The 238,575-nt window shown below is 45.0% G+C and overlaps 2 protein-coding genes across 3 annotated transcripts; both read left to right on the top strand.

Annotated features, from left to right (window-relative positions):
• Window positions 1-3,457: 3,457 nt before the first annotated feature.
• Window positions 3,458-62,176, top strand: eif2b5 (eukaryotic translation initiation factor 2B, subunit 5 epsilon). 2 transcript variants are annotated; one of them, XM_041215435.1, is made up of 16 exons: window positions 3,458-3,637; window positions 15,619-15,743; window positions 17,945-18,130; window positions 25,506-25,683; window positions 28,986-29,066; window positions 29,909-29,986; window positions 30,853-31,165; window positions 35,895-36,040; window positions 38,314-38,449; window positions 39,629-39,730; window positions 40,641-40,748; window positions 45,748-45,838; window positions 46,781-46,904; window positions 53,010-53,135; window positions 56,176-56,286; window positions 58,346-62,176. In XM_041215435.1, the coding sequence occupies exons 1-16, from the start codon at window positions 3,485-3,487 to the stop codon at window positions 58,406-58,408; spliced, it is 2,121 nt and encodes a 706-aa protein (XP_041071369.1). In that variant the 5' UTR covers window positions 3,458-3,484; the 3' UTR covers window positions 58,409-62,176. The 2 variants fall into 2 exon arrangements, with proteins under 2 accessions (XP_041071369.1, XP_041071377.1); XM_041215443.1 differs by lacking the exon at window positions 3,458-3,637 and adding an exon at window positions 12,787-12,921.
• A 38,897-nt stretch (window positions 62,177-101,073) lies between these two features.
• On the top strand, window positions 101,074-232,065 carry LOC121272569 (segment polarity protein dishevelled homolog DVL-3). Its single transcript, XM_041179221.1, has 16 exons — window positions 101,074-101,851; window positions 124,231-124,300; window positions 145,700-145,821; window positions 157,874-157,980; window positions 200,403-200,538; window positions 205,760-205,853; window positions 207,068-207,137; window positions 211,414-211,553; window positions 216,600-216,676; window positions 217,600-217,667; window positions 222,128-222,277; window positions 224,658-224,789; window positions 225,561-225,728; window positions 227,406-227,624; window positions 230,348-230,770; window positions 231,262-232,065. Exons 1-16 carry the CDS (start codon window positions 101,691-101,693, stop codon window positions 231,291-231,293), a joined length of 2,169 nt encoding a protein of 722 aa, XP_041035155.1. The 5' UTR covers window positions 101,074-101,690; the 3' UTR covers window positions 231,294-232,065.
• The last annotated feature ends 6,510 nt before the right edge of the window (window positions 232,066-238,575 follow it).

Consider the following 238,575-nt stretch of genomic DNA (forward strand, 5'->3'; position numbering starts at 1 on the left):
CCCTAAAGGACCCCACACAACAGAATTATTAATTAAACCCTTCTCATTGCACAATACCAAATCTAGGTTAGCCTGTTCACTACTCGGTTCCTCAACATACTGGTCTAAAAACCTATCTTTACACACTCCAGGAATTCATCTGCCACAGTATTATTGCTAATTTGGTTTGCCCGGTCTATATGTAGATTAAAGTCACCCATGATTACTGTAGCACCCTTGTTACATGCATCTCTAATTTCCTGTTTAATGCCGTCCTCTACCTTATCACTACTGTTTGGAGGCCTATAGACAAATACCACAAATGTTTTCCACCCTTTGTTGCTCCTTAGCTTCACCCAGACTGATTCTACTTCTGGACTTTCTGAGCAAATATCCTCAGACTGTCGCACTGATTTCACTGATTTAACTAATAACGCCACACCAACTCCTTTTCCCTTTTGCCAGTCTGTCCTAAATATCAAGTATCCTTGGATATTCAGTTTCCAGCCTTGATCACCCTGCAGCCCTGTCTCCATAATCGCAATCATATCGTACCCTTTTACATCTATTTGCGCTGTTAATTTGTCCACCTTATTGCGAATGCTCTGTGCCTTTAGGGTTGTCTTTTTAACATTTTTACACAATTTTTTTGTACTATGGCCCTATTTGCTGCTAGCTTTTGTTTCTTCTCACTTCCACTTTTGCTTTCTACTTTTCTTTCATTCCTATCTTTGTTTCCACACTTGTGTTTCTCCGCTCAGGCTCCCATCCCCCTGCCAATCTAGTTTAAACCCTCCCCCACAATACTAGCTACTGGCCCTAGTTCTGCTGGGGTGCAACCCATCCAGCTTGTACAGGTTCCATCTTCCCCAGAATTGGTCCCAGTGCCTCAGGAATCTAATTCCCTCCCTCCTACACAATCTCTCCTGCCAATGCATTCATCTGGTCTATTCTCCTATTACTGATCTCGCTAGCACATGGCACTGGGAGTAATCCTGAGATTACTACCTTTGAGGTCCTGCTTTTTAATTTATTTCCTAACTCCCTATATTCTGTTTTCAGAACTCATCCCTGTTGATGATATGGACCCCAACCTCTGGGCTGTTCACCCACCCCCTTCAGAATGTCCTGCAGCCACTCAGTGACATCCTTGACCCTGGCACCAGGGAGGCAGAATTGCAAACTGTGTGTCAAACACTGATACCCCAATCCAACAAATGTATTCCCCATTCCAGTTTTATTTCCTTTATTTGTTGGCACAGGGAATTAAAAAGGTTGGCTTGAAAATTCATTATTTTTTTATTCATTCATGAGATGTGAGCATTTATTGCCCATCCCTGATTGCCTCAGAGAGGTGGTGGTGAGCCTCCTTCTTGAACCACTGCAGTCCATGTGATGCAGGTACACCCACAGTGGTACATCCTCCTCACTGTTCAATACTTTTCAGAGTTTTGTGTCATCGGTAACCTTTGAAAATAAGGCCTGTATACCCAATGTCATTAATATACATCAAGCTGTTTACCACTACTCTTTGGATTTCTATCTTTTACTTAACGTAGTGTCAATGTAACCTTCATAATTGTTTGCTTGTTGTTAACTTTTGGTGCTTTGTATGCAAGGATACCAAAGTCCCTCTGATTACCAACATTTAGAATTCTTGCTGAAAAGAGAGATATGACGATGAAGATTTGCATCTTGCACGCATCAGGACAGATGCAAGAAAGCCAAATTTCAAAGGGAGCAACAATTTATACTGAATGAGAAGAGGGGTGCTGATTGGCTGGCAAGTCGGCTCTGATTGGTCAAGATGTTGCCATGGCGAATTTCCCAGTGAGCTATTGTCCTCCATGATTTTGTTTATCCAAAAACGGTGCAATGTCCGGATATGTTCCTTTTGCCTGCAGTGGACAGGTCCCTGCATATGAATATATATAGCTTCCAGCAAGCATTAGTGAGCTACATTTTGAGCCCAACTGATTGGTTGTTAATGTAATTCTTAGCACACTCGGGACTGTTCAGCAAGTGCTGTCCAATCACAGAATCACATCTAATGTTAGACATTATGTTCAGAGCTTTGCAAACACAAGGTTGGTTGAGTACAGTCAATACTCTGCTTAATGCGAACAGCTGAAGGGACGTGCTGTTTGATATGATCCGCCAGTCATTGGGACTTGTGGCTTACGTACCTGGCAATGTACTGTCAGGGGTCAGTGGGATAAATTATGTGAGGATGCAGAGGGGCCTCAAATTTTCTCTGTGCCTTTTTGTAAAAATTAAGCTGTACTGTGCATTAAGCTTGTTTGCAAATTCTTCCATGCTTGCCCCACCCTATCTCTGCAATCACCTCCCGCCACAGAACCGTCCGAGATCTCTGTGCTCCTCCAGTTCCGACCACTTGCTCATCCCCCATTCCCATTGCTCCACTGTGGGGACAGCGGTGTCTTCCGCAGCCTAAAAACTCTGGAATTCCCTCACAAAACTTCTCCAATTTCAATCTCACCCCCCTTAAGATGCTCTTTAAAACCTATCTTTTTGACCAAGCCGTTAGCCACCTGTCTCAATATTGCTTGCTGTCAAATTTTGCGAATTGGTGTAGTGGCAATGTGACCAGACTTATAATCCAGAGGCACAGGCTAATGCTGTGGGGACAAGGGTTCAGATCCCACCACAACGGATGGGATTTATGTTCAATTAATAGATCTGGAATATAAAGCTAGCCATCAGTAAACTATCATCAATTGTCCTTAAGGAAATTTACCATCCTTACCTGGTCTGGCCTGCAGGTGACTCTTACCTGCCCTTGGAAATGGCTGAGCAAGCCACGAAATTCAGGGGCAATTAGGGATGGACAACAAATGCTGGCCTTTCCAGCTCCACCCACATCCTCTGAAAGATAACAGTGCACCTGTGAAGTGCCTTGGGATCTTTGACTATGTTAAAAGGTACTATATAAATGCAAGCTGTTTCTTGTAGATTGAAGATGATCCTGAAGTGTAAGAGAAAAGACAGAGGGTGCTGATAAAGGATACAAAATCAAAATGTTAATCTGTCTTTTCAATTTCCAGATGATGACCGACCTGCTGTGTATTTCCAGCATTTTATCTTTCCTTGACAGGTGGTTGGAAGTCACAAATCCGACCCCCTGTCCTTGGGGCTCGGCGATGGGCCGGCACATATTGAAATAGTGGGGCGGTTGCGCTTTGGTCCACCCAGCCTTCCGTCCGTTCTCCTTTACAAAGGTGGCGGCGGCGGCGGCGTGCGGGCCAATGACGGCGGGTGCGAAGTTGGAGGCTCGCCTTTACCTCGATGACGGCAGAGCGCCGGGCCAACGGCCGAGAGGGGGCGGGGTTAGAGACACGCCCTCGGGCAAGATGGCGGCGGCACGCTGGGCCTCTGGAGAGAAAGGGAGAGAGGGCGGGGCCCCGAGTTGCCCTCACCAAGATGGCGGCAGCACGCTGATCCATTGGAGAGAGAGAGGGCGGGGCCCCGAGTTGCCCTCAGCAAGATGGCGGCGAAGCAGAAAGTGGGCCGGCGAGTGGCTCCCGGAGCGGGCCGCGGCAATGAAGGGGAGGCTGAGCAGGTGGTGCCGCTCCAGGCCGTGCTGGTGGCGGACAGCTTCAATAGGAGGTTCTTCCCCATCACTAAGGACCAGCCGCGGGTGAGAGAAGAGCTCAGGGTTTAGGCTGGGAGCTGGAGGAGACTCGGCCCAGGGCTGGGAGCGGGAACTGAGGGCCGGGAGGTCAGTGGCCGGGGGTCAGGGGCTTGAGGATCTGGATCTGGATCCGTTCCCCCTCCCGCACCCGGCACCCATTAACATGTGACAGCAGGTCTGAGAGACTCTTCCCTGATTGCCGCCTCTTGATAATCTCCCCCCACCCCCCCCCGATTTCCCCCTTTTCCCCCTTCCCGGATTTCCCCCCGCCGATTTCCCCCTCCCCCCCCCGATTTCCCCCTTCCCCCCCCCGATTTCCCCCTCCCCCCCCCGATTTCCCCCTTCCCCCCGCCGATTTCCCCCTCCCCCCCCCGATTTCCCCCTTTCCCCCACCCGATTTCCCCCTTCCCCCCTCCGCCGATTACCCCCTACCCGATTACCCCCATCCCCTGATTTCCCCCCTCCCCTGATTTCCCCCTCCCCTCCCCCGATTTCTCTCCTCCCCCCGATTCCTCACCTCCCTCCCCCCGATTCCTCTCCTCCCTCCCCCCCGATTCCTCACCTCCCTCCCCCCGATTCCTCTCCTCCCTCCCCCCCGATTCCTCTCCTCCCTCCCCCCCGAATTCTCCCTTCCCTCCCCCCCGAATTCTCCCCTCCCCCCCGATTTCTCCCCTCCCCCCGATTTCTCCCCTTCCCCCCGATTTCCCCCTTCCCCCCCGATTTCTTCCCCTCCCCCCCAATTTCCCCCCTCCCCCCAATTTCCCCCCTCCCCCCCCAATTTCCCCCCTCCCCCCCAATTTCCCCCCTCCCCCCCGATTTCCCCCTCCCCCCCCGATTTCCCCCCTCCCCCCGATTTCCCCCTCCCCCCGATTTACCCCTCCCCCCGATTTACCCCTCCCCCCGATTTACCCCTCCCCCCGATTTACCCCTCACCCCGATTTACCCCTCCCCCCAATTTTCTCCCTCCCCGATTCCCCCTCCCCCCAATTTCCCCCTCCCCTCACGCCAAATTCCCCCTCCCCTCACCCCGATTTTCCCCTTCCCCTCCCCGCCCCCGATTTCTCCCCTCCCCCACGCCCCTGATTTCTCCCCTCCCCCACGCCCCCCGATTTCCCCCCTCCTACGCACCCTCGATTTCCCCCCTCCCCTGCCCCCCCCAATTTCCCCCGCCCCCGAACTCCCCCCTCCCCCAGCCCGCCGATTTTCTCCCTGCCCCCTGCTCCCCCGATTTTCCCCCGCCCCCGATTTTCCCCCTCCAGCCCCCGATTTTCCGCCGCCCCCCCCCACCCGATTTCCCCCGCCCCTCCCCACCCTCCCCGATTTCCCCCCCCCCCCACCCGCAATCCCCGATTCCCCCCCCCCCCGGCTTCCCCACTCCACCCGATTTCCCGTCTCCCCAAATTCCTCCCTCCCCCAATTTCCCCCGCCCCCTCCCCCCCGATTTCCCCCTCCCCCGCCCCCCCCGATTTCCCCCTCCCCCGCCCCCCCCCCGATTTCCCCCTCCCCCCCCCCGATTTCCCCCTCCCCCGCCCCCCCCCCCCGATTTCCCCCTCCCCCCGCCCCCCCGATTTCCCCCTCCCCCGCACCCCCGATTTCCCCCTCCCCCGCCCCCCGATTTCCCCCTCCCCCGCCCCCCACCCCGATTTCCGCCTCCCCCGCGCCCCCCCCCGATTTCCCCCTCCCTCCCCCGCTCCCCCCCCCGATTTCCCCCCCCCGCCCCCCCCCCCCCGATTTCCCCCTCCCCCGCACCCCCCCGATTTCCCCCCCCCCCGATTTCCCCCCTCCCCTGCCCTCGATTTCACCCCTCCCACGCACCCCCGAATTCCCCCCGCCCCCGATTTTCCCCCTGCCCCGCCCCCGATTTTCCCCCTCCCCCGCCCCCGATTTTCCCCCTGCCCCACCCCCGATTTTCCCCCTCCCCGCCCTCGATTTTCCCCCTCCCCGCCCTCGATTTTCCCCCTCCCCGCCCTCGATTTTCCCCCTCCACCGCCCCCGATTTTCCCCCACCCCGCCCCGATTTCCCCCTCCCCCGCCCTCGATTTTCCCCCTCCCCGCCCTCGATTTTCCCCCTCCCCGCCCTCGATTTTCCCCCTCCCCCGCCCTCGATTTTCCCCCTCCCCCGCCCTCGATTTCCCCCTCCCCCGCCCTCGATTTCCCCCTCCCCCGCCCTCGATTTCCCCCTCCCCCGCCCTCGATTTCCCCCTCCCCCGCCCTCGATTTCCCCCTCCCCCGCCCTCGATTTCCCCCTCCCCCGCCCTCGATTTCCCCCTCCCCCGCCCTCGATTTCCCCCTCCCCCGCCCTCGATTTCCCCCTCCCCCGCCCTCGATTTCCCCCTCCCCCGCCCTCGATTTCCCCCTCCCCCGCCCTCGATTTCCCCCTCCCCCGCCCTCGATTTCCCCCTCCCCCGCCCTCGATTTCCCCCTCCCCCGCCCTCGATTTCCCCCTCCCCCGCCCTCGATTTCCCCCTCCCCCGCCCTCGATTTCCCCCTCCCCCGCCCTCGATTTCCCCCTCCCCCGCCCTCGATTTCCCCCTCCCCCGCCCTCGATTTCCCCCTCCCCCGCCCTCGATTTCCCCCTCCCCCGCCCTCGATTTCCCCCTCCCCCGCCCTCGATTTCCCCCTCCCCCGCCCTCGATTTCCCCTCCCCCGCCCTCGATTTCCCCCTCCCCCGCCCTCGATTTCCCCCTCCCCCGCCCTCGATTTCCCCCTCCCCCGCCCTCGATTTCCCCCTCCCCCGCCCTCGATTTCCCCCTCCCCGCCCTCGATTTCCCCCTCCCCGCCCTCGATTTCCCCCTCCCCCGCCCTCGATTTCCCCCTCCCCCGCCCTCGATTTCCCCCTCCCCCGCCCTCGATTTCCCCCCTCCCCCGCCCTCGATTTCCCCCTCCCCCGCCCTCGATTTCCCCCTCCCCCGCCCTCGATTTCCCCCTCCCCCGCCCTCGATTTCCCCCTCCCCCGCCCTCGATTTCCCCCCGCCCCCCCGATTTCCCCCGCCCCCCCGATTTCCCCCCGCCCCCCCCGATTTCCCCCGCCCCCCCCGATTTCCCCCCGCCCCCCCCGATTTCCCCCCGCCCCCCCGATTTCCCCCCGCCCCCCCGATTTCCCCCCCCCCCCCCGATTTCCCCCCGCCCCCCCGATTTCCCCCCGCCCCCCCGATTTCCCCCGCTCCCCCCGATTTCCTCCCTCCCCCCGATTTCCTCCCTCCCCAGCCCCCCTTGATTTCCCCCCTCCCCAGCCCCCCCCCCCGATTTCCGCCCCCCCCCCCGATTTCCTCCCCCCTCCCCCCCCCGATTTCTCTCCCCCCTCTCCCCCCCCCCCCGATTTCTCTCCCCCCCCCCCCCCCCCCCCCCCATTTTCCCGCCTCCCCCGCCCCCTTGATTTCCCGCCCCCTCAATTTCCCCCCCGCCCTCCTCCAATTTCCCCCGGCCTGCCCCCCCCCAATTTTCCCCCCACCCCACCCGATTTGTGATCATGGGGGGATTTCAATATGCAGTTAGAATGGGAAAATCAGGTTGGTAGTGGATCCCAAGAAAAAGAATTTGTGGAATGTCTACGAGATGGCTTTTTGGAGCAGCTTGTGGTGGAGCCCACTAGGGAACAGGCAATTCTAGATTTAGTGATGTATAATGAGGCAGATTTGATAAGGGAGCTTAAGGTGAAAGGAACCCTTAGGAGGAAGTGACCATAATATGATAGAATTTACCCTGCAATTTGAGAGGAAAAAGCTGGAATCAGATGTAACGGTATTACAGTTGAATAAAGGCAACTACAGAGGCATGAGGGAGGAGCTGGCCAGAATTGACTGGGAGATGAGCCTGAGCCTAGCAGTAATACAATGGAACAGCAATGGCAGGAGTTTCTGGGAGTAATTTGCGAGACACAGCAAAAATTCATCCCTAGGAAGAAGAAGCATACTAAAGGGAGGATGAGGCAACCATGATTGGCAGGGGAAGTCAGGGACAGCATAAAAGCTAATGAGAAAGCATACAATGCGGCAAAGAGCCAGGGGATTGGGAAGCTTACAAAGACCAACAGAGGACAACTAAAAAGAAATAAGGAGGGAGAAGATTAAATATGAGAGTAAACTAGCCAGTAATATAAAAGAAGATTGCAAGAGTTTTTTTAGATATATAAAGGGTAAGAGAGAGGCAAAAGTGGACATTGGGCCGCTGGAAAATGATGCTGGAGAAGTAATAATGCCTTTCCCCTCCCCAATTCCACGACTCCTTCCCCCTGATCGTCAGCCCCCTGATTTCGCAAATGGGACGCAATTTTGATCAACATAGAATCTCCAAGACCCGGTTTGAGAACCTCTGAGTCAAGCTGCAGTCACAGCGCTCTTGGGCTGGTGGTAAGGGAGTGTGGGTGAGTGGACGGAGGGGAAAACTCCAAAAGTTCCGCCTTTGGGTGAGGAAGAATTGGCCTGTGATGGCCGCTATGGTTCAATCGTCTATCAGCACTCATAATTTGATTGTATGTGAAAACCATTACCTTAAATGATTTAATGGAGGGTGATGCCAGAACCCAGCTCTGCGTTTTCAGAAAGGAGAGCATATTTGGCAAAGATGAAGAGGGAGAAAACAGCTGGCGGGGCCATGCAAACTGACATATATAAACTGTTACACAACAACATCTTGCATTTATGTAGCACCTTTATATGGTGAAATGCACTGGAGTGCTGCTTTGGGCTGCAGTAGAATGGTTAAGTTGGAGTTTGGTGACTGAGGGAATTTAAGTGTTAATTTCTATCTAAAGTCTAGTCTTTCTTTAATTTAGTAATTAACTATAAGTTGCTCTTTGGGTTGGAAGAAGGTGAGTTTTAGGCCAGCTTTAAAATAGGGCTTATGCAGGCTCTGCTTGCAGCTACAACTAGCTAATTAGATAACTGGCTTAAACAGGTTTTCAGACGCCAGCTTCAGAGAGTATAAAAACAGGCCATCTTACAGCGCTGACTTCGGGCTGTAGTAGAGTGCTTAAGTTGGAGTTTGGTGACTGAGGGAGTTGGTGAGGAGGGAACAAGGGGATCCTTTGAATACCATGAGTACGGTCGGTTAAGTATTTATAACTTTTATCACTTATAGTTTTTAAAGTCTTATTTTGTGGTTCTTCATTTGTAAGGGCTATTTTCTGTAACAGCGAGGAGTAGGGAAGAAGTGCCCTAGAGTAATTGACATTATTTGATATTAAGTATCTTCCAAAAGGTGTAATTTAATTTTAAAGGGGCAAGTTGTGGCAGGGGAGCTCAAAGCCGTGGTATGCTCCTCCTGCTCTATGTGGGGAGGCAGGAACATTTCCAGTGCCCGGGGCCAGCATGTGTGCGGGAAGTGTCTCCAGCTGCAGCTCGTGAAAGCCTGGGTTTCGGAGCTGGAGCAGCAGCTGGGGACACTGTGGAGCATCCGTGATGCAGAGAGTATTGTGGAGAGCAGGTATAGAGAGGTGGTCACACTGCAGACTAAGAGTTCACAGGCAGAAAGGGAATGGGTGACCAGGCAGAGCAAGAGGACTAGGCAGGCAGTGCAGGAATCACCGGTGGCAATTCCCCTGCATTTGGATACTGTTGAGGGGAATGTCCTCTCAGGGGAGAACAGCAACAGCCAAATTTGTTGCACCACGCTTGGCTCTGCTGCACAGGGGAGGGGTAAAAAGTGCGGGGATGCAATAGTTATAGGGGATTCAATTGTAAGGGGAATAGATATGTGTTTCTGTGGCTGCAGACGAGACTCCAGGATGGTATGTTGCCTCCCTGGTGCTAGGGTCAAGGATTTCTCAGAGCAGCGACAGGACATTCTGAAGGGGAGGGTGAACAGCCAGTGGTCATGGTATACATTGGTACAAATGACATAGATAAAAGAAAAGGAAGAGGTCCTAAAAGCAGAATGTAGGGAGTTAGGAAGTAAGGTGAAAAGTGGGACCTCAAAGGTAGTGATCTCAGGATTACTACCAGTGTCACTTGCTAGTCAGAGTAGAAATAGCAGGATATATTGGATGAATACCTGGCTGAAGAGATGGTGTGAGGGGGAGGGTTTCAGATTCCTGGGACATTGGGACCGGTTCTGGGGGAGGTGGGACCAGTACAAACTGGACGGGTTACACCTGGGCAGGACTGGGACTGACATCCTAGGGGGAATATTTGCTAGAGTGGTTGGGGAGGGTTTAAACTAAAATGTCAGGGGGATGGGAACCTATGCAACGAGTCCGAGGAGGGGGAATCAAGGACAAGAACAAAAGACAGAAAGGGGAATAAGAAAAGTGATAGACGGAGAAATCAAAGGCAAGAATCAAACAGGGTCTCAGTGAAAAATAGTGGGAATGGGACAAGTAATGTTAAAAAGACAAGCCTTAAGGTTTTGTGCCTTAATGTGAGGAGCATTTGCAATAAAGTGGATGAATTAACCGCGCAGTTAGATGTAAACAGGTGTGATATAGTCGGGATTGCAGGGTGACCAAGGATGGGAACTGAACATCCAGGGGTATTCAGTATTTAGGAAGGACAGACAAAAAGGAAAAGGTGGTGGAGTTGCATTGCTGGATAAGGAGGAAATTACCACAATAGTGAGGAAAGATATTAGCTCCAACGATGTGGAATCGGTATGGGTAGAGCTGAGAAACACTTAACGGACAAAAAACGTTAGCAGGAGTTGTATCTAGACCCCTAAACTGCAGTGGTGATGTTGCGAATGGCTTTAGACAGGAAATTAGAGAAGCGTGTAATAAAGGAACATCTGTAATTATGGGTCACTTTATTCTGCATAGAGATTGGGCAAATCAAATTAGTAACAACACCATAGAGGAGGAATTCCTGGAGTGCGTACAGGATGGTTTTTTGGACCAATACATTGAGGAACCAACTAGAGAACAGGCCATCCTAGACTGGGCATTGTGTAATGAGAAAGGCAATCTAGTTGTGCGAGGCCCCTTGAGGATGAGCGACCATAATATGATAGAATTTTGCATCAAGATGGAGAGTGGCGTAGTTAATTCTGAGACTAGGATCCTGAATCTTAATAAAGGAAACTACGATGGTATGAGGCGCGAGTTGGCTATGATGGATTGGGAAATGTTACTGAAAGGGATGATGGTGGATTGGCAATGGCAAACATTCAAAGAACGCAAGGGTGAACTGCCAGAATTGTTTATTCCTGTCTGACGCAAAAGTAAAACAGGAAAGGTGGCCAAACCATGGCTTACAAGGGGAATTAGAGATAGTATTAGATCCAAGGAAGAGGCATACAAATTGGCTAAAAAAAACAACAGACCTGAGGATTGGGAGCGGTTTAGAATTCAGCAAAGGAGGACCAAGGGATTGATTAAAAAGGGGAAAATAGAGTACGAGAGTAAGCTTGCAGGGAACATAAAACCTGATTATAAAAGTATGTGAAGAGAAAAAGATTGGTGAAGACAAATGTAGGTCCCTTACATTCAGAAACAGCGGAATTTATAATGGAGAACAAAGAAATGGCTGACCAACTAAATACATACTTTGGTTCTGTCTTCACAAAGGAGGACACAAATAACATAGCAGAAATGTTGGGGATCACAGGGTTTAGTGAGAGGGAGGAACTGAAAGAAATCAGTATTAGCAGGAAAATGGTGTTACGGAAATTGATGGGATTGAAGGCCAATAAATTCCCAGTGCCTGAGTACTTAAGGAAGTGGCCCTAGAAATAGTGGATGCATTGGTGATCATCTTCCAAGATTCTGTAGACTCTGGAACAGTTCCTACTGATTGGATGGAAGCTAATGTAAACCCACTATTTAAAAAAGGAGATAGAGAAAAAAACAGGGAATTATAGACCAGTCAGCCTGACATCGGTAGTGGGGAAAATTCTAGAGTCCATTATAAAAGATTTAATAGCTGAGCACTTGGAAAACAGTGGCAGAATTGGACAGAGTCAGCATGGATTTATGAAAGGGAAATCATGCTTGACAAATCTACTGGAATTGTTCGAGGATGTAACTAGTAAACTGAATGAAGTTGATGAGGGGGAGCCAGTGGATATGGTTTATTTGGACTTTCAGAAGGCTTTTGACAAAGTCCCAAATAAGAGATTAGCGTGTAAAATTAAAGCGCATGGGATTGGGGATAGTGTATTGAGATGGATAGAAAACTGGTTGGCAGACAGGAAACAAAGAGTAGGAATAGACGGGTCTTTTTCTGAATGGCAAGCAGTGACTAGTGGGGTACCGCAGGGATCGGTGCTGGGACCCCAGTTGTTCACAATGTATATTAATAATTTAGATGAGGGAACTAAAAGTAATATCACCAAATTTACAGATGACACACAGCTGGGTGAGAGGGTAAGTTGTGAGGGGGATGCAGAGATGCTTCAGTGTGATTTGGACAAGCTGAGTGAGTGGGCAAATGCATGCCAGATGCAGTATAATGTGGATAAATGTGAGGTTATCCCCTAGCAAAAACTGGAAGGCAGATTATTATCTGAATAGCTATAAATTGAGAGAGGGGAATGTGCAACGAGACCTGGGTGTCTTCATACGCCAGTCGCTGAAGATAAGCATGCAGGTGCAGCAGGCAATAAAGAAGGCAAATGGTATGTTGACCTTCATAGCGAGAGGATTCGAGTACAGGAGCAGGGATGCCTTGTTGCAATTATGCAGGGCCTTAGTGAGACCACACCTGGAATATTGTGTGCAGTTGTGGTCTCCTTATCTGAGGAAGGATGTTCTTTCTATAGAGGAAGTGCAGCGAAGGTTTACCCGACTGATTGCTGGGATGGCGGCACTGACATATGAGGAAAGATTGAGCCGGTTAGGATTATGTTTAGCTGGAGTTCAGAAGAATGAGGGGAGATCTCATAGAAACCTATCAAATTCTAACAGGACTAGACAGGGTAGATGCAGGAAGGATGTTCCCGATGGTGGGGGAATCCAGAACCAAGGGTCACAGTCTGAGGATACAGGGTAGACCATTTAGGACTGAGATGAGAAATTTCTTCATCCAGAGAGTGGTGAGCCTGTGGAATTCGCTACCACAGAAAGTAGTTGAAGCCAAAACATTGTATGTTTTCAAGAAGGAGTTAGATATAGCTCTTGGAGCAAAAGGAATGAAAGGATATGGGGAGAAAGTGGGAGCAGGCTATTGAGTTGGATGATCGGCCATGATCATAATGAATGGTAGAGCAGGTTCGAAGGGCCGAATGGCCTACTCCTGCTCCTATTTTCTATGTTTCTATGAAGTGCCATAAAGTGCTTCACAGGAGTAATTTGTCAGAGAAAATTTGACATCAAGACAAATGGAAAATTGGGACAGCTCATCAAATACTGAGTCAAAAAGGTAGGTTATAGTGAGTATCTTAAATGAAATGGAGAGGTTTAGGGAGTACAGGCCTCAGTTATGCTCAAACTGAGGCCTGTACTCCCTAAACCTCTCCAAATATGATGAAACGGGTAGGAGCCAGAGCTAATAGCCTGAAACAGTATGTGGAACAGAGTGAGGTGCCTTTATATCCTGGAGCTAGTTATGTTTAATGCTGAAATAAAAATAGAAAATGCTGGAAAAACTCAACAGATCTGGCAGCATCTGTGGAGAGAGAAACAGAGTTAATGTTTCAAGTCCGTATGACTTTTCTTCAGAGCTGAAGCGAAGTAGAAAAATGAATTTTATACTGTTTGAGGGGTTGGAGCTGGTGGAACAAAATAGGTCAGGAATGGTTGGGAGCTACGGAGAGATTGACAAAGATGTCATGGACACAAGACAAAGGGAGTGCTAATGGTCATGTTCAGGACTAAAGAAGGTGCTGATAGTGGCATAAAGGTGAGATAGCGGAATGTGTTACTAGCAGAACAAGTGTAAGTGTTCTGCAAAGGCAAACCAGAGAAACAAGTGACAATGGCCCTGTGGGGGTATTGGGAGGTAGTTGGAGAAAAGGGATAAAAAATGAATGAATAAAATTAATAAATAAGTAATTTAAAAAGGGAGTAAAGATGGAGGAGAGAGTTCGTGGTCTGAAATTGTTGAACTCAGTGTCAACTCTGGAAGGCTATAAAGTGCCTAATTGGAAGATGAAGTGCAGCTCCTCCAGTTTGTGTTGGGCTTCACTGGAACACTGCAGCAGGCCAAGGATGGACATGTGGGCATGAGAGCAGGATGGCGTGTTGAAATGACAAGCGACAGGAAGGTCTGGGTCATGCGTGCGGACGGACTGAAGGTGTTCCACAAAGCAGTCACCCAGTTTGCATTTAGCCTCCCCAGTGTAGAGGAGGCCACATTGGGAGCAATGAATACAGTAGACCAAATTGGAGGAGGTGCAAGTGAAGTACTTCACCTGAAAGGAGTGTTTGGGACCTTGTAGGAGGAGGAAGGAGGTAAAGGGGCAGGCGTTGCACCTTCTGCGATTGCATGGGAAGATGCTGTGGGAAGGGGATGAAGAGTGGACCAGGTTGTCACGGAGAGAATGGTCCCTATGGAATGCTGACAGGGGGCTGGTGAAGGGAAGATGTGTTTGGTGGTGGCATCATGCTGGAGTTGGCAGAAATGGCAGAGGATGATCCTTTGAATGTGGAGCTGGTGGGGTGTAAAGTGAGGACAAGGGGGGCCCTATCAGAGTTCTAGGAGAGAGGGGGAGGGGTGAGGGCAGAGGTGCAGGAGATGGGTCGGACACAATTGAGGGCCCTGTCAACCACTGTGGGGGTAAACCTCGGTTAAGGAAAAAGAAAGACATGTTAGAAGCGTCGTTTTGGAAGGTAACATCACCTGAACAGATGCGATGAAGGAACTGGGAGAATGGGATGGAGTTCTCAGAAGAAGCAGGTGTGAGGAGCTGCAGTCGAGGTAGCTATGGGAGTCGGTGATCTTGTAATGAATATTGGTAGACAGTCTATCACCAAAAATGGAGACAGAGATCAAGGAAGGGAGATGTCGGGGATGGACCATGTGAAGGTGAGGGAGGTGTGGAAATTGGATGCAAGATCAATAAATTTTTCCAGGTCTAGCTGAGAGCATGAAGTGGCACCAATACAGTCATCGATGTACCAGAAAAAGATATCTTTATTTATTTTAATTTTTTATCCCTTATCCCCAACGACCCAACCCCACTGACAAGGCCATCTGTCACTGGTTTCTATGTTGTGCTTTCACAGAGGGCTGACCCTTGTTCTGCTGTTAACGCATTCTGCCATCTTGCCTTTATGCCACTATCGGCACTTTCTTTTGTCTTTACCACGACCATTAACACTCCCTTTATCTTGTGTCCACAACATTTTTGTCAATCTCTCCTTTGATCCCACCTGTCCCTATTTTGTTCCACTTGCTCCACCCCCTCTTAAACAGTATAAAATCCATCACATTTCTACCTCTCTTTAGCTCTGAAGAAGAGTCATACGGACTTGAAGCGTTAACTCTCTTTCTCTCTCCACAGATGGTGCCAGACTTGCTAGGTTTTTCCAGCATTTTCTGTTTTTATTTCAGATTTCCAGTATCTGCAGTATTTTGCTTTCATGTATGTTTAATGCTGCCTTTCTTTGCCTTTTCTGAAGACACTGACTTCTTGCTGGGGTCTGGTTGCTGGTTCCCCTGCAGTACCTTCCCTGAGTCGACATTTGTGTGTGAACAGTGGCAGGGTATTGTGAGGAGAATCACAACAGAATGCAATCCTACTCCCCAAAATCCACGCGCTCCGACTTGCAACAAGTGTCACGGGAGCAGCCAAGGAGGAGGCCAGGCTGATTTCCTGCTCTAATGCGGGGCAGGTTTGCGTCTTAATTGTAGCCCCACCACTGCCACCCTGGTCAAACTTGGCCAAGTTTCGCGCAGACCGGGTTTGCACCTGGATCCTCTGTGCTCTATGAAGCCCAGTTGCTCACTGGGTGCTCTCACTGAACCCTCGGGAAGTGTGGGCCTGTTTATTGTGAACAGCTTACGTGGAGGTCAGATCTGGTGTTGAAGCTGATTGATTTGAAGTTTGCCTCTAGTTGGGGTCAGCTGCAGTGCTCATGCGTGCGCAGTGAAACTTGCTTTTTTGTTCTGCTGCAGGCCCTGCTCCCTCTCGCGAATGTGGCGATGATTGACTACAGCCTGGAGTTCCTTACTGAGACAGGTGTCCAAGAAACCTACATCTTCTGCTGTTGGATGGCCCAAAAAATCAAGGAACACATTCAGTAATGAGGAGTTATAAAAATTGTTTTTCTGGTGGATTACGCAATGAACTATGGAACCCAGGAAATTGAACATCTGTAATCATTAGATAACAGAATCTTGCAGCACAGGAGGCCCTTCTGCCTGTGTATCTCAAAGACCTATTTAAAATAGTTCTATTCCCCCAGTCTTTCCCCATTGCCCTGCAAAGTTTTCCTTTTCAAATATTTCTATGTGGTGAGAGGGTGGTGTAGTGGTAATATCACCGGACAAGTAATCCAGGGGCCTCGGGTGACATGGGTTCAGATGCCACCCTGGTAAAGTTTAAATTCAGTTAATGAAATCTGGAATTGAAAGCTAGTCGCAGTAATGGTAACTGTGAAGCTATTGTTGATTGTTGTAAAACACGTTGTTCACTAATGCCCTTAGGGATGGAAATCTGCTGTCCTTACTCCAGATCCACAGTAATGTGGTTAACTGCTCTCTGAAATGGCACTCTGTTCAAGGAAAATTAGGGATAGACAACAAATGCTGGCCAAAGAATTTTTTTTAAATCCCTTTTTGACATGATGAAGGTTTGATTGAATCTGCTTCCACCACCTTTCAGGCAGCACATTCCAGACCTTACCTTGCTGTGTGAAAACATTCTCCTCATTGCCCTCTTATTCAACACCCTGACCCTAGTACCACCAATGGTAACAAGTTGGTTCTAATTTTCAACAGGTTCATTTGGTGTATTCATGGCAAAAAAAAATCACCAGCTGTGCTTCAATAACGTGCAATGCCCTTGGGTGTTTGCATTAATTCATCACATTCATCCCACCCCCAGTGATGAACCTGCACCCAGCCTGTTGTTATACATGCTTCCGCCAGACACTTCCAGTGTGAAAATCCTCGATTGTCCTGCAAGTGTGCACAGCAAGATCCTACAAACTGCCATGGACTACATGACCAGAAAATGTACTTTCAGAGGTTGATTGAGGGATAAATATTGATTGAGAGTTCTCTATTCCTCTTTGAGTATTGTCATGGAAGCTTTTATGTCCACTTGAGAGGGCAGTCAGGTCTTTGGTTTAACATCTCACCCGTAAGACAGTGCAGCACTCCTCCTTACAGCACTGGGGGGTCTCAGCCTGGATAATGTACTCTGATCTCTGGATCGGGATTTGAAACCACAAACTTTAGCGGTGGCTATAATATCACAGAATCAAGGTTGACAATTAACTATTTGATACACCGTGTATACCTTCCTTTTCAACCTCAGTGCCCTACTTCAAGGTTTCTGAATAAAGTCATTTGTTGTGGTTTCTCAATAGTAATTCTTTGGCTGTGAATAGCTTTGGGTTCCCTGAGGACAACATATTCCCTCTTTAATGGTCTCCCTTTAAAAGACATTTCATGCGAGTATCAAAATGGAGATTTTTTTTTTTAAACATCAAGCTCTGCTCCTGTGCTGCATGGGGCATTCATATTGTCTGGGATGCTGAAGGGAATGGGGGAAGAGTAGAAGTACAAAATATAGAAGATGCTGATCAAAATTTTGGAGACAGCAACCCATTTATAAAACAATAATCATTCTGCTCTGGCAGCATGCATATGTAGTTGAAACCAATTATAGTGGTCAGTAACATTCCCTGTAATTTTTCTGTCAAGTCCATGGCCCTTTTCAATTTTTTTTGCGAGGCTGTGCATGTATGATAATTTAAAGGAGCCAACTTGTGCATGGCCTGCTCGTAGGTGTTTGTGTTGCAGCACTCTCGCACAGCTTACAGAGAACATTGGTCCACTGGTGACACAGAACGAGTTGGTGGGGGGTATTTGGATCAGGTCTTACAGAAGTAACTCAGTCGTCATTTTAAAGTTACATAATCCGTTTTTATTTGTATGTATTCCCGTTCTAAATTCCTATATTCCACATTTATAATGGAAAACTGCCCATATGGACTTGGCTTGCTGCAATTACACTCTCCTGCGAGGAGAGATGACACCCTTAGACAAGAGATGACTAAAGTGTGACACGTTTATATCAAAAGTCATAATTGTGGATATGGTCATTTATAATGGGGAGAAATGTTGATCACTAAGTGCTGGCAGATACAAGATTTTATGTAAACTGAATCACTGGAGATGTTCATAAAATGTTTGAATAAAAAAAATCACATTTTGACCTAACCCCAGTTTATAAATTCCATGTTTTCACTGTCTATTGTGCATCCTTCCTCAGGAAATCAAAGTGGAGTCGCCCCACGTCGCCAAACACCATCCACGTCATGAGCTCTGAGTCCTACCGATCATTAGGAGATGTCTTGAGGGATGTGGATGCAAAGTCACTTCTCCGCTCAGACTTCATATTAATGTATGGAGATATTGTGTCCAATATGAATGTGTCCAAGGCATTGGAGGAGCACAAGTGAGTGGTGCCCTTGGTATGGGTCTTGATTGTTGGTAGTATTGGGCTCTGGCCACCCAGTTTTATTAGTCATTGACTGTCATTTGATAAACCTGTTTGAGATGCATTATTTTTTAGATGACTTCTGCAACAGTGTCTCTGCATTGCACTTTGTACAGATTCCTCCTATCTGACGTACAATCCATCTTTATTATTGATGGATTTATTCTATCTTCCTTTCCAGAGGTCATTGAGTATTCCATGAGTATCAGGCATCCACAATGACTTGCATTTATATAGCACCATTAACGTGGTAAAAAGTCCCGAGCTGTGTTTCAGGACTGTAAGCAGATAAAATTTGACACTGAGCCACGGGGGAAGGAGGTACTTGGACAAGTGACCAAAAGCAGCTTTTGAGGAGCGTCTTACAGCGAGAGGTAAAGAGGATTAGGGAGGGAGTCCCAGAGCTTGGTGTCCAGCAGCTGAAGGCAGAGTCACCAATGGTGGGTGAAGAAAGCATGTGGATGCACATTGTTTTAAAATAATAACCTAGAAAGTGAACATTAGCAACATTTAGTCAAGCCTGTCTTTGCTTGACTTATCGAATGAACTTGCCCAGTACAGAAGGGAGGTTATTTGGCTCTTTGTGTCAGAGTCAGCTTTTTGAAAGAGCTATATTTGCACATGAACTTTATAGAAGCGTTCACAAGATTGCATGGGTGAGCAGAAACATAAGCTGACTTTCTGCTGCATCTGTGTCTGCCTCTTCCATGGGCGTTGACGTCAGTTGTTGTTCTCCTGTTGTCACTGGGCTGTGCTTGGTTGACTCAGTAAAGGCTTGGATTCAGGCTGTTGTTTTATGCTTTGCATGACCCTCATTGTCTTTATCAACTGAGACATTGAAGGAACCTGGAAGTATCAAAATGTCTTTCTGGGGTCTTAGCGGGTAGTACCCTCGCCTCAGGTCTGAAGGCTGTGAGCTCAGGTCCTATTCCAACACGTAGTCCAGACTGAGAGTCCATTGCAGTGCAATACAGAGGGAATGCTGCACTGTTGGAGGGCCATCTTTTAGATAAGATGTGAAACTAAGGCTCCATCTCCCCCCTCAGGTGGACGTTGAAGATCCCATGGCACTGTTTGAAGAAGAGCGGGGGAGTTCTCCTTGGCATCCTGGCCAATATATATCTTTTGACCAACATCACTTAGCACATTGTCTGGTCATTATCACATTGCTGCTAGTGGGACCTTGTAGGCAAATTGGCTGCTGCATTTCTAATACTTCAAAAGTACTTCATTGGCTGTAAAAGGCTGTGGGACATCCTGAGGATATGAATGACGCTATAGAAATGCAAGTTTTTTTTTCTATTCTTTGACTTCAGGTGTTGCTGATTTAATATGTTGTCATTTGCTTTCTACAAACTCATCAGGTACTGATCAGCATTGGAGTAACTTCTCCTGTGATTGTTTAGTAAATATGCCACTCTGTGCTGCCAAGTCTTTATGGAACAAATAATTAGAGTGAGTGGAAAGTTTTTGATACGGATTATAGTAGGTTGACCTTCATACCTACTACAGTGAAGGGCAGTCTGTGTGATAATTAGCTGATGCTGCATATTATGGCTGGGATCTGGGGCACCATTGAGCTGTTTATTTGCTCAGATAAGGCTATATTTAACTTGGCCTGCCCGTTTAAGACAACAGCTCAGGTATTCCCCACAAGGAACTGGTTAAGTAGATGAGGTCAATTTGAAGCTAATTGCTGAGGGAGTTTTCTGCAGATTGGCAGCTGCTGTTGAATTCAAAGCTTCCACTTTGAGGAGAGATCAGAAATTAGAAAGTTAGTACAGACGCAAAAGACATTTAATTCCTAGTGCCAACCTTTCTCAATTACAATGCCTTTTGCAAAGGACTTATCCTACGTTGGTTCAGTCTCTTGTGTGTCTGTAACACCAGCACTGGCAAAGTTCCTCATCTGTCTGATACTGTAACATTGTCACAGCCACTTTGTCTTAGTTCAGGATCTTTGCCCTTTTCCCCCCACAATAAGGAGTTCAAAATGAGTTGCATTTAAATGTTGGCGCTTTAAAACAAAGTATATTCATGCTATGTTTATTGTAGGATAATAAGTTTATTGCAGATATTGAAATTATCTCCCTAAGAAATTGCAAGCGGTATTTAATGGAGCATCTCAAATAATTCATTTACACCTCATGCCCATTGTGTTGGGAAGTTCCTGGTCCTAGGTTGAGTTGTCTGACATAGGCCTCTCTCCTAGGCTCCTCCTTGTTATAAGTGCAGGGAAACAGACAGAAACACACCCTAGTCAGGTTTTTAAACAGAAAGCTACTAGGGCAGGCTTTCAGTAGACTCTGAAGTTTAGAATGAAGGAGGGTAGTGAAATTACAAAAATAACAATGTATGATCTGTAGCGCCGCACATGTAGGATTGTCCGACTGTAGTTCAGAGGTTGCTAGGACAACCTATTGTTCCAGCCCTGAATTATGCTATTTTATTTGCCATAGGTTCTTACCACACAGAAGGAGACCATTTCTCTTGTTCTTTGAAAAAAGCTCTCCAATTTAGTCGCACACCTGGACAATATTCCCATAAGCCTGCAACTCATTTGTAAATGCCTTGTAGCCTTTTGAAATGTTCTACAGGATCTTGCTTCCACTACCCTTTCAGATAGTTCATTCCAGATATTAACACTCTCTGTGTGTGGTTGGGAGGGGTGGAGAAGAAATTCTCAATTCCCTCCAGTTTTTTGCCATTCACTTCAAACCTCTGATCCCTGGATTGGGACCCATTGCCATTGGAAACAGTTTCCCCCTTGTTGCTCCATTAAAAAACCATAAAATTTTGAATATCTGCAGCACATTCTTTTGGGGGAGGTTGAACAGCCAGAGGTAATGATCTACATTAGGACCAGTGACATGGTAGGAAAGGGGATGAGGTCCTGGAAGCAGATATTAGGGAGTTAGGAAGGGAATTAAAAAGCAGGACCTCAAGAGCAGTAATCCCAAGATTACTCCCAGTGCCATGTGCCAGTGAACAAAAGAATAGGAAGATTAAGCAGTTCAACATGTGGCTGGAGAAATGGAGTAGGAGGGAGGGCTTTTGTTTTCTGAGGCATTGGGACCAGTTCTGGGGCAGGTGGGACCTGTACAAAGAGGACGGGTGGCACCTTAACAGGACTGGAACTAATGACCTCGCGGTTTGCTAGTGCTTTTGGGGAGGGTTCACACTAGATTGGCAGGGGGATGGGAACCTGAGGGAAAATTCAGAGTGGAGAGGAGAAAAACTGGCTGTGGGAAGTAGAGAAGTATTAATTGATAAGGAGGATATATCAGAGAGTAGTATCAAGTAAACAGAATGCTTGGAGAGTTTGATTGAATTAGAGAAGGCAATGGTAAGGTCATTAGATGGAGTTAGAGTAAGGGGGAAAGTGAAAAAAGCCTAAATCAGGCTTAATGTGCATGTATGTGAATGCACGGAGCATGATTACTAAGATTGGTGAACTACAGGCACGGGTTGACAAATGGAATTATGATATTATTGCTATAACAAGAGACCTGGCTCAAAGAAATGTAGGGCTGGGTGTTAAATATTCGTGGGTACAAGGTGTTCAGGAGAGACAGTAAAGGAAGAAAAGGGGATGGAGGGGAGTGGCAATATTGAATAATGCTGGTTTTACAGTACTGGAGAGAGAGGATGTTCCATAGGGGTTAAGGACAGAATCTCTGGCTAGAGGTAAGGAATGAATAACCTTAATAACATTAATCGGTGCAGTCTATAGACCACCAACCAGTGGAAGGGATGTAGAGAAACCAATTTGCGAGGAAATTATAGAGAAGTGTAAGAATTATAGAGTAAATTTAATGGAGGACTTCAATTATCCAAATATAGACTGGGATAGGGACGAAAGGGGCGTGAGTTGTTGGAATGAGTTCAAGATAATTTTCTGTAGCAGTATGTTTCCAATCCAACAAGAGGGCAGGCACTGTTGCACCTGGTTCTGGGGAATTCTGGAAATCAAATATCAGTGAAGGAACATTTAGGGGTCAGTGACCATTGTATCATAACGTTTAGATTGGCCATGGAAAAGGACAAGGCTCAATCAAGAGCATGGATAATTAATTGGGAGAAAGCCAACTTCGATGAGATGAGAATTATCTGAGTTGAGTAAGTTGGAATCAAAGGTTGGCAGAAAAAACGGTGGCTGATCAATGGGCCACCTTCAAAGAAAAAGTATTGCAGGTAATGTCAAGGTATATTCCCTTGAATGGGAAAGGTAGGACAAATAAATCCAAAGCGCCCTGGATGACGAGAGAGATGGAGGTGAAGATGAAAAGGAAGAAGTGCGCATACGGCAGATGTCAGGTAGAAAATACAATGGAGAATCAGGCTGAATATAGAAGGACCAGTGGGAAGTGTTGAAAATAATAAAAGCAAGGAGAGAGCCTGAAATGATACTGTAGTTAACATAAAGGGAAATCCCAAGGTCTTCAATAAGCATGTAAATAAAAAAGGGCGGTATATACATCAACAGCATTGCCTTTACTCTCAAAGAATTTACAATTGAGAAGAAGGAGGCATTAGAAACGCTATGTATACTTAAAAAGATAAATTACCAGGACTGGATGAGATGTATCCAAGGGTACTGAGGGAAGTGAGTGTGGAAATTGCAGAGGCACTCGTGATAATCTTCCAATATTTTTTGACGTAGGGGTTTTGCCAGAGGACTGGAGAATTGTAAATGTTACACCCTTGTTCTAAAAGGGGTGCAAGGATTCAGCCAGCAACTACAGACCAGTCAGTTTGACTTCAGTGGTAGGGAAACTTCTGGAAACGATAGTTTGGGACAAAATCAATAATCACTTAGACAAGTGCAGGATAATTAAGGAAAGCCAATATGGATTCTTTAAGGGAAAATCATGTTTAACTAGCTGGAGTATTTTGAGGAGATAACAAAAGTCTGATAAAGGCAGTGCCGTTGATGTATATATGGACTTTCAAAAGGCACTTGATACGGTGCCACACAACAAACTTGTAAGCAAAATTCTAGCTCATGGAAGAAAAGGGAAGGTAGACACTTGGAGAAGAAATTGGCTGAGTGACAGGAAATAGAGACTAGTGATAAATGGTGTTTTTCAGATTGGAGGAAGGTCTGTAATGGGGTTCCCCAGGGGTCAGTGTTGGCACCCTTGCTCTTCTTGATATATATTAATGACTTAGATTGTGGCGTTCAGGACATGATTTCAAAATTTGCAGATGATACGAAGATTGGAGATGTCAGCTGTGATGAGGATGGTCTTGAACTTCAAAAGAACATAGACGTGATGGTGGATTGGGCAGACAAGTGGCAGATGAAGTTCAATGCAGACAAATGTGAGCTGATTCATTTAGGCAGAAAGAATATGGAGAGACAGGATAAAATAATGGTGGAAACTCTACAAGAGGTGCAGGAACAGAGGGTCCTCAGTGTATATGTATATAGGCCATTGAAGATGGTAGGGCATGTTGAGAGAGCAGTTAATAAAACATATGGTGCCTTAGGCTTTATTAATAGGGGCATTGAATACAAGAGTAAGGAGGTCATGTTGAACTTATATAAGACACTAGTTAGGCCTGACCTGGAGTTTTGCATATAGTTCTGGACGCTGTACTTGAGGAAGGATGTGAAGGCATTAGAGAGAGTACAGAGGAGATTCACGAGAATGATTCCAGGGATAAAGCGCTGTAGATATGAAGATAGATTGAAGAGGTTGGGACTGTTTTCCTTGGAGAAAAGAAGGCTGAGAGGAAACTTGATAGAGGTATTCAAGATCCTGAGGGGTATGGACAGGGTAAATAGTGAGAAACTGTTCCCACTTAAGAGAACATCAAGAGCTAAAGAGCACAGATTCAAAATAATTGGCAAAAGGAGTAAAAGTGATGTAAGCAAAGAATTTTTCACCCAGAGGGTGGTTGGAGTCTGGACTGAACTTCCTGAGAGGGTATTAAAGGCAGGTTAAATCGTGCTATTCAAAAGGGAATTGGATTGCTATCTGAAAAGAATGAATGTGCAGGGTTAAAGAGATAAGGCAGGGGAGTGGGACTGACTAGAATGCTCTTTCAGAGAGCCAGTGCAGACTTGATGGGCCAAATGGCCTCCTCCTGCACTGTAAAGATTCTGTGACCTCATTAGGCCCCCTTTCCCCACCCCCTTAACTTTCTCTGCTCTCGGAGAACAACCTCAGCTGCTCCAATGTTCCTACAGATAATTAACCCTCATGCTCTATGGCCTTGTAATTCAGCTAGTAAATGCAGTTGTGCTACAGATTGGCCATGATCTAATACAATTGTAGAACAGGTGAGAGGGACAAGTTCCTCATTCCTGGTGTCATCCCGGTGAATTTCCTCTGTATCATCTCCAAGGCCTGACATCTTTCCTAAAGCGTTGTGCTCAGAATTTGTACTCAGTACTCCAGTTGAGGCCTAACCACTGATTTGAAAATGTTTTGCATAACTTCCTTGTTTTTGTATTCGTTGCCCCTATTTACAAAGCCAAGCACCTGATACACTTTCTTAAAAGCTTTATCAACTTGCCGTCACCTTCAAAGATTTGTGGTTATGCATCCCCAGATCTCTTAGTTCTTGCACCCCTCAAAATAGTGCCATTTAGATTATGCTGTCTCTCCATGTTGTTTCTCTCAATGTATATCACTTAGCTCCATTAAATTGCATCTGCCACCTGTTTGTCCATCTCACCAGTCTGTCTGTGTCCTTCTGAAGTCTGCTATCATGCTTATTATTTACTACTTTGCCAAGTTTTGTAATAATTTCAAACTTCAAAACCGCACTTCCTATAGCTCAGTTCAGGTTATAAGCAAAACAAATGGTACTAATACTAACCCCTGAGGGATCCCACTGCATACTTCCCTCCAGTCAGAAAAATATCTGTTCAATGCTACCCTCTGTCTCCTATCCCTTAGCCATTTGAATGCTAAATTGCCATTACCCCAATAATCCCATGTGCTTCTATTTTCCAAATAAGCCTGATATGTGGTATTTTATCAATTGCTTTTTGAAAGTCCATATACATAACATCTACTGTATTGCCTTCCTCAACCTTCTGTTACTTCCACACTCAGGAATAACGTGGGCACACCTCTGAATGTAAGACATTCAGACCATTGATTAGCATCTTTACATAGAGTTATAGAGTTCTACAGCATGGAAAGAGGCCCTTCGGCCCATTGTGAATCATCTGTGAGAATAACTAAGGCAGACTCAGATTTGTAACATTCTTGTTAAGTCTGATATCCCCAGCTCATGGAAGTGGAATGCATGGGGATGTCAGATTGTTCTTGCAGCTCTTTATCACCTGTTGCTCCTTGCGTCTTGTGTTTTGTAGGGCACGGCGGAAGATGGAGAAGAATGTGTCTGTCATGACGATGATTTTCAAAGAGTCGTCGCCAGGTCACAGGACAAGGTGCCAAGACGACGACATCATCGCAGCCATGGACAGCAAAACTGGCCGAGTGCTGCACTATCAGAAAGCCCGTGGACTGAAGAAATTCCGATTTCCCATGGTGCGTTTCATTGTACTGGAATAACCCTGCAACTAATTCTTGCTTGCTGAAATACCTCCTCATGTACCTCACAGCCCCCACTGCCTGTCATGAACGTGATTTTCCCAAGGCACAGTGGATGATATAACCTCCGAAGCTGCCTAGAGTCTCCACTTTCCCACAGCATGGGAAACTGACAAAAGGGGGCATGAGCAACTTGCTGTATTTTCTTCCGTCTCATTGTGCATATTGTACGAGTAGCTGATGGAAGCTTCAGGCGGCTTCAGCCAGTTTCCTGCACTGTTAACAACTGGGGAGGAAAGTGCAGTCTTCAGGCAGCTTGAGGACCTCAGGGTGCCTGAAATCAATTTTTTAAATGGTTAAGTACTTAACTAAATGCATGAAATGGCCAGCATACTTAATGCGTTTTAAGCAAGACCTTTGTAAATTGATGCCTGTCGTAATGTCAAATGGTTAGCTCCATTTGCTAGATAGCTGTAAGCACTAGAAAAAGCAGGTCTGTCACTAAAATACTGGAAAGCAGGTCTGTCACTGTAAAACACTAGACAGCAGGTCTGTCACTATACAACACTGGACAGCAGATCTGTCATTGTAAAACACTGGAAAAAGCAGGTCTATCACTAAGACACTGGAGAGCAGGTCTGTCATTGTAAAATGCTGGAAAGCAGGTTTGTCACTATACAACATTGGAAAGCAGGTCTGTCACTGTAATACAATGGAAAGCAGGTCTGTCACTAAAACAATGGAAAGCAGGTCTGTCACTAAAACAATGGAAAGCAGGTCTGTCACTATACGATACTGGAAAGCAGGTCTGTCACTGTAAAACAGGTCTGTTACTGTAAAACACTGGAAAGCAGGTCTGTCACTAAAACAATTGAAAGGTCTATCACTACGACACTGGAAAGCAGGTCTGCCGCTGTAAAACACTGGAAAGCGGGCCTGTCACTAAAACACTGGAAAGCAGGTCTGTCACTAAAACAATGGAAAGGTCTGTCACTATGACACTGGAAAGCAGATCTGTCACCGTAAAACACAGGAAAGCAGGTCTGTCACTCTACAACATTGGAAATCAGGTCTGTCACTAAAACACTGGAAAGCGGGGTTCTCACTAAAACACTGGAAAGCAGGTCTGTCCCTATAAAACACTGGAAAGCAGGTCTGCCACTGTAAAACACTGGAAAGTGGGTCTGTCACTCTACAACACTGGAAATCAGGTCTGTCACTGTAAAACACTAGAAAGCGGGGTTCTCACTAAAACACTGGAAAACAGGTCTGTCACTAAAACACTGGAAAACAGGTCTGTCACTAAAACACTGAAAAGTAGGTCTGTCACTGTAAAACACTGGAAAGCAGGTCTGTCACTATACAACACTGGAAATCAGGTCTGTCTCTAAAACACTGGAAAGCGGGGTTCTCACTGTAAAACACTGGAAAGCAGGTCTGCCACTGTAAAACACTGGAAAGCAGGTCTGTAACTAAAACACTGGAAAACAGGTCTGTCATTCTACAACACTGGAAATCAGGTCTGTCACTGTAAAACACTGGAAAGCGGGGTTCTCACTGTAAAACACTGGAAAGCAGGTCTGTCACTAATACACGAAAGCAGTTCTGTCACTAAAACAATGGAAAGCAGGTCTGTCACTACAACACTGGAAAGCAGGTCTGTCACTGTAAAACACTGGAAAGTAGGTCTGACACTGGAAAGTAGGTCTGTCACTAAAACATTGGAAAGCAGGTCTGTCACTATACAACACTGGAAAGCAGGTCTGTCACTATACAACACTGGAAAGCAGGTCTGCCACTAAAACACTGGAAAGCACGTCTGCCACTGTAAAACACTGGAAAGCAGGTCTGCCACTGTAAAATACTGGAAAGCAGGTCTGTCACTGTACAACACTGGGATGCAGGCAAGTCCCAGTATAAATAACATGGTCAGTAAGTGGTGTTTAACATATTTCTTAGGCCTTCAAACCAGCTAATTGGACTGTAGTGGTCTTTCCATCTTTTCAAATTTTGACAGACCTATTCCCCTGTGTTATGCAGTGAAAGATCTGTCCCCACCAAGACTGTAGCCCAGCTGAGCTTTATCTAGAGGGGGTAGAAGCTATGCTGCAGCTATACAAAACTCTGGTTAGAACACACCAGGAGTACTGTGTTCAGTTCTGGGCACCACACTTTAGGAAGAATATATTGGCTTTGGAGGGAGTGCAGGGTGGATTTAGCAGAATGATACCTGGACACCAAGGGTTAAATTACAAGGAGAGTAGACACAAATCTCTAGAATTTAGAAGATTAGGTGTGATTTGGTCAACGCTTTGAAAATACTTAAGAACTGATAGGATAAATAGAAACTACTTTCGCTGGTTATGCAGTCCAGGGACCTAACCTAAAAATTAGAGCCAGGTCTTTCAGGAATGAATTTAGGAAACACTTCAACATGTAAAGGGTGCTAAGAGTTTGGAACGCTTCACATCAAATGCTAATTAGTGCTAGGCCAGTTGTTCATTTTAAATTTGAGATTGGTTAACGAAAATCAGAGGTATTAAGGGATATGGGACAAAGGCTGGTATGTGGAATTAGGTCCCACACTGGCCATGTTCTCATTGTATGGTCGAACAGGCTCGGGATTAAATGTCTCTGTTCATTTGTCCTTTTGTACAGTGGCAGACCTGTAACCCTCCCCAGTACTGCACCCCAGTGGTATTTGTTCTTTTCTTATGTGCTCATGTTTAGAGGGACGGAAGCTGTAGGTTGAATCTTGTGAAATTCATGCACTGGGATTTCAAATCCAGTAATTTGGGCATGGAGATCAATAATTCTGGCATGATTTTAAAAGCATCAACTTGTGATGGGAAGAAAATCCTGTAGGATGCATCATTAATCAACATCCCTGAAATCCAGGTATGTATCTTGGCGAGCAAAGTTCTTTACTGAGGGAGTAAATCCATAACATTTACTTTAATAATTGTCCTGCACACTCACCATCGCACTTTACTAAAATATTATTCACAAAATTGCTGTCCTTTACCTTCTGACTGTTGTGCGGTTTTTTGCCATATATTCAAGTTATTGTTTTTGTGGGTTACATGGGGCCATGGTGGAGTGGGGTGGGGATTATAGCACCAATAAAGCTTAAATCTGAGTCTCATCAATTTTCATTCACCTTTAATTGCTGATGCTAACTGTTCATGATGCTTATCCAGGAATGAGGCAACAGCTCTAAAAATGTCTACACTGGCCCCTTGGCTTGTAATGTAATAGGAAGTTTTACCTAAATGCTGTTCATGTTTTGCTTTCCCCAGCACATGTTCCATAGGAACAATGATGAGATTGAAATCCGCCATGATCTCCTCGACTGTCACATAAGCATCTGTTCACCACAGGTCAGTGAAGATAATGCATCCTAACTATTTCACGGGAGAAAAGATTTTGGGACAGTCAGTATTTCCACTTAGCAGTGACTATGAAACATGTATACTGAGCTGATCAAAGTAAAAAGAAAGATTTGCATTTATGTTACACAGTGTTTATAGCACAAAACAGGCCATTCGGCCCAACCGGGCAATATTGGTGTTTATGCTCCACACGAGCCTCCTCCAGCCTTAGTTCATCTCACCTTATCAGCACATCCTTCTATTCCTTTCTTCCTCGTGTATTTATCTGGCTCCTGCTTAAATATACCTGTACTATTCACCTCAACTACTCCTTGTGGTAACAAGTCCCACATTCTAACCACTCTCTGGATAAAGCACTTTCTCCTGAATTTCCTATTGGATTTAACAGTAACTATCTTGTGTTTATGGCTCCTAGTTTTGGATTTCTTCACAAGTAGACACATCATCTCTGCATCTACCCTATCAGCCTCTTCATAATTTTAAAGACTTCTATCAGGTCACCTCTCAGCCTTCTCTTTCCTAGAGACAAGTCTTTCCTGATAGTTAGAACCTCTCAGTTCTAGTAAATAGAGCCTTTCATGATCTTGTGATGTCTCAAAGAACTGTACAGTTAAGCACATGTGAAGTATTGTAACTTATTGTTGTAAAATCGTGAATAACTGAACCCTAGAGACCTGCAGAGCTCTGTACTCAGTAGGGTGGGGACTCCAAATTGTTTTCAATCTTCTATTTGTGTTGCCAGTCCACCAAAATTATTCTCTCTTGCTCTGATGTAGATTTTATTGACAGGAAATGCATCCGCCATCTCTAATGTTTAATTTACTTTCCAGGTTGCAGAACTGTTTACTGATAACTTTGACTACCAAACAAGGGATGACTTTGTACGTGGGATTCTTGTTAATGAAGAGGTGGGTTTTCAATTTGATGTTTGACTTTTATTTAAATTAAAAAGTAGCCAGCAGATTTACTATCCTTCCTTCATTATCGTGTGGATCCAACTCTAGTCTTCGTGTCCTTTCCTCCTACAATGGCAGGCCTTTGACATTGTAGCTCTGCATTCTGCTGTTGTCTCTCCAGTGCAGCATGTCTACCACTTTGCACTTCTCTGCATTAAATTTCATCTACCATGTGTCTGCCCATTTACCAATCTGTATCCTCCTGAAGTCTGTTACTATCCTGTTCTTTGTTTACTACATTTCTGAGTTTCATATCATCGGCAAACTTTGAAATTATGTCCTATAGTGACCCAAGTTTGGGTCATTTCTATATATCAGAAAAACATTGGTGCTGCTACTGACCCCTGGAGAACACCAGTCTGTGCTTGCCTCCAGTCCTACTTATGGCAGGAGTCATAGCAAGCTCAGCAAACAGTTTATTTAAAAAGAGTCTTTATGAAGTAGCAAAAGGAACTCGGGACCGAAATTCCCTTTCGAAAGTTCCTATTGTATTTGCTTTCAGCAACATTTCAGGCTGAGCATCCCGACTCTCAACAACACCCTGAGCTTTAAAAGGAGTCATCACCTTTCCCCCCTGCCCATCAATTCTTTTGCCATTTTTTCTAGTTTTATCTCACAAATAACCAGAGATATTGAACTCAATTTCATGCCTAGCTATGATGGGATTTAAACTCTCAACATCTGGTCTGCTGCTTCAAGGTCACTTGACCCACTGTCACTTACTAATTTGAAGTAACACTCTGAACCTACCTTTTCAATGGTGTTTGTAGCCTGATCTGACTTGTACATGGAGATATTTTGACGCCTTTATGTTTTAGATTTTAGGGAATCAGATTCACATGCACGTGACGTCTGATGAATATGGAGTGCGGGTCTCCAATCTGCTTATGTATGAGGCTGTGTGTTCGGATATTATCCATCGCTGGGTCTACCCCATGACACCGGAGATGAACTTCACAGACGATGAGAAAGGGTTCAGTGTCCACCTGCGGCACAACGTCTACCGAGCGTCAGACGTCAGCTTGGGCCAGGGAAGTGTGATGGAAGAAAATGTAGTGATTGGCCAAGGCACCATTATTGGGACTAACTGCTTCATAACGAACAGCATCATTGGCCACAACTGTGTTATAGGTGGGTTATTCTGCAATTGTGTATTCAATTGGATGTTCATTCACAATTGGTGCCAACCAACCAAAATATTTGGCCATCTGTCTTTACCTCGATCGACTTAGTTGCTGATTGGCCTTTTGTAGCAATTTTTCTGAGTAGTTTTATTAATTTGTAGCCAAAAAACCTAACGTAAGAAATAGGAGCTGGAGTAGGCCATTTGGGCCTTTGAGCCTGTTCCACCATTCAACAAGATCATGGCTGATCTTCCATCTCAACGCCACCTTACTGCACTATCACCATATCCCTTAATTTCCTTAATCCCCAAAAATCTATCGACCTCTGTCTCAACTAAACTCAATGACTGAGTGTTTATAGCTCCCTGTGTCACACTTCCAGCACTCCTGTCCTCATTCGCACTTAATCCCTCGGAGCTCTAATTCTATGAGTTGAGTTCAAAATTTTTGTCCTTATTTCCATGTTCCCCTTCCCCCCCTCACTATAGCTGAGTGATCCCATCCTGCCTTATATCTTTGTATGTGCTCTTGATTCCTCAAATACTGAGCCTCTTCTCCCTTGGTCTCTCCACTGCTCCAATGTTGTACTTCCTTGATCGCCTCTCATTTTCTGCTAATCTTGCACTGTGTTTCTCCTCATCTCTCTCTCTCTCTCCACCCCTCAGACACAAACATCTCCTCACTCGTTCTGCTCCTCAGACACACCTGACCCTTCACCTCATCCCTAACACCCTCTGCTCCACCTTTGATGGATCCTTGTTCAGCCAATTAACTCCTGCTCTCAGAAATTCGTGTCCAGTTTCCTCTAACTGGCCAGCTCTCCCTACTTTCAAACATCATTTCAAATCCCTCCTCCTTCACCTTGCCTAGCTGCACTATCCCACTCTTGGTGGCCACCAATCTGTCCTCCCTATTGTAAAACATTCTAACATATCTCCCTGCATGTGGCAAGAGCTCAAAGCACAGGCAGTTCCTGTTGGATAAATTGTTACAGATAATACATACAAATTATAAATGGTCATTCAGAGATTGGCCAATGTGGGCATTTGCCCTCCACAAGTTTTGCAGCAGAATTTTGCGTGGACCATAGTGAGGGCCTCCCATCAGTGATAATGGGCATCGAAAGTGAGCTTATCATTGGAGTTAACTGGCAGTAAAAGCAAGCAAACTCACCAGGTGCCGTAATAGTGTTAAAATTATCAAACCTCCAGCTGCTGTCTAGAAAATGTTGCTGTGGAATCTAATTGTAGGCATTGGCCAGTGTAGTAAATGCATAGGAACAGGAGGAGGCCATTCAGCCCCTCGAATCTATTCCACCATTCAATTAATTCATGGCACCTGAGCTCCATTTCTCCATATCCTGGATCCCTGTTTGAACATTTTAATCGATCTCCAACATCCAGCACCATTTGTGGGGGAGAGTTCCAGATTCCCCATATCCTTTATCTGAAAAGGTTTCCTTCCTGAATGGCTCAGCTTTAGTGGTAATATTTCAGTGTCACCGCCTAGGGAAATTGTAACACCTATAGAGCAAATACCTTTGTTCATTTCTGTCAGGATGAGACATTTCTTCTGTTGTGTTCAGGTTGTACCTCAACATGTCCACTTATGTGTGAGAACAGGGCAGATACAGCTCCAATCATCTGTTACTTCCCCTATTTCTTTTTTCTTAAATGAAATTCCCATTTGACACCGGTGTTTTTGAAAAGCAGAATTGGTTATGGTGTCTGGAGGGCTGATAGATGTGCAGATTCTACACTCAGTCAGAACCCATCTGCATCAATACATGCTGCAAGTACTTTACTCACTTTGATGTTTAAGGATTTGGAGAAGCGTGAAAATTATCTGAGACTTCAAGCTCTGAGGTGAACATTTATAGAAAACGCTCCAAGCCAGAGAGCTCCCAGGGGGTGTGAAATGAGCAGTTGATGGGAGGGAGTGAGTTGTGCGTCACAGGCAAAAGAGCCACTGCTGGAAATCAGAAATGAAAGTTGCTGTAAAGGCACTGTAAATGCAGAGTGCTGAGACAAGACCCCAAGTGAGTTAGACGGTCTCAGCTTTGGATAATGGAAGAAAGGAAGACTTGCATTTGTACAGCACCTTTCACAGCTTCAAGAGGTTCCAAAGCACTTTACAGCTGATAAACAACTTTTAAATTCTTCCTCGAACAGAGGCCCGAACAATCCCCATCCACCACTACTCTCCTCCGTCTCACACCAAACAATTTCTCCTTCAACTCCTCTCACTTCCTCCAAATAAAAGGTGTGGCTATGGGTACCCGCATGGGCCCCAGCTATGCCTGTCTCTTTATGGGGTATGTGGAACATTCCTTGTTCCAGTCCTACTCCGGCCCCCTTCCACAACTCTTTCTCCGGTACATCGATGATTACTTCGGTGCTGCTTCGTGCTCTCGTCAGGACTTGGAAAAATTTATTAATGTTGCTTCCAATCTCCGCCCCTCCATCATTTTCACGTGGTCCATCTCTGACACTTTCCTTCCCTTCCTTGACCACGCTGTCTCAATCTCTGGTGATAGACTGTCCACCAATATCCATTACAAGCCTACCGACTCCCACAGCTACCTTGACTACAGCTCCTCACACCCCGCTTCCTGTAAGGACTCCATCCCATTCTTTCAGTTCCTTCGCCTCCGTCGCATCTGTTCCAATGATGCTACCTTCAAAAACAGTTCCTCTGACATGTCCTCCTTCTTCCTTAACCGAGGTTTTCTACCCACGGTCGTTGACAGGGCCCTCAACCGTGTCCGGCCCATCTTCCGCGCATCCGCCCTCACGCCTTCTCCTCCCTCCCAGAAACATGATAGGGTCCCCCTTGTCCTCACTTATCACCCCACCAGCCTCCACATTCAAAGGATCATCCTCCGCCATTTCCGCCAACTCCAGCATGATGCCACTACCAAACACATCTTCCCTTCACCCCCACTGTCGGCATTCCGTAGGGATCGTTCCCTCAGGGACAGCCTGGTCCACTCCTCCATCACCCCCTACTCCCCCACCCCCACCTATGGCACCACCCCATGCCCACGCAAAAGATGCAACACCTGCCCCTTCACTTCCTCTCTCCTCACCATCCAAGGGCCCAAACACTCCTTTCAAGTGAAGCAACATTTCACTTGCATTTCCCCCAACTTAGTCTACTGCATTCGTTGCTCCCAATGCGGTCTCCTCTACATTGGAGAGACCAAACGTAAACTGGGCGACCGCTTTGCAGAACACCTGCGGTCTGTCCGCAAGAATGACCCAAACCTCCCTGTCGCTTGCCATTTCAACACTCCACCCTGCTCTCTTGCCCACATGTCTGTCCTTTGCTTGCTGCATTGTTCCAGCGAAGCCCAACGCAAACTGGAGGAACAACACCTCATCTTCCGACTAGGCATTTTACAGCCTTCCGGACTGAATATTGAATTCAACAACTTTAGGTCTTGACCTCCCTCCTCCATTCCCACCCCCCCCTTCTGTTTCTTCCCCTTTCCTTTTGTTTTTTTCCAATAAATTATATAGATTTTTCTTTTTCCCTGCTATTTCCATTATTTTAAAATATTTTTAAATCTTTTATGCTCCCCCCACCCCCACTAGAGCTATACTTTGAGTGCCCTACCATCCATTCTTAATTAGCACATTCGTTTAGATAATATCACCAACTACGACACCTATGTGTTCTTTTGTTCTGCCGTCTGTGACATCTTTTGATGATCTGCTTCTATCACTGCTTTTGCCTAAAACCACCCCCCCCCCCCCCAACCACCTTAAACCAGCTTATATTTCAACCCTTCCTGGGATTCACCTAGTTCTGTCGAAGGATCATGAGGACTCGAAACGTCAACTCTTTTCTTCTCCGCCGATGCTGCCAGACCTGCTGAGTTTTTCCAGGTAATTCTGTTTTTGTTTTGGATTTCCAGCATCCGCAGTTTTTGTTTTTTATTTAAATTATGGTAGCTGTTGTAACGTACAGGGGTTATAAAGGCCGTTGCTAAGGAACAGAGCATCAGGCATGGTTCTCCAGTGTCGAAAGTCGCTCAGCGAGTAACAATCTCCAAGGCTATGGATTCAAGTCTCACACCAGAGAATTTAATCCAGGATGACACTCCTGTGCTAAGGGAGGCCTGCGCTGTCAGAAGCACTATCTTTTGAATAAGACACTAAATTGCAATCCCGCCTGTCTTCTCATGTGGACATGCAAAAAAAATCCTCTGATACTACTTTGAAGAGCAGGGAAGTTCTCCCGAGTGCCCTTTCCAATATTTATCTCTCAACCAACAGCGCTTTTTAAAAAAAAAAAATCTGGCTATTATCACCTTGCTGTTTGTGGCACCTTGCTGTGCACAAATTGGCAGCTGCATGTCCTACATATAACAGGGGCTGTACTTCAGAAATACTTCATTGGTTATAAAGTGCTTTGAGATGTCCTGAGGACCCTGGCAGAGGAGCAGAGGCTCTGCTGTCACTCCCACTATGATATACAATTTCACTTTCTGGAAATTGATGGCTGAGCTCCAGCCATGATCTCCTCTCCTTCCTCTCCTCACTCTAACTATCCAAACCCTGGTGAGAAACAGCCTCTTGGGTGAGCTACTGATTGCCAGCCAAACCCCTTGGCTGTCATGCCTGATGAGAGTGCAGGGGAAAGGAAGCAAATCAGAAACTGGGAAAGACTTTAAGATATCACTTGAGCATGAATGAGTGTTTGTTTGTTTTCTTCCGCCATCCTCCCCACAGGAGACAATGTGAAACTCGACCAAGCCTACATCTGGAATAACGTCCGTATTGGAGATGGGGTGGACATTTACAGATCAATTGTATGCAGCGAAGTGGAGGTTAAACCTGGAGTCAGACTGAATGAACATTGTGTTTTAGCATTTAACGTAAGTCCGACTCAGTCTAATGCAGAGAGCTTGGTTGCTGTCCGAGGCATTCTCCATAAGCACCTTTTAAGTAGGCATCATTCAGCTGAAGTTCTTCTCCCTTCCATCAAACTTCCAGCTTCTCTGAGAATTGAAGAAGTTGATGAGTCTAAAGGACAGGTGCCCCTGACTCTTGCATTTGGGTCTGCTGATTGATGTGGCAATGGGTGACTCTCATATTTAACTTTAACTGCAGTTCCCGTCATACAGCAGGACTCTGACTATAACCCCTCACCCCTGAGTAAATTGACTGAGAATAGATGAAGGAAAGTTATGATGTTCACCCCTTGAAAGGGCAGGGGCAGCAGGTGCGTGGGAGCACCAGCACCTAAGTAGGGTTGCCAAATGCGACTAAATGTATTCCTGGAGGTTTCATCAAATGACTTGTCCCCGCATTCCAGCCATTAGTCGGCCAACGCATCCATCCTTGTGACACTGCCTTCCTATGCCAGTTGGAAAGCAAAAAGTCTATTACCCAATTGGGTCAGCCAAGCAGCCTTTTTCCAATTTTCAATATTTTTATATCTGGTAAAAAGAGGTGTTCAAAGAAAATGAGAAAAAAAACAATCTTTTTTAATGTCCCGATGATTTTTCTCCAGGGTTGCACACAGCCGTGTCCTAGGGATTGATCTGGAGACTCCAGAACAGTCCTACTGCTAAGTTCCCTTTCAGGTCATACACCGTTGTTTCATCACCATTGAGTCAAAATCCTGGAACTTCCTCCGTAACAGCTGCATGTGGACTACCTTTACCACACTCACTGCAGTGGTTCAAGAAGGCAGCACACCACCCCTTTCTTGAGTGGAAATTAGTGAAGGGCAATTTCTTTTTTACTCTTTCATGGGATGTGGGCCACCATTTGTTGCCCATCCCTAATTGCCTTTGAACTGAGTGGCATGCTAGGCTATTTCAGATGACAGATTATGGGTTTGGAGTCATATGTAGGCTAGATTGGGTAAGGATGGCAGCTTCCCTTCCCTAAAGGGCATTAGGGAACCACATGAGTTTTTATGACAATTGATAGTTTCATGGTCACCATCATTGAGACTAGCTTTCAGTCCCAGATTTTTATCAATTTAAATTCCACCAGCTGCTGTGGTGAGATTTGAACCTATGCCTCCAGAGAGCTCACCTGAACCTCTGGATCACTAGTCCAATGACATTACCCCAATGCCACTGTCTTACCAGCTATGCCCAAATCCTGAGAATTAATTGTTTTAAAAAAGAGATTGCCTGAAGAGATGCTTCCTTGTAGTGAGTAAGGAGAGCTTTGTTACAGATAGAATTGCTTTGCCAATTCAGGGACACTGTACTGTCCCAGTCAAATATTGAAATATTTGTTAGGTGTTGCCACTGTCAGGGCTTGTCCCCTCCCAACCCACCAGAAGCAATGTCAACATGGAGCTGGCCCACCCCACAGCCATGGTGCTGCAGTCAGTCTAAACGGGCAGAAGCGAGACTTCCGTCCATCACTGGAGAGGAAGTCCCACCCAATTGGCTGGCAGTGCATTAGTGGGCGCTGCCTAGTGACATGCCTTGCCATTATAGTCAACATCCCTTGAGCATATCCATAATACCTTGAGTTAGCCGCAGTACTTTGTTGTTGTGGACACTACTTAGCCAGTGGATCCCAAGGACCTTTCTCAAGTAGCGCATATGAAATGAAGTGGGCTGTCCATTCCTCCTGACATGTAATCCAAGTTTCTGCACTGTACAGCCGCCTACTTAAGACTCAAGCATCACAGATTCTTAGTCGTGTGGCAATTGTGAGTTTGGGGTATTTCCAGGCTCTTGCCTAAAGCTTTCCAAATACCACTGCAGCACTACCAATATGAGCAGGTATCTAGCTTCCTCTTTTAGGCACCTGTGCTAATCACCTGAACCACTCCATATGGTGGCAAGTTCCCCATGGAATGATAGAATACTACGGCACAGAAGGAGGCCATTCGGCCCACCAAGTCTGCTCCGGCTCTTTCAAAGAATAATCTATATAGTCCACAACCTTATTTCAAATTTCCTGTTATTTTAAGCCTCTGGGGATTGTTTAGACCCTAATGGGATGCATTAATTGCAAAATTCAGTATTAAGTTACCAAGTGAAATAATGACCAAGATGCAGATTCCCACGAATGTTCAGATACCTACAGTATCTGCCATAATGGCAGTATGTACAGTGTGTCCTTTGGGGGAAGTGCATTGGATGCATTGTAATTGATGCAGTCACACTTTTCCTAGGTGGTTGTGGGGCCTGATATATCCCTTCCGGAAGGTACTGTGGTGTCCTTGCACTTGCCAGATGAAGAAGAAGATGAAGATGAGTTCAGCGATGACGCAGCAGCAAACCACGCACCGTCGAAAGCAAAGGTGAAAGGTGAGTCAGTTCTACTTAAAGTATGACCTGGCTCATTCTCACCTCTAAATTAGAAAGTTGTGTGTTCAAGCACCATCCAGGTCCAAAGTCCCAGTGAAGCACTGAGCGAGTGCTGCGCTGTCGGAGGTGTTGTCTTTCAAGTGAAGTGTTAAATCAAACCCCCTGTATGCCTGTTCACATGGATATGAAAGATCCCACAACATCAGTTTGAAGAGTAGAAGGAGCATTCTTCTTGGTTTTCTGACCACGTTCAACCGGCACCGTTAAGAAGCAATTAACCGGCTTCTATCTCAAGGCTGTTGTAGCACCTAGCCTTATGCAAATTGACTGCTGTTTTTGAGTGACTAGCAAGTCTTTGACTGTGAAGCACTTTAAGCTGTCCAGAGAACATAAAATCAATGCAAGCAGTGAAGTGATTTTTGTTAAACATTCATATCTAGAAGGAGGGTTACTGAAATAAAAACAAAGTGCTGGAAAAGCCGCATCGGTGGAGAGAAAAACAGAGTTAACATCTTGAGTCCAATATGACTCCCCTGTGGAGCACAGGGCTGCATGAGTTGGTCGATCTCAGTCAGAGCAGCCTTTGGAACTCCAGATTTGTCCTCTGTGCTAGAGAGGAGAAATGCCAAACATGGTTCCCTCTCCAGCTCACTTTCAGATAGCCCTGGCCGATAGTGGTGTTGCGAAAGGACAGGGCCAGGTTTGACTTTAATAGACCCTACAGTGAAATGATCTGTTGCTGCTCACTAACTAGTCAGTGAAGAGCGGTCGCATCATCATAGTGAGAGGACTGTTGGAGTTCTCCTCCACTGCCAGTCCCCATGTTGCTGCTAAGCTGTGTGGCAGTGCAGTACCTGAACCACGCAGGCCTTTTCCTGTTAGATATAATGCGTGTGTGTGTAATCACGCAAAGAAATTTAAAGGGACCACTCACTGTTGTGCTTGGTCAACTTTTTTCAATGATATTTTAAAGGGAACATTTCCGACTCCTTCCCTAAGAGGCTGTTCTCTCTCTCTCTCTCTCTCTCTCTCTCTCTCTCTCTCTCTCTCTCTCTCTCTCTCCTCTCTCCCCCCCCCCCCCCCCCCCGGGATAAATACATGATTGTAAGTGTACAGTGTGTAATAAACCACACAATAAAATAGACGATCCTGACTTCATCTCATTCTGTTGTTACACAGGCTACAACCAGGATGAAGTGGGAACACAGGGCCTGGGATATATCTGGAAAGCCGCTATTGAGAGTGAGAATGAAGATGACGAGCTGGTGCAGAATATGTGGGGTAAGGATTTTCAGGAAATATGTAAGCATTTAATGATGGGGAAACTTCCAGCAAGCCTAACCCACTTTTACAGTGATCAACCCCAACTATTCACCTTTTCATCACGTGCTGCAGTCAGTACTCTCTCCAGAAAGACGCGCAATTGCACCTTGAGCCACTTGTTATCTAGTTCTGTGTCCATCCCTGATCAATTATTCCGCAATTGCAGTCCTCTTTTGAAGGCGCTGTCTTTCAGATGAGAAGTTAAACTGCCCCATCAGGTGGTTGCAGAAGAGTCCACTATGCTACTTTGAAGAAGAGCGTATGAGTTATCCCTGGATGTCCAAAACTTCAACCAACTTCACTAAAACAGATAATCCCATTGTCTCATTGCTGTTTATGAGATATTGCTGTGTGCAAATTGGATGCTGCATTTTCTACATTACAAAAGCGACTGCACTTCAAAAAGTACCTCATTGGCTGTAAAATGCTTTGGGACATCCTGAGGCCGTGACAGGTGCTTTAGAAATGCAAATTTGCTTTTTCTATCTATGGGTGGAAATATACAGGAATAAGATAGGAATCAGGTCATTTTGCCTAGCTAGTTCACGTCGATTCTTCTCCTTCATGTGAGTAAAGGGTTTAGCTAACTCTTGTTGCAGACGTTTAAGTGACAAGTAAAAATTCTAAGCTGTGCCAGACAGTAGAAAAACCCTGAGCAGGTGTGGCCAGAGTTACACTGCTGACCATTTCTTAAACAGTTTGACAAGAATATCCATTGTATCCTGTGATTGGGTCCAAGAAAGGTCTCCAGATTGCCTGGGACCTCTCTGTTCCACTTGTACTGCTCATGTGGCCGGTTCTACCTGCTGAGAGTTTTACATTCCAGTCTCCCGCCTTCTCATCACAGGTTTTTTTTCCCACTTTGCAGGCCTAACGTTAAAATCCGAATCTGGGAGTGAAAGTGAAAGTGAGATGAGTGTTGGCTCACAAGAGGCAGACAGCAGAAGTGTCTCACCACAGCTGGATGATGCGAAAGGTGAGGTCTCATTTGATGCTGGGCATCATGGTATCACAGATAACTCGGGTCAGGTCTGACCAACTGCTGCGTTGACTCCAGATGTGTGCAGATATTAACAAGGGCAATGTTAGGAAGTGTTGCAGTCTGCCTCGATATCCCTGGGCTGCAGGGAGGAAGTAATTACTGATCGCACTGGACTCGCTGCAGGAGTCCCTCCAAGACTCAACCATCTGCAGCTGCTTCATCAGTGACCTCCCATCATAAGGTCAGAAGTCGGGATGTTTGTTGATGATTGCACAATGTTCAGCACCATTTGCAGCTCCTCATATACTGAAGCAGTCTGTGTCCATATGCAGCAAGACATGGGCAATATTCAGGTTTGGGCTGATAAGTGGCAAATAGCATTCGCCACACAAGTGCCAGGCATTGGCCAACTCCAACAACAGAGAATCTAACCATTTCCCCTTGACATTCAATAGAAGTACTATCGCTGAATCCCCCACCATTAACATCATGGGGGTTACCATTGACCACAAACTGAACTGGACTAGCCGTACAAATACTGTGGTTACAAGAGCAGGACAGAGGCTGAGAATTCTATGGCAAATAACTCACCTCCTGACTCCCCAAAGCCTGTCTACCATCTACAAGGCACAAGTCAAGAATGTGATGGAATATTTTCAAGTTGCCTTGAGTGCGGCTCCAACAACACTCAAGCACTATCCAAGACAAAGCAGTCCACTTGATTGGCATCCCATCCACCATCTTAAACATTCATTCCCACTACCACACAGTAGCAGCAGTGTGTACCACCTACAAGATGCACTGCGGTAACTTGCCAAGACTCCTTCAACAGCAACTTCTAAACCCATGACTTCTACCACCTAGAAGGACAAAGGCAGCAGATGCATGAGAACACTACATCCTGCAAGCACCCCTCTGAGCCACACACCATCCTGACTTGGAACTATATCTCCATTCACTGTCGCGGGATTAAAATCCTGGAGCTCCCTAACAGCACTATGGATGTACCTACACCACATGGATTGCAGTGATTGAAGAAGGTGGCTCACCATCACTTCCACGTCACACACCATCCCGACAATGACAGATATTGGTCTTCCTTCAACGTTTCTGGCTCTGCATCCTGCAGTTTTCTGCCCTACTTCATTCTGGGAGCACCATCACCATGAGGACTGCACAGGGCAGGGAGGGGTGAAGGTGGGGTGTCAAAGAAGGCTCATCACCTCAGGGCTATTGGAGACGGGCGTTAAATACTGCCTTGTCAGTGTCGCCCACGTCCCGACAATTAAATACTTAAGTAAACTGCAAGAGTAGGATCAACAGACACAAGTTTAAACTAGTAAAAGTTGAGGAATGATTATCAGGAAGTTCCTCTCAGGGAGTGATCAATGTGGGCTCCCAAATAGAGTAGTGAGGCCACAAAAAAAATCCCTGGCATGGTTTAAGAACTAATTAGATACTGCAGCGGAGGAATTCAACATCAAGGCTGGATGAATTATGATGGGCTGAATGTTCATAGCTTTTTTTTGTAATTATCTCATGACTTCAATTCACACAGAAATGTGAAAGATCCTGTTCCAGGAGATTCTAGATTACACTCTGGGCAGACCTGCTCGGACACGAAATCAAAAACTATTTCAGACACCCGGGGTACTGGGTGTGGGACGGGGGGGGATGCGGTTTCCTTTCTTAGCTGCTTTAACCACATGTTCCTGGAACGGATTCCAAGTTAACTCACTTCAACTGAGCAAGGAGGTGTTAAACCCCTCGAGTTATCTTGGACTGTGTATCTCTGATCTCTGTAACTGGACTTTGAAATCTGCCTGCTGTGTTGTTTCCTTGGTTTTGCAAAGCTATTTTAATAATCAAACTTTCCTGTTTGGCAAACTTCCATGAGAGTGTGGGCTTGCTGTGGCCTGATCTGGGATTGGATCAGACAGCATCCAATATTGAGCAGGAATTTAAAGTCATTCAAAGTGGTGTATTTGTGATGTCGATGGTGTGCTTTTTACTTTTATATGTAGAATCGTGGAATAATGCAGCACGGTAGGAGGTCATTCAGCCCGTCATGCCTGTGCCAGCTATCCAATTCATTTCTCTCCTTGCTCCTTCCCAATAGCCCTGAAAATATTTCCTTTTCAAGTATTTATGCATTTCCCTTTTGAAAGTTACTTTTGAATCTACTTCCACTGCCCTTTCAGGTAGTACATTCCAGATTCCATAACTCACTGCATTAATAAAGAAATTTCCCAATTTCCCCTCTGCTTCTTTTGCCAAGTACATAATCTGTGCCATGAGTAGTATTGCACCTGCTGAAACAGTTTCTCCCTTTTTACTCCATCAAAGCCATTCATGAATTTGAATGCCTCTATAAATCACAGGATTGTTACGGTGTAGAAGGTGGTCATTTGGTCCATTGTGTCTGCACCAGCTCTCCAAATGAGAGACTCACTAATTCCATTCTCCCACCTTCTCCCTGTAACCCTGCATAATCTTCCTTTTCAAATAACAGTCTAATTTCTGTTAAATGCTTCAATTGAACATGCCCCCCAACACAGAGTCTCAGGCAGAGCATTTCAGACCCTAACCACTTGCTGCATGAAAATGTTTTTCCTCATATCATTATTGCATCTTTTACTAATTACTTTAAACCTGTGCCCTCTTATTCTCAATCCTTTCATAAATGGGAACAATTTCTCCCAATCTACTCTGTCCAGACCCCTCATGATTTTGAAAACCTCTATCAAAGATTCTCTCTGCCTTCTTTTCTCTAAGGAAAACAGTCCTAGCTTCTCCAACCCATTTTCAAACCTGAAGTTCCTCATTCTTGGAACCGTTCTCATGAATCATTTCTGCACCCCCTCTAATGCCTTCACATCCTTCCTAAAGTGCCGTGCCCAGAACTGGATGCAATACTCCAGCTGAGGCTGAACTGGTGATTTATATAAGTTCAACGTAATCTCCTTGCTCTCGTACTCTACGCCCCTATTAATAAAGCTGAGGATACTGTATGCTTTATTAACTGCTTTCGCCACCTGTCCTGCCACCTTCAATACACATATACACACAGGTCCCTCTGCTTCTACACCCCCCTTTAGAGTTGTACCCCCTATTTTATCCTCCCTCCATGTTGTTCTTAACCTTCCCTGCTCTAAGGAGAACATTCCAGATTCTCTAGTCTCTCTACATAACGGAATTCCCTCATCCATGTACCATTCTAGTAAATCACGCTCCCAAAATATTTCATTTCTTTCCCCCAAAAAATGTACCTTTTTGTTCCCTTTGGAAATTCTTGCATTTGTAACTTGAGGTCTGCTTGTCCCTCTGATTTGCTCTGTCATTGGACTTCAGTTCCATGCCACTAGTCACTCTAAGTCACCTTGCCTAACTGCCCATTCCTGATGTGAGAGCTTTGGAACAGTGACTATTCGACCACAGGTATTCCTGCCGCTGAACTGCACGCTTTTCCCTTGTAGGTGACAGAGGCATAACTACATAGAATTTACAGCACAGAAACTGGCCACTCAGCCCAACCAGTTTGTCCCTTGTGCTTGTCTAACTTACCCATTTTATTTTATTCTTTCATGGGATATTGGCGTCGCAGGCAAAGTCAGCATTTGTTGCCCATCTCCAGTTGCCCCTGAGAAGATGGTGGTGAGCCACCTTCTTGAATGGCTGCAGTCCATTCGGTTTGAATTTTCTGTAGCGGTTTTCATGCAACAGAACGGCTTGCTAAGACGTTTAAGCATCAACCACCTTGCTGTGGGGCTGGAGTCACATGTAGGCCAGACCAGGTAAGGATGGTTGATTTCCTTTCCTCAAGGATGTTCATGAACCAGATAGGTGTTTTTACAGCTATCAGTGAAAGATTCATGGCCACCATTACTAGCTTTCAATTCAAGACTTATTAATTGAATTTAAATTCCACCTGTTGCCATGGTAGAATTTGAATCGATGCCCCAGACCATTATCCTGGGCCTCTGGATTACTAGTTCAGAGGGATTACCACCAAGCCATCATTTAGCCATTAACGCACCTATTCAGTTTATCTCAAACATTCCTCTTCATTACAAGTTCTCAATTCTCATTACTCTCCGGATAAAGAAGTTTCTCCTGGATTCTTTACTGAATTTATTAGTGGCTATCTTAAATTTAAGACTGTCAGCTTTGTATTCCCTCCACAAGTGGTAGCATCATGCCCCCACCCTCACGTTTACCCTATCAAGTGCCTTCATAATTTTAAAGACTATCAGGTTAGCTGTCTCCTGTCAGAGATTAGACAGCACAGCATTAACTCAGATTTGAGTCTCGCACCTTCATCTCAGTGGCTTGGTACCTCACTGGAGAAACTAGTTGAGCTGCTAATTTCTGAACCACAAGTGGTTTAACTTGATGTTTTTTAAATTCGCTTCATATATGCATGTGTCAGGACATGCAATTTATAATTAAAACAAAAAGTACTCGCAAATAAAATGTACGCAGTACTTAACTCTGAGTACTGTGTGCAGATGTACTGGACCAAAACAGGCTTTAATAAGTTTGAGAGACTGAGACTATAAATGACTTTTTTTTTAGCTGACCTTGACCGAGGCAGCTCCAAGAAACTCTATAATCAGCCCCAATCAGGGAAAATATACTGGAAGATGTGCTTGTGTATATAAGCATGGAATCTGTGATGCCAGCTACAGTCAAATAATCTGTTAGAGTTCGTTGTTGAAATTGCCCTAGATAACCCCACTTGGGTTAGGTAGCAGTGTCCATGGAACCGTACCTCTGAGGATGTTTGACTTCGGAGAGGAAGAAAATAAATTGCCAAGAGAAAAAGAATCAACAGCTTTTTGGGTCCAGTTTGGTTGCAGCTGCTGTAATTTTCATGTAGCTTTATTTTTAATTGCTACTCTTTGATACTGACAGAAGAACACTGTAGAAACCTGATTCTGCATTACATTTTGCCTCAACATCCCACCTTCCCCTTTCTTCTTCCCTCCCACAGTTTTCCAGAATGAAGTTCTTGGCACACTGCAGCGAGGCATGGAAGAAAATATTTCTTGTGACCACCTTGTACTCGAGATCAACTCTCTCAAGTGAGTAACTGTAAACCTTTAGGTGTTCAAACCCAGTTTTTGTGAACAGAACGTGCATTTGTGTAACGCCTTTTCACATCTTTCAACAGCATCCCAAAGTACGACAGTTAACATTGATTACTGCGCAGTGTAGTGACTGTTATATAGGCGAACCATGCATCCATTTTTATACACAGTAATTCCCCATAAATTGCTGTGAGAAGAGTGTTATTGAGTAAGATGAATGCTGCAGAAAATTTCCTGTGATTATTCTGTGATTAATGTCATGGGAATCTTTAAAATTCTCATAACCAATCAGCACATGCAACTGGAGTCTTGATTTAGCATCTCATCCGAAGCATCTTTAGGGTACCGATCTCCAGTGATGTTGAGCTTCTCCCAGAGTCTCAACATCCTCTGATTCTTTTCCCATCTATCACTCTCCATAAACATGAGCTCTTCTAAATCTGCCTGTATCCTAACTCGCATCAAGTCCTGCTCACTCTTCGCTGTTCTTGCTCAACTATGTAGAGCCTCAGTCTGGCAGTGGCTTGAGTTTAAAATTTTCTACCTTGTTTTCAAATCGCTCCATGGCCTCACTGCTTCCCCCCTATAACACTGTAACCTCCTCCAGCCCTACAAGCCATCAAGATCTCTGCGCTCCTCCAATTCTGACCCCTGGCACATCCCCAGTTTTAATCACTCCAACGTTGGCAGGCATGCCTTCACCTGGTTGGACCCTGAACTCTCAAATTCCCTCCTTAAACCTCTCTTTGTTCTTTCTTTCTCTCTTTTATGGCGCTCCTAAACCTGCCTGTTTGATCATGCCTGTCCTGATATCTCTATGTGGCTTGGTGTTAAAATTCATCTGATTACACTCACATGACACACCTTGATTCATTTTACTCCATTAAAGGCACTATATAAATGCAAGCTGTCATGATTTATTTTTCACCCTCCTAGATATGCTTATAACATCACCATGAAGGACGTGACACAGATCACCACTAAGGTGATCCTGGACGTACCCCTGCAACAGCACGGAGCTGAAGCTTCAGCTACCCAGTACTGCAACACTCTTATCTCGGTGAGTATTTGGACCAAAGAAGTAATCCTGGAGGTGGTGGAAGGTGCAGTAGCTCAGGTCAGTAGAGAGTGGGGCTGAAGATTTCCCATGTACAGAAGAATGGAGCCATTGGCTGGGTAGATATGAGGCATTTTGAACTTGGTTTGCCAGGACACAGAGCTATGAAAGCTTGAGGGTGTGGGAAGTGCAACAATGGTTATACTGGAGTCTGCAGATGCAGTTTCAGGACCAGAGTTTCACAATAGCTGAAGCTCTTTCTCGATGTGACCATGCAAGGTGCTATCTTCTAATGTAGAGGGAGCCATGACCCGACTATCAGCTAATGCATGGTGAGAGTGGGAATGAAATGGGAGCACTGAGGCAGACATGTATCAGAAAGTACATGTGGTGTACCCATGGCATCTTTATATGAAGTGAGCCGCAAGGAACTTGGTGTGCCAAATGCTTCTTTATTAGAAAACCTTGCACCAAAGTGAAGATGGAAACAGGTATTCAGGGAGTGTATAGAAACAAGAGTAGGCTATTCAGCCCCTCGAGACTGTTCTGTGTCATGGCTGATGTGTACTTCAACTCTATTTACATGCTTTTGATCCATGTCCCTTAATAAGATTCTCATTTGATAGTACAGAATTTGAGTATTGCTGAAAAAAGAGACATGTTAAAAGTTTTTTAGCTTTGCATTCTTCAGGACACTTCACAAGAATACCAATATTGGAGGAAGACAACAGTTTATACTGTATGTGAAGAGAGTGATGATTCTTTGGCAAGTGGACTCTGATTGATAGAGGCATTGCCATGGAGAATGCAGTGATGTGACTGACAGTTAACTGCCAAGCATTGATTGATACTTAAACCAAGCAGCTTGACTCTGATTGGATAATGCTTTGCCCTGAGAAATGAGTCAGCAAATAGCTGTCACTTATTTTGTTTAGCTGAAACAGGTGCAATGCGTGTACATGTTCTTTCTGTCTGCCACACTGAGAGTCCAACTGACAATCTTATTTTGATTATAAGTGTATATCTTAACACACTGAAGATTATTTTGCAAATGTTGTCCAATCGCGGAATTGCATCTAATGTTGGACTCTGTTCTGAGTTGCCAGTTGCGAACAACAGTGGGACGTGCTGTTTAATACAATCCACCAGTCTTTGAGATGTATGGCCTACTTACCTAGCATCACACTGGCATTGACATTCATATACCACATTACTCATTTGTGTGATAGGCAGAACTTCTTTTTGGCTTGACTGCAGCACGCTTTTCATGTTGAATATCGTCCTGAAGAGTGCAAGGCAAGAAGCTTCGACATGTCTCTTTTTCCAGCAATAATAAGATTCTAGTAATCTTGAAAATCACATTTGACAACCAGACTCCACAGATTTATAGGAGAAAGAATCCAGATTTCCAGCATCCTTTGTATGAAGGGGTGCTTCCTGATTTCACATCTGAATGGTTAATTTGTATTTTTCCCCACCCAGAGGATCTAATTTCTCTGCTTCAACTAAATCAGATACTTTGGTTATTTGAATCAGCTTGATTAGATCGCCCTTCAATCTTCTAAACTCAATGGGATAAAAACCAAGTTTATGTCCTCATTTTACATTTTTAAGTTCTGGTAATGTACTCGGTGAATTTACCCTGAACCCCCTCCAAAGCCAGTATATCCTTGCTGAGTTGCGGTGTTCAGAACTGAATGTAGTACTCCAGATGTGGTCTGACTGCAGCTTTATGTAACAGTAGCATTACTTTCTTTCCTTTATATTCCAGCCCGTTTGCAATAAAGGCCAACATTCCATTAGCTTTTTTTGATTGTCTATTTGTGCCTGTGCACTAGCTTTTAGCGTTTTGTGTACATGGACGCCCAACACATGAGAACACCACCACCTGGAAGTTTCCCTCCAAGCCACACACCATCCTGACTTTGAAACATATCGGCGTTCCTTCACTGTCGCTTGATTAAAATCCTGGAGCTCCCTCCCTAACAGTACTGTGCACCACATGGACTGCAGCAGTTCAAGAAGATAGTTAACCACCATCAGCTCGGGCACTTAAGGTTGGGCAATAATTGCTGGCCTAGCCAGCGACGCCCACATCCTTTGAATGAGTAAAATAAAATCTCTTTGCTCCTCCACAGCTCCTCATTTCCCACCCTTAAGGCACTATCCTGATTTGCCTTTCTCAGATTTCACATGTGCCCATATTGAACTCCACTTGATCCACTCACGGTCTCGCTCTGTGTCTGCCTACTCCCATCTGCACAACTTAATGTAAAATAATATAAAAGGCAAATTACTGCAGATTCAGGAAATTGAAATATAAGCAGGAAATGCTGCAAATACGCAGCAGATTAGCCAACAACTGTGGAGATTCTTCTCTACTCACCTTCCTCCTTTCCCTATCTCTACTTCCTGAAAACCTTTGCCAGTTCTGATGAAAGGATACAGACCTGAAACGTTAACTATGTTTCTCTCTCTGCATGCTGCCAGACCTGCTGAGTATTTCCAGTATTTTCTGGAGTTTTTTAACCACAAATTAATGATTGTTAGTAAAGCTCAGATTTTAGTAGCTTACAGGTCTTTTGTGGAGGAAGGGTGAAGGAGAGATAAAGTAAAGGGGTCAGTAATCTACAGAATGGTTGAGTCAAGAGGTGGACGCAGTGCAATAAGCCTTGACAACACAGTGTTGGATACTCCAAATATAAAGTGGTTTTTCATGTTCGCAGGATGGATGAAGCTATAGGTGGTCAAGAAAGGACCATCTATCTATCCAGCCTATCCCAAACTTTACATTTAAACATCTTGACCCCTGAGTGTTTCCTCCCATCAGTCATCCTTGACGAGGCAAAAGAAGCAGAATTTTTTAAAAAAAAGCCCTAAGCTCCTTAAGTGGGTGAGGAAGATCTGTGAAATTCCCCTCCAGCCCTGAGGATGGTCAAACAATTTCCAGCCAATCACCGTGACCATGAACTTCATAGCCAGCAGCCTACCTGTTTATCGTACTCTGTGATGGGGAGATGGTGGCGTAGTGGTAATGTCACTGGACGAGTAATCCAAAGGCACAGGCCAACGCTGTGAGTTCAGATCCCACCATGGCAGCTGGTGGAGTTTAAATTCAGTCAATAAATTAAATGAATTAAAAATAATATGGCTCAGTAATGACGAACATGAATGCCCTTTAGGAAAGGCAATTTGCCATCCTTACCTGCTCTGGCCTACATGTGACTCCAGACCCACATCAATGTGGTTGTCTCTTAACTGCTCTCATTGTCATTTAGGGATGGGCAACAAATGCCAGTGATGCCCATATCCTATGAACAAATAGAAAAAGTGTCTGCCACGGGGCTGTACCCGATCGCCCTCTCTGCACACTCACTGCTGATCAGAAAGGGTCAGCAACATGCTCAAATTCCTACCTGTGAGCAGAAGTTGTGCATATAACATATGTGAGTGAATGTGTCTGTCTCCTGAACTTCCAACTGTGTGTAGGTGTGGTGTGTGTTCATTACCAATTACTTACTTTTGAAAGTGCAGTCACTTTTGTAATGTGAACAAGCATGGTAGCAAATCTGTGCTCAGCAAGGTCCTAAAAACAGCAATGAAGTGAATGGCCAACTAGCCCTTTAGAGGGACAAGAGGATACGGTTCCAATGAGCACACCAGGTGCAGCTGTAAGACATGACTGGGAACGGCTGTACTGAGTTGCCAAATTGTCTAAAATGTGAAAAATGTTGGCACCGTGCTCTGACTGCAGGGAAACAGATTAGAAGATAAGATTTGCTATTACTGACGTGATAAGAATCGCTGCAGGCCCATGTACAAGCATACGAAGCAGGAGTAGTCCATTTGTCCCATTTAGCCTGCTCCACCATTTGATAAGATCGTGGCTGATCAGATTGTGGTCTTTATTTTCCTGTCTATTCCCAATACCCTTTGACTTCCTTATCAGTCAAGAACCTATCTAACTCTGCCTCCATTGCTCTCTGGGGAAGAGAATTCCCACAACGGGAAACATCCTCTAAGCATCCAACTTGTCAAGTCCCCTCAGGACCTGATATGTTTCAATTAGATCACCTCTTCTAAACTCCAATGCGTATGGGCCAAACTTGTTCAACCTTTCCTCGTAATAATAACCCCTTCACCCAAGGAATCAGTCGAGTGAGGCTTCTCTGAACTGCTACTGCAATTTTATCCTTTTTTAAGGAGACTAAAACTGTACACATTACTCCAGATGTGGTCTCGCCAAAGCCCTGTACAACTGTAGCAAAACAGCCCTACTTTTATAAAAGCAAAAAAACTGTGGATGCTGGCAATCCAAAACAAAAATAAAAATACCTGGAAAAACCCAGCAGGTCTGACAGCATCTGCGGAGAGGAACACAGTTAACGTTTCGAGTCTGTATGACTCTTCAGCAGAGCTACTTTTATATTCCATTCCTCTTGCAATAAATGATAACATTTCATATGCCTTCCGAATCACTTGCTGTGCCTACAGACTATCTTTTTGTGATTCATGTACCAGGAATTCTGCAACTCTCTCCATTTAAGTAATACACTGCTTTTCTATTTTTCCCCCACCAAAGTGGACAAGTTCAGCTTTTCCCACCCTAGTGTGTACGCAGTGCCTCTAGACACTGTATCACAGATTGTACCACAGTTTACAAGGCCATTGGTCTAACTTCTCATCCATAGGATCCCACCTCTGACAGAGCAGCATTTCCTCAGTATTGCACTTGAAGTGTCAGCCTGGTTTATGTACTCAAGTGTCCGGTGTGGAATTGAAAACAAAGCTTTCAGACTAAGGCGAGAGCTAACACCCATCGAGTCAATGGTCGTGTAGTTTTGTTTTATTTCTTTAGGGACATTGTGGGCACAGACCCTCACTCAATGGTGCAGCAGTATTACTTTGAGAAAACCCTGATTGGATTGTAGAGCTGGACATGACTTGGCAGTGCATGAGGAGCCTGGGGTGCTGCCAGCCTTTCAGCAGGTGATAAAAATTTCAACACTTTTCACTGGTACAGAATGCCAGTTGATTCATTTGGTGGTTTGTGAATCAGGTGGCAATTGACTGTGGAAAGTAAGAGAAGTGCTGGGGGATTAATGTGAACAAGTTGAGGAAGAGAATCTGAGCACTGAGTGCTGGAATACCATTTCCAAGGAACGGACCTTGAACCAGCGCAGAGCAACAAACTTTACCTTGCAAAATGGGTCTGACACAGAATGAGAAATGAAGTAACAGTGGAGCCGTAAGCACACTCTTCAGGTTGCAAACTCTGTTTTCAGTTCATGAAAGCCAGCAGTGAGTGAGATGGAATGCCCTCCACTTGCCTGAATGTGACAACTCTCAAAACTCAACACAATCAGTACAAAGTAGTCCGCTTCATCGGCCGCCCATCCATCAACTCAAACATCCACTCACTACACCTCCAGCACACTGTGGCTGCAATGTATACCATTTTCAAGATGTGCTGCAGCAACTCGCCAAGGCTCCAATGAAAGCATCTTTCAAACATACCACCTGTGCCATCCAGAAGGGCAAGAACAGCAAATGCATGGGGAACACCACCATCCGCAAGTTCCCCTCCAAGCCACACACCAACCTGACTTGGAACTATATCGCTATTCCTTCACTGTTGTTGGGTCAAAATCTTGGAACTGTACTGTGGGTGTACTTATACCACATGGCCTGCAGCAGTTCAAGAAAACTCCCCATCACCACCTCGAGAGCAACTAGGGATGGACAGTAAATGCTGGCCATATTAGTGATGAGACTGAATGACTTTTTTTTTAATGTTTAATCTTTGTGGGGTGGCCTGACCAGTGAGAATAATATTAGCTTATGCATGGGGTCATTAAAGCAGAATTTAAAATTTGGCGTCAGTGATTTTTTTTTCTGTGGACGATCACAATATCTGTGGAAAATGCGCAGTAAGACATGACTGTAAAACACGGTGATTCTATTCTTATTGCACCCCATTATCAGTTAGTATATTGAGGGCGTTAAACCTGATAATGACCCAAAACCAAGATTTCTGTATTGTAACATCGCCAACCTCAAATTGAAAGTGAGAGAATGTGTGACTCTTTTTCTCCCTCTCTATTTCAGCTTCTGAAGAATTGGGCACAGGTATTCAAGAATTATATTAAGCGGGCCGTAGATCACCAGAACTGTCTAGTTGCTCTTGAGGAGTTTTTCACTGAACACGAGAGGCTCTGGCCTGTCCTCGTCAAGGTACTGTACACTTTCACTTCACCTCATGTTTGTTTATTAACCACCACCATTGCCCCCTGCTATTCCAGCTCTTTTTTGAGAGATGCTGGCCGAAGCAGCACCCCAGGGCCTCTATATGTTCTTGTCCACAATCAGCTGTCATCACAGCTGCAGGATCTGGGAGGCACACCTTCACAGCTGCCCTTTCGCTACACGGTTGAAATCTAGTGTGATACAGAAAGAAAGAAATAGAGAAAGTAGGAACTAAATTTCATTTATATAGTGCCTTTTGTGACCTTGAAGCATCCCAAAGAACTTTACAGGCAACCAAGTAATTTTTAAAGTGTAGTCACTGTTGTAATTTAGAAAATTAAGGAGGCAATTTGTACAGAACAAGATCCCAAAACAGCAATATGATTATGACCAGATGATTTTTATTTTTAACTGATGTTGATTGAGGGAGGACTATTTTGCTCTTCCTTGACGTTGTACCATGGAGCCTTCTACGTCCACCCAAGACAATGGATGGGGCTCTCATCCAATGGATTGGTTTAAGCTCTCATCCAAAAGACGGCACCTCTGTCAGGGGAGCACGACTGCACTAAGAGAGACAGCAAAGATTTTGTGCTCAAGACTGATTGCCTTCTGTGTATTTTCTATAAGTAAAAATTCCTACCTTTCTGTTTCTCCCCCTTCCCTCTTTTGAGAGTGCAAATTGCTGGTCAGAGTGCAGTTACACAGGAGTCAGGTACATTGAGGCACACTGCTTAAAGGGTCAGCTCTCATGTGACCCTTTTCAGGATGTGTTGGCAGAATATTCTACTGCTGTAGCTTCAAAGCCAGGCATGTCCTAACTGACATCCATGCACAAGATTTTTAGCAGAGGTTAGAGATGGGGAGCAGGAATCCTGACTGATTTATCACTCTCTGCCTAGCTCAATGCAGTCACTGTGGACAGCCACACAGCCTGCCCTACAGCAGCTGAGGTAAAATAAGTCACTGTAGACTGGGTGGCGCCTGTCCTCGTACTGGGCTGCAAATTATTCACTGAGTGAACTGGAGGAATCTTTGAAGATAATTTTGTATATATTTGTGGAGCTGGTAGACACCAAAAATAGTGCACTACCTATCAAACACTCCCAGGGCAGATATAACGCCATGTTAGATACAGAGTAACTCTCTCTCTACACTGTCCCATCAAACACTCCCAGGACAGATACAGCATGGGTTAGGTACAGAGTAAAGCTCCCTCTACAGTGGCCCCATCAAACACTCCCAGGGCAGATACAGCATGGGGTTAGTTACAGAGTAAAGCTCCCTCTACACTGTCCCCATCAAACACTCCCAGGGCAGGTCCTCTTAATTCATTCTTTCCCAGCACATGAAAGCACTGGATTTCCTGAAGGGAAAGCTTTGCCTCATGCAATTTACCCACCTGCAGTTAGGGTTGCTGATAAAAAGTGGAAGCAGCCATCCTGGCCAATTTTCCCTTTCCTGACCAAGGACATTCAGGCCCTTTGCTAACTTCCGACCATTGCCTCAGCTGAGACCAGCTCACTCAGTCATTGTTTTGGCACTTTGAACTGTTGCCACATGGTGGTGCTGTTAACTTCATTGTCTCGATTGCTCTGAAAAAACGTGTCAGTTTGGTGTCAAAAGTGTTTTTGCTCTCTTCATGTTTGGCTTTGCTGCTGAGATGTGTATTGCCAGCTGAGAGACAGTGTTGTGATTGCCTGCTTCAGCAGGTTCCCCTTACAGGCTGATGGTTATGTAGATAAAATAAATCTCCCAACCATGTCCTTTAAGAGTCTGTTCAGAATTTCCTAATGGCTGACCCTATCCCGTTGTCTCAGCTCCCACCCAAATGGCAACAGCTTGAGTGAGTGAGCAGAAAGGTGCTGATGCCTGTGGAATCGCTAACCAGCAAAACAGTCGATCGATGCTGTCACGAGACAAGGAGGCAGGAAGTTGATGAGGGGGTGGGTGGGGGGTGTGTGGAAAAGAAAATATTAAAATAAATGTGATAATGAGTGTGTGAAACACCCAAGCTCTGTCCACCTGCACTGAGAAATGTCCAGCTGTACAATTCCAGTTCCTGCCCTTCCTAATTTGAGTAGTGCCAGGTGAGAGTAGTGTGAACTGAATAACACTGGGGTTAACATCTGTTTGTGGCTGGTGATATGAATGTGCGGATTCACACAGCATTAAAGCTTATTAGTTTCAGTGCGATTTCCTTGTGATATCATTATGGCCTACATGTGACTCCAGACCCACAGCAATGTGATTAACTCTTAAAATCCCCTCTGAACAAGGGTAATTAGGGTTGGGCAATTAAATTCTGGCCTAGCCAGCGATGCCCACATCCCATGAACGAAAAAAAATAATTCTGGAGACAAATTTTTCGATCATTTCAGTGTTTTTTATTTCCTCCCTTGTTTTACACAATTGTCAGACAAGCAAAGGGTGATAATTTGGAGAAAAATTAACAAAAAGTTCTTTGACATCTCCGTTTATGTGGTTGGGCCCTTTTGAGAGTAGGTGACAACTTGCATTAAGATGGCCTTTAACGTAATAAAGCATCCCAAGCTGCTTCACAGGCGAGCGGTCGAAACAAAATTTGTCACTCAGCCACGTAAGGAAATGTTAGGACAGGTGACCAAGCCTGGTCAAAGAGGTTAGTTTTAAGGAGCGTCTTAAAGGAGGTAAGAAAGGTAGAGAGGCAGAGGTGTTTAGGGAGGGAATTCCGGAGGTGGCGACCTCATCAGCTGAAGGCACGGCCATTAATGGTGGAGCAATTAATGTTGGGGATGTGCAAGAGGTCAGAATTTGGGGAGCGCAGAGTTCTCGGAGAATTGTGGGACTGGGGGTGATTACAGAGATAGGGAGCGGTGAAGCCCTGTGGAGGGATTTGAAAACAAGGATGAGAATTTTCAAGATGTCGCTTAACCAGGAGTCAATGTAGATCAGTAAGCAAAGTTTTGGGTAGGCTCAAGTTTATGGAAACAAGGTTGTAAGATCTTTTAAACTGGAAGGTGATGAGTTTATTCTGTATCTGGCTCAGGCACTGATGACGTTGTATCAGCTGGAAGTATTGGCTGAAGAAATCATCCTCGCTTGGTTCTCTCAGAGTGCATCCACAGAGAAGGGGAGAAAACTTCGAAAACATCAGGGGGTGAGTGCATGGCTGCTAATCTCCCTTCGATTGGTCTCTGTAGCAGTTATATTAATGAGCTCTCTACATATTGTATGGTTAAATCATACAGCACAGGAGTCCATTCAGCCTATCGCGCTTGTGCTGGTTCTTTGAAAGAGCTATCCAATTAATCTCACCGTCTACTCTTTTCTCATCTTTCCTTGTCAAGAATTTATCCAGTTCCCTATTGAAAATTACAGTTGAATCTGTTTCCACTGCCCTTGTGGGATTGCATTCCAGGTCATAACACATGCTGCAGTTCCTCATAGGCTACTTGCATTTGCTTGCCAGTTATCATATTGAATCGTGGAAACTCACAGCACAGGAGGAGGCCACTCAGCCCGTTGTTCCTTTGCTGGCTCTCTTAGTTCCACATCCCCACTTTTTGTCCATGACCCTGTAAGTCTAAAGCCCTTGTAAAATCACATATGGAATCAGTTTCCACCACATTTTCAGGTCAAACATTCCAGATCCTGACAAATCTCTTGAGTGAAATAATTTCACCTCATCTTCCCTTGAGATCTTTTGCCAATGATTTTAAATCTGTGACCTCTGCTGATTGACACATTTGTCAGAGGAATTAGTTTCTCTCTATCTGCTCTCTCAAGACCTCACATCAACCTGGAAACTTTGATTAGGTTACCTCTTAACTTTCTATCTTCTGAGGGGAACAGTCCTAACTTTTCCAATCTCTCCTGTGTCCCTCTCTGTGTCCTCTGGCTACGAACCCTCCTGCCAGTGGAAACAGTCTCCCTGCCCACTTTCTGAAAACCTCCCATTTTCTGTTAACAAGATCTGTATAAGCAGTGCAGTAAATTACACTAGGCTTAAGATGTTCTCCTGCCCTACTGATCTGAGAGACCTGTGGGGCTACAGTTGTAGTTTTATTTCTCAAGACATTTTGGCACAGCATATATTGAAAATGTCCAAGAGAATGTTCTGGGCAGCACACAACCTTGTGTAGCCACTAGCCTGCTGACCAGAGGGTCCTCAGTGCTCACTGAGCTAATCTCATTCGGAGGCACTACCATTTACCTGGTCAATGGGCGAGATCAGATCTTCTGGCATTCTCACTCCTGAGTACTAAACCCTGAGCCTGGCTGTAAATGTGTGTACATGACCATCAGGTGAGGATGGGATCGAGTTTGGCTGTGATGCTTTCCACTGTTGAATAGCCTGGTGGTGATGCTGCTGGGCTCATAAATGAAGACTGACCATTTGGAAGCAAAATCAGAGTGCTGTCAGTATCCCTGCAACCATTAGCCCAGAACACTCTCAGTATCCCTGCAACCATTAGCCCAGAACACACTCAGTATCCCTGCAACCATTAGCCCAGAACACTCTCAGTATCCCTGCAACCATTAGCCCAGAACACTCTCAGTATCCCTGCAACCATTAGCCCAGAACACTCTCAGTATCCCTGCAACCATTAGCCCAGAGCATTCATCACCTTCAGGGTAGATGGAGATATGAATCAGCATCTTCGTTCAGTAGAGGGAGATGATTTAGCGTCTTCATTCAGTAGGGGTAGGTCAGTCAGCATCTTCGTGAGTAGGGAGAGATGAGTCAGTACCTTCAAGGAGGAGGGGGCAGTGATTCGGCAGCAGAGGAAAGATAAGCCAGAAATAAAAGTGACTTTTGTCCTGTTTTGGTAGCTGAGATTGAAAACAGCCTTCAAGGTAGCTAATTCTTTGTGGCCTCGGACATGTAATGGGCAATTTCATCTGGAATAATAACTCCAGGCTGATGTTATGCAAAATAGATGTATGCATTCTGGGACTTGATGTGGGTGGTTTAATTGTATTGGAACAAGGAGAGCTGTCTCTGCTGTGCACAGCAAACATCTTGCAAACAGTGTTGGATTGAAATAAGAACAGAAGTGCTGAAAAAACTCTGCATGTCTGACAGCATCTCTGGGGAGAGAAACAGAGTTAACGTTTTGAGTCCAATATGACTCTCCTTCGGAACTCCAGATGGGTTTTGATACTGGGAGGGTTTTGCACGTTCACATTTTGTAACTGGCTCCTTTGTTCTTCAGCTCCAGAAGTTCATCAAGTGGCTTGAAGAGGCAGAGGTAGAATCATCTGAAGGAGAGGATTAACCACATTTTACAGATTCACGCGGAGTTTTCACAAACCGCAGCGTCACCAGTGCCAGAAGTGCCCGGTCAGGTCGGCCAGACCTGAAATTCATTTGTTTGTTTAATTTTAAGTGCAAGGAGTAAAAGAATTCATAAGAAGAGTGAAAGGCTCTGATCCAGATGGGAATGGTCTCTTGCCATTTGATGGCTCCTGCCAATTTCCGCACTTTGGAAACACTTCAAAACTGGCACAGTCTTTCACACAGGGGACCTGTGTTTAAATCGCAAATCAGATTCATGGCATCAAAGTCTCTGCTCGCTTTTAAGGGTCGTCTGTGGAATAGGTTTGGGCTACTCCTATTAGGCATGGGTACACAGCAGAAAACACCCTCTCATCCGGCACCAAATTCTTAACCTTGCTTGGAGAAGTCAAAGCCTGGCTGGTGTAGAAAATGGAAAAACAGGAGACCCTAATGCAGTAAGGGGCTAGAACACAGTATGGCAGTATAAAGGTTTACTTTGAATCTAACCTTTGATGTACCTGCCCTGGCAGTGTTAGATGGGGATAATATAGAGGGAGTTTTGCTCTGTATCTATCCCCTTGCTGTGCCTGTCTTGGGAGTGTTTGATGGGGATAGTGTAGAGGGAACTCTATTCTCTAACCTGTGCTGAAAGTACTTGAGACACAAAATTGAGGGAACCTAACTAATACATGTTATATCTAACTCAGAATGTTTTTGGGGACTTTATTCTGTACCTAGGCCACAGTATGTCTGATCTGAGAGTGCTTGCTGCTGATGATAATTACAAGGGAAGTATTCCATTCATATCAGGAACATCCCTTACTTTGAGGGGCACGGCAATTAATTGAAAGAAAATGTGACAGATTTTAGGCAGGGTGGAGACAGGAGGATGTTAGATTGAAAGCTTCTCACTGCTGCTCTTTCGGGAATGTCTCGTCGTAGTAGTCATTGAACAGGAGAATAAAACCACACTGTTCAGGGACTCATTCAGTTTCCAATGTCGCCTGAAGGGAAATGACTTTGTAAATAACTCTGTCTCCCTTCACTTGAAATGCTGCTGAGTGATTCGAAACAGACACGAGGCAGAGTTAAGTAGGGTTTGTGGTGCCAAGAAGGACAGACTGTGGTGTCAGAAGGAAAAGCTTTCCTTTCCCCAAGCGGCAGTGCCAGAGCTTCATATTTTTACTGCCTTCATCCTGAACAATAATGTGGACCTTGAGCACTGCAGTTCTTCATAAATGTGCAAGCAAGCCAACTCCTCAGTGTCTCCTTACAGATTATGACTTGATGAATATATTTGGTGATAGTGCAACAGTGAAAAGTTTCAATGGTGAATAGCTCTTTCCTAGGATCAATGGGTAAAGAATCCACACTGGTTCAAAGACCCTGGAGTGTTCTCCAAAGTCTGTGCTGAGCAAGCTGATGCCAGCAAGGAGGCTGCTAAACCTGCCCTCCATGTCCCATCCTTCTCTTCCTGATCACTGATTCTTGCTGGAAAATCACGTGTGGATTAGAACAGGATCCAGCTTAGCTGTGATTCCTCCTGTTGTTGAATAGCCACCACTCAGTGTCAAAGTTGGCAGATGAAGAATGGTCATTTTGGCAAAGTATTGATAAAAGCCCAGCTCCAATGGGACCCATACCCCAGTCTGGAGCCAGTGCCAGTGGTACCCTGTACCCCAACATCTATCCAGCACCTGTGAACCTATAACCCAACATAGAATAGACATGTAAGAATCCAGCTGCTGTGATACCTGTACTCCAGCATTGAGACTGTCCCTGTGCAACTGTACACCAACAACCGCTGGCTCCTATGAAACAAAAGCCAAATGCTGCAGATGCTGGAAATCTGAAATAAAAACAAATTGTTGGAAATACTCAACAGCTCTGGCAGCATCTGTGGAGAGGGAAACAGAGTTATGGTTTCAAATCGATGACTTTTCATCAAAACTAATTAAGGCTCCTGTGGACCCCATAGCCCAACATGGACAGTTGCAAGAATAGGGAGAAAATTGGTACAAAAATATCAATTTAATGAAGCTTGTGCTGTTTTTCCCTCCAGTTGTTAACAGATGACTAATGAACAGGAGGTTTGAGTTTGCAGAGCCATGCTCGGTGTGAAAGTTAATGGATAGTAGTGAGTTCAGCTACCGTTTACTGAGGCAGGGAGGAGCTGGCTTATTAAGTAATTAAAAGGTGCTTTTACTGGAGAGAAGCAGAGTCATCGGAGATTGTACAGCTAGCTCGCTGTCAGCTGCACTGGACAGCAGGAACCTTGGCGTCGTCTTTTTGAACCAGTTTCATGAGACTATAAGCTGTGATTTGTCCTTGACTGAAACAGAGCTAACAGGGGGATTTAAATAAGGCAGCGTAACACTGGGAATCACAGCGCTGTCCTGAAACTGGCATCTGGCAGCGGCTGTATTTAGGTTGTATTGTGTTTTTAGGTATTGAATTCTGTTTATATGCACATGCATAAGACAGTGAAACAAAACACTCAAATCTCAGATGAATGAATATGTAGAAATTCGCCGCAGCTCCCAAACATGCCCAAAATAAACACTGTTTAAGGAGTTTGAGATCCAATTGGAACTTGGTCAGATATTTATTTTAGTTCCTTCACCACCCTCCCCCACCCACCATGCTTTTTTTGGCACATTGAACTAAAGCACAGAAAAAATTTCTATATGTAAGCATTGTGGCAGCAGTTGGGAACAGAGAGAATTAATCAATGTGCCAGAATGCTCCTGAAACTAACTTGGGCTTAATGTTGATAAATAAACTCAACATAATGGAGGATGGAGCAAGTATGTGAAATTCCTAACCCTTCTCCGAAATTGCTGTTTTATATGGAAGGCTGTTATTTAAATACATACCGCAGGTGTGTATGAACAGTTTGGAGAGGTGTCAGTTGGCTGTGTAGTTTAAATCTCGCCTCTGTGTCAGTAGGCTGTGGGTTCAAGCCTCATTCTCGAGACTTGCAGTACTGAGGGAGATGCTGTCAATCGGATTATATTAAACTGAGGCTCCTATCTGCCATCTCAGATGGACGTAAAAGGTCCTGTGGCACTATTTTGAATGACAGTAGGGAGTTCGCCCCAGAAACCTGGCTGATATTTATCCCTCAATCAACATCACTAAATTATCTGGCCATTGTCACTTTGCCTGTTTGTGGGATCTCACTGTGTGCAAATTGACTGCTGTGTTTCCCACAATGCAATAGTGGCTTCACTTCAAAAGTACTTCATGGGCTATTTAATCATCTTTGGACATCCCGGGGTCAAGAATGTTGCTGTATAAATGCAAGTCTTTTCCTTTTGCTGTGACTTTATTAACATCTTTATAATGTGCACCTCCCACCCACAAAGGATTGACTTAACAGTTTGTGTACCCTGACCCTTGATAGAAAATTGTCATTCAGTTTATGACTAAGCTATGTGCCGCCTCCCCTTTCTGCTTCCGAAAGCCCGGAGAATGCAAATAGTTTCTGTATACATCACCGTGCTGATTTGGATTGGAGCTTTCCAAGTAGGTACAGCGTGTTTAGGGACTGCGTGGGGGCGCAACATCTGCAGCAGGATCAAGTAACCTTCCTTTAGATTCAGTGAGATGACTTTCCCATTTGATGCTTGTGCTATCCCCTCACAAAGAACCCTTTCTAGGCTAGCCAAAACTTGCAATGTGCCGAGTAAGGTTTGATTTACAGAATGCACATCCATATTGTAAACCTAACAACAACTCTGCTGATTAAATGCCATGGAAAGGATGCTTTGTTTTCTATTTGAACTTTGAATATTCAGAGATTTAAGGATTATCCCAGTTATCAGCTGGTTTAATTCCTCCTTGCAAAGATCATGTACATTAATTCCCCTTTCCAAAGCTTTTCATTGTTGGATGCCTCAGTTCTGATTGCTGATGAGTGCATTTTAAGACCTTGAGTGTTGTAGTCATAACCAAATTGATAGAGTCAAAACATAGGAACAGTTAGATTGAAAAAAATCAAGGTCCATCTAGTTGACCGTCCACCATGCTTGTCATCGCCTGATACAGCAATAATCAATACAATAAATAATCACAGCAATAAATCTCTATCAGTGAACCTACAGGAGACCTAGACATGAGGTGAGGAAAACCCTCTGTGGTCAAGAGTTTTGGGAATCGTAGGTCCATTGTCACCTGTTCCCTCCAAATATGCCATGCATCATATCTCAAATTACTCATATACTGGATCTCAAAATCTAATTTCTTTCCATTTGAATGAATCAGTGGTAACTGGTTCCACTGGCTCCCAAACAACCTGTTCCCTAAATTGACCATTCATTCACAGATATAGGGTGGAATTTTATGGCCCCTCTTGCTGGAAGGATTTTCCGCTCTCGCCAGCGGGAAGACAACGGACTTTTGAATGGCTTGCTGCATTTTGCGGCTCTGCCACCAGCACAATGGGATGTAGGATTCTATCTATTGTTTCTGCAGGTTCGTTTTTAATTTATCTTCCTTCAAGTGTGGGCAGTGCGCTCTGGTTCTGCTGTTCAGTGTTAGTTTTCATATGTACACTGAGGACACTCAGCTCTTCTTCACAGTCACCCCCTCAGCACTTTAACTGTCCCTAAATTATCAGACTGCTTATCTGACATCCAGTATTGGATGAGCAGAAATTCCCTCCGATTAAAAATGGAGAAGGCTGAACCCATTGTTTTTGCAACCAACTCCATTCCCTAGCTCCCAACTCCATCCTTCTCCCTGGCAACAATCTGAGCCTGAACCTGAACCAGTCTGTTTGCAACCTTGGTGTCGTATTGGACCTTGAGATGAGCTTGCAACTTGCGTATCCTCGTCATCTAAGACTATCTCATTTCCATCTTCATAACATCACCCTGCCTCAGCTCATCTACTGCTGAAACCCTCATCTATATGTTTGTTATTTCCAAATTTGACTGTTCCAACACACAGTCATAGTGACATAGTATTAGTCCCAGAACCTTACCTTACAGATAATGTCCCAGACACCACCATCCCTCGGTATGTCCTGTCCCACCGGCAGGACAGATTCAGCAAACACTTACAGTCAGGAGGGAGTTGCTCTTGGAGTCCTCAACATCGACTCCGGACCCCATGAAGTCTGATGGCATCAGGTCGAACGTGGGCTAGACTGGGACTGCGGCAGGCGGTGAGGGAACTGACAAGAGGGAAAAACATTCTTGACCTCATCCTTACCAACCTGCCTGCTACAGTTGCATCTGCCCTTCACCGTATCAGTAGGAACGACCACCACATAGTCAATGCGGAGACAAAGTCTCGTCTTCACATTGAGGATACCCTCCATCGTGTTGTGGGGCACTATCATGTGCTAAATGGAAAAGATTTTGAACAGAACTAGAAACTCAAGACTGGGCAATCATGAGGCGCTTTTGGCCATCAGCAGCAGCAGAATTGTACTCAGTCACAATCTGTAACCTTATGGCATGGCATATGCCCCTTCCAATAATTGGGGGGGGGCAGCCCTGGTTCAATGAAGAGAGATAGACAGAACTCAGCGATTCCACAACTAATGGATTAGATCTAAACTCTGCACTCCTGCCATATCCACTCGTGAACAGTGGACAATTAAACAACTTACCAGACAAGGAGGTTCCACAAATGTCCCCGTCCTCAATGATGGGGGGATCTCAGCACATCAGTGCAAAAAACAAGGCTGTAGCATTTGCAACAATCTTCAACCAAGCTGCTGCAGTACAGCTACAACACTGGAATCTAACCGGCTATGTGGAAAATTGTCCAGGTATGTCCTATATACAAAAAGCAGAACAAATCTAACCCAGCCAATTACTGCCCCATCAGTCTACTCTCCATCATCAATAAAATTATGGAAGGGGTCATCAATGGTGCTCTCAAGTGGCATTTGCTTAGCAATAACCTGCTCACTGATGCTCAGTTTAGGTTCTGCCAGGGCCATTCAGCTCCTGACCTCACTACAGCTTTGGTACAAACATGGACAAAAAGAGCTGAACTCCCAAGGTGAGGTGATTTACTGCCCTTGACATCAAGGCAGTATTCGACTGATTGTGGCATCAAGCAAAACTGGAGTCAGTGGGAATCAGGGGGAAAACACTCTGCTGGTTGGAGTCATACCTAACACAAAGGAAGATGGCTGTGGTTGTTGGAGGTCAATCACCTCAGCTCCAGGACATCACTGCAGGAGTTCCTCAGGGTAGTGTCCTCGGCCCAACCATCTTCAGCTGCTTCACCAATGACCTTCCTTCCATCATAAGGTCAGAAGTGGGGATGTTCGCTGATGATTGCACAAAAACAGTCTTTGGAACCAAAACAGAAAATGCTGGAAAATCTAAGGTCTGACAGTATCTGTGGAGAGAGAAACAGAGTTAACATTTTGAATCCATATGACCCTTCGTCAGATCTAAAGAGAAGTAGAAATGTGATGAAATTTTTACTGTTTAATGGGGGTCGAGTAGGTGAAGCTGGATAGAAGGTCAACGATAGGTGGGGACAAAGGAGAGATTGACAAAGATGTCATGAACAAAAGGACAAAGGGAGTAACGCTTTGTGCTCCACCTGCTCCACCCCCCCCTCCTTAAACAGTATAAATTTTATCACATTGCTACATCTCTTTAGCTCTGAAAAAGGGTCATATGGATTTGAAAGGTTATTTCTGTTTCTCTCTCCACAGATGCTGTCAGACCTGCTGAGTTTTTCCAGCATTTTCTGTTTTTGTTTCACATTTCCAACATCTGCAGCATTTTGCTTTTAAACAGTCTTTGGAACTCTCCTCCTGAAATGGCGGCAGAAGCAGAATGTTTGAATATTTTCAAGGCAGATTTTCAAGGATAGATTCTTGGTAAGCAAGGGGGTGATAGGTTATCAGGGGCAGGCGGGATGCAGATTTGAAGTTACATTCAGATCCGCCATGATCTTATTCGATGGCACAGCAAGCTCGAGGGGACGAATGGCCTGCTTCTGCTCCTTGTTCGTATGTTCAGCACCTTTCAAGACTCCTAAGATACTGAAGCAGTCCATGTCCAAATGCAGCAAGAACTGGACAATATCCAGGCTTGGGCTGACAAGTGCCAACTAACATTTGCGCCACACAAGTGCCAGGCAATGACCATCTCCAACAAGAGAGGATCTAACCATTGGCATTCAATGGCATGACCATCGCTGAATCCCCCACTTTCAACACCCTAGGGTATTACCATTGACCAGAAACTGAACTAGACCAGCGATGTAAATACTGTGGCTACAAGAGCTGCCTTCTTGAACCACTGGAGTCCACGTGGTGTAGGCACACCCACAGTGCTATTAGGGAGGGACTGCAGCGGTTCAAGAAGCTCACCACCACCTTTTATGAGCAATTAGGGGTGGGTAATAAATGTTGGTTTAGCCAGCGATGCCTGCGTTCCATGAATGAAGTTTTTAAAAAATCATTTCTGCCTGGCCTAGTTTTCCTAAACTTGGTCATCTGAAACACTTGCCCTTGTTGTAATTCTCAGCAAGCTGTGTTTACCCATCACCCCTATGCTCAATTACCTCCACAACTCACCAAAATATATCTCATTCTGGCCTCTTGAGCATCCCCATTTTAATTGTTCCACCGTTGGTGATTATGCTTTCAGCTGCCTAGGCTCTAAGCACTCAGATTCCCTCCCTAGGCCTCTCTTTCCTCCTTAGAATCTAGTTCTTTGAGCAAGCTTTTGGCCATGTGCCCTAATGTTGCTTTGTGGCTCAGTGTCAGCTTTAGCTTCACAATGCTCCTATGAAGCGTCTTGGGATAATTTATCCTGTTACATAAATAAAACTTATTCTAAACAAGGTGAAACAGCTCATGGTCAATATAATCTAGTCTTTATGGAAATCTAAAAGCAGCTTGGAGGCAGTTGTGATGAAACTGCACCTTGCACTGATCAACTCAGAGCATACCTCAAATACTGTGTCTGATATTCAAGACATTCAGGGCCTGCCAGTGTTATTGAGAGAGAACCGCAGGCTGATCCCTGTATAATATCGGAGAACTGGATTAGGAGGAGGGAAGAGAGAACACAAGATGGTAATTGTTCAGAAGCTGTTACCCTTGGCTGGTGAGCCTGGAACTTGAGGTCATAGTTTCAGGGTAAGGGATCGGTCAGTTAGAACCAAGATGAGAAATGTCTTCAGAGAGCTGGCAGTCTTTGGAATTCTCTACCCTAAAGAGTTGTTTCACCTTGCTTAGAATAACTTGTATTTATATACACATGTAATGTGGTCAGTCACCCCAAGGCGCATCCAAGAGCATCGTTAAGCAAAATTTGAGACTAAGCCACATAAGGCAATATTAGTTCAGGTAGCCAAAAGCTTGGTTGAAGAGATAGGTTTTAAGGAGCTTTTAAAGGAGGAAAGAAAGGTAAGAGTGTCAGAAAAGTTAGGGGAGGGAACATACTCATTTCATTTTAAAATTCTCATCCTTGCTTTCAAACCCCTCTAAGACCTCACCCCTCCAAATCTCTAACCTCCACCATTCCCATAACCTCTCCAGGAACTCTACGTTCCAAGAAGTTTGCCTTCCTGTTCATGTCCTACTCTCTACCCTACAATTAGCAGCTTTGCCTTCAGAAACCTAGATACAGAGCTGTGGAATTCCCTTCCTAAATCTGTTCATCTCCTAAGACCTCTGAAACCTTAGACAAGCTTTTGGTCACCTCTCCGAATGTCTCCTTATGTGGGTCTATGTAAAATTTAACCTGTTTATGCTTGGGAAGTGTATTGGGATGTTTTACAACATTAAAGGTGCTGTATGTAAATGCAAGTTGTTACTAGACCCCATTGCCAAGTCAGCAGTTTAAACTACATTCTGCTAAACAGAATGCATGTTTAATAATCTTCCAGTTCATGCTCTTTAAGGAGTGCCCAGAGAGTCCAAATGGGCGTTATAGAAAGAGGACATGGCTTTATCAGTTTCAGGAGGCAGCACTGGGAACACTGGAAAGGAGGCCTGGGGACTGAAGATGCAAGAGTATTTTGAGGGGTCCTAGGGTCTAGGATAGGAGCACCAAAATCCACAATAATTGGGGATGGAGTTCTCATTGTCTTGAGAACATTGGTGGGGGTTGATCTTAGGATCACTGAGTACTCGTAATGTAATCCAGGAGTATAGGAGTTATGGATTGTGGACGGGGTGTGAGGTAGGGAGTCTGAGAAGGATGATACTGATGTCCATTAGGATTATAAGTGTTTGTGCAGCATACAGAATAACTATAGTTGGAGGAAGGGTTACAAGCAATATTGGAGGAGTACAAAGTGCATTAGTCTTTGTATGTATGTTGGATGGGCATGGTGTTGGGGGAAGAGCAGGAAAATTGGACTCTGAGGCCCTTGACTCTTTCAGAACAATAAGTGCCACTCTACCATATGTTCCCACCCATCACCTGACTCAATTACAACCTCATCTATAACCGCACCCCACCCCACGTTCTCCACATCATTAATGCAGACTCTCTCTATATTCCTGCTTTAAAACCTTTGAGTAAATGTTTTGCTATCAAAATTAATGGATGGAAAATCACAGGCTGCATTTACACACTCTCCCAATAGGTTTTCCTTGCATGCATCAGAAATATAAAGATTACCCTATAGTATACTGTTACTATTAGTGAATTTCCAGGTTTAATAAATATAAATTTCCATAAATTGTGCCTCATCAATTGCTCAGATTAATTGCCAAGTTGCAAATTTTCATCAGGGAAAAAATGTAAGCCTCAAAAGTGTTCCAGAAGAGAAAGATTTTTATTTCAAGACAAACAAAAATCAAGATATGAAGTGGCTTTAAAAAAGCATTCCATAAATAATTTATTTATAAAACCATCAACATAAACATAACAGATGCTGTCTGTTTAACCAGTTGGTAACAGAGAACATCATTTGTTAAACCACTTCCCTGCAATATAACTGAAAATTCAGTCTCCAGCTTCTTTCTCATCTCTTGGGTATAGGCAAAGAAACTATCAAACTCTCAGAGGACATGGTAGTGAGGGGGTTGTGGTGGAGCACAAAACTTCCCCAGCTGTTGATGCACAGATTTTGTATGCTGGGGAAGTTTGCAAACTACACGTGCTCAGAATGTAGAAATGTGGTTAATGCCCTCCAATCATTCTTGAGTTTAAAACATATCCTGTTGAAACATGTTGAGGGGCTGAAGCGAACAATTTTTAAAAAGGCATTAAAAGACATCAGTATGTAAATCAAATTGTGTTATTGTGAAACACTTGTTGTTTGTTTTCTATTTGTTAACAAGTCCACCTATAATTCAGCCCAATTTTCACTGACCAACTTTAGCACCTGGTCCCTCTTCCTTCCGTGCCGCATTTTCTACTTCAAATCCCATCTCATGCCCGGCAGTTCCCTCCCGCCTCAGAAAAAATAATCTCTGGGGCAGCATTTCCACTTTGGAGGCAATCAGCAATTTGGGCGCAAATTGTGCTGGCTTTCTGAAGTGAAGCTCATTTCCATAATCAGAAACTTAAAATCTTTCATGAAGCAGTGTATTTGGACACCTTGCATTAAACAATGCTCATCAATGTATTTAAGGGTGGCAACCTGGTGCATTTTTACTAATACAGCTGAAAAAAGCCTAAATCAGGGCTAATGTGCATGTATGTGAATGCATGGAGTGTGGTTAATAAGATCGATGAACTGAAGGCACAGATTGACAAATGGAATTATGATTTTATTGCTATAACAGAGATCTGGCGCAAAGAAGGGCAGGACTGGGTGTTAAATATTCCTGGGTACAACGTGTTTAGGAGAGACAAGAAAGGAAGAAAGGGAGGATGGTGGGGGAGTGGCAACATTGATTAAAGATGTTTACAGTACTGGAGAGAGAGGATGTTCCAGAGGGGTCAAGGACGGAATCTCTCTGGCTAGACGTAAGGCATGAAAAAGATGTAATAACGTTGATTTGTGTAGTATATAGACAACCAACTAGTGGAAGGGATGTGGAGAAACAAATTTGCAAAGAAATTATGGAGAGGTGCAAAATTATGGAGTAATCATAAAGGGGGACTTCAGTTATCCAAATTTAGATTGGGATAGGAATAGTACAAAAGGACAAGACAGGTGACAGATCCTGGAATGTTTTCAAGATAATTTCCTGCAGCAGGTGCTAGAGGACTGGAGAATTGTGAATGCTACACCCTTATTCAAAAAGGGGTGCAAGGCAAATGCTGGCAACTACAGACAAGTCAGTTTGACCTCTGGCAGGGAAATGTCTGGAAACTATAGAACAGAATAAAATCAATAATCACTTAGATAAGTGCAGGATAATTAAGGAAAGCCAGCGTGGATTCATTAAGGGAAAATTGTGTTTAACTAACTTGCTGGAATATTTTGAGGAGGTAACAGGGAAGTCTGCTAAGGGAAACGCTGTTGATGTGGTGTATCAAGGTTTTCAAAAGGCTTTTGATACTGTGCCACACAACAGACTTGTGAGCAAAATTTTGCTCACGGAATAAAGGATAGTGATAAATGGATTTTAAGACTAGAGGAAGGTTTGTCGTGAAGTTCCCCAGTGTTGCGACCCTCGCTCTTCCTGATATATATTAATGACCTAGACTGTGGTGTGCAGGGCATGATTTTAAAACTTGCAGATGACATGAAGATTGGAAATGTTGTCAACTGCGATGGGGATAGTCTTGAACTTCAAAAGCACATAGACAAATTGGTGGATTGGGAAGACAAGTGGCAGATGAGGTTCAATGCAGAGAAGTGTGAGGTGATTCATTTTGGCAGGAAAGATATGGTGAGACAGTATAAAATAAAGGGAGAGGCTCGAAAGGAGGTGCAGGAACAGAGGGACCTCGGTGTATACGTACGTAGGTCATTGAAGATGGCAGGGCATGTTGAGAGAGCTGTTAATAAAGCATATAGTGTCTTCAGCTTTATTAATAGGGGCATTAAGTACAAGAGTAAGGAGGTCATGTTGAATTTGTATAAGACAATAGTTAGGCCTCATCTGGAGTTCTGCGTCCAGTTCTGGGCACCATATTTGAAGAAGGATGTCAAGGCATTGGAGAGAGTACGAGGAGATTCACAAGAATGATTCCAGGGATGAAGAACTGTCGCTATGAGGATAGATTAGAGAGATTTGGACTGTTTTCCTTGGAGAAAAGAAGGCTGTGAGGAGATTTGATAGAGGTATTCAAGATCCTGAGGGGTATGGACAGGGTAAATGGTGAGAAACTGTTCCCAATCAAGACAGCATCAAGAACTAGGAGGCACGGATTCAAAATAATTGGTAAAAGGAGTAAAAGCGATGTGAGGAAAATGTTTTCATCCAGAGGGTGAAGAAACTTCCTGAAAGGGTGGTGGAGGCAGATTCAATCGAGGTATTCGAAAGGAATTGAATTGCTACATGAAAAGAGAGAATGTGCAAGATTATGGGAATAAGGCAGGGGAGTGGGACTCGGTAGAATGCTCTTTCAGAGAGCCAGTGCAGACTTGATCGGCCAAGTGGCCTCCTCCTGCACTGTAAAGATACTGTAAAAATGGGTTTAACCACAAAAATCAGCATTTTTAATCAAAGTGCCTAGACCAGCAACAAGAGTAACCTGATTTAGCATATTTGAAAATGAATTTTAAAAAACTATACTGAATTATTTACAGGAGTAGAGTACAGGAGTCAGTTTCTTCATAAAGTAAATATTTAATATTTTAAAACCTTTAAAAAGTAATGTCTTTGTGCCTAGAGAAAACCTTAATGTTTAATTATGAACAGCCCCCTCAAATGGGCACAACTGGCAGGAATTTGCCACCCTCATTTAATTCAAATTGAGAACATGACTAGTGAGTGTGATCACCTTCCAGCACAATGTTTTCTAAACCAATGTAAAAGACCAGGAAACACAATTGTGCTGGATGTAACCCACGGTTGAAATTCCTTAATTCTTTATGCTAATTTGGCCAATTTCATATGAATTGTGCATATCACCCCCCCCTTTGCCACACTATTGGCAGTCATTCCTTTAATGGCTAAGAGACCCTTCCTTATCTCACTTCCTTTGGCGTGGTGTATTTGTTTCCCTCTGAAGTTTTAAAGGCACAATATGTGCATCTGTGTATCAATACAATGCGTGTGATTTTTGATTTTTCTGTTTTAAATTATTGAAATTGTACAATTATATTGAATTTAGAAAATCATTCGGCCTAAGTGATCTATGCCAATGTTTAAATTCTACATGAGCCTCCTCCCACCCCATTCCATCTCACCCTATCAACGCGGCCTTCCATTATTTTCTTCCTCATGTGCTTGTATAACTTCCCCTTAAATGCATTGATGTTATTCACCTCAACTACTCCTTGCGAGCCCCACATTCTCACCATTCTGGGTAAAGAAATTTCTCCTGAATACTCTATTGGATTTATTAATGACTACTTTTTATTTATGAACCCTAATTCTGGTCTCCTCCACAGTCAGAATCATAGAATGCTTATAGCACAGAAGGAGGCCATTCTACCTGTTGGAATCCTTGGCATCAAGGATGATTCTTTCTTGTGGATAGCTGGATGGAAGTGTGTGGTCAGCATTGCCTGTGTGTTCGTAGTTGTCTTCTAAATCCATATCTTAGTCTTGCAGGCTCTCCCACAGTAAAGACCTCAGTTGTTGGCCGAAATGGTGGTGGATTGTTGGCTTGAGCAGCCGCCCTCTTTCCACCTCTCCCACCGTTCTCTCTCAGCGACTGCTCTTGTTTGGAAGACCTTCATGATGAATCACCATTTTGATCGTGATTGGGGATCTACTTTCCCTATGTTGATGTTCATCGAGCAGACCCTCTTGGAGGTTTTGAGATTGTCTTTGAAACATTTCATTTCCTTTGGCTCCCATGTGAATGGACTCCATGGCTTAGATCTGAGTTCAGCACCTGTTTGGGGGAGTCTTGAGTGAGGCATTCTGGCAACATGTCCCACCCACCTCAGCTAATGTGAGATTATCATGGCCTCTATACTTGGTATGTCTGTGACTTGGAGGGTGCTCATGTTTGTGTTTTTGTCGTCCCATTTAATTCGCAAGATCCTTCTAAGATAGCTTTGATGATGTTGTTCTAGAGGGCATTTATATGGTATCTATAAGTTTTACAAGCTTCAGCACTATAGGGAAGGGTGGGTAGAACCATGGCCCAATAGACTTTGAGTTTAGAATCAAGTATGATATAACAATTCTCAAAAACCTGAGAACATAATTTACCACTGGCTGAGTTAGCACATTGGATTCGTTGGTGTACCTCGTCATCAATGCCAGCTTTTTGGGATAGATAACTTCCAGATATGGGAAGTGAGGCACATTTTTGAGAACTTCATCATGAATCCCAATTAAAGGCATTGCATTTGATACATTTGGTGTAGATTAGTAGAGGACTTTGGTCTTCATGGTAAGTCACATTCAGGGTTGTGTCATTGCACCAACGCTATTCTCAATCTTTCTTGGAACAACGCTGCAACTGACTACTGGCAGACGCCCTTCTCCCAGGTGGGATAATAACATATTATTAACTAAGGATAAACTCTTCAACTTCAACGGGCTGAAGGCTAAAACCAAGCCAACAACAACTTGTGTAATAGAACTATGGTATGCTGATGATGCACAAGTTAGTGCTCACTCTGAAGAAGAACTACAACAGATAGTTGACATATTCACAGAAGCCTACAAGAAACGGAGGTCTTTTTTTTCTGTCCAACCTGTGCTGGCTGCCTTCAATAGCTAGTCATCACCCATCCTTTCCTCATAGTCCTGCAAATTTTTTCCCTTTGAGTACTGACCTAATATCCTTTGCAAGGCCATGATTGAATCCGCCTCTATCACTCTTTCAGGCAATACCTTCTAGATCATAACCACCCGCTGCCATAAGAAAGGTCATCTTCATGGCATATTTGATACTTGAGAAGTAGAAATATTTTGCCTATGTTGCCTAACAAATGCCTTCATAATTTTAAAGATCTACATTAATTCACCATCAGTCGTCTCATTTCTAGAGCAGGGGTTTCCAACCTGTGTGTTGTGACCCGGGACAATCAATTGGGGTTGTGATCTCTCAGGCAGCAATGGTGACTCTGGAGTGGAGACTCAGATTTGACAGTCCTGTGACTGGCTCTGAGACCCTTTTAAATGCACATGATCTTTTTGCCTGTGGGCATGACCTAATCCAATGAGCTCTGAGGCCCGATTGCTGACACCAACAAAGGCTGCAAAATGGTGCCTGTATCCCTGCTATTTAAACCCTTAACTCACTGAACAACTCTCTGCTTCCTAACTTTAAATCTGGGGTCACACCTAGTGTGAAGCATTAAAATGGAATCACAGTAGAAAAAAGTTTGGCAGACACTGCTGTAGAGAATAGAACACCAACCTATCCAGCCCTTCTTGATAAGTATAATTTATCAGTTCTGGTATCAGTCTTGTAAACCTCTGCGGCACCTTCTCCAGTGCCTCTATATCCTTCGGAGACCAGAACTTAAAAGTGCAGTTACTGAGAAAAAGATAGACATGTCATTACTGAGAAAAAGAAGGTTGCCATTTTTTTTTCAGTAAACACTAATCCAATAGGTTAATTGACAAACTGTGATGGTGGAATGTTGACATAAGATTTCACCATTATGGAATGTGTATATGGAGATTTTCAATGTTAAATGCTGCTAAAGAAGTATTTAGCCCAGTGAGTGGATAAGCTACCCAGATCAAAAAGGTCCCATATTCAATCCTTGAGTTACATTATCTGAGCCAGCGAAGCAGTGGGTTGTCCTTGGCACCTGTGTTGGAGAGAGAAACTTATGTGAAGATATCGCTTTCCTGACTGTTATCAAGGGACCCCAAGCTGCAATTGTCCTCATGTAACTAATGATTGAGGTCAGCTTTGCTCAGTGCTATTAGGTAAGGAATTCCAGGATTTTGACCCAGTGACAATGAAGGAGCAGTGATATGTTTCCAAGTCAGGATGACATGTGACTTGAAGGGAAAAATGGAGGTTGTGGTGTTCTCAGGCACCTGTTGCACTTGTCCTTTTAGGTGGCTGAGATCACGGGATTGGGAGGTGCTGCTGAAGAAGCCTTGGTGAGTTACTGCAGGGCATGTCATAGAAGGTACTCAGAGCACCAGGGTGTGTCAGTGGTGGAGGAAGAACCATATCTTATCCCCAATACAAGCCCTAACTGAGAGTGGCAAACTGCGCACACAACAGGGATAAGATGTGGAAATCTCTAGATCTATGAGTCACATCCACACTGGGATGTGTACTTAGCAACCAAATCATCAGGGAACCACAAAGTGAGGAAGCAGGTAGATTTGCAGCAATGTGACTCCCTGAGAGTAAATGAACCTGTGATGCAATTTTGCACCCGAGCACTGGATGTCATTTACACAGGGATTTTAAGGCCCCCCAAGACATTTGTAATAGAAAAAGAAATAAAACACAGTGGAGGAAGCAGGACAAAGGTTTGGAGGGGCATGGTGAAGTAGGTCATCTCTGAAGGAAAGGAGAGAGTTGGCAGGAGTTACAATGTGCTGCGACATTGTAATGGATTGAAAGAAGGAGGATATGCAAGTATATGATCATTGGGAGAAGAGCTGAGACTTAAGCATATAAAAGTCAATTTTTTTAAACCAATTTTTTAGGCCAAAAGTCATGGGGTCAACTTTTAACGGGTAATGTTTCCGAGGGATTGACATATGTGTTTGTTTTGGGCACAAGTGAAACCCAAAAAAGACCGACAGAAGGAACAAAGTGAAAAGTAACCACACCAAAGACTTCACATTAATTATTAACATTTATTTTATAACATTACAAATTATATAAATTTCATCCATATTAAGTACCTAGCATTTATTCATTTTATGACACGAGAACATTTCATCCAATGCAATATAAATATATAACAAATTAACGACAACACTTCACATTGAAATCCTTTGAAATTACTGAATGACCAAACAATTCATCCCAGTCACCTGGTTGTATAACATCATCATGGACCTCCTCCATCTTCATCATCATCAGTACTAACCCTGGCATCATCATTCCACCATAAATCATCCTTAGCACCATTGAGCATATTCGATATTCCACATTTTGGAAATTATTTTTTTGACAATATTGGGACCATGTTCATTCCACATGTTGAGATCCATTGACACAATGTTGCTGGTTAGGGTGCTTACATATTTCTGTCCTAAGTGAATACTTTTTCACCTACCTACATCTAATTGTTGCACAAACATTAACAAACAACAGCAAATAGGGTCAAAGGGGAAAAAATGGTAAAAAGGCAAAATTAATGGCTCTTAAATGCACATACTATTGGGAACAAAATAAATGAATTAATAGCACAAATTGAGGTTAATTAGTATGATCTTACAGCCATTACGGAGACATGGTTACAAAGAGATCAAATCTGGGAATTAAATATTCAGGGGTATATGACTTTTCGAAAGGACAGGCAGGAAGGAAATGGTGGTGGGGTAGCTTTGTTAGTACGAGATGGAATAAGTATGATAGCAAGAAAGGAACTTGGATTGGAAGATGTAGAATCTATATGGGTGGAGGTAAGAAATAACAAGGGGAAGAAGACACTGGTGGGAGTAGTCTATAGGCCCCTGAACAGTAGCTATACTGTAGGACAGAGAATAAATCAGGAGATAATGAGGGCATGTAAAAAAGGCAATACATTAATCATGGGTGACTTTAATCTTCATGTAGATTAGGAAAATCAAATTGGCAGAGGTAGCCACGAGCAAGAATTCAGGAAGTATATTCGGGACAGTTTTCTAGAACAATATGTTGTGGATCCAACCAGGGATCAGGCTACTTTGGATCTGGTAATGTGTAATGAGGCAGGTTTAATAAGTGATCTCGGAGTAAAAGATACCCTAGGAAACAGTGACCATAATATGGTAGAATTTAGCATTCAGTTTGAGAGTGAGAAACTTGGATCGGAAACAACTGTGCTAAACTTAATTAAGGGTAATTACAAAGGAAGGAGGGCAGAGTTGGCTGGAGTGGACTGGGATAGGATTTTCGTAGAAAAATTTTTGATGAACCATGGCAGACTTTTAAGAAAATAGTTCATGACTTATAATCAAGATATATCCAGTGAGGAAAAAGGATTCAAGGAAGGGTATAAACCAACCATGGTTAGCCAAGGAAGTTAAGGATAGTGTCAAATTAAAAGAAAAGACATACAATGTGGCAAAGATTAGTGGTAAACCAGAGGATTGGGAAAGTTTTAAAACCCAACAAAAGATGACCAAAAAAAGAATAAAGATGGAGAAAATAAACTTTGAGGATAAACTAGCAAGTAATATAAAAACAGACAGGAGGAGCTTATTTAAATATATAAAAAGGAAGAGAAAGGCCAAAGTGAACATAGGCCCCTTAGAGAATGAGGCTGGGGAAATAATAATGGGAAACCAGGAAATGGCAGAGGAATTGAATAAATACTTTGCTTCAGTCTTCACAGTAGAAGACACTAATAGCATTCCAAAAATACTAAATAATCATGGAGCAAAAGCGGGGAAGGAAATAAATACAATAGCTATCACTAGAGAAAAAGTACTAGGGAAACTAATGGGGCTAAAGGCCGATAAGTCATTTGGACCTGATGGGTTGCACCCTAGGATATTAAAGGAAATAGCTGCAGAGATAGTGAATGCACTGGTAGCAATCTTTCAAGAGCCCTTAGATTCTGGAAAAGTCCCAGAGGATTGGAAAACTGCCAATGTAACACCCTTATTCAAAAAGGGAAGGAGACAAAAAAAACAGGTAATTATAAGCCAGTTAGCTTAACATCTGTCATTGTGAAAATGTTGGAATCTATTATAAAGGATGTAATAGCAGAGCATTTAGAAATGCATAATATAATCAAGCAGAGTCAGCATGGCTTCATGAAGGAGAAATCATGCCCAACAAATTTACTAGAATTATTTTTGAGGAGGCAACAAGCAGGATAGATAAAGGGGAACCAGTTGATGTAATATATTTGGATTTCCAAAAGGCATTTGATAAGGTACCACACATAAGGCTACTTAATAAGTTAAGAGCTCATGGTGTTAGGGGAAGTATGTTAGCATGGATAGAGGATTGTCTAACTAATAGAATACACGGAGTTCGAATAAAGCGGGCATTTTCAAGATGGCAACCTGTAACTAGTGGAGTGCCACAGGGATCAGTGCTGGGGCCACAATTGTTTACAATATATATTAATGACTTAGATGAGGGAAGTGAATGTACTATTGCCAAGTTTGCAGATGATACAAAAATAGATGGGAAGGCAAGATGGTGAGAATGACACAGTCTACAGAGGGATATAGACAGGTTAGTGGGCAAAAAAGTGGCAGATAGAATATGATGTGGGGAAAATGTGAGGTTATGCACTTTGGCAGGAAGATTAGAAGAGCTGAATATTATTTAAATGGAGAAAGACTACAGAAGGCTGCAGCACAGAGGGATTTGGGAGTCCTTGTGCATGAATCCCAAAAAGCTAACATACAAGTTCAACAGGTAATACAGAAGGCAAATGGAATGTTGGCCTTTATTTCAAAGGGAATGGAGTATAAAAATAGGGAAGTCTTGCTAAAACTATGCAAGGCACTAGTTAGACCACACTTAGATAATTTTAAAATCTTTTACGCCCTACTAGTCTTTCCACCCCACCCCCACTAGAACTGTACCTTGAGTGCCCTGCCATCCATTCTTAATTAGCAAATTTATTTAGATAATATCACCACCTTCAACACCTCTTTGTTCTTTTGTCTGTGACATCTTTTGATTATCTGCTCCTATCACTGCTTGCTTGTCCCTACAACCACACCATGCCCCCCTCCTTCTCTCCCCCCCACCACCTTAAACCAGCTTATATTTCACCCCTCTCCTAATATTCACTCAGTTCTGTTGAAGGGTCATGAGGACTCAAAACGTCAACTCTTTTCTTCTCCGCTGATGCTGCCAGACCTGCTGAGTTTTTCCAGGTAATTCTGTTTTTGTTTTGTTACGGTCTTGTTCAATTGGTGTTTCATCCATATTCCCAGTGCAGGCCAATCAATATGTATTCTTCTCTCGATGTTGGATAACAAAGTGGTGGAGATTGATGATTTTATCGTTGAGTTCAGATTGCAGACGCCATGAAATTTTCATTTTCTGACTGATTAATAAATCAGGCCTTTTTATGAATCTTGTGCGTTGACCTTGAATTCTGGAATACCATCGTTCTTCGCTTCTCTGAAGGCGTGGATTAGGATGGCTCCACGGGTGGTAACATAACCCCTCTGCCAATGCTTCTTAACCCATTCTGCCATTTTTTTCTCCAGTTTAAATTGAGCTGCATACTTGCTATTCATTCTTGAAGGCATCGTGATAGGTCACATGGTACACATTCGTCTTGACCGTTGGCTGTGAGATCGCTGGAGAATTGGCGGAGGGAAAACCAAAAGGTTTCCACACATGCCTTTAAATTAATGAACCGTAATAATTGCCAGTAAGTAATTAATAGTCACAACACGGTTTGATCCCTGAAAAACTAGAGTCAGCTTTTACACAGGATCTTTTAGAACCACAATATTTTTAGTCCAAAAGTCATGGGGTCAACTTTTACATGTGATTGACTTTTACACTAGTATATACAGTAGATTGTATCACCAGGGAGCGTGACCATGGATGGATTCAAAGATAGCGATGAAACCTTAAAGTTGACGAATTGGAGGAACAGGGCCTTGGCTGAAGATCAAACAGCATCACAGAGATCCTCAGCAGAGCTCAAATCATTCAAACTACAAAGTTAAAACGATTTTATAAGAAGTGCAAAACCTTCAAAGAAACAGTTGATCCCATGAAACCCAAGCTCAGATGGGTCAGATATGGTCAAACAAGATGCAAATCCATCGTGGGTGTTACTGAACTGGTTACATTTTTCATGGCTTCTTCATAAGCTTGGCTAGTCTCCAAGCAACCTTCCTGCCAGAGTTGGAGAATGTGCTGTAACAGCTGCTAAAAGAACCCAAATTTATATACCAAGAGCAACAGTAATTGCAAATACCTCAAGGTAACCGGAACACCTCGCTCTAAGGAGGCTGCAAACTCTCTCTAGCCACCAGTAACTCTCTTCAGTCAGTATTATGAACTTCACAGAATCACACAGTGCAGAAGAGGTCCTTCGGCCCATCGAGTCTGCACCGACACGTGAGAAACACCTGACCTACCTACCTAATCCCATTTACCAGCACTTGGCCTATAGCCTTGAATGTTATGACGTGCCAAATGCTCATCCAGGTACTTTTTAAAGGGTGTGAGGCAACCCACCTCCACTACCCTCCCAGGCAGCACATTCCAGACCGTCACCACCCTCTGGGTAAAAAGGTTTTTCCTCACTTCCCCCCTAAACCTCCTGCCCCTCACCTTGAACTTATGTCCCCTCGTGACTGACCCTTCAACTAAGGGGAACAGCTGCTCCCTATCCACTCTGTCCATGCCCCTCATAATCTTGTACACCTCGATCAGGTCGTCTCTCAGTCTTCTCTGCTCCAAAGAAAACAACCCAAGTATATCCAACCTCTCTTCATAACTTAAATGTTTCATCCCAGGCAACACCCTGGTGAATCTCCTCTGCACCCCCTCCAGTACAATCACATCCTTCCTATAATGTGGTGACCAGAACTACACACAGTACTCCAGCTGTGGCCTCAATGAGGCTCTATACAACTCCAACATGACCACCCTACTTTTGTAATCTATGCCTCGATTGATAAAGGCAAGTGTCCCATATGCCTTTTTCACCACCCCACTAACATGCCCCTCCACCTTCAGAGATCTATGGACACACACGCCAAGGTCCCTTTGTTCCTCAGAACTTCCTAGTGTCATGCTGTTCATTGAATACTTCCTTGTCAAATTACTCCTTCCAAAGTGTATCATCTCTCACTTTTCAGGGTTAAATTCCATCTGTCATTTATCTGCTCATTTGACCATCCCATCTATATCTTCCTGTAGCCCAAGACACTCAACCTTACTGTTAACCACGCGGCCAATCTTTGTGTCATCCGCAAACTTACTAATCCTACTCCCCACATAGTCATCTATGTCATTTATATAAATGAGGAATAATAGGGGACCCAGCACAGATCCCTGTGGTACACCACTGGACACGGGCTTCCAGTCACTAAAGCATCCTTCTGTCATCACCCTCTGTCTCTTACAACTAAGCCAATTTTGAATCCACCTTATCAAATTACCCTGTATCCCATGTGCATTTACCTTCTTCATAAGTCTCCCATGTGGGACCTTGTCAAAGGCTTTGCTGAAATCCATATAAACTACATCAACTGCACTACCCTCATCTACACACCTGGTCACCTCCTCAAAAAATTCAATCAAATTTGTTAGGCATGACCTCCCTCTGACAAATCCATGCTGACTATCCCTGATCAAACCTTGCCTCTCCAAGTGGAGATAGATTCTCTCCTTCAGAATTTTCCCCAGTAGTTTCCCTACCACTGACGTGAGACTCACTGGTTTGTAGTTCCCTGGCTTATCTCTACAACCCTTCTTAAGTAGCGAATCCACATTAGCTGTTCTCCAATTCTCTGGCACCTCCCCCATGGCCAGAGAGGAATTAAAAATTTGGGTCAGAGCCCCTGCAATCTCCTCCCTTGTCTCCCTCAGCAGTCTGGGACACAAATCATCTGGACCTGGAGATTTGTCCACTTTTAAAAACAAAAAACTGCGGATACTGGAAATCCAAAACAAAAACAGAATTACCTGGAAAAACTCAGCAGGTCTGGCAGCATCGGCGGAGAAGAAAAGAGTTGACGTTTTGAGTCCTCATGACCCTTCAACAGAACTGAGTAAAATTAGGAGAGGGGTGAAATATAAGCAGGTTTAAGGTCGGGGGGGGAGGGGGGGGGCGGCGGGGGGGTGGGGGGAGAAGTGGGGGAGGCGGTGGTTGTAGGGACAAGCAAGCAGTGATAGGAACAGATAATCAAAAGATTATCCTGCCATCCATTCTTAATTAGCACATTCGTTTAGATAATATCACCACCTTCAACACCTCTTTGTTCTTTTGTCTGTGACATCTTTTGATTATCTGATCCTATCACCGCTTGCTTGTCCCTACAACCACCACCACCCGATGCTGCCAGACCTGCTGAGTTTTTCCAGGTAATTCTATTTTTGTTTTGTCCACTTTTAAACCTGCCAACACCTCCAATACGTTATCACTCCCTATATCAATTTGCTCAAGAACCTTGCAGTCTCTCTCCCCAAGTTCCATACCTTCATCCTCATTCTCTTGGGTGAAGACGGATGTGAAGTATCGTTCAACACTCTACCAATGTCCTCTGGCTCCACCCATAGATTGCCCCCTTGGTCCTGAACAGGCCCTACTCTTTCCCTGGTTATCCTCTTCCCATTGATATACTTATAGAATATCTTGGGATTTTCCCTACTTTTACCAGCCAGAGCTTTCTCATATCCCCTCTTTGCTCTCCGAATTGCTTTCTTAAGTTCCACCCTGCACTTTCTGTACTCCACTAATGCCTCCACTGATTTGTTCCCCTTGTACCTGCTAAAAGCCTCTCTTTTCCTTCTCATCATATCCTGAATATCTCTGGTCATCCATGGTTCTCTGGGCTTGTTACTCCTTCCTATCACCCTGGAGGAACATGTTGAGTCTGTACCCTCCCCATTTCCTTTTTGAACGCCCCCAATGCTCTTCTGTAGATTTCCCCACAAGTAGCTGTTCCCAGTCTACCTTGGCCAGATAATTAAATCTTCAGAGATTCAGCATTGTAAGATAATTTTTCTTTTGAAACTGTGATACCCACGAAAAGCAGAATAAACCCTGGAATAACTTGGCTGGTCCACTCAAGAGCCACCAAACAGAGAAGACACATTTGAACCTCCATCATCAAGCCCTGCACAATGGTGCTCACTATCAACCAGTCAATGCTCCTTTCCACAGGTGTTTTCCAGAACAAGGACGGTCAGTATGTACTCCAATTCAATCTTCTGTTGGGAGGCAGAGATGAGGGAAACCTACAGAAGCAAAAAAATTCTGCATGCTTCCCTGCTGGCTCAGCTGCATAAGGCATGAGTAGCAGTGACATATAGATAAAGAAGGTCTCAGACGCAATATCATTAGCTTCAGATTATCTGGGGTTCAGAAAGAAAAATGATCAATGTTCCCTTACTCGAGACAACTACCCAGAAGGCAAATGCAAGGAATGCACTTGAGTGAATAAGAAAATAAGAAATAGGAGCAGGAGATGACCATTTGGCCCTTCAAGCCTGCTCCACCGTTCAATATGATCATGGCTGATCTTTGGCTTCAACTCCACTTTCCTGCCTACCCCCCCATTTCCCTTGATTCCCTTAGAGACCAAAAATCTGTCTATCCCAGCCTTAAATAAATATAACGATGGTGTATCCGCAACCCTCCAGCATAGAAAATTCCAAAGATTCACAACCCTTTTGAGTGAAGAAATTTCTCTTCATCTCAGTGCCAAATGATTGACCTGAGATTGCGCTAGATTCCCCAGTTAGCAGAAACAACCTCTCAGTGTCTACCTTGTCAAGCCTCTTCATAATCTTGAATGTTTCAATGAGAGCATCTCTCATCCTTCTAAACTCCAGAGAATATAGACCCAATTTCCTCACCCTCTCGTCATAGGACAACTCTCTCATCCCAAAGACCAATCTAATGGAAGTTCACTGTGCTGCCTCCAATGCAAGTGTATCCTTCCTTAAATATGGAGACCAAACCTCACTCACTTTTCCAGAACTATTAGCTGAGAGGTTGTTTCTGCTAACTGGGGAATCTAGCGCAATCTCAGGTCAATCATTTGGCATTGAGATGAAGAGAAATTTCTTCACTCAAAAGGGTTGTGAATCTTTGGAATTTTCTATGCTAGAGGGTTGCGGATACACCATCATTATATTTATTTAAGGCTGGGATAGACCCCTATTCAGGGTCACAGGGAGTCAGAACGGTTAAGTGAGTGGGCAAAAACTTGGCAGATGGAATATAATGTGGGAAAATGTGAGGCTATGCACTTTGGCAGGAAGAATAGAGGAATTGAATATTACTTAAATGGGGAATGACTGAAGAAAGCTGCAGCACAGAGGGATCTAGGGGTCCTCATGCATGAATCCCAAAAAGGTAGTATACAAGTTCAGCAGGTAATCAGAAAGGCAAATGGAATGTTGGCCTTTATTTCAAAGGGAATGGAGTATAAAAATAGGGAAGTCTTGCTAAAACTATACAAGGCACTAGTTAGACCACACCTAGAATACTGTGAACAGTTTTGGTCCCCTTATCTAAGGAAAGATTTACTGGCATTGAAGGCAGCCCAGGGAAGGTTCACTAGACTGATACTGTGTATGAAGGGATTTTCTTATGAGGAGGTTGAGTAGGTTGGGCCTGTACTCATTGGAGTTTAGAAGAATGAGAGGCGACCTTATTGAAACATATAAGATTCTTAGGGGGCTTGACAGGGTAGATGCTGAGAGGTTGGTTCCCCTTGTGGGTAAGTCTAGGACCAGAGGGCATAATCTCAGAGTGAGAGGTTGCCCATTTAAAACAGAGATGAGGAGGAATTTCCTCTCTCAGAGGGTTGTTAATCTGTGGAATTATTTACCACAAAGGGCTGTAGAGGCTGGGTCGTAAAGTATATTCAAGGCTGAGATAGATTTTTAATCAAAAACAAAAGCAGAATTACCTGGAAAAACTCAGCAGGTCTGGCAACATCGGCGGAGAAGAAAAGAGTTGACGTTTCGAGTCCTCATGACCCTTCAACAGAACTAGGTGAATCCAAGGAAGGGGTGAAATATAAGCTGGTTTAAGGTGTGTGAGTGTGTGTGTTGGGGGGCGGTGGGGGTGGTGGGTGGGGGGAGAGAAGTGGAGGGGGGGTGTGGTTGTAGGGACAAACAAGCAGTGATAGAAGCAGATCATCAAAAGATGTCACAGACAACAGAACAAAAGAACACAGGTGTTAAAGTTGGTGATATTATCTAAACGAATGTGCTAATTAAGAATGGATGGTAGGGCACTCAAGGTAAAGCTCTAGTGGGGGTGGGGAGAGCATAAAAGATTTAAAAATATTTAAAAATAATGGAAATAGGTGGGAAAAGAAAAATCTATATAATTTATTGGAAAAAACAAAAGAAAGGGGGAAGAAACAGAAAGGGGCTGGGGATGGAGGAGGGAGCTCAAGACCTAAAGTTGTTGAATTCAATATTCAGTCCAGAAGGCTGTAAAGTGCCTAGTCGGAAGATGAAGTGTTGTTCTTCCAGTTTGCGTTGGGCTTCACTGGAACAATGCAGCAAGCCAAAGACAGACATGTGGGCAAGAGAGCAGGGTGGAGTGTTAAAATGGCATGTGACAGGGAAGTTTGGGTCATTCTTGTGGACAGACCGCAGGTGTTCTGCAAAGCGGTCGCCCAGTTTACGTTTGGTCTCTCCAATGTAGAGGAGACCACAATGGGAGCAACGAATGCAGTAGACTAAGTTGGGGGAAATGCAAGTGAAATGCTGCTTCACTTGAAAGAAGTGTTTGGGCCCTGGGACGGTGAGGAGAGAGGAAGTGAAGGGACAGGTGTTACATCTTTTGCGTGGGCATGGGGTGGTGCCATAGGAGGGGGTTGAGGAGTAGGGGGTGATGGAGGAGTGGACCAGGGAGTCCCGGAGGGAACGATCCCTACGGAATGCCGAAAGGGAGGGTGAAGGGAAGATGTGTTTGGTGGTGGCATCATGCTGGAGTTGGCGGAAATGGTGGAGGATGATCCTTTGAATGCGGAGGCTGGTGGGGTGATAAGTGAGGACAAGGGGGACCCTATCATGTTTCTGGGAGGGAGGAGAAGGTGTGAGGGCGGATGCGCGGGAGATGGGCCAGACACAGTTGAGGGCCCTGTCAACGACCGTGGGTGGAAAACCTCGGTTAAGGAAGAAGGAGGACATGTCAGAGGAACTGTTGAAGGTAACATCATCGGAACAGATGCGACGGAGGCGAAGGAACTGAGAGAATGGGTTGGAGTCCTTACAGGAAGCGGGGTGTGAGGAGCTGTAGTCGAGGTAGCTGTGGGAGTCGGTAGGTTTGTAATGGATATTGGTGGACAGTCTATCACCAGAGATTGAGACAGAGAGGTCAAGGAAGGGAAGGGAAGTGTCAGAGATGGACCACGTGAAAATGATGGAGGGGTGGAGATTGGAAGCAAAATTAATAAATTTTTCCAAGTCCCGATGAGAGCATGAAGCAGCACCGAAGTAATCATCGATGTACCGGAGAAAGAGTTGTGGAAGGGGGCCGGAGTAGGACTGGAACAAGGAATGCTCCACATACCCCATAAAGAGACAGGCATAGCTGGGCCCATGCGGGATTTTTAATCAGTAAGGGAATCAAGGGTTATGGGGAAAAGGCAGGAAAGTGGAGTTGAAGATTAGTAGGTCAGCCATGAATCTCATTGAATGGTGGAGCAGACTAGCAGACTCAATGGACCAAATGGCCTACTTCTGCTGCTACATTTATGGTCATATCTCAACAGGCAATGGGCAGCAGGACGGGTTGCCAGTCCATCACAGAGCACCTACTCACACACACTATGGGGAAATTTACCATAGCCAATCCACCTAACCTGCACACCTTTGGACAGTGGGAGGAAACAGACATGGGGAGAACGTGCAAACTCCACACAGACAGATACCCAAGGTCAGAATCAAACCCAGGTCCCTGAAGCTATAAAGCAGCAGTGCTACCCACTGTGCCACCATGCCACCCCAAGACCAAGCTACACACAATAGACTGGTTAAGTGCACAACCAGGTAGAAGATAGAGGATAATGTGGGGAAGTGTGAGACGATTCACCTTACTCTAAGAATAGAAATGCAGCATTTTTTAAAAGGAGTTAAACTTGTAAGTATTGACATTGAGAGAGACTTGGGTATACTTCGATATGGATCACAAGAAGTTAGCATGCAGGTGCAGCAAGAAATTAGGAAAGCAACTAGCATGTTGGGCTTTATTGCAAGGGGATTAGAGCAACAAAATAAGGAAGTCTTGCTACAGTTGTATGGGCTGTTGGTGAGATGCAAATGGAATATTGGGCGGAATTTTACGGCCTTGTTTTGGCTGGGGCGGAGCCATAAAATGCAGCAAGCTGTTCAAAAGTCCCTTGGGTGGAATTTTACGCCGGAGGGATTTTACGGTCCCACCAAAGTCAATGGAATTTTAAATGGCTTGCTGCATTTCACATCCCCACCCCATGGGACCATAAAATTCTGCCCTATATCTTTTTGGAGCTTCTTTATGTTATCCTCACAGCTTGCATCGCTACCTAGTTTTGTATCATCAGCAAACTTAGATATATTACTCTCTGTCTCTTTGTCTAAGTTATTAGTATAGATTGCAAATAACCGAGGTCCTAGCATTGATCCCTGTGGCTCTCCACAGCCTGCCAACTTGAAAATATCCCGTTTATCCCAACTCTGCTTCCTGTTCATTGACCAATCCTCTATCCGTGCTAATATACTCCATGAGCTCTTATCCTGTGGATTAATCTTTTGTGTGGCACTCTTTTGAATGCCTTCTGGAAATCCAAGTGTACTACATCCAGTGGTTCCCCTTTATCCACCCCACAAGTTACATCCTCAAAAAACTCTAATAAATTTGCCAAACTGGATTCCCCTTTTGTAAAACCATGTTGACTCGTTCTAATCATACCATGCTTTTCTAGGCGCATTAAGACTTTCTTAATCATAGATTCCAGCACTTTCCCAATGACCGATGTCAGGCTAATTATTTTTTCATTCATTCATGGAATGTGGGCATCACTGACTGGGCAAACATCTTTTGCCCATCCCTAATTGCACTTGAGAAAGTAGTGGGGAGCTGCCGCCTTGAACCGCTGCAGTCCCTGTGGTGTGGGTATACCCGCTGTGCTGTTAGGGAGAGACTTCCAGGATTTTGACCCAGCAACAGCGACAGAACGGTGATATATTTCCAAGTCAGGATGGTAAGTGGCTTGGAGGGGAACTTCCAGGTGTTGGTGTTCCCATCTATCTGCTGCCCTTGTCCTTCTAGATGGTAGTGGCCATGGGTTTGGAAACTGCTGTCTAAGAAGCCTTGGTGAGTTCCTGCAGTGCATCGTTCAAATGGTACACACTGCTGCCACTATGCATCACTGGTGGGGGGAGTGAATGTTTGTGGATGTGGTGCCAATCAAATGACCTGCTTTGCCCTGGATGGTGTCGAGTTTCTTCAATATTGCGGGAGCTGCACTCATCCAGGCAAGAGGAGAGTATTCCTTCATAGTCCTGACTTGTGCCTTTTAGAATGGTGGGCAGGTTTTGGGGAGTCAGGAGGTGAGTTAACAGCCACAGGATTCCTAGCCTCTGACTTGCTCTTGTAGCCACAGTCTTTATAAGGCTAGTCCAGTTCAGTTTTTGATCAATGGTAACCCCCAGGATGTTGATAGTGGGGGATTCAGTGATGGCAATGCCATTGAATGTCAAGAGGCAAAGGTTGGATTCTCTCTTGTTGGAGATGGTCATTGCCTGGCATTTGTGTGGCACGAATGTTAATTGCCACTTGTCAGCCCAAGCCTGGATATTGTCCAGGTCTTGCTGCATTTGGACATGGACTGCTTCAGTATCTGAGGAGTCATGAATGGTGTTGAAAATATTGCAATCATCAGCAAACATCCCCACTTCTGACCTTATGATGGAAGGAGGTTCATTGATGAAGCAGCTGAAGATGGTTGGGCCTAGGACACTACGCTGAGGAACTCCTGCAGTGATGTCCTGGAGCTGAGATGATTGATCTCCAACAACCACAACCATTTTCCTTTGTGCTAGCTATGACTCCAATCAATGGAGAATTTTCCCCCTGATTCCCATTGACTCCAGTTTTGCTTGGGCTCCTTGATGCCACACTCAGTCGAATGCTGCCTTGATGTCAAGGGCAGTCACTCTCACCTCACCTCTAGAGTTCAGCTCTTTTATCCATATTTGAACCAAAGCTTTAATGAGGTCAAGAGCTGAGTGGCCCTGGTGGAACCCGAACTGGGTATCAGTGAGCAAGTTATTACTAAGCAAGTGTCGCTTGACAGCACTGTCGATGACCCTTCCATTACTGATGATGGAGAGTAGACTGATGGGGTGGTAATTGGCCGGGTTGGATTTGTCCTGCTTTTTGTGTACAGGACATAACCTGGGCAATTTTCCACATAGCCGGGTAGATGCCAGTGTTGTAGCTGTACTGGAACAGCTTAGCTAGAGACATGGTAAATTCTGGAGCACAAGTCTTCAGTACTATTGCCGGAATATGGTCAGGGCACATAGCCTTTGCAGTATCCAATGCCTTCAGCCGTTTCTTGATATCAGGAGTGAATCGAATTGGCTGAAGACTGGCACGTGTGATGCTGGGGACCTCTGGAGATGGATCATCCACTTGGCACTTCTGGTTGGAGATTGTTTCAAATGCTTTAGGCTTATGTTTTGCACTGATGTGCTGGGCTCCCCCATCAGTGAGGATGGGGATAATTGTGGAGCCTCCTCCTCCAGTGAGTTGTTTAATTGTCCACCACCATTCACGACTGGATGTGGCCGGACTGCAGAGCTTAGATCTGATCCGTTGGTTGTGGGATCGCTTAGCTCTGTCTATCACTTGCTGCTTACGTTGTTTGGCACACAAGTAGTCCTGTTTTATAGCTATTAGTCTGGTGACAATACCACTTTGCCACCACCTACCCTTGTTTTTACCTGTTTTTTTTCTCTCCCTCCTTTCTTGAATAGCAGTGTTATATTTGCTAACTTGCAACCTGCTGGGGCTGTTCCAGAATCTGTGGAATTTTGGAAAATTATAGCCAACGGATCAACTATTTCTGAAGCTATCTCTTTTGGAACCCTAGGAGCTAGGCCATCAGGTTTCAGGGATTTGTCAGGTTTTAGTCCTTAGGTTTCAGCAGTGCTTTTTCTCTGCTGATTTTAATTACCTTAATTTTCTCACTCTTATTGGCCCCGAGGTGACCTTCTATTTCTGGCCATGGAATGATCCAAAGATCGGGATAAGGCTGTAAAGTTGACGAATTGGCACAACAGGGCCCTGGCTGAAAATCAAATGGCATCACAGAGAACCTCAGAAGGGCTCAAATCATTCAACCTGCAAAGTTAAAACATTAAGAAAAAAGTGCAAAACCTTCAAAGAAACAGCTGATCCCATGAAACCCAAGCTCATATGGGTCAGATATGGTCAAATAAGATGCAAATCCATCATGGTGGTTGCTGGCCGAATATAAACCATTACCTTCTATTTCTGGTATGTAAATTGCGTCTTCTATTGTGAAGACAAACACAAAATATTTTTTCAATGCGTTTTCCATTTCCTCATTCCCTTATGATAATTTGTCCTGTCTCTGCTACTAAGGGACTCACTCTCTTCGTTTTTATATATGTAGTAAAGCTCTTACAATTTATATTACTACTACTCATGGAAAAATTATAAGGCTCTTTTTTATCTAATATTCTCCATAACTTCTTTAGTAAGCACAGATCAATCCTTCTCACCAAGTTTTTGTTTTTCAATGGAACATAGGAAGCAGGAATAGGAATTGGCCATTCGGCCCATCGAGCCTGCTCCACCATTCAAACAGATCATGACTAATAATCTACCTCTATGTCATTTTCCCCCACTCTCATATCCCTTGATGTCATTAGTATCCAGAAATCTATCAATTTCAGTCTTGAACATGCTCAATGATTGACCTTCTGGGGTAGAGAATTTCAACAATTTACCACCCTCTGAGCGAATGAATTCCTCTTCATCTCAGTCTTAAATGGCCTGCCCTTATTCTGAGACTGTGTCCCTGCCAGGGGAAACATCCTAACTACATCTACTCTGTCACATCCTGTAAGAATTTTGTAAGTTTCAATGAGATCACCTCTCATTCTTTGAAACTCTAGAGAATACAGGCCCAATTTCCTCAATCTCTCCACATAAGACAATCCCGCTATCCCAGAGATTAGTCAGGTGAACATCTGTTGCAATCTCCCTATGGCAAGTATGTTCTTCCTTAGATAAGTAGACCAAAACTGTACACAATACTCCAAGTGTGATCTAACCAAGGCTGTATACAATTGCAGTAAAACATCTTTACTCCTGTACTCAAATCCTCTTGCAATGAAGGCCAACATACCATTTGCCTTCCTAAATGCTTCCTGCATCTGCATGCTATCTTTTATGTGTTATGGAATGTATTTTTGTAAAACATTTTGAATTGCTTTTTCAATCCCACTATTTACCACCATTTCCCTAAACATCTATAGCCAGCTCTCCCCTCATACATTGGAACATAGGAGCAGGAGTAGGCCATTTGGCTCTTCAAGCCTGCTCCACTGTTTGATTAGATCATGTCTGATCTGATTGTGGTCTTTAACTCCACCTCCTTGCCTGCCTGCCGGCACCCCTCTCCCCCACCCCATCCATAACCCTTGACTCCCTTTGTCTATCAAAAGTCTATCTAACTCAGCCTTGAATAAATTCATTGACCCAGTCTTTAGTGCTTTCTGGGAAGAAAATTCCACAGACTGACAACCCTCTCAGAGATAAAATTCTCCCCACCTCCATCTTAAAATACCTTTGTAATTGGTTTTGTTTAAGTTTAAGATTCTTGTTTGTGATTAGAGTATGTTGCAAATATTGGGTGAGATGGGGATCAAGCTTGGATGTAATGGCCTTCACAAAAGGGTCATGCATAAAGAACGACTACTTATGAATATAGAGTGGAGATCCAAAGCCACTGAAACATTCCCCAGCAAGGAATTAGCATCTTCAGGAGAAAACTGGCAGGGAAAAAAATAAAAATTGCTTCACTACCTAGGATGGTACAAGAGATGAGGGACTTCAGATACACAGGGAGACTACAAAAGCTGAGATTGTTCTCCTCATAGCAGAAAATGTCACGGAGAGATTTAATAGGGGTGTTTAAATTCTGAAATATTTTGATAATGATGAATAGGAAAAAAATTTTTATTGGCAGGTGGGTGGATCAGTAACCAATGGGCACAGATTTAAGATAATTGGAAAAAGAATCCAGGCAGGAAACAAGTGAGAATTTTTCTTTATGCAACCAAGTTGTGATCTGGAATGTACTGCCTGAAATTATGGTGGAAGCAAATGCAATTCCCTGAAAGGGAATTGGATAAATACTTGGAAAGGAAAAATGTGCATGACTATGGTGAAGAAATGAGGGACAGGGACAAATTGGACTGCTCTTTCAAAGAGCCAACACAGACACTATAGGTTGAATGGCCTCCTGTGTTGTAAGATTCTGCAGGAGACTGAGGCACTGGCCAGCATGCAACTGCCTTAAGTCCTGCAGGTGTATCTGCAGACTATGTGCTAGGACGTTGCTGAGAAACCTACAAAGATGTTAGAGTATATTTGCAGCTCCACAATCTGCAACTTCTTCCAGCTGGAAGGACAAGAGCAGCAGGTGCATGGGAACACCACCAGCTGCAAGTTCCCTTCCAAGTTACACATCATCACAGCCTGGGATATATTGATCCTTCGTCATTGTTGGGTCAAAATCCTAGAACTCCCTGTCCAGCAGCACCACAGAAATCCTACATGGACTAAAGCGGTTCAAGAATGAGGCTCATCATCACCTTATCAATAGGCAACTGGGGTTGGCCTTCCAAGTGATGACTGCATCCTGTGAATGAATTAAATAATATGCAGCTGTAGCAGTGATACACTACTGTTGTACATCACTGCTGCAGTTGCATTTTATCGAATGCAATAAAATGCAACTGTTTATGATTCTAATGTACAACACTAATTATAATGCAAATCTGGAGTTGGAGCCTATTCTGACACCAGAGTGAAACAAGGTGAGATATCCAGAGTTTGGTCAGGCCTGAATCCTAAACTTGCACATCCTTAATTGTCTCCAGATGTGGTCCAATGAAGTTAATCCCTCCAACAACAGTCTGTTGGGTATTCCACAGAAAGTCCATTGAGGTTCTGGATGTCTTTCTTATTGAATGTCTCTGGACTAGATGTGGATTAGAATTCAGTTCCTGCTTGCTTGTTTATGACAGTCCTGCTCCGGAGCTGTCATTGACTTGTACTGCAACCACATTGCTTGTTTGCATTATATGTACAATGACACACTTTTGAGTCCACATCAACGTGGGTTCATGTTCTCTGGCGATTGGTGTTTTGTACTATGACAGAAGCAGTTACTAAATGTGGGGTAATAAAGCAATCTCGTAGCTTCAAACTGCCTAGCATGCTTCTTCATCACGGCTGGGTCATTAGCAGCACCTCGGGAACTCCTGGTTGGGAATGTTTAGTTGAAATGGCCTCATTAAAGATTTTGCATTTGGTTCCACAAAGAAAGAAAAAAACTTGCATTTCCTAGATTCAGAGAATGGTTACAGCACAGGAGGTGGACATTCCGCCTGTCATGTTTGTGCTGACTCTCTGTAAGAACAATTCAGTTAGTCCCACTCTCCTGGTTTTACCCTGTAGCCCTGCATTTTTTCTCTTCAGATAATTAGTCAATTTCCTTTTGGAAGTCACATTTATATAGTACCTTTCATCATCTCAGTCCCAATCACTTTACAGACAATGAAGTACAACCAATTAAGTACTTTTGAAGTGTAGTCACTGTTGTAATGTAGGAAAGGCAGCTGTCAACTTGTACACAACAACTCACCAAGGTTCCTTCGTCAGCACCTTCCAAAGTTGTCACCTTTACCATATAGAAGGACAGAGGCAGCAGACGCATGGGAACACCACCACCTCCTCAAGTTCTCCTCAAAGTCACACACCATCCTGACTTGGAACCATACTGCCGTTCCTTCACTGTGGCTGGGTCGAAATCCTGGAATCCTGTGAGCATAACCTGCAGCACATGGACTTCAGCGGTTCAAGGTGGCGACTCACCAGCACCTTCTCAAGGGCAATTAGGGATGGGCAATAAATGCTGGCTCAGCCAGCGATGCCCACATCTCATGAAAGAATTAAAAAGAAAGCAAGGTCCCAAAAACAACAATGTGATAATGACAAGATAATCAGTGTTAAACACTGGAGGGAACAAAGAAAAGTACAGCACAGGAACAGGCCGTTCGGCCCTCCAAGCCTGCGCCGATCATATTGCCCATCAACTAAAACATTTTGCACTTCTGGGGTCCATATCCCTCTATTCCCATCCTATTCATGTATTTGTCAAGCTGCCTCTTAAACACCACTGTCGTACCTGCTTTCAGCGAATTCTAGACACTCACTATCCTCTGCATAAAAAACTTGCCCTGCATATCTCCTCTATAGTTTTCTCCTCTCACCCTAAAGCTATGTCCCCTAGTAATTGACTCTTCCACCCTGGGAAAAAGCTTCTGACTATCTACTCTATCCGTGCCAGTCATAATTTTGTAAACTTCTATCAAGTCACCCCTCAATCTCCGTCACTCTAGTGAGAACAATCCAAGTTTCTCCAACCTCTCCTCATAGCTAATAACCTTCAGACCAGGCAGCATCCTGGTAAACCTCCTCTGCACCCTCTCCAACACCTCCATATCCTTCTGGTAATGTGGTGACCAGAATTGCACGCAATTTTCCAAGTGTGGCCTAACCAAGGTTCTATACAGCTACAGCATGACTTCCCAGCTTTTATACTCAATACTCCTGCCAATGAAGGCAAGCATGCCAAATGCCTTCCTGACTACCTTATCCACCTGCGTTGCCATTTTCAGTGATCTGTGGACGTGTACACCCAGATCACTCTGCCCATCAATGCACTTAAGGGTTCTGTCATTTACTGTATAATTCCTACCTGTATTAGACCTTCCAAAATGCATTACCTCGCATTTGTCTGGATTAAACTCCATCTGCCACTTCTCCGCCCAAGTCTCCAACCGATCTATATCCAGTTGTATGCTTTGACAATCCTCTTCACTATCTGCAACTCCTCCAACCTTAGTGTTGTCTGCAAACTTACTAATTAGCCCAGTTACATTTTCCTCTAAATCATTTACGTATACTACAAACAGCAAAGGTCCCAGCACTGATCCCTGCGGAACTCCACTAGCTCTCCATTCAGAAAAGCACCCTTCCACTGCCAGCCTCTGTCTTCTATGACCAAGCCAATTCTGTATCCATCTTGCCAGCTCACCTCTGATCCCGTGTGACTTTACCTTCTGTAACAGTCTGCCATGAGGGACCTTGTCAAAGGCCTTACTGAAATCCATGTATATAACATCCACTGCCCTCCCATCGTCAATCATCTTTGTCACATTCTCGAAAAACTCAATCAAGTTAGTGAGACACGACCTCCCCTTCACAAAACCATGCTGCCACTCACTAATACGCCCATTTGCTTCCAAATGGTAGTAAATCCTGTCACGAAGAATCTTCTCCAATAATTTCCCTACCACTGACGTAAGGCTCACCGGCCTGTAATTTCCTGGATTATCCCTGCTACCCTTCTTAAACAATGGAACAACATTGGCCATTCTCCAGTCCTCTGGGACCTCACCGTAGCCAATGAGGATACAAAGATTTCTGTCAAGGCCCCAGTAATCTCCTCCCTTGCCTCCCTCAGTACTCTGGGGTAGATCCCATCTGTCCCTGGGGACTTATCCACCTTAATATTCTTCAAGACGCCTAACAACTCCTCTTTTTTGATCTCAGCATGATCCAGGCTATCTACACACTCTTCCCTAGACAAATCAACTGCTAAGTCCTTCTCTTTAGTGAATACTGATGAGAAGTATTCATTCAGTATCTCTTCCATTTCTTCTGGCTCCACACACAGATTCCCACCTCTGTCCCTGAGTGGGCCCACCCTTTCCCTGGCTACCCTCTTGCTTTTTACATATGTATAAATGGCCTTGGGATTTTCCTTAATCCTGGTTGCCAGTGACTTTTCATGACCCCTTTTAGCCCTCCTGACTCCTTGCTTAAGTTTCTTCCTACTTTCTTTATATTCTCCACGGGCTTCATCTGTTCCCCACCTTCTAGCCCTCACAAATGCTTCCCTTTTCTTCTTGACTAATCTCACAATATCCTTCGTTATCCAAGGTTCCTGAAACTTGCCACGCTTATCCTTCATCCTAGCAGGAACATCCCGCTCCTGAATTCTTATCAACTGAAGTTTGAAAGCCCCCCACATGTCAATTGTTGATTTGCCCTCAAACATCCACCTCCAGTCTAGATTCCTCAGTTCCTGCCTAATATTGTTATAATTAGTCTTTCCCCAATTAAACACCTTAACCTGAGGACTCCTGTTATCCTTACTATCCTTATCCTACTCGTTCTCCTTTATCCACAGCACATATCCACAGAACTCCAATAAGTTGGTTAAACACAATTTCCCTTTCACAAAACCATGTTGACTCTGCCTCCATCAGGACCCGAGATCTTGTCAGCCTGCAGCTCCAACAATTTACTCAGTACCACTTCTCTGGTGGCTGTAATTTTCCTGACTTCCTTACCCACTTCCATTTCGTGGTTTATAGCTGCTTCTGTGATGTTACTTGTGTCCTCTATAGTGAAAACTGGTGCAAAATACCTGTTCAATTAATCTGCCATCTCCTTGTTTTCCATTATCAATTCTCCAGATTCACTTTCTATAGGACCAACACTCACTTTGTTAACTCTTTACTTTTTAAATATTTGTAAAAATTCTTACTATCTGTTTTTGTATTTCTGGCTAGTTTTCTCTCATACTCTAATTTTTCTCCCCTCATTAGTCTTTTAGTCATTCTTTGTTATTCCTTATATTCTATCAAATCTTCTGGCCTGCCATCTGTCTTTGCACAATGAAATGCTTTTCCTTTAAATTTGATACTATCGTTAACCTTTCTAGTTAACTACGGATGGTGTGTCCGTCCCTTGGACTTTTTCTTACTCGTTGAAATGTATCTATTCTATGCATTCTGAAATATCCCCTTAAATATTTGCCACTGCATCTCTATTGACCTATCCCTTAACCTAATTTGCCAATTCACTTTAGCCAGCTCAGCTTTCATGCCCTCATAATTGCCCATATTTAAGTTTAAAAACTTAATCTCAGACCCACTCCTCTCTCCCTCAAACTGAATGTAAAATTCTATCATATTATGGTTGCTGCTATCTAGGGGCACTTTCACTATGAGATCATTCCTTACTCCCGTCTCAATGCATAACATCAGGTCTAGTATAGCCAGCTCTCTGGTTGACTCTAGAACATGCTGTTCTAAGAAACTAACCCGAAAATATTCAATATACTCCTCACCTCAGCTATCTTTGCCCATCTAACTTTTCTAGACTATATGTAAATAATAATCTCCCATGATTATCACCGTGCCTTTCTAACAAGCTCCAATTTATGCTTAACCCTACCATGTGGTTCCATTTAGGGGGCTTGTTTGTACGCAACTCTCACAAGTGGCTTCTTGCCTTTACCATTTCTCATCTCTACCCAAACTGTTTCTGCATCCTGAGTTCCTGAACTTAGGTCGTCCCTCTCTATTGTGCTCATAACATCATTAACTATGAGAGCCACCCCTCCGCCTCTTCCTTGCTTCCAGTTCTTCCTAAATATCCTGTACCCTTCAATATTTCGGTCCCAATCCATGTAGTCCTGCAGCCATGTCTCCATAATGGCTACCAGATCGTAATTATTTATTTCTATTTGCGCTTTCAGTTCATCTGTTTTGTTTCAAATGCTATGTACATTCAGATACAGAGCATTTGGTTTTATCCTTTTATTCTTTTTATAACCTCTTGTTTCATCTGTTGATTTACTGTTAGATTTGTACTCTCTACCGCTTCCTGTCATGGTCTGTTTTTCATTTCCTATAATAACACCTTTCTCTTTTGTCTTGTCTCTGCTCTTTGATTTATCACATCTTCCCAAATTTGATCCTTTGCCCCCACTATTAAGTTCAAAACCCTCTCTACTTCCCTAGTTTTGCAGCTTGCAAGAACTCCGGTCCTAGCACAGTTCGAGTGTAGACCATCTCAACAGTACAGATCCCATTTTCCCCAATATTGGTGCCAGGGCCCCACAAACTGGAACCCACTTCTCCCACACCAGTCTTTGAGCCACATATTCATCTACCTAATCTGATTTGTCCTATGCCAATTTGCATGTGGCTCAGGTATTAATCCAGAGATTATGACCTTTGAGGTTCTGCTCCTTAATATGGTGGCTAGGTCCTCATATTGACTATGCAGAGCCCCCTTCTTTGTACTGCCTATGTCGTTGGTACTACGTGGATCATGACAACTGGGTCTTCCATCTCCCACTGCAAGTTCCTCTCCAGCCCTGAGCAGATGTCCTGCACCCTGGCCCAGGCAGGTAACACAGCTGTCTGGACTCATGCTTTTTGTAGCAAAGAACGGTGTCAATCGCTCTGACTATACTATCCCCCACTACCACTACATTCCTTTTTGCTCCCCCCACTTGAATGGTCTCCTGTACCACTGTGCCATGGCCGGTTAGCTCATCCACCCCACAGTCCTCACTCTCATCCAAACAAGCTGAAAAAAACCTTAAACCTGTTGGACAATTGTAAAGGCTGAGTATCCTGCACTCCTGCCCTCTTGAGTCCCCTTACCTGCCTCATTCGCAGTCACACTCTCCTGTCCCTAACCACTGACCAAATGAGAAGACCCTGTCCTAAGAGGTGTGAGTGCCTCCTGGTACAAAGAATCCAGCTAACTTTCCCCCTCCCTGATGCATCACAGTGTTTGTAGTTCAGCCTCCAGCTCATAAACCCTGTGCTGAAGCTGCTCAAACCTAACACTTTCTGCAGATGTTTGCCCTGGATCAAACTGGCATCCTGGAATCCCCACATGCTGCAGCTGTGACACAGCACTTGTCCTGACATCCTTAATGTGTTCTAATTAACTATTTAATTATTTTATTCAAAAATATCTTTTACTTTTGTTTTTATATATTTTTTTAACCTTACCACCAGTTGCTAGACTATTTTGAACCTTAGGAATAGAATAAATCTTAGTCACTTATGAGATACTCACCGAATGATTAGCTTCTTCTCCTGTAGCAGGGTATGACCACTTGCTGAAGGCTGAACAAGTTAGAAAGAGCACTTCTTTCCCTTAACTTTTTAAAAATTTGTTCGGGGGATGTGGGCTTCGCTGGCTGGGCCAGCATTTATTGCCCATCTCTAGCTGCCCTTGAGAAGGTGGTGGTGAGCTGCCTTCTTGAACCGCGGCAGTCCGTGTGGTGTACCATGTGGTGTAGATGCACCCATAGTGCTGTTAGGAAGGGAGTTCCAGGATTTTGACCCAGCGCTATGGGTGTACCTCTGTTTAACATCTCATTCAAAAGATGGCAATTCCAACAGTGCAGTAGTCCCTCAGTGCTGCATTGGAAATGTTCTCCTAGATTTTTTTGTTCAAATTCCTAGAGTGGAACACAAACCCACAACAAGATGATAGTGCTATCAACTGAGCTACAGCCAACAGCTAGGTTACTGCTACCATTAGCTCCAGGACTTGCATGTTTTGTTCAACAGAATCTGCCTGTATGCTGTAGCATTCCAGTTATATTGTCCTGGAACAGTCTGATGGTAATGAGACTACATCCATATCTGACAGGAACTGAAGACATTGTAAAGTCCTCGGGAGCTGTCTTCTTCATGACTTACCGCTAATGGTGTCACAGTGGAGATTTGCCAACATGATGCCGGTGCTTAAAGGGATAAATTATGAAGACAGGTCACATACATTTTGTTTGTATTCCCCTGAGATTAGAAAATGTGGAAGAGCGGGTTGGAGGGAAATCTAATGTAGGTATTTAAAATTGTTATGGGATTTAATAGTGTAGATTCAGGTGACTATTTCCTCTGGTGAGGGAAACCCAGAATATGAGGGCTCAATCGTAAAATGAGAGCTCATCCATTAAGAAATGAAATTGTTTGGTTCAACTCCCTTATCAAGAAGTAGAATATGGACTATTCATCCTCTTGAGTCTGTTCCATCTTTCAATTGGATCATGGCTGATCTAAACTGTCACCTGTGTCTTTGACCATATCCTTTGATACCCATAAGTAAAAACAACTTATTGACGTCAGTCTTGAAAGTTTCAATTGACCCCAAGCATCCACAGCTATTTGGGAGCTAGAGTTCCAGATTTCCGCAACCCCTTGTGTTGATTAGTACTTCCTTCAATGAATCCATCAGAATATGTAACTGTGTCTTCAAATGCTGCTGATTGTTTTGCATCCAGACTCTAGGACAGGATCAGGTGAAGGCCCTTCACAGCAATTGTAACATCATCCCGTTAGAGGTTTAACATCTACATGAACAGGCGGATGGGACCTTGATTTAATATTTCATCCAAAGGACAGCACCTCTAATAATGCAGCACTCCTTGATGTACACATCTGTCAGCCTACGTTATGAGCTCGTTGAAACCATAAGCTACAGTGCATTGATAATACCCGGAGCTTTGACTAGTATAGTAAGGGCTGAGTTGCTGCTTTGATACCAGAACGATGTTCACTAAACTGTGGAGTTGCAACCATTCTGTCTTTGATTGAGGTGATTGAAATGGGGTGTGTGAGAACACCAAAGATCTGTTTACATGAATAGAAGTACATTTTTCCACACTTTGCTTCAGTCTCAGGATATCAAGGCTTCCAGCTATCAGGAACTAATAAAGCATCATAACAGTACCTGAGGAGGCAGGGCAATCAGTTTGGCTCTATGCCTGGTGATCAAGTCAGGATCAAGCGTGGCTTGGAGGGGAACTTGTAGCTGTTGGTGTTTCCACTGTGTCTACTGCCCTAGTCCTTCTAGGTGGTAGAGGTCACGAATTTGGAAGATGTTGTCCAAGGAGTCTTGGTGAGTTCCTGCAGTGCACCTTGTAGTGGAGGGAGTGAATGTTTGTGGATGGGGTGCCAATCAAGCGGGCTGCTTTGTCCTGGATGGTGCCAATTTTGAATGTTGTTGAAGCTGCACTCATCCAGGCAAGCGGGGAGTATTCCATCACACCCATGACTTTTACCTTGTAGACGGTGGACAGGATTTAGGGAGTCAGGAGGCGAGTTACACTCCACAGAATTTCCAGCCTCTGACCTGCTCTTGTAGCCACAGTATTTATATGGCGAGTCCAGTTCAGTTTCTGGTCAATGGTAACCCCCAGGACATTGATAGTAGAGGATTCAGTGATGGTAATGCCATTGAATGTCAAAGGGTGATGGTTGGATTCTCTCTTGTCATTGTCTGGCACTTGTGTGATGCAAATGCTTGTTGCCACTTATCAGCCCAAGCCTGAATGTTGTCCAAGTCTTGCTGCTTGTGGACATGGACTGCTTCCGTATCTGGGCAGTTGTGAATGGAACTGAACACTGTAAGTGATTATCTCTATGGTTGGGCTCCGTCTGAGGTAAGGGTGCATGGGCATAGTGTGGCACTGTCTGATTCTCTACATCTTAGTGTGCCAAGTTCTACTTGCTGCTTCAATCTTGCCCCAGTTGTTGTGCCAGCTTCTGAGCTGCTCCCTAACGAATCCTGGTCCCACACCCCTGTCCTGAGTTAGCTGCCTACTGAGCACTCCCCCCTGCCCCCGAAGGACTGCCTCCTCTTTCACTGGCACAGCAGTCGTTCCTAGGGAAAGGGGGGAGGGGGCGGGGGCGGTGTTGCCAGCTGTCAGCCTGCCGTCCATCGCTGGGCTGTGCCGAGAATTGATGGCACTGGCGCTGTGACGGGGCGGCCGCTCCCCTCCCCGTCTGATTGGGGCTGTGTGGCCGCTGTCAGTGCTGGGCGGATCGGATCGAAGCGAAGCTCAGCCTCCCGTGCTCCGACCGGCCTGTGGGATCGGGGCCGGGAGGGGGGAGGAGGGAAAGGATACAAAGTATCGGCCGGAGAAGGGGGGAAAACAATCAGCGGGAAGGATACAAAGTATCGGCCGGAGGAAGGGGGAAACAATCAGCGGGAAGGATACAAAGTATCGGTCGGAGAAGGGGGAACAATCAGCGGGAAGGATATAAAGTATCGGTCGGAGAAGGGGGAACAATCAGCGGGAAGGATATAAAGTATCGGTCGGAGAAGGGGGAACAATCAGCGGGAAGGATATAAAGTATCGGTCGGAGAAGGGGGAACAATCAGCGGGAAGGATACAAAGTTTCTGCCGGGGGAAGGAGGCACTGAGCCGGCTGTAGGATCGAAGGGCTTGGGCGGCCGGGGCCAAGTGTGGGCCTGTTGGATAGCCCCGAGCGTCGGAGCCTGAGCTCCGCCGGCCCCCTGGAGCGGCCATGGGCGAGACGAAGATTATTTACCACATCGATGAGCAGGAGACTCCGTACCTGGTGAAGCTGCCGCTCCCGGCGGACAGGGTCACTCTGGCCGACTTCAAACAGGTTCTCAACAAACCCAACTACAAATTCTTCTTCAAATCCATGGACCAGGACTTCGGGTGAGGCCGGGGGTCGAGACCAGGGACAGGGCATTGGGATGGAGGGAGAGACAGGGTCGGGGATTTGGTTGGGGGGTGGCGGTGGAGGACAGCGGGCCGGGGCATTGCCATTGGCATCAGCTCACGGGCCCGGCTTGTTTTCGATGCCCGGTGATTGGAATTTGGCCCTCAGGCCAGTCACCGGCTCAGTGACCCGGGGTTGGGATTGTGTCTGTTGTTGGGGATTGGGCTGCTCTCTTAAAGCCGGGGATTATGTTTGTTGTCATTGCCGGGAACCGGTTCTTTCTCCGAGAGCTGGGGGTCGTCCCGAGGCGGGGGGTGGGGTCGAAGTCCGGGCCCCTCTTTTTTCCCCCCCTCCTCCTTGCCCTGAATCTAACCCGGGGGGTGGGTGGAGAACGGCTCCGGTCTGGGCTGGGGCCGTTTTCCCCCAAGGGCCTGTCCCTCCACCTTCAGTCTCTTCTCCGGGAATTCGAAGCCTCCCCAGTCCACCCGGGGGCCTGAGTCCGGCCGGGCGAGGGTGAAACTCCGGCCCCTGGGCTTCTCGCTAACCCCCCATCAGGCCTGGGAAAAATGGCGGAGCCTCTTTGTGTTGAGCTGTTTTGTTGAAAGTTTAATATATTTTTAATGGGATAGAATATTCCCCGAGGCCTGAGCCTGGCATCCCGGGGAGAGGTGGTCTGTCCAGGGATTAGGAATCTCACTCCGCAGTCAGGAGTTCGGGAGAAAAGCTGCTTCAGCAGCTGGGGCCTTGGAGGAGGAGGACCTGAGTCTGACAGCTCCAGACATTGAGTAGGTGTTAAAATTTGACATTGTCACTGCTCTCTGCAGCAACCTGGAAGCTGCAGTTTTACTAAAACACTCCGATCGGAGGAAATTCAACAACTTGCATTTAATACAGCACCTTTAATATAGCAAAACACCCCAAGGCACTTCACAGCAGTATTATCAAAGAAATATTGACACCAAGCCACATCAGGGAATTTTTAGGGGGTGATGGGATGCTTTTAAGGAGCGTCTTAAAGCAGTAGAGGGAGGCGGAGAGGGTTAGGGAGGGAATTCCAATGCTTAGGGCCCAGGCAGCTGAAGTCACGGGCACTATGGTGGAGTAATGCAAGTTGGGGTAACACAAGAGAATTGGAGTAGTGCAGAAGGACTTGGAGGGTTCCAGAGTTAGGGAGGGGTGAGGACACACAGCAGACATAACCCTCTGGAAGAAAAACAGCTTGCATTGTGCTTTTAAATATAGAAAGATAAAACCTCCTCCCTACAGGCAGGCCAGAAGGAAGGGATGGAACAGGTTAATCGTCCAGCAAGAGCCCCCCATGTCAAAGGGGCTACAGCCATTAACCTGTGTCTAGCAGGTCTTGCAACATTTTCTGTTTCCATGATGAATCAGTTTGTTTTTATGGCCCCTGCTCCTCTGTGCAGCTTCAGTTATAATTCCAGTGTCAGGTACCTCTAGTCTTGAAGCTTCATTTTTTCCCACTCAGTGGTGTGTAAAGTCTTTATAGTTGTAATTTTTACTGTGGATGCTCCACCACCCCCATAATGCAATTCTAAAAATGAGCCTTCAAAATGTATGTGCAGTACTGGTGAGCACAGGTCTGTCACTGTATAACACTGAGGTACAGTACTGGTAGGGACTGTTCTGGCACTGTATAATATGTGTACAGTACTGGTAGGGACAGAGCTATCACTATAATATTGGGGTATAGTACTGATGGGGAAGGGTCTGTCATTTTATAATACGGATACAGTACTGGTGGAGACAGCTCTATCACTGTATAACGCGGGTACAGTACTGGTGAGAACAGGGCTGTCACTGTATAACACTGGGGTACAGTACTGGTGAGTATGGGACTGTCATTGTATAACACAGGTACAGTACTGTTGGGTACAGGACTGTCATTGTATAACACTGGGGGACAGGTCTGTCACTGTATAACACTGGTATACAGTACTGGTGGGAACAGGATTCTCATTGTATAACACTGGGGTACAGTACTGGTGGGTACGGGACTGTCATTGTATAATGGGTACAGTACTGGTGGGTACGGGACTGTCACCGTAATACCAGATACAGTACAGATGGGTACAAGTCTGTCATGGTTATAACATTCGCTTGTTGAACAGCGGGAATAGTTTGAGAGAAAGCTACAATAACTTGCATTTATATAACACTCTTAATGTAGTAAGACATTTCTGGGTGCTTCACAGGAGCATTATTCAACAACATTTAATACTGAGACACAGAAGAAGATATTAGGATAGGTGCCCAAAATCTTGGTGAAAGATGTAGGCCTTAAGAAGCATCTTGGAGAGAGGTAGAGAGGTGTAAGGAAGGAATTCCAGGAGTTTGGTGCCGAGACAACTGTTTGAATGGTTAAAATTGTGGGTGCGAAATGGGTCAGATGTGAAGCACAGAGATCCTGGAGTGTTGTGAGAGTTGGAGGATGTTACAGAAATAGGATGGGACCAGTACATGGCTTTAAACAGAAGAATGAGAATTTTAAAATTGAATCATTGCCAGATTTTGAACCTGTGTAGGCCAATGAGCACAGAGCTGATGGGTGAATGGAATTTGCTGCAAGTTATGATACTGGCAGCAGGGTTACAGATGAGTTCAAATTTGTAGAGTGTGGTAGTGGGAAAGGCAAGGAAGTTAAGAGTTTTGGAGGAGTTAGAATCCCAAGAGATACATGCCGGAAGATGCTTCAGCTGAGCTCCAGTTTAGGGAGGGTGTAATTTGGGAAGTGCAGCCAGCAGTGCAGTAGAATAGTTGAGTACAGGGGTAAGAAAGGTGACACCCAAGTTATGTGTTCACATCCCGATGTGGGGTTTGAACCTAGAACTTTCTGACTCTGGTGGGCAAAGCAACCTTTGAAATCTTATCACAGTATTAGTTTTACCCTTGTGAAGCCAGTGACAAAAATCCAGCTCATGTTTTAGTTTGGATGGATTCAAGTGAGCTAATATGGTTTTCATTTGGACTTTGGCATCAGCTTGATAGTGTACTGATCTCTGGGTCAGAAGATCAAGATCTCCAGCCCCACGCTGAGAATTGAGCTTGCGGACAGGCAGGCACTTGCCTTCTAATCCAGGCCTCACTGATGGGATTAAAGTCTCCACTGTGTTGCAGTCTGTAAGGATCTAATGTTATTTGTGTTTTTTGCCATCTCGGTCCAGTTCCTTATGAGCCCACAGGATAAAGTTGCCCACTTGACTAAAAACCCCAGTCCATGAAGCCAGTAGGTGGCTGGTATAGAAAATAAGAGAATTTTAATAATAGGGGTAGAGTGTAGAGGGAGCTTTACTCTGTATCTAACCCCGTGCTGTACCTGTCCTGGGAGTGTTTGATGGGGACAGTGTAGAGGTAGCTTTACTCTGTATCTAACCCCGTGCTGTACCTGTCCTGGGAGTGTTTGATGGGGACAGTGTAGAGGTAGCTTTACTCTGTATCTAACCCTGTGCTGTACCTGTCCTGGGAGTGTTTGATGGGGACAGTGTGGAGGGAGCTTGACTCTGTATCTAACCCTGTGCTGTACCTGTCCTGGGAGTGTTTGATGGGGACAGTGTAGAGGGAGCTTGACTCTGTATCTAGCCCCACGCTGTATCTGCTCTGGGAGTGTTTGATGGGAACAGTGTAGAGGGAACTTTACTCTGTATCTAACCCCATGCTGTACCTGTCCTGGGAGTGTTTGATGGGGACAGTGTAGAGGGAGCTTGACTCTGCTTCGAATTCCTAATCTACCTGCCCTGTAGCCTATGCTGGCTGCCATCTGAAGCTGCTCCAGTTCCTGACCATGATGAGAGAAAAGACCATTGATTTAGCACCTTCCACATTCTAGGAGTGAGCACAGAGCTCACAAAAAAAAAACAAGTTCTGTGTTAAAATGTTAATATCCCTTAAATGCATGTTATGTGTAGGGCATGTGTAGCAGGAATGCTTTGGGCCGATTGAGCAGCAAGTGGGGAGTTCTGATGGGAATTGCTGTCTGGAAAATTTGTGGTGCGGAGCTGACCGGAGATGTATGACAGGCAGCTTCTGTAATCTACTGGTCTCTGGCGCCGGATCAAAAACCCTGTAATTCTAATGTGCAGTTCTGTGTGTATGTGGAGGACTGCAGGCCGCAGCATGGGCCTGGTGAAGGCTGCCTCCTGTATTCCTGACCTGTTTACGCTATGCGCTTTATAAAGCAGGTACAGCTGGTAGAAGTACTGACTGAACAGAGGCTGCAGTCCTCACAGAACCCTCCGACATTCCAGCAGTGAATGCACTTCCAAAAAAAAGTACTTCATTGGCTGTAACATGCTTTGGGACACCCTAAGGTCATTAAAGGTGCTTTTAAAAATGCATATCCTTCTTCCTACTCAGGTCCAGAACCTCTGCGAAGAACCTTGGAAAGTAACTGGTGTCAATATTGCCTTCGTTGCAGCACGAGCTGGCGTGTTGTGCCTTTGCTGGACTTGCAACCACGGTTCAGGAGTTCATATCCCGGCATGGCAAATTGTGGAATTGAATTTGACAAACCTGATTTTGATTTGTGAGCTGGCACCAGAAATAAGATGATGTAAAAAGCAGTTGGATTGCTATTGAATGAAAAAAAAAACAACTCAGTAATATGCTTCAGCAAAGAGAATGCATCAGCTCTACCAATCCATTTTGGCCTATACCTGATTCCAGTCCTACGACAGGTGGTTGACTCTTAATTTACTCTTGAGTGGCCTGGCAAGCCCATCAGTCACATAAAACGAATCCCTAATAAATACCATTGGCGAAAACATTAGGATTGCAGCAATTCTAGGAGGCAAATCAGCACCTGCTGAGTACAGCTAGTAATGGACAATAAATGCTGGCCTTGTCCGTGGCACCCGTACCCCGGAACACTTGCCATCCACAGGCTCCGTGAAACTATTTGGCCAAGCCAGTCCTCACAGGTTCATACTGCAGTGGGATGGGTTGGGATACGTCACTCTGCCACACCAAAGCAGACAAGCAAACCATATGCAAATGCACTTTGCATGCCACACACACAGCAAACACAAACCACACCACGTAACTCAACACACTCACTCTGCTACCTTATAACATGTCCATGAGTGCAAACCATGCGTCACACAAACACACATTGAACCTACTTGTGGTGATGGTGAGCCCATGATGGTGTTAGGTGCAGAATTCCAGGATCTTCACCCAGTAACGATCGTGGAATAGTGATGTGATTATATGTCAAATTTAGTATTGTTTGGGACCTGGAGGTGACAGCATTCCCAGAACATTGGCCATCCTGACCTCCTCAGTGGTTGAGGTCACACGGGAGGGTGGGGTTACAGAGGTAGGGAGAGTTGAAGAGGTAAGGAGGGGTTACTTGGGAGAGAGGGTGGTGCATGGAGGGATTAGAAGGTCACAGAAGTAGGGAGGGTCACGGAGGTAGAGAGGGTTACAGATATAGGGAGGGTGATATGTGACTTGGTGTGAGTTAAGATACAAGTAGCAATGTTTTGTGTGAGCTGAAGTTGATGGTACTGTATTTGGCAATGGTGATGCCATTGAAGGTCCTGGGAGATGGCTGGACTTCCCATTCTTTTGATGGTCATTATCAGCTACCTACTTTTGGTTGCTCACTATTGAAGGAATTGTGAGTGGAACTGAGGGCTGTAGAATGGGCAGTGAACAACCCCACTCATGACCTTATGCTGGAGGGATGGTCATCATTGAAGAAGTTGAGGATGGTTGAGCCAAGGACACTGCCCTGAGGAACTCTTGCGGTGCCGACATGGGCCTGTGATGATTGGCTTCCAGTCAACAAGGCCTCCTTCCTTTTTGTCGGGCACAGTTGACCAGTAGAGGTTTGAATTCACTTGAATTTAACTCTACACCAGGCAAGGAAGTGGAGCTACACAGACTGGCCACAACTCTACATCTCCTAGGCTTCAAATGCCTGGAATTATTACCAGGCATCACCACTTGAGAATGTCTTGCAGCACTTCACAGGCAAAAAGTCGTTACAGAGGATGACCACCTTGTTCCTCTGACAAAGTGCCAAGACCAAAAGAAGGAAAAGAATCCCTTGAGCTGGTCATTGCTGGTTACTGGCAATGTTGTCATACCAATGATAGCAATCACTGAGTCAGAAGGTCCTGGGTTCAAGTCTCACTCTGGATATTTGAGCACATAATCCGGTTTACACCTCCACTGTTAGTACTGAGAAAATGCTGCACTTTTTTTCAGATACAAGATTGAGACTGTATCTCCAGTCAGGTTGATGTAAAAGACCCCATGGCACTATTTGAAAAAGAACAGGAGTTTCTCTTGGTGTTCTGGCCAATGTTTATACCTCAACCAATATCACTAAAATTCAAATTATCTGATCATTACCACATTGCTCTTTGTGAGCAAATTGGCTGCAGAATTTCTCAACAGTGTACGACAGTAATTATTCTTCCAAAATAGGTGAGATGGTGGCATAGTGGTAATGTCACTGGACTAGTAATCTCGGGGCCCAAGCTAATGCTCTGAGGACATGGGTTCAAATATATAAATCTGGAATTAAAAGTTAATCTTAGTAATGGTGACCTATCATTGGTGGAACTATCATTGATTGTTATAAAAACCCATCCAATTCACTCATGTCCTTTAGGGAAGAAAACCTGCTATCCTAACCTGGTCTGGCCTACATGTGACTCCAGACCCACAGCAATGCCTCTTAACTACCCTCTGAAATGGCTGAGCAAGCTACTCAGTTCGAGGGCAATTAGGGATGGGCAACAAATGCTGGCCTTGCCAGCAACACCCACATCCCCTGAGAGAATAAATTTTTAAAAAATTTAATGGGCTATAAAGTGCTTTTAGGAGCTATAGAAATGCAAATCCTTTTCTGTTGGTAGTGGGTTCTTTTACTGTCTATGATACCTGTTATTGGTGATTATATCTGTTAGCAATGATGAAGCATTTTAGAATTGGCTGTAGATGACTCCTGGTTAGTTATGAGTTTAATTGAATTGATGGTTACTTCACCTTGAGGTTGAATTACTGTTAGGTGACTCAATGTTTGTTACATATTCTGTAAAATTTCAGTAAATGTTCTATGTATTGAGTATGGTGAAACTGTGGGACCGAGGAAAAGAAGCGATTAAGGTATGGCTACAAGATTGGAGAAAGGCTGGCCCATCAGAAGTTTAATTTTCTATCAGAGTGAACTGTAAGTCACAGCTTTGCCTTTGAGGCTGTGTGTACAACGCTACTGTGATCCATGTATGATTCCATGTCTGTTGTACTCCTTGACTCTGTATGGTGCACTATATTCAATATTTCTGGGCAATGTACATGATGTGCTGCGTGTAGCACCCCTGCACTTTGTATATGATAGCCTGTGTATAATATTCTCAAGTTCTGTGAGTGGAAGAGTGGGATTAGACTAGATGGGATATCAGTGGTTTTGGGGAGTGAGCAGGAGAGTAATAGACAGGATGGAGTATTAAAGGGAATGTGGAGCATGGAGGGGAGAGGGATCATTAAAGAGTATGGAGAGTGAGCAGGGAGAGGAATCAGACTGGGTGAAATGTTAATGGGTACGGAGAGTGAACAGAGATTAGACTAGGAGGGATATTAAAATCAATGGGGAGTGAGGAGAGGTGAGGTTTGGATATTAAGGTGGATGGGGAGGGAGCGGGAAGAGGGATTGTTCTGGGTAGAATATTAAAGGGTATGGGGACCAAGTGAGAGAGTGGGATGAGACTGGGTGGGATATTAAAGAGTCTGGGGAGTGAGCAGGGTGAGGGACTAGACCAGAGGGAGATAATGCCCGTATAGACTTGTTCGTGTGCTGGAACATTCAATGATTCCAGTAACCTTTTGAAAATAAGTCCATGATTGTCACAAGAGATTCAAAAACCAATTGGTCTGGTCACAAAGACCTGCCTCACTCTGAGCTGTAAAAACCCAGCGTACACAGGAAGCACTCACTTTCCTATTTGTGGTTTGTTTACTTTTTTTAATTGCTCCTTTCCTCTGGTTTCATGTCTGCATTTCTTTCTAATTGATTTTAACATCTGGTTAGTGACAGGTTGGGACCAGTCCCCTTCTCACTGCAGTTTGGTCTCTTACTATTCCAGGACAGGCAGTACAGATATTGTAGTAAAAAAGCAAAACATTGCAGATGCTGGAAATCTGAAATAAAAACAGGAAGTGCTAGAAAAACTCAGCAGGTCTGGCAGCATCTGTGGAGAGAGAAACAGAATTAATGTTTTGAGTCTAATATGACTTCCTCTGAAGAAGAATCATATTGGACTCAACGTTAACTTTGTTTCTCTCTCCAACAGATATTGTAGATTGGTTCCTAGCTCCCATCATCTCATTGCAGTCATTGGACTTAATTCAGCATCTCGACCAATAACCTCGAAACTATCAAAGCATTTGTGCTGGAAGTTTTGACCCGCTAATGTAAGCAAAGTAATGCAAAGGTTGGAAATCTGAAATCCAAACTGAAATGCTGAGATACTCAACAGATCAGGCAGCATGTGCAGAGAGAGAAACAAAGTCAACATTTCTTACGAACATAGGAACAGGAGTAGGCCATTCAGCCCCTCGAGCCTGCTCCATCGTTCAGTTAGATCATGGCTGATCATCTACGTCAATGTCACCTTCCCACATTATCCCCATATCCCTTGATGTCAGCTTCCACAGCCCTCTCGGGTAGAGAATTCCAAAGATTCACCATCCTCTGAGTGAAGAAATTCCTCCTCATGTCAGTCCTAAATAGCCCACATTTACTAAAGATTATGTTCCCTGTTTTTTCTTCATCAATCTGAAACTTTTGTCTCCACAAATCTTAACCAGCCCCTGTCATAGGTACTTCACATTGTTCATGTTCTACTCAGTCAGGATTAGACCATGTGACCCCCTAAAACAACCCTCCAGCTTTCTGCTAAACCATCTTGGTGCAGTTTTCAATCGGTAGTGAGTGGCTTTGAGGCAGGAGCAGGTTCCTACAAAATTATGATGGCCCTTTATAAAACAGTGGTTTAGTTTACACTGGAGTATAGTGTCCCGCTCTGGGCACCTTTTGGAAAGATGTGAAGGCTTAAGAGAGGGTGTAGAATGATTCCAGGGATGAGGAAGTTCATGTACGTAAGTAGATTAGAGAAACTGGGATTGTTCTCCTGAAGTTTGAGAGGAGATTCGATAGAGGCGTTCAAAGTCTGGAGGGTCCTAGACAGAGTAGATAGGGAGAAACCGTTCCCGTTTGTGGAAAGGTTGGGAACCAGAGGTCACCAATATAAGGTGAATGGCAAAAGAACCAACAATGAGATGAGGAAAAGCCTTTTTATGCAGTGAGTGGTTAGGGTCTGGAAAGCACTGCCTGAGAGTGCGGTGGGGGCAGATTCAATCAAGGCTTTCAAAAGGGAATTGGATAAGGACCTAAAGAAAGAAAATTTTCAGGGCGGGGAGTGGGACTAGCTAAATCACTCGTGCAGAGAGCTGGCACAGTCACAATGGGCCAAATGGCCACCTCCTGTGCTTTAGCCATTTTATTCTATCATTTCCTCTCCTCTCATTATGAAAATACTAGAATGATGGATAGTATAAAGACTAGTTGGTCTTGTTACATCTGACAACAGCAGCAACTTGCTTATATAGCATCTTTAAAAGAGTAAACCACCTCAAGGCACTTCATGGGAATATAATCAGACAAATATTTGACAGCAAACCAGTTAAGGAGACATTTGGATAGGTGGCCACAAGCTTGCTTTAAAAAGTTGGTTTTAAGAGCACCTTAAAGGAGGAGAGAGAGGTGGTGAAGTTTAGGAAGGGAATTCCAGAGCTTGGAGCTCAAGCAGCTGAAGCCATGGTCACCAATGGTAATGCGATTAAACCGGGTTGGCTGAGAGGGCAGAATTGGAGGAGCGCAGAGACCTTGGAGGGTTGTTTGACAAGAGGAGGTTACAAAGATAGGGACAGGTGAGGCCATAGAGAAATTGAATACAAGGCTGTGAATTTTAAATTAACCATAAGCCAGCGTAGGTCAGCAGGCAGAGGATGTGGAGGGACAGGATTGGTGTGAGGATATGGGCAGCATTGTTTTGAATGAACTCAGGTTTATGGAAGATGGAGGCTGGCCACATTACACCCCTACCCACCAGGTGTACAGGAATTAGTTCAACTCTCTTTTTTGAATATTAGTGGTGAATTTACACTCATTGCACCTGTAAACCCACTCTAAAAGGACTTGGATTTGTATAGCATTTTCCATGACCTCAGGATGTAATGTAGGAAATCCAGCAGCCAAATTACACACAAGATCCCACAGACCGCAATGTGATAATGACCAAATAAACTGTGTTTAGTAATGTTTATTGAGGGATAAAAGTCAGCTCAGGAACCCAGGGAGAACACCCCTGCTCTTCTTCAAAATAGTGCCATGGAATCCTTCACATTGACCTGTGAGGGCAGATTGGTCTCCGGTTTAACGTCTCATCCAAAACCTGGCAGTGCAGAACTCCCTCAGAACTGGGCAATCTGGGGATTGGGATTTGAACCCACAACCTTCTGACTCATAGGCAAGGCTGCTAATTACCGAGCTACAGCTGACGCCTAGTGTCAAACAGCTCAAAATACTTCACCAACCGCAAGGGTGATTTGCCTTGTGGTCCCAAAGATTGTGCTTATTTTAGCGCTTTACAGTCTGTGGCAATTGTTCCAGCCAACACTCGCCCTCACACTGAGCCACAGTGTAACTGTGTCTAGCGGAGAGAAGAGATTGGTTAGAGAAAGAGGAAGGGGGAACCATGGATAACTGGGTACGATAGCATTAAGTAATGATTTGTAATGTTGTATACCTCAGGAAATGCTTCCAACTTTTACCATTCTTTTGTTTTACATAAGAAATTTTCACTGCAGTGTGTCTTTACCTGATTGCTTTGTGTTCTTGTCACTTATGCTCTATCCTCACTTGTTTGTCATTGTCTCTCTAAGCCTTTTATTGTCTCTTTTGCCCTGTGTTTAATTCATCATACTTTTTTCCTTAAATTCCCAGTCTCTCACTCTGCCTGTTTTCTCCTTCAAACTGTGTCCCAGTCTAGTCTCTTTCTCTCACTCTACTCCGTCTGTCTCACTAGCTCTTATTTTGTCCATTGTATTTGACACCTTGTTCCTCTTACCCTGTCCATGTCTCAACGTCTGCCCTGCAACTTAACATTTTATCTATACCTGACAGATCAGTGTTAGATGTAGAAGAGCATAGAGTTTTCAGATGTTATCCAAAGGTACTGATTGAGATTCTCTGTACGTGTGCATTAAGCACACAAGGAGTTGGCTGTCCTGTGAGCTGTCACACTGCCTGTGTGTGAACAATAGACAGGCAGATGGACAGATGTAGCAGACTTGAGTACTTCTTTACATACATGACTAAATGTGCTCAATGGGAAGTGGCAGCTTCCAGATATCACTGGACAATGCTCTGCAGTGATTTCAATAATGTGTACTGGTTGGGGGTGGGGTGACATTTTCATAATGTGACCATTTAAACTGTGAAAAATATCCGGCAAGGCAGTTATAGATTCTGTACTTCCAGTCTTGTATAATGGAGAGTGCATTTAAAATTGTAAGTACTAGGGTACTAGTGGGTGCAATTCTGTCACTGTATAACACTGGGGTACAGTATTGCTAGGGACAGGTCTGTCACTGAATAACACGGGTACAGTACTGGTGGGGACAGGTCTGTCACTGTATGACACTGGGGTATAGTACTGGTGGAGACGGGTTTGTCACTGTATAACACTGGGTACAGTACTGTTAGAGACAGGTCTGTCACTGTATAGCACTGGGTATAGTATTGGTGGAGACAGGTCTATCTCTGTATAACTGGGTACAATACTGGTGGGGACAGGTTTGTCATTATATAACACTGGGTACATTACTGGTGGAGACAGGTCTGTCACTGTATAACACTGGGTACAGTACTGGTGGAGACAGGTCTGTCGCTGTATAATACGGGTACAGTACTAGTGGGGAATGGTCTGTCACTGTATAACACTGGGGTACAGTGCTGGTGGGGACAGGTCTATCTCTGTATAACACTGGGGTACAGTACTGGTGGGGACAGGTCTGTCACTGTATAACACTGGGGTACAGTACTGGTGGAGACAGGTCTGTCACTGTGTAATACGGGTACAGTACTGGTGGGGACAGGTCTGTCACTGTATAACACTGGGGTACAGTACTGGTGGGGACAGGTCTGTCACCGTATAACACTGGGGTACAGTGCTGGTGGGGACAGGTCTATCTCTGTATAACACTGGGGTACAGTACTGGTGGAGACAGGTCTGTCATTGTATAACACTGGGGTACAGTACTGGTGGAGACAGGTCTGTCATTGTATAGCACTGGGAAACAGTACTGGATGGGATGGGTCTGTCACTTTATAACACTGGGGTACAGTACTGGTGGGGACAGGTCTGTCATTGTATAACACTGGGGTACAGTACTGGTGGAGACAGGTCTGTCATTGTATAGCACGGGGATACAGTACCGGAGGGGATGGGTCTGTCATTGTATAACACTGGGGTACAGGTTGATCAAAGAGCCTTGACATTTGATGGGCCAATTGTAACATTTTCTGTCATGTAGTTATACCCATGCGCCAAGTAAACTCACAGCCACACACTGTAGGACCCCTTTATGTCATTGAGCATCTGAGGAAGGCCTTGGAATTGTAACACAATCATTTACTGATTGATTGCAGAAAGCAAAACCCTGGATGCACATCAATCAAAAGTGAGTTAGTGATTAGCATCTGTGGCAGTTTTGTTACTGTTTCGCACATTCTAATTTTATTGGCTCAATGCTGGTACATGGGCCCAGAGACACTGGCTTCCCAATGCCTATTCTTCCTCAGCACAGTGAGAGTCAATAGACTGTTCAGCTGTGGTGAGCATCGCTGCCGGGTCTGACCCTGACACCTACACAGAAGTTGTTGGAGTTGAGATCTAGAGTGGGATCCATGCCTTTTGTTTTAGCTCCTGTCCTTCAGAGAGCAAATTGAGACAAATTGCTGCATTGTTGGAGATGCCATGTTTCAAGAGAGACGTTTGACTGAGGCCCCATCTGCGCTCTCGGGTCAGCATTAAAGACACCAAAGTTCCATTTAGTAGAAGAGTGGAAGAAGTCTATCCAGAGTCCTAGCAAATATTTATCCCTCAATCAGCATCACACAAAAGTAAATTCTCTGGTCATTTATTGGCTGCTGTGTTTCCTATATTGCAGCAGTGATTACATGTAAAAAGAAAAACATTTTGGGATGCCCTGGGCTCATGAATGATGTTACATTAATACAAGCAAGTCTTCAAACCGGTAAATGCTGGAAATACCCAGTGGGCCAGGCAGCATCTGTAATGGGAGAAACAGAGTTAACGTTTCAGGTTGATTACCTTTCTTTGGAACAGTTCTCAATCTTGACACCCTCACTTAAAAAATACCTGTCGATGTCAGTCGTCAAAGATCCAATTGCCCCACAGCAGTCCTTTACGAAGAGAGAATTCCTATTTCCCTGCACTCATTGACATTAAAAAAAAGCACGTCAGAAATTTAAAAAAAAACCCAGGTCCATTGGTTGCCTAGAGAGGAAAACGCAGAGGATGGGGGTTAATGTTTAAGCTATAGACCCTTCTTTAGATCTAATCAGAGCAGCACCAGATTAGCAGTGTGCTGTGGTAATGAAATGTTTTCAGGGAGATCTCTTCATTGTAACGTTCCCCACTACTCCCCACCCCCCTCCCTCCCCCCAGTCCCCTGTCAGACAGCTGCTGCGCAGCACAGTTGACCTGGAAGAGTGACACAGGCTTTTAAAATTCAGTCAGCTTGGAGTGGGTGTGATGGTGAGGTGGGTGATTTTTCTATTGCTCTGAGGCTCTCTATTGACACACTTGACAGAACTATAATGATTTAACTGACTTATCGCGATGCCAGATGGTATAAGGATGGTACAGTGCTCCACACGCTGACAATCGAACACTGCTCCACAAGAGGCCACAGCCGCCCCTGTTCTCATTAAGCATGGTGACCAAGAACGGTTTTGTTCATCTGTTTATCAGCAGGATATCGTCTCTGTACAGACTGGCCCCTGACCTGTGAATTAATAAGAACTTAAGAAATAGAAGCAGGAATAGGTCATATGGCCCCTCGAGCCAGCTCCACTGTCCAACCCCTTCTCCATCAACAACACTTTCCCAGCCGATCCCTACATCCCTCGTTTCCCTTTGTGTCCAAAAATCTTATCAACCTTAGTCTTGAATATAGTCCATGGCTGAGCATCCACAGCTCTCTGGGGTAGAGAATTCCAAAGTTGCACAAGCCTCTGAAGAAGTTTCTCCTCATCTCTGTCTTAAGTGGCTGACTCCTTATCCTGAGACTGTGATCCTGATTTCTAGACCTTTCAGCCAAGAGAATAAGGCCCCTCAGCATCTACCCTATCAAGCTTCCTATTTTTCAATGAGATTAGTTCTCTTACTGCTAAACTTCAGAAAATATAAGCCCATTCCACTCAGAATGTGGAACATGCTATAGTGTTTGAAGTGAATGGCATAGGTGCTTTTTGATGGGAAGCTGGATAAATACATGACGAAGAAAGGGATATGCCAAAAGGGTAAGACCAAGACGGTTGGAAGGAGGCTCATATGAAGCATAAACACCAACATAGACCTGATAGGCCAAATGACCCGTTTCTCCTCTGTACCTTCTATCTACTATTGCAAATGGGATGGAGGATAAAAGTAGGGAAGTCTTCCTACTACTGTACAGAGCATTGGTGAGACCACACCTGGAGTACTTAAGGAGAGATATGCTTGCATTGGAGACAGTTCAGCTTACTAGACTGAGGGTTTGTCCTATGAGGAAAGGTTGAGCAGGTTGGGCCTATACTCATTGGAGTTTAAAAGAATGAGAGGTTATCTTATTGAAACATATAATATTCTGAGAGGGCTTAACAGGGTGGGTGCTGGGTGGATGTTTCCCCTCACAGGGGAATTTAAAATAAGGGGTCTCCCATTTAAGACAAAAATTTCTTCTCTCAGGAGGCCATTAATCTTTGGAATTCTCTCCCCCAGCGAGCAGTGGAGGCTGGGTCATCAAATATATTTAAGGCTGAGTTAGGCAGATTTTTGATCTGTACGGGAGTCAAAGGTTATGGGAGCAGGTAGGAAAGTGGAGTGAAGGCCACAGTCTGGTCAGCCATGATTTTATTGAATGGTGGAACAGGCTTGATGAGCCGAATGGTCTACTCCTCCTAATTCTTATGATCTCAGCAAACTGTCTTGATGTTTGTCTCTTCAACCAGATTGGAGCAAGGAAGTTAGAATGAGAGGCAGGGTGACAGGTATGGATTAGAATAGATAGAGCAGGTTTGGGATAGAATGGGAAGAGTTCGACCTTAATGTTCTTTCATTGGTGCATTCCTCCATTTCTCATTCTCAACTTCATGCTCTCTTATTCGTGCATGTCAATCTGAGCAAAAGCTCAGCAGAACAATCCAAGCATTCATAATGATGGTGCAATTCTCTGTTAAACAACAACAACTTACATTTCTATAACAACTTTAATATAATCGAATGATGTTTCAAGGTGCTTCGTAGGAGAGTAATCAAATAAAATTTGATGCTGAGCCACGTATGGAGGTTTTAGGAAAAGTTTGATAGAAGAGGCAGGTTTTAAGGATTAAAAACAAAAAAACTGCGGATGCTGGAAATCCAAAACAAAAACAGAATTACCTGGAAAAACTCAGCAGGTCTGGCAGCATCGGCGGAGAAGAAAAGAGTTGACGTTTCGAGTCCTCATGACCCTTCGACAGTTCTGTCGAAGGGTCATGAGGACTCGAAACGTCAACTCTTTTCTTCTCCGCCGATGCTGCCAGACCTGCTGAGTTTTTCCAGGTAATTCTGTTTTTGTTTAGGTTTTAAGGATTGTCTGAAAAGAGAAAAGAGAGGTTCGGGAGGAAATTCCAGAGCTTGGAGCATAAGTAGCTGTAGGTGTGCCCGCTAATGGTGGGGGGATGAAAATTGGAGGTGTAAAGTAAGTCAGAATTGCTAAATTTGAGATTCGGGAAACTGCAGCAGTGAAACCTAACACACCAATCATCTCCTCAGTATGCGACAGGCTTGTCTGCCTGCAATTTGCAATGACATTGTACAGCGTCTGCATTCAGATTAGGCCCAATCTCCTGCCAATTATTCCCCATGTGGAGGAGGAGTGGGTGAAGTGAAGATGGAATTGTGGAGCAGACAAACAAAGAACTATATAAGCACTGTGCCAGCCTCTGAGTCAGAAGGCTGTGGGTTCAAATCCCTGCATGCCTAGGTACTTGAGCACAAAATCTAGGCAGACACTCGCAGTGCATTTCTGAAATATGCTGCACTGTCAGAGATATGCTGTTATTGGTGATGAGACATTAAAATGGGACCCCTTGTCCCCTCTGGTGAATGTAAGGTCCCATGGCACGATTTTGAAGAGGATCGGGGAGCTCGCCCGCAGTGCCCTGTCCAATATTTATCCCTCAACCAACACCACTAAAAAATAGATTATCCGGTCAATATCACATTGGTATTTGTGGGATCTTGTGTGTAAATTGGCTGCCAAATTTCCTACATTACAACAGTGACTACACTCCGAAAGTACTTAATTAGCTGTAAAGTGCTTTGGGACTGTGGGGGTGTGAAAGGCGCTGTATAAATGTAAGGCTTTTTTTCACCTTCCATATCCTCAGGGCAATCCAAAATGCTTTACAGCTAATTAATTAGTTTTGCAATACAATCATTGTTCTACTGAAGGCAAGCACAGAGCCAATTTTGAGCCCAAGAACAGTCAATGAAATAAATGAGCAGGTAATCTGTTTTTAATGATGTAGGTTGAAGGATAGGTGTTGGTTAGAGAACTGGGAGAACTCCTCTGTTCTTCTTTGAACAGAACCAAGGGATTGTTTACATCCCCCTTAGAGGGCAGACAGGTCCTTGGTTTAACGTTATAACTAAATGATGGCACTTAGCTCTGACAATGCATTGATTGCTCCCCCAGCACTGGGTCTAGATCATGTGTGGAACAAGCGTTAAATTGTTTAGTTTAAAGAGCAAAATGAAATGTTGCAAACAAATATTTGCTCTGTAACAACCCGTTCAAATTGGAAGGAATCAAATTGCAGCGATTTGTGGTCTGTGGTGAGGCTGGTGATGTTACCGTGGTTTCCTGCCATGGTATCTCTGCCTCTGCCGCTTCCTGTCTCCTCTATGCTGTTAGGCAATCTGAAGAGGGTTTTTTCCTTCCTGAAAGACAGTCTTTATCTGAATAACACACCCAGTGTTGTGTGTCTGTTGGCTTTGGCTGATGCTCGACTAAGAGTCGAGAGAGCAAGGTGGGGGTCAGGACATTAAACTACGTGGCACATGGGTGTTTCCCCTTATTCCCTCTTCCATTTTGATTTAGTGAGTTTTATTTCTCTTACATCAAAGTATAGAAACACTGAACTGGCATTCCAGCGTACTCAATATTGGAACCAGACTGGAAAACGTAATTCTGATCTTCACATAAGGATATAGAAACTAACGTTAGGGGTCAGAAATTTACCAGATAACAGCTAATTCATTTGGAGGTGGAGAACAGAGTGAGAATAATCTAAATGGAAGGTTCTGTCTAGTTGACCATACTTAATCCTGTAAAGAAGTAACAAGAGCAGACAAGTGCAATGTAGCAGATGTGATACACAGGCAATAACTTGCATTTATATAGCACCTTTAAAGTAGGAAAGTGGCCAAATGGAGGGTTATCCAAAAATTAAATTTGACACCAAGCTATATGAGGAGGTATTAGAACATGTGACTGAAATTTTGATCAATTAGGTAGGTTTTAAGCAGCAACAGAAAGGAGGAGAGAAAGGCAGAGAGGTTTGAGGAGGTGACTCCAGATCTTAGGTTCAGCACTGGTAAATTGATGAAAATCAAAGATAAGCAAGATGCCGGAATTAGAGGAGTACAGAGATCTCAGAGGCTTTTGGGGCTAGAGACGAATATAGAAATAGGGAGCGGTGAAGCCGTGGAGTGTTTTAAAACAAGAATGAGAATTTAAAGTCAAGACATTGCTTAAACAGCAGCCAACATACTGTAGGTCAGCGAGCACACGGGTGATACATGATCAGGACTTGGGATGAATTAGGACATGGGCAGCAGAGTTTTGAACGAGCTCGAGTTTGTGGAGGGTGCAGGATGGGAGGGCAGCCAGCAGACCATTGCAGTTGTTGAGTCTCGAGGTAATAAAGGTCTGGATTCAGCAAGAAATGAGCTGAGGCAGGGTTGGAGATGGGTGATGTTATGAAGGTGAAAGTAGGCGGTCTTAGTGATGGAGAGGTTATGGGGCTGGAAGGTCAGTTCAGGCTCAAATGGGATGCCAAGGTTGTGAACAGTCAGTTTCAGCCTCAGAAAAAGGTCAGTGAGAGGAATGGGCTCAGTGAATAGGGGATGGAGTTGGTGGTGGGGATGGAAGATGATGGTTTGGTCTTCACAATATTTATTTGCTCATCCAAGCCTTTGAGAAGGCTCCACATAAAGTACTTCTGACAACGGTCAAGATGTATGAGTCAGGGGTCAAGTAGTTGAATGGATTAAAAGATGGTTAGAGAAATGAAAAGAAAGAATTGGAATTAAGCGAAGTTACTTAGACTAGTGGGAAGTGGTGTTTTGTGGGGATTAGTGCTGTGCTGTTCAGTTTCTATAAATGATTCGCTTCAGAACTAGAAATGTGCTGTCAAGATTTGCAGATGATACTAAATTATGGGGTATAATTAGTAATGTCCTTTAATCTTCCAAACTTCCATAGATTCTGGAAAGGTCCCAGTGGATTGGAAAACCATAAGTATAACACCTCTATTCAAGAAAGTAGGGAGACAAAGCAGGAAACTATAGACCAGTTAGCCTAACATCTATCATTAGGATAATACTAGAATCCATTGGTAGCAGGACATTTAGAAAATCATAATTCAATTAGGCAGGGTCAAGATGGTTTTGTGAAAGGGAAATTATATTTGATAAATTCATTGGAGTTCTTTGAGGATGTAATAAACATTGGGGATAAAGAAGGACCAGTAGATGTGGTGTATTTGGATTTCCAAAAGGCACTTGACAAGGTGCCACATAAAAGGTTACTACACAAGATATGAACTCACGTTGTTGGGAGTGATATATTGATGTGGATAGAAGATTGGCTAACTGCCAGGAAACAGAGTCAAGATAAATGGGTCATGTACAGGATGGCAAACTAAACAGCGGAATGCCACCAGGATCAGTTCATAGGCCACAACTATTTATGCTATATATTAATCACTTAGATGAAGCTCACTGTATTGTAGCCAAAATTCCTGATGATACAAAGAGGCTGCAGAGGGCTACAGATGGTTTAATTGAGTGGGCAAAAGTTTTCCATGAAGTATAATGTGGGAAAATGTCAGGTTATGCACTTTGGCGGGAAAAATAAAAAGCAGAAAATTATTTCAATGGAGAGAGACTGCAGAATGCTGCAGCACAGAGGGATCTGGGTATCCAATGAATCACAAAAAGTTAGCATGCAGGTACAGCAAGTAATTAGGAAGGCAAATGGAATGTTGGCCTTTATTGCAAGCGGGATGATGGATAACGTAAAATTGTAGCAAGACTTCCCTACTTTTTTACAGGGCATTAGTGAGACCACATCTAGAGTAATGTATACAGTTTTAGTGTCCTTACTTAGGGAAGGATATACTTGCATTGGAAGCAGTTCAGAGAAGATTCACTAGGTTAAATCCTGGGATGAAGCGGTTGTCTGATGAGGAAAGGTTGAGCAGGTTGGAATTTAGAAGAATAGGAGGTGTCCTTATTGAAACATAAGATTCTGAGTGGGCTTGACAGGGCAGATTCTGTGAGGGAATCTAGAAATAGGGAGCACAGTTTGGAAATAAGTGTTCTCCCATTTAAGAATGAGATGAGAAGAAATTTCTTCTGAGGTTTGTTAGAATTCTCTTCCCCAGAGAGTCATGGAGGCTGGGTCATTGGGTATATCCAAGGCTGAGTTAGACAGACTTTTTATCGACAAGGGAGTCAAGGGTTGGGGAGCAGGCCAGAAAGTGTATTTAGGCCATGACCATATTGGCCAAGATCTTATTGAATGACGGAGCAGGCTCAATGGGCTGAATGGCCTACTCCTGGTTCTATTTCTTACGATCTAATGTGGAGGATTGCAACAAAGTACAGGAAGAGATAACAGACCAGCTTTCATTTACTGACTGTGTTACTTAATTTGTTCCAAATGGGTTAGTGTCGATCGTAAATTAATGCCATTTGGAAAATCGAAGCATCCATGTGTTTGGGGTCCACCAAATGGGTCTACTGCAACTCTAATACAAGAACAGAAAATGCTGGAAATACTCAGCAGGCCAGCATCTATGGAGAACAAAACAGAGTTAACACTTCAGGTCAATGACCTCTCGCCAGAAGACAAAAGGCCATCGACCCAAAACGTTAGCTCTGTTTTTCTCTCCACATTTGCTGCCTGGCCTGTTGAGTATTTCCAGCATTTTCTGTTCTTGTTTCAGGTTTCCAGGGATCACATTGTCTTGCTTATGTACCATTGCATCTCTGCCTGTGCCTGCTGAGTACTCGCTGTTCTAAACCCAACCTAATTGTGTTCCCAAAAACGGAGGCTAACTCAGTCTTACACTGCTCTCTGGGTCAGTAGATTTTTTGGGTTCAAGGTCCACTCCAGAGTCCTGAACCCATAATCAAAGAAAGAAAGAACATAAGTCAGTGGATCTCATCTGGATTGTAAGGTCGTACCAGAATAATCTTAGGGTCCATTTGAGGATATAAATAAAACGTCAGTTATTGTACAACCTGACTTAAGCTGGAGAACAGAAGATCCTGGAGAAATTCTCTTTTTAGGTATTCGAGTTTCTAAGAAAGAAAAGACTTGCATTTATATAGCGCCTTTCATGACCTCAGGAAATGCCAAATCCCTTCACAGCCAATGAAGTGTTTTTGAAGTGTGGCCACTGTTGTAGTGAGGGAAACATGTGGCTAATTTGGAGACAGCAAGCTCCCACAAAGAGGTATTTGGGTGTCCTTGTACATGAATCACAGCAAGTTAACAAGGAGGTACCCAAGCACTTAAGTAGGAAAATGGTATGTTAGCCTATTTCAAGGCATTTAGAGTGCAAGAGTAAGGAAGTCTTGTGGTGAGACCACACCTGGAATACAGGGTACAGTTCTGGTTTCCTTACCTAAGGAAGAATATACTTGCCTTAGAGAGGATGCAGCCAAGATTCACAAGATTGACCCCTGGAAGACAGGGTTGTCTTTCCCGGGGCAGCTGGGGTAAAAAGGGACTGTACTTTCCAAAGTTTAGAAGGATGGCAGGTGAACTTATAAAATTCTTTGGGCTTGACAAGGGAAGATGCCGAGAGGGTGTTTCCTGTGGCGGGAGAGTCAAGAACTAGGGAGCACAGTCTCAGGATTAAGGATCAGCCGTTTAAGACCGAGATGAAAAAATTCTTTGCTCAGTGGATTGAATATTTGGAATTATTCACCCCAGTGGGCTTTGGATACTCTGTCAATGTGTATGTTCCAGACCAAGATTGATGGATTTTTGGGCACTAAGGGAATCGAGGGTTAGCAAGGAAAAGTGAAGTTGAGGTTTGAAGATCTGCCTTGATCATATTGCATGGTGGCACAGGTTCAAGGGGCTGAATGGCCTACTCCTATTTCTTATGTTCTTAAACAGCAATGTGGTAAGAACCAGATAATCTATTTTTATGTGTTGACCAGGACACCGGGGACACTCCCATGCGCATCTTTGAAATAGCGTGTATGGGGGTCTTGAGGGCAGTTGCAGCCTTGAGTTGACTTGCCACCGGAAAGACAGCAGCTCCAACAGTGCAGCTGTCCCTCAGTGCTACACTGGAGAGTCAACCAGGATTACGTGCTTCAGGCCCTGAAGTGGGATTTGAATCTGGACCTTCTGATTCAGAGGTGAAAGCTCTACCCACTGAGCCATGATTAAGAAACAGTCGGACAGCAGACTTGGGTGACATCCCTCAATATTCCACTCTGTGAGGGAAATGTTCCTTCCCTGCTACCATGAAAAGGTTAGGGGTTTTTCCTGGCTTGGAATCATGAGAGAGGATGCAATGTATACTTTAATGGTTAGGTTTTTCCAAGGGTAGGCGTCCCTTCAATATTCCTGATCAGGAATCTCAGTGGGAGCATCCTAACCTTGATTACTGTGTTGTTAACTGCCACGTATTAACTTCTGGTTCAGATAAAATGATTGTGGTGGGGACTTCAGTAAAACTAACACCATCTCCTTGTCCCTGCAGAGTTGTAAAGGAAGAGATATCAGATGACAATGCCAAGTTGCCCTGCTTCAACGGTCGAGTGGTATCATGGGTGAGTCATTCTTTCAGTTCAGTTGGTTTGTGATCTAAACAGTGACAATGTGCATAAAGTGGCGCAGAAACAGGCCATTCAGCCCAACTAGTTCATGCTGGTCTTTATGCTTTCTCCCATTCTACTTCAGCTCAACTATCCTTTTGTTCCATTCCCATCTACTTAGACAGCCTCCCTTTAAATGCATTTGTGCTACTCACCTGAGTTACTCATTGTGATAGTGAGTGCCAAATACTCACCAACCTCTAGGTTGAGAAGCTTCTCCTGAATTCCTTAATCAGATTTAATTGTGAATAGCTTGTGCTTATAACCCCTAGTTTTAGATTCCCCATAAGGATGTAAGAAATAGGAGCAAGGGTAGGCCATTTGGCCCATTGAGCCTGTTGCGCCATTCAAACAGATCACGGCTGATCATCTACCTCTTATGCCATTTTCCCCCACTATCCTCATGTTCCTTGATGTCATTAGTATCCAGGAAACTATCGGTTTCTGTTTTGAACGTGCTCAATGACTGATCTTCCCCAGCCCTCTGGGGTAGAGAATTCCACAGATTCACCACCCTCTGGGTGAAGAAATTCCTCCTCATCTCGGTCTTAAATGGCCTGCCTCTTATTCTGAGACTGTGTCCCCTGGTTCTAGACGCACCAGCCAGGGGAAACATCCTATCCACATCTACCCTGTCATGCCCTGTAAGAACTTTGTAAGTTTCAATGAGATCGCCTGTCATTCTTCGGAACCCTAGAGAATACAAATCCAATTTCCTTAATCTCTCCTCAGATAAGACAATCCCGCCATCCCAGGGATTAGTCCGGTGAATCTCTGTTGCGCTCCCCCTATGGAAAGTGTATCCTTCCTTAGAGAAGGAGACCAAAACTGTACACAAAACTCCAGGTGCAGTCTAACCAAGGCTCTATACAGTTGCAACAAGGCATCTTTATTCCTGTACTCAAATCCTCTTGCAATGAAGGCCAGCACAAGCAGATATTAAACTTCTGACAGCCAGTTGGTGAAGAAGGAGACCAGAAGTCAATCTTTACTCAGTTTTAGATTTATTCACAAAGTGAAACATTGCAAATGTACAGCTCCTAACTCTAAAACTCACCACCAGTGTCAGTGTATCTGGTTATACCTCTACTGTTCAACCCTTAACCAATTAAGAGCCCCATTTGAAAGGGGCACTTCTAACCAACTTGAACAAAACCCCCCAAAAACTTTAAAGAAACTTTTAACCTTAAATTAAAACGTCATTTGTGGTGTCAATGATGCACTCCATTGCCCCCAACCCACCATATCCACCAGTCGCAGAAGTCATCAAGCGTTCCAGTGGACACTGTGTGCTCTCTGTCTAGGGACACCTGGGTAGGGATATAACTATGAAAAGAGGCAGGCAGTCAGGCCGAATGACCACCCCCTTGACTGCCCACTGCCTGGACTTGTTAATGGCCACCTAGGCCAGGCCCAGGAGCAGCCCCACGAGGAGGTCCTCTGATCTGCGTACCCCCTTCCCACTGGGTGGCCCAAGATCAGGAGCGTGGGGTTGAACTGCAACCAGAAATTGAGGAGCAGCCCCTTCAGGTAATGAAAGAGGGGCCGCACCCTGACATACACTATATAAATATACAGACCCCTCCAGGCCACAGAAATTACAGGCGGTCTGGGAGTCCATGAGTCAACTTGACCATCAATTGTACGGGACTGCCATGTGCAACAACCCCCACGCTAAATCCCCGATGGAGAAAGGGAGGATTCCCACATGGAGCGCCCTCTACTGGGGGCCTTCCGTCTCCACCAGAGGGAAGGATGGAACGCCAAGGCGCGTCTGGATTGCCGACCAGGATGAGGGAGTGGAGGGTGTGCAGCAACAGCATGTACAAGGGACCCTTCTGAACAGAGTGGAATGGCATTGAGGGGATTTCTGAAAGATGGCTCAGGTTGTGCAGCTGACGCTCCCAGCAGAGGTTTTGGGGCCTGGCTCCAATAGGGAATTCCAGCCAAGTTGGGGGGAGGTGGGGGGTGGTCAGCTCGAATGGGAGAGCACTATACACCTGAGACGTTTTGACACAGGGCGTAGTCGGGGTGGAGTACCTCATTTTTAAGGCTCTGGATGGTTTTGGCCGTGAGCTGTACACGTGCAAGGACACACGCCATGCTAGTTCTTCCGGCGACATCTAGCCCACTCCTTCACCATCCACTACGTTCCCGACTCTGGTCACCTTAGCAGCCTGAACCCCCTCTTCCAGTCATATGAACCCATACTGATGTAGGTGAAGATTCCTGAGCAGCAGCTCCAGGAGGATAACCGTTCCTGACAGGAGGGACCTTCGGCTGGAGGAGGACATGTTCAAGACTCTGATCAGTCCTTAGTAAAAATGGGCAGTGTCTGCAAGGAGCCATGGAGATCCCAAGGTTTATAGACAGGAGTTGCTTGTTGTAATTGAGGCCGTTCAGCTGACAGGTGAATACGTCGCCAGCTCACACCATCCAGGAGGAGGCTCCGTGTATAGGTACCTCTGCAGGGTCTGAAGATGTAAAGTTGCTGCCTGGGTTTGAAGGCACACCAGCACCTGACTGCCCTCCCTAAGCTGGAGACTCAGTACCAGGGCAGAGATCCAGTGCGTAACTTTGTCCCAGAAGAAATCAATGAGCTTCTTCTATAACTTGATGACAAGCTCCACAACATGGCAGCCACCAGTTGGTTTCTGACCAGCGTTCAACCCCTGTAGGACAGCACTTGGAGCATTCATGTCCAGCACCCTGTTTTAAATAAAGCCCACGCTCACCCGCTCTCTGTTTTAAATAAAGCCCACGCTCACCCGCTCTCTTTTAAATAAAGTCCATGTTCACCCGCTCTCTGTTTTAAATAAAGCCCACGCTCACCCGCTCTCTGTTTTAAATAAAGTCCACGTTCACCCGCTCTCTGTTTTAAATAAAGCCCACACTCACCCGCTCTCTGTTTTAAATAAAGTCCATGTTCACCCACTCTCTGTTTTAAATAAAGCCCACGCTCACCCGCTCTCTGTTTTAAATAAAGCCCACGCTCACCCACTCTCGTTTTTAAATAAAGTCCATGTTCACCCGCTCTCTGTTTTAAATAAAGCCCACGCTCACCCGCTCTCTGTTTTAAATAAAGCCCACGCTCACCCGCTCTCTGTTTTAAATAAAGTCCACGCTCACCCGCTCTCTGTTTTAAATAAAGTCCACGCTCACCCGCTCTCTGTTTTAAATAAAGTCCACGCTCACCCGCTCTCTTTTAAATAAAGTCCACGCTCACCCGCTCTCTTTTAAATAAAGTCCACGCTCACCCGCTCTCTGTTTTAAATAAAGTCCACGCTCACCCGCTCTCTGTTTTAAATAAAGTCCACGCTCACCCGCTCTCTGTTTTAAATAAAGTCCACGCTCACCCGCTCTCTGTTTTAAATAAAGTCCATGCTCACCCGCTCTCTGTTTTAAATAAAGTCCACACGCTCACCCACTCTCTGTTTCAGATAAAGCCCCTGTTCACCCGCTCTCTGTTTTGAATAAAGTCCACACTCACCCGCTCTCTGTTTTAAATAAAGTCCACGCACACCTGCTCTCTGTTTTAAATAAAGTCCACGCTCACCTGCTCTCTGTTTTAAATAAAGTCCATGTTCACCCACTCTCGTTTTTAAATAAAGGCCACGCTCACCCGCTCTCTTTTAAATAAAGTCCACACGATCACTCGCTCTCTATTTTAAATAAAGGCCACGCTCACCCGCTCTCTGTTTTAAATAAAGTCCACACGCTCACCCGCTCTCTGTTTTAAATAAAGTCCACGCTCACCCGCTCTCTGTTTTAAATAAAGTCCACACGCTCACCCGCTCTCTGTTTTAAATAAAGTCCACACGCTCACCCGCTCTCTCTTTTAAATAAAGTCCACACGCTCACTCGCTCTCTGTTTTAAATAAAGTCCATGTTCACCCGCTCCCTGTTTTAAATAAAGTCCACACTCACCCACTCCCTGTTTTAAATAAAGCCCATGTTCACCCGCTCTCTGTTTTAAATAAAGTCCAGGCTCACCCGCTCTCTGTTTTAAATAAAGTCCATGTTCACCCGCTCTCTGTTTTAAATAAAGTCCATGCTCACCCGCTCTCTGTTTTAAATAAAGTCCATGTTCACCCGCTCTCTGTTTTAAATAAAGTCCACACGCTCACTCGCTCTCTGTTTTAAATGAAGCCCACACTCACCCGCTCTGTTTTAAATAAAGTCCACACGCTCACTCGCTCTCTGTTTTAAATGAAGCCCACACTCACCCACTGTCTGTTTTAAATAAAGTCCACGCTCACCCACTGTCTGTTTTAAATAAAGTCCACGCTCACCCACTGTCTGTTTTAAATAAAGTCCACGCTCACCCACTGTCTGTTTTAAATAAAGTCCACGCTCACCCGCTCTCTGTTTTAAATAAAGTCCACGCTCACCCACTCTCTGTTTTAAATAAAGTCCACACTCACCCGCTCTCTGTTTTAAATAAAGTCCACGCTCACCCGCTCTCTGTTTCAGATAAAGTCCACACTCACCCGCTCTCTGTTTTAAATAAAGTCCATGTTCACCCACTGTCTGTTTTAAATAAAGACCACACGCTCACCCGCTCTCTCTTTTAAATAAAGTCCACACGCTCACCCTCTCTCTCTTTTAAATAAAGTCCATGCTCACCCGCTCTCTGTTTTAAATAAAGTCCACATGTTCACCTGCTCTCTGTTTTAAATGAAGTCCAGGCTCACCCACTCTCTGTTTTAAATAAAGTCCATGTTCACCCACTGTCTGTTTTAAATAAAGTCCATGTTCACCCACTGTCTGTTTTAAATAAAGTCCACGCTCACCCACTCTCTGTTTTAAATAAAGTCCACGTTCACCCACTCTCAGTTTTAAATAAAGTCCACGTTCACCCGCTCTCTGTTTTAAATAAAGCCCATGCTCACCCACTCTCTGTTTTAGATAAAGCCCATGCTCACCCACTGTCTGTTTTAGATAAAGTCCACGCTCACCCGCTCTCTGTTTTAAATTATGTCCAGGCTCACCCGCTCTCTGTTTTAAATAAAGTCCACGCTCACCCGCTCTCTGTTTTAAAACACCAACGGCAGGAAATCTGGTCCTTCACTGACTGACCAGGACATTTTTCCCAGTTGATCCTTGTGGAGGATGCTGCAGAGTCAACCTGCTGAAACTCTCATCCTCCTCAGGTCAGCAGGATCTGTGACCATGAGGAACACTGCATCGGCGTAAGCCAAGAGGACGACCTCCACATCCGGCCAAGACAGAGCCAGCCCCATCAGCAAGAGGCACAGGAAAGGCCTCACACTGATGGCATATAATTGGCTGGACATGGGCACCCCTGACACACTCCTCTCCCAACGTGAAGCCGGGAGGTGAGGTTTGGGGGGGGGGGTGGTCACCAATGACTTGTTAACTTTAATCAATCACTGCGCAGAAATGTACAGGAGTTGGATCTGGGTGACAAAATATGTCCTGAACCTGAATGCCTGCAGAATCCCAAATAAATATCGGTGATCCACCCTGTCAGATACCATCTCCTGATCAAGGGAGAGGAAGGCGATGAACAGTCCAGTTCTCTAGGAATGGTGGATCAGGTTCCAGACCAGATGGACATTATCGCGGATTGTGCAGCCGCGGACTGTAGGACTGGTTGGGGTGGATCATGTGGTTTAAGCACGCTGCCAAGATGAACAGATGCGGTCTTGTAATCTGTGGTGAGGAGGGAGATCAGGCGCCAGTTCTTAGAGAAGGCAGAGGATCCCCCCACCGAGGCAGCAGGACAGTGACGGAGCTGTGGCAGGGGAGGGGCATCTCCCCGGTCATCAGACCTTCCTCCAGGATCCGTGTAGTTGCCACACCAAGTTGTCCCAGAATGTCCTGAGGAGCTCCATGGTCAGCCTGTCCTGCCCAGGGACTTGCCCTTCAAGAGCCATTTGAGGGCATCAGTCAGCTCCGCCAGACTGAAAGGAGCATCAAGTCACTCAGCACCCTCTTGGCTCACCTTCGACAGGTCCTCCCACAGAACTCTGTGAGCCATCCTCACTGAATGGATCCGGATAGAGCAGAGCACTGTGATAGGCTTAGGTCTGAACCCTGATGCCTCCCAGATCTGAGACAGGAGATCCTTCATCAGCCAATAGTGTAAGGAGCTGCGTACAGACTGTCTGCCTTTTTTATTCTGCGAGTAGAAAGGGGAGACGCAGACTATGTCCTGAAGGAACTGCATCTGCGATCTCACGGACGTGCCTTGCGATCTGACGAGTTGCAGGTCCCTCAGCGCGCCCTACTTCCCTTCGTACACCTTCCGCAGGACTGGGTCCTTGACAGGCCTCCAGGTCGAGTACCTCCTACTCCAATCTCTCGACCCTGGCCTTCAGCCTCATCACCAACCCCCTCACATACTTTGTTCTAAGGAAAACAACCCCAGCCTTTCCTCATAGCTGCTGCTTTCCAGCCCTGGCAACATTCTTGTAAATCTCCTCTGTACTCTCTCCAGAGCAATTATGTCCTTCCTGTAATGTGGTGACCAGAACTGTACATAAAATTTCAGCTGTGGCCTAACCAGCGTTTTATATAATTCCAGCATTGCATCTCTGCTTTTAATTCAATACCTCATCCAATAAAGGAAAGCATTCCATATGTTTTCTTTACCACCTTTTGCACCTGTCCTGCCACCTTCAGGGACATGTGGACATGCACTCCAAGTTCTCTCACTTCCTCAAGCCCTCTCAATATCCTCCCATTTATTAAATATTCCCTGACTTTGTTTGCCCTCCCCTAAAGCATTATCTCACACTTTTCCAGATTGAATTCCATTTGCCACTTTTCCGCTCACTCAACTATTGATATAATTGATATAATTCTGGAGTGGACAGCTATCCTCTTCAGTATCAACTACATGGCAAGTTTTTGTGTCATTTGAAAATCTCCCAATTGTGCCTCCCTCATTTCAGTCCAAATCATCAATACATACAACAAACAGCAAGGGCTCCAACACTCAGCCCCATGGGATGCCACTGGAAACTGCTTTCCACTCGCAAAAACATCCATTAACCATTATCCTTCGTTTCTTGTCATCTGTTGATTCTTCCATCATCCTTGCAAGCACTGGTACTTGTGAAGTGTAGACATTGTTGGAATGAAGCAATTAGGGCAGTTTATTTGTACACAGCAAGATGCGACAGTAATGTGATAAGGACCAGGTAATCTGTTGCTGTGATTCTGATTGAGGGATAAATATTTCCTGGAACTGGGGATAACTCTGTTGCTCTTCTTTCTTTATGCTTTCATGGATGTGGGCTTCAAAGGCAAGGCTAGTACTTGTTGCCCTTCCCTAATTGCCCTTGAACTGAGTGGTTTGCTAGGCCATTTCAGAGGGCAATTAAATGTCAACCATATTGCTGTGGGCCTGGAGTTACATGTAGGCTAGACCAGATATGGATGGCAAATTTTCTTCCCTAAAGGGCATTAGTGAACCAGAGGGGTTTTGACAACAATTGATAGTTTTATGTCTGTCATTACTGAGACTAGCTTTATGTTAATTGAATTTAAATTTCACCAGCTGCCACACTGGGGATTTGATTCAATGTACCTGAAGCATTAGCCTGGACTTCTGAACTGGACTAGCCATATAAATACTGTGACTACAAGAGCAGGTCTGACGCTAGGAATCCTGTGGTGAGTAACTCACCACCTGACTCCCCAAAGCCTGTCCACCATTTACAAGGCACAAGTCAGGAGTGTGATGGAATACTCTCCACTTGCCTGTATGAATGCAGCTCCAACAACACTCAAGAAGCTCAACACCATCCAGGACAAAGCTGCCCTGCTTGATTGGTATCCCTTCCACAAACATTTACTTCCTCCACCACCGATGAACAGTGGCAGCAGTATGTATCATCTACAAGATGCACTGTGGAAACTCATCAAGGCTCCTTAGACAGCACCTTCCAAACTCATGGGTGCTATCATCTAGAAGGACAAGGGCAGCAAACGCATGGGAACACCACCACCTGGAAGTTCCCCTCCAAGCCACTCACCGTCCTGAGTTGGAAATATATTGCCGTTCCTTCACTGTTGCTAGGTCAAAATCCTCCCCAACAGGCCAGTGGGTGTACCTACACCACAGGGACTGAAGTAGTTCAAGAAGGCAGCTCACCACCACCTCCTCAAGGGCAATTGAGGATGGACAATAAATGCTAGCCCAGCCAGCGAAGTCCACATCCCGTAAATGAATTTAAAAGAACACTACGCCACCATCACCCCTCCTTTGAAATAGTGCATGAGATCTTTTACACCCACCTGAGAGGACAGACTGGCCTTGGTTTAAAGTCTCATCCAAAAAATGGCACCTCCAATAGTGCAGCACACCCTCAGTACTGCACTGGAGTGTCGGCCATGGTTTTTGTGCTCACTTTCTGGAGTGGGGCTTGAACCCACAGCCTTCTGACTGAGAGGCGAGAGTAGATCGTGAGTGTTTGTAAAATGAAGTTGCCTCATCTCACCCACACTGGTTATTTTGCCAAACCTGTGTCCTCTGGTTATCAACCTGTCTTCCAGTGAAAGCACTTCCTCCTAATTTACTCTTTCAAAGCCCCTCATAATTTTCAACATTCCTATTAATCTGACCAAAATGCATTGTTTAAGCGTTATCTATACGAAAAAGTCTTCAGGTAGTGGGAACATCACTGCAGAGCAGAAAAATTATGATTGCTTCAAATGTACTGTGGGTTTTTAAAAAAACTCAACAAATTATAAATTGAACTACGTTGATTGGCTGAAGTGTGAACATAAAGATACAGGAGTAGGAGTAGACCACAGTGCCCCTTGAACATGTTCCAACATTCAGTATGATTGTGGATGTTCTTCTGCTTCAACTTCACTTTCCTGCCCGCTCACCGCATCCCTTGATTCCTTGAGAGATCAAAAGTCTATCCATCTCAGCTTTGAATATACTCAACAGTGGAGCATCCACAGCCCTCTGGGGTAGAATCAGGACATAGAGCCCAAAACACACTTGAAATTGCACCACCTAGTTACAGTTCAAATCACTGATTAAAATCAATTGCACACACACAAGCACAAAGGTGGAAATTGCTGTTCTGCTGGAACATTTCCGTGTCTTGACAATGCTCTGCATTTTTTGCCGGGTCTTCCAGGCCCGGCCTCTCCAGAAATGCGGAGCTCAGCGTCCCTTGGATAATTCCATCACAGCGCTGTAGCATCGGAGGGAAGGCAATACACGCCCCACTTTTTACAGCACTAGCTGCTGACTGGTAATTTTAAACACCCAGTGTGAATGAGTGAATGTTAGTGACTGGATCAATGAATGAATAGGTAGGGTGGGGAGGTGGGTGAAGAAAGTGGGTAGGGTGGGGAGGTGGGTGAGGTGGTAAGTGAGTAGGGTGGGGAGGTGGGTGAGGTGGTAAGTGGGTAGGGTGGGGAGGTGGGTGAGGTGGTAAGTGAGTAGGGTGGGGAGGTGGGTGAAGTGGTAAGTGGGTAGGGTGGGGAGGTGGGTGAGGTGGTAAGTGGGTAGGGTGGGGAGGTGGGTGAGGTGGTAAGTGGGTAGGGTGGGGAGGTGGGTGAAGTGGTAAGTGAGTAGGGTGGGGAGGTGGGTGAAGTGGTAAGTGGGTAGGGTGGGGAGGTGGGTGAAGAAAGTGGGTAGGGTGGGGAGGTGGGTGAGGTGGTAAGTGGGTAGGGTGGGGAGGTGGGTGAGGTGGTAAGTGAGTAGGGTGGGGAGGTGGGTGAGGTGGTAAGTGGGTAGGGTGGGGAGGTGGGTGAAGTGGTAAGTGAGTAGGGTGGGGAGGTGGGTGAGGTGGTAAGTGAGTAGGATGGGGAGGTGGGTGAGGTGGTAAGTGAGTAGGGTGGGGAGGTGGGTGAGGTGGTAAGTGGGTAGGGTGGGGAGGTGGGTGAAGTGGTAAGTGAGTAGGGTGGGGAGGTGGGTGAAGTGGTAAGTGGGTAGGGTAGGGAGGTGGGTGAAGAAAGTGGGTAGGGTGGGGAGGTGGGTGAGGTGGTAAGTGAGTAGGGTGGGGAGGTGGGTGAAGTGGTAAGTGGGTAGGGTGGGGAGGTGGGTGAAGAAAGTGGGTAGGGTGGGGAGGTGGGTGAGGTGGTAAGTGAGTAGGGTGGGGAGGTGGGTGAGGTGGTAAGTGGGTAGGGTGGGGAGGTGGGTGAAGTGGTAAGTGAGTAGGATGGGGAGGTGGGTGAGGTGGTAAGTGAGTAGGGTGGGGAGGTGGGTGAGGTGGTAAGTGGGTAGGGTGGGGAGGTGGGTGAGGTGGTAAGTGAGTAGGGTGGGGAGGTGGGTGAGGTGGTAAGTGGGTAGGGTGGGGAGGTGGGTGAGGTGGTAAGTGGGTAGGGTGGGGAGGTGGGTGAGGTGGTAAGTGAGTAGGATGGGGAGGTGGGTGAGGTGGTAAGTAGGTAGGGTGGGGAGGTGGGTGAGTTGTTAAGTGGGTAGGGTGGGGAGGTGGGTGAAGTGGTAAGTGGGTAGGGTGGGGAGGTGGGTGAGGTGGTAAGTGGGTAGGGTGGGGAGGTGGGTGAGGTGGTAAATGGGTAGAGTGGGGAGGTGGGTGAGGTGGTAAATGGGTAGAGTGGGGAGGTGGGTGAGGTGGTAATTGGGTAGGGTGGGGAGGTGGGTGAGGTGGTAAGTGGGTAGGGTGGGGAGGAGGGTGAGGTAGTAATTGGGTAGGGTGGGGAGGTGGGTGAGGTGGTAAGTGAGTAGGGTGGGGAGGTGGGTGAGGTGGTAAGTGGGTAGGGTGGGGTGAGGTGGTAAATGGGTATGGTGGGGAGGTGGGTGAGGTGGTAAGTGAGTAGGGTGGGAAGGTGGGTGAGGTGGTAAGTGGGTAGGGTGGGGAGGTGGGTGAGGTAGTAATTGGGTAGGGTGGGGAGGTGGGCGAGGTGGTAAGTGAGTAGGGTGGGGAGGTGGGTGAGGTGGTAAGTGGGTAGGGTGGGGAGGTGGGTGAGGTGGTAAATGGGTAGGGTGGGGAGGTGGGTGAGGTGGTAAGTGGGTAGGGTGGGGAGGTGGGTGAGGTGGTAAGTGGGTAGGGTGGGGAGGTGGGTGAGGTGACAAGTGGGTAGGGTGGGGAGGTGGGTGAGGTGGTAAGTGAGTAGGGTGGGGAGGTGGGTGAGGTGGGTGAGGTGGTAAGTGAGTAGGGTGGGGAGGTGGGTGAAGTGGTAAGTGAGTAGGGTGGGGAGGTGGGTGAGGTGGCAAGTGGGTAGGGTGGGGAGGTGGGTGAGGTGGTAAGTGGGTAGGGTGGGGAGGTGGGTGAGGTGGTAAGTGGGTAGGGTGGGGAGGTGGGTGAGGTGGTAAGTGGGTAGGGTGGGGAGGTGGGTGAGGTGGTAAGTGGGTAGGGTGGGAAGGTGGGTGAGGTGGTAAGTGGGTAGGGTGGGGAGGTGGGTGAGGTGGTAAGTGGGTAGGGTGGGGAGGTGGGTGAAGTGGTAAGTGAGTAGGGTGGGGAGGTGGGTGAGGTGGTAAGTGGGTAGGGTGGGGATTTGGGTGAGGTGGTAATTGGGTAGGGTGGGGAGGTGGGTGAGGTGGTAAGTGGGTAGGGTGCGGAGGTGGGTGAGGTGGTAAGTGGGTAGGGTGGGGAGGTGGGTGAGGTGGTAAGTGGGTAGGGTGGGGAGGTGGGTGAGGTGGTAAGTGGGTAGGGTGGGGAGATGGGTGAGGAAAGTGGGTAGGGTGGGGAGGTGGGTGAGGTGGTAAGTGAGTAGGGTGGGGAGGTGGGTGAGGTGGTAAGTGAGTAGGGTGGGGAGGTGGGTGAGGTGGTAAGTGAGTAGGGCGGGGAGGTGGGTGAGGTGGTAATTGGGTAGGGTGGGGAGGTGGGTGAGGTGGTAAGTGAGTAGGATGGGGAGGTGGGTGAGGTGGTAAGTGAGTAGGGTGTGGAGGTGGGTGAGGTGGTAAGTGGGTAGGGTGGGGAGATGGGTGAGGAAAGTGGGTAGGGTGGGGAGGTGGGTGAGGTGGTAAGTGAGTAGGATGGGGCGGTGGGTGAGGTGGTAAGTGAGTAGGATGGGGAGGTGGGTGAGGTGGTAAGTGAGTAGGGTGGGGAGGTGGGTGAGGTGGTAAGTGAGTAGGGTGGGGAGGTGGGTGAGGTGGTAAGTGGGTAGGGTAGGGAGGTGGGTGAGGTGGTAAGTGAGTAGGATGGGGAGGTGGGTGAGGTGGTAAGTGAGTAGGATGGGGAGGTGGGTGAGGTGGTAAGTGAGTAGGATGGGGAGGTGGGTGAGGTGGTAAGTGAGTAGGGTGGGGAGGTGGGTGAGGTGGTAAGTGAGCAGGTGGGTGAGATTGCGTTTCTGTGTCTGCCCGACACAAACTCACCAATCTCACATAAGGACTGGTGAACTATAAGTAGGTTTGGTTTCTTTGAAGATGCAGTACAGGATGGCACAGCAGACATCTGCTTTATGGATTCAGCAACTATTACTCACAAGGACAGCACAGATGCAATTCCTACATATACACAGCCAGTTGCTGGTCACATGCTGCCCTGCATCCTAGCTACATGCTTATTTGCATATTCCCTTAAAGTGCTATCACAACATTCCCCTTTTTTCTAAGATAACATTACATAAATGAAAATACATGTGCGGTTAGGATGGTTGCGAAAACTATTTACACAAAAGATAGATTTCTGGTTAAGAGTTTAAGGGCAGAATTTTCTGCCTGTCAGGCTGGCGGGCCTGACCCAATCTCCGGCAGGTGGGGAGATGATCCCCGCCGGAGAAGCGGACCCCACCGCCATTTTACATGGGCGGGACAATTAAGGCCCACCCAGCGTGACATCCAGCGGGAAGCGCTATGTGCTTCCTGTGTGGGCGGGGAGGGGATTCCCCAAAAGCGAGAGTGTGCCCTTTACCGCATGCTCACGAAATAGCCCCCATCTCCCTGAGGCTAAGTGCTGCCTCAGGGAGATCGCTGACACTTTCAAAAACGTTAAAATTAGAAAGAAAAATAATCCCTAACATGTTCCCCTCATGTGACAATGTCACATGAGATGGGACATGTTCATAAATTACAGTAAAACTTTATTAAACTTTTTAAAGCCCTACATGAAACCTCACCCCGCCGGTGGATGAGGTTTGATGTTTTCTCTATTTGCCGCCGGGGCTCCTGGCCTGCCCGCTAACCTTAAGGTTGGATGGGCAGGTCCTTTAATTGTATAAATGATCCTGTCAATGGCCTCAATTGGCCATTGACAGGTCGGCGGGCCCGCAGCTGATTTTGCTGTGCCCCCACCTTCCTGAAAATTTAAATGGGGCGGGATGATGTCCGGAGTTCTGCCCAATGTCATCCCACATCATTTTACGTGTCAGTGAGTGGGCCCCACCCACTGCTTGCCGACAGCAAAATTCTGCCCTAAGAGAATGTGTAATGTGTGGGTGGCTTACTAATCATGAATCTCGTGATGGTATTACCTTCATCAGATCTAGACTTGTCACCTGAGGGTGTTCTTGACTTGTAGGAGCATTGGTATCCTGAGTATTATTGAAGTATTGGTTATTTTCATGGCAGTCTTCCACAATTTCACTTTCCGAGTTCATCCTCGGATGTGTTTTAGATGCAGTTGGAGATCTGGGTGTTGTACAGTTGTACAATTCCCTTAGCTGGCTTCTGTTTCTCCCTAACGACACTCCATTCAGTGTTGTGACCTCATAGGCTCTCGGTTCATCACTGCACACTGTGGATTACTTCTGTGGGTGATAATGTTCCCTGGGTAGAATGTATGACCCCGAACCATCCGCCCTATTGAGAAGTTTCTCCTGTATTTCTGAGAAATTGAACAGGTGATGGTTTGGCAAGGTTGTCCTAACCTCCCTTCCGAACATGATTTCCGCTGGTGATTAATGCCATAACGTTGCGAACTATTCATTGGATCTGGGATAGTGTGGTGAGGCTGTCACATGGTCTATGACCTTTTTGGCACACATATCCCTAAACCAGTGTACTGGAGCCCGTTGTCCAATATGATCTCTTCAGGCGCACTGAACAAACTGAATATTGCACTCGTTGTGTCTACCATGGATGCACTTGAGGTATCCTTCAGTTGTCTGATGATTGGAAACTTGAAAAGTATCAGTGACTGGGAGAAGGTCAACACCATGGATAGTGAAAAATCTGTTGTGATTTTAGACCAAGGCTACAATGGAATCCTGTGAGGGCGTAGAAGCTCTTTGTGTTGAGGTGGTTGGTGACTCTGGCATGCTTCGCACATCCTCACTACCTTCTCTATTGTTGATCCCTTGCCAATACACAGTTTCTCTTACCAGGCACCTTGTTTGCTCTATGCCATCCAACTCACTCTTAAGCTTCTCCTGCATGTGCACACTGCATTTTCTAGGAGGGTTGATCAACAGAATTACATTTTCTCAGAAGTGCAGTACAGCATCACCTCCTGAAGTTTCCTAAAGCATCAATGAGTGCAATATTCAGTTTGTTCAGTGTGCCTGAAGAGATCATATTGGATAACGGGCTACAGTACATTGGCAGACTTTTTAGGGATATGTGTGCCAAAAGGGGCATAAACCATGTCTGGGTATATCTGCCGTACGTTTTAGATTGGCTTAGTTCTTTGCCTCTTTTGCCGCAATTGATATGTTGGTGATCTTGTGTACAGTCACAATGTTGAGTTCCGTACATGCCCGTAACCCTGCTATTGCTGGTGTGCATGTAAGTTTCCATGGAGACCAGCCATAGCTGCATTTCAATGTCAGTGTACCTTTGCAATGAATGGGTGACCCATTGTACAGTCACTTTGGCTGCCGGAGGTTGTATCATTGACTTCCAACGACCTAGATACATATCTTTCAGGATTCTGGCTGCTAAGATGTTGGCACTCGCTCCCATGTTCACTTTGGCTGTGAGTGTGTGTTTGCCACTTCTCATGATGCTGATAATAGCAAAAGCCTCAAACTGACTTATCCACACATTGCGTCACATTCACAATGTGAAAACCCTGGTCTGTCTGGCCGCTAACCTTCTGTTTGCGCTTGAGTTTGTGTGGGTCTCTGGCGCACTCACTGTTGTGGCTGCCAGTTTGCTGCACATGCTTTTTGTTTGATTGTATCTTATTGTAACCTCTGGTTGCACCTGCAGAACTAGGTTTCCTACATAAGGCGATCCCAATGTCCTTTTACACCACATACCGTGCAAAGATTTTGGAACACAGGATGGCTTCATGGTGGGTGCAGTAAACTGCACTTCCCACACAGCATGCTTGCTTTCTGTGTCCTGGCCACTGTGCCGATACTATATATATAATACCAATACAATACCAATTAGCTGCGTCTAATGCTTGCAAGTGTTGTTGTCCAGCTACAATGGCTTCGTATTCTCTGCTATCTTTTAGCAGTGTGACGATATTGTGACCTTTCTTTTTCTCCAAAAGGTCTTTTTTGAAACTTCAATTGGCGTTGAAGCTACAACCAGCTCCATGATCCATTCAGACGGCTCAACTTCCAAGAAATCACAGTTCTTACCCTTATCATGGCACCTGCTGATGAACTGATCAATTGATTCTTGTGGCTGCTGTCTGTGGGACATCAGCTCCAAACAGTGAACCCTGAAGTTCACTTTTACACGAAGCTGATTCTATAGCTTAACAGGGTCCTTCTGATCCTCCTCATAAAGGCCCAAAGTGTTGATTCTCTTCAACCCTTCGTTTCCAAAGTCAATTTCGTCGCTAGTTTATCTGGTGCTGTGACGGATAAACCTAAAAAAAAACATAGTCCTATCCTTTTTCTGAAAAGCTTAAATTCGGATAGGACATCTGTGGCCTTCCAACTCATGTTGAGGAATTTGGTGGTCATCTTCCTGATGTTCTTTGTCTTTTACGGACACTCCCGATGAGGAAGGAACTTGTAATCTCTCTGCTCGGTAGAGATTCACCAGTGCAGCTGCTGTGTTATGTTTTATTCTCTTTCCTCTTTTGTTTTTGGCTGCAGTTTGGGTTTTTTCCCATTTTGTGCATTTGCCTTTTGCATGGGAATGGCCCCCGAGGACAATGCAATGTCTCAGCAGCTTTTCCTGCCCAATTCAAAAGCGACCGCACAGCATACTCTGAAACAACTTGCTGCTCCCACTAATCTCCCATCTAGGTGATCCACAAACCAGGCACTCACTGTTCTGCAAAGCACTGTCTGTAGAGGGACTCTGCCTCCTGGGGTTTTGATGTTCATACGCCCTCTGTACTGTACCAGACCTTGGCTCGATCTGCAGTCTTCAAATTCACATTGCTGCCATCATGTTGCGTTTCTATGTCTGCTTTGCACAAATTCAGCAACCTCACCCCAGGACTGGTAAACTATAAGTAGGTTCAGTTTGTTCGAAGATACAGTACAGGATGGCTCAGCGGACAGATTTGTTTTATGGATTCAGCAACTATTGCTCCCAAGGAAAGCACAGCTGAAATTCCTACTTTCGTACTATTAGCTGCCACTCACATGCTGCTCTACACCCTGGTTACTTGCTCATTTGCATATTCTTTTGAAGTGAGATCACAACAGGTAGGATGGCTGGTGGGTAGAATGGCAGGGGGTGAACTTGCTGGTGAGTAGGGTGGTGGGTGGCTAAGGTGGCAAATGGGGGCGGGGGGGCAGATGGGTGTGGTTGGGAGGTGGATGAGGTGAGTGAGTGGTCGTCTGGTCAGGTTTGAGGGTAGTCCTGAAGTTAGGGAAGATAGCTGGGCTGTTGTGGTGGGACTGGATGGTGGGGGAGGTGTGAGTGGTGATTGTTGGGGGGGGTAAAATTAATTAAAACTGTCAGTTCTGTAGTTACCCAGGAGTTAGACTAGGATTTTTACGTCTAACATTTCTTGGGTAACTATCCAGGTTAGTCCCACGGAACTGTCCAAAGTCTCCAACTCTAACTCAGAGCTGGAGACATTTGTGGAGGGCCCTGGTGAGTAGGGGAATTGTCCATCGGAAATTTAAACTTCCCAGGCAATTCCCACAGAAGTCAGCATATCAGGACCCCTGCAGGGTCCCGACACACATCATGGGTCGTACATATGGTCTCTGACAGTACGAAAACTGGAAGATCTGAGCCAAAATCTTCCAGAAACCTGTGCAATCATGTAGCATAATGGAACAAGATCATCTTTCCATTGGAAGGTATTTCATGATGTATTTAAGATTGGTAACCTGATACAGTTTGATAAATGCAGCTAAAAATGCATATACAGTATCAACAAAAATAATCAATTTTAGTCAGTGATAAGTACTCCTTCAATTTAAAATTACTTTAAAAACTATTTTGAACCATTTACCAGTTTTGTTGGTGTACGTTGGCCAGTTTCTTGGTATTTTAAATATACCTTGATAAAAAACAGCTTTTACAATGTACCGCTGTAGAAATTGAACGCATATTTTAAGAGCCTTTCCGAACTAGCGCAACATTGACCCCGGCAGGTGTGCCCAGTTTTGTGAATAGGGTTTGATCCTGGTGAACTGAATCTTGAACCAGTGTAAACAATTGTAGAAATTGGAAATTACAGGTGACGGATGTAATTCACTTAGTTTAAAATTCCCAGTTTTTCTTTCAGCGCTGGTTCAGCCAATTCCACTTGGATTGCACTGCCATGTAATGAGTGGAAACCATGGAAACGCGACAAGAAGCCCCCCACTTCCCCCGCCCCCGCATGTTTCTTTACAAAAAAAAACTACCTCTTCCTAGAGTTTCCAACCACAAATAAAAGTTGCTGATTATAAGCAGCAGCCACCAGACAGAAGGAAAAGACCAATCCTCAAATTTCTGGAAGAAAAGTGATCTTTTGAGTCACTGAAGCCTGGTGGTGCTCATGTAGCTATGAACTGTTGAGTTTGTTTACCCAACCAGTAACAGCTACACCTTTATCCAGCCAATAAGGATGCTGACCAAGAGATAGCCATTTCTGTTGTTGGGTTTTTGCACTGAGCATCAAGCCTCTTCCCAATTTTACTTAAAGATTTCCAACAGAAACCTCAACATGAACAAGATCGCAACAAGACAACAGTTTATTATTAAGTTTGCAGCAGTGTGAATGAATAGAGACAGCAGCAACAACTTGCATTTATATAGCTCCTTTAATGCAGAAAACATCCCAGGCTGCTTCACAGAAGAGTAATCAGACAAGTATTTGACCCCTGGATAAAGACAGAGGCACTAAGGCTGAAGAGGTCAACAGGTAATGAAGTTTAGGGAGGAAGTTCCAGAACTATTGGGGTCTCAATGGTCGAAGGCATGACTGTCAATTTACGGAACGAAGGAAGTGAAGGGTGAGTAAGGGGCCCCAAGTTGGAGCAACACAGAGTTTTTGGAGGGTTACAGGGCTGGAGGGGCTTACAGAGTTGGGATGGCCATGGAGGGAATTGAATGCGGTGGTGATCTTAAGTTTGAAGGGGTTGGTGGATTGGGAGCCAAATGTAGGTCACCTGCTGTAACATGTAGATGGGGAATGCGAAATATAAAATAAAAATTTATTAGTGATTATTATTGTGCTCATTGACCTGGGAGTGTTAGTGTTGGGTAGTGCTCAGTCACGTTCCTCTTTTTTGCCCCAATCGTGCTGGGTTCTCAGTGTCAGCCATAGCTTAGTAAAGCTGTCGTTGCTGTGGCCTGGTCATGAACATCTGCTCCAAACTCAGCAGAGTGCTTCTATTGCACTAGTCTGAGGGTTTGCAGCATCCTCTGATAATCTGAGTGAGATTGCTGGATTAGTTTATTTGTTTTGTGTCCTCACACATGCTTTTTTCCCCTTTGGGGAATAGTGGGGAAATTTTGGAAGGATCAGGAGGCTGATTATCATCCTGTTGAATCACGTCATGAGCACTCCTTCCATGACCACCAAGTTCTGGAGTGGGACTTGAACCCAGAGTTTCTGCTGCAGCTGCAGGGACATTGCTGACTGAGCCACAAGACCTTCACACTGGATTCCTAAAAAGAAAGAGAGATTTGCATCTATACAGTGTCTTTCACACCTCAGAACCCCAAAGCGCTTTACAGCGAATGAAGTGTTTTTGAAGTGCAGACACTGTTGTAGAATAAGCAGCAGCCAATGTGTGCACAACAAGATCCCACAAACAGCATTGTGACAATGACCAGATAATTTGTTTAATTGATGTTGAGGGATAAATATTGGCAGGACACCAGGAAGAACTCCCCTGATCCTCTTCAAAACAGTGCCATGACATCTATTACATCCAACTGAGGGAGCAGATGGGGCCTTGATTTAATGTCTCATCTGAAAGATGACCCTCAAGCTTGGTGCCATTTTCACCTCTTAACATCAACAGATGTTAAAGATGTTTAATAAATCTCCCATCTCTGCTATCTAGAAGGACAGGGGCAGCAGGCAAGTGGTAACACCTGCAAATCACACACCATCCTGACTTGGGACTATATCGACCAATCCTTCACTGTCACTGGGTCAAAATCCTGGAAATTCCTACCTAACAACAGTGGAAATATTGTCACCACATGGACTGCAGTGGCTCAAGGAGGCTCCCACTGCTGGCTAATACCCAACTTCTCAAGGACAACTAGGGATGGGCAAATAACGTTGGCCTTGCCAGTGACACTCACTTGCCCAGAATGAATGTTTTAAAAAATGCACGTAAATCATTTGTTTTAATCCCATGTGACACTGGGGGAGCAGGCGCTGAGAGAGAGTTTGCAGGTTGATACGAACTGTACAGTGGGGAGTCACAGAAGCAAAGGTTACAACCTTTTCACCTCTCAAGAGTTCACTTTTATTAGATTTGGGTGCAGTGTGAGAGTAGAAAGCAGGTCAGACAAACAGTGGTTGCAGTGTCCTGAACAGCTTGTTAATTATCCTCGGTCAATTTGGCCACTTTATGGATCTGGGCTGAAGGGAGCTGTTTAAACAAGCAGCAGAGGGTTAGCAGACTCCTGGCGTCGTGTCGAAGTTTCTTCAAGATGGTCAATTGCAGCTCATAACTGACTGTTCAAATCTGGAGCAATCAACACTCTTACATTGTACTTTGCTCACAACTTTCATTTTTAAATGAAAAGAGAGAACAAACAGCGACTTCACAGACCAGACAGGCTGTGAAGGGTGAGTTTGGATAGGCCGAATTGGGGAAAAACATTCTCCCTTTTTTTTTCATCCTAGAAGGTCACAGGTGATGAATTGAAAAATTCCAAGATTTTAAAAAGAGTTTCAAATGGCAAGTATCCAAATCAAAGTAGAAGATGCTGGAATGAGCGAAGAGTAGGTACGCTTGAAGTCACGCCATCCATTCCCCTGTGAAATGTTGTCTTTTTCCTCAGATGATGCACAGTTTCTTTTTGTTAAACTTTTATAAAACATTGGTTGGGCCCGAGTTGAAGTATTGTGGCCAATTCTGGGCATCGCACTTTGGACAGGATGTCAAGACCTTGGAGGGGGTATTGAAGAGACTTATTAAAATGGTAGCAGGGATGAGGAACTTCAGTTATGTAGAGAGACTGGAGAAGCTGGGATTATCTTTGGAGCCGAGAAGATTAAGGGAACATTTAATAGAGGTGTTCAAAATTATGATGGGATTTGACAGAGTAAATAGGGAGAAATTTTTCACTTTGAGTCACTAACCAGAGGATACAGATTTAAGGTAATTGACAAAAGAGATATTTTTTATGCACCAAGTGTTATGATTTGTAAGGACAGTAGACGTGGATTCAATAGTAACTTTCAAAAGAGAATTAGATGAATACTTAAAGGGGTGGTGCGACTAACTGGATAACTCGTTCAAAGAGTCAGCACAGAAATGGTGGGTCAAATGGTCTCTTTCTGTGCCCTACCATCCTCCAATTGATAATATTGCTCCTTTTCACTGAACATCTACTGAAAATTTCTTGTAGATATTGAAATATGCTTGCTGACTTACATTGGCTCCTGGTCCTGCATCGCCTCGAATTTAAAATTCTCATCATAATTTTCCAATCCCTTCATGGCCTTGCACACCACCATCTCTGGAACCTCCACTAGCCCTACCACCCTCTGAGATTTCTGCACTCCTTCAATTCCGATCTCTTGCGCATCCCGAACTTTAATCGCTCCACCATCAGTAGCCGAGCCTGCAGCTGAATGGGCCCCAAACTCTGGAAATCCCTCCTTAAACTTTTTCACCATTCTACCCCTTTCTCCTCCTTTAAGACACTAGTCGTCTGTCCTAATGTCACCTTGTAAAATTTTGTTTGAGGAGGCTCCTGGGAAGTACTTTGGGATGTTTTATTACACTGAAGGTACCACTTTGTTTGCTTCCTTTCCTCCTGAATGCAGCTCTGTGCCCAGCTTCCCTTGGTGAAGCACATTGGCATGGTCCACAGTATTAAAAGAATTGCATTAAAGTGCAAGTTGCTGCTGTTTTAATGTTGGAAGCTGCTCTGCTGATTGATTTAATGCCAGTTGTATTCCTCTGTTACAGCTGGTGTCTGCGGAGGGTTCCCACTCAGATACTGGATCCACGTGTGCGGACAGCCAGTCGGATTTGCCTCCTCCCATTGAGCGGACAGGGGGGATCGGAGACTCGCGGCCACCCTCCTTCCAGTAAGTACACCAGGCAATTTAGAACTAGGACTCGCGCGCTACTTGAACTTTCCTTCAGAATTTGACCAGTGTGTTGGCCGTTGGTGGAGTTGAATCCCTGTTTGGGGTATGGTGGGCAGGCCGCTCTCTGTGGGTCCCTGGGGTGATGGATTAGAAGTGCCTTGGGATGTTTTATTAGGGGATTAGAAATTATTGAACCTTGAACACAGAAGGAGGCAATTTGGCCCAATTTGTCCCGATAAACTTTTCCAAGCTCTCCACATGATGGAAGCCCCTCATTCCTGGTAATCATCATGATAAACCTCCCATGTATGTTCTCCATGGCCTTGGCATCCTTCTTTAAAGTATAGTGCCCAGAAATGTACACAATATTCTAGCTGAGGCCTAACCAGAGATTCGTTAAGGTTTAACATGACTTTTTGTTTTTGCATTCAATTCCCCTGTTTACAAAGCTAAGTATTCCATACAATTTTTAAAAATCTTTCATAGGATGAGAATGTCGCTGGCAAGGCTGGCATTTGTTGCCCATGCCTTATTGCCCATCAGAAGGTGGTAGTGAGCCTTAACCACCTTGCCAACTTGGCCTGCCACCTTCAAAAATTTGTGAACACGCACCCCAAGACCCCTCTGCTTGTGCAACATCGTCATTTTATTCCCATTTTGTCCTCTATTGTTTCTCCCAAAATGCATCACTTCACACTTATCTGTGTTAATTTACATCTGCCATGGGTCTGCCCATTTCCCCAGCCTGTCTTTGCTCTCATGAAGCCTGCGACTATTATGCTCACTATTTAATACTTTGCCATGTTTTGTATCATCCACAAACTTTGTAACTATATATTCAGGTTATTTATATAGAACAGGAAGGGCAATGATCCTAAGACCAAGCCCTGAGGGACCCCGCTGCACACTTCTCTCCTCTCCAGCCAGAAAGTTCACCACTAACCTCTGCCATCTGTCCATTAACCAATTATGTACCCAAGTTACCACCAGCCTTTAAACCATGTGCTTCTGTTTTCCTATTAAGTCTTTTGTATAAGTATTGGTACTTTATGTACAACATATGTCCATATGTACAACATCCATTGCACTACCTTCATTAACCCTCTCCGTTAGTTCATCAAAGAATTCAGTCAATTAGACAGACACAGTTTTCCTTTAATATGTCTATGCCTGCTGTCTCTCACTGGCTTGTCCAAGTGAGAATTAATTTTGTCCTTGACAATAGTCTCTTGTAATTTTCACACCATTGACATTAGGTTGACTGGCCTGTAGTTACCATATTCTCCCTTTCTTTTGAGCAGGGATTCAGAAAATCATAATACAATCAGGCAGCGTCAACATGGTTTTGTGAAAGGGAAATTGTGTTTGACGAAGTTATTAGTGTTCTTTGTGGATGTAACAAGCAGAGTGAATAAAGGGGAAACAGTAGATATAATGTATTTGAATTGCTAAAAGGCTTTCGATTAGGTACCACGTAAAGGGTTACTGCAGACATTAAGAGTTCATGGTGTTGGGAATGATATGTTAGCATGGATAGAGGATTGACTAACTAACGGGAAACAAAGAGTCAGGATAAATGGGTCATTTTCAGGTTGGCAAACATTGCCAGTAGACTGCCATAGGGATCTGTGCTGGGGCCTTAACAATTTACGATCTGATTTGGATGAAGGGACAGATTATTTTGTAGCCAAATTCACTGATGTTACAAAGATAGATAAGAAAGCAAGTCATGAGGACGATAGGTAGAGTCTGCAAAAGAATATAGATAGTTTAAGAAATTGGCAGCTGGAGTATCAAGTGGGAAAATGTGAGGTTGTCCACTTTGGCAGGAAGAATAGAAGAGCAGAATATTATTTAAATTGGAGAGAGACTGCCGAATTCTGCGGTACAGAGGGATCTGGGTACCCTTGTACATGAATCTCAAAATGTTATCGTGCAGGCACAGCGAGTAATTGGGAAGGCAATGGAATTTGGCCTTAATTGCAAGGGAGATGGAGTATAAAAGTAGAGAAGTCTGCTACAACTGTACAGGGAATTGCTGAGACTACAGCTGGAGTTCTGGGTGCAGTTTTGGTCTCCTTACTTGAGGAAGGATATGCTTTAATTTGGAGAGCTGGTGCAGACACAATGAGTCGAATAGCCTCATTCTGCACTGTAACAGTTCTGTGAATGCATTGGAAGCAGTTCAGAGAAGGTTCACTAGGTTGATTCCTGGGGTTAAGGGGTTATGTTATGACTGGGATAGGAGGAGTATGCGACTTATCAGGTCCCACTATTCTGTAGGCCATAGTGTTAAATTAAATGTTTAATTTTCTCACCAAAATGGCCAATTGTGTACCTATACCTCTAGTACCCAGAAGAAAAGAGACTCTGACCAGGCTTCTTTCAAAAACTCCAAATTATTAATTTATTTTAAAACAAAACTTCTTTTAACAAGTTGCAAGTTCTGGTTAACACACAATTATAATTGGGAAGTATAACTATCTATCTCTTCCTAAAGAACTCCCCCTAAACGCGTGCACACACAAACAAACAAAGAACAGATAGAATGTCTCTGCGGAGATGGGCTTTGAAGGATGGGCATTATGAAATAAAGGATAAAGTCCGCGGGGTCTCGACACTGTTGACATAGAGTTCTCTCATGTGTAGACGGGCCGCTGGTCCCTGTAGATGCCTGGAAGTTCTCACTAACTGGTCCTGCTTTGCAGGTCCAAATGCAGACTGGTCTGGTTACAGGTTGATAGCTATATGCAATTTTAGGCAAGGTAGAGAGAGGGAGCCAATCAAGGTAGCCTTCCTTCCTCAGCTTGTTCTCCAAGAAGACTGACTTCAAAACAAGCAGCTTCACAACTTAAGCTTTTTGTCCCCTCTCTCTCATGTGATTGCCTTTTTGATTGCTAGCCTTTCATTAATTAAAGTGTTTTGCAGTTAAACACAAACAAACAAGTCCTTCTCAAGTACCATATAGGTCAGATGATTTCTTGGAAGAAGCCTGCCTGTGGACAGTTCTAAGGTGAACTTATGAACTTGACTTAAACAATCCCAGAGTAGCATCCAGATATCCAGATCTTGCCAAATTCTCCCATTTTGTAAAAGAAAACTTCAGCCTTGAAAGATGATTCTAACAGTTTTATGAGGAAAGGTTGGGCCTATATTCATTGGAGTTCAGAAGAAAGAGAGGTGACTTTATTGATACATATAAAATCCTGAGGGGGCCTGACAGGGTAGGTGCTTAGAGGATGTTTCCTCTCGTGGGAGAATCTAGAACTTGGGCACAGTTTCAAATTAAGGGGTCTCTCATTTAAGACTGAGATGAAGAGGAATATTTTTCCCTTAGAGGGTTGTTGTGAAATTCTGTTCCCCAAAGAGCATTAGAGGCTGAGTCATTGAGTATATTCAGTGCTGAGTTAGACAGATTTTTGATTGACAAGAGGGTCAAGGGTTATGGGTGGCAGCCAGGAAAGCGGAGTTAAGGCCACAATCAGATCAGCCGTGGTCCTATTGGATGGTGGAACGGGTTTGATGGACCAAATAGCCTGTCGTTGTCCCTATTTCTTATGATCTTATGGCTGTAACAGTTACAATACTTTATTCTGCTGACATCACTCCCAAATCAACAAGGATTGAAAGATTGTGGTCGGAGTTTCTGCTATCTCCAACTTCACTTTCCCTTTTTGACCTCAGATGCATCCCGTCCGGACTTGCTGACTTGTTAACTTTGAGCGATGTTAACTTATTTAGCCCCTCCTTTGCACCTACTTTTACTCTGACCGATACCTCCACTCCTCTCTCCTCTATTGTGACATTCATTCCATCCTCTTCTTTTATGAGGGCAGATGCAAAGTAGCCATTCAGCCTTGTCAGTGTTTGTTAGGACACAGCAGATGATGTGTGCCAAGCGGATCAAATCCATGAGGGAAACTTGCTGCCACAACAGTTTTGTACTTTGGATTTATTTCAAGATGTATGCCCTGAATTCAGAAGTGATAAGTCCACCAAGACTTGTAGAGATCTGTTTTTAAAAATTTAATTAAAATATTTATTAACAAAAGAGAAGATTTCAAGCACATACATAGTACTACAAATTACGACTATAATAACTCCTAAAATCCCAAATTAACCTGGCTCCCAGTTACAACCCCTTTAAGGCAACAGTCCAAAAATAGATTTTAGAGTTTAAACAGATCCAGCAAATTAATGCAATACCCTGGACAGTGGAATTCAAAATGGTTCTCTCCAGCTTTGGTTTCTACAAACAGTAGGTTTATGCACAAATACTGGAGGCTTTTCACACTTCTGTTAGACGTTACAATGCCTTCCCTTGACACATAGCCTCATTCTGCTTTATATATGTTTCTCCCTTTCTTAATATATAGATTCTATTGTTTCCATATGTCTTTGGAACCTTACCTTTCTCATAATATAAATCTTTTCATGTTGCCGCTATATATTGTCAGTAACCTTTGAGAAAAATAAAAACATTCCTTAACTTGCTTGTCTGGCAATTTGTAACCAGACTGAGATCCCTTTGAAAACCAAACCCCCCTTTATCTATCTAAAAATGCAAATTCCCTTTACACACTAAGACCCCAACCATGTTTACTTCTACACCTTACTCCTTTTGATAATTTCAACTTGCAGTCTGCTTGGCTACAAAATGTAATTAAAATTCACACACAGGAAAAAACAACCCCCATAAACCTACTTGACAATAAACCAGAAAGCGGTTATGAAAATGATTATACTTTCGTAACAACCTCCATATGAAGGTTTCCTTTTTGATTACTAATCAACTCCAACATTCCTTTAACTATTACTCTTGACTTATTGTGGGATGTACGACATGGCTTGGTTTTTTTTTGGTGAATCAGTTCATATCTGTGGATTCAGAATTTAGTTAAAAATATTATTGAGATGCACAGAGTGAAACAATCTCAGTGACAGAGATAAGTGACTACAGCCTCAGAAACGTGCACACACTCTGAGATGCAGATCTTAACGTCCATACACAGAATAAATCACTGTTGCTGCACACGCATATATCTCCCTACCCCTTCCCTCCCTCCATTTCAATTTGTGACTCATTACCAACTGACACCAGTATATGAATTCAGTTTTACACACACCCTGGAGTAACACCACAGTCAAGGCCATCAAGAAGCTGCAACACGGATGTAACCTAGGCACACACAAACCGTGTCACTCATACCCACTGTGAGACTCTGGTGTTAGAACTCATGTGATCTCCATAGTTCCTCTCTTACACTGCCCCACCACCCGCCCAGCACTCCCACACCCCCTACTCCTCCTCCTCAGGTGGCGTAGACTATAGCTGGGGTTCAGCAAGTTCACCTTCCGATACTGCTCTGAAGTTGCCCGTTTGTGACCCTGGCTGTTGAACTGTGGAGGGCATCACACACAAACTCAATCCTGTCCTCGCCTGACATTCACACACAAGATATGGTGGCATTGCGGTTATGCAACTGGACTAGTAACCTGGAGACCTAGACTAATAATACACAGAATGTGGATTGTTAAATTCCACTTTTCCAGTTTGAGAATTTAAATTCAGTTTTTAAAAAATTTGGAAATCTGACTGGGTTGCAGTAAAAGTGTTTTTGAAGCTTTGTCATTATAAAACTCAATCCTGTGGCTTCTTAATGCAAATAGGAACAGAAGGAGGCAGTTCAGCCCCTCAAGTCTGTTCCACCATTCAGTAAGATCATTGATAGACCTAACTCCAAATTCCTAATTTGCCCCGTATCCTTTAATCGAAGTCCATCAATCTCAAATTTAAAATTAACATTGCTGAGCCAGCACCAATTGCCGTTTGTGGAAGACAGTTCCAAACTCCTACTGCCCTGTGTGTGTCTGGAAGCATTTCTTAATTTCACTCCTGAAAGGTCTGGCTCTCATCTTTAGACTCTGCCCCCACCAGTCCTAGACTCCCCAACCAGTGGAAATGGTTTCTGTCTACCCCTCTGTTCCCCTTAATATCTTGAAAACTTTGATTAAATCACTCCTTAACCTGCTAAATTCCAGGGAATGCAATCCCAGTTTGTGTGATCTCTTCTCATAATTTAACCCTTGGACTTCAGGTATCATTTTGGGAAATTTGTGCTGCGCTCTTTCCAAGCCCAGTATATCCTTCTGAAGACGTGGTGTCTGATAACACCTGCCTCGTGCACCTTGAGCTGTCTTACCATGTTAAAAACGCTGTAGAAATGCTGGTTATTCAGCGCGTGTTCGTTGACTGTATAACTAATGAGTCCTGAGAGCTGGGGAGCAACACACTCCCCTGTCCTGTTACAGCTAGCATTGGGTGGAGGAAAATACAATGAACAAATGGTAATTACACGGTTAACCCTGCCGAGTGGCTGGGGGGGGTGTTTGGAGATTTATTATTTATCCACCGGGCAACAAGACATCATTTGTCTCCACGGGGAGATTTGATTGGCGCTCTAATCGAGGCGTCTAAAGTGTTGAAAGGAGTCGGCAGGGTAGATCCAACAAAACTCTTTCCTTCGGTGAAGGAATCAAATACATGGGAGCACGGTCCCAAAGATCGGAGTTAGGCTGTTTAGGAGTGAAATCAGAAAACGTTTCTTCACACAACAGGGAATGGAAATCTGGAACTCTCGCCCCACAAAAAGGCTGTGGACTCTGAGGGTCATTTGGTGCTTTAATGGCTATGCTGGCTGTGGTTTTTTTTTTGGGGTAAAGGCACTAAAACTTATGCAGCAAAGGTAGATAAATGGAGTTGAGGTGCTGTGATCCCTTTGAATGGCGGAGCAGACTTGAGAGGCTGAATGGCTTCCTGCTTTTCCGTCGGGTTAGGGGCAGTGATTGGACTGACAACGGGCAGCAGAGCATTGCAATGCAATAAAACTGGGGCCAGTCGCGTCAGACACATCGTGGTGGTGTTCCCAAGGTTTCACTCTCTGTGTGCAACCGATGATGCTATCGCCTTTTCGAGAGAAAAAAATGGTGTAACTTTTACAAGGGAATTGGATAAATACTTGAAGGGGAATAACTGACGGCCATGGGAGGACAGCAGGGAAGCGGAACTACTGGGGTGTCTCTTTCAAAGAGCCAGCATGGGCATGATGGGCTACTTGCCCTCCTTCTGGCGTGGTATGACCTGTGGGGCTTCCTCGAGATCTGACGTTGTGATGCGCAGCGTGATGCAAGTCTGCTACCACCCGCCAGATTCCCCACCCCCAGCCCCCAGCTTGTGGGGTGATGATACCAGGCGATGGCGGGACGGGACCCCCTGATTTAATAAGAGAAAGGTCAGCGAGCCCACGCCTGCCCCTTTGTGACTCTGCACTGTGGATTTCGCAAGTAGCTTCCTTCAGGCCAAAGCTAATGGCTGAATAATTAGTTCCAAGAAAAAATGCAGTGCAAAGAATTGGAAATGCATCCTTTAACTCTTGTTTTTTTTTTGGTGTTGCTATGGTAACTTCCACCCTCCCCTCTCCTCCCCCCCCACCACCATTGCCTCTGCTGTATTTGTGGACTGGGCTCTAGGAATTTGTTGCTCTGCTTGCTGGCCAGTTTATCCCAGTCATTATCGGATTAGAGAGAATGCGGTCCTGCTGCAGATGATGCATTGTGCCTGAGTTCCAAACCTGACATTTATCTAATTATGTTACTGATGGAACTGGCTCATTTCACTGTTGGGGGATGGTGAGTTTGTAATTAAACAAACAGCTCCTGCGTCAGGGACAAAACATCAGAATGTAAGATATTGGAGCTGGAGTAGGCCATACAGCTCTTCAAACCCACTCCACTGTTCAGTCCGATTATGGTTGATTTTTACATCAACCCCATTGTCCTGACCTATCCCCATGTATCCCAATTTCTTTATTTGTTCAAACATCTATTGATCTCAGACTGGGGTATATTCAAAACTTTTTTATGCAGCGAGTGATTAGGATTTGGAATGCAATACCTGCGAGGCAGATCCAATCAGGGTCAGTTCAGGCTTTTAGAAGGGAATTGGATCATTATCTGAAGATTAAAAATTTGGAGGGGTACAGGGAAAAGGCAGGGGAGTGGCACCAGGTGAAATTCTCTTCAAGAAGGCCAGCACACACAAAATGGGCTGAAAGGCCTCTTTTTGTGCTATGAGCATTTTATGATTCTATAACAACTGACCGCTCACGACCCTCTGGGTTAGATAATTCCAAAGGAGCACAATCCTTTGTGAGGGAGAACATTTCTTCTCATCTCAGTCCTAAATGGCTGACCTCTTATCTTGAGACTAAGCCTCCTGGTTCATGAAGGGTTGCTGCTCCCATGTGCTGACCTGTGGAAGCTGACAGAACCTACATCTCTGTGGATTACAGGATGAGGACAGGTTGGGTTTGGTTCCAGTGGTACAAACAGCCAAATAGCCTGGTGGTTATGTCAACCCTGTCTCATCAAACACTCTCAGGGAAAGTACTGCATCTGTTTCTCATTCACTGACAAGGTGTGGGCATCGCTGACAAGGCCAGCATTTATTGCCCATCCCTAATTGCCCTTGAGAAGGTGGTGGTGAGCTGCCTTCTTGAACCGCTGCAGTCCATGTGGTGTAGGTACACCCACAGTGCTGTTAAGGAGTTTCAGTATTTTGACCCAGCGACAGTGAAGGAGCGACGATATATTCCCAAGTCAGGATGGTGAGTGACCTGGAGGGAAACTTACAGGTGGTGGTGTTTTCATGAGTCTGTTGCCCTTGTCCTTCTAGATGGTAGTGGTCGCAGGTTTGGAAGATGCTGTTGAGGAGCCTTGCTGCAGTGCATCTTGTAGATGGTACATGCTGCTGCCAGTGTGCCACTGGTGGAAGGAGTGGATGTTTAAGGTGGTAGATGGGCTGCTGATCAAGCAGGCTGCTTTGTCCTGGATGGTGTTAAGCTTCTTGAGTGTTGTTGGAACTGCATTCATCCAGGCAAGTGGGGAGTATTCCATCACACTCCTGCCTTTTGCCTTGTAGATAGTGGACAGGCTTTGGGGAGTCATGAAATGAGTTAATCGCCGCAGAATTCCTAGACTCTGACCTGCTCTTGTAGCCACAGTATTACTATGCCTGGTCCAGTTAAGCTTTGGTCAATGATGACCCCAGAATGTTGATGGTGGGAGATTCAATGATGGTAATCCTGTTGAAAGTCATGGGGGGATGGTTAGACACTCTGTAGCTGGGAATGATTATTATGTGGTACATGTGTGGCGCAAATGTTACTTGCCACTTATCAGTCCAAGCCTGAATATTGTCCAGGTCTTTGCTGCATGCGGGCATGTACTGCTTCAGTATCAGAGAAGTTGTGAATGAAACTGAAAACTGTACAATCATTAGCAGACAACCCCACTTCTGACCTAATGATGGAGGGAAGGCCATTGATGAAGCAGCTCAAGGTGGTTAGACTTAGCACAGTGCACTGGGGAATTCCTGCAGCGATATCCCAGGGGTGAGACAATTGACCTCCAACAATTGCAACCATCTTTCTTTGTGCTAGGTGTGACTCCAACCAGTGGAAAGATTTTCCCCTGATTCCCATTGACTCCAGTTTTGCTAGGGCTCCTTGATGCCACACTCGGTCAAATGCTGCCTTGATGTCAAGGGCAGTCACTCTCACCTCACCTCTGGAGTTCAGCTCTTTTGTCCACATTTGGACCAAGGCTGTAATGAGGTCAGGAGCTGAGTGGCTCTGGCAGAACCCTGAAGGTGGAAGACCAGCCAGGGGTGCCTAGGAATAGTTGAGTCCAGAGGTGATGAAGGCATGAATGAGGGTTTCAGCAGCAGAAGAGTTGAGACAGGGACAAAGGCAGGTGATGTTATGGAAGTGGAATTAGGTGGTTTTAGTAATGGCGCGAACATGAGATTATAAACAATTTGATAATTCAGAGACAGTGGAGGAGTTGAGAGAGGTGGTGGTGAGGTGGAGCTGGGTGTCATCAGTGCACATGTGAAAACTAATACTGTTTTTGGATGATGTCGCTGAGGGGAAACATGTAGGTGAAATATAGGAGGGGACCAAGGATGACGCCAGAGCTAACGGTATGGGAGCAGGAAGAGAAGCCATTGCAAGTGATTCTCTGGCTGCGATTAGATAAAGGAGACTGGAACCAGGCGAGAGCAATCCAACCCAGCTTGATGACATTGGAGAGGCCTTGGAGGAGGATGGTGTGGTGTACCATGTTAAAGGCTGCAGACAAGTTGAAAAGAATGAGAAGGGCGAGTTTACCTTTGTTATGGACACAAGGGATGTTGTATGTGACTTTGATAAAATACAGAGTAGAGTTCCCTCTATACTACCCATCAAATAATCCCAGGGCGGATAAAGCACAAGTTAGATTCAGATCAATGCTTCCTCGACATTGTCCCATCAAACATTTCCAGGGCAGCTATGACACAGATTTGGTAAAGAGTAAAGCTCGCTCTGTACTGTTGTGCAAATTTTTGTTTTGACAGATATGGCAATGTTTCCTGAAATGCTGGCTGCTCCCACCAGGGGGCAGTGAGCCAACACAGTTAAAAGAGCAAATAAACTCTGGAAAATGGTTACCAGGCCTGTAGGTTTGTGGCTTTTGTTGAAACCAGTCAGGGTTCGTTTTTCAGACAGGTGTTCCTACACTTTCAGCGGTCGCTTCAAAGTCAGTACAGATATTGTGTAAGTGTTTGGAGGTGAGAATTCCCGATTTCCTTTACCTTTTAAAAATGCTTCCTGGTTTTGCCCCTGAAAATTGAATGGGTTCTTGCCCCGGCAGCTTCCAGTTTGCTTCTTCACCAGAGTACGGCTTAACTGTCTAATGCCTTTACTGAATTTGTGGCCTGAGCTGGAGTGGTGGTGAGGTTATTTGACTCGGGAGGGGGAAAAGGCTTGGGTGCAAATTCCTGGTTGTCAGATGACCTCTTACCTGTTCTTATGTAATGTTCTGTGTGAATGCCAGGTGAGGGCAGGATCTGGTTTGGATGTGACACTCCCACGGTAGCAAATGACCTTTGCTTCCTTATAAAGAATGGCCCCTTGGCTGAGGAAATAGAGGTCTGAAGAAGCCTGGAAAATGTTTTGTGAAACCCACCCTGGAGTGGCTGAGCAGTCTGGAAAGCAGTTGTGCCTAACTGCAGCAAGACCTGGACAATATTCTGCCCTAGGCTGATAAATGCCAATCAATGTTCACACCACACGAGTGGCAGGCAATGACCATATCCAGCAAGAGAGAATCTTAACCACCTCCCCTTGGTGCTCAACAGCATTACCATCACTGAATCCCCCATCATCGACATCCTGGGAGTCACCATTGACAAAAAATTTGATTGGATCAGCCATATGAATTAGTGGCCGCAAAATCTTGATATATCAAGCTGGTATTTATGTTTGGAGATGAAGGAATGCTGAGGGTTCCCTGATTACCTTCAGTATGGTCTGCCAGAATCTTTAAATGTGGTTTATCTCACATCTTGCAGAGATCCCCTGAGATACAGAGAAGACGCAATGAATAGGAGGGCGTTTATATTTATAAATGTAGGCTATTTATCCTTCACACGTGAGACCTCATTCCTTTCAATATAAATAGACAACATCCCAGGAAGATAAATGCACCAATCTTCCAGATAACTGACCAAGTTTCATTCAGTGTGACCTTGCTTTCAGGGACATAGGATACAGGAGGTGTCCATTCAGCCCCTTGAGTCTGTTCACTGTTCAATGGCTGATCTATGCCTCAACTCTATTTAACTGCCATTGATTCTCTTGGGTAGATGCATATGGCACAGAGGCCATTTGACCCATTGTACCTGTGCTGGTTCTTTGAAAGAGCTGTCCAATAAGTCTCACTCTGCTACTTTTTCTCCTGTGAACAATTTTTAAAAATCTTTAAATGATATATATTGTCCTGACTTTATCTGGTAGCGCAGTTACATCACTAACATGCAAAGATGGTCATCAGTGACAGCCTGACTGAGTTGCTGATACCCTGAGTTTTAGCTTCCAAAGTACTGGTGCATTTGTGATGATGTGGGACCTCTGACTGGTGGTGGTCATTTTGATTTATTTTTCTGCAGCGCCAACGCAGCCGGGAGCCAGGACAATCTGGACAATGAAACGGAAACCGAGTCCGTGGTGTCCTCACGAAAGGAGCGGCTACGCCGGAAAGAAGGTCATGAACATGGTGAGTGGGTGACAGGTGGCGAGGAAGGGACATTCCTCTAAGCCACTCCTAGCAGCACGGAGATGTCGGTGATGAACGTGGGATTTACAGCATAGAAACAGACTATTTTGCCCAACTGGTCCATGGTGGTGTTTACCCCCCACCCCCTGCAACCCTTCTTCATATCACCTTATCAACATAGAACATAATAAAGCTTTTTATAACCATGAAAGGTGTTGATAGAGTAGACACAGAGTGTTTCAACTACAGTAGTAGCTGGGAAGAGCTAGAGTCTTTCAAGGTAAGACAGTCACTAATAAATCCAATAGGAAATTAAGAAACCTTTTTACTCAGAGAGAGGTGAGAATGTGGAACTCAGTATCACAGGGAGTGATTGAGGTAAATAATATAGATTCATTGAAGGGGGAGCTGGATAGACACACAAAGGTAAGGGGAATAGAGGATTACGCTGATAGAGTGAGAGGAGGAAGGGTATGATGAGGCTCGATTGGAGCAATAAACACTTTTAGTGATTGTTTAGGCTGACTGGCCAGTTTCTGTGGTGTATATTCTACATCCCATTGTTCTTTTCTCCCTCATTGATGTCATCACTGTATCTGAAAGAATAACACAGAATTTACAGTTGGCCTATGCTCCATACCAGCCTCCTCCGGACATCTTGATCTTATCCGATCAGCATATCCTTCCATTTCCTTCCTGAAGAAGAGTCATATTGGACTTGGAATGTTAACCCTGTTTCTCTTTCCATAGATACTGCCAGACCTGCTAAGTTTTTCCAGCACTTCCATGTGTTTATCTAGCTTCACCTTAAATGCATCTTTACTATAGGCATCAACCACTGCAGTTGGTAGATAGTTCCACATTCCATTACAGGTCATTGTATCTAGCCTCTAGTTGCTTTGTGATGACTTGAAAACCTGAGGCTGGGTCATCCAGTCAGTACTGCCTTCACCCTAAGGTCCCATTTACCTGCATATTCCAATAGAGGAGCAGGATCAGGAGCCATTGCCTATTGGTTGTGTTTGTTGGAGGCCAATCATCTCAACCCCAGGACATCACTACTGGAGTTCCCCAGGACAGTATCATAGATTCAACAATTTTCAGCTGTTTCATCAATGACAAATGAACATACAAAACAGGAGTAGGAGTAGGCCATTCAGCCCCTCAAGTCTGCTCCACCATTCAGCAAAATTATGGCTGATCTGTTTGTGTTTCGAATTCCATACTCCCATCTACCTCCAATAACCGTTGATTCCTTTGTCTAACAAGAATCTATCTACCTTTGCCTTAAACATATTTAATGACCCCACCTCCACCACTTTAGGAGGCAGAGAGTTCCAAAGTCGTACAACCCTCTGAGAGAAAATATTCCTCTTCATCTCTGTCCTAAAAGGGCGACCCCTAATTTTGAAACAGTGCCCCCCTAGTTCTGGACTCACCACAAGAGGAAACATCCTTTCCACGTCTGTTAGTCAAGGCCGTTCAGGATGTTACGTACTTCAGTCACATCACCCCTCACTCTTCTAAGCTCCAGTGGAAACAAGCTGAGCCTGAGCCTGTCTAACCTTGCCTCATAAGACAGCCCACTCATTCCAGAAATATCTCTAGTAAACCTCCCCTGAACCGCCTCCAAATCATTTACAACCTTCCTTAAATAAGGAGACCAAAACTGCACACAGTATTCGATATGTGGTCTCACCAGTGCCCTGTATAACTGAAGCATAACATCCTTTTATGTTCAATTCCTCTTGTAATAAAGGATAGCATTCCATTAGCCTTCTTAATTACCTGCTGTACCTGCATATTAACTTTTTGTGACTCATGCACTAGACCACCTAGATCTCTCTGCAGCTCAGAATTCTGCAATCGTTCTCCGTTTAAGTAATACTTTGCTTTTTTTATTCTTCCTGCCAAAGTGAACAACTTCACGTTTTCCGACATTATATCCATTTGCCGGATTTTTGTCCACTCACTCAACCTATCTATGTCTGTGTGCAACCTCATTGTGTCCTCTTCACAACATACTTTCCTAGATATCTTTCTGTCATCTGCAAATTTAGCTGCCATGCCTTCACTCCCCTCATCTAAGTCATTGATATAAATTGTAAAAAGTTGAAGGCCCAACACAGACCCTTGCGGGACTCCACTCAACACATCCTGCCAATTGAAAAAAGACCCATTTATGCATACTCTCTGCTTTCTGCTAGCCAATCTTTTATCCATGCTAATATGTTTCCCCCTACACCATGCGCTTTTATTTTCCATCATAATCTTTGATGTGGCACCTTATTAAATGCCTTCTGGAAATCCAAGTACAGTACGTCTACAGGCTCCTCTTTATCTACAGCACATGTTACTCCTTCAAGGAACTCCAATAAATTGGATAACCATGTTTCCATTTCACAAAATCAAGCTGACACTTCCCGATTAACTTGAGTTTCTCTAGGTGCCCAGCTATAACCTCTTTAATGATCAATTCTAACACCTTCCCCACAACAGACATCAAGCTAACTGGCCTACAATTCCCTGTTTTCTGCCTCCCTCCCAGCTTGAATAGAGGGGTTATATTTGCTACTTTCCAGTCTGATGGAACCTTTCCAGAATGTAGTGAATTTTGGAAAATTAACACAACGCATTTGCTACCTCATTAGTCACCTCCTTTAAGACCCTAGGATGGGGGGACATGATTGAGGTGTATAAAATTATGAGGGGCATAGATAGGGTAGACAGGAAGGAACTTTTCCTCACGGTGCAGGGATCACTAACCAGGGGGCATAGATTTAAGGTAAGGAGCAAGAGATTTGGAGGAACTGTGAGGAAGAATATTTTCACCCAGAGGGTGGTGGGAATCTGGAACTCACTGCCTGAAAGGGTGGTGGAGGCAGAAACCCTCGTAACATTTAAGAAGTATTTGGATGTGCACTTGCGATGCCATGGCATACAAGGCTATGGGCCTAGTGCTGGAAAATGGGATTAGAATAGCTCAGTACTTGCTTAACTTGTGCAGACTCGATGGGCCGAAGGGCCTTTTTCTGTGCTGTAGACCTCTCTGACACTATGACTTTATCTGGACCTGGAGATTTGTCAGCCCACAGGTCCATTAGTTTGCTCAATACTGCTTCCCTAGTGATTGTAATTTCACCAAATTCCCCTCTCCCTTCCACCTGCTGATTTACAGCTATTACTGGAATGTTTTTGTATCCTCTGTAGTGAAGACAAGCAAAATATTTGTTCACTTCATCTGCCATTTCCTTATTATCTATTATTAACTTCACACTTTCTAGAGGACCAACACTCACTTTACTTACTCTTTTCCTTTTTAAATACCTGTAGAAACTCTTGCTATCTGTTTTTACATTTCTAGCTAGCTTCCTCTCATACTCTAATTTATTTCTCCTGATTAACCTTTGCACATTCTCTGCAGTTTTTCATATTCTGACCAATCATCTGACCTGCCACTCATCTTTGCGCTGTTATATGCTTTTTCCTTAAGTTTGGTGATTTCCTTCACTTCTTTAGTTAACCATGGATGATGGGTCCTCCCCTTAGAGTTTTTCTTTATAATAGGATATTCCCACCGTCATAAGGTTAGAAATGGAGATATTTGCTGATGATTGCACAGTGTTCAGAACTAGTCATGACTGCTCAGATAATGAAGTAGTCCATGCCTGCATGCAGCAAGACCTGGACAACATTTAGGCTTGGCCTGATAAGTGGCAAGTAACATTTGCACCACAATCTTCTTTACCCAGAGAGTAATTAGAATGTGGAATATTCCACCCCATGGAGTAGTTGAGGCAAATGCATTCAAGGGGAAATTAGGTATGTACGTGAGGAAGAAAGAACTGGAAATGAAATAGGATAAGAAGAGGCTTATGTGGAGCATATATAACAAGCATTAACCTGTTGGGCTGAATGGCCCATTACTGTGGTGTAGTCTTAATGTAATTCTGTATTAATAAAGGGGTTGATGTGCTTCCACCAAATACTTTGTGCTGGTGCAGCAGTTTTCAATGTGTTTGTGGGGAGTGCAGCGGGGGAGGGGGTTCCACCGCTGCCAATATTGCAACATTCTCAAGCGATCCCAAGTTAACTACAGATGAGGCCTGAGTTAACCCTCCTAGAGAGAACCTATCACGTTCCATGGCAACATTCAGCTGGTTCCTAGTACAACAGTGTTCATTGGCTAGAAGGTGCTTTTGGGTGTACTGAGGTCTTGAAAGGCACTATAGGGATGCCTGTCTTTCTTGTTTTCCAGGGCTTTTATCTCAAATACTCAAATTCCATCCATTCATCACTTCCTACCTCTCTCTCTCTCTGTGCTTCTTTGAGACACTCCTTTAAATTACCTCTTTGACTCAGCTTTTAATCAACCTCACATCTTTCTCTCTACCATTGGCAGCCGTTCCTTCAGTTGCTGAGGCCATAAGCTCTGGAATTCCCTCCCTAAACCTCTGCTCCTCTCTCCTCCTTTAAGAAGCTCCTTAAAACCCACGCCTTTGACCAAGCATTTGGTCACCTGTCCTAATAGTTCCTCCTTTGACTCGGTGCCAATTCTTGCCTGGTAACACTCCTGTGAAGTGCCTTGGCACGTTTCACTATGTTAAAGGTGCAATATAAATGCAAGTTGTCTTTGCTGTGTGAAAAGGAATTTCTCTGTCAGTCCTGAGTCTTAGTTTGAATCTGTATTCCTCTGTCCTACTCTCACTTTTAGAGGCCCTGGAGCTGTCAGTATTTCTGGGATGTCCTTTATAAATATTGACTCACTCCTGGAAATATTCACCAACCAGCAGTACTAAGAAAACAGATTATTGATCTAATATCTCATTATTATTTGCAGGATCTTGCTGTGTGCAAATTAGCTGCCGCGTTTTCTACAATATAGCAGCGGCTACGCTTCAAAAGTACTTCATTAGCTGTGTAGCATTTTGGGATGATTTGAGGTGATGCAAAGCGCTGGTGGATAAATACAAGTTTCCCCTTTCTAATCGAAGGGCACTGAGAACCCTGGTGGCTCTCTGAGTGTTGTCACGTCTGAGAACTGCTGATTCTTCATCTGTCCACTGCCTGCACAGCACTGCTGCTCACTCTCACTTTGTGAGGGTCAGGGTGTTCAGTGTATCTCACAGTCACTGACCTGCATCCACCCCACTCCAAAGTATTCCAGCCGAGGAACCCCAAACCAGGCAGGTGACCTCTCCCATGTTTCTTGTTTTCCATTTCCTGGCGTTTGTGCAGTTGTCGGGGAGGGAGGTGAGTCGACTTGTTTATCTGCCCTAGTTGCTGTTTCATGGCCTCTGCTGGACCTGTGTAAGCGCAGCCCCAGAGAAGAGGTCAACGGCACCGATCAAGTTACATCTCAGAGACCAGAGACTTTTCTCAAAATTAACAAGCAGGGAGTGGAGAGTCGACTTTTACAAATATGGTTACACGTAAATGTAATCAGTTCCGTCTTGACTCCTCACTTATCCCCATTTCCCTGTCACTTTTCTCTTTCCACCCTCTGTCGCTAGATAGCGATCAGAAGCAGAAACCCTGATGATCTTTTTTTTAAACCCCTCCCTGAGACTGATAGTGATTTCTCCTACCACTGCTCCATTTTTTTTTTTTATTCACATGGAGTGAGACTGTTGCTGGCTAGGCCTGCATTTGTTGCCCATCCCCAATTCTTGGGAAAGTGGTGGTGAGCCACCTTTGTGAACTGCAGCAGTCCACGTGGTGTAGATACAGCCACAGTGCTTTCTGTAGCAGTTTGAAGCAACCGAGTGACTTGCTCGGCCATTTCAGAGGGCAGTTAAGAGTCAACCACATTGCTGTGGATCTGGAATCACATATAGGCCAGACCAGGTAAGGATGGCAGATTTCCTTCCCTTTTTTTATGACAATCTGGTAGTTCACGATCATTAATGAGACGAGCATTTTATTCCAGATTTATTAATTTAATTTATATTCCCTCATCTGCTGATGCGCGATTTGAACTCATGTCCCTGGAGCATTAGTCTAGCCTCTGGATTACTAGTCCAGTAGCATTGTTACTATGCGACTGTCTCCTCACTCCCTCCTGAGGTTAGTTAACTCTGCACAACCCACAAATCAAACCCAATATCTTGTTAATTTGTATTTGTAAACTCAATACAATCTGATTTATATGTTAGGACAGAGATGGGGGGAGGTGTTCATGTTTATCTTGGAAAAGAAAGAAAGCATTTATATAGCATCTTTCACAACTTCAGCATGTCCCCAAATGTTTTGCAATTAGTGAGGTACTTTGTAGGAGCTTGTTGTGTTTCTTACATTACAACAGGGGATACATTTCAAACAGCAATGAGAAAATGACCAGATAAACTGTTTTAGCTGTTGACTGAGAGATTAATATTGACCGGGGCAAGTTCTCTGCTCTTTGAAATAGTGCCGTCGGATCTTTTACCTGAAAGGGCAGATGGGGCCTCGGTCTCATCGGAAAAACCTCCTTCAGTGCCACAGATGTTTTACTGTTTGTGCTTGAGTCCCTGAAGTGGGAGAACCCCCACAGCCTTCTGACTCAGGAGAGGGTTCTGCGTGTTCAACCATGACTGATAAGTTTGTTCATGTAGTCGGAGTGACCAAAGATCCCTGGAACTGAGCCTTTATCAAATTACTCTTGCAGTGATGTTTTGAGCTCAAATACTCCAGTCTCTTCATTATCACAAGGATTCGGCTGAAGCTCAATAAACCCTCACCCTGGCCATATTACTTGCAAGCTGTTTTGCAACAACAGAGGTTGAGTGTCAGCCTAGGCAGGCACCTGCACCATTCGGCTTAAAGATGATTGAAGCATTGGAGACCTGGCCAACGGGAGGGAGATTTATTAGTGAGATTTCCAGTTGTGTTTTCTTGAGGGTTCCCAGGAACATTTAACTAAAATAATATAACTCTCCTGTGACACCCTATCAATCTTGCTGTCTAGATTTGCAAGCCATAAACCGGAAGTAAAATATAATTGCTTCAGCATACAAAGTTCCCATTGGATGATCAATCTGTAGTCCCTCCACATGGGGAGGGAGTGTGACGATGGTCGCATAATGGTAATGTTACTGGACATCTCGTCCTACCTCTTAGAATTTACAACGAGTGCAATTGCTGTATTTGTTCCAAACAAACCTCCTCCCATTCCTTTTCAACTCACCCTATGAATCCTTCTATTCCTTTCTCCCTCATGTATATGTCTAGTTTCCCCTTAAATGCGTATATGCGACTTGACTTAAATACTTCTTGTAGTAGCATGTCCCACATTCTCACCATTTCCTGGGTAAAGGTGTTTCTCCTGAATTCCTTATGGCCTGGATTTTCCTAATGGCGATTTGGGGGCGGGGCCCGCTCGCCGACGGGAAAATGACGCGGGATGATGTCAGGAGGAACCCCCAACGCCATCCCGGTCCCTTTAAATTTTTAGGAAGGCGGGTGGACAGCAAAGTCAGCTGTCCGCTCGCCGACCTGTCAATGGCCAATTGAGGCCATTGACAAGCTAATTAAGATAATTAAAGACCTGCCTGTCCAACCTTAAGGCTGGCGGGCAGGCCAGGAGCCCCAGTGGGCTCCTGATAATACACGAAACCTCATCCATTGGCGGGATGAGGTTTCATGTCCGTTTTTAAAAAAGTCTAATAAAGTTTGTCATTTTTATTAACGTGTCCCATCTCGTGTGACATTGTCACATGAGGGGGACATGTTAATAATTTTTTAATTTCTCTATTTTTTGACTTTTCTTACCTGTCACTAATCTCCCTGAGACTGCACGTTGCCTCAGGGAGCAGTGCATTCTTTCGTGCGCATGCGCAAAAGAGCACACTTGGATAGCTGGGGATTCCCTCCCCTACCCTGCACAGGGAGCGCATAGCGCTTCCTATCGGGCAAGCCGCTGGGTGGGGCCTTAATTGGCCCGCCCACTCAAAATGGCGGCGGGCCCCGTTTCAGTGGCGGGGGTCGGCTGTCTGCCCACTGCCGAGCCGGTGGGGCCTGCACACCATCCGAGGGCAAAATTCTGCCCTATAGGATTTATTCGTTTCGTGTTTGTGATCCCTAGTTTTATTCGCTTCCCCACAAGTGAAAATATCTTCTCTAAATCTGCCCAATCAAAACCCTGCAGAATTTTATAGACCTCTATTGGGTAACACCTCAGGCTTCTCTGATTGTATTCTCAGTTGCGGTATCACCCTTGTAAGTCATTTGTTCACCTTCCCCAGTGCCTCAATATTGGTTTCGTAATACAGAGGCCAGAACTGTGCACAGTTCTCTGAGTGTGGTACCTCAATGATTTCCTGCAGCTGTACATCCCACCTTGCACCTTCAGTTTACCAATGCTGGATTAATTGTCCATCAGTATGTTGTTGTTCAGTCATGGTTGCAGTTTTTCCACATAAGGAAGTCTAGTGACTATCTGTGCAGATATTCCTGCACTTTGAATTGTCCCTCCCCAGCTCTATTTCCTCCCTACTTCCCAAAACCACCCCTCTCTGACCATGAAATTTGGTTTCCTGTTCCCTTTCTATCCCCTGCTCTCACTTACTATATCTATTTGTTTTTTTCTATTCTTTCACGGGATGTGGGAGTCACTGGCTAGGCCAGCATTTATTAGTCATCCCTAATTGCCTTTGCGCAGGTGGTAGTAAGCCTCCACCTTGAAATACTGCAGTCCATGTAGTGAAGGTACACCCCACAGTGCTGTTGGGGGTGGGGAGTTCCAGAATTTTGACCCAGTGACAGTCAGCGAAGGAATGGCAATATATTACCAAATCAGAATGGTGTGTGGCTTGGAAGAAAACTTGTGGCTGGTGGTGTTGCCATGGGATACCTACCCTTGCCTTTCTGGATGGTTTCTGCTCCTATGTCTTATGGTCTTATAGGTTATGGGGAGAAGGCGGGAGAATGGGGTTGAGAAACTTATCAGCCATGATTGAATGAGGGAGCAGATTCGATGGGCCGAATGACCTAATTTCTGCTCCTTTGTCTTTGGTCTTATGGTTTGGAAGGTACTGTCGAAGAAGCCTTAGTGAATTCCTGCAGTGCATCTTGTACACGGTACTCACTACTGCCACTGTGGTGCTGGTAGTGGAGGGAGTGAATGTTTAAGGTGGAGGATTAAGTGGGCTACTTTGTCCTGGATGACATTGAGCTTCTTGAGTGCAGGTAGAGCTGCACCCATCCAGGCAAGCGGAGAGTATTCCATCACACTCCTGACTTGTGCCTTGTAGATGGTGGACAGGCTTTTGGGAGACCCCAGAATGTTGATGGAGGGGGGTGCCATTGAACATCTTGATTCACTCTTGTTGGAGATGGTCATTGCCTGACACTTGTGTGGCAAGAATATTACTTGCAACTTAGTAGCCCCAGACCTAAATATTATCCAGGTCTTGGTGCATGCAGGCACGGTCTACTTCAGTATCTGAGGAATTTTGAATGGAAGTGAACGCTGCGCAATCACTGACGAGCATCGCTACTTCTAACCTTATGATGGAGGGAAGGTCATCGATGAAGCAACTGAAGATGATTCGGCCTATCACTATACTGAGGAACTCCTACAGCACTGTCCTGGGACTGAGATGATTGACCTCCAACAACCACAACCATCTTCCTTTGAGTTCAGTACAATTCAAGTCAGCGTTTCTTCCTTTTTCTTTGCTCTTCAGTATTGCTTCCCTTTTTCTGCTCTCTCACCCTTCCATCCCTGGTCATAAATCACTTGGGGTGGTCTTGCTGTGCATCAGGAGTGCTGTAGAGGGGTAAGTTATTGAGAAATTGAGGGGAAAGTGAGTTTGTATGTTGACCTAAGAAGGATTCTAGGAATTCATAGAATCTACAGGAGACCATTCAGCCCATCATTCCTGTGCTGGGTTGAATGCAATGCAATAGGCATTGGATTTATGGACAGCACCAACTTTCATTTATCCAGCACCTTTAACCTAGTGAATATTTCAAAGAGCTTCGCTGGGAATGATTATTAAACAAAATCTGGCACCAAGTCATGTGACATACGAGGGTGGATGACCAAAAGCTTGGTTGAAGAAATAGGTTTTAAGGAGGAAAGAGAGGTGTAGGGAGAGAATTTGAAAGCTTAGGACCTAAGCATCTGAAGGTATGACCGCCAGTGGTGGAGTGATGAAAATCAGGGATGCGAAAGAGGCCAGAAGTGGAGGAGGGCAAAGATCTCAGAGGCTTGTAGTGCTGGAGGAGGTTACATCATCTGGAAACATCAGTTTATGATTCGACTGGGTGCCACAATTTAGCTGACTATTTCAACTGAATAACCATCTGAAGTGGCTCCTACATAATTACATTTTTTTTTTGCTGTGTTCAGTTGTCTATTTTCATACTTAATTACAAGTTTTAGTCAATAATGACAGTAAGCCAAACTTAATGTATCCTTCAACCATAAATAAGGAAAAAGGCCAACACTAAGAAAATCTCAACTGTTGGCAGGTTTTTTGTGTTAGACCATAAGACGTAAGGATAGAGGTAAGCCATTCGGCCCATTGAGTCTGCTCTACCATTCAATGAGATCATGGCTGATCTGATAATTCTCATCTGCACTTTCCTGTCTTTTTCCTATAACCTTTGATCCCCTTACTGATTAAAAATCTATCTCAGCCTTGAATATACTTAATGACCCAGTCTCTACAGCCCTCTGCTTTAAAGAATTCCACAGATTCACAACCATCTGAGAGAAGAAACTCCTCTTCATCTCTGTCTTAAATGGGGGACCGCTTACTTGGAGATTATGCCCTCTGGTCCTAGCCTTTCCCACAACCTCTCAGCATCTACCCTGTCAAGCCCCCTAAAAACCTTGTGTGTTTCAATAAAGTCGCCTCTCATTCTTCTAAACTCCAATGAGTACAGGCCCAATTTACTCAACCTCTCCTCATAAGAAAATTCCTCCATACCCTGGATCAACCTAGTGAACCTTCTCTGGACTGCCTCCAATGCCAGTACATCTTTCCTTAGATAAGGGGACCAAAACTGTTCACAGAATTCTAAGTGTGGTATAACTCATACCTTGTATAGTTTTAGCAAGACTTCCCTACATTTTAATACTCCATTCCCTTCGAAATAAAGGTCAGCATTCTACTTGACTTCCCTATTGCTTGCTGAACTTGTATGCTAGCTTTTTGGGATTCATGGACCCCCAAATCCCTCTCTGCTGCAGCTTTCTGCAGTCTTTCTCCATTTAAATAATATTCAGCTCCTCTATTCTTCCTGCCAAAATGCAAAACCTCACATTTTCCCACATTATATTCCATCTGCCACGTTACATTTTCCCTCATTATATTCCATCTGCTACGTTTTTGCTCACTCACTTAACCTGCCTACATCCCTCTGTAGACACTTTGTGTCATCCTCATCACTTGCCTTCCCACCTATTTTTGTGTCATCTACAAATTTGGCTTCCGTCACTTCCCTCATCTAAATCATTAAGATATATTCTAAATAATTGTGGCCCCAGCACTGATCCCTGTGGCACTCCACTAGTTACAGGTTGTCATCCCGAAAATGCATCCCCCCCTGTATCCCAACTCTCTGTCTTCTATTTGTTAGCCAATTCTCTATCCATACTAATATATTACCCCCATCATGCGCTCTTACATTATTAAGTAGCCTTTTGTGCGGTACTTTATTGAATGCCTTTTGGAAATCCAAATATTTTATATCTACTGGTTCCCCTTTATCTATCTTGCTTGTTTCCTCCTCAAAGAATTCTATTAAATTAGTCAGGCATGATTTCCCCTCCATGAATCCATGCTGACTCTGCTTGATTATATTATGTATTTCTAAATGCTCTGCTATTACATCCTTTATAACAAACTCTCAACATTTTCCCAATGATGGATGTTAAGCTAACTGGCCTATAGTTACCAGTTTGTCTCCCTTCCTTTTTGAATTAGGGTGTTACATTGGCAGTTTTCCAATCCTCTGGGACTTTTCCAGAATCTAAGGATTCTTGGCACATTCCTACTAGTGCATCCACTATCTCTGTCACTATTTCCTTTAATATCCCAGGATGCAACCTATCAGGTCCAGGGGACTTACCGGTCTTTAGCCCCTTTAGTTTGCCTAGTACTTTTTCTCTAGTGATAATTATTGTATTTATTTCCTCCCCTACTTTTGCCCCTTGATTATTTAGTATTTTTGGAATGCTATTAGTGTCTTCTACCGTGAAGACTGATGCAAAGTAAAAACCATTTCCTGGTTCCCCATAATTATTTCCCCAGCCTCATTCTCTAAGGGGCCTATATTGACTTTGGCCTATCTCTTCCTTGTTATATATTTAAAAGAGCTCTTACTGTCTGTTTTTATATTACTTGCTAGTTTACCCTCAAAGTTTATTTTCTCCCTCATTTTTTTGGTCATCTTTTGTTGGTTTTTAAGACTTTCCCAATCTTCTGGCTTACCACTAATCTTTGCCACATTGTACATTTTTCTTTTAATTTGATACAATCCTTAACTTCCTGGGTTAACATGGTTAGTTTATCCCCTTCCTACAATCCTTCTTCTCACTGGGATACACCTTTGTTGGGAGTCATGAACTATTTTCTTAAACGTCTGCCATTGTCCATCAACCGTGTTTTCTGTTAAACTCCTTTACCTGTCCAGTTCAGCCAACCCTGCCCTCATTCCTTTGTAATTACCCTTACTTAACGTTAGCACAGTTGTTTTCTGACCCAGGTCAGAATGTTAAATTCTAACATGTTATGGTCACTGTTTCCTAGGGAATCTTTTACTCTGAGGTCATTTATTAAACCTGCCTCATTACACATCACCATTTCCAAATAGCCTGATCCCTGGTGGATCCACAACATATTCTTCTGGGAAACTGTCCTGAATATACTCCATGAATTCTTGCTCGTGCCTACCTCTGCCAATTTGATTTTCCCAATCTACATGAAGATTAAAGTCACCCATGGTTAATGTACTGCCCTATTTACATGCCTTCATTATCTCCTGATTTATTCTCTGTCCTACAGTATAGTCTTTGTTAGGGGGCCTATAGACTACACCCACCAGTACCACCGCCTTGTTACTTCTTACCTCCACCCATATAGTGTTCTTTTAACTAGTTAAATTCACCTTATCGTGTATCCTCAAGGCGGAGTCTGATTTGAGCTAAATGAAAGCCTACAGTGCATTCTACCTCACTCAAACTAATTAGGGACAGTTACAATCAAGTTGGATCATGAACATAGCTTGGGGAAGTGCTGGTTCTCCAGTCATTTTTCTTCAAGCAGAGGAGATGGGAGCAGTAATCTCGAGTGACCAGCTTCCCTCTAGGGGAAATCATTTCTGAACAAACAGGAGAGGAACTATGAATTGAAGTTTACTGTCAACACACAGGCGATTTAATAGTTCGCTGCATGTGGTGGACAGGCTCCTGAGTTAATGTTCTTCTCCAATTACTGTAATTGTTCATTAGTTGTGGATTTACGCTTAGTCCCAAGGGAAGCCTTTGACTTGTATAGAATTGCTTTATTTCTGCAATAAACACAAAAGTATACCGCTTCTTCCAGAACAAATTAGATACATGACATTATATATGAACTAAACTTCACAGTATCACACAGCACAGAAGGAGGCCATTTGGTCCATTGTGCCTATGCTGACTCTTTGAAAGAGCTATGTAATAAATGCCATTTCCCCTCTGCTCTCCCCGCCGTAGCCCTGAACATTTTTCCTCTTCCAGTATTTATCCATTTCCCTTTTGAAAGTTTCAATTGAGTCTGCTTCTACTGCCCTTTCAGGCAGTGCATTCCAGATCTCAACACTCATCGCTCTTAAATTTTCACCCTTGGGTTACTGACCCTCCTGCCACTGGAAACAGTTTCTCCTCTTCCTACTCTTTCATTATCCTTCAAAATTTTGAACGTCTCTATTATATCACCTCTTAACCTTCTCAATTCCAAGGAGAACAATCCCAGCTTCTCCAATCTCTTTGCAAAAGTGAAGTCTCTCATTACTGGTACCATTCTGGTCCATCTTCTGTGTGCCTTTGTAAAAGAATATTTGATTCCCTCAAGTGTGAGAGCATTTAATGATTCTATATTAACCACTACAGCAAAGAAAGCAACTACAAATTTAATCTCATGTAAAGAGATTTTCACAGTATCACAGAATTTTAACAGCACAGAAGGAGGCCATTCAGCCCGCAGTGCCTGCACTGGCTCTCCAACTGAGCATTATGACCTAGTGCCATTGACCTGCCTTTTCCCCGTACCCTTGCACATTGTTTTTATTCAAATAATCATCTAATACACTCTTGAATGCCTCAATTGAACCTGCCTCCACCACACTTCCAGGCCCAAACCACTTGTTGTGTGGAAAAGCTTTTTCTCACATCATATTTGCTTCTTTTGTAAATCACTTTAAATCTGTGCCCTCTCATTCTTGATCCATTTATGAGCGGGAACAGCTTCTTACTGTCTACTCTGTCCAGCCCCCTCATGATTTTGCATATCTCCATCAAATCTCCTCTTAGCCTTCTTCTCTCCAAGGAGAGCTGTCCCAACCTCTCCAATCTATCTTTGTGACTGAAGTTTCTCATCCCTGGAACCTTTCTTGTAAACCTCTTCTGCACTCTCTCCAATGTGTTCACATCCTTCCAATAATGTGGCACCCAGAACCGTACACAATACTCCAGCTGAGGTCCAATGAGTGTCTTATATAAATTCAGCATAACTTCCCCGCTCTTGTACTCAATGCCCCTATTAATAACGCCCAGGATTCTGTATTCTTTATTAACTGCTTTCTCTACCTGTCCTGCCACCTTCAATGATCTATGCACATATACACCCAGGTCTTTCTGCTCCTGCACTCCCTTCAAAATTTCACCCCTTATTTTATCTTGTCTGACCATGTTCTTCCTACCAAAATGCATCACCTGACACTTCTCCATATTGAACTTCCTCTTCCACCTATCTGCCCACTCCACCAACTTGTCTACATCCTCTTGAAGTCCCATACCATCCTCCTCATAGTTCACAATGCTACCACTACTTCGTATCATCCACAAACTTTGAAAGTGTCCCCTACACACCAAGATCTAGATCATTAATAAAAATCAGGAAAAGCAAGAGTCCCAATACCGACCCCTGGGGAACTCCACTACAAACCTTCCTCCATCCTGGAAAATATCCATTGACCATTAATCTCTGCTTCCTATTTTTCAGCCTATTTTGTAGCCACATTGCTACTGTCCATTTTATTCCATGGGCAGTAACTTTTCTCACAAGTCTGTGGTGTGGTACTCTATCAAATAGCTTTTGAAAGTTCATGTGCACCACATCATCAGCATTACCCTCATCAATCTTTTCTGTTACCTCTTCAAAAAACTCCAGCAAGTTGGTTAAACACGATTTCCCTTTTAGAAATCCATGCAGGTTCTTCCTTATCAACCCATATTTTTCCATGTGACAACTAATGTAAGACTCAAATGGAAAGATCTGAAAGCAATGTATGATCAACAAAGTTCATCTCAATTCGATTCTGAAAAAGAACTTGCATCCAAAGGGCACCTTTGATGACCTTGGCACATCACCAGGGCAGAGACCTTCTAGTCTCTGGAGAGTCGTACCCCAGAGGTGCCCTGGAAGATGTGCTGGGGGGCTCCTTACACATCCCAATGCAAGGATTCCACAGTAATTGTCTTGAAAGTTTCAACTTTCTTTGGCAATTCCCTTGTGTCTAGAACCCTCCGAATCTCTGGATTAGAGTTGGAGACTTTGAATGGTTCCAACTCACTTAGCAGAAAAGTTAGAAGGATAAAAACTAGTTCTAACTCCTGGTCTCCCCCACCAGACGTCCCAACTTCTCCCACCCACAGTACCCACCCACCACCCCCCCGCCCCCGACCAGACCACTCGACACCCCAATTCGCCCCCACTGACTACACTACACCCCACCCCACCAACTACCTCCCACCCTGCAACTACCCCAACTATCCTCTCCAAACCCCAGATCACATCCCCAGCCCCCAACCCCCCAATTACTCACATTCCACCCCTCCAGCTACCTCCTACCCCCAACTGCTCCCCGAACTAACACCCCCCCACAACCCCCTTCCGACCACCTCCCTGACCCTCTGACTGCCTTCCCAGACCTCAGCTACCCTCCCAACCCACAACCCCCCCACCCTACCCACTTGCCTTACACACACATACCTTCTCTCAGTGGCTTGTCAAAGTGCCTTTGGGACATTTAACCTTACCAGTACATGGCAGATAGTGCCGTAAAAAGGGCGCAAAGCTTGGCTCCCTCCAACGTCAGGAAAAGTTACGCTCCACATTTTTCAAGAGTCCCGATTCGGAAATCCGGGCTGAAGTGTGGAACTCCGGTGCAAGGTAAGGAAAAGGGAGTGGAGTGGCAATCAGTTGATGATTGCCGCTACTCAGAAGATTCAGCCCAAACTGTTTTACTTTTGACGAGTGACCACTGTTGTAATGCAAAGTGCAGCAGCCAATTTGTACACAGCAAGCTCCCACAAATAGCAGTGAAATACATGAACAGATAGTCTGTTCTAGGTGTGCATTGAAGGATAAATATTGGCCAGGCCTCCCCTGCTCCTGTTCAGATAGTGTTTTATTTATTCATTCATGGGTTGTGGGCATCACTGGCGAGACCAGCATTTATTGCCCATCCCTAATTGCCCTTGAGAAGGTGGGGGAGAGCTGCCTTCTTGAACCACTGTCATTCTTGTGGTATAGGTACACCCACAGTGCTATTAGGGAGGGAGTTCCAGGATTTTGACCCAGCAACAGTGAAGGAACGGCTATATTTTTCCAAGTCAGGATGGTGGGTGACTTGGAGGGGATCTTCCAGGTGATGGTGTTCCCATGTATCTGCTATTGGCCTGGATTATGTGCTGACTCTCTGGAGTGGAAATTGAACCCACTTGGAAAGGCATGAGAAAATCAAAAGTGGAAAGCCAACATGGAAGGTAAGTTGGAGGAGGATGTAGGGAAGATTCTGCCAGCAATAGGCAGCACTACAATAGGTGACAGAGCAAGTTCAGGAGTCATCTCGGTATAGCTCATCGTAACCAGTTACCTGTCATATTGATTCCAGTTCCAGATAAGTGCTGGGGTTTTCCTAACATGAGAGTCATTCAGACTTTGGAAGGTATCACCTTGGGGATAAGACTTTAGGTTTCGCAGTAGGCTCCCATCATCGTTTAATCGCCTATTAAAAGTCAATTAAAAAGCCTTTTGCCATGTAATATTCTACCCATGTTTTCCCTGGCAGTCGGCATCCCTGTGTGTTCATCTGTAGACACTCTCCATCAGTAGACCAGATGCTTCTAAGTATTTGAAAGTTATTTTGTGCCAACACAGTGTCAAAGCTTTCCTGATGATGATTTGCTCAAGTCAAGGTTTAACCCTTTCATCACAAAACTTTGCTTCACATATTAATTTTCTTCTTGTCAGCTTTCTCTCCTGCCTTCACCTCTGGGTGCTGCCTACTACTCACTCCGTGCCCTGTAATACCTCACTGAAGATTCTTGCTCCTGGGCAGTGGGCTGTTGCCCGATGCCAGGATTCTAACCCCTCTCTCCCCCCCCCCGCAAACCCCCACAAAACCCTTTTGGGGTGCTGAACACTGGGCTCCTGCTGCGTACTGGGCTGCTGGGTTGAGCACTAGATTTTGGGTTTGGGTTTTGCTGGTTTTGAGATCTGGAATTACTGGTGCAATAATGAAGGGAAATCTGATGTATGGTGTCAGTTCTGCCAGGACTGGTGAATGGAATGTGCCTCAGGCAGCCCCAAAATTTCTTTGTAATAGTTTAATGTTGATCTCCTCCTGCTCCCGCTCTTCATCACCTGCTTTCCCTCCCACCCTGCTCTCGTCCCCTTCTGCTCTCTTCCTCCCGCCATGCCCTCTGCCACAATTCCTTCCCCCTTCTTCCCCTTCTCTCTGACCCCTGCCCTCTTCCTTCACCCTTTTCTCCACCTGATCTCCCCACTCCTCCTGCAATCTTTCCCCTTGTACTCTCTTCCTGTCCTGCTTTGTCTCTCTCTCACACTCCCGCCCTCTTCCCCCCCGCCTCCCAGTCTCCTGTTCTCTTCCTCCGTGTGCTCTTTCCCTTCCCCAACCCCACAGATGATGATCAGGAGAAAGACATATGTTGACTCCCCCACTTCTGTTAACTCAACACAGACTGGGAATCAAGCCTGGAATTTTTATGGTGCATTAGTGTTACTGATGGACTATTCGGCGAGTTATCTCCCCTCAAACAGGCAGTTGAAATGCAGGGGGTGTAAACTTGCCCCATTTCCTTGTCACATGCCCTCATCGGGCTGCCTACTGCTCTTACTCGAGTAACGCTTCTCCTGGTGCTGTGAGGTAGTGTTGCCATGTCTGTTTGTGACTCAATTTCGATTCAGGTTGTTTCATGTGCTGCTGGTGACAAGTGCCCCCACAGCTTCAGCTGAACTCCTTTGACAAGCCGATTAAATTGAAGCCTTGAGGAGGACATTGTTCCCAGACAAGCCGTCAAGCCTGGGAGAACACGGCCCTGTCCTGGCTGCTCCACTTACACATCAAAGCTCTCGTATTCCTTAATGCCGGAGGATTAATTCAGTCCAGGCAGAGTTAAGATGAAGAGCCTCACTGTAATCTGATAGTTGGCTAGCTCCACCTACAGTCTGCGTTCCTCCAAATCTGACCTCTTGAGCATTCCCCCAACAACTTCCTTTGCTGCATCATTGACGGACATGTCTTCAGCTCTGGAACTCCGTTCCTAAACTTTTTCTGTGCCTTCACCTCTCTCTCCTGCTTTCAAACATTCCTTAAATTCTACCTTTTTGATCATGCTCTTGGTCACCTGTCCTAATATCTCCATATGTGTCTCGGTGTCAGTGTTTGCCTGATTACACACCTTTAAAGCACCTTGGAATGTTTCAGTACATTAAAGGTGCTATAGAAATGTTTCGGATTGTTGTTGTTGAAGACAGTGGTGGATGTTGCATTTCAGTTGGCAGTACTTGTGTTGATGTAAGTGTTAGGCCTCGGTGCAGGACTAAATTGACCCTGCAGGGCAGACTGAGGGAGGGCTGCCTTGTTGGAGGTGCTGTCCTTCAGGTGAAACTTTAGATTAAGCTCTGTCTACCTCTTTCGATGGATGTTAAAGACCCCCACAGCATGCTTTCGAAGACGAGTAAGACAGTGGATTTACTTTGTCCTTCAGTGATGAGATTTCCATGAAATTGCTCTTTCACCTATGATTATATTGGATACACTCGGGTATTAAGGATTGGGTTACTCAGCCCCTGAGTGGCAGCTTTATTGTGCGAAAGAGTTGGTGCTTGACTGAGTCCAGTTTACACAGCGTCAGATACACGATTAAGAGAGAGGGAAAGGTTTACAGAGTTCAACTCCCGGGTCATTGCAACATTGCAGTGCCAGTGTCTGACAGCTGCGTAGCGTTCACAGCCCCTGTGTCAAAGCTGATTCAGACTTGGGGAGTGACTGTTTTATCTTGGAGTGTCAGATCGGAAAACAACTTCTACAGATGTTTGTCTGAGTAGAAAATATTTTTGTAAAATTGAGATTTTCTCTTCATGGCAGAGGCTTGAGCACTAACTTGAAGTTGACACTCCCAGTGCAGCACTGAAGGAGTGCTACACTGTCAGAGGTGCATCTTGTGGATGAGAAGTTAAAAGGAAGGCTCCATCTGTCCCCTCAGGTGGGTGTAAAAGGTCTGATGGCACTATTCGAAAAGAGCAAGGGAATTTTCCCCAGTGTCCTGGCCAATATTCCGGCTAAGCTTTGTGAGTGTGTGGCCATGCAGCAGTCTGGAATGTACTGCACAGGCAACAAACAGTCACACACACACAACCAGTGTTCCCTTTAAGGTGTGGGCATGTGTGGCTGTGGATCACACATGCTGCGCAATGCTGAAACATTAGTGGGAACATTGGTGGTGGCCAAGTTTTACCCTCAATATCTTTTTTTTTAAATGATCTGATTATTATCACATTGCTGTTCATGGGAGTTTGCTGTGTGCAAATTGGCTGCCATGTTTCCTACATTACAACAGTGACTACACGTTAAAAAGTAATCAATGGCTGTGAATCACTTTGGGATGTTCTAAGGGCGTGAAAAGCGCTAAATAAATGCAAATTCTTCTTTCTATTAATGCAAGCTTGTAGAGATCCATTTAAACGAGAGGTCGCAGGTCAATTCCTGGTATAAAAATAAAAAACTGTGGATGCTGGAAATCCAAAACAGAAACAGAAATACCTGGAAAAACTCAGCAGGTCTGGCAGCATCGGCAGAGAAGAGCAATGTTGACGTTTCGAGTCCTCATGACCCTTCAACAGACAGAACTAAGATCTTCTTAGTTCTGTTGAAGGGTCATGAGGACTCGAAACGTCAACTTTGCTCTTCTCCGCCGATGCTGCCAGACCTGCTGAGTTTTTCCAGCATTTTCTGCTTTTATTTCAGATTTCCAGCATTCGCAGTATTTTGCTTTTATAATAAAATCAGTTGTGAGTTCTGTGGTGTCTTACTAAGAGGTCTGGAGACTTGTGTGGTTGGACATAAACTGTTTATCGTTAACACACAACTATATGCAGGTACCATCTTCATGCCAACTTCTCTCAGACTCTCATTACACAGTCTACCCTTGTGTCCTCTGTCATGTGCTTCTCTACATCGTACTGTGGGCGGTACTGTTCTCCATTCCCACATTAACAAGTTCCACACTGGTTATCCAGTTTGATGGTTATCCAATTCTCCCTATTTGTATAATGTTGCCAGGTGGGAAAAAGACTGGGCTCAACTGTAATGGCTCACACTTGACCACTAGTCTTAGGTATCAGAGGGTGAGTGGACCAAGAATTTCCTGGGTGAGTGAGTTCCACTACCCACGCGTGAGTGTGTTGTACATCACAAGCTTGTCACTGAATAACTGGGCAGTATGGAATCGTGGTGCCTGAAAGGGAGGTGGAAGCAGTTCAAAAAGTTACTTACAAAGGGGAATTGGACAAATATTTGAAAAGGAAACATTTGGGAGTCTGGGGGTCAGGGGGATAGGGCTCCAGAGGTAGTGGGACTAATCACAATGCTCTTTCAAAGAGCTGGCATGAGTGTGATGGTCTGAATGGCCTCCTTCTGGGCTGTACGATTCTATAAAAGCTTGGTTTTCAATCACTGGATTTTAAACCCCTTTCTGTGACTTGGAGACTCACCTAATTATGCAGCAAGTGAGAACTGTATATAATGTGACGGGGGTCTGATGTGTATTAATAGTGTACAGAAGTAAGGAGTACTCAGGGTTGATGGTCTCTGAGACATTACAATCTAATTGTTTGCCAAGTACACTTCATTGATGATATCTCAAATTTAGCCGGCAAATGTTAGAATTTCCTGTAATCCGAAGCAGTGTTTAAAATTGCAAGTGTCTAAGAGGTGAAATGTGAAGGGTGTGGGGTGGGGAAGAAAATGGAGCTGTGATTGGTTTAGTGGCAGAACGTGAGGGAGCTGTGATTGGTTCAGTTTCTGCAGACAGGAAGCTGTGATTGGTTCAGTTTCTGCAGAAATGGAGCTATGATTGGTTCAATGACTGCAGAGCCCGATGAGACAGTGAAATGAGCTCCTGTCTCTGTCAGATGGTGCTGTCACCTGGGGCTGCTTAATGTGAGTTAGGAGAGCTTCAGTGGGAAAGGAAACTCCTCCTTTATGGGGCCCATGATCAGTGATATCCCTAAAGGATGAGCAAACATTTGGCATTGTTTGTTCTCTTGCTACTTGGAACAAACTGTGAAGCAGGACTGTCCAAACCCAAGGATTAACTTTCGAAACAAAAACATATTACTGTGGATGCTGGAAATCTGAAATAAGAACAGAAATACTCAACAGGTCTGGCTCATCAACTTTTTAAACTCAGCTTTACCAGCCATCACACTAAAAAGGACAACGTACCATAAACTACATCGGACACCAGAATACCCCAGCACTTTGTGGCACAGCTGGATTGCCAGGTCTGCTCTCCATTGGAAATTCCACCTGAGAGAACTACAATGATCAGTGTCAGGCAGCAGCTCCATGCCTCAGACCTCATACCCTGTGCAAACTTGAAGTTTCCGTGCTGAGGGTTACACCCAATCAAGGAAGCCCCCCCCCCCCGAGATGACGCCAAATGAGTGTCTGTAGATGCTGTTGAACTTTGAGAGCCTGTTGAATGCAGTGTCAGACCGTGTGCTGATTGTTGCTGGTTGGAGTTGTGACTGAGTTGGATGACACGTTAACAAACAGCCAGTTTGCATTGAACAACCAAAGTTCCAACTGAGGAGATCTCTACCTGCCAACTGACCAACTGGGACTCGCCTACCCATACCTACCTCTGGTCCTGGTCATCCACTGCACCCTTTCAAAAAGGAGGGTCTCGAGCTTTAACCTGGAGGATCGTTCCTCCAAAAAGCTTCACTGAAGCATTGTCGGAGGTTAAATGTGAAGTGGGAGAGAGAGAGAAAGAGGCACCGAGGATGGTGTTTCTCTGTTTTGGGAGCAGGGGAAGAGAAGGATCCATTCTGCCCCCCTGCTCATCCAGTCAGAGGGGAGTCCCCCTAGGCTGCTGTAACCTGCTGTCGCTGCACCCAGTCCGCTGTTTCCCTGAGTCACAGCCCCGTGTTCATTACTGTAAGTCAATCCCAATCCTCCTGGATAGCTATGAGCCTCAGAGGATTAAACATGTACAGATTTATGTCTCCTTTCAGATGTCGTTTCCACAGATTATCTGTGTTTCTCCCATGCTCCCATTTCTTTTTACCCAGGGGGATTTAGTCTTGTTAGATTTCTAAAATTAGTAACCTGCTCTGGCCGATTCCGCCACAGATCCAAAGGCTCCTGACTGACTTTCTTTTCACTTAGTTGTGCACAATCGTCTGTTTGTCGTTTCTGTCCTGTCACAGGGATATCAATGAGGTGTACCTGTGCGCCTGCAAAATAATCATATTGTTTCCACTTGAATTATGAGAATAGCCAGCGATACCGGTATAGATTCTGTCCTTGTATTATCAGATTATATCTGGAGAGAGCACTTAAAGGCATGTTCCACTGTTGGGTACAGGTCTGTCACTGTATAACACTGGGGTACAGTATGGGTGGGACAGGTCTGTCACCGTATAACACTGGGGTACAGTACTGGTGGTGACAGGTCTGTCTCTGTATAACACTGGGGTACAGTACTGGTGGGGACAGGTCTGTCACTGTATAGCACGGGCACAGTAGTGGTGGGGACAGGTCTGTCACCGTATATCACTGGGGTACAGTACTGGTGGGGACAGGTCTGTCACTGTATAACACTGGGGCACAGTAGTGGTGGGGACAGGTCTGTCACCGTATATCACTTGGGTACAGTACTGGTGGGGACAGGTCTGTCACTGTATAACACTGGGGTGCAGTACTGGTGGGGACAGGTCTGTCACTGTATAACACTGGGGTACAGTACTGGTGGAGACAGGGTCTGTCGTTGTATAACACTGGGGTGCAGTACTGGTGGGGACAGGTCTGTCACTATATAACACTGGGGTACAGTACTGGTGGGGACAGGTCTGTCACAGTATAACACTGGGGTGCAGTACTGGTGGAGACAGGGTCTGTCACTGTATAACACGGGTACAGTACTGGTGGGGACTGGTATGTTACTGTGAAACACTGGGGTACAGTATGGTTGGGGACAGGTCTGTCACTGTATAACACTGGGGTACAGTACTGGTGGGGACAGATCTGTCACTGTATAACACTGGGGTGCAGTCCTGGTGGGGACAGGTCTGTCACTGTATAACACTGGGGTACAGTACTGGTGGAGACAGGGTCTGTCGTTGTATAACACTGGGGTGCAGTACTGGTGGGGACAGGTCTGTCACTATATAACACTGGGGTACAGTACTGGTGGGGACAGGTCTGTCACAGTATAACACTGGGGTGCAGTACTGGTGGAGACAGGGTCTGTCACTGTATAACACGGGTACAGTACTGGTGGGGACTGGTATGTTACTGTGAAACACTGGGGTACAGTATGGTTGGGGACAGGTCTGTCACTGTATAACACTGGGGTACAGTACTGGTGGGGACAGATCTGTCACTGTATAACACTGGGGTGCAGTCCTGGTGGGGACAGGCCTGTCACTGTATAACACTGGGGTACAGTACTGGTGGGGACTGGTCTGTCATTGTATAACACTGGGGTACAGTACTGGTGGGGACAGGTCTGTCACTGTATAACACTGGGATACAGTACTGGTGGGTACAGGTCTGTCACTGTATAAAACTGGGGTGCAGTACTGGTGGGTACAGGTCTGTCACTGTATAAAACTGGGGTACAGTACTGGTGGGGACTGGTATGTTACTGTGAAACACTGAGGTACAGTATGGTTGGGGACAGGTCTGTCACTGTATAACACTGGGGTGCAGTACTGCTGGGGACAGGTCTGTCACTGTATAACACTGGGGTACAGTACTGGTGGGGACAGGTCTGTCACTGTATAACACTGGGGTGCAGTACTGGTGGAGACAGGGTCTGTCACTGTATAACACTGGGGTACAGTACTGGTGGGGACAGGTCGGTCATTGTATAACACTGGGGTGCAGTACTGGTGGGGACAGGGTCTGTCACTGTATATCACTGGGGTACAGTACAGGTGGGGACAGGTCTGTCATTGTATAACACTGGGGTATAGTACTGGTGGGGACAGGTCTGTCATTGTATAACAATGGGGTACAGTACTGGTGGGGACAGGTCTGTCACTATAACACTGGGGTACAGTACTGGTGGGGACAGGTCTGTCATTGTATAACACTGGGGTATAGTACTGGTGGGTACAGGTCTATCACTGTATAACACTGGGGTACAGTACTGGTGGGTACAGGTCTGTCACTGTATAACACTGGGGTGCAGTCCTGGTGGGGACAGGCCTGTCACTGTATAACACTGGGGTACAGTACTGGTGGGGACAGGTCTGTCACTGTATAACACTGGGGTACAGTACTGGTGGGTACAGGTCTGTCACTGTATAACACTGGGGTACAGTACTGGTGGGGACTGGTCTGTCATTGTATAACACTGGGGTACAGTACTGGTGGGGACAGGTCTGTCACTGTATAACACTGGGATACAGTACTGGTGGGTACAGGTCTGTCACTGTATAAAACTGGGGTGCAGTACTGGTGGGGACAGGTCAGTCACTGTATAACACAGGGACAGTACTGGTGGGGACAGGTCTGTCACTGTATAACACTGGGGTACAGTACTGGTGGGGACAGGTCTGTCATTGTATAACACTGGGGTATAGTACTGGTGGGGACAGGTCTGTCATTGTATAACAATGGGGTACAGTACTGGTGGGGACAGGTCTGTCACTGTATAACACTGGGGTTCAGTACTGGTGGGGACAGGTCTGTCATTGTATAACACTGGGGTACAGTACTGGTGGGGACAGGTCTGTCACTGTATAACACTGAGGTACAGTACTGGTGGGGACAGGTCTGTCATTGTATAACACTGGGGTATAGTACTGGTGGGTACAGGTCTATCACTGTATAACACTGGGGTACAGTACTGGTGGGTACAGGTCTGTCACTGTATAACACTGGGGTACAGTACTGGTGGGGATTGGTCTGTCATTGTATAACACTGGGGTATAGTACTGGTGGGTACAGGTCTGTCACTGTATAAAACTGGGGTGCAGTACTGGTGGGGACAGGTCAGTCACTGTATAACACAGGTACAGTACTGGTGGGGACAGGTCTGTCACTGTATAACACGGGTACAGTACTGGTGGGGACAGGTCTGTCACTGTATAACACTGGGGTGTAGTACTGGTGGGGACAGGTCTGTCACTGTATAACAGTGGGGTGCAGTACTGGTGGGGACAGGTCTGTCATTGTATAACACTGGGGTACAGTACTGGTGGGGACAGGTCTGTCACTGTATAACACGGGTACAGTACTGGTGGGGGCAGGTCTGTCACTGTATAACACTGGGGTACAGTACTGGTGGGGACAGGTCTGTCATTGTATAACACTGGGGTACAGTACTGGTGGGGACAGGTCTGTCACTGTATAACACTAGGGTACAGTACTGGTGCGGACAGGTCTGTCACTGTATAACGGGTACAGTATTGGTGGGGACAGGTCTGTCACTGTATAACACTGGGGTACAGTACTGGTGGAGACAGGGTCTGTCACTGTATAACACTGTGGTACAGTACTGGTGGGGACAGGTCTGTCATTGTATAACACTGGGGTACAGTACTGGTGGGGACAGGTCTGTCACTGTTTAACACTGGGGTATAGTACTGGTGGGTACAGGTCTGTCACTGTATAACACTGGGGTGCAGTACTGGTGGGAACAGGTCTGTCACTGTATAACACTGGGCTACAGTAAGGGTGGGGACAGGTCTGTCACTGTATAACACTGGGGTGCAGTACTGGTGGGGACAGGTCTGTCACTGTATAACACGGGTACAGTGCTGGTGGGGACAGGTCTGTCACTGTATAACACTGGGGTACAGTACTGGTGGGGACGGGTCTGTCACTGTATAACACTGGGGTATAGTACTGGTGGGGACAAGTCTGTCCCTGTATAACACTGGGGTACAGTACTGGTTGGGACAGGTCTGTCACTGTATAACATTGGTGTACAGTACTGGTGGGGACAGGTCTGTCTCTGTATAACACGGGTACAGTACTGGTGGGGGCAGGTCTGTCACTGTATAACACTGGGGTACAGTACTGGTGGGGACAGGTCTGTCACTGTATAATACTGGGGTACAATACTGGTGGGGACAGGGTCTGTCACTGTATAACACGGGTACAGTACTGGTGGGTACAGGTCTGTCACTGTATAACACTGGGGTGCAGTACTGGTGGGGACAGGTCTGTCACCGTATTAACACTGAGGTGCAGTACTGGTAGGGACAGGTCTGTCACCGTATAACACTGGGGTACAGTACAGGTGGGGACAGGTCTGTCACTGTATAACATTGGGGTACAGTACTGGTGGGGACAGGTCTGACACTGTATAACACTGTGATACAGTACTGGTGGGGACAGGTCTGTCACTGTATAACACTGGGGTACAGTACAGGTGGGGACAGGTCTGTCACTGTATAACACTGGGGTGCAGTACTGGTGGGGACAGGTCTGTCACTGTATCACACGGGTACAGTACTGGTGGGGACAACTCTGTCACTGTATAACACTGGGGTACGGTACGGGTGGGGACAGGTCTGTCACTGTATAACACTGGGGTACAGTACTGGTGGGGACAGGCCTGTCACTGTATAACACTGGGGTACAGTATTGCTGGGGACAGGTCTGTCACTGTATAACACTGGGGTACAGTACTGGTGGAGACAGGGTCTGTCACTGTATAACACTGTGGTACAGTACTGGTGGGTACAGGTCTGTCATTGTATAACACTGTGGTACAGTACTGGTGGGGACAGGTCTGTCACTGTTTAACACTGGGGTATAGTACTGGTGGGTACAGGTCTGTCACTGTATAACACTGGGGTGCAGTACTCGTGGGGACAGGTCTGTCACTGTATAACACTGGGGTACAGTACTGTGGGGACAGATCTGTCACTGTATAATACTAGGGCATGGTGCTGGTGGGGACAGATCGGTCGCTGATTAACACTAAGGTACAATGCTGGTTGGTGCACATCTGTCACTGTATAACACTAGAGTTCACTACTGATGGGGATAGGTTTATCAGTGTAACACTGGGATACAGTATTGGTGGGGGCAGATCTGTTACTGTATAATAATTGGGTACAAAACATGGAGCTATAACCTTAATATTAGAGCTGTGCTGTTCATGGAAGTTAATGTCAGAAAGCATTTCTTCAAAAAAGGACAGTGGAAATCTGGAACTTTCTCCCTTCCAAAAACTATTGAGGTTGGAAATCAATTGATAATTTCAAAACTGAGATTGAGCAGGTTTTTGATTGGTGAGGCAATTGAGAATCACAGAACCAAAGTGGCTAAATGGAGTGGCTAGATGGTACAGATCAGCCACAATCAACGAAATGGAACAGGCCTGAGGGCTGAATGTCTCCTTCTGTTTCTCTGGGCAGAATTTCTCCAATGGTAAGTGTTTCAGGCCCAATACCGGAGTAATTGGCAGGGAACACTTGAGCCCCAGATCTTGGGGAGATGCAGGGGGTGGGGGGAGGCACCTGAATTCGTTAGGGGGCCAGTAATGGAGGTGCAACCCTCCAGGGCATGAGCAGGCTTACCTGCCACACTTTCCCCGACTCTCCCACCCCCACACCCTGTCCCTGAACCCTTCACACTGGCCTGAAAATTGAGGCTGGGGTGAGAAGCAACCCTTCAGTGGCCATCGATTGGCAGCTTACGAGTTTCAGTTGTTCAACTGGGGCCTGAATGGGCCTAGGTCCCACCCCCGGATAAAACTGTCGACAAGTCAGGGAGCATGGTGGGAGTGGCTTCCGGGAAATTTTATGGCCGTACCCCCCCAGCAACAAATCCACCGGCGTAAAGTTCTGCCCTACAATTGAAGCTAGGAATGGACATGGGAACTGTCGGTTGTATGTGTGACAGAACGGGGTGGGGGGGTTGCAGGGGCAGGTGGAAGGGTGAAGGAGTCCTTTCCGATCGTGTGTGTAAATACGTTTTAGTAACATTGAGCAGAACACAGGACTTTCTCAGGGTTCTGTACTGCTCCTTTCCTTGATGTGCTCTCTAGCGTGTGTCCACTGTGGTCTTTGATCAGACCTGCGGAGAGGGGACCGTCTCATTGCTCAGCCCTTAGTCGTGTCTTTCAGGAGCTTCTGAAGCCGGTGCCGCAGAGACTGGGATTTTAAAAAAAAATGGAAATACCTTCTCACTGTCTAATGAGATGCTTGACCTTGAGAACAAAGCATTGCAAGAGTTAAAGGGAATGAGGGCCTTAAAAATAAACAGCAAAGAGTCACAGGTCACAGCAAGCAGGTGCTTATAAATTACTCCGTAAGAGTGGTGTGAACTCTGTTAATCTTTAATCTGCCATGATTCCAGTTAGTCTTGTGGAGACAAAGCTTGTTGACCTACATCGGTTCTCAGTCAGACAACAAAATTCTCATCCTTGTTTTCAAACCCCTCTGTGGCCTCATCCCTCCCTATCTATGTAAACTACTCCGGCCCTTTAGCCCTCAGAGAACTCCGCAGTCCTGGAATTATGGCCTCTTGCACCCTCTCCGATTTCTATCACCCCACCACTGATGGCCGTGTCCTCAACATCCTGGGCCCTAAGCTTTGGAATTCCCTCCCCAAACTTCCCTCTTTCTCCTCCGTCCCTTACCACACTCCTTAAAGCCTGCCTCCTTGACCAAAGTTTTGGCTTGTTGTCCTAATATGTTATATAGCTCAACTTTATAACGTTCCTGTGAAGCACCTTGGGATATTTTATTCTGTTAAAAGTGCTATATAAATGCAAAGGTTGTGTGTGTAATGCATTCGTGTTATGGCCTGTTCGTACTCTGTTGGTTTGGGGATGTTCACTTTGCCTGATGACCTGAGTTGACTTAGTCATGGGCCGGAACCCTAGATATTTTTTTAATCTAAAAGTTTTTTTTTAGTTGAATTATTTTGTGTAGAGTGCAAGGTCTGTCACTCGACATCTCTCTCCGTATCCCGCTTGGGTGCGACTGCGCATGTCAGCAGAATGGCACGAAACGCATGGTTACGCTGGCTTTGGAATCCAGGAGTGCGAAACAGCTCTCCTTCGGACATCCCAGTCTCCGTACGGCACTGTCCCCAAACATCTTGGGCTTCCTAAGTAGAGTCATTGCATACAAAAAACAGGGAAGTTCTGCTGAACCTTTATAAAGCTCTGGTTGAGCCACGATTGCATCCAGTTCTGGTCACTACACTTTAAGATGATCCTTGAGAGGGTGCAGAAGTGATTTACCAGTGTGGTATCGTGGATCAGGAAGTTGTTACAAGAATAGGTTGGGGGTTGTTCTCCAATGGAGCAAAGGCGATTAAGGGGAGATTTGATCAAGATGTACAGGATTAGGACGGGCATAGATAAGGTGGCAAGGAAAAGCTCTTCCCATTATCTGATGGTACAAGGAAAAGCTCTTCCCATTATCTGATGATACAAGGAAAAGCTCTTCCCATTATCTGATGGTACAAGGAAAAGCTCTTCCCATTATCTGATGGTACAAGGAAAAGCTCTTCCCATTATCTGATGGTACAAGGAAAAGCTCTTCCCATTATCTGATGGTACAAGGAAAAGCTCTTCCCATTATCTGATGGTACAAGGAAAAGCTCTTCCCATTATCTGATGGTACAAGGAAAAGCTCTTCCCATTATCTGATGGTACAAGGAAAAGCTCTTCCCATTATCTGATGGTACAAGGACTCGGGGACACAGGTTTAAGATTTTGGGCAAGGAGTGTAGGGGGAATGTGAGGAAAAGCTTTCTTAAACATGAGTAATAATGATCTGAAACTCGCTGCCCACAAGGGTGGTGGAAGTGGAGACGATGAATGATTTCAAAAGGAAATTAGATGGGCACTTGACAGGTGGCAGTGGAGTGGGACTGACTGGATTGCTCTGTGGGGACCCGGCATGTCCTTGATGGGCCAAATGGCTACCTCCTGTGCAAAAATGACTCCATCGCTCTATGGCCCTTTACTTCCTGTGACTCAAAATTAAGGCAAAGGCCAAAGGTCCACATGAGACCTCCATAAGAACCCACGGAAATCTGGAGGTCTCTGAATCACAGATGTCCCTTTATTTCCTGGATGGTACACTGTGCATGATGGGTGCTCTGCATACCTCTTGGTCTGCACTCTTCCAAGATAATCAGTGCCTTAAATCGATATTACCAGTAAAATGACACCGGACAGCCATCAGGTATCAGCCGTAGCTCACTGGGTAGCGTTCTCGCCTCTTGAGTCAGGAAGTTGCCTGTTCCAGTCTCACTCAGGAAACTTGAGCACAAAATCCAGGTGGACACTCTCAGTGGAGCACTAGGGGAGCACGGCACTGTCGAAGGTGCCATCGTTCCAATGCAGTTGCAACAACACTCGAAAATCTCGACATCATCCAGGACAAGGCAGCCTGCTTGATTGACATCGCATTCACAAATATTCACCCCCTCCACCGCCAATGCACAATGTCAGCAATGTGTACATCTACAAGATGCACTGCAGGAATCCACCAAGCCTCCTTAGGCAGCACCTTCCAAACCCACGACCACTACCATCTGGAAGGACAAGGGCAGCAGATGCCTGGGAACACCACCACCTGGAAGTTCCCCTCCAAACCATTCACCATCCAGAGGTGAGAGTGATTGCCTTTGACAGCAAGGCAGCATTTGACTGAGTGTGGCATCAAGGAGCCCTAGCAAAACTGGAGTCAATGGGAATTGGGGGAAACTCTCCACCGGTTGGAGTCATACCTAGCACAAAGGAAGATGGTTGTGGTTGTTGGAGGTCAGTCATCTCAGTTCCAGGACATCACTGCAGGAGTTCCTCAGGGTGGTGTCCTCGGCCCAACCATCTTCAACTTCTTCATCAATGACCTTCCTTCCATCGTAAGGTCAGAAGTGGGGATGTTTGCTGATGATTGCACAATGTTCAGCACCATTCGCGACTCCTCCGATACTGAAGCAGTCCATGTCCAAATGCAGCAAGACCTGGGCAATAGCCAGGCTTGGGCTGACAAGTGGCAAGTAACAAGTGATAGGCAATGACCATCTCCAACAAGAGAAAATCTAACCATCGCCCCTTGACATTCCCATTGCTGGGAATCGTATTACCGTCGCTGAAAACCCAACTATCAACATTCTGGGAGTTACCATTAACCAGAAACTGAACTGGACTAGCTATGTAAATACTGTGACTACAAGAGTAGGTCAGAGGCTAGGAATCCTGCGGCGAGTAACTCACCTCCTGACTCCCCAAAACCTGTCCACCATCAGCAGGGCACAAGTCAGGAGTATGATGGAATATCGTCCACTTTCCTGGATGAGTCAGCTCCAACTACACTTGAAACTTGACAGCATCCAGGGCAAAGCAGCCCAAATGAGTGGCACCCCTTCCACAAACATTCACTCCCTCCACCACTGATGAACAGTAGCAGCAGTGTATGCCATCTAAAACATACAGAAACTCACCAAGGCTCCTTAGACAGTGCCTTCCAAACCCATGACCACTACCATCTAGAAGGACAAGGGCAGCAGACACATGGGAACACCACCACCTGGAAAATCCACCCCCACCTTCTTAAGGGCAATTAAGTATGGTCAATAAATGCTGGCCCAGCCAGTGACACCCACTTCCCATGAATGAATAAAGAAAATTGCCCCCTCCAGCAATTGTAAAAGAGCCCAGACCACTACTTTGAAGAACAGCAAGGGACTTCTCCCCTTGCCAATATTTATCTCTCAACCAACACCTGAAAGAGGTTATCTGTTCATTATTTGGTTGCTGTCTGTGGGATTGTGTTGTGCACAAGTTGCTTTTCCTACAATATAAACAGTGGCTACACTTCAAAATGTGCTTAATTGGTTTTAAAGAACTTTGGGATGTTCAGCGGCTATGAGAGGCATTATATAGAAGTGTTCATTTCTCCTTCATTCATCTGGTGGACCAGGCTTTGCCCTTCTGGCCCCACGGCTTGTCCTGACTGTAATGGTAGATCCATGGACAGATGTTCTCATGCCTTTGGGGACTTTCTTCTGGTGCTTTGTAACTGGGAGCAGTGACTGCCAACTTGACCAGCTACAACCCAACCCTAATCAGAAGATGCCCAACACTGAATGCTGTGTGGTTTCATTTTGTGGCTGGACTTGCAGCTGATCATGCAGAGCCTGGATACAGGACCTCGGCCTAAGTACAGAGCATGCACATGGGGCCTTGGTGCAGCCTGCATCCTGGGCCTGATTATGGTGTGGCGGCTGGGAGCTGAGCCTGTGTCATGGGCCTGAGTGTGGAGCCTGGGGTCGGAGACTGAGAGCGGAGACTGTGTCCTGGGCCTAAGAGCAGAGCTTGGGTGTGGAGGATAAGAGTGAGCCTGTGTCCTATCTGGGCCTGTGTGGAGCCTGCATGTGGGGACGGAGAGCAGAGCCTGTGTCCTGGGCCTGAGTGTGGAGGCTGGGAGCAGAGCCTGTGTCCTGGGCCTGAGTGTGGAGGCTGGGAGCAGAGCCTGTGTCCTGGGCCTGAGTGTGGAGGCTGGGAGCAGAGCCTGTGTCCTGGGCCTGAGTGTGGAGGCTGGGAGCAGAGCCTGTGTCCTGGGCCTGAGTGTGGAGGCTGGGAGCAGAGCCTGTGTCCTGGGCCTGAGTGTGGAGGCTGGGAGCAGAGCCTGTGTACTGGGCCTGAGTGTGGAGGCTGGGAGCAGAGCCTGTGTCCTGGGCCTGAGTGTGGAGGCTGGGAGCAGAGCCTGTGTCCTGGGCCTGAGTGTGGAGGCTGGGAGCAGAGCCTGTATCCTGGGCCTGAGTGTGGAGGCTGGGAGCAGAGCCTGTGTCCTGGGCCTGAGTGTGGAGGCTGGGAGCAGAGCCTGTGTCCTGGGCCTGAGTGTGGAGGCTGGGAGCAGAGCCTGTGTCCTGGGCCTGAGTGTGGAGGCTGGGAGCAGAGCCTGTATCCTGGGCCTGAGTGTGGAGGCTGGGAGCAGAGCCTGTATCCTGGGCCTGATAGCAGAGTCTAGGGGTGGAGGCTGGGAGCAGGGTGAGGGGCGCAGGCAGGATGAGTCACTGTTTTCAGTTCAAACTGAGCGAGGAAACTTTTGTCAGGCAGGACGATTAGAGACTGATTAAATTGTAGATGTTTCAAAGTGTCATTAAGCAGCAATAATAGGGGCTGTGTATGCTGCTTCTAACCAAGTTAAAGAGAGACTGAAAGATTGATGAGCTGGTCTGTCATCCCTTCCTTGATTTGTTCAGCTGACCTTTGGTAGATGATGTGTATGTGTTGAGCCTCAGCTGCTGATTTAAAGAGCTCGCACTTACTGTTGGGCAGTGGATTTAGTCCAAAAACTGAAACCAAATGCCTCACTCGACTTTTAACACCATACTGATTTTAACTGGAACTCACTACATCAGCTTGTGGGAGCAAACTGGACCAGGAAAATGAAAAGAAAGAACTTGCATTTTAATGACCTTTTCATGACCTCGGGACATCCCAGAGTGCTCTTCAACCAGTGAAGTACGTTTGAAATTTAGTCACCATTGTAATATTGGAAATGTGACAGCTAAACGGTGCATAGCAAGCTCCCACAAACGGCAATAATGACCAGATAATCTGTTTTAGTGATATTGGTTGAGGGATGTAAATGAGCCAGGACACTGGGAAGAACAGCCCTACTCTTCCAAAGAGTGTCACAAGATCCTAATTTCCAGCTGAGAGGGCAGATGGGGTCCCAGCGTAATGCCTTATCCAACAGTGCAGCACCTTTGCTACTGGCACAGAGCATCCCAACTTAGTTTATGAGGTCCTGTGACGGAGTGGGTAGCATCTGTACCTCTGGGCCAGAAGCTCCGGGTTCGAGTCTCACTTCAGGACTTGATGACCACAGAAGGTGCGTTCATAACGTGGCCAAACAGGTCGATTATCAGCCTGTAAATCCTTCCAATATGTCTGATGGCAGGCATTGAGCGGGAAAGCTTCCTGCCCAGTCATACCACAGAACGCAATGGGAAACCACTGACGTACTTTGCCGAGCATAATCATGGACCAATCCAACGGAAGTCCATGTTCACCACTACCGTCTTAGGGCATGGTACCAGGAGGAAGCCAGTGGCAGACAGATGGGAAGTAAGAGCAAGCTTGGGTTTCAGCCATCCGGAGAAATGAAGGAAACCTGAGAGTCAGGAGGAGTTCCACAGTTTCTAATGCCTGGGAAGGTAACAAACAGGAGAGAGGATAGTCTACTGTGTCTTTACTCTAATATAGGATAGAGGGAGGAGGAAGCAGAGTAGTTGAAATTTTGAAGAAACAGGGAATGAAACAGCACCGACAACAGTGAAATAGTCAGGTTGGTAATTTTAACCTACTTGGAAATCCATGGGATCAGGTGGAGACTAAAATCAGACAGGGTGTAATACCTGTGTCTCATTCTCTCGATGGATGGGTTAAGCTGAAATTACCCCAATAAACCTGACAATGAGAGTGGACAAGCAAGGGATTACCCCCACTAAATGAAGTGAAAAGTTTTCTCTTGCAATTGCTGTAATGATACATAGAAAAGGAAATATTTACCAAACTCATCATACAAACGTGGGAATATACAAATTAGGAGCAGGAGTAGGACACTCAGTCCCTCAAGCCTGCTCCGCTATTCAGTAAACTCATGGTTGATCTGATTTCTCCACATTCCCACCTACCCCTGGTAACCTTTCACCCCCTTACTTATCAAGAATCTATCTACCTCTGCCTTAAAAATATTCAAAGACTCTGCTTCCACACCTTGAGGAAGAGAATTCCAAAGCGTCTTAATCCTGTGAGAGAAAAAATTTCTCATCATTTCTATCTTAAATGGACGGCCCCTTATTTTGAAACTGTGGTCCCTGGTTCTAGATTCTCCCATAAAGGAAACATCCTCTCCACATCTGCCCTATCAAGACCCCTCAGGATCTTAAACGTTTCAATCAAGTCACCTCTTAATCTTCTAAACTCCAGCAGATACAAGCCTATCCTTCCTATACTTTCCTCATAAGACAACCCACCCATTCCAGGTATTAGTCTAGTAAACCTTCTCTGAACTGCTTCTAATGCATTTACTTAAATGAGGAGACAAATAATGTCCACAGTACTCCAGATGTGATCTCACCAATGCCCTGTATAACTGAATCATAAACTCCCTAGTTTTATGTACTCGCAACAAATTATAACATTCTCTTAGCTTTCCTAATTACTTGTTGTGCCCGCAGACTAACCTTTTGCGATTCATGCACTGGGACACCCAGATCCCTCTGTATTTCAGAGCTCTGCAGTATCTCACCATTTAGATAATATGCTTCTTTTTAATTCTCCCTGCCAAAATGGACAACTTCACATTTGCCCACATTATACTCCATTTGCCAGATCTTTGCCCACTCACTGAACCTATCTATATCTCTTTGTAGCCTTCTTACGTCTTCGCAACTTACTTTCCTATCTATCTTTGTGTCATCAGTAAATTTAGCAACACCAACTTTGGTCCCTTCATCCAAGTCATTTATATAAATTGTAAAACATTGAGGCTCCAGCACTGATCCCTGTGGCACACCACACATTACATCTTGCCTACCAGAAAATGATCCATTTATGCCTACCCTCTATTTCCTGTTAGCCAGTCAATATATGAACATACAGGTTAGAAGCAGGAAAGGGCCACTTGGCCTCACAAGCCTGCTCCGCCATTCAGTTAGATCATGGCTGATCTGATTTTAACCTCATATCTGTGCCTACCCCCGATAACCTTTCACCCCTTTGCTTATCAAGAATCTATCTACCTCTGCCTTAAAGATACTCAAGGATTCTGAGGAAGAGGATTCGAAAGTATCTCAAACCTCAGAGAAAAAAGATTTCCTCATCTCTATCCTAAATGGGTGACCTCTTATTTTGAAACAGTGACCCCCAACCCCCACCCCCTAGTTCTAGATTCTCCCACAAGAGGAAATACCACCTCCACCATGTCAAGTCCCCTCAGGATCTTATATAATTCAATCAAGTCACCTCTTACTCTTCTAGACTCCAGTGGGTACAAGCCTAGCCTGTCTAGCCTTTCCTCATAAGACATCCTCCCATTCCACGTTTTAATCTTGTAAATCTTTTCTGAACTGTCTGTACTGCATTTACCCCTTTCCTTAAATAAGGAGACCAATATTGTACACACTACTCCAGATGTGGTCTCACCAGTGCCCTGTACAACTGAAGCATAACCTTCCTATTTTTATATTCAATTCCCCTTATAATAAATGATAACATTCTATTAGCTTTGCTAATTATTTTCTGCACCTGCATACTAACTTTTTGCGATTCATGCACTAGGACACCCAGATCTCTCTGCATCTCAGGGCTTTGCAAACTCTCACTGTTTAGATAATATGCCTTTTTTTTTTATTCGTCCTGCGAAGGTGGGCAACCGTACATTTTCCTGCATTGTACTCCATTTGCCAGATCTTTGCCCACTCACTCAACTTACTTTCCAACCTGTCTTTGTGTCATCAGCAAATTTAGCAACCATACCATTGGTCCCTTAATCCAAATCATTTATATAAGTTGTAAAGAGTTAAGGCCACAGCACTGATCCCTGTGGCACACTACTTGTCACATCCTGCCAACCAGAAAATGAGCCTTTTATGCCTACTGTTTTCTGTTAGCTGGCCAGTCCTCTATCCATGCCAATATGTTACCCCCTACAACATGAGTTTTTATTTTCTTCAATAAACCTTGATGATGCACCTTAACAAATGCCTCCTGGAAATCTAAGTACAGTACAGTCACAGTTTCCCCCTTATCCACAGCAGCTGTTACTACTTCAGATAACTCCAATAAATTGGTTAAACATGATTTCCCTTTCACAAAGCCATGTGACTGCCTGATTACCTTGAATTTATCTAAATGTCCTGTTATAACTCACAAACACACGTGCGCTGTCAACACATGCATTTGCACTCACACATGCTCACACACACATTTACTCACTCACTTATAAGTGGGGATGTTCGCTGATGATTGCACAATGTTCAGCACCATTCGCAATGACTCATATTGAAGCAGCGCATGTCCAAATGTAGCAAGACCTGGACAATATCCAGGCTTGGGCTGACAAGTAACATTCGCAACACATATGCGCCAGGCAATGACCATCTCTAACTAGAGAGAACCCAACCATCGTTCCTTGACACTTAGTGGCATTACCCACTATCAACATCCTGAGGGTTATCATTAACCAGAACCTGAACTGGATTAGCCATGTAAATAGTGTGGCTATAAGAGCAGATCAGAGGCTAGGAATCCTGCAGTGAGTAACTCACCACCTATCTCCCCAAAGTCTGTCCACCATCAACAAGGCACAAGTGAGGAGTGTAGTGGAGTACTCGCAACTTGTCTGGCTGAGTGCAGCTCCAACAACACCCAAGAAGCTCGACACAATCCAAGTCAAAGCAGCCCGCTTGATTGGCACCCCATCCACAAACATTCACTCCTTCCACCACTGACGCATAGTGTGTATCATCCACAAGATGCACTGCAGGAATTCACCAAGGCTTGTTAGATAGCACCTTCCAAACCCACGACCACTACCGTCTAGAAGGACAAGAGCAGCAAATGTATAGGAACACCACCACTTGGAAGTTCCCCTCCAAGCCACACACCATCTTATCTTGGAAATATATCGCTATTCCTTCACTGTCACTGGGTCAAAATTCTGTAACTCCCTCCCCAACAGCACTGTGGGTATACCTACACCATATGGACTGCAGCAATTCAAGAAGGCAGCTCACCCCCACCAGCTCAACAGCAATTAGGGATGGGCAATAAATGCTGGCCCAGCCTGCGAAGCCCACATCCCATGAATGAATAAAAAAAACTCACACACAAGCACACCCACACACACTCTCACTCTTATATACACACCCACACACACACTCAGTCAGACACATGCACTCTATCTCACACACATACACGTTCACTCACTCGCTCGTACTGACACTCACTCTCACATGCGCAGTTAGACACACACGTGCCCTCGCACACACACAACACATGGAAGGGGACAAACAGGTAGGGTTATAGGGTCTATATAAATGCAGATTATTGGAGTAAAGGCAGACATTGTAGATAAGATTGATACAGGTTTCACTCTACATTCAATTCCTTGCTCCAAGCTGTTCAGCTATCTGGTTTCCAGTTAGACTAATCATTGGTCAGACAATCCTGCTCCTGCCATGCCAGCCCACGCTCCCAAACACCGGTTTACTATGCTTCAGAAGCATTGGGGAGGGGGTGTGGAGATGACAGAGAACTTGATGGTTCCTGAAACTAAGGGTAATATTGAAAGCGAGCTCTGCACGAGAATTTATTTCCCTCCTTTGTCACAGAGATAGGAAGCGATGACAGATGTTTTAAATTAAAAATGGTCTAATTAAAGTTGAACAGTATTCCCAGAAACAGTGCTTTTGTGCGCTAGCCCATTCTGATATATATTCTGGCTGTCCAAATGAATGTATTGTGGGAAAAACACTTGAGAGATACAAAACAATAAAGAAGCGAAAAGGACTTTTATCTTTTATATAAGAGAAACAGGCCATTTGGCCCACACAAACACAAGAAATAGGAGCAGGAGTAAACCCATTGAGCCTGCTCTGTCATTCAGTCATGGCCGATCATGGGCTTCAACTCTATTTTCCTGCCCACTTCCCAAAACCCTTAATTCCCTGGGGGACCAAAAATCTATCTATCCTTAAATGTATCCAACAAAGTGGCATTCACAACCCTCTGGGATAGAGAACTCCAAAGATTCACAGTGCTTTGAGTGAAGAAATTTCTCCTCGTCTCAGTCCTAAATGACTGTGGCCCCTTATCCTGAATCTGTGCCCCCGTGTTTTAGATTCCCCTGACCAGTGGAAACAATTTCTCAGCAGCTACCCCATCAGAATTTTGTAGGTTTCAATGAAATTGCCTCTCCTTCTAAACGCCAGAGAAAATTGACCCAGTTTACTCAGCCTCTCATCATAGGACAACCTCCTCATCCCATGGACCAATTTAGTGAATCTTCACTCTACTACCCCCATCAGATCTTTTCTATGTTTATGCTTCACATGAAGCTCCTTCCACTTTAACAACATATCCTTCTAGTCATTTCTCCCACATGTACTTACCTCGTAATCCAGAGGCTGAGGCTAATGCTCTGGGAACCTGGGTTCAAGTCCCATAGTGTGGAATTTAAACTCAATTAATAAATCTGGAACTGAAAGCTAGTCTCAGTCATGTTGACCATGAAACTATCATTGATTGTTGTGAGAAAACAATCTGATTCACTAATGTCCTTTAAGGAAGGAAATCTGCCATTCTTACCTGGTCTGGTCTACATGTGACTCCAGACCCACAGCAATGTGGTTGACACTTTACTGTCCTCCGAAATGGACAAACAAGACACTCAGTTCAAGGGCAGTTAGGGATGGGCAACAAATGCTGGCCTTGCCAGAGATGCCCACATCCCACGAAAGAATACATCTTTTAAAGTTGTTCAACTGAACTACTTGTGATAGCATACTCTGACCACTTTGTGTAAAGAATTTTTTCTTTAATTCCTTTTTGAATTCATCAGTCCCCCATCTTGTATTTATGGCCTAAAGCAAAAACCAAATACTGCGGATGCTGGAAATCTGAAATGAAAACAGAAAATGCTAGAAACACTCAGCAGGTCTGTCGGTATCTATGGAATGTTCCGTGCCAGACCTACTAAGTGTTTCCAGAATTTTCTGTTTTTATTTGGATTTCCAGCATCTGCAGGATTTTGCTTTTATTTAAGTGTTTAATTCACTGCCACTTCTCTTTCAGGAAGGCCCACCTTGAAGAAGTTCTGCTCTTCTCTCTGACAGGATTTCCGTTTGTCTCTTTTACCTTGTTCACCTTCATTGCTCTCCTTTTCCCTTAAGGTACCTACTAAAACTCACTTTCACAACCACATCCCCTTCTTCGACTGTCCAGCTCCAACTTAATCCACATGGATCCCAGTTGAAATCCAGTTGCTTAAGAGGAGGCGGTGGCATCGTGATATTGTCACTGGATTAGTGTTCCAGAGACTCAGGGTAATGCTCTGAGAACCTGGGTTCGAATCCCACCACCGCAAATTCAATAGAAAATCTAGAATTAAAAGTCCTAAGGAGATAAATGACCACATTGTTGATTATTGTAAAAACCCATCTGGTTCACTAATGTCCTTTAGGGAAGGAAATCTGCTGTCCTTACCTGGTCTGGCCTACACGTGACTCCAGATCCACAGCAATGTTGTTGACTCTTAAATACGCTCTGAACAAGGGCAATTAGGGATGGGCAATAAATTTTTAAAAAATCATGTTTCAAATCCACCCTTGACCACAGGTATCTCCATTCCTGCTGTTCTCGGAGCATCCTGAGATCCACACTTAGTACCGTACGCCGCTGATTGTACACTCTCAGTCTCTTTCCACAGACCTGCTGGGCATTTCCAGCATCTTCTGTTTTTATTTTATATTATATTGACGCAACTCCCCCCCCAAACCCCAACCGAGAAGTGCAAGCATCTTCTTTGCGTCTACCCTATCGAACCCCTTTGTCATTTTAAAGAGCCTCAGAAATGTCTCAAAAGTTTCTTAAAATGCAAGATGTTACTTTGAAATGCGGCAGGCGATAGTGTCTGTACACATAGTGGGTCGTTTTATGCAGAGCAACATCCCACAAACGGCAATGAGAGAAATGACTAGCTGATTTGTTTTTGGTGTTTATGGTTAAGTGAGCGGTGTTTGTTGTTCAGGACACCAGGTGAACGCTCTGTGTCGCCAACAGGGAATTCCATCCTAAGACATTGGACATATCGCTGAGTTTTTTTTTCTGGGTTTCTAGTAATGTGAAGCTGCATTCATGGCAGAATTAATTTTCTTCCAAGTCAGGAAAAGCTTGCATTTATATAGCACCTTTCATGATCTCGGCGTCTCGGAGCACTTTGCAGCCAATTAAGTACTTTTGAAGCGTAATCGGTGCTGCAATGGGGTATTTATGGTTAGACGTGACTTGAGTTTAACCTCTTAGCCGAAGGGTGGGAGCTTGGACAACGCAGCCCTTGCATTGTGGTATCAACTTGCACCGTGTGCACAGGTCTGGAGTTAGACAGCCTAACTTGAATAAAGGATAGGACAGGAAAAACTTGCATTTCTGCAGCACTTTTCACAACCTCAGGATGTCCCAAAGTTCTTTCCAGCCCATGGCTAACATTTGAATTATAGTCACTGTTGTAATGTCAGGTAAGCGGTGGCCAGCTTGAGCACAGCAAGCTCCCACAAGCAGCGAGGGGATCTCTTTTTATTCATTCAAGGTCAGCATTATATTGCCCATCACTAAGCTCCCTTTAGCTGAGTGGCCTGTCAGGCATTTCAGAGGGCAGTTAAGAGTTAACTGTAGTGTCGAGGGTCTGGAGTCAAATATGGGCTGGGACGTGTAAGGACTCTCAGCTGAAGACCCGTATCACCACTCCACGCTATTAGTCACTTTGTGAAGAAGTGTGCCACCAGCCTTTGTACTGTTCTGCTGGCAGAGAGGGTGAGAGAGAGAGAGAGAGAGAGAAGCTGACAGTGCCAGTCTCAGGAGAGATTCTGGGCACCTCTTTGGTACATCTGAGTGCCCGGGAATACCTCTCTAGCCCTTTTCTCCCCACATTGCTGCCGTGAGCTTTAACCTCTGACCTTTGGCCTCTTGCCCACAGTTCCCCGAGTCAACGGTCACACGAAGCTGGAGAGGCGGCACGAGACTGGCGGCTATGAAAGCTCTTCCACCCTGATGAGCAGCGAGCTCGAGACCACAAGTTTCTTTGACTCGGATGAGGATGATTCCACCAGCAGGTACGAGAGCGGTTCAGCTAAGAGGCTTTTGAGTTTTTTTTGGGAAACGGTTGACACAGGGCAGTGTAAGTGGGCTGAAAGGGCAGTTGGATATGTGTGAGGCAAACTGGCTGAGTGATATGGAGGGTGGGCAGAGTAGGAATTCATGAAACAGCTTGGGTGTAATTCACTGAGGTATCGGGGTCAGTTTGAGACAGGAGTTGTGGAGGGAGGTAAGGCCATTAGTAAGAGTATGGGAATTGGTGGTGGGAGCCAATGGTGACAATGACTTGCATTTATGTAGCACCTTCAGATTAATAAAATGCCCCATGGTGCTTCACAGAGCATTATCAAGCAAAATTTAACACCAGGCCACGTGTGATATGAGGACAGGGAGCCAAAAGCTTAGCCGAATCAGTTGGTTTTAAGAAGTATCTTAAAAGAGGTGGACAACTAATGAGGCAGAGAGGTAGAGGGAGGGAATTCCAGAGCTCAGGGTCCAGGCAGCTGAAGGCACAGCCGCCAATGGCGAAGTGATGAAAATTTGGGATGCGCAAGAAGCCAGAATCGGAGGAGGGAAGAAATCTTGGAAAGTTTCAGGGTTGGAGGAGATTACAGAGGTAGGAGAAAGGGTGAGGCCTCAAGGTGGGGTGGGGGGGGGGTTGGAAAACACAAGTGAGAATTTTAAAATGGAGGCGTTGGCAGATGGGGAGCTGACGCGGGTTAGCGGGTACGGGAGTGGTATATGAACAGGACTTGGTGTGAGTTAGGACACAGGCAGCACAGTTTTGGATGATGTCAGACTTGAGGGTGCAAGGTTGGGAGGTCCTCCTGATGCTTTCAATCTTCCCAATATGTAGCTGGAAGTATTTACAGGTCATTGAAGCCCACATGTTGGGTGAGCAGTGTAATTGAGAACCTGAGCCCCCATGATATGTATGGGGATACCAATGGACAGCGTGTATTGGTGGGGCCAAGGTTCGATCCTTAAAGGACTCTAGTGTTGATAGCTTGGGTGTGTGATGGGAAACCATCGCCATCAGCCGTGGCCCAGTGGATTCTTGAGTCAGAAGGTTGTGGGTTCTAATCCCACTCCAGCGACTGGAGCACAAAATTCTAGCTGCCACCCCAGTTCAGTACTGAAGGGGTGCTGCGGTGAAAGAGGTGCCATCTTTTGGGTGAGACGTTAAACCGAGGCCCTGTCTGACCTCTTAGGTGGAATAAAAATCCCAAGCTGTTAGTTCGAAGAAAAGTAGGGGAGTTCTGCCCAGTTTCCTGACCAATATTTAATCCTTTAACCAACATCATTAAAACAGATGTGTCATTATTATCACATTGTTATTTGTGGGATCTTGCTATGCACAAGTTTGCTGCCAAGTTTTCCCACATTGTAACAGTGACGACACTTCAAAAAGTCCTTAATTGGCTGTAAAGTGCTTTGGGACACCCTAATGTTATAAAAGGCGCTATATAAACGCAAGTTTTTTTTCAATCAGTGGAGATACTCCAGGGACAGTCTGATCCAACGGGAACACATTGGTTTGATATAAAAGCCAGCCTGCGTGATCTCGCACAAGAAGCGGTTGTTCCAAATAACACAGATGTATTTAAGCTGAAACTAGATAAACTCACAAGGCAGAATATAGCTGAAGGATATGCTGATGGGGTCGAAGTAGGGCAGAGAGGAGGCTAATGTGTAGCATAAACATCGGCATAGACCAGGTGAGCCGAATGGCCTGTTTCTGTGCGGCATATTCCATGTGATTTATGGGTAATGAATGCTGGATTAGAAAGGAACAGTGATGCGGGAGTTCAGAAACTTAACTCAATAAGTGTACAAGTCTTCTGCAGGTGGTACTAAGTATTGGGAGAGGACAGAGTGTTCAGAGAAAAAGGGATAAAACCCAGTCACTGCCGAGATGCAAAAGGTGCACAAATGAATTGCAAGTGACATTTAACATTGAGTAATTAAGGGAAGGTGTGACACAGTAAATAAGGGCACAACCAACATGAGTAACAGTGTTTTTATCTTATATGAGTAACAGTGCTACTCACTGACCCATGACTATCTCTACCCGTCACATTGCTGGAGAATGCAGCTTGTGGGTGTGAAGAGGATTATCTGTATCGATGGGGGAGGGGAGGTGACTGGAACCGTATCTCAGCGAGAGTTGGCCCCTACGTGGGAGAAAACTTTCCAAGGGATGGATACTGAGCACAAGACAGTGAGAGCCAGTGCAGACTGTCTCCATGACTTTGAAAAAAATGATTCTTTCTCATAGAAAAGGATGTGAAAAAGGAATATATTGGGAAAACTAAAGCTGTTGGCTTCAGTCCACGCCACAAACAAACTCAGGCCCCTCGCCCGTCTCCCTGGCAGTTGTCTGAGGCTGAACCAGACTATTCACAACCTCGGTGTCATATTTGACCCCAAGGTGAGTTTCCGACCACATATCTGCACCATTACTAAGACTGCCTATTTCCACCTGTGTAACATCGCCCAACTCCATCCCTGTTTCAGTTCATTTGCTGCTGAAACCCTCATCCATCCCTTTGTTTCCTCTACACTCGACTATTCCGACACAGTCCTGGCTGGCCTCCCATGTTCTACTCTTGGTAAACTTGAAGTCATCCAAAGCTCTGTGTCTTGACTCACACCAAGTCCTGTTTCCACCATCACCCTGTGCTCATTGGCCTACACTGGCTCCCAGTCAAGCAACATCTTGGCTTTAAAATTCTCATCCTTGTTTTCAAATCCCTCCATGACCTCATCCCCTCGCTGTCTTTGTGATCTCCTCCAGCCCCACAACCCTGAAAGCTATCTGCACTCATCTAATTCTCACCTCTTGAGCATCCCTGATTTTAATGGCTCCACCATTGGCTGTGTATTCAGTTGCCTAGACCCCAAGCTCTGGAATTCCTTGTAAATCCCATAAATCTCTCCCCTTCTCTACCTCACTGTCCTCCTTTAAGACGCTCCCTACTAATGCTGGGTCCATTTGTTGAAAATGATACTGAAAGATATAAATATCTACAATTCTTAAAAAAAAACAACCTACCTCTTTGACCAATTTTTGACCTGTCCTAATAGTACCCTTGATGTCAAATTTTGTCCGTTTATGTTCAAGTTCAGCACTTAGGGACATCTTTCTATGTTAATGCTATATAAATGCAAGTTGCTGTTACTCCTGTGGGGAAAGCCTTTGAGAAAAATCAATGAATTTCAACATTCCATGTAAATTTTATTGAGAGCTTTTGATCGTTTCTGTAATGTCTCCTGCCCTCTTGTGGTGGACATGGTTTACAGCACCTCCCAGAAAGAAGGAACATGTTTAGTTTTTTGGGGGGTAATTTTTTTCCCTCTAATTTTCCTTCCTCCTCAAGCAATGAGCTCTTGTAGGGGGTACAGTTCCACAAGCCAGTACCTTGCCAATTTGCCCGTCCTTTGTGCATGAGGACAGATAGTCAGTCTCTAAATTACCTGCTTACAGGAGTCACTACATAGCAGTCACGAACCAGCAAGGCCCCCATTCCACACTTCCTTAACGGCCTCCAGTTTGGACCCCACTGTGTACTAGGCTAGTCTCAATTAAAGTGACAACCCTGTCAACGTCAGCATTGAGTTACAAGGTTTAAGTCCCATTCCAGAGACTTGAACACAAAATCTAGGCTGACATTTACAGTGCCGCACTGAGGGAATGCTGCACTGTCAGAGGTGCCGTCATTTGGATGAGGCGCTTAACCAAGTCCTTGCCTGGTGGACAGGAAAGATCCCATGTCACTAAGAAGAATGAGGGTGTTCTCACGGGCCCACAATTATCCATTAACTAGCATATTATCTGGTCATTATCACATTGCTGAATGTGGGAGCTTGCTGTGCATAAATTAGCTGCCCCGTTTCCTATAATGCAGTGGCAACAACACTTCAAAAAAAAAATTACTTCATTGGCTGTTAAGTGCTTTGGGAAGTCCTGAAGTTATGAAAGGCACTCTATGAATGCAAGTTCATTCCTGGAAGCAGTGTTGTTGCAGCTTGAAGCAATGGCTTCAGTCAATCACATGTGCCTTGTACAGCATTCAGTCAGGAAATCCCAGATTGAATCTGGGCTGGCCCCATTTGAGACAGCAGGAGGGGCACTGCAAGTAAACTCAGTGCTCACGCTTGGGCGGGGGTTTCTACTCCAGATCATTTACCAGTGACTCCTGCCTGTCTGGATGTTGATCTAGCAACATGGGGAGGCTACTCAGCTCCTTGAGTCGAATACCCCATTCAGTGAGACCATGGCTGATCTATATCTGAACTCCATTTCCCGACTTATCTCCATAACCCTTAATAGTGTGTTTGAAAACAGACCTGTGAAGTGCTTTGGTATAAAAACAAAAATACCTGGAAAAACTCAGGAGGTCTGGCAGCATCTGCAGAGAGGAACACAGTTAACGTTTCGGGTCCGTCTGACCCTTCAACAGTTCTGTTTTTGTATCGGATTTCCAGCATCTGCCGTTTGTTTGCTTTTATCTAAGTGCTTTGGTATGTTTTATTACATAAGATAAATATGCTATATAAATAAAACCAGGAAGATAAATCTCTCAATCCCAGGTCAGAAATGTTCAATTGACCCCACCACCGTCACGGAGACTCAACAGCTTTTTTGGGGAGAGAGTTTTAGATTCCCACTATCCATTGTGTGAAGAAGTGTTTCCAGACACCACTCTTGAATGGCCAGTCTCTAATTATAAGATTATGCCCCTTATTCTGGACTCTTTCCCTCTCATCCCTTAACCTTCTACATTTAAAAAGAATACAAGCCTGGTTTACGCAACCTGCCCTCATCATTTAACCCTTTTAGCCCTGGTATCTTTCTGGTTAAATCTGTTTGCAACCCCTGCAAGGTCAATATCATCATCTTCCTGAGGTGAGGCACACAGACCTGAATGCAGTTCCTCCACATGGGGTCTGACCAAGTCTCTGAACCAACCGAAGCTTCACTCTCTCCCTTTGATACAAAAGCCAACATTCCATTCGCCTTATGTGTGGATTAAGAATGAGTTGGGGTCTGGGCTGTCAACCGCTACGTGCCTAGTGTTGGCCATCGAGGAGAGGTAATGAAAGATTTCCCTCTATCCAGTGAGCTGTCACTCCATCGAGAATCAACATCTCGGGCAAGAAACTAACGTAAAAATTAGAAGTGACGTTTGAACACAGAGTCTCTCACAGTCTTCCTGTGACTCGCTCCCATTCCAGGTTCAGCAGCTCCACAGAACAGAGCAACTCGTCCAAACTCATGAGACGACACAAGCGGCGACGACGGAAACCACGAATCCCCCGTATTGAAAGGGTGGGTGGATTCTTTGTCTTTTTCTGACTTTCAGCTGTCTCAAATCCAGTTCTTTTGTACTCAACAAGGGAAAAGGCGTTAGTTAATGTAGAAGGCAATAGTAGACTTTACATGTCAGGCACCTGGTGTTGTTATCTAGCATTCCCAGCTTAGATATGAAATAAAGTTCCCTCTATACTGTCTCATCAAAAACTCCCAGCACAGATACAGCACAGGTTAGACCCAGAGAAAAATTCCCTTGACACTGTCCCCATCAAACACTCCCCAAAGCAGATACAGCTCGGGGTTAGATATAGAGTAAAGCTCCCTCTACACCGTTCCCACCAAACACTCCTAGGACATATACAGCACGGGGTTAGATACAGAGTAAAGCTCCCTCTACACTGTCCCCATCAAACACTCCCAGGACAGATACAGCACGGGGTTAGATACAGAGTAAAGCTCCCTCTACACTGTCCCCATCAAACACTCCCAGGACAGGTACAGCACGGGGTTAGATACAGAGTAATGCTCCCTCTACACTGTCCCCATCAAACACTCCCAGGACAGGTACAGCACGGGGTTAGATACAGAGTAAAGCTCCCTCTACACTGTCCCCATCAAACACTCCCAGGACAGGTACAGCACGGGGTTAGATACAGAGTAAAGCTCCCTCTACACTGTCCCCATCAAACACTCCCAGGACAGGTACAGCCCGGGGTTAGATACAGAGTAAACTCCCTCTACACTGTCCCCATCAAACACTCCCAGGACAGATACAGCACAGGGTTAGATACAGAGTAAAGCTCCCTCTACACTTGCAGGTGTCTGTTGACATCCTGTTGGAAAGTCTGTACTGGAGATTTTGGGTGAGGACAGGATCTGGCTCAGCTGCAGGTTTGCTTTGGTCAAAGTGCCTACTGATACTCAGTGAGCAAAAAAGTACACCTCTGTGATGCCTTGAGACTGCCTGGCATGCACTGAATGTTTCACTAACATGAATCCCTTTGAGGAGCAAGAGGGGCAGTAAAGGAACATGCAGGAGAGAAATGCTCTGAGCTCTTGTGTGCCCTGTCTATGTGCAGAAAAACCATCCAGTTCCTCTCACTCGGAATCTAGTCCAGTTCCTCTGTACCTTATAGAGATCCTGGGAAGGGTCCATTTTACTGTCCTGCCGTTGAAAACATTGCTGGAAGCTGATGGGTTTATTAGGTTATGTTTGTGCTCTCTTTCAGTCCTCCTCATTTAGCAGCATCACAGACTCCACTATGTCCCTCAACATTATCACCGTCACTTTAAACATGGGTAAGTGCACTCTTCTCTACTAGGGAGTGGAGGGGTTGGGAGAATTGATGTGGGGGTCTGGCAGGGGTGGGGGGGCACATAAGGCTTTTTTTACAAAAATCATCCTAATAGAAAGTTAAACGTTAAAATTTTGCAGCATGTGTTACAGTGACGGAGCATTGCAAAAGTTGAGTGTTAGCTGCAACATTTCACGTAGAATTATACAACACAGTAGGACGCTATTCAGTCAACCCTGCCTGTCCTAGCTATTTGAAAGAGTGATCCAATTAGTTCCACTCCCCTGCTACTAAACAATAGCCCTGCACATTTTTCCCTTTTCAAGTACAAATGCAATTTTCTTATGAGTGTTACTATTGACTCTGCTTCCATCATCCTTTTAGACAGTGCATTTCAGGTTATAACAAATTCACCTTATTCCCCCAGGGTTCTGCTGCCAGTCACCTTGAATCTCTCAAATCTTTTGCTTCAAACTTTATTTCTTTCTCTCTCACCCCTGCCACACTCTTTAAATATTAAATATTGAAATAGGGTCCAACAAGGGATGGTGCATTGCTGGACCTAATTCTGGGGAATGAAGCTGGACAGGTGGCTGAGGTGGTGGTGGGGAAGCATTTTAGTGATAGTGACCACAACATGGTACAATTTAAGCTTGTTATGGACAAAGAAATAAACAAGTTGCAAGAAAATGTTTTGGATTAGGGGAGAGCGGATTTTAGTAAAATAAGGCAGGATCTGGCCAAGGTAGACTGGGAACAGCTACTTGTGGGGAAATCTACAGAAGAGCAGTGGGGGTAGGGGGGGAGCGTTCAAAAAGGAAATGGGGAGGGTACAGGCTCAACATGTTCCCTCTAGGGTGATAGGAAGGAGTAACAAGCCCAGAGAACCATGGATGACCAGAGATATTCAGGATACGATGAGAAGGAAAAGAGAGGCTTTTAGCAGGTACAAGGGAAGCAAATCAGCAGAGGCATTAGTGGAATACAGAAAGTGCAGGGTGGAGCTTAAGAAAGCAATTTGGAGAGCAAATAGGGATATGAGAAAGCTCTGGCTGGTAAAAGTAGGGAAAATCCCAAAATATTCTATAAGTATATCAATGGGAAGAGGATAACCAGGGAAAGATTTGGGCCCGTTAGGGACCAAGGGGGCAATCTATGGGTGGAGCCAGAGGACATAGGTAGAGTGTTGAACGAATACTTCACATCCGTCTTCACCCAAGAGAATGAGCATGAAGGTATGGAACTCCGGGAGAGAGACTGTGGGGTTCTTGAGCAAGTTGATATAGGGAGTGACAACGTATTGGAGGTGTTGGCAGGCTTAAAAGTGGACAGATCTCCAGGTCTGGATGATTTGTGTCCCAGACTGCTGAGGGAGGCAAGGGAGGAGATCGCAGGGGCTCTGACCCAAATTTTTAATTCCTCTCTGGCCATGGGGGAGGTGCCAGAGGACTGGAGAACAGCTAATGTGGTTCCGCTATTTAAGAAGGGTTGTAGAGATAAGCCAGGGAACTACAGGCCAGTGAGTCTCATGTCAGTGGTAGAGAAACTATTGGAGAAAATTCTGAAGGAGAGAATCTATCTCTGCTTGGAGAGGCAAGGTTTGATCAGGGATAGTCAGCATGGCTTTGTCAGAGGGAGGTCATGCCCAACAAATTTGATTGAATTTTTTGAGGAGGTGACCAGGTGTGTAGATGAGGGGAGTGCAGTTGATGTAGTTTATATGGATTTCAGCAAAGCCTTTGACAAGGTCCCACATGGGAGACTTATAAAGAAGGCAAATGCACATGGGATACAGGGTAATTTGATAAGGTGGATTCAAAATTGGCTTAGTTGTAGAAGGCAGAGGGTGATGACAGGAGGATGCTTTAGTGACTGGAAGCCCGTGTCCAGTGGTGTACCACAGGGATCTGTGCTGGGTCCCCTATTATTCCTCATTTATGTAAATGACATAGATGACTATGTGGGGGGTAGGATAAGTAAGTTTGCAGATGACACAAAGATTGGCCGGGTGGTCAACAGTGAGGTTGAGTGTCTTGGGCTACAGGAAGATATAGATGGGATGGTCAAATGGGCAGATAAGTGGCAGATGGAAGTTAACCCTGGAAAGTGTGAGGTGAACTTTGGAAGGAGTCATTTGACAAGAAAGTATTCAATGAACGGCATGACACTAGGAAGTTCTGAGGAACAAAGGGACCTTGGCATATGTGTCCATAGATCTCTGAAGGTGAATGGGCATGTTAGTGGGGTGGTGAAAAAGGCATTTGGGACACTTGCCTTTATCAATTGAGGCATAGATTACAAAAGTAAGGAGGTCATGTTTGGAGTTGTATAGAACCTTGGTGAGGCCACAGCTGGAGTACTGTGTGCAGTTCTGGTCGCCACATTATAGGAAGGATGTGATTGCACTGGAGGGGGTGCAGAGGAGATTCACCAGGATGTTGCCTGGGATGAAACATTTAAGTTCTGAAGAGAGGTTAAATAGACTTGGGTTGTTTTCGTTGGAGCAGAGAAAACTGAGGGGCGACTTGATCGAGGTGTACAAGATTATGAGGGACATGGACAGGGTGGATAGGGAGCAGTGTTCCCCTTAGTTGAAGGGTCAGTCACGAAGGAACACAAGTTCAAGGTGAGGGGCAGGAGGTTTAGGGGGGATGTGAGGGAAAACCTTTTTACCCAGAAGATGGTGACAGTCTGGAATGCGCTGCCTGGGATGGTGGTGGAGGATGGTTGCCTCACATCCTTTAAAAAGTACCTGGATGAGCACTTGGCACATCATAACATTCAAGGCTATGGGCCAAGTGCTGGTAAATGGGATTAGATAGGTAGGTCAGGTGTTTCTCACATGTCGGTGCAGATTCGATGGGCCGAAGGGCCTCTTCTGCACTGTGTGATTCTGTGAAATAATTAATTTGCCTCAGTACTTACCAGGGAGACTAAAATGGTGGGCATGACATCAGCATAAGGAATAAGAAAGAGATAAAAGCCTTTTGGATAGAAAGTGAGGTGATAGTTAATAAACTAAGCAAATGTAAAGAAGATCAAACCCCTGATCCAGATGGTTGCATCTGTACCATATTCCAAAAGGGAAGGTCATCTTTGACCAACGTTAGTGAATTCTTTAAAGGGGAGAAAGGTTAATGCAGTAGAGCAAATGTACTTGGATTTTCAAAAGGCTTTTGATAAGTTATTGCTGGTAGATCCATGTCTAAGGTCAGAACATTTGAAGTCAAGGGACATATAGCAGAGTGGATAGCAAGCTGGCTACAAAACAGGAAACACAGAGTAGGGGTTAAAGGTAACTAATCGGACTGGCAAAAGGTAGGAAGTGATATTCCATAGGGAACCGTGCTGGGACCATTGTTGCTCACCATTTACATAAAGAATTTTGACTCAGGAATTGGAAAGGCAAATTCAATATTTGCCAATGTCACTAAATTAAGGAGTGTGATTAATGCAGAGGAAGACTGCGACAACATACAGGAAGATATCAATAAACTTGCAGAATGGGCAAGTAATTGTCAAATGAATTTCAATATAGAAAAGTGTGAGGTGGTACATTTTAGTCAGACAAATAAAGAGGCTGCACACCACTTGGAAAATAATGACAAAATGGAATAGAAACAGAGGGATCTGGAGTACAGATTCACAAATCATTAAAAGTAGCAACAGAGCTTAATGAGGACTTCAAATCAAACAAGCATAGCGCTGGAATTCATTTCTAGAGGGATAGAATTGAAAAGCGGAGCAGTTAAACTTGTATGGAACCTTGTTTAGACCATACATGGATATAGAGGCACCGGAGTAGGTGGAATTATATAAAAGTGAGAGGCTTTACCTATCAGGAAAGATTGAACAGCTGGGCTCTTTTCTCTAGAAAAGGAAAGCCTGAGGGGTGACCAGATAGCGATCTGTAAAATTATGAAAGTGGTTAATGGGAAAAATGTAGAAAAGATGTTTCCACTTGTAGGGAGACCAGAACAAGGGGCCATAAATAGAAGATGGCCACAAATAAATCCAACAGGGAATTCAGGAGAAACTTCTTTACCTTGAGAATGTGGAACTTGTTACCACAAGGAGTGATTGAGACGATGATGCATTTAAGGGGAAGCTGGATAAACACACGAGGGAGAAGGTATTAGAAGGATATACTGATAGGGTGGTGGTGGGGGTGGGGGGGTTGGGTAGGCTGGTGTAGAGCATAAGCACCAGCATAGGCCTGGTGGGCTGAATGGTCTGTTTCTGTATTGTTAATACTTTGACATTTGCATGTTTCCCTTCAGAGAAATACAATTTCCTGGGGATTAGCATCGTGGGGCAGAGTAACGAGAGGGGCGATGGAGGGATTTACATTGGGTCAATCATGAAGGGAGGAGCTGTGGCAGCGGATGGCAGAATCGAGCCCGGAGACATGCTGTTACAGGTGAGTCCCTGGGTCGTGCTCATTAAATTGGAGCAGGACTTGCAAATTGGCTTCCTCGCCCAGACAGGGAAGAGAGAAAGGGATGGTCGAGGGTGAAACGTGGACCCAAAATTGGAGATAGCTAGTGTTGCATAAGGACATATGAATTAGGAGCAGGAGTAGGCCATTCAGTCCCTCGAATCTGCTCTGCCAGTCAATAAGATCATAGCTGATCTGTTTTTGGCCTTAACTCCATCTTTCTGTCTGTCACTGCTCCCCCACCCCTCAGAAATGAAATCTGTCTAACTCAGCCCTGAATATATTCAATGTCTCAACCTCCCACTGCTCTCTGGGGAAGAGAATTCCCAAAGATTAATGACCCCCTGAGAGAAGAAATTTCTCCTCGCCTCTGTCTTAAATGCCTTATTTTCAACTTTTTTAAACTCCCCAGTTCTAGATTTCCCCATGAGGGGAAACATCCTCTCAGCATCCACCCTATCAAACCCTCTCAGAATCTTAGATGTTTCAATGAGATCACCTCTCATGCTTCTGAACTCCAATGAGTTTGGGCCCAACCTGCTCAACTTTTCACACAAGACAAACCCTCATTCCAGGAATCAATTGCGTGAACAATCTTTGAGCTGATTCAAATGCGAGTACATCCCTCTTTAAATAAGTAGACTAAAATTGTACAAAGTATTGGAGGTGTGCTCACACCAATGCCCTGTAAAATTGTGAAATGGGGGTGGAGTATAAAAGTAGGCAAGTCTTGCTAATACTGTACAGGGAATTGGTGAGACCTCACCTGGAGTACTGTGTACAGTTTTGGTCGCCTTTCCTAAGGAAGGATATACTTGATTTAGAAACAGTTTAGAGAACGTTCACTCAGCTGATTCCTGGGATGAAGGTGTTTTCTTATGAGGAAAGGTTGAACAGATTGGGCCTATACTCATTGGAGTTTAGGAGAATGAGAGGTGATCTTATTGAAACACATAAAATTTCTGACAATGAGTGCTTTGTGTTGGAGAATCATCCTCTCCGAGAGATATCCACTCCGGAGTGCCCAGGAAACTGTTGGGACCTTTAATCTTCTTGACGTACGTAAACAACCTTCCCAACAAGTTGAAAAAAAACAGGGTGCAACTGTTAGCATGAAGGCTTGCTTACATGTCAGGGAAAACTCAAGATCATATCAATTCACGGCAAAATGATCTTCTGGAATTGCAAAAATGACAGGACCAATGGGAGATGGCATTCGGTGCCAAAAAATGCAAAGTCATGGTATCGCCAACAAAAAGGATCCACCAACAGATAGCTTCAAGTTCTGTAACCAAATTCTCCAACAGGTGGATACACAATCATTTGTGGGGGCTCATCTTAAAAACAATCTTCAATGGGATTCCACATTCAGCAGATAACATTCCGAGCAAACAGGGTTCTTGGATTTCTGAGGAGGAATCTTTGGTACAACAACAAAAATATCAGAGTTACAGCCAACTAAATATTTGTTCATCCAATCCTGGAGTATGCAAGTTGTATGTTGAGAGATTTAAATAAGACTGAAATGATCCATAGATAAGCTGCAGGATTCTGGACAAATCAGTGTGGGAAATACACTAGTATCACATCCCAGACCAAAGATTTGGAATAGGAATCACTACAGCAAAGGAGGGAGAAAAATAGTCTGACCATATTCTATAAAATAGGGAATGGACTGGTGGGAATTGACAGGAACAAGTACCTGGTGCCCTCCAGCAGTGACAAAACACAAGGTAGCCATCCACACAAACTACAAAGACCGTTTGTTTCCAAGACAAACGTATCAACAACCTTTCTTCCTGATGACAGTCCCACAATGGAACAAGCTTGCAAAGGAAATAGTCATAGCCCTATCACTTGAAATCATCAAGACCCATCTTTAGATTAATCCCATTTAAAAGTTTTCATTATTAGGACTGCCATCTCAACAGGTCATGCTTGGTTTAGCTAGTGCTGCCCATATAAATGTTGGTGGAATACAGATATTAGTCTGTGATGCTGACACAACTAAAACTGAAGAAGAGAGGCTTGACAGGGTAGATGCTGAGAGGAGGTTTCCTCTCATGGGGAAGTCGAGAACTAGGGGGCACAATTTAAAAATAAGGTGTCTCCCATTTAAGATCGAGATGAAGAGGTTGTTAGTCTTTGGAATTCTTTTTCCCAAAGAGCAGTAGAGGTTGGGTCATTGAATATATTGAAGGCTGAGATCGACAGATTTTTGATCTACAAGGGAGTCGAGGGTTATGGTGGGGAGAGGCAAGAAAGTGGCTTGAAGGTCACAAACAGAACAGCCGTGACCTTGTTGAACGGCAGAGCAGGTTCGATTGACTGAATGCCCTACCTCCTACTCCTATTTCTTATCTCATGATATGCTGGTGGAGTGAGATGAAGTAGGATGGGAGGAGACTGTGTGGAGCATAAACACAAGCACAGACCAGTTGCACTAAATGGCCCGTTCCTGTACTGTGGATTCAGTGCAACTCAGCCGCTGTCACTAACACAAATTATTGGGTAATCAGCTCATTGCTGTTGTAGGAAGTTGCTGTGTGTAAATTGGGCTGCTGTGTTTTCTACATTGTAGCAGCGACTACCCTTCAAAATTACCTGCTCTGCCGTTCAACAAGGTCACGGCTGTTCTGTTTGTGACCTTCAAGCCACTTTCTTGCCTCTCCCCACCATAACCCTCGACTCCCTTGTAGATCAAAAATCTGTCGATCTCAGCCTTCAATATATTCAATGGGATGTTCTGAGCTCACTAAACGCGCTGCATAGTCTTTTCTTTCTTCACACGACCTGAACAATGCACCTGAGCTCCAAATCCCATCTAGGTGCCCACATTGCATCTGCACAATAACCTTGCATTTGGCCTGACATGTATTAATTTCTTACGTTCATCTTATGGTTCCTTCTGTCCCATGTGAGACAAGAGGCAGTGAGACTCGGCCACTGGCCCTGGCATATCGAAATCTCTTTCGCTCTCTCCAAGGCAGTGTCCTGCTCTTCAAGGTCCTACTTAAATGTACTTCACTAGGTCTTCTTTGGCCAGCCCCGTCGTCATCTTCCGTCTGGTGGCGTTGATTCCACTGCCACTCTGATGTGGCATATGTCTGGAAGGTGAAATCCATGTCATACCAGCCACATTCGCCCCTCTGCCATGGTTTCACAGACGCGTCTCTGATCAGTCCTCTGTAGCGTTCTTCGTTGGTGATGCTGACTCTGAAAATTTCGGAGCAACACTGGAGGGTTGACAACTTCTAGGAAGAGCCGGCTGATGACTCGGGGTCTGAGTGGGTAAATTCGGCTCCTGGTGTGGTGCTGAGGCGTACAAGGAAGTAGGCCCCGGATCCGATGCTGCTGGTGACTTTTGATCACAGCCACAATCTTGCTGCACTGGGAAACTGGGAGGCACATTTTGGCTTGTCGCTTACCTGACGAAGGATATACTTGCCTTAGAGGAGATGTAACAAAGATTCGCTGGATTGGTGCCTGGGATTAGAGGGCTGTCCTATGAGGAGAAGTTAAATGGGTCTATATCCTCAGGAGTTTAGAAGAATGAGGTGAGCTCACTGAAACATATAAAATTCTTTGAGGGCCTGAGAGGCTGTTGCCCTTGGCTGAAGAATCTAGAGTTATAGAGTTATACAGCACAGAAATAGACCCTTCAGCCCATTGTACCCATGCCGGCCGTCAAGCACCTATCTATTCTAATCCCATTTTCCAGCACTTGGCCCGTAGCCCTGTATGCTATGGCATTTCAAGTGCTCATCTAAATGCTTCTTAAATGTTGTGAGCGTTCCTGCCTCTACCACCCCCTCAGGCAGTGTGTTCCAGTTTCCAAATGCCCTCAAATCCCCTCTAAACCTCCTGCCCCTTACTTTAAATCTATGGCCCCTGGTTGTCGATACCTCCGGTAAGGGGAAAAGTTTCTTCCTATCAGTCCTATCTATGCCCCTCATAATCTTCTATACCTCTATCAGGTCTGCCCTCCGCCTTCTCTGCTCTAAGGAAAACAACCCTAGCCTATCCAGTCTCTCTTCATAGCCGCAACTCTCCAGCCCGGGCAACATCCTGGTAATTCTCCTCTGCACCCTCTCCACTGCAATCACTTTCTTCCTATAGTGGCGACCAGAACTGCATGCAGTACTCCAGCTGTGACCTAACTAGCGTTTTATACAGCTCCAACACATAACCTCCCTGCTCTTATATTCTATGCCTTGGCTAATAAAGGCAAGTATCTCATATGCCTTCTTAACCACCGTATCTACCTGTGCTGCTGCCTTTGGGGATCTATGGACATGTACACCAAGGTCCCTCTGATCCTCTGTACTTCCTAGAGTCCTACCACTCACTGTGTATTCCCTTGCCATGTTAGTCCTCCCAAAAAACATCGCCTCACAGTTCTAAGGATTAAATTACATTTTCCACTGCTCTGTCCATCTTACCAGCCCATCTATATCGTCCTGTAAGCTAAGGCTTTCCTCCTCATTATTTACAACAGCACCAATTTTCATGTCATCTGCGAACTTACTGTGAATCTAGAACAAGGAGCCATAGCCTCAAGATCAGGCATAAATCATTTCGGACTGAGGTGATGAAAAATTTCTTCACTCAGAGGATTATGAATTATTGAGTATATTCAAGACTAAGATCGATAGATTTGGGGCACTATAATGGAATCAAGGGATTTTGCAATAGGGTGAGAAAGTGGGGTTGAGGTAGAAATCAGCCATGACCTTATCAAATGGCAGAGTAAGGCACAAGCCTACTCCTGCTTCACTTCTTATGTCCTTATGTACTCTGGTCTGTGTGAAGTTAGTTGATGTGAGACGTGGATGCAGTTGGCAGCCAAAGGTCTCAACATCCTTGATCCTGCCAGAATTAGCCAGCATCACTGCATTTGATCAGCGTGAGCAATCCTTGCTGAAAAATCCACTCATAAAAGTGGGGTTCACCTTGGCTGTGGTGCCCTCCATGAGGGAGTTGCTTATGTTGTCATGATGAATAATTGTAGCCCTTCCTCCTTCTCAGGTTAATGACATAAACTTTGAGAACATGAGCAATGACGACGCAGTGCGAGTTCTGAGAGAAATCGTCCACAAACCTGGGTAAGAGAGCCATTCCTCACAGTGTGTGGTCACAGATCTGGTCAAATTGCCAGCCTTAACTCAGTCAGTAGCAATGTCACCTCAGAATCAGAAGGCTATGGATTTAAGTCCCATCCCAGAGACTTGAACACATAATCTGAGCTGGAATTCCAGTGCAGTATTGAGGGAGTTCTTGCACTGTTTAAAGAGTCACCTTTCAGATGAAAAAGTTAACCCACAGGCCCTGTCTACTCTCTCAGGTGGATATAAAAAATCCCACAGCTACTATTTTGAAGAAGGGCAGGGAAGTTCTCCCTCTATCGTAACGGTTAACGTTTATCCCTCAAATAACAGCACTAAAAACAAATGATCTGATTATTATAACAATTCTGTTCATGGGAGATTGCAGTGTACGATTTGGTTGCCAAGTTTTCTACATAGTAACAGTAACAACTGGTGATGCAATTGACACCAAAAAGTACTTCATTGACTGTGAAGTGCTTTGGGATGTCTGGAGGTTGTGAAAAGTACCATTTAAATTCAGATTCTTTCATTTCTTTGGGTTCTAATGTGGTCATCGGGAAATAAACAGCAGTCTGAGCAAGAAACCCTTTGGACTTAAATCCCTGTGTGTAAACCCACAGGAAATTGATCAGTGTTCCTTTAAAATGTTCCCTGAAATTTAAAACTGTGAAATGTGTTCAATATGCTATGTGCAACGTGGCAGAAAGTGGATGCAGCTCATCTGTTTTTTCTGAGATCTTTTTGTTTTTAAACCAGCCCAGTCTCACAGCGCCTGTTGGTTTTCAGGGAGGTTGTTCAAAGAGGAACAGATGCTGAAATCCTGATGTTTCACTTAACCGTTTAGTTTCTGGAGTCTTGAGTAGGGTTTTATGAACTTGGTTTATGGAAGTCCTAAGAGCTGTTGTGTTGTTTCCTTAAAGGCCCATCACGCTGACTGTTGCCAAATGCTGGGACCCAACACCTCGCGCCTGTTTCACACTCCCCAGAAGTAAGTAGCTGCCACAAAGGTGCATTGGTCTTGAATAAAATGAAGGAGCTAGGAGGAAGCTAGCGAGAAAAGGAACAGGGTTAAAATCTGTATTAAAATTCTCATGTCTTCGGGCATTACTCCTCAAAATGTTTCCATTATGAATTCCAGTGTCCTGTGGTAAGATTATTAGAAATAGGAGCATTATTAAATGCTCTGCCATTTAGTAAGATCATGGCTTATTGAATTGTGGTGTTGATGCCACTTTTCTGCCACCCCCCGCTCCCCTACCACCACCACCATAACCTAACAATCATGCTGTTATATGAAAGATCTGTAGAAACTGTTGAAGAAGACCCACCACAACTTTCTCAGGAGAATCAGATGGGCAATAAATGCCCCTCTTGACATATCCCAAGAATGAATAATTGAAGAAACTGTTGTATACTTTCAATTCCAAATAGTTTAATTCAACCTGTTGGACACAAAAACACTTGGAATTATCACGGATTGAATCATGTGCTGTCCATCTATTCAGCTACAGTGTTAGCTTATGCCAGTTTCTAGGATTGCACAGAGCATAGGTGTCATGACACCTGGGAGCTAAATATCCATAATATCCATTAACACATATGACCATTTGGGGTGCTTTAAAGGCTATTACAAACTCAACAACTGTTGGTGTAGTGTTGCGTTTTGGTGTGTCGGTGATTACTTTGCATCAGTGCAGAAATGTCTGTTTAATGGTCTCCTGTATGTATATTTGTGTCCATATTGCATCAACCATGGGAAGCATCACCGCACAATCCTATCTGATCTTCATCTGAAGTGTTCACCCCCTCTTCCACTCACTCACATTCTTTACTTTCTAACCAAGCATCGCTGGCTAGCAATCGGGAACAAGCGCTATTTGATTTCCTAATCCATAGAAGTCACTGGAAAAGAAAATAGGAAAGGTTTATAAAAAACTCAGTGTTGTTTCTGCCTGTTTTGTGCCCCCAAAAATATTGAATTTCAATATCCCACCACCCCCCTCCCTGCTCAACATTCCCCGGATCTCTCAGTCTGAGGCAGGTAAGGTAGTGAAGCCTGTCCGCCATCTACAAGGCATAAATCAGGATTGTGATGGAATACTCCCCACTTGCCTGGATGAGTGCAGCTCCAACAACATTCAAGAAGCTCAACACCATCCAGAACAAAGCAGCCTGCTTGACTGGTACCTCATCCACAAATATTCACTCCCTCCACCTCTCACGCATGGTGGCAGCAGTATGCACCATCTACAAGATGCACTTCAGGAACTCACCAAGCTTCCTGAGATAACACCTTCCAAACAGATGACCACTATCATCTAAAAGGACAAGGGCAGCAGATAGCTGGGAACACCACCACCTGGGAGTTCCCCTCCAAGCCACTCACCATCCTGATCTGGAAATATATCGCCATTCCTTCACTGTCATTGGGCCAAAATCCTAGAACTCCCTCCCTAACAGCACTGTGGGTGTACCTACACCACGTGGACTGCAGTTGATTCAAAAAGGCAGCTCATCACCACCTTCTAAAGGGCAACTAGGGATGGGCAATAAATGCTGGCCTAGTCAGCAATGCCCCATATCCCTTGAATGAATAATAAAAAAGGGCGAGGGGCAGGTGAGACGGGGCAGGTGAGGTGGGGAAGGCGAGGGGCAGGTGAGGTGGGGAAGGCGAGGGGCAGGTGAGGTGGGGAAGGCGAGGGGCAGGTGAGACGGGGCAGGTGAGGTGGGGAAGGCGCGGGGCAGGTGAGACGGGGCAGGTGAGGTGGGGAAGGCGAGGGGCAGGTGAGACGGGGCAGGTGAGATGGAAAAGGCGAGGGGCAGGTGAGGTGGGGCAGGTGAGGTGGGGCAGGTGAGGTGGGGAAGGCGAGGGGCAGGAGAGACGGGGCAGGTGAGACAGGGAAGGTGAGGGGCAGGTGAGGTGGGTAAGGTGAGGGGCAGGTGAGGTGGGTAAGGTGAGGCGCAGGTGTGACGGGGAAGGCGAGGGGCAAGTGAGGTGGGGAAGGCGAGGGGCAGGTGAGGTGGGGAAGGCGAGGGGCAGGAGAGACGGGGCAGGTGAGACGGAAGGTGAGGGGCAGGTGAGGTGGGGAAGGCGAGGGGCAGGTGAGGTGGGGAAGGCGAGGGGCAGGTGAGGTGGGGAAGGCGAGGGGCAGGTGAGGTGGGGAAGGCGAGGGGCAGGTGTGGTGGGGCAGGTGAGGTGGGGCAGGTGAGGTGGGGAAGGCGAGGGGCAGGTGAGGTGGGGCAGGTGAGGTGGGGAAGGCGAGGGGCAGGTGAGGTGGGGAAGGCGAGGGTCAGGTGATGTAAGGTGCACAATCAGCTTTTACAGATTATTCAATGGTACCTCTAAATTGAACTCTTTTCCCAACCCCTTCCCTCTACCATGCTGTGAGGTGATCCAGTGAGGATCCCTGGAATGATGGTCATGGATTGTGAAGTACACGCTGGAAATTATACATTGACCCACCATTACAGATGTTAACTAGAGTTCAGCATTCTGCTGAACAGTTGAAGGTAACAGTTGGGGAAAGAGCAGCAAGATCTGGAGAAGCACGAACTGTGGTGACAGGAAGAGAATATGGTCTGATGGAGAGCAAGACCTAAGCAACTGGCACCACAAGCTGTGGAAAATTACTGTGTATCACATCACGCGCTGCATACAAATTACCTCTAGGCTAAGCTGACGTACATGACAGCATCAAGGTATCCAGTGTACTGTAAATCATTAGCAGCGTTTTTATTTATTTATCTGTTCTCTGTATGTGGGCATTGCTGCAAAGCCGGCATTTATTGCCCATCTCTAGTTGCCCCTTGAGAGAGTGTTGTTGATTCACTTTCTTGAATCACTGCACACCCACAGTGCTTTTATGGAAAAAGTTTCAGGATTTTGACCCAGCAATTATGAATGAACAGCAGTACAATTCCAAGTCAGGATGGTGTGTGACTTGGAGGGGAACTTGCAGATGATGGTGCCTGCTGCCCTTGACCTGTATTAGAGGTTGCAGGTTCAGAAGATGCTATCACAGAAGCCTTAGCGAATTGCTGCAGTGCATCTTGTAGATGGCACACAATGCTGCCACTGTGGTGGAGGGAGTGAGTGTTTAAGGTGGCAGCTGTGGTGCCAATCAAGTGGGATGCTTTACCCTAGATGGCGTTGTTCGAGCTGCACTCATCCAGGCAAGTGGAGAGTATTTAATCACATTTGTAACTTGTGCCTTGTAGATGCTGGACAGGCTTTGGGGAGTCAGGAGGCAGGTTACTCACCTGTGATTAACGACTCCTGGAGCCACGTTATTTATATGGCTGGCCCAATTATGTTTCTGGTTAATAGTAGTCCCCAGGATATTGATAGTAGGGGTTTCATTGATGGTAATGCCTTTGATTGTCATGGGGAAATGTTTATAATCTTTCCTGTTGGAGATGATCATTGCCTGGCACTTGTGTGGCATGAATGGTACTTGCCACTTATCATTCCAAGCCTAAGTGTTGTCTCGGAGAGCTGCATGTAGGCTTCCTTAGCTGAGGAGATGCAAATTGTACTGAAAACTGTACAATCATCAGCAAACAATCCCACTTCTTCCCTCCAACATGAGGGTCAGATCATTGATGAAGCAGTTGAAGATGGTTCTGTCTAGGCTGATCGACTCCTGCAGCAACGTCCTGGGGTTGAGATGATTTACCTTCAACAGCGACAGCTATTTTCCTTTGTGCTGTCTTGATGCAAAACTAAGCCCCAACTCCCATGAAAATCCTTGCCAATAATTGAGATGGTGGATGATGGGACCAGGGTAATGGGGATTGTGAATAATTAAGGTTCCACGTTTAACAGGAGAACAAAGACTGCCTGGGTTACAGTAGGCTTTGTAACCAGACACTGCCACGTATATCACATCAGTCTGCAAATTGTTATTCAATTCCAGCGAGTAACATGGCACAACATTTTGTTTAATTGCTTTACCACAATCTGAGTTCTCAGTTGCTGTCTCATCCTCTGTCAGATTCAAGTCTGGCCAGCCCTCCCTGGTGCTGCAGTCAGTGTCTGTTTGGGGATTTCACAGCTCTATCCTGCACTGTTAACTTCCACTATCTCTTATGCCTTCAATCCATTTAGTCCTCTTCCTGAACACTTGGTAACTTTTGCTAAGGGTGTTTTTTTTAATGACCAGCAAAAACCAAGCCTGGCCTATTAGTATAAGTTAATAGTAGAATATTTTAAGCTAGTTAATCTATGAATTCATTGGGTGCGGATCATGAATCGTATGTGTGCACATATGCACTCACGTGTATATATACATACTCACATATGCACACACGATTATGCACACGGAGCCATACATATATACATGTATTGTTTCACTTAGAACTGTTTAAAATTCTAGTACGACCCTAGACATAAAAAGACTGTCATGGCACAAGTACTAACGTCTCCTTGTTTCTTCCCCCCCTCATCAGGTGAGCCCATTCGGCCCATCGACCCGGCAGCGTGGGTGTCGCACACAGCGGCCATGACAGGAGCCTATCAGCCATATGGTATGAGTCCCTCCATGAGCACTATTACTTCCACCAGCTCTTCCATCACCAGCTCCATCCCAGAAACTGAACGTAAGTTCCACCCGCACGTGACCATTGGCTACACCTGGTATTACATAGCATGACTTCCCGATCACCAAGCTGCTTTTCTCTTGGTTTCTCATTCTACTTTGTGTTGTGTGTGTCCAGAGGGTGAAGTGCTTTAACACCAGAAATAGAGAATTTCCTACTCTATAACATCTCACTATTCACCTTATAATTATACCTTAGTTAGGGAAAGCACACACCAGTGCATAAAAGAGGGCAGGTTGTGTAAAAATTCAGTGCACAATTTTTTAAATTGAGAAACCAAAGTGAAGGGTCAAAGAGCAATTGTGCAAGGGATCACCGAGATTGATTGGAGTAAAATATAAGGTAAGATGAATTATGAAGCCAGAGTTAGTTGACCCCAAATTTAAGCTTCAAATTATTGTAAGGAAAGGAAGACTAGGAGAGGTTAGACAGAACAGGCTTGTTTCCACTGGAGTTTAAAAAAGTGAGGGGTGACATGATTGAAGTATATAAGATCCTGAAGGGTGTTGACAAGGTGGATGTGAAAAGGATGTTTCCTCTTGTGGGTCCAGAACTGGGGGTCACCCTTATAGGACAGAGATGAGGAGCAATTTTTCCTCTGAGGGTTGTGCAACTTTGGAAGTCTGTGCCTCAGAAGGTGGTGGAGACGGGGATCATTGAATATTTTTAAGGCGGAGGTAGATAGATTCTTGTTGGGCAAGGGAATCAAAGGTTATTGGGGGTAGATGGGTATGTGGAAATCGAAACCCAAACAGATCAGCCATGATCTTATTGAATGGCAGAGCAGGCTTGAGGGCCTAAATGGCCTACTCCTGCTCCTATTTTGTATGTTTGTAGACGAGTTTCGAGGTTTTGTGATTCTGGGAATGGAAGCATTAGAGATGGAGATGTGGCATGAGTCTGGATTTTAGCCCTGAAAAGACGCAGGAAGGAAAATACGGACTATTTGTGTCTTCAAAGGAAAAGTAATGGAAAGTTTTCAGAAGTACTGACCATATTGATCAAACAGGAGAGACAAATTTCTTAACAAAAGCAAGGAGGTTGACAGTGAGAAATGAGACAAGAGAGGGTGGCAGAAATTGGTAATGTCTCCCCCAAAAATGCTTTTGATGCTTGGGCTCAATTGAAAATTCAAAACTGTGATTGATAATTATATATTAAGCAAGGATACTAAGGGTGATGGAAACAAAGTGGGTAGATGGAGTTGAGCTGCAGATTGGCCATGAACTAATTGAATGGTGGAACAGGCTGGAGGGGCTGAATGACCACCTCCTGTTTCTCTGTACCTTGTATTCTCTCCGGGAGCATGACAGGTGTTAAGGGGGAAATGGTGGCCTTGTGGTAATGTCACTCATTGGACTAGTAATCCAGAGGCCCAGGCTAATTCTCTGGGGACATGGGTTCAAATCCCACCACAGCAGCTGGTGGAATTTAAATTAAATTAATAAATCTGGAATGTAAAGTTAGTAACCATGAAACTATCATGAAAATCCATCTGCCATCCTTACCTTACTCCAGACCCACAGTAATGTGGTTGACTCTTAACTGCCTTCTGAAATGGCCAAGCAAGCCACTCAGTTCAAGGGCAATTAGGGAAGGGCAACAAATGCTGGCCTTCCACTAAGTTCATCTGAGGTCCAAGAAGTTGATGAGGCCAAAATGTTGGTAAATGAATAGCCAAGAAATGCTAAACCCTAGGCCACTCGATTCCATGGTGCCTGTCACCTTTCTGACTTTTGAGGCAGGTGACATAGTCAGCAGTGAGATCCAAGGCAGGTTTATTATGCCATGCTGTCACACTCACCCAATAAGTTAGTAATTCGTGTGTTGTATTTCCAGTCCAGAGTCTTGTGAACCACTGATAGCTCAACCCACCTTTCACATTGTACATTTTGATGGTTTTCAAAATGAGAAAGTATCTCAGCCAGGCACCATGAAAAGTCCAAGATACTCAGCAATCCTTGTGCCAAGAATGGATCAAACCTAGTCCTGAGGGAAGGGAAAGTTGATGATGAAAGTTTCAAGTTTTCCAAATTTGATGTGAAATTGCTGTACCACTGATTTTTTTTTACCAGTAGGCGTCGCTGGTATGGTTTTATGAAACGTTCTACGCATAAGAGTGACAGCTTGTGGCAAAAAATTAAATTGCATCAAGTGCCTATTGACTATGAACTCAACATTATAATTTAGTGCTTATGAAGTAGGCCAAAAATTAGAATCCTTCATAGTGCTAGGTATTCTGGGATGAATAATGCTTATTATAAATTGGGCCACTTGAGGATGACATGTGTGCTACACTGCCTGCCATATCATAGATGGACAGCCCAGCACTGCACTGCATCGTTTGAAGTGGGAGTTATTTGTCTTCTTTTCTTTTCAGGGTTCGATGATTTTCATTTATCAATCCACAGTGATATAGTCACCATCGTCAAGGCCATGGCATCACCGGAATCGGGCCTGGAAGTCCGTGACCGGATGTGGCTTAAAATAACAATCCCCAATGCTTTTATAGGTACGTAGGATCCAGCCAGTGAGCCAGTTTTGCAAACAGTGCCATTAGTGAGTGATAATGAGATAAACGTGGAAGAGGGAGATTGCACCCCACCCCACCAACCTTAGCTCACCATTTGGAAAAACTTGTATGCTCCCCGCCGGCAACCAACATCCTAACTTTTCCCAGTTCTGATGAAAGGTCATCAACCTGAAATGTTGACTCTGTTTCTCTCTCCACAGGTGCTACCTGATCTGCTGAGTATTTCCAGCATTTTCTGTTCTTATTTCCAATTTCCAGCATCTGCAGAATTCTGCTTTTCATTAGACCCTAATCAATGTGCCCCTAACAAAGTAGTACTTGCCTGATGAAGAGCTCGCTCTCGCCATGTAGAAGATGTTAGTTGCTGCTGGTTGTTATTGAGCTAACAAAGTGAAAGTCAGGCAGAAGATGAGGTAGTGACTCCATTACATCAGATTTGGGGTCTAACACACTGGGGATAAAAGGGCTGAATAATGAGGACAGGTTGAATAGACTAGGATTGTAATCCTTGAGTATAGAAGTTTATTGTGGAACGCACTGCCTGAAAGGGTGGTGGAAGCAGATTCAGTAGTAAATTTCAAAAGACAATTGGATAAACGCATGAATAGGACGTATCACAGAGCTATGGAGAAACAGCATGGGAATTGGGATTGGGGAGTACTAATTAGATAGCTCTTTAAAAGTGCCAAAACAGGTACAACAGGTGCATGCCCTCCTTCTTTGCTGAATAATTCTGTGTTGCTTCCCCAGGTTCAGATGTTGTTGACTGGCTGTATAACCACGTCGAAGGTTTTCCAGACCGGCGTGAGGCCCGCAAATACGCCAGCAATCTCCTCAAAGCTGGCTACATACGACACACTGTCAACAAAATCACCTTCTCAGAGCAATGCTACTACATCTTCGGGAATCTCTGTGGCAGTGAGTTATTAACTCTGTCTTTGGTGGCATCTCAGACATGCAGTGCCTCATCCTCACTCTGCTTTACCCCAGAAATTGGCTGCAATAACAGCCCCCAGACTTACAGGAACAAGTAGTCGTTTGGTAGTACAGTACTTAAGTATTATTGAAAAGCTGTCGAAGCTTTCTGTCTTGCGCTCATTGGGACAGACGCCAGAATACCAAATTTCAAAGAGAGCAACAATTTATACTCCATGAGGAAAGGGTGCTGATTGGTTGGCCAGTCAACTCAGATTGGTCAAGGTGTAGCCATGGAGAATGCACTAGAGAACTATTGTCCCCAAGGTTTATATTTATTTCAAAAAAGATGCAATGCCTGCAGAGGACAAGCCACTGTGTATGAATGTATGTAGCTTGTAGCAAGTTTAAGTGAGCCACATTGTGAACCTGGCTGATGATCTTAAATTAGTTGTTCATGTAATTCTTAGCACACTTAGGATTGTTCAGCAAGTGCTTTCCAATCGTGGAATTATATCTAATATTATGTTCTGAGTTTTGCAAGCATGGGCTTTTCTCATTCCATATAAATTGTTGTTCTCTTTGAAATTTGGTATTCTTGCATCTGTCCTGCTGGGTGCAAGGCAAAAAAGCTTCGATAGCATGTCTTTTTTCAGCAATATTTACAGGAGCAATGGAGGGAATGGCAGTGTTGTACACCCATTGTGTAACCCATCACTGAGCTACCTCGTACACTGAGCTGTACACACACTGTGATCCATCATTACCCATCACTGAATATTGCAGCAACTTCACCTGTACTGCCTCTCAGGGAACTGGAAATGGAATGCAGTTTGTAAATGTTGTTCAGAAGATGAAGAGCTCTCTCCATGTTGAAGGCGTTAGTTGCTGCTGTGCTGTTTGTTATTGAGCTAACATGGTGAAGATCAAGGCATATTATAATGAGAGTCAGACAGAAGATGAGGTAGTGATTCCATGGCATCAGATTTGTGATTTAAAGCCTTAAGATTCTGCAGCAAACTGAAGACTGATTATTCCAAAGTTCAGGGTCAGCCAAGAATATTTACAAAAGTACAAAATTAATGTGGAGGACATTGTCAATCAAGCCTGCCCCATATACTATGATGGCCTGAAATTCATGACTGAACAACTTGCCACAACTGCAGCAATATAATCTCTTCTAGTCTTTCAGAGCAGGAGATTGTGGAACGTTTTAGTTCCCTCAGTGGTGCCCTGGGTTTACGAATGGAAATTAGTCTGGCCCCGTCACTTCTGACTTGCTACTCAGTGACCATCTCTGCCCCACCTCCTCAACCCTCCCTTCCAGGTGGGAAATGTGACTGGTGGGTGAGGACAGAATCAGGTTTGGATGTGATGGCTGTCATAGTGGAATAGACTGCCAGTAATTACCGCAGTATTTGACGAATCTGAACCCACTTAGGTGTGATATCGAGGGAAAGGCTGGAAGTATAGTCTTCAGGGTAAAAGAAATTGGGGTTGCGGAGCAGGGCTGAAGGTTGGAAAACATTGGACCTTACACATTGGCTCCAATTGATCAGATATGAGTTAGTGCTTAGGGACCTGCAGTAAGTAGTGAGATTACAGACATTTGGTGTCTGCACATGGTGATTTCACTAATATTAACAGAATTAACAGCCTGCAATACTTTCTTTTCCACAGACATGGCTAATCTAACCCTGAATGACCACGATGGATCAAGCGGCACTTCGGATCAAGACACGTTGGCACCCCTCCCCCACCCAGGCGCAGCACCATGGCCCATTGCCTTCCCCTACCAGTATCCACCACAGCACCCGTACAACCCACACCCACCGGGCTACCACGACGTCACCGGATTCACTTATGGAGGGGGCAGTGCCGGCAGCCAGCCCAGTGAAGGTGAGAGAACCATATTAACCGTAAGGGTTAGTGCATTATCTGTGTCCTATTCTGGGTACCACACTTTAGGAAGTTGACCAAGTCCCATTATTAGTTCAACAAGAGCAACTTACGTTTATGTAGTGCCTTTAACAGGCAAACTACCCAAAGGTGCTTCACAGGAGGAGCATCAAACAAAAATTTGACACCAAGCTGCAAAAGGAGCTATTAGGTCAGATGGTGAAAGAAGTAGGTTTTAAAGAACATCTTGAAGGAAGAGAGGTAGGTAGGAAGGTAACTGACAGGGACATGACACCTTAAGCTGAAAGGAAAGGGAGAAAGTCTAACAAAGGTTCACACTGCAAGGTGCCATACTGCAGCAAACTGGGCCATTATGTAGCATTTTATCAATATAAAACAACTAAAGCAGAAATTCAACCATTCAACACATAGATAATATTCCATGTTTTTTTTCCTCTTAAGTTATAATCTTAAAAAGGGATTATGAAAGGACACATAAGGAAACTCACCAAGTATAGACTATTAGATGATAAAGCATAAGGTATGGCTGGCTTTATAAACAGAGGCATAAATTACAAAATCAAGGAAGTGAAACATTTATAAAACACTGGTTAGGTCCCAGCTGGAGTATTGAGTACAATTTTTGGCACCACATTTTAGAAAGGATGTCAAGAACGCCTTATGGAGGGGGCTGAGGAGATTTACCAAAATGGTACCAGTGATGAGACACTACAGTTGCAGCGAGAGACTAGAAAAGCTGGGGTTGTTCACCGTAGAGCACAGAAGGTTGAAGGTTTAATAGAGGTGTTCGAAATCCTGAACAGTTTGAAAGAGTAGGTACAGAGAAAACATGGCAGGAGGATCATTAACCAGATGATACAAATAGACACCAACAACTTGTATTTATATAGCACCTTTAATGTAATAAAACATTTAAGATAATTGGCAAAAGAACTGGAAGGAGGATAAGGACAATTTTTGATGGGAGTTTTATGGAGTTAGGTTGCAGATCAGCCATGATTTCACTGAATGGCAGAACAGGCTAGAGAGACTAAATGGCCACCTCCTGTTTTGCACATTGAGTTGTTGTGATCTAGAATGCAGTGCCTGAAAGGATGGTGGAAGCAGGCTTAATAAAACTTTCAAAAGGGAATTGGATAAATATCTGAAAGGAATTTGCAGGGCTATGAGGAAAGAGTGAGCGTAGCCAAACTAATTAGATAGCTCTTTCAAAGAGCTGGCACAGGCTTGATGAGCTGAATGGCCTCGTTGTGTGCTGTGTGATTCTAGGATTTTGTCAGATTCCTTAAATCCCAAGGCAAGGAAGGCATGTTTGAAATTAGTGTGTTAGCACACTTATCCCAAGAAAATTGACTCCTGTAACATCATAAACATTATAAAAATGAATACATCTGGACTTATGAGATTTGTACAGTGGTTTCAGTTTCATTTCTCATTTTGGTGTCTCATTACTCAGTGTGGCAAAATATGGTTTAATATGGTGAAGGAAGTAAGGACTTGCATTAATGTAGCATCTTTTATGACATCAGCGTATCCCAAAGTGTTTTACAGCTAATGAAATATTTTTGGAGTGAACTCATTGTTGTAATGTAGGAAACATGGCAGCCTTGATTGCGCACAGCAAACTTCCATGAGTAATAATGATCAGATAACCTGGTTTAATGATGTTGGCTGTAATGACGCAATGTTGTGTTGCAAGCAATGACAACTCGAAACAGCAGAACCAAGTCCAAGATGAGTGGAACAGATGACATGTGACTTTCTGTTCATTATCCAATGTAGCTCTGAGGGTTTTACATATGGTGGCTGCCTTTCTAAAAGATACAGCTGTCTCTTTGGTCCATGTCTTCAAGATGAATTCCACTAAACATCCATGACATCAGGGATTAGCTCCTAGAGACAATACTTGGGAATTCAATTATTGCTGGTCTCAGAGGGCTTCAGCTATGGCGAATAGCTTAATAAGCTGCAGTCTTTCAGCCTCGAGGAGGATATTATAGAGGTAAATGAGGCAGGAACAGAGGGATTGGCATCCATGGTCTTGTTTTCTTGACCATCTTAATTCTACTCTCAAACCCATTATCCTCACTTACTGCTCCACATAACTCCTTCTCTGACCCTTACCAATTTCGGCACTCCTGTCTGTACTTATTCAGTAGCACCCTTGGTTCTGTTTCTGATACAGCCATTCCCATCGAGTCTAAAATATGTATTTTCTGGACATTTATCTCTTTGCTATTTCTGAACCTTGCTGTGTGCAAATTTGCCACGGTGTCTCCTTCCATAATAGCAGCAACTACTCTTCAAAAGTAAATAACTGTCTATGAAGCAGCCCTGGGGACAGCGCCAGTCTGCAACCTGGCCTCAGTGTCCCCAGAACTCATGGCGAGCAATGATTCCTTCAGAATGGTGATCGGAAACCTGAGTGAGTTCTTTGTAAAGTCATGTGACCGTTTTCACATGAAGAAAGCATCATCATTTATTCTGTTTGTTACTGAAAGAAATCTAAACACTGGGCTGTGTGTGATGGAGCAGCAAATTTGGACATCCTCAAGTAGTGCAAGGTGCTATACGAATGCAAGCTCTTTCCCTTTTCTTCTGCAGCCATCAAAGTGGGAGGATGGGGGGGTGACCTCATTGTCCCTCGCCTACTTCATCCTCGCTTTGTTCTAATGCTTCTTTGTTTGGGTTCTCTGTTTCAGGAAGTCGAAGCAGTGGATCTAATCGCAGCGGGAGTGAAAGGAGAGGGGGCAAAGAGAAGGAGCCTAAAGCAGGCGATGCCAAGTCCGGGGGCAGTGGCAGCGAGTCGGATCACACCACGAGGAGTGGCATCCGACGGGAGCGGGCGGGCAGCGAGCGCTCAGCCCCCGCCAGTGAGCACAGTCACCATAGCAACCTCAGCCACCGGAGCCACCACTCCATGGCCGCCAGCGTCCGCAGCCATCACACGCACCAGTCTTACGGGGCTCCGGGTTTACCGCCCCTCTACACACCACCCCTCATGATGATGCCCCCACAGTCTGCGATGGCGCCCCCGGGGGCTCCACCAGTCCGCGACCTGGCCTCAGTGCCCCCAGAACTCACGGCAAGTAGACAGTCCTTCAGAATGGCGATGGGAAACCCCAGTGAGTTCTTTGTGGATGTCATGTGACTGTTTTTCATTTTTGTAAAGAAAGCATCATCTATTCTGTCTTGTTACTAAAAAAGAACAACTAAAAAAACTGGACTGAGGCCCTGTTTGTGATGGAGTAGCACATTTGGAGTGTGAACAGGACTGTATTTATTCAGCACTAATCTGCAAATTTATAAACAAAAACCATTTGTTTTGCTTCTCCTGCAACACCGTTCCTATCCCTCCCTTCCCCCCACCCCCATCCCCATCCCCATCCCCTCACAAGACTGGACTGTGTGTGAGTGCGGACAAAGGCCTGTCTGTCTGCCTCTTTTAATACCTTTTCCATTGTAAGTTTTCTTTCCTTTATTTTTTAGAAAACAAAAAACTGCATCTATTGAGAGTGTGTTGTGAAAACAAAATGAAAGTGTAATCATTTCTCATCTTGCTTTCTTTTGAACTAATTTCTTAAACCTCTTGTGTGCTTCTTTCCTTGTCATGCAGCGAAGAATTGTGGGGTGTTTGACTTCCTCTGACAACAGCTGATAAGCAGTTGGTGCAGAGAGGTGAAAGGTCATCCGCCGGATTGTGTCACTTCCCTGTGTGATTGGTATGATAGCCGTTTTTTTTTAAATAGTCTGGACACCAGACAGAAGAAAATGAGCAGTTCTTGAGAGTCTTGAGGCGGCGAGAGGAAGATTTGCTTTATTTTTTACGTTAAATGCAGTCATTAAGTATGCGGTTATGAATTGCAACAAAACCCATCGAGCCTCGAGGAAGCACCGCAAGCCTTATATTTCATGCAGAAACAAAAAGAAACTGTCCAACAATGATTTCACTGTTGTAGAGCTTCTGAAAATTGTGTTATGTCTAACCTTTCCTTTTAATGAGTTTGAGTATGTGGGAATTCAACACAAAACAGTTTGGGTCAAAGCACAAACACTGACACCCCAGACCCCTTGCACCCCCACCCACCCCCGCTCCCCCTGCTCCCAATCCCTTTCAAGGACAAAAATAAAAGGTACCTAATGATTGGGGAAGCCTCACGACAGTCAGAGCCACAAACAGAAAAAATCGCAGAGTCAGATCCTTCAGGAACAATCCATCGGAGTCTCAGTGTGGAGAACGAAGACTCCATCGGAGAATGGAAGCCAGCTGCACTAATAACTCACCATCTGTAAACCTCTCAATTCGGTTACTGAATCTTAAATTGAATAAGAGAAATATATCATTTGGAGACAAGATGTGACTCTGAATGATGTTTTTGTAGCTCAAAGTTGTATACTTTAATAAAATGGTTCTAGATGATTTCTCTACATCAATTCATTTAATCACTTGACATGAGATTTGCAGATTCACTTTCCATTTTCTTGATTTGTGACTCAACCCAGAAGGGCTCTGGCACTGTAATACGCAGTGAAACTCCATATCTTTGAATTTTCTGTTAAAATTGAATTTGTGTCTTCATGTAAAAATGTACTTCTAAATGCTCTCAACTCAAACTATATTGTTGCTTCTGTCTGTGCACATTATAATCAAGGAGACGTTACTCAGACTGTTTTATTAGTGAAGTTTGTGTTCATCAGGATCAGAGACACCATTTCAAAATCAAGAGTAAAAGTTCTCTCTACTCTAATATCAAATACTCTCGGCAGGTACATCATGGATTAGGTACACAGTGAAGTTCCCATTTATTAAGCTCTATTATGTTTCAGTGGTTGATGGAGTGGGATTGTTGAGGATATGGAGTTTTCTTGAAGTTCCCATATCAGTGCTGGACACTGACTTCCTTCGGTATTCTCTGCATGAGGATCAGTACAAAAAAAGATAGCATCTGAGCTGCATCAATCTCCTTAATACACTAACTGGGTTTTAGCTGCAATCTCTATAATCCAGTCTGTTGTACTCAGAACTTTTTTCCCTACATTTATTTTACGTGATCAAGTGGCCTTATTTATACTTACCCATTGTGTTTTAGCTTGTAGAAATTTGCTAAATATATTTTCAGTGATTAACAAATTCAGTCCAAGCTGGATCTTGATTCTTCCTCTTCATGATTTTGTATGCTTTCCGCTGACAAAAATTTGTGCAACTGATCAATCTCTCCGAAGTAAACTAGTTATGTTGCCAAATCAGTCCCAGGAGTTATGCTGCAGAATGCCATACAATCAGGCATAAGGCAGTGAAGAAAACAAAGACAGAAAGAACTTTTATTTATATAGCACCTATCATGACTTCACAAAGTCTCAAAATGGTTTCCAGCCACTGAAGCACTTCTGAAGTGAATAACTGTTGTAATGTAGGAAACAGTGAAACTAATTTATTCTCATCAAAATCCCACAAACAGCAATGTGAGGTGAGCAACATGGCTGATTTCCATTGTCATAGTGATTATAACAATGGATGCATTTATATTGCCCCTTCTCCAACTGAATTGGGTCAAAGCACTTCAAACGGTAGATTACTTTGTAGTGCACTGATATCATTGTTGCAAAAGAAGGACGGACCCCTTTCATTGTATCTTCGTAACACTGAATTTGACTGCACCTCACACATGAAGAATGGACAGTTAACAAAGTGTATTTCACATCTCTGGCACAACAGAATGGTAAGCCAGGGTTCCTCAACTTTGAGGAGACAATTCAGATAGGATCTCACACAAATAAGGTCCTTCATCTGATAGCCAGAATACATTCATGCACTCCATGGGTAACGGGCTAAGAGTTGAGAGAGGAAGGCTTATAATTGGTCCCAGGAAATATTTCTATACATAGATCATCAATAGCAGGAACAATGTTGGCAGGAAGGGCAGTGCAGGCCAGAGCATTAAACTTATTTAAGAAGCAATCGGCTGTTTTAACAGGAAGGGGGTAGAGTTGGTATTCAGTCAGGATGAAATCAAATAGTTCAAAGGGTCTTCCTACAAACCATGAGTTAAAACTGCCAGTCAGTCATAGTGCACGTTCATAGATGGTTCTTACAGTGAAACCATGCTGACTGTTGGTGAAGTAATTCATGGAGTAGCATGAAAACTAGCACATCAATGCATGAAGCATGCATCATCATAGATCTTTGCTGCCTCTTTCAATGTGATGTTTTCCCCTCCTCTGCTTAAGACACCAAGATTTATTGCCCTGTCAAATTAACCATGATCTTATTGAATAGTAGAGCAGGCTAAAGGGGCGAGTGACCTACTCCTGCTCCTGACTCATATGTTCGTATATATACTTCCCCTGGAATTGGGAGGGAGAGAGGAACTCAGGAAATTACAATTACCAGGGAAGTAGTACTTAGCAAATTGTTGGAGCTGCGGGCTGCCAATCCTTGGGTCCTGATGGACTTCATCCTAGGGTCTTAAAAGAAGTGGCTAGTGAGATAGTTGATGCATTGTTTTTAATTTTCTAAAATTCATTAGATTCGGCGAAAGTTCCAGAAGATTGGAAAAATAGCAAATGTAACTCTATTCAAAAAGGGGGGGGAGACAGAAAGCAAGAAAATATAGGCTAGTTAGCTTAACATGTGTCATAGAGAAAATGTTAAAAGCTATTATTAAAGATGTTGTAACAGGGCACTTAGATGACTCAATACGATTTTGTGAAAGGGATATCATGTTTAACCAATTTATTGGAGTTCTTTATTGGAGTGCTGTAGACAAAGGGGAATGAGTGGCTGTACGGTACTTAGATTTTCAGAAAGCATTTGATAAGGTGCCACATCAAAGGTTATTGTGGAAAATAAAAGCTCATGGTGTTGGGGATAACATTGGCATGAATAGAAGATTGGCTAGCTAACAAGAAACAGAGTAGGCATAAATGGGTGATTTTCTGGTTGGCAAGATGTTAACGTGTGGTGTGCCACAGGGATCAGTGCTGAGGCCTCAACTCTTTACAATTTATATAAATGATTTATTTGAAGAGACTGAAGGTATGGTCACTAGATTTGCTGATAACATAAGTAGCAAAGTATGTTGTGAAGAGGACAAGAGGCTACAAAAGGATAGGTTAGGTGAGTGGCCATATATCTGGCAAATATAGAGAATAAGTGGTAAAATGTGAAATTGTCCATTTTGGCAAGAAGAATAAAAAAGCTTATCTAAATAGTGGGTTGCAGAGCTCAGATGCAATCGGATCTGGGTGTCTTAGTACATGAATCACAAGAGTTTAGCATGCAGGTACTGCAAGTAATTAGGAGAGTAAATAGAATGTTATCGTTTGTTGCGAGGGGAATTAAATGCAAGAGTAGGGAGTTTATGTTTCAGTTGTGCAGGGCACTGGTGAGACCACAACTGGAGTACTGTGTACAGTATACATCACCTAATTTAAGGAAAGATGTAAATGCGCTAAAAGCAGCTCAGAGAAGATTTACTAGGCTCATACCAGGAATGTCTTATGAGGAAAAGCTGGACAGGCCAGGCTTGTATCCACTGGAGATTAGAAGAGTAAGAGGCGACTTGATTGAAACAAGAAAGATCCTGAGTGGTTTTGACAGGGTGGATGTGGAGAGGATGTTTCCTCTTGTGGGAGAATCTGGAACTAGGGGGTCACCGTTTAAAAATATGTGGTCACCCATTTAAGACAGAGATGAGGAGAAATATTTTCTCTTGAGGGTCATGAGTCTTTGGAACTCTCTTCCTCAAAGGGCAGTGGAAGCAGAATCTTTGAATATTTTTAAGGCAGAGCTAGATAGATTTTTGATAAGCAAGAGGGTGAAAGGTTATCGGGGATAGGCAGGAATGTGGAGTTGAAGTTAAAATCAGATCAGCCATGATCTGATTAAGTGACAGAGCAAGCTCGAAGGGGCGAGTGGCCTGCTGCTCCTAATTTGTATGCTCATATGTACTGTTCTTTAATTGGATGTGTTCTTTAATAACAACAACTTGTATTTATACAGTGCCTTTAATATCGCTAAATATCTCAAGCCACTATTAGGAGTCATAGGGCAGAATTTAATCAGTGGTGAGCCGTTCCTGACGGCAGAACTGGAGTGAGCGCCACTTCTGCTTTCATAAGAACGTAAGAAATAGGAGCAGGAGTAGACTGTTTGGCCCTGCGAGCCTGCTCCGCCATTCAATAAAATCATGGCTGATCTGCTTGTGTTTCAAATTCCACATTCCCATTCAGCCTTGATAACCTTGTTAGGCAAGGGAATCAATCTACCTCTGCCTTAAAAATATTCAATGACCCCAATTCCACCGCCTTTTGAGGCAGAGAGTTCCAAAGTTGCACAACCCTCGAGCCTCTCGGGAGTTGACACCCAAGTGATGCACCTGAAAATTTAACTGGCTGGCGGTGAGCATGTGAAGCACGTGCAGTTGTGTGGTAGGGTGGCTTCCCATTGGAGGATCCGGCCTTCAATTTGGGCAGGGGCTTCAAAAAGCTCAGGAAGCTGCGAGTTCCACAAGATATTTGAGTCATGAGTCCCTGGAAAATGAACACAGAACTGCATGATTCTTCAGCTGTAGTCGCAGCTGTAGCTGGACATTTAGAGAGTGGAATCGATTGTGGTTCACATATGCTGCTGAATGTTCTGAGGGAGATCTAATAGCAACAAGAGTGCAGTCCCTTGCACTCCAGGAACCGAGCTGGCTGCGAAGTCCATTGCCCTGGCTGTCATCACCCGTGGTGAACCTGATGAACTCACTTGCATAACAGAAGCATCTCTTTGATGCACCTGTGTGTGGCAGCCTACAAAATGCCAGACATGTCGCTTGCGGAGCCAAGGAAGCAGCCATTGGTGAAAAAGTTGAGCACTGCATTCACTGTAAGGGCCACATTCATGGCTTCAGGACCTGCTTCAGAATCTGGCAAATTCCAGTGACCGCTTCCCAGATATCCTTAGGTGTCCCTGGCATTGCCTCTCCGACATCTGGAGGTGGTTTGTCTGTATTCTGAAGACACGTTGTTGCACCAGTGACCGTTTCTGCTGCCTTCCCTGTGTGGCTACCTCCTGACCACTCTCCCCCTCAAGTGCTGCCTGCTGCTGGCCTTGCGGCCTCAGTTGTTGATCGGCAGGCACATCCTCTCCTCTTGCTTCCAAGGTTGTAGGAAGGTAGAGTGCGTGAGACCCATAGGAATTCCACTAAGTGAACTGTGTAAAAAAGACAGTGATGTATGAACCTGTGTGTCCATACAGGTGCTGAGCAGTGAGATTTTCTACTCCCTTTGGCAGTGGAGTCAAGGACTTTTTTTTGAAGATTTGGGTGATCTACAGAATTGAAGTGGGGGGAGGAGGAAAGTACCGGAGGAGAGGGAACTATTAATAATGGCCCAGATTTTGTGGTTGTACAGATGGCGAAATTCTTAGTGTTCACTGCCGTAGGGGATTTGAACAGAGTAAATAGAAAAAAACTGTTTCCATTGGCTGATGGATTGAGAACCAGAGGACAGCGATTTAAGGTAATTCACAAAAGAATCAAAGGTGATATGAGTGAGGAAAGACTTCATTCTGCAACAAGTGGCAAGGACCTGGAATGCACTTCATGAGAGTGGAGGCAGGCAGTGTATCCAACTCTTATGAAATAAAATTAAGGGAGGGGAACTGGTACTGATGGACCAGTTGAGCAGGGTGGAGAAGGGTGGTGGTTGGAGGGGTTTCTGGTAATCATAAGAGTGGAGGCAGTGGTGTTTAAAGCAACCAAACCTTACAACTTATCATCTCTGGTCAACTCACAGACCCGTTCAAATCACTCAGCTGAGACTGCCAAGCTCAGTCCCCCACAGGTTGACCTAGAAATATGAGACAAAAGGCATCCCTTAAGGAACACATGACAAATAATCAAAGTACAGGACAGCTGGTCATCAATTTGGAGAATGCGGAAATGATTATGGGGAAACGGCACCTTATTCCATTGTGAAGTTGTCCTTCGGAAGAAAGATTGTTGATACACTGTCCTGGAAGCAAATGGTCTTCATAGTTTGTTTGGATGGCCACCTTGTGTTTTATCATTGCAAGAGGGCACCAGGTACTTGTTTCCATCAATTCCCACTAGATCATTCCATGTTTTACAGAACATGGTCAGTCTACTTTTTTCCCAAAAAATATACTTTGTTCATAAAATTTCTAAAAGTACATTACAAAACATTTTGACTTGAAACTTACAGAAAGTGCAATAAAATTCAACTCGTCTCCAGACAACTTACCAAGGCTCCTTTGACAGTACTTTCTAAACCAGTGACCTCTACCATCTAAAAGGATAAGGGCAGCAGATTTATGGGAATACCTCGTGCAAGTTTCCCTTCAAGCCACACACCATCCTGACTTGGAACTATATCGCTGTTTCTTCATTTTCACTGTGTCAAAATCCTGGAACTTCCTCCCTAATAGCGCTGTGAGTGTACCTATGCCATAGGGGTTGCAGCAGTTCAAGAAGGTGGCTCACCACCACCTTCTCAAGGGCAATTAGAGCTGGGCAATAAATGCTGGCCTAGCCAACATCTCATGAAAGAATTTAAAAAAACATGTTCCACTCTGAGATGCCTCAATACGATGGTAATTCTCTTGATATTTACAATATACATTCCATCTTAACCATACCGCCTGAGGGAAATAAATGTTCCAAATTGAAGATTACAGAAAATGCAATAGAATTCAACTTGTCTCCATACAGCATGTTTGGGATGCCTCAGTACAATCTCAATACTCTTGATATTCACAATGTATATTCCTCGTTAAAGCATGTAGTTGTGCACAGTAATCAATCCCTGGCCGTATGGCTGAAAGGCCGTGGACATGTTGCAATGTTCCAGTGAAGCTCAATGCAAACTGGAGTAACAGCACCTCATCTTCCCACTAGACACTTTACAGCCTTCCGGACTAAAT

Source organism: Carcharodon carcharias, chromosome 2, assembly GCF_017639515.1.
Source record: "Carcharodon carcharias isolate sCarCar2 chromosome 2, sCarCar2.pri, whole genome shotgun sequence".
NCBI lineage: Eukaryota > Metazoa > Chordata > Chondrichthyes > Lamniformes > Lamnidae > Carcharodon > Carcharodon carcharias.

Bases quoted from the DNA above. Each gene is read 5' to 3' on its own strand.
- eif2b5 (XM_041215435.1), top strand. From the start codon at position 3,485: ATGGCGGCGAAGCAGAAAGTGGGCCGGCGAGTGGCTCCCGGAGCGGGC. The intron at 3,638-15,618 runs GTGAGAGAAGAG...GTTCTGCTGCAG, and splicing joins TCACTAAGGACCAGCCGCGG to GCCCTGCTCCCTCTCGCGAA. The intron at 36,041-38,313 runs GTAAGTCCGACT...CACTTTTCCTAG, and splicing joins ATTGTGTTTTAGCATTTAAC to GTGGTTGTGGGGCCTGATAT.
- LOC121272569 (XM_041179221.1), top strand. From the start codon at position 101,691: ATGGGCGAGACGAAGATTATTTACCACATCGATGAGCAGGAGACTCCG. The intron at 224,790-225,560 runs GTACGTAGGATC...TTGCTTCCCCAG, and splicing joins AATCCCCAATGCTTTTATAG to GTTCAGATGTTGTTGACTGG. The intron at 225,729-227,405 runs GTGAGTTATTAA...TCTTTTCCACAG, and splicing joins CTTCGGGAATCTCTGTGGCA to ACATGGCTAATCTAACCCTG.